Source organism: Oryzias latipes, chromosome 15 (assembly GCF_002234675.1).
Source record: "Oryzias latipes chromosome 15, ASM223467v1".
In the NCBI taxonomy this organism is placed as follows: Eukaryota; Metazoa; Chordata; class Actinopteri; order Beloniformes; family Adrianichthyidae; genus Oryzias; species Oryzias latipes.
Genome location: NC_019873.2, coordinates 652,590 through 855,355, shown reverse-complemented (window position 1 = coordinate 855,355; position 202,766 = coordinate 652,590). Strand labels below are relative to the sequence as shown.

The 202,766-nt window shown below is 42.7% G+C and overlaps 4 protein-coding genes across 13 annotated transcripts; 1 reads left to right on the top strand and 3 right to left on the bottom strand.

Annotated features, from left to right (window-relative positions):
* Positions 1-4,693: 4,693 nt before the first annotated feature.
* LOC101169592 (dual specificity protein phosphatase 19) lies at positions 4,694-19,572 on the bottom strand. 2 transcript variants are annotated; one of them, XM_023963064.1, is made up of 5 exons: positions 19,391-19,572; positions 19,049-19,296; positions 18,047-18,093; positions 12,172-12,324; positions 4,694-6,100 (listed from the first exon to the last, which is right to left on the bottom strand). In XM_023963064.1, exons 2-5 carry the CDS (start codon positions 19,269-19,271, stop codon positions 5,897-5,899), a joined length of 627 nt encoding a protein of 208 aa, XP_023818832.1. In that variant the 5' UTR covers positions 19,272-19,296; positions 19,391-19,572; the 3' UTR covers positions 4,694-5,896. The 2 variants fall into 2 exon arrangements, with proteins under 2 accessions (XP_023818832.1, XP_023818831.1); XM_023963063.1 differs by having other exon boundaries at positions 19,405-19,571.
* A 4,882-nt stretch (positions 19,573-24,454) lies between these two features.
* On the top strand, positions 24,455-77,914 carry nckap1 (NCK associated protein 1). 4 transcript variants are annotated; one of them, XM_023963062.1, is made up of 33 exons: positions 24,455-24,575; positions 24,659-24,811; positions 41,433-41,450; positions 50,640-50,750; positions 56,141-56,227; positions 56,305-56,361; positions 56,449-56,591; positions 58,455-58,545; positions 58,857-58,994; positions 59,071-59,119; positions 59,203-59,359; positions 59,585-59,641; positions 59,945-60,041; positions 63,611-63,717; positions 63,795-63,927; positions 64,467-64,548; positions 64,622-64,680; positions 64,784-64,929; positions 64,998-65,130; positions 66,826-66,945; positions 67,168-67,307; positions 69,202-69,333; positions 69,415-69,633; positions 69,872-70,002; positions 70,546-70,643; positions 70,874-70,967; positions 71,051-71,133; positions 71,220-71,300; positions 71,383-71,476; positions 71,559-71,675; positions 76,304-76,413; positions 76,869-76,958; positions 77,042-77,914. In XM_023963062.1, exons 2-33 carry the CDS (start codon positions 24,704-24,706, stop codon positions 77,156-77,158), a joined length of 3,399 nt encoding a protein of 1,132 aa, XP_023818830.1. In that variant the 5' UTR covers positions 24,455-24,575; positions 24,659-24,703; the 3' UTR covers positions 77,159-77,914. The 4 variants fall into 4 exon arrangements, with proteins under 4 accessions (XP_023818830.1, XP_023818829.1, XP_011471578.1 ...); XM_023963061.1 differs by having other exon boundaries at positions 56,135-56,227; XM_011473276.3 differs by lacking the exon at positions 41,433-41,450.
* Positions 77,915-81,410: 3,496 nt separating this feature from the next.
* plekha3 (pleckstrin homology domain containing A3) lies at positions 81,411-125,402 on the bottom strand. Of its 5 annotated transcripts, XR_002874689.1 has the most exons (15): positions 125,066-125,401; positions 122,116-122,232; positions 121,896-122,045; positions 121,657-121,778; positions 121,425-121,529; positions 93,985-94,028; positions 93,515-93,609; positions 92,994-93,395; positions 90,469-90,677; positions 88,813-90,142; positions 87,689-87,746; positions 86,110-86,147; positions 85,961-86,027; positions 85,830-85,884; positions 81,411-81,663 (listed from the first exon to the last, which is right to left on the bottom strand). XR_002874689.1 is itself a non-coding variant. In XM_004086624.4 (8 exons), exons 1-8 carry the CDS (start codon positions 125,118-125,120, stop codon positions 93,286-93,288), a joined length of 798 nt encoding a protein of 265 aa, XP_004086672.1. In that variant the 5' UTR covers positions 125,121-125,401; the 3' UTR covers positions 92,068-93,285. The 5 variants fall into 5 exon arrangements, 1 of the variants encoding a protein (XP_004086672.1); XR_908451.3 differs by lacking the exon at positions 85,961-86,027 and having other exon boundaries at positions 125,066-125,402; XR_002874688.1 differs by having other exon boundaries at positions 85,830-86,027.
* Positions 125,403-132,168: 6,766 nt separating this feature from the next.
* LOC101171384 (pyridoxal kinase-like) lies at positions 132,169-202,436 on the bottom strand. Of its 2 annotated transcripts, XM_023963059.1 has the most exons (11): positions 202,197-202,431; positions 177,957-178,011; positions 174,730-174,834; positions 174,431-174,514; positions 157,702-157,736; positions 143,205-143,290; positions 142,218-142,263; positions 142,039-142,150; positions 141,827-141,963; positions 136,607-136,673; positions 132,169-136,481 (listed from the first exon to the last, which is right to left on the bottom strand). In XM_023963059.1, the coding sequence occupies exons 1-11, from the start codon at positions 202,275-202,277 to the stop codon at positions 136,366-136,368; spliced, it is 924 nt and encodes a 307-aa protein (XP_023818827.1). In that variant the 5' UTR covers positions 202,278-202,431; the 3' UTR covers positions 132,169-136,365. The 2 variants fall into 2 exon arrangements, with proteins under 2 accessions (XP_023818827.1, XP_023818828.1); XM_023963060.1 differs by lacking the exon at positions 174,431-174,514 and having other exon boundaries at positions 202,197-202,436.
* Between the last annotated feature and the right edge of the window lie 330 nt (positions 202,437-202,766).

The window sequence follows — 202,766 nt, the reverse complement described above, 5'->3', positions numbered from 1 at the left end:
CACTGAGCTGGTGTCACCACTGCGCCCCGTTAAATTTGCGCCCCGGACAATTGCCCGTATTACCTGTGGCTAAAACCGCCACCACTGCGTGCCCTCCACTATTTGAGAAGCAATGGCATAAGCCAAGATTGGTGCTTATAGCAAGTGTTGCTTGAGCTTAGGGCTGCACGATATGAGGAAAACTTGCGATATGCAATAATCTTCTTTCTCTTTCGGCTTTTCCCATCAGAGGTCGCCACAGCGAATCATCGTTTTCCACCTCACTCTATCATGAACATCTTCTACTTTAACATTAGCCAACTTCATGTCCTCTGTCAAGACATCCATATATCTCCTCTTTGGCCGTCCTCTTGCCCTCCTGCCAGGCAGCTCCATCTCCAACATCCTTCTACCAATATATCCACTGTCCCTCCTCTGAACATGTCCAAACCATCTCAGTCTGGCTTCTCTGACTTTGTCGCTAACACAGGCAACGTGAGCCGTCCCTCTGATGTACTCGTTCCTTATCCTGTCTAACCTGGTCACTCCTAAGGAGAACCTCAACATCTTCATCTCCGCTACCTCCATCTCAGCCTCTTGTCTCTGTCTCACTGCTACCGTCTCTAACCCATAGAGCAGAGCTGGTCTCACCACTGTCTTGTACACCTTTCCTTTGAGTCTTGCTGACACTCTTCTGTCACACAACACTCCTGACACTTTCCTCCACCCGCTCCAACCTGCCTGCACTCGCCTCTTCACCTCTTCTCCACACTCTCCATCACACTGAACTGTTGACCCCAAGTACTTAAACTCCTGCACCTTCTTCACCTCAGCCCCCTGTAATCTAACGCTTCTACCTTGATCCCTCTCGTTCAGACACATGTATTCTGTCTTACTACGACTGACCTTCATGCCTCTTCTTTCCAGAGCAAACCTCCACCTCTCTAGCTGTTCCTCCACCTGCTCTCTACTCTCACTGCAAATTACAATGTCATCTGCAAACATCATTGTCCAGGGAGATTCCTGTCTTACCTCGTCTGTCAGCCTGTCCATCAGCATAGCAAACAAAAAGGGACTCAAAGCTGATCCTTGGCGTAGTCCCACCTCCACCTTGAACTCCTCTGTCTGACCTACAGCACATCTCACCACCGTCATACTTCTCTCATACATGTCCTGAACTACTCTGACATACTTCTCTGCCACTCCAGACAACCTCATACAGTACCACAGCTCCTCCCTCGGCACCCTGTCATACGCCTTCTCTAAATCTACGAACACACAATGCAGCTCCTTCTGACCATCTCTGTACTTTTCCATCAACATTCTCAAAGCAAAAATGGCATCAGTGGTGCTCTTACGGGGCATGAAACCATACTGCTGCTCACAGATCTCCACCTTCTTCCTAAGCCTGGCTTCCACTACTCTTTCCCACAGCTTCATTGTGTGGCTCATCAACTTTATTCCTCTATAGTTGCTGCAGTTCTGCGTGTCACCCTTGTTCTTAAAGATCGGGACCAGAACGCTTCTCCTCCATTCCTCAGGCATCTTCTCACTCTCTAAAATCCTATTGAACAACCTCGTTAGAAATTCCACTGCTGTCTCTTCTAAGCACTTCCATACCTCCACAGGTAGGTCATCAGGACCAACGGCCTTTCCGCTCTTCATCCTTTTCAGAGTCTTCCTAACCTCATCCTTTCCAATCTCTGCTACTTCCTGCTCTACAACAACCACATCTTCCTCCCTTCTTTCCCTGTCATTTTCCTCGTTCATCAGCTCCTCAAAATACTCCTTCCATCTTTTCTGTACACTCTCCTGGGTTGTTAGCACCTTTCCATCTCTGTCCTTAATCACCCTTATCTGTTGCACGTCCTTCCCATCTCTGTCTCTCTGTCTGGCTAGCCTGTACAAGTCCTCCTCTCCTTCCTTTGTGTCTAACCTGTCATATAGCTCATCATAAGCTTTCTGTTTGGCCTTTGCCACCTCTCTCTTCACTCTACGCTGCGCTTCCTTGTACTCCTGTCTACCTTCCTCAGTCCTTTCTACATCGCACTTCCTTTTAGCCAACCTCTTCCTCTGGACGCATTCCTGTACTTCCTCATTCCACCACCAAGTGTCTTTACCGTCTTTCCTTTATCCAGATGACACACCTACCACCTTCCTACCTGTTTCCCTGATAATCTCTGCTGTAGTTTCCCAGTCATCTGGAAGCTCATATGCCATATGCGATAATAGTGATCAATATTGAAATGACGAAACAACTAAATACATCATTTCCATTTCCCTGCAACAGTTTAAATGAAATAAAAGTCAACATAACTTCAGTTATACTTCAAATGACCCTCGTCTACAGTATATAAGAGGTGGGCATTTGACATAAAAGGGCTCCATCCGATTGGTCAACTGCATAAATGGATTTATCTCATTCATTAGATAATTCAAGCTGCCATAGGATTGTTTTAGCACATTTATGGAAACATTTGTCACAATTTTCGCTGGCTTTTGCGATATGCTTATTGCACAGCTTGATATCACGATAACGATAAATTTGTGATTAATTGTGCAGGGCAACTTGAGCTGCTTAAATGTAACTTCACACACAGTCCATTGGACCGAGGGTGATTGGCTGCACATGCTCCTTGATGAGCCCCTTAAAATTTCATTCAGGGGTTTAGCAATCTTTGAAAAGTGTCTAATAAACTGTCTGTAGTAGCCCACAAAACCCGCCCAACTGTGGTAGGAGGGTCCCAACTCTGGACTCTGGACGCTCAAGGGCAGCGGTGCTCTGCTGAATTAGAAAAAGGATCCCACAACAAATTTTCTCTAAAATTGCTGAGCTGTGGACGTCACCTTCAGCTTTTCTCATTCCCCAACTTAGGATGGGGAAAGTAAGACAGATTGTGCAGTGTGTCAGGTAAATTCACCTAGACGATAAAGAGAAACACAGTAAGAGGCCACAACAACAAGCTAAGTTTCTTGAGGACAAGGGAGAAAAAAGTTTGATGGAGAAATGCCATCACCCTTTTTCACAAAGAACTTCTTCCCTCCTTGTCCTTTTATTTAAAATACAAATGGGAGGTTAAAACTTACAAGCAGAGAAACAAAGTTAACCCTTGTGCTATCTTAGATGACCCCCCCTTCCATTGACGTGTTCTCCCTACCATGACAAAGGTGGATAAAGGTGGAAAGATTTCATGTAATCCTTGGACACCAGTGAAGATCACAAATCATTGAAGAAAATAGGTTCAGAGCACTGTCTAGTGGGTCTAGATGACCCAACTCCCAATGTTAAAATGCCTAGGATAGAACAAGGGTTAAACGTTTATTAGGGGTATTTTCTAACGAACCTTTCAAACAGCATCATTCCTTATCTACCAAAGACAGTGTGTCATAAAAAAAAAACCGCATCCTAGTTTGGGGTACGAAGCAGGTGATAAAACAGAGAAACTGTTGCTTAAAAGGCACAAAGGTCATCTGTAAATTACAGTTTGAGTTGACATTTTAAATACGCATTTTAACAATGATAAAAAAGCAAAACAATTTCTTCCACCCTTTATTTGAGAACCACTCTAAATTTCAGCAGATAATTGGCCGGAGGTCATGCATTCATCCTGATCCAGTTCAGATCACAAATGGAAGCCACTGTCCTCACATTTCCATGGAAACTGTCTGCTGTCAGTTGGCCCGTCCCATCACCAACACAAACTCCAAACACCCAGCCCCCCCAGGGGCTCAGTATGTTGAGGTTGTTTCACTTTAAACATTAGTGCATGTTGTGGGTGTAAGGAACATTTTCCTGTTCTCTGCACAGCCCAAAATGGGGCCAGACCCCCGGGACCTTGCTGACGGGACAGCTTATGCCACACATCCAGACGGTAAAATGTCAGTAAAATGTCAGGAGGGACCCAACTGGCAAAGTAACTGACACCTCCGTCACAGACAGAATAATGACTTTGCTGCTGTCAGGCGTTCTATAACATTTCATTTGGCACTTTTTTTTGAGGCCCTGTTAGAGGGTAAATGTGGGTTCTTTGACCTTGAGAGGACCAGGAGAAATTGAAACCATTAGCTCATATCATCACAACTAACTTCCATCCCTTCTCCTTACCTGAAGTTCATTCATTCATTCATCTTCTAATCCGTTTTGTCCCTTTTGGGGCTGCTGGAGCCTATCCCGGCGGGGGACCCCCTGGACAGTTCGCCAGTCTGTCGCAGGGTCACAATCACACACCCATGCACACACACACACACTCACCCCTATGGACAATTTAGAGTTGCCAATTAACCTATGAAGCATGTTTTTGGACGGTGGGAGGAAGCTGGAGACCCCAGAGAGAACCCACGCATGCACAGGGAGAACATGCAAACTCCACACAGAAGTGTGTTCAGGTCCCCCAGCCGGGACTTGAACCAGGGGCCTTCTTGCTGTCAACCAGTATGTCTGAAAATTCATGCAAACTCTTGTGTGTCTTGTCGTTTCCCAACTGCACATTTCATTTTTGGACGTCCTGAACCATCTGAATCTACGAAGGCAGGAAGAGACGGCAACAGGGGGTTACCTGTTAAAAGAATACCTATCTGCAGAAAATTATTCTCTTAACCCTTGCTATCCTAGGCACTTTAACATTAGGAATTGGGTCATCTAGACCCACTAGACAGTGCTCTGAACCTGGGGTCTGCATCTTTAACATGCAAGTCCCACACCGATCATCTTTTCTGAATAGTTTTTATTTATCAAATTACAGTCTCAATACACAAGTTATTATACAAAACAATATTATTATTCCTTTTTTGAATCATATGCATCCAAATGAACACCGCCAGCACCCACCCAAGGTATAGTGTCAAGGTGGATCAATTCAAATACTCTCTCACCAATGAAATGAATGAAAGAATCCTAGTTTTTTTTGTTTTTTGTTTACCCATCACCTGACATCTAATTCCCCCAAAGGTATCAAATTATATTAGCTGTAGGTTACTTAGGACTTGTGGCGTGCTGGAGGATTAGGCAGGCAAGATTGTGGATAGCTCAGTTATGGATTTTGTTAGGGATGTTTTGGGCCAGGTACGTAGAAGTGGATTCCAGAGAGTATCCAATTTGTCGGAAGTACCAAACACAGAAAGACTGTCTCGTAGCCAGATTTTGATTAATGGTGGTTGACGCAAAGCACAGTAAGTTTGAAAAGAAAAGGGAAGCAAAATTAGAAAATATTGCAACAGTAATTAACTTTACTTGAATGTCAGACTCACTGATAATGTCTTACTTTTGTGCCCAGCCTCACATTAGATGGTGGAATCCAATGCAAACTTGGTTGAATGGATGCCTTTAACATACTCAGCATTTATTAATAAGGTAATGGTTAATTTATAAAAAAGTCTACATTGTAGACATTTTTATTACTAGTCCCTTGTGTTTGGTCTGACATATTTGCACTGAAAAACATAAGGTGAGGCCGGCAGTAGCTCTGCCTCAACATGAATTATTCATAATAGTGGAAACATTGTGCATTTTTACATTTTTTGTAATAGATTCAAGATAAATGATGAAAAAAAAACAACGGCAAAAAGCATTTCCTCAATCTTTGCTCTAAATGTCCTCCAGTCTGAATAATAGTCATTTTCAATTGCTTCTTGTTTTGAATGTTCTTAAAAAAAAAAAAAAGAGGCTGCATGTGAACTCATGTTTGTTCCTTGGTGGTTGCTGATAAAGTTTAACAGGAGCCCCTTATTTTATGCTTTTCTCTGACTGCAGAAATAGTAGATGCAATATCATTAAAAACATTTCTCAAAGTAGGACTTCTAATCAAAACGTGAAGTACTAAATAATGGGTAATGAATTACGGCTAATTAATTACTGATTAACTTCTTCTTAGATGACTTTTTGGCTGGAAAACGGAGTCGGAACACTGCTCTTTGAAGCTCAGAAAGGACTGTGTAGTTGTTCACACTCATAGTTCTGTAACTGCTGGTAGAAGCCGGAGTTTGGGCGACTCGATGGTCTGGCCTGCTTGACTTGACTGAAGGCATCATCAAATGAAAGTCCTTCTCTTATCATCAGGTAGCCAATGACAACAGAGGGGGAGCGTGACACACCAGCGTTACAGTGGACCAGCACCACGCCGTCCTGCAAGAACCAGACACAAAGGGTTAGCTCACTAGCATTGTGTAGGTGCCATGAAATAACTGGTTTTTATTACTGTGAATGAATATTGGTTTTGTTTGTGACTTGATTACAGTATTGTTGGCAGTCATTGAGTAGGTAATCAGCTGGCGGGTCACATGTTTGTGGGCAGAGACACTGATGATTGATTTGAACTCACATGTGCTTTTTCCCCGTCTAAGACGGGAGGGGGAGGGGGGGGGGGGCTGAGCTGGGTTGCCGTATTTTTCGTTGACCGCTTTTGTGCTTTTTCTCGATTCTTTGCTTTTTTCTATTTTTTTTTATCACAATATCATAAATGGTTTTAATTACCTTCTTTTTGCACTAATAAAAAATTCAAAATACGAATTTTGTTAAGCGTCATGGTTTTAAATGCGTCCTTCAAGACCCGGACCCAGCATCAGCCTCTAAGCGACTCTTTGGTGTTGAAGCATCACTCTCTAACAGCACCACTGTCCCCCAATCAACACTTTTGATTAAACTTTGAAACCTTCTGTTGCTGCTGTGAGTCCAACATGTTTATCCTCCAGTTCTGTCTGGATCCTGTTCAAAAGAGCCACGTCCAGCTTCTTCATCAGCCATACTCTACGCAGAGGTGAATTAACGGGGGGCTTTTCCTATCGTGAACCTGGCGTGCGAACAGTAGAGGAGGAGCATTGAAGAAAAAGAAATTCAGCAAAAGGAGAACTAACGAACAAGACTAATGTGGCTAAATGAAGCTTTTGTTTATCATAAAAAAGTAGGCAGCAACCAATTCAGTCACAAGTGGCGATTCGCTGAATGCCAGCTACTTTTGAGGCCTCTGATGGTGATGTGAATCAGGGACACCTCCCCCCACCCTCCACCCCCACCTCCCCACACAAGATTGTTTTGAAGCAGTAAAACAAATGTGTCATCATACAAAGGACAAATGCTTGGAGAAAAATCAGCGATGAAGTTGGTCTTCCCTAAATGGGTTTTTAGTTTTCTATACATTTAAATTGAGCTCACTGTAACACATAAATATGTCCGCTTTTACACATGATTTAGGAAGAGAAGAACTTTCTATATTTTTAGTAGGGCTTTCATGCGATTATTATTTTGTGTGATTGATTAATTAATCATGAGTTTTAATTTTTTAATATAATTACTCCATTTTTCACCACAATTTTTTTAATCTAAAAATTGCCTCATTTAGAGATATTTTCATTTGCTTTACATAATCAATTGGTATTTTTTCAATCTCAGTTAAGAAATACAAACACAAAAACAAAACATCAACAAGTGCTCAAATGTTCACAAGAAACATAAACATAGAATCAGCCATAAACTATGAACAATTGCTAAACTAAACTAGACAGACCCTGGATATCCCTGCCTTTAGACGGCCAAGGCCGAGTACAGGAGCAGGAGCACAGACAAGGTAAAGGTGAGATACACGTCCAGGTACAGGAGCACAGACGAGCCGACTGGAATCACTCCTGCTCCCCCCGAGGGGAGTGGGAAAGAAGGACAACACATGTGGTGCACAGCACCAGACAGGGACATGAAGAACTAAATGGTAACTAAATGATGCAAAATAGGGAAGAGGAGGAGAGAGATGAAGACAGAAGACCGAGCCTGTGTACTGCACCGCAGATGTAAGAGGTGTTTTCAGCTGAGTTCAAATAAAACGTTCATGCAAGTAAACAGTTGGAACTCTTGGTTTTTTACATTTGAGATCAGGACAATAGAGGATATAAATGAGATTAACGCGATAAAAAAGACCTAATTTGTCTGTAATTAATCAATCGCATTCAATTGGACAATGCTACACCCCTAATTTTCCCTTCCATTTAGTTCTTTAAAAAGTCCAATTCCTTACTGATGCCTTTAAAAGGTGTTTATTTTATGCTGCTGTCATCACATCATTTTCCCATTAGTACAAATCTGTAACACAAGGCTTTAGTCTCAACTGCCCTCACAGGTGGATACGGGCTGTCTGTGGGTGACAAATGGGCAAACCTGGGTGGGACACGCAGATGGCCGGTGAGCACATTCTTTTTTATATACATGATGTGAGCATAAGGTTGCAATAAACACTTAAGACACACGTATGGGTAAGAAAGGGGGTAATAGGTGACATCCAGTCGTGTCCTACGCACACTACGCAGGAAGCCCATTAGTCATGTTCAAGTAATAAGTGGGCACTCCTCGTACATCCATTGTGTTGAGCTGGAGCTTGCACTCTCTTTCCCCCTGTGCTTCCCTGCTCTCTGGCTCTGGGGGCCTCGCGGCGGTCCTGCTGGCCCTGGCCTGGGTGCGGATGTGATCGCCCGGGGAGCGGTTGTTCTCTATCTGCTACCGTGCCGGTGTTGGGGGGTTCTGGCTGCTGCTGCTGCGGCGGGGGTCTGGGTGTGGGGGTGGCTGGGCGCTCCTCCTCCTTCTTTTCACATTCCACCATCCATTTTAGAAGAACATAAACACTCACCTGAGCACAGGTGTTAGCTCACCTTTGCACTAATAGTTTGCATGATTGAATGAATGAAATATTTCACACTAGTTGGTTTAAAGGCATAGGTATGTGTGTGTGAACAATATCTGTTTTGTGTACATGTTGACATGTGCACAGTTTTGCAGCTAGCAGGTGTGTTGATAACATTGGTGTGTGTGTGGACAGGCCCCACCCTTAAAGACGTGTATTACATCTGGACCTCACCGTAATGAGTAACCATCCATTGTTGCTTTATGCTACTTCGTGGTGCCCCCCCCCCCCCCCCCCCCCATACACTTCTATAATTCCCCCCCCCCCCCCCCCCCCTCTGACATCCCTCTCTCTTCTTCCCTTCTTTCCTTTTCCGTCCGGTCCAACACCAAAGATTTTCAAACATGATTGAAATTAATAAAGTTTGGCCTCAATTACAAAAGGGGTTTGTTCAGTCATACCTTTGGTGTGTCAGTAGATTACCGTAATTTCCGGACTACAAGCCGCTACTTTTTTCCTGCGCTTACAGCCCTGCGGCTTTTTCAGTGACGCGGCTAATTTATGGATTTAATTGGCGGCCGCCATGTACGTATTTTCGAACTCAGTGAATAGTTTGAATTCTTTATCTAACACCAAGCACAAGGCATTTATATTCAACACACCTCTAAGCAGCCAAACAGCATGGACTTGACTTCAGGTCTTAGACACTTCAGTCATGGTTCAACAAAACGAAACACGCATGCCCAGCCGCATCCCAGAATCCTTTGGGGCCATTAGACCCAACGTGCACGTGATCGCCGCTACATTATGATGAAGCTTTCAAGTTAAAAGCAATCGTTAAAAGCAGCGTAAAAAAGTCCACCGTCACCAACGGGTTTGGAAAAGCCGGTTTGCTGCGTGACGGAGAGAACAGCGCATGGAGTGAATTTACACTCCATTTACGGTTTCTGTACCCGTTCACCCCTCCATGCACTGCTGCTACTTGCTCATTCTTAAACACGTACAACAGAATGGCGAGCCGGGCATTGGCCCCGCCTTTAGCCCCTAAGACTCATGGGAAATGTGGAATCGCGGATGTAAATTTCCTCATCATAACTGAGGGATGTAATGTTGATTATATGGTTACTGTTTGTAATTTTATGTATGATACCTAGATTGTCAATAAGTAAAAAAAAAATGAAATAAAAACAGCATAACTGAGGAACTTGTGAACAGAATAGAGGTCCATGCTGTTTGACAGATGTCGATACACCCAAATACATGAGCCAGAGGCAAAGCTGGCACCACCCACAATGTGCTAATGAATTGCACTCACTCTGGGATACTGGCCGTGATCTGTCAGGATGACAATATCGCCTAACACATGCGCGGCTTGTACTCTGACGCGGCTTGTGTATGTATAAAACTAATTATCACGTGAAAATGGGTGGGTGCGGCTTGTAATCGGGTGCGCTTTGTAGTCCGGAATTTACGGTAATAACCCCTCTTGTTAAAGTAAAATATGTCCAACACAAGAGGCCCTCAGCTCTCATCTGCCTGCCCAGCTGTTGGACAGGACAAGTTAAAATAAAAATAAATAAAGATGCAGCCTCTAAAACCCTCCTCAAGCCCGGACAACCCAAAAATCCACAGCACCCGAATGGGTCAACGCCCCCTCTCCCAGTATGAGTGCATGTGATTAAGACTTTAGTGTCATTAATGTGTGTATTGTTAATAGATATTATTAAAGAAAATGTAACATTCATTTTTTTCTTTTTTTAAATTCATATGGTCAGGCATATTCTTCATTCCTCATTAATGAGCAGCTGAGATGCCACAAATCTACAGCAAAGTTGAACAAATGATTCACATTAGCTTAGATCAGTGTTTTTCAACCAGTGTGTGTGCCGTGGGAGATGGTCAGGTGTGCCGTGGGAGATTACCCTCATTAACTGATCTAAAAACATTTTCCATTTCCAGGAAATCAGCTCTGTGTTCATCCAAACATTCCCTGATAAAACACTGAGTAGTTAGGAATATGAAAGATCAAAAAATTATTTTTTCTTTGTGTTTATTTGATTCTATTAAAGACATTTTGATAAGAATGATGGTACCACGATTTAGCCGTAGCTTCAGCTGTTTTAGGAAAAGTCCCGCCCCTTTAACTGTCGCCACCAATCATTCTTGGAGGTTTAATCAAACGTCATCAGTCTGACCAATCAGAAGTGGTTAAAGTCTTCACTTCCTTGTTCTGATTCTGCTCATAAGTCTGTCAGTTCTAACAAAAACACCAGCTAAAGCCCGTCTTTAGCGGTGTAGCTTTCCACAGAATCCGGTGTCAGACCGTGGAACAAGTGAACAAAACCATGAAGCTCAGAGAAGAGAGTCTGTCTGCCATCACTACATCTCCCATGATGCATTGGGTTAAAGTGACAGCGTCTCAGCGCACAATGAGCCTCTCCTCTTAACGTCTTGAAACCACAACGAACACACATCAAACTGTTTTTAAATCTTCTAACTTAACTTTTATTACATCTTTTAGAAAAAACAGCTGCAGCTTCCAGCTTTTTCTGCCACAATTATCACAGAAATGCACGTGAGATCATGGAGGGGCTGTAGATCAATACAGACTAGGAGTTTCTCCTTTTATTTTTTATTTTTTGGATGCTGGTGTGCCGCGGGATTATTGACAACGTTTAAGTGTGCCGTGGCTCAAAAAGCGGTTGAAAAACACTGGCTTAGATAAGCTGGGAGCATGGGCAGCAGTTTGGTCTGGGTCTAGCACCCCTCCCCCCAGGAAAGAGCTCTATTGAGGCAGAAATGGAGCAGAACTGAAACTCTGAGCACGTTTTTGATTTTCAGTGCCAGCCATTGTCCATTAAGGGACAATCATTTCGATGGAACTGAGGGTGTTTTCAGTGCTTTCATTTTAAAAGGTAAAGAATCAATGAGTTCCTGTGGGGAGAGAATGCTCCATGTGAGGGGAGCACGCTCCAGTCTAATGAAGGGTGCATAGAAAATCTGCAGACTGAAGCTGCATGAACCCGAAGATAAGCCTTCATCACTGCAAACAGGCTTCAGATCAGAGTTCCCATCTTTTCTGCTGCTTATACTCAATCTCCTGAAACATACACAGGCAAAGCAAAAAGTGCAGCGTTTGCCCAGAAACAATGTGATCAGACAGGTACTAGTGCAAGTAAAATGACTGCAGGGACATAAACACAGAAGATTTCTGGCTTTAAATGATGTTCTTAGAGAAATAGAGAGCTGCTGCAAAGTTTTTCTATTTATTTGATTAATAGTCAATTTCGATTCTCAAATAACACGAGTTGTTTTAAATTCTTATTAAATAATAATTTTATGAAACAAAACTTTTGAAACCTGCTTTTTATCAACAATAAACCTGTCAACAACCTGAATTTCACAACTGAAACGTCCTTTATGTTTAGGCAGGTTTCCTCTGTTTCCATGACTGTTTAGTTTTTCTTCTTTTGATTCTGATCCAGTCAGATGTGCATCTTGCAGATGTGGATGCACCTCTGTGTGCTGGTCGTCTGTATGTGTGTGCTCTGTGTGCGTCTATGTGTGTGTGTGTGTGTTTGCATGTGCGTACCTGTTCTTTGGCCTGATCTATAAAGGTGCTGCTTTCCTTCAGATAGGATGTGATGTCTGTGTCTGGGAGGTCCAGGATCTGAATCGTCTTGTAAACCATCTGATGGGGGAACAGGTTTGAGACTCCATAGGCCACATTCAGCACGTGGGACACCTGACAGAGAGAAACGGCGAGGGAGGAGTGAGGCAGCAGAGAAGTCTCTGAACCAATGACCTCTGTGCATTGTCCTGCTTTCACAGCAACAGACTCTATGTGACAGACTCTGAGAGGAGGTCATTTAGACAAACAGTGGGGTTGAAAACAGACCGATGGCTCAGATTCCCTTTTTGGTTTCCATCTACTGTGTGGTAAAATTCGCTAACTATAGCGCTTTTGGTTTCTCTGTTAGGTGGCTCTGATGAGCCTGCAGATCATCTAACATCCCTTGTGTAAACACACAACTGCTTTTGTCGTCATTGGAATTTGGAGGGAAGAAGTCTGTGGAGTTGCTCATGGTGAGAGGCAGCGGGCTGGTGTGAGCTCACTTCTGACACCTCAGCTCAGCTCAGCCGGTGGGATTTCACCAGTGGTCGCCTTCAGGGGAGGAATAGGTCTCTGACTGTGGTTCTGGCCTAGGGGCCGAACAACAGATCATAATACCCATTATCTTGGTGTCTCTTGGAAGAGGTACTGAAAAGTGCCCCAATGGGGGACTCCATTCTTCGCCCAGTGGGACTCAATGCCCACATGGGCAATGACAGTGGCACCTGGAGGGGCGAGACTGGAAGGAAAGGCCTCCCTGATCTGAACCTGTGTGGTGTTCTGTTGTTGGACTTCTGTGCTTCTCATAGGTTGTCAATTACAAACAGCATGTTCGAACACAAGGGTGTCCGTCAGCTGGCGCCTAATAAGATCTGGCCTGGTGGGGTTTCCATGATCATGAGAACAGTGAGAAATTGGCCTAAAACAAAGTACTTAAGTCTTTCTGGCAAAAGGAATCAAATACTCATTTCCCTCAATAAAATGCAAATAAATGTATATAAATTCTTCAAAGTGGATGGATTAGGCCTGCGTCTTGTTGTGGAGAGTGGACTTCTAAACCAAGACAATCTAACATTCAAATTTTAAGGCAGAAAAAGTTGTACAATCTATAGACGACTCCTGAAGAAGTGTGCAATTCAATAGAAAAAAGGAAAGCGTAACATTTGAGTGGCCAGTCTTTCCTGTTTCTTCACATTGATGTTTTAATATGCAAGTCAAACAAAAGGAAATAGGAGTCAAAGTCAGATGTGTCGAAACATCACAGGCATTAACCACTGACATCTGTACATTTTTTCCTTCATTTAAGGAAAGTAGGGAACAATCAGCTGACATGATGGCTGCCTGCCACAAAGCAAAGGTGTGATGGAATTGTTTTTCAATCATCTAGATCAGGGGTCGGCAACCCAAAATGTTGAAAGAGCCAAATTGGACGAACAAAACAAAAAACAAATATGTCTGGAGCCGCAAAATATTCAAAGCCCTATTTAAGCCTTATAATGAAGGCAACACATGCAATGTGTGTCTATATTAGCTATGTTAGCCTACTATCAAAATGATTAAGTTGCTACAAATAAATTATGAGCATTATTAACGATTAAATGTTTATTTGCCCTGCAGTGCATTCAGCGGAGAACGACGCGTCACGTGACTGCTCTGTTGTGAAAGTTTAACTTCAATACAATAATATTGTAATGACCCAGCCGGGACGTCTCTTTGGCGGGGAATACAACGCCAAACTTCTAGCGTAGTGCTTAATTGAAAAGCTATCTGTATCTCAAACACCGCACGACCCCGAATAGTCTAAAGCAAAAATGAACAGGAAGGGCACCAATATTTCTCTTCAGCATTGAACCAGTTTATCCAAACACATCAACAGCTGAAACAGCATGGAAGTGACTTCAATTCACAACACTCTCACTCAAGGTTTTCCCCCAAAACTCCCCACTTCCCATGAGCCTTAGGGGCTGAAGGCGGGGCTAACCCCCAGGTTGCTACAATATCAATGAATTATGTTTCATTGCTTTGATAAAATTAAAGAAATGTAATAAAGAAATCCGATTTTTGATGTCATTTTTATTTTGAGGATTCGAAGAAAAGAATGGTCCCCTGGCATATCTGAAGCTTAATTTGTAAATTTGTGTTTTGTATTGTACTTTCGTTTTGTACAATAAAGTAAAAAAAGAAGTAATATTGTAGTGGTGGTCATGTGCATTTTAGGTCTGTTAGCAGCAGGGGATTGTGGGATGCGGTCTCCTGATCTAATTAGGGCTCAGCATGAGCGTTTCTGTTTGCCCACGTTTCTTTTCATATGGCAGTTTTGCTGTTGGGCTGCACGGTGGCGCAGTGGTTAGCGCTCTTGCCTCACAGCAAGAAGGCCCCCGGTTCAAGTCCTGGCTGGGGGACATGAAAAACAACATCAATGGGGGCCTTTCTGTGTGGAGTTTGCATGTTCTTCCCGTGCATGCCTGGGTTCTCTCCGGGATCTCCGGCTTCCTCCCACCGTCCAAAAACATGCTACATAGGTTGATTGGCAACTCTAAATTGTCCATAGGTGTGAGAGTGAGAGTGAATGGACGTGTGATTGAGGATGTTCTACCCTGCGACAGACTGGCGACCAGTCCAGGGCATCCCTTGCCTACGCCCAAGTGGCCGGGATAGGCTCCGGCAACCCCGTGACCCCGAAAGGGAATAAACGGTTAAGAAGATGAATGAATGAGTTTTGCTGTTCCACCTTAGTTCATTCTTGTTATGTTATGTTGTTTCTTTATGTTGGACCATGAGTGTGGAAGGGAGAGAGGTTGATGACTTCTGTGCAATGTTTAATGTGGTGCTGTTTTAAGTAAACAGACCTGTAATGCCAGAAAGGAGTCTATGTTCTCAGTTAAGTTAGCTGCCTGCTCCTCCCTGAAACTGTTCGGAGACGTGGCTTTCATGGGCCACGGATACTTCTCCAGCGCAGCCAATTGATTGACAGCTCTACTTTTTGACAGCTTGGCTCCCGTTTTGCCCTCTGCAAGTGACGTACATGCTTGGCGGTACAAAGTTTTTTCTACACATTCTTACAGCATTGGAAAACGTTAAGAATGTTTGTGTCTTGTTTTTCCTCCTACAGAAACCATATTAAAACGAAAAATATATTTCTCTCCCACATTTTCAACATTTTTGAAAATGCTCCAGGGAGCCACTAAAGAGGCATGCGGCTCCTGAGCCGCGGGTTGCCGACCCCTGATCTAGAGGAAAAAGAATTCAAATTTAAAATAAATAAAAAAGACAAAGCTTAATGTAAACCATGTCATCGTTACAAAGCATTATCTATGACAACCCTGTCTATTTCTGAAATTCTGAGAAATCATCCTAAAGAGTAAATTCAAAAACTCTGCAGTAAGAATTTTTTTTAAATGCCATAAGCATCACTCAGCCGCTGGACGTCCTCTTTCAGCCTGTCCAACGCCTCCTGTATGGCCGTCATGCCCAGGACGCTATCGTGGTTCTGTTCAGCTGCTGTCTGATGTCTGACATACACGAGCATCACTGATAATCCAAACTGGAAATTAAAATAGATTTTACTCTACATGTGTCTGCGTGCTGTTTATCCAAAGGTGTGTTAAACATGCTCTTGTAGCATTTTTCTCATATTAAAGGACCTATACAACAGAATTTGCTATAAAAACTTTCTTAATTCGAATGGAGTTGGATCAGGAGCAGCTGAAAACCGCATGCTTGAAAAAGCTCGTCCTCTGGCACAGCATGCCAAAGTCTGTGCACACCCTGGCCCACACACGCTTAGATGTGTGAGACATGATGAGCGTTCAACACTCCTGCTGTGGCGAATTGTGATTCGAGCTCAAAACTGTACGACTGTACAACTTGATCCAATATTGCTGGGATTTCTTTTTGCGCCACCAATGTTAGCTTGAGCCTCTAAGCTTGCGGGTGAGCGGGCAGAGCTCTCAGCGACGGGGAGGAGAAGGAAGACGGCTTGATCGGTGTTGACAGTCCACAAGCCAGAATAGTATTTCTAATGAGCTACTGTCACTGTGCATAAAGTATGTCCTTAAAAACAACAAAGGCTTTTAGATCTTGGCTAAGAAGTTCATAATCATAATTAAAAGATCACTGGGAACAATAGAAATAAATATGATTGGAGCGGGACTTTAACCTCTTCAGACCTGCGTCCACACATGAACTGTTGGTTCTTTGTTGTTGGTTCTGTTGCCACAATAGTTCATTCTGTAACCTGGGGCCTGTGACTGTGTGCTGATGGTTAGCTCAAATATTAGCTCAGGCCTCAAGAGGTTAATAACAGTCTATGAAATTCAACTAAATTCCTTATCATAACATTGTATGGGATCATATGTCAACAGTTTTATTTAACATGAAAGAGAAGAAAAAAAGAAGTTTTACACGTTTACCTATTACCGTTATGGTATATTGCTTAAAGATGCGTATATAAAGTATGCAATAAGATATATTTTGATATGACATATTAGGACCACAGAAATAACCTTTTCTAACTTGTTTGTGTTAGAATGGGCTGTTCGTCCTAAAACACAGGAAAACATGTCTTTATTGTTGTCTGAATGTCACTTACACCGCAGAAGCTCTCTGTTGTTGACGAAAACACGCAGTTATTCGCTGTTTTAAAGGCGAATAACTTTTTCAAGTTATTCTTTTTCAAATATTTTTCATTTTGATAATAAATTACAAAGTTTACAATCTTGGAAGAACAAACGTATAAAAAACATACAAGTTACGGGAGTAAATGTAGATTATATAACTGTTGTGATGTTGGCCACATGAGGACGGCATAAAAGGCACTTTTATAAACCATCAAAGTGTGGATTCATTCACAGTCTTTGAGAAATGTTCATATTTATCAGACTTTGGCAGCTCAGTGAGGTATTAGCTGTTTTAAAACAGAGGCCATGATGTCTGAATTCCTTTTAAAATCCAGAGCCTTAACTGCTCCAATGACTGACTTCTTTTCATTTGTCCTTCTGATGTTCCAGGGATTTTGGATTATTCATCTGCTTCGTCTTGTCTCACTGCTGCAGATACAAGCCGATGCGTTTGTCTGGTTTCTGTTGTTCCAGGTTTGTCCGTCTTTCCTGTCAGACGTTCCCTCCGGGGGGTGGGGGGGTTACCCTCACCAAGACGATTCTTCAAGACATTTCCATTTAGAGGAAGCTTTCTTCGCTGTTGCCCTTTGATTTCTTTTTACACAGAAAATGGATCCATGTGATCTGTTGGTCACTAACAGACTTATTTTTCACTTAAGACAATCTGTATCAATTGGAATGATCTGGAATGAACTGGAGCACAACAAAAATAATAAATACAGCTCTGTAAGAGGTTTTGCTCTTTGTGTGGCACCTTGAGACACCCTGGGTTGTGAAACGCCTCTGTCAGTCTGCCCCAGGGCAGCTGTGGCTACAACAGTAGCTACCATCACCAAGTATGAAGGAGGAGTAAATGAATGAATAATGGACACAATGTAAGCGCTTTGAGTGTCTGGAAAAGCGCAGATAAATCCAATCCATTATTACTATTATTATTAAACTGCTGCCAAATAGAAAATGGTATTGAATGAAACTTTGGTCAGGGATATGAAGGTCCTCCTGTCAGGTCTTTGACAAAGAAGCTTCCTGGAGCAGAGGTCTGACCCCAGAGAGGGAGTGACTCTGCAGGCAGCAGCTTTATGAAATCCAGGAGCTCCCTCTGTTGAGCTGCATGAGACTGCAGGACGCTGGCTGGCTGGCTGGCTGGCTGCCTGGCTGCCTCTGATCTCATGTCACTACGCATAGACTCACTACAAGGCAAGGTGATGGGGGCGTTTTGATCCGGCTACACTGACCTTAAATCTCTGCAGGGTGTCAATGTCGTGCGCTGCATCTTGAGAGCCTAAAAGACAGAAAAGATGTTCAGCTGTAAAATGATCAAAGCACATTCAGCTCAGGATGAACATCCATCCTGCAAGGAAACACATTTGTTTGGTTTTTACTATTCTGAAACAAAGATATTAAAGTGATGATGTTTATAAAGTATTGATAAATCCTGTAATAAAATGGCTACGGTAGAACAGGGGTGGGATTATATAAATTCGCTTCCTTCCACTCCCTTTCAAGCAATATTTATTAATATGTCTAATTATCCTCAGTTTGATTCGTCGTTGTATGAATGTATAACTGATGATTGTATTGTTTTGTGTATTATTCCTATTTGATTGCTTGAAATAAACCATTTCAAATCAAATTTAAAAAAAGTCTGATGAGAAACAAGTTGAGACTTCAAGACAGAAAAACACCAGGGATGGTGAGAAAAGACAGACGTGTTGTAGAGTTTAAGAGTGAGCCGAGGCTTCAGGATGCTGACAGAAATGAGTCTGTTAAAAACAGGCAGTAAAGCTGAAGCAGAGTGACTATGGCAGACATGGCTGAAGAAAGTGCTGAAACCAACATTCAGCAGCACAGAAGGAATATTTCCTCCAGAAAAGGACGGACGGCTTCAGCAGCAAAAGCCGTCTGTCCGTGTATCCATGGAGATGGAGATGGTGTCTCTGCCTCCTGAATCCTCTGCAGCACTTTGACATGATGGCCGATTCATGGTGTTGAGAGGCAAATCTAAGCTGTGGGATGAGGGGAGAGCTTGGAAATAAGCCAGATCTGTTCCACACATCCCATCAGTGCAGAAAGAGAAGATTTAAGGTGACAAAGCAGCTCTTCCAGCACAAAAGGCTTCCCCTTTCCTTTAAGCAGAGATGACATCAAAAGATGTTGTGTGGCTGAGTTCATGTCTAAAGCCGTCTTCCAAGCATGAGGACATACCAAGAGGGAGGGAGGAAGGCAGCATCATTTACCCAGCAGCAAGAAGGGTCGGACAACACCAATCTGAAGGTCCAAGCTTGTATCTTCAATGAATCCACAGCCAGCTCCCTGCTCCTGCTCCAGCTCCTCCACCTGTTCTCCTCCAGCACTGCGCGTCTCCAGCAGCCTCCTGCCGGTCACTGTGGTCACATGGGTGCACTGCCTCCTCAGACGTGTTAGGGAGAAGCTCTGGATCTCCTGAGACAGTGAATGCATCACACAGCTTGCCTCAGACCACAATCTGAGGGAAAAGCGTGTAGAAAGATTTCACTATTGACAATTATTCTGTGATTACAGTGAGTGTAAGTCTCTGGATCACATTATTTGATTCCTACTTTTTTACACCCACCCGGATCAAAGATGGCCTTGGAGGGAGGGCGTCCTCAAAATGCAGTTAGAATGGTGACATTGTTAGGGACAACGCCTTCACGCGCCGCAGAAAGAAGCCTTTCTTGTTTTTGATGTAGACAGCGGAGGCGGAAGCTGCGAGAGCGTGAGGCGTTCAAGTACTCCTGGTAAAACTGAAACTGTTCTTATTTTCTTCGTCGTCATCATGAATTTTATGGCAGTTGGCAAACAACAGAATGGTGCATCACCGCCGCCACCTGGTCTGGAGTGTGGACCACGAGAACTCCAGTCTAGCATGTCCCTACTACAGATTAGGCCTATGTCTCTCACTAAACCCGATAATATTTTTTTCCAATCCTGCACCTAAATTCTGCCCACCAAGTATAAATAAAGTAAAGTAAAACATCACAGGCAGCTTTTTATTATACTTTTTAAATCCCCTTGAGTCTTTGTAAATGGTCTATGAAAATGGCCCTTTGTATGTTCTACATATCACACTGCAATATCACATGTCTTTAGTTTCATTGGCACCAATAAAGTCCCATTTCCCACTTGCATGTTTACCTATCACGAAGAGCTGATCGTTGGGAGATGTATGGCCAAATCTGGGTCAGGATATCGTCTTGTCTTCCCAGCTGTTCCTCCATTCATACAACATAGTCTTTACTGTCTTCTGCATCCCACAAAAGCACATTCCTCTCCTTCATTCCTCCCATTGTTTTTGCCATAGTTGATTCACAGTTATAAGACTTTTAAACTCTGCTTCACTCAGTGTTACACTCACATCAACATTTTCCTTATGTGAAGCTAGTTTTGCACTTTTGTCTGCAGATTCCTTTCCTGTAAGACCCAAATGAGCTGGTGCCCACAAAAATGCTACATGCACCCTGAGTAGTTTAGCTGAAACTAAAAAATATCTGGTCCATGCTGTGTAGAGTATTTTAAAGTTTTTAGTGGCGTAGCGTCATCAATCCAGTTCAGGGCCAGTTTCATTTCTGCAGTGTATATTGACATCCTTTTTTGAACAGTGACGTCAAACTCCAGGACAGCAAAAGCTGTCCCTGTCTCTGCCTTCAACTCTTGGGATGCATCAGTCTACATCTTCACATATTCATAATATTCTGATAAAACTTTCCCCCTATTCTGTAAAATAGAAAAATGGACCAGACTGCGATGAAATAACCATGGTGGAATTACTGCCCTTGGCACAGTCGGACCAAGGTTAATGTGGTCTTCTTCAGTTCTTTTACTTTTTGTTGTATTGCCAACCCTACTATTGCAAAGCTCCTTTGCTGTTTCTCACACATCACTCAAGACAGCTTTAGGTGGATGATTTTAGTCATGCCCTTTCAAAGTCATAGTTCTTCTTCTTGTATAGTTTTATGACGGATAACACACATCGTTCAGGCGCATTTCTGACACCTATGGTATGGAGTGTGGGTCAGAATGAAATTATTATTCAACGGCATTGGCATTATTCAACGGGGCGGCAGCGGCTCAGGCGGTAGAGCGGGTCGTCCGAAGATCAAAAGGCCAGCGGTTCGATCCCCGCTCCCCCCAGCCAACCGCCGCCGTGTCCCTGGGCAAGACACTTCACCCTCCTTGCCTCCAGTGTGGCTCCACTGGCGTGAATGTGTATGAATGTCCCGGTGATGGTCAGAGGGGCCATAGGCGCCAACTGGCAGCCACGCCTCTGTCAGTCTGCCCCAGGGCAGCTGTGGCTACATCAGTAGCTACCATCACCAAGTATGAATGATTAATGGACACACTGTAAGAACTTTGAGTGACTTGAAAAGCACAGATAAATCTAACCCATTATTATTAACCTATTAATTTAATTCTTTACACTTTCAACATAATTTTCCTTCCTCAAGAATGAAATGAGAAACATATGTCTGCTGGTGTTACTTGAAATATCTTTAATTTCTCTGTTTGTTCCTGTTCTTTTAAAATGTTCCTTCAACAACCGTCTCTGAGCAGAGAACATCCCATAATTCATCAACACGCTCTATGGTTTCCTCTGCATTACAAAAATCCCATTTACCACTCATGTGTTTTCCAATTTAAAAAAAGGTTATAATTAAATTGTTAGTGTAGACACAAGCCTGCTCTCTATGGAAATGATTCACATACTCTTTAACCTTCAAGGCTGTTTGGCGGGTTTGCAGGGTTTCACAACAATATACGACAAAAACTGCCCACTTACAAAAACTGTAATAGAAAACAATATAAAAAAACCCATGGATGACAACTGGACTGAGAAACACATGCAACGCAAATGCAAAACAGTTTATACAAACAATTCTTAAAACATAGAACCTCTGAAGCGGAGCAGTGATACAAAAAATATTAAAAAAAATTAACCAGGCTCATGAGAACATCCAAAAAAGACTATTACACAGAAATATTAGAAATAATTAAGAAGAAATTAAATATTAAAGAAATTTGGAAAGTATTAAACAGTGTCTTTAGGAAACACAAACAGCAAACAAATTATCCAGACTCTTTAGTTGGTAAAAATGAGATGTGCAACAATATTCAGGACATGACTTAGGAGTTCCATGAATATTTTGTGAGTTAGCCGATGAAATAAACTGTACTAATAAATCAGAAATGACTACTGTGGAACACTGCATAAAGAGAAAATCAAAGTAGATCCATTTGAAACCCGTGGAAGCAAAAGAAATTCTAGAAATCATCAAAGAATTCCAAAACAAAACATCTACAGACTGTAACAGAATTAATGTTATGGTGATAACAAAAGTCATTGATTCCCTTGTTGACCCGCTAACCTATATTTGCAATCTATCATTTCAAACAGGAACATTTCCACAAAAAATGAAAATAGCCAGAGTAATTCCATGACACAAATCACGAGACAAACACCAACTAACAAACTACAGACCAGTGTCTTTACTCTGACAATTCTCAGAAATACTCGAAAAAAGTATTCCTCACAAGGCTGGAAAATGCTGTTGAGAAACATTAACGAAGACCAATATGGTTTCAGAAAAAACAGATCAACAGTATAGTCTGTACAGTGAAGTAGTAAAAATAGTAAACACAGAATTAGGGAAACTAAAACTAAGGTTGACAAAGATAAACTCTCACTCAATGTTAACAAAACAAAATTCATGATTTATGGAAGTTGCCACATTCCTGCAGACATAGAAATAGAAGTTGCTATATGATAATCAGACTTTAGAAAGAGTGACTGAAATTGAGTTCCTTGGAGTAATTATGGACGACAAAATAAGCTGGAAGCCACAAATAAAGCAAAAAAAACAAATAGAGCTAAACCTGCTAAAAGCATATAGTGTTGAGAAAAATATGTCGTACTCTCACACTGATGTATTCATCGATAAAAAAACTGCCACATTTACAGTACAGTGTAGAAGTTTGGAGAAATACTAATAAAACAAATCTAAAGTGTTTGCATATCTTAAACAAAAGCTATTCAAAGAGTTTATGGTTTGGATTATGGGACACATACAAATGCACTTTTTTTTCAGTTGGGTTTATTGAAATTATGGGAATTAGTGAAACTTAAAACAGCACACATCATAAAGCCAGAAACAACTTGTTAGCAATAAACTTACCGTACAACAAATGTTTAAGGACAGAGATGGGAGTTACAATTTAAGAAATCAGCTAAACCTCAAAAAGCAGCGCATTCATACTACAAAAAAGAAAACATGCTCATCAATTTGGGGTGTGGATTTATGGAACAGATTGGATGAAGGTTTAAAACAAACCAAAAGTTTACATGCATTCAAGAAAACCTACAGGATGGAACAGAACAAGAAATGATCAATAAAAACAAAAATGCCTCTTCTGCATCCACATTACATTCCTATGTAATGTGGATGCAGAACATGTACAAAACTGTAAATAGAAATACGCAGATCATCAGGTGTTGTAAAAAAGAGGTGGGATCATACAAGATTTCTCTTCAGCCCACTCTTTTTGTTTTATCTATGTTAAACTCTTGTGTTTATTTTCATTTGTGTTTGAAATAAACAAAACTGAATTGAATAGATTGAAATGTAATTATCTGTCTGTATGAAGCTCTGCTGGTGAATCATCCAGAGTGAACTCCAGGAGCTGGGGGAGGGTCCAGTGACCCTGACCAGAAACCAATGGGTTTACCAATGGATGGATGTCTGAATGTGACTTTGAAATGGCAACCCAATTCTTTATTTTCTTGTGCTTTAAAAAGAAGGAACATGGTCAAATGACGTTCTTATATACTATTGTTACGTTTTGGGGATTTTTTTATGCAATGGGTCTCTTGCAGGTGTATCCAAACTAAATTCTAAAAAAATAAAAAGGAAAAAAGATAAAAAGTTAGGATGGCAACTAATTACTAAGGTAACCCAAAAAAATCCTTTTGTGTGTCCCCCTTCCCCATAGTTTTTCTATTTGGGGATTGTTGTGGGCCATTTTGTAGATCTGAAATATTCCAAGGGCTGAACGGTGCCTCACACCAATAAGGCCCCTGGTTCAAGTCCCGGCTGGGGGACCTGAACCAATGTCAATGGGGGGGCCTTTCTGTGTGGAGTTTGCGTGTTCTCCCCGTGCATGTGTCCAAAAACATGGGTTATTGGTCACTCTAAAATTGTCCATATGTGAGCGTGCATGAGTGCATGGTGCGGGATTGTGGCCCTGCGGCAGACTGGAGACCGATCCAGGGTATCCCTGACTTCACCCACAGGTGGCCGGGATAGGCTCCAGCAGCCCCGTGACGCTGAAAGGCATAAAACGGAATAGAATATTATTTCAGAAATCAAAAAAAGATAGTCTGCAACCCACTTTCAACATTTTGCCCATAGCTGCACTGTTGAAAATAAGCTTCTTCTTGTTTGGATCACATATCAAAGATGTTGGAATTTTTTTTTTTCATTTTCAATTTTTTTTTATTTGTTTCTCTTTAATCAACTTTTTCTGTGGTAAACGTTCTTCCTTCATTACGACAGGAAAGCAATAATGTAATATTTTATCTGAACGTTAGGTGCCATCAATGGTGCGGAATTGAATTAAGATGTCCGAGCGTACTTGAACGCCTCTCAGTCCTGTTGTGGAAAACCAGGACAGCTCCTCCCAGTCCCTGACCGAGAGAGAAGGGGGAGACCGCGGGTGGAGGACAGGAAGCTGTTTTCCACAAACATCTGAGTATGGAACACATCTAAATCCTGCATAAATCACTGCCTTTACTCTGCTTCCAGATTTTGAACAATAGCTTTTTGCGATTCCAGCTCTTTTTTGGGATCGGACTGGAAATCTAAACGAACAGCGAGAAGATGTCTCGGGCGGGGATCCAGCCCAGCCAGCAGAAACTGGCCGAAAAGCTCACCATCCTCAACGACAGAGGGATTGGAATGTTGACACGGGTGTACAATATTAAAAAGGTTGGCGCACACACGCACACGGTGGTCACCATTCATCCGGGAAAGCTGCACGCGAACCAGGACAGAATTCTTCCTGAATCCTAACTCCCTTCGGGGATCGCCCGTCAGGATGCGGGCTAACGAACACTTTCTCCGGGCAGTGACTGAAGCCCCAATTTAATTTGTATTCCCCCCGGCTTATTTATGTAAAAATGTTCCTGAAAGGACAAATATGTGAAAGAAATGTCCGCATTCTAGGCATATTTCTTCGCAGCATCCCAGGCTACGGCTCTCCTTAGCAGAGCTAGCTAGCACCGATGGCGTTAGCTTGCGGTAAAGTCGTTCACCGGTTCTTACGTGAAAAATGGTGGCGTGAGAACAAACAAACACGGGCGCCTGTCGCAAACAAGTGGGTAACATTAATCCCCACCATTCAAAGAAAACGGAGGATTTAGTCGAGCCCTGCAGTCCTTAGCGGAGCTAACTGCTACAGCCTCTCCGGTAATGGCGGCGGCGCGGATGCCGGAGCTCCGCTCCAGCGGGGCGTCGTCTCTGAACGAAGCCGAACGAGGAGCACTGAAAGTCGAATGGCGTTCGGTCCCTCACACCGGAGGAGAAACGGAACCCGCAGCGATGTGAACAAATGGGCCGATATTTTACGTCGTTTGTTTGATAGAACAAAATAGAAATATAACCTATTGGAAATGTTTTTAGGGGTAAATTCCAGCTGTTGTTGTCACAATCATCAAACACGGCGAGTGAAATACTTCTATCTGAAAATGTTAATGGAGTTTTCCCTCTGATCCATGTGAGGGAGGTGATTTGTTCACTTCCAAAACTATTAAAACTGTCAGATGACACTTTACCCCAAAGCTTTTCGTGTTTTTAAAGTTAGGGCTATCTTGAATATTTGAGCTGAAATGATTATTTCTTTTCAAACTGGTGTTGGTGATATTTCCATCCAGAAACTTCTGATTTTGAAGGTTTTCTGATGAGGGTTTTCTTTTTCTTTTACTGCAGTCTTATCTTAGAGGAAAGCATATGTTTGTAGTGTTTGATACATCTTCCCTTTTAAAGGAACAAACTGCTGTTTTTTGTCTGAGATGGAAAGGACTTGCTCTGATGTGATCTGCGTTCACATCAGACGGGGTTCACTTCAAATTTGTGTCTGCTGCCCGGCCGTAAATGCAAAAGCATGCACCTATTTACTAGTGGTGTAGCAATTTGTTCTGAAAACTATTCGATTCATATCATAATTTGTGGTTGCTGATCCAATCCATAATTGATATTGGATCATTTTGATCGATCCAGTTCTCTGACCTGAAGTGGATCCGGGAGATCTATAACTAAAACTTCCAGCAGTGAGACTCAGACAGAAATTCCTGCTACTGAACAGTGGAGTTTTCCAGATTCTTCCAGATCATCTAAACTAGAATAAATGTCAAATCCATTCACATGTTAGTTTCCTAAAGTTCCCCTCTGTTGTTTTTCCACATCCAAAGAATCCAAAGGGAACATTCTGAGAACATTCTAGACACTGGATGGTCACATGACTTTATTCAAAGTCTGTCCACACGTTGGACTGGAATGATCAGTTTAGCAGGGGGACACGTCTGGCCCTGCAGGGTTTGAGTCCCTGGTGGTGTAGTGATGGTTTGTTACTTTGGTCCCAGCTCTCTGCAGGTCATCCACCAGGTCCCCAATGTGGGGTTCTGGGATTTTTTCTCACCGTTCTTGTGATCATTGTGACCCCATGGGGTGAGATCTTGGGGGGAGCCCCAGATGGAGGGAGATTATCAGTGGTCTTCCATTTCCTAATAATTGCTCCCACAGTTGATTTCTTCACACCAAGCTGCTTCCTGTTGCAGATTCAGTCTTCCAGCCTGGTGCAGGTCAATAATTTGGTTCCTGGTGTCCTTAGACAGCTCTTTGGCCTTAGTGGAGTTTAGAGTGTGACTGTTTGAGGTTGTGAACAGATGTCTTTATATAGATAACGGCTATGTCAGATTTCCTTCACTACTCACTACATAGTGCACTATATAGTGCGTTCACCATTTTGTTGTGCTGTCCGACTGTACAATTCCAAAATCGAGTGCTCTAGAAATTTCCCAGAAGTCTCTGCAAAAACCAGTGTGCATTGATGCTCACTAGATTGGCGAATATAGACAACAATGCATTGCGTTTGAACAATTTTTGTGAAAAAATTCAGTTTAAATATATATTTAAATAAAACATCAACATTTTCATCCCCAGATCTCAATGGATTTATAAATGATCGTCGCGCTCATATCAGTGAGATTTTCCCTTCATGAAATTGATGATGTCATATTAGATGTTAAGAAAAAAAAAGTATTGAGCATTGTGTCCTAATTGCTTTTAAAGTCCACTTGATAGTCCAGCACTGTCCAGCACTTTGCTTTTTTAGAGGGGCTCTGCTTTCACGGCGCTCTTTCTCAGTGGGGTCATGTCTTCACTAGTGACTTGAGTACCCCTAGTGAGACAGCTGTTACCTGGCACAGCATCTATAATGGAAATATTTCTTTTTTTTTATGAAAATAGAATAGAACTTAATGATCCCTCTCCAGTGAAATGTATGTGACACCACAGCTCAGTAAAAAGACAGACAATAAATAACACTAAACAATAAAGAACACAATCAAATAGAGGTCTATGGAGTGTTGTAGGGTTTAATAGCTGACAAGAGGAAAGAGTGGCAAAAATGCCCCTTCCTGCAGCATGGGTGATCCAGTCTCTGGCTATAGGAGGTGCTTAGTGGACCCACGGTCTCATGCAGAGGATGATGAAGATTTACTTGATGGAATTCAGTTTTCGTTGCATCCTCTTCTCACCCACCACAGAAACAGACTCCAGGGGACACCCCAGAACAGACCCGGATCTCAACATCAGTTTATCGATCCTCTTCCTGTGCATTTGTCTGCACTGCAGCGCTTCATCTCTGTTTTCACGCACGCTGCTGTAAACATGGATTTCACTGCTCATTGCCAGAGTGCCTAAAATGATTGGCTAGAATTGAGCAGCAAAATGGAATGGAATACAAGTGATTGTCATGTCATTGACAGTCCCACTCTAATTATCCTTTGATGTACTGTAAAAGTGTTCTCAGTGGTCTTTAAATTATGATGCCAGTTTTAGGCAAAAGATTTTCAAAAGCTGTCTTTTCCAGGATATACAGTACATACCAAAGGTTAGGACACACCTTCTCATTAAGAGTTTTCTTTATTTTCATGACTATGAAAATAGTAGATTCACACTCATATATTATATACATAACAAAAAAGTGTGAAACAACTGAAAATATGTCATATTGTAGGTTCTTCATAGTAGCCACCTTTTGCTTTGATTACTGCTTTGCACACTCTTGACATTCTCTTGATGAGCTTCCAGAGGTAGTCACCTGAAATGGTCTTCCAACAGTCTTGAAGGAGTTCCCAGAATGCTTAGCATTTGTTGGCCCTTTTGCCTTCACTCTGCGGTCAAGCTCACCCCAAACCATCTTGATTGGGTTCAGGTCAGGTGACTGTGGAGGCCAGGTCATCTGGTGCAGCCCCCCATCACTCTCCTTCTTGGTCAAATAGCCCTTCCACAGCCTGGAGGTGTGTTTGGGGTCATTGTCCTGCTGAAAAATAACTGATGGTCCAACTAAACGCAAACCGGATGGAATAGCATGCTGCTGCAGGATGCTGTGGTAGCCATGCTGGTTCAGTATGCCTTTAATCTGGAATAAATCCCCAACAGTGTCACCAGCAAAGCACCCCCTCACCATCACACCTCCTCCTCCATGCTTCACGGTGGGAACCAGGCATGTAGAGTCCATCCCTTTACCTTTTCTGCGTCGCACAAAGACACGGTGGTTGGAACCAAAAATCTCCAATTTGGACTCATCAGACCAAAGCCCAGACTTCCACTGGTCTGATGTCCATTCCTGGTGTTCTTTAGCCCAAACAAGTCTCTTCTGCTTGTTGCCTTTCTTTAGCAGTGGTTTCCTAGCAGATATTCTAGCATGTAGGCCTGATTCACACAGTCTCCTTTGAACAGTTGTTGTAGAGATGCTAGAACTCTGTGTGCCATTGACCTGCTCTCTAATCTGAGCTGCTGTTAACCTGCCATTTCTGAGGCTGCTGACTCGGATGAACTTATCCTCTGCAGCAGAGGTGACTCTTGGTCTTCCTTTCCTGGGGGGTTCCGCATGTGAGCCGGTTTCTTTGGAGCGCTTGATGGTTGTTGGGACCGCACTTGGGGACACTTTCAAAGTTTTCTCAATTTTTCAGACTGACTGACCTTCATTCCTTAAAGTAATGATGGCGACTCGTTTTTCTGTACTTAGCTGCTTTTTTCTTGCCATAATCCAAATTCTAACAGTCTATTCAGTAGGACTATCAGCTGTGGATCCACCTGACTTCTGCACAACATAACTGATGGTCCCAACCCCATTTATAAGGCAAGAAATCCCACTTATTAAACCTGACAGGGCACACCTGTGAAGTGAAAAACATTTCAGGTGACTGCCTCTAGAAGCTCATCAAGAGAATGCCAAGAGTGTGCAAAGCAGTAATCAAAGCAAAAGGTGGCTACTATGAAGAACCTACAATATGACATATTTTCAGTTGTTTCACACTGTTCAGTAGTAGGTAGGTAGTAGTGGTAGTAGGTTTAAAGGCTGTCATCTGGACTTGGTTTTTAAAGTTGAAGACATTTCACCTCTTATCCAAGAGGCTTTGTCAATTCTGAATTAGCTGGTAAAAGAGCTGGTTTATATGCGCTCATGGGGGAGGAGTCAGAACTGAAATTGGATGGTATTGTCAACTTAGCCTACATTGTTTTGGGTTGTAAAGATTCCTTTGTCCTCAGCTGGGGGTTGGGGAGCCAGTGAGTCCCTCCCCAAACTGGTCATCTCTTTCAGCTGTTTGGGTTTCAGAACACTGCCATAGATGGATGGAAGAATAAACCTGATGCTACCATTCTTATTAAGAGAAGGTTTATCCTTCTTGACAAAGATGGCTTCTTTCACTCCTCGCTCAAACCATCCTTTCTCTCTGGCTAGAATTTGGACTTCACTGTCCTGGAACGAGTGGTTTGTGGCCTTCAGGTGGAGATGCACTGCAGACTCAGGTCCACTTAAGTTGGCTCTGCGATGTTGGTAAAGCCGCTTGTGTAGAGGTTGTTTGGTTTTTCCTACAATCATACCGATCAGTCTGTCTGAGGCAAGTTATTGATCAAATGGACCTATAGCCTTATAAAATCCTTTTAGAATTAAATTATTTCTATCAACATTGGAAATACCATTTGGATTGAGACATGGTAGATTTATTGTACGTTAACATAAAAAGTACCATCACAGATCAGTCCATCATTCCAGTCCAATCTGTGGACAGACTTTGAATAAAGTCATGTGACCATCCGGTGTGCTAGAATGTACTAAGAATGTTCCCTTTGGATTCTTTGGATGTGGAAAATCAGCAGTGGGCTGAACGTTAGTAAACTAAGATGTGGATTTGACATTGATTCTTGTTTACTTCCACTTGATGATCTTGCAGAAATCCAAGAATCTGGAAAACTTCACTGTTCAGTAGCAGGAATTTCTCTCTGAGTCACACTCATCGATATACATTACTGGGTTGGTCTTTGCCTATTTGCTGCTATACACAGTGATGTGTGCGTGCAGGCGCCATTGCTATGCATTGAGTCACGTCAACAGAACCCTGCTGTTCCAGTTTAGGACTGGCAGACATCAACCACAGAAATCAAGCTAGCTCCCTCATTTCTTAACAGATTTAACAATACATAGCTCATATTTAAGCTATTAAACTACTGCTCTCATATATTTAAATATTTATTGCCAAAAAAAATCAATCTGTGAATAGTGCAAAAACTGCCTCTTCTAGTGTTACAGGTAGGCCTGCACAATATACCGCAAATTTATCGTTATCGCAAGATCAAGCTGTGCAATATGCATATCGCAAAACACAGCAAAAATTGCAATAAATGGTTACCTTAGATGTGCTAAAACAATCTTATGGCAGCTTAAATTATTTAACGAATCAAATAAATCCCTTTATGCATTTGACCAATCGGATAGACTCTTTAGCCCTTTTATGTTAGATGTTCCATCCTATGTCAACGAGGGTCATTTGGAGTACAATTCTTAAACTGTTGCAATAAAATGGGAATGATGTTTTTGGTTGTTTCCCTATTTGTTTATATACCGCAAATTATATCGTTATCGCAATATTAATCCCTCATATTGCATATCGCAAGTTTTCTTCATATCGTGCAGCCCTAGTTACAGGTAACACATTGCTGTCAAATTACAGCTTTAAATACTCGTGATTGTTGATTTTCCCTATATACCAGAATCTGTGTACTTGAGCTTGTAAATGCTAGTCATCCAAGTCCAGAAAGGAGGGAGACTGTTGAAGTTCAGTAGCATGAATGGCTGATAAACTTGACAAAGTGAAGGACAAAGCCTGTTTCCTATTAAAAACACCTCAAAGTGCTGAACAAAGAAAAACAACTGCTTCTACTACACATACAGATGCAATGAGGTAAGCAACACCTTGTAAAGGTCTACCATAATCAAAATAAACAATAGGACTTTTCTTATCTTTTATTATTTATGCATTACATACATGTCAGACTCATCTCAGGTACAATCAGAAATTACATTGAAGATGTTTTCATAGGTCTTTGAAAATAATGACGTGGCTTGGTGTTCTGTTGATGCTGTTTGTGCTTTTGCAGCAGTGATGTGTGTAGATGTGCAATATGATGCACGTCGTAGGTAACGTTCTGCCTACAGTAGGATAGCAGTTACTGAATCTGATGGTCGCTGGAGGCTGTCAAGATCTTTAATGTTTACTGGAGTGAAGGCCTCTGTGACTCTTTGAGATGGAGTACTTTCCAGAAGATGTCCTCTACATGTCTCACAAGATACGGCACAACTTCATAAGATGCTGTAAAAAATAAGCACGGAAAAGCTATTTGTATAATATTTGGTCCAATGAAGGCTCACTTGACAGAAGTATAGTCCAGTTAAAAGGTTTATGAAAATATTGAATCTTTTGCAGTTTATAGCAATTTTGTGTGATGATGAATCTGTAATACATTTGAGAGTGCAGGATATTGTTATAAAGTGCATTAAATTTGGTATATCATAAACGGCATATCAAAGGATGAATTCGTTCAAAATGAACCAATATCATCTGAATCGTATCGGCAGTCGTTGAAATGAAACAGTTTTAATTTTAATTTCCTTTATATTGATATTCATTATGTCCTCCATCATGAGAAAAATGCTACAAGAACGTCTTAAAAAACACCAAAAACACAATTTTTGGGTGGGTCTTCAAAAGTTCAAAGTTCAACAAAACAGTTTTTGATACCAACAGCTGGTTCAGACTACAGGTAACTGGCACAGTGCTTTTCATGAGGGGCTCTTTTTCCGCACAGTGTAACGCTACTGTGCAAGAGAGAAGAACAGAAACGATTTCACTTTAATAGAAAATAAAACACCTCAGGGACTTTTTGAAAACACCACAAGTTAAATTATTTATAGAAAAAGAGCTGCTAAAAACAATTTCGTTGTGCACTGCATAATGATAATAAAAGATTCTGATTCTGAAGTCAAGAGCAAAGACTGATTTGTTCACTCATTCATCTTCTAAACCCGTTTTTGTCCCATTCGGGGTCACTGGGATGCTGGAGCCTATCCTGGCAACTCGTGGATGAAGGCAGGGGACGCCCTGGGCAGGTTGCCAGTCTGTCGCAGGGCCACAATCACACACCTGTACACACTCACATTCACACTTGTGGACAATTTAGAGGAACCAATGAACCTATGAAGCATGTTTTTGGATTGTGGGAGGAAGCTGGAGTTCCTGGGGAAAACCCACGCGTGCACGGGGTGAACATGCAGAATCCATACAGAAAGGTCCCCCAATGGCGTTCTGGTTCAAGTCCCGGCTGAGGGCCTTCTTGCATTGAGGCAAGAGCGCTAACCACTGTGCCAATAAAATTATTTTATCTTATCTTTTAATAAGGGGGAATTAAAAATCGTGGTGTTCGTTATGAGAAATTAAAGGACAACACTGACGCCTGATCGCAACGGACAGTTGCTTCCGCAAAGTCCATTAAGTTCTGATAATGGACACTTTGAAGGGCATTATCATGCTGATACCGTGGTCATTTACAAAAGAAATGCATATTAAATCAAATATGAGCACTTTAATCTCATTTAAGGTTTAATATGCGGCGCTTTGCGGTGTCATGATAACAGCTACAGAACCCGCACCGACCTCGCTCTGCTGCAGCAGAGGGAAGTGGTGTAGATGCTGATCGTCATGATTAGGGGAACAAAGCATCATTTAAGGGGGAAGCTCTCCTCTCACCACTTGTTTGTGTCCAGTCCCAACAAAGTGTATAGTCTGAATTGTTTCTTCCTCTGGTGTTGCCTCTTTGTGTTTCATCTCCTCCTTATGTTCTCTTCTCTCTTTCTCTTCGACTGCATCCCTGTATTCAAAATGATCAAATTCACCAAACCGGTTAAAGGAAACTATAAAATCACTCATGTCTTTTCAACTGTCTTGTTGTTGTTATTAATGGTGGAATAAGGTATATCAGGTATTAATAAGAAGTTGGGGGTCAATACTTTTTGGATTTCTTAGAAAAGTCTTCCTACAGTTTTTCTGATGTGTTCGAATAAAGCACTGTGGACCTGATGTTTTGGATCTTTTTTCTTAAATGAGATTTAAGAAATACCCCTTGTTGGAGTAAAAGTAAGGTTGGAAGTCTGTTACATAAAAAAATCTTCATGAAGCCACTTTTTAATTGTATTTTGATCTTTTAATATACCACAATGTCACAAATTTAAAGGAAATTACCTCAAAATGATGCTTTTCAGAGCAATTAGTAGGTGAGATTTAAAAGATTAATTAACTTGATTACATGTTATAAATAATCTTAAAAAAATGTAATAATAATAATACATTTTATTTAAAAGCGCCTTTCAAAACACCCAAGGTCACCGTACAAAGTTAGAGGTAAAACACAATAAAATCACAACATGTTAAAAACAATAGATAAATTGGATTCATCAGCTGACATCACATGACAGCACTACTTTGACTTTTATCATGACTTTTCTGATAGCATTCAACATATTTTATTGACTAACATGCTTATATTTTTTCTGTGTCAAATACTTTTTGGCTTTTAAAAATTATACTTGGCTGGTTATTAACTATTGGCCAACTTGGTCGGTAAGTCAAGTATTTCATTTTGGCCCTTGTGGCTGTGATGACGATGTGGATTCAAGCTTGACTTGTACAAGAAGCTGGTGAAAGCGCTGGTACAGCATTAGAGGAGAAGGGCTGCTGATGGAGAGCCGATGTTTCATAGGGCATGTGTGGACTAACTACCCACTCAGAGTCAAAATTAAGTTGTTTGCCCACGTCCTGTCAGAAGACACCGTTGCTCCTCTCTTTTCCTCGAAGTGGCCAGAGATTTTCTTCATGTATCTCCAGACTCCCCAGACATTGCTCTCCTAAAGCCGTTCCTCCATCTTCATCTGCCATCCATCTTCATTTAAGATCTTATTGCCCCTTCTTACCTGTTCTCAGTCCCTGGATCTAAAGACTCATCTTGTCATTTAGCGGTGCCTTCAGTTCTGTGGTAACCCACGGCTTGTGGTTGGAGAAGCACCGTACCCTCTTGATTAGAGCAGTGTTCCTCGCATGAAAGTTGATATAATCTGTGATGCAGTGGGTGATGGCATCAATGTTCTCACCACGGGAGTCTAAATTCCTCCCAACCTGTCCTCTCAAAACAGTCTGTTAGAGCTTCGCTGCATTCCTTAGACCACAGCCTGACCACCTTCATGCTGGGATGTATCGTCTTCATCAAGGGAGTGCATGTGGGGTGATTAATGACCAAGTTGTGGTCTGTGCCTGGGGGGGTAAAGGTGATGAGCTGTAGGCCTCTTTTGGGGTTGGCAAACAGGAAGTCCAGCGTTTTATTGTCCCTGTTCTGGCAGCCAGCATAGTGGGTGAAGTCAGGGAGAGGGTTGGCGTGTGGTTAAAGTCTCTAGATATTACTAGAAGGGGCTGTGGATGTGCTGTTTGTAGCTGGGACATGGTTCGGCTGGATCTAAATAGTTAACACAAAAACAAAAACTTTCACACCAGAGTGTATAAGAGAACTGGACTGAGCGATCGCTCCCCCCTTGTGTTCCAAACAGGAAGTACTTGCTGGCTCCAAGAAGCCAAAATCCCATAGACTTTTATTGAGACATAAACAGCGATATCACAAATTATTAAATCAGATGCCTCTGTAAAAGCATGTGGTGCCCGCTGACCTCCTGAGCCATTCTCAGTGGAAGGGGTGTGGACTTCAAACAAGCTTACTCCTGATTGGATAGTAGTTGCTATATAAGTGTTGACACAGACCGATTTGGACCAATCACTGGCTCCAACATAGGGACATCTGTATTACGGAAAAATGGCGACTGAATTGGCTTCATTTGACTAAAGCCAGAGGTAAGGCATTTTCTATGTCACACCCTGCGCATTCCAGTTCACTTATACAGTCAATGGACCAAACGATAACTGTGGTACAGCACTGTTCTTTGTTGGTGATGTGTCCCGGGTTACGTAATCTGTCATTAATGTATATCACAAGTGCCCCCCATCCTCTTACCACTCCTCTTCACATTCTAGTCCGCCTCAAATTGTTTGAAACCATCCAGAGGCTGGCATCATCGGAAAGCATGAACTCTTTTTGTGTTAGGATTGTAAGAGATTAGAGTATACAATGAAACAAAACTTCCTGAAAGCTCAAATTGTGTTGGTGTTTGGTAGATCTCCGTCACGTGCAAGCTCTTTCAGCAGGATTGCATTGGTTATTTGGAGACCCCCCCCCCCTGTGCCACATTATCCATGTAAACCCTTGTGTGTGCAATCAGGCAGTAGCACATCTTTTCTGTCATTTGTACATCTGTCCTGCAGCATTAGGAATCACCCGCCATTTTCATGTTTTCCAAGGCCTCCACAGACCGATCCACCACAGCTTTCTAAAGATGGACACCAGAACTACAGCTTTTTCTCCTTCTATGTAGTTTCTGTCTTTATGGTGGTGGGGGGTTGAGTATACACTGAAAACACTCATCATACATCATAGAGTATCTGGAAAAAATATGAAATCTTAGCTCACTAAAGTTCAGTTTTCTTTTGCTTACGCTGGAAATGTTTTCACTCATGCCTCCCGTCCACAGTCTTCTTAACTAAATCTATATAGTGATAAGTTTTAAAAACCCACTGCATTGAAAATGGTGTTTTTGGTCTTTTTAACGTTCTTGATGCATTTCTCTGATAATGGAGGACACACGGTATATAAAGAAAAATAAGTTTAAATTGCATTTCTGAGTGTTTCTTAGTTCAAATAGTTGTGAATAGAGAGCAGACGACAAGTGCAGTTTGAAAATATTGTAGTTGTTAAATGCAAACTACAATCAGTAGACCCCAAGCCACTAGACTCCCCAGCTGACAGACAGGGACTCACAGCTTCCAGCTTATGCAGAAGCTCCCTCATGCTCCATAAGAGCTTCAAACTTCAGCACCACGGATTTGAAAGGATTGCTATGACACTCAGGATTGTCTTTACTCAAAACAGTTTAACAATGCACAAACAACACAAAGAGAACGTAAAGAAAAAAACTGCAACTTCATTAATCAAACTTAACCATAACAAACTAGTGAAGAACAACAGAGAAAATTCACTCTAAAGGCCCGTTCACACCGGGACGAATTTCGCCGGCGATTTTCGCCGACGTTTAACGCCTCGTGACTAAACAAAGGGCACCAATGAGAGTGTGCACACCGACGCGAAAAAACGCCACGCGTCAAAGCGTCAAAAAAAAACCCGCCTCGGGTTCGTTTTTTTTTTCGCCGCGTTGCGTCGAAATCTATACGACCAATGAGAACGGCGCTTTTGCACACGTGTCTGGAGCTTCTGAAGTTACAGTAAAACGCCACTTGGCATTAAGCGCCATCTAATGTCGGGGAATGACATTGCATGTTCGCTCGGCTCATCGTCAGCAAAAATCGCCTGGGTGTGAACACAAAAAACGTGGCGAAAAACGCTGGCGAATAACGCTTGGCGAATATACGTCCCGGTGTGTACGGGCCTTAACCGTTTACACTTATTTCTGCATACCTGGTTCTACATACACTGTAGGTCTATACATTTATTTTAAAAATGAAACTGGTTTCTGTTGCTTCTGCAGGATCTGTTTGATGGGAACTTTAAAGATCTTTTTGAGTATAAACACTTTAAGCAAAACACAGAATTTTATAGTTGTTCATTTTATTGTACACGTTTGATTCACCATGATCTGTAGAGGCGGCCGTGGTGCAGCGGTAGGGCGGTCGTCCCATGATCGTAAGGTTGCAGGTTTGATTCCCGCCTTGGACGCCCATGAGTCGAAGTGTCCTTGGGCAAGACACTGAACCCCACCTTGCCCCCTGTGGTAGGCGGGTGCCTGTGTTTGGCAGTGGAGCCAAATGTGTGAATGTGTGTGTGAATGGGTGAATGGGTCTCTGACTGTAAAAGCGCTTTGTCCTTGTAGGTGGAAAAGCGCTATACAAGTATACGCCATTTACCATTTACCATTTAAATGATAATTAAGTCGTGTATAATCATCTTCATCCAACCCTGTCTTCTGCATCCTCTCCTCTAACACCATCTACCTTCATGTCTTCATTCACTGCATCCACAAACATCCTCCTTGGTCTTCCTCTAGACGGCAGCTCTAGACTCAGCATCCTTCTACCAATAGATTCACTGTCTCTCTCATGGACATGTCTAAACCATCTCAGTCTGGCCTTTCTGACTTTATCTTCAAAACCTCCAGCATGTGCTGTTCCTCTGATGTACTTATTCCTATCCATCCTGGTCCCTCCAAAGGAGAACCTCAGCATCTTCATCTCTGCTACCTCCAGCTCTGCTTTCTGTCTGTGCTACTATCTCTAGGCCAACAACATGGCTGCTCTCACCACAGCTTTCTACACCTTTCCTTTCATTTGAAATGAAACTCTTCTATCACACCTGACACTTTTCTCCACCCATTCCAATCTGCCTGCACTCACCTCTTCAACTTCTTTTCCACACTCTCCACTACCCTGGAGTGTTGTCCCAAGATACTTCAAATTCTCCACCTTATTTATATCTTCTTCATGTAACCTCACTCTTGTTGTGTAAATATGTCCAGTTTCTCATATCAGTTCTTATGCTACCTTTAGGCTGTTCAGGAACATTAAAAGTTTTCAAGCAATCCCTTTCAAATGACCAGCAGTGAATCCGAGAACATGATGCGGACAAAAGTCCGTAGCTCCCTGCACAGCCGTGTGCAGTCTTGACACATTTTTTCTAATTTAGTTTCTGTACATTACCACAGTGAATTTGAAATAAAACAACTAAGATGCCATTGAATTGCAGACTTTCAGCTTTTATTCCATGGGTTGAACAAAAAGATTGCATGAAAATGTGAAAAACTAAAGCATTTTTTAAATACAATCCCTTCATTTCATGGGCTCATAGGTAATTGGAAAATTGACTTCCATGCTATTGCATGGGCAGGTGTGGGCAATTCCCTTGTTATGTCATCATGAGTGAAGCAGATAAAAGGCCTGGAGTTGATTAGAGGACTCGTGCTGCATTTGGAAGATTTTGCTGTGAACAGACAACATGCGGTCAAAGGAGCTCTCCATGCAGGTGAAAGGAGCCATCATTAGGCTGAGAAAACAGAAAAAAAACGTGCCAGAAATTGCTACAGTATTAGGAGTGGCAAAATCAACAGTGTGGTCCATCCTGAGAAAGAAAGAAAGAAAGAAAGCACTGGTGAACTCAGCAACGCACAAAGACCTGGACGTCCACGGAAGACAACAGTGGTGGATGATGGCAGAATCATTTCCATGGTGAAGAGGAACCCGTTCATAACAGCCAACCAAGTGAACAACACTCTCCAGGAGGTAGGCGGATCAATATCCAAGTCTACCATCAAAAGAAGACTGCATGAAAGTAGATCCAGAGGGTACACTGCAAGATGCAAGCCACTCATAAGCCTCAAGAAAAGGAAGGCTAGATTGGACTTTGCTAAAAAGCATCTTAAAAAGTTCTGGAAAAACATTCTTTGGACAGATAAAACCAAAATCAACCTCTACCAGAATGATGGCAAGAGAAAAGTATGGAGAAGACGTGGAGAAGCTCCTGATCCAAAGAACACTACATCATCAGTAAAACACGGTGGAGGCAGTGTGATGGTCTGGGCGTGCATGGCTGCTAGTGGCACTGGGACACTAGTGTTTATTGATGACGTGACACAGGACAGAAGCAGCCCAATGAATTCTGAGGTGTTCAGAGACAGACTGTCTGCACAGATCCAGGTCAATGCAGCCCTGTCTGCGCAGATCCAGGTGAATGCAGCCCTGTCTGCGCAGATCCAGGTGAATGCAGCCCTGTCTGCGCAGATCCAGGTGAATGCAGCCCTGTCTGCGCAGATCCAGGTGAATGCAGCCAAACTGATTGGACGGCGTTTCATAATCCAGATGGACAACGACCCAAAACATACAGCCAAAGCAACTCAGGAGTTTATTAAAGCAAAGAAGTGGAATATTCTTGAATGGCCAAGTCAGTCACCTGATCTTAACCCAATTGAGCAGCATTTCACTTGTTGAAGACTAAACTTCAGACAGAAAGGCCCACAAACAAATAGCAACTGAAAGCCGCTGCAGTAAAGGCCTGGCAGAGCATTCAGAAGGAGAAAACCAGCATCTGGTGATGTCCATGAGTTCAAGACTTCAGGCTGTCATTGCCAACAAAGGCTTTTAACCAAATATTAGGAATGACCATTTGGTTTTCAGTTATTTCATTTGTCCAATTACTTATGAGCCCATGAAATGAAGGGATGTTTTTAAAAATGCTTTAGTTTTTCACATTTTCATGCAATCTTTTTGTTCAACCCATGGAATAAAAGCTGAAAGTCTGCACTTCAATGGCATCTGAGTTGTTTAATTTAAAATTCACTGTGGTAATGTATAGAAACTAAATTAGAAAGAATGTGTCTCTGTCCAAAGATTTATGGTCCTGACTGTATTTGCAGTCTTCTGCTGACGTCTGCAGTCTACTACAGTCTTCTGCTATCATCTGAAATGATTTGATGTCGACAGCAATCCTCTGAAGCTTACTGCAATCTTTTGCCCCCTTTAGCTGTGTTTTGCCAAATCTGCAGTCTTTTTCTGCCATTTGCAGTTGTTTGTCGTCTGCAGTCTTTTGCAGCTGCCTGAAGTTTTCTTTAGTCTTTTGCTGCAATTTTCAGTTGTTTGTTGTCGTCTTCTGTCCAATCTTCTGCTAGGTATGAGCTTTTCTTTCGGCACTTGAACATTCATCATATATTTTAATTTAGAGTATTTATTTTATCCAAAGAGAAACTTGCTCCTTATATCTGTTAATTTAAATCATGTAAGCATTTTATACTACAGGAATCTGTCGATTCAGGGTTGCATGTTAATTGGGTTTCAGAAAGAAACATTTAAGTTTTATCTCCCTAGACAGATCGTATACACATTTACATCAGAAGGTTTTCTAAATGTCATTTAGACCTGAACTCACCATGAGGCTACAGCCTGATGGATTTGACGGTCACACTTTAACCCTTTAACATCAGGGCTGTAGCTGCAGCGTTGACGCTCTGTGAAATACTTTAACTCTTCAACAGTTTGTCCAATTGATGCAATTTCAACACATTATGAATTATTTTTTAAACATTTTAGGTTACTTCAGCTACTTCAACTAATAGAAACATATTTTATTTACTTAAACTTATATCACTACTTATAATTTTGTTTGGATTATTTCATATTTTATTCCTGCTTTAAATATAAGTCTATTTATTTTGATTATTTTATATTTTTTGTTTATCTTATGACTTTGTTCATAAACTGATGGGACTTTGTTGCTTAGTAAAAATCCTTGATGCATTTTTAGCCCCCCCCCCCTGTGTTTCCATACAAATATTTTTTCTTTTGCCTGAGGAAAAACACATGGATGAGGGAAAAAACAATCCCATCATGCTTTGTGGCTCACCAAAGAGACACTAAGTGTGCATCTAATTTGAACATGATGAATCCAAAAATATGACAAATGTTCCCCTGTGACGGGTGTTGTGCTGATGTACAATATTTTGCTCTGTAGCCATAATTTCCTCAAATCTGGTGATCTAAAAATGCAGATGGTAAAAAGCGTTTGTGTTCATGTTCCGTTTTGTCGCTTAGGCTCCAGCGGGATGTAATTATCTGTAAATGTATATTTCTGTTTGCCTGCTAAACTATGAATCGTCTTTTAAACATGACAGTGTCTGACGTGTTAAATGAAACCTGCAGCTTCAGCAGACACAGCACAACCTGTACACTTTTAAGTGGGTGTGCACATGGAGCGTGCACGTACGTGTGTGCGCGGTGTGGAGGCCAGAGTGTGTACTGATGTGTGGATGCTGATCCAGGAGTTTGTCTGGGTGGCTTTGGTTTTGATTTCTTTTCTTCTTCTCTCCGTCCCAATGCTCCCCCCCCCCGTGCAGCAAGGACAAGTTTGGAAGGTTTGCAAACTTTCTCACCTTCCACTGATGACCCCACCCCACCCCACCCCCCTCCCTGGTCTGTGGTGCCTCCCTCTTCATGTTTGAGTCATGTGTGAGTGCGGCTGAGCTCCATTCACTGTCAGTTTGATCAAAGCCAAGCAGGTTCAGTGTGTCCTTCATGTTTGTGTCCCAGCATCTACTCAAACATCTGATCGTGCCACTGATGGTTACATCTGCGTGGCTGGTTCAAGCCCCGCCTCTCCCACAGGTGTGAAATGATTCCAGTCAAATTCGGGGATCTTCCCAATGAAAATCAGACCACAGACATTCCCAAACACCAGCAGAGAGACATTTCAGGCATTTTTCTGATTCTCCCTCCTTCACACGCCGGTGCCAAGGATCAGAGTTCTGCTGGTCCCACTTCTGCTCTAGAGGGTTTCAGGCAGCACAAGTCAAGGCTGCAGGCTCCCTGTGAACCAAAGACAAACATCCCGTTTTTCTCATTATTCCTCATGTTTTGTGTTTTCAAACAAATTTATTGTAAAATAATTATCTCCATTCAGCAGTTTTCCTAAATTCTTCTGACATTTTTACACACTTACAGCTAAGTCCAAAGTTTATGGACTTCCTAAATCATTAGAGAGATCAGAAAAGAGTTTATCAATCCAATTTTAGTGTTCAAAAGGTGATCCACTTTTATTGTAAAGGAGACTAAAGTATTCGTACTGTACTGAGAACTGTCTGAGATCAATCTGTTATATTTGTGTTTACACTGGACTGCTTGATTATATTTTGATATCAATAATATTATTCATAATGATTATAATATTGCACTGCCTCTATAAACTCAAAAATGTCATATTTATGTATGTTAGAAAACAATAAGACACATTTTAAACTCTTTCTCTCAGTAAAAAAACTTTTGCTCATCTATGTTTTCTAAATAAACGATCAGCTAGAAGTTTAAGTAAATTTCAGCGTTTTTCTCCGTCTTTAAGTGACTGGGTGGAGGTGTCCGATTGTGGGCTTGCATTATTTTAGCAAGTGTATTTATATTTGTCATAAATCTAAACTAACTTATTTTTCACACAGCGAGCAGCCTGGTGTAGCAGTTCCCCCTCTCAGGTGTCATTTTGTTCAAACTGTGCAGACTCCTCTAATACTTCAGAGTACTTGTTCATATTTCCTGCAGAAGTGGAAACATTTCAGTCTAAAGCAGACACATGTACTGCAAAGTATGTTACACTTTGAACGTAGCAATGACTACTTACAAATGAAGTAATGCTTGTGCCACTAAAATGACAACAAAGGTCACAGTCTTAAAATTCAATTTTCTAAACTGCAAACAAAATGTTCAGATTTAAAAATATAATTTTCTATTAAATGTTTGTCAGCAAAACTGTTTTCAGAATCATTTTCTTTGCTTCTAAAATACATGTTTGCAGTTGTGACTCTGCATAAACATGTGCTACCAATCCACCAATCTCAGACAAGGGGGTTCACACCGATTGGTCTGGATTCCATCCAATCACGTGTCTTTGTCTGGCATTCAATCACTTTTTGATTGGGTTTAACCAGGATTCTACAACCTCTAACCAAAGGAGGAAGGAACAACAAAGCCCAAAAAGTACAACACTACTTTGGATTGAAGTTATTGTTACTATTATGATTTACACAAAGGGCTGTCGTTTTTTCATGAATGAAACGTGAAATATAAGGAGAATAGAAAAATTCAGATAAAAATGTGTTTTCCAAGTATGCTGATTTTTCCTTAAAGGCACTCTTGAAATCTTTTCAAATTAAGCAAATTTACTCCATTGAAACTTTAACAACTAGAGTCAAAATGGGATTTTCTCTTCTATACGCAAAGAACTGGTCCAACTATTTTTTTTAATCTATTGTAAAATAATTCTCAGTGGTCTTTAATTATGATCCTTCAGTTTTTAGGCGAAATCAAAAATCTGTGTTGTTTAAGACATACGTTTTGCAGAGCAGCAGGAGTTCATCAGAAATTTGCCTCTGAGTTGTGGGCGGGACTTTTGGCACAGACATAAGCCTCCACTTATTTCCCATGATTCTCTTATTTATGTTCTCTCCTGCTAGCTTACAGCTCCTCACCCCATGCTAACATTAGCGGAGCAACAAAAATGGCGGGCAGTATTGGGTCTATCCAGCCGGACAGCTTTGAGCCAGATACCAGTTCAGAAAGCAAAGACGTTCATGGATCCATTTACAGTTACAGTCTTTTCACTGTCATATTATTGTTTCAGGAGCTCCTCAGACATGAATCTCGTCCATCCATTTTCAGAACCCGCTGAAGCCCGTCACGCGTCACGGGGCTGCTGTTCAGCACAGCGAGGTGTAATTATTGATTTGAAGGGACGGGACAAAACAAAAAGTTACAGTTTGGAATGCAACCAATGCCATGTCCAGAGGCCGTCTAGCTAACGGCTCATTTGCAGACCAGGTCCCTGAGACAAAACAGACATAAAAAAAAAATACAACAAAAGCAGTCACAAATACAATATAGTACATATAATACAGAATATTTAGATCCAACAACAATAAAGATTGAGAGAAAGCAAGAATCAAGACAACACGTCTAAAAACAGCTGTGTAAAAATATATTAACCAGGATCATGAAGGTCACAAATGGAAACATGAATTTTATAACTAAAAAAGACATTTTGGACAGAATTGTTTTTAAAACTGAACATTTTGTTTGGAATTTAAGGAGTTTTAAATTTTACAACTGCAACTTTTCTGCTCATTTTGCTGGCAAACATATTACTTGATAATATCAACATTGTTTTTTTATCTGCGATGTATTGATTTTATTTTGTTTTAACTTTTATCTGACCAGAATGTGCAACAGAGTTTTAAAAAGAAAACTTTTTTTTTCTTAATTCTGAGTTTAAAGTCATAAATTTAGAAAAAAGTAATGAATTAATGAGAAAAAACACCCAAGTTGTCTGTTTATCGGAGCCTAGCTTGAAGATGACAGATGTGGAGCATTTTGTGAAGTTTTATTTCTGGAAAGGTTTCAAAAACAAAGAAATTCTGACCCTTTTGGCGACTCAAAACCAAATTATTGTTAGTGTATCCGGCACTCTGGGGTTCTGTGTCGGTAATGCAGAGTTTAATACATAAAATAAGGAGCTCAGAGACACGTTGGGGTGAAGAGGACCGCTACTTTATTTTCCATTTCATTCACATTCACAGAAGTCCATCCATCACAGTATGTCATCAACCTGTCATGCGCACAAGAAACACCAAAGCAGAAGGAAAACATTGTTACATAAGACCCCCCCCCCCTTTAGATGATGATAGTTTTAAAACATTCATTAAACAACAAAGATTAATAAAAAATAGGCTCTTATATTAGCAAAAGAACGTTGAAAATCCAAAAAGTGTGCTTTCTCAGACAGAAACGTCACACAGACTTAAAGATCTTGTCTTTCGTGGAGGAAGAAAGGACTGAAGAGGACATCCGCAGTGATACCGATGTCCCTTCAAACCACCCCTCCATCAATAAATAAATCACGTTTAGTGGGTCTGCTCTGCTGCTGCGTGGCGTTCACTTGCTGCTCTGTATGCTCACTTTCCTCTCTGATCTCGTAAATTTAAGAGTTTTTTTTCCTCATAATTTCATAATTGTACTTTTTTTTTGTGGCCCTAAAACTCTGTCGTAAGAATGCAACACATTGAGATTGTGATCTATTTTGCAAAGGGATCCGTCAAAGAGTTTAGCAGCACACATTTAAAACGAAAACTTCAACAATATAAGAGTTTAACAATGTAAGGGAAAAACTGTTAGGTCAATAAGAAGTAAATCTGAAGACAATAAACATTATATAAAACCAGCATTTAAGGGTACAATAGTTAAGAACCATAAGAGTCACATCTTTGGTTAATCAAGAGTTAGTGGAAATATGAGCACAGGAAGAGGAAGTACAGCTGAAGTTCTGAGAGCAGGATTCTGTTCACAGAAACACTTCCTTCAGAGATTCTGAAACCCAGCTCAAAGCAGAAAACAGGACTTCTCTAGAAAACCACCATTAACGAGCTTGTGGCATCGTTGCCCTTGAGATCCCTGGATACTGACTTGGATCAATTGCATTTTTACATTAAACAATCCCATCATATTCAAGATTTAAAGGATCAGAATTATCCATTTCTACTGGCCGAATTGTCAGTAATATTAGTTACTAAGCCTGTTTACGAGTCCACAAAAGCAAGCAGATTAATGTTAATGCACTATGGAATATATTTATCAATTTTGTAACTCTGACTTTGTCATGTCCAACAAATGGACCTCATGGGTAGTGTTTAATGTGACTACATTCCAAATGTTGTGTTTTTTTCCGTTGTTCACCTTAGTTTTCCACATGTGTAGAAATAGTAATAAGACATTGTTCTTTTGTAAAAGAAACACCAACCTTTTAAATTGAATTGTCACCATCTGTTGTTTGGCTGAGAAATATCCTCCTTCTTTTTCTACTCTTCACGGTCCGATGTTCACATTCAAACCGATCAAAACTGACTAACGATCTGTGGGGGGCTGGAGTTTTTTTCCCCTTTCTCTGCTAATTTAGACACCGCCCCAATGCCTCTACTGGTGGATTTGTGCAACTATAAATGACAATGAAAGAGCCTGGGCTTGTGCTGCTGATAAATTTGGCTGCAGCTGCTGCTGCCACCATGTCGGGAAAAGCCTGATTTGGCCCCAGGGCAAAAAATTCAGTGTAATTTCTGAGATTGGGATTCCTCCCACCCCCTTAAATCCTTAACATGGCAAGATAAAACGTAGGGTCAGGGCTATGAACCTACACTATCTGTGGGAAAAGAAACAATGTCTGCTTACTGAGTGTATCTAACTAGATAATAGTTTGGTGTTATCTAGTGTCCCGTGGTGTGGCAGCCAGACATGGTTCATATAAAGGCTAGCATCTGTGCCATTGTGAGGTCAGAGTTGAAGGTGTCTGTCGGTGAATGTCTGCTCTTCTGATCGAGACCACCTTTAGGAAACCCCCCAAGTTCAGTTTATCCCTGTGGCCTGAAAATGCAGGGTTGTGCAAGGAAGGGCATCCGGCGTAAAAACTCTGCCAAACCACCTGTGGGAATTCGCCGTGGGGCCCCTGATGGGATATGCCGAAAGGTGAACAACAACATTCACCAATTTATAACAGAGATCAACAAGACATAAATGAATACATCAAAACAACCAAAAACTCAAATATCTTCAGTCTCTGCAGGACTTTCAAGTCCTCAAGTTTTGAGAAATGAAGGATAGAAAATGCATTATTGGATTTTCATTTATATTTTGTTATCATTTGTTTATTATGTATTATATTCCTCTAGTGGTTTTTAGGGAGAGCATTCAGATGTGTCCATCATCTGCCACTAATGATTATGAGCTTTGATCTGTCACATGGGTTAGTATTAGCAATGCGTATCATTGATACTTTTATTAATAGGTAAATGACATTTAAAACTAAAACAGAAAAACAAACCTCTTCTATCAATTACAGACTGGTGTTATAAATATATTTAATAATTCTAATGCCCTTTAAAACCACGCATTTCTAAAACTCTGGATTTTGAGGAGTGGAAACCTATTTTCTTATTAATTTTTCATGTAAGTTAAAGCATTTATTGATTGTAAATTCACTGTAGTTCATCACTGCCAATGCAGGGACATAGAACTGAGTCAATTGAGCCTGCCCAAGTTTGTCCTATTGACCCTTTTAGCCCCTGTACTTCTGTCCTTTGCAGTGTTCTTTATGTGTTCCTCTATCAGCCTGACAACAACCTCAATTCTAACCAGCTTGTTTAATAAAGGGCCCGTCTACATCCCAGGTTGTCTCAAAGTGCTACACATCAGCATCAGAGCTTTAATTGAAAAAAATCCAGTTCAGTCATATATCATTCTAAATAAGTGACCAACAGATTACATGGAAGGGTCTTCAGGGCAATTCCTGTTTTTCCTGTCATTCTTTCAGTTTTTACCCAAGTCCAGAAAAGACCTCCACCTGAAATATGTGCATTTTTGTTAAATTCCTAGTGTTGTTCAGAAACTGCAGTGTGACATTTACTTGCTCTTTTGAGTCTGTAAAAATGATTTCAAGGCTATCAGTGTCAAACCCACAAATTCAGATGGGAATGCAAAACATTCCAACCATGTCTGTTCTCCATCTCCTGCTTTACAGTTGGCCTTAAAGCTCAAAGAAGATTGTCCTTCATTCTTTTAAAGTCTTGCAGCCACTTCACTAGATCTTTGCAGATCAAATAATTAGAAAGTAACCTGAAACCGACAAGACATTTAAAGTAGAGTTTTTGCACATTTTTTAAACTCTTTAATGGCTTTGTTCTTCATCAGCATCCCTATGTGATGTGACCACATCGTACGACCCCACGGTTTCCCACAAGTAATGAGGTGGTGCATGTTCTTTTTGGTGATCACATGTTCAGATTATAGGCATGATCAGAAGAGTGTGTCAAACTGAACCTTTAGCACAGCTGTCATCGTTGGGTAACTTATCTGAAAGGTGTGTTGGATTTCTACGTAGGTACTGCTTTGGTCTATACTTTATGCTAGAGCAGCCCAATACCGATCCCAGAGTCTGTCAGAACCTGGAAACCCTTATCCAGATCATCAGCAGGAAGTAGGTAGAGAGGTGGTATAGGTGGGTGGTAGACCTCCAGGACTAGAGCTGGGCAGTGCTGCTTCAGGCAGATTTAAACTGTCTTATAAGACATTGATGGAGGCTGGCTTCTGGTGTGAAAGTTGGAGGTTTTGTACAGAAATGATTTGAAGACCCACTCCAACAAAAATTGTGTTTTTGGTTTTCATAACATGTTTATGTAACATTTTTAGCATGACTTAGGACAGGTATAAAGAAAATTAGGCTTAGTACTGCATTTCTTAATAGTATACCACTGGACAATGCGGGTGTGACTTCACTCATAGAAAATGTCTTACCTCCAGCAAAATGAATCCAATACAGTTGCCTATTTTCCACGATTTCCACTATCGCCAATCATAAGTATGCGTGGTCGAAGCCCACACCCCTTCCACTGACAGCAGCTTAGGAGAATCTGTCAATCAAATGTCAGGCATTTATTGAGGCATCTGATTGGTGGGTTTAAAACTTGAACAACTTGCAAGACAGGAGAAATATCATGAAAAAATGAATAGAAGTCAGACCGAGAGTGGCTATTCAGCCAAGTAGTATGACTGAGTAATAGACGGCCGTGGAGCAGTGGTAGGGCCGACCTTTTATTGGAGGATTGCAGGTTTGATTCCTGCCTTGCCCGTCCATGTGTTGAAGTGTCCTTGGGCAAGACACTGAACCCCACCTTGCCTCTGGTGGAAGGTTGGCGCCAATGTTCGGCAGCGGAGCCGCCACTAGTGTGTGAATGTGTGTGTGACTGGGTGAATGGGGCTGTGACTGTAAAGCGCTTTGGGCCTTTGAAGAAGGTAGAAAAGCGCTTTACAATTATACGGCATTTACCATTTAGCATATTATTTCTCGATGGAAGTCTATGGGATTTAGGCTTCGTAGAGCCAGTAGGTACTTCCTATTTGGATTCCACTTGCAGACAAATAGATCCATCTACATCTTTGTTTTCCTCTTCTGAGCTGGAATCTGGATCCAAAGTCATACAGCTGGATAACTCTGATATTGTGCGCCATTTTTGTTGGACCACTAATGATAAATAGGGCTGGGTTGATAAAATGTGCAAACCCTGTAAATTAAAAATTGAATTGAATCGAATCTGGAAAAGGTTGGTGATACCCTAATGTTAGGTTGGGGTTATGAGGGGCTGTAAGCTAGTAGGAGAGAGTGTACACAGGTGTATGATGGGAAATGAGCGGAGGCTTACACCGGGGCAACAGTTCCACCCACAACTCAGAGGGGAATTTCTGATGAACTCCTGCTGCTCTCCAGAAGCTATGTCCTAGAAAACGTCAGTATCGTAGTTAAAGATCACTGGGAATTCTTTGAAAACAGATCAGAAGAGGATCAGAGTGGGACTTTAAACTGAATTTGTCAGGTCCCATTATGTAAGAGTGCTGCACACCTCTAGCTTCAGCACTGAATCAGCACTCCTGATGCTTTCCCTTGTCCGGCCTCATGTTAATCCCTGACAATCCCAGTGAAAGCACTGATCTTTCACCCCTGTACAGTAGGTGGCAGTGTGCCCTTTTGTATGTCCTCCAGTTTTAGATAATGGGCACATTTAGCTTGTTTTGGAATTCCTTCCCTACTCACTACATAGTGCACTATATAGTGCCTTTGCCATTTTGTAGTGCTGTCTGAATCTACTGTTCCAAAATCGAATGCCCTACAAATTTCCCAGAATTCTCTGCAAAAAACCAAGTGTGCATTGATGCACACTAGAATAAATACAGACCACAATGCATTCAGTTTTCACAGTTGGTTTTGTAGGCAGGACGTTGAATTGGGTTTCAGTCTCATCTTTTAAACACACACTCACACACACACACACACACACACACACACACCCGTGGGAAGGAGAGGGTTGTGGATGCAGACTAGAGCAAAAATCTCATAGAAGCTTATCTTAGCCATCATTTTTGTCATCTTTCATCCAAAGTTATTTTCCTTTCTTTTTATTGAATTTTTCTCTTTTTCTACATCGCCCCCCTCCCCCCATCACTGCCTCTCTTGCTGTAGTGCTGTTTGAAATGATCTCATCTCGTGCAGCTCCCAGTGGTTCTTTGTCTTTTTTATTTAAAGCCAGAAGCAAAATAATCTTTTTATAAAACATTTGGTGATGGCCTGGATCAGGTGGAAGTTTCCAAGAACTTTCATAATGAATCTTTGTGATGTTCCAGCCTAGAACCACTGGTGAGCTATGTTACAGCTGAACCTGGTTTATCCAGACATGAAACTTTCCAAACCTCAGCACAGAGGCCTCTCTGGATAATCTCCAGAAATCTTTGTTGCCCTGCATCTGCATTGAATGTAGATGGTGTGAGTATTGCCTGCCCCCCCCCCCCCCCCCCCCCCCCCCCCCCCGGATAAACCAGGTCCCACTGTAAATCCTGAATGTTTCCTGGTGCTAAAACCAAAGATTTTGCTGAGTGTCAGAGACTGAAACCCAGAGTGAGAGCTGCCTCCATGTCTCTGATTCTTTGGGATCATCTGTCCTCATGTTCTCTTTTCCTCTCCCTTCCAGGCTTGTGGAGATCCCAAGGCTAAGCCTTCATATCTGGTGGACAAGAACCTGGAGTCAGCTGTTAAGTTTATAGTGAGAAAGTTTCCTGCAGTGGAGACGCGAAACAACAATGTGAGTGTTTCTCTGTTGTGTGTTTCAGCTCTGCTTTCTTCTGCACTACAGTTTTTATGTTTATAGTCGTACCTGTTACTGTGCATGTTTACATCATTTTTCTAAATATTCCAGTTTCCTATACCAGGTTTCATGGGAACAATGAAATCTTAACTAATAAAAAGTAGTTCATTTGATTTTTTTAGGGGTTAGCACATTAATTAACAGCAATTATTGTAGCGGTCTGAACCAGAGCTGGTTGGTGTTCCGGTGTTATCATGTGTTCTATGTTGGGAGTTACAGTGAACACACCATCCACAAATGCTTATCGGCCCCCAAAGAGGCGTGGCTAGGTTTATATTGTGGCAGGTGAGACCTCTAGTGTCCTGTAGCTGAGCTGAGCATGTTCAGCTGTAGGACTTTGGCCACAGCAGCCATTCCATAAAGAACACTTCATCTCCACGTCTCAGTGGAGGAGGACTCTTTATATTTTCATTTTAATCTCTGGAATGACTGCTAAAGTCTGTAGAAGTCTACAGACTTCTGTAGCAGCTTCATTGCTGATGTTTAACAGGATGGTTTGAAGGAGTTTTTCCTCATTGCTGTTTTTAAAGAGGATGTCGAATCAAACATGTAGATTCTAGTTTGGTAGAAAAGACTTCACTTTTGTTTAAGTTTAGTCAAATATGGACCAACTTTAAAAATCCTCTAGCTGTCATTTGATTTATTAAAATGAATAGATTCTGCTGTTCTCTGATAGAAGAAGAAGAACAAACATCTGTTAGTTCTAGTTGTTGAATAGGCAAAAATGATTATTAGATGTTAAGATCTGACTCTGGTTTGGATACTGAAGCAGACAATATTACCCTCTGTCTTTTGTTAATCTCAGTCAGCAATGTGATTAGTTGTGATTAAAAATGTAAACTGTTGTGCAATATTCATATTTTCGTTTAACTGGTTTTAAACTGTCAAATAAAATTACCATTTTTATCCCAAAACCTGGAGGTATAAATGATATTTTCTGTTGAACGGGGACTGTTATTGGCAAAAGTAGAGAGCACTGCATAGTTGAGATCTGGCGCTTTGGTGTTTCTGCCGTTTGTGGAAACAGTTTGAGCTCTTGAACGTTTGCTAAATCACTAGATAATAAAAACCTTTAATGTATGAAGTTTAAAGAAATACAGTTTTTGTGTGTTCAAGCTTCCACCTAAAAAGCACCCATTGTCTGTTAACATGCTCCTCTGTGAAGATGCTGTGCCAGAATCAGGTCATTTGCAACAATCTTTAAAGAGACACGGGTGTGCTTCATATCTCTGTCCTTGACCTTGACCTTGACCTGTGTATAGCAGCTTAGCTCATAGGTAGTTTGTGCTCACACAGTACTAATGCCCGTCTGTGAGCATCTGTCAACTTCAGTTTCTGCAAAAGTGCCTGTGAAAGCTGATCACTGAAGATGTCCCTGAAGATGCTGAAGTGTGATTAGGCACTCAAAGACATCCAGATGCTGACAATGTTCAGAAGGGACCATGATTTGTCTCACTGGCTAAGAAATGCAAAGAAAACTAGTAAATGTAAAAGGTCAGTAGTGGAGTAGGGACATCCACTCTATCACCTCAGACAGCCAAAAGATAAACGGGATCGGATTTTTGAAGTGTAGAGTTTGTAAGTGACGTGTCAGACAAACGCAGCTGGATTTTTCCCCAAAAGCGGGTACTCCCAGCATTTGTCTGTTCATTTCAGGGGTTGGACATCTGTCCATGTCTAAATGACACACATGAGATGGAGGGAACATGGGACCTCACAGAAGCGTTGTCTAGGCAACAGTCTTCCTTCTTCCCGGAGCAGTAGCAACTTTTGCAGACAAGTTGGCTACTCGTTATGAAAGCTAACGCCGCTGTGTTCACTCGTGTGGTTGTTGAGCAGGTCACAGCATTGTTTGTATATGACGACTGGACCCCTGGCATTCCAAACAGGAAGTACTTGCTGGCTCCAAGAAGCCAAAATCCCTTCGACTTGTATAGAGAAATAAACAGCTGTTACTCAGTCATTTTAGCTTCTTAATTATTTTGTTATCAGACACACAGTACATTTGAAAAAAATACCTTACATGTTTCGACAGAGACGTTCCGTTTTCATCAGTGTCGTCACACACAAGACAGACAGCAAAGGAACGGTCATATTGCCATACATCAGAGGAATAACTTAAAGGCCCATGAAAAAATACCACATTAGCATGCCGCTCAGACAACACAAAAACATGCACAACTCCTGGTACACCCAGAATACAATATCAAGCAAAAGAATAAATGCAAATTCATCTACGAATCTACTAAATACCATGTCATACCTGCAATAAAACATGCACGACGAAATTTCATCACAAGAAAAACAGAACACCAGAAGGAATGTGAGCAGGACGACAACAGGCATCTCAAGAAAACACAAAATCAGCACCAACAGACGACGGGAAGCAAGAAAATGCTACCATGGACTGGAAAAGGCAGCGGTCATCCCCACTGAAGAAAACAGACATCGTAGATAGATAGATCATGGAGCAACGTGGAACGACATCCTCCAACAGCGGGTGGACAGTGGAGGGCATATTCACCTGTCACAGTTTTGACGGGTGACTCCGCCTCAGTGACGATCAGCTGTTTTTATGCACGTCACATTTGACCACCTGGTTGGAACTCTGAAAAAGACAGAACGTCTCTGTCGAATCATCAGGTGTGTTTTCCAATATAATGCGTGTTGAGAAGCTATTTCATACTTTAGACACAAGAAAAACGTTATCACACTACTCAGTCATTCATTTTGTGGAGCCTTTAAGAGGTAGAAGTGAGAACTTCCATCAGGCTGATTGCTTAAAGTGGTAACCATAAAAAAGTTGGGTCAGAGCATCTCAAACCAATCACTGCTTAGTGACCACATCTGACTCCAATATGGCAGCGTCCAAATCCCCAAAACATGGTGATTGAAATGATTTCATTTTGTCGGGGAAGGAAGTAAGCCCTTCTCAATGGGTGACATTGAAAACTCACTCAGTCCAGCTGTCATATATAGTCAGTGGGCGTGCTCGTCAAAGTAACAGGAAGTGTGAAAGTTGGTTCCAAGGCAGGACTGTCCGATGACGGCGTCTGCAGTCGATTTGTAAAAACCTGACTACTCATTGTTGATTTATGTGTGCATGTAAACTGGCTCTGTGTGTGTGTGTGTATCTGTGCGTGCGTGTGTGCGCGTGTGTGTCTGTGCGTCTGTGCGTGTGCGTGCGTGCGCATGTGTGTCTGTGCGTGTGTGTGTGTGTTTGTGCGTGCGTGCTTGTATGTCTAACTGCTTTATTTAGTATAACTGTGCAACAATTGTCTCTTACATTGTTTTTTTTCTGCTTGTGTCTGTGTTTGTTTGTTCTGCATGCTAAACTACGTGCTAATTCCGGACTTGTGGCTTTTGGTAAGTTTTTGTACATTTTTGTTAAGCTTTGGATTTTTGTTTTGTGTGTTTTTATCGTATGCTTGGCTTTGCTCCGCCCCTTTGATTTCCTTTCATGAATGAGCTGAGTGACTGTGTGGCTGTTGAACTGCCTGATGTGACAGCTGCTTTTCTTACCTGCTGAGCTGATCACACAGTTGTTTGACTGATCCTGCCAGGCTGCAGTGACCAGCACTCACCTGGTCCCTCCTTTAGATCAAAGGTTTTCCCACAAGTAGGCCTTTGTTTTCATTTGCAACGTTCAGAAAAGGAAAAGGAGGGAGCTGCAGCAGCTGCAGTCACACGTGTCCATCCAGTCCGTGGCTGCAGCTCTGGAGCAGGCTTTGTTTCAACACAACATACTCTCTTCTCACATAATTGTCTGATTGCTGAAAGCAGTCAGTTTGTTCTACAACTTCTTTGTTCTTGTTTTGTTGCACAAATCCTTTTAAATGTAAAAGGTTATCAAGATGCTTGTAGTTTGTATAGCGTTGGTCTGAGGGTTTATTTCATATGAATATTATAGAAAGATATATATATATTACTCCCATAGATAATAAATGTGGTCACACTAAGAATTTATTTTTCTCAAAAAACTTCTGAAGGAAATGTTAACAGATTTGACTAAAGGCTTTTAGGCTTAATCTCCTATTCCATAAATTGTAGAAATATTTTTTCCCCTCACATTTCTTGGATACTAAAGAATCTTGTTATAAATGGGACAACTCCTTTCCTTCTGACTAGATTTTCTGCCATTTAGGATGTTTTATAAAACACTCTTTTAGCTCCTTGTTTGACACACTCTAACGATCTTTGCAAATGTCAATATTTGCCCTATTTTGATCACCGCAAATTCAATGGTACCACTCATTTCTTATTGTTTTCCTTAAAAATAATAATACTACAAATTAAAGGTATGTGGTTGCCAGCGTAAACAATAGTCCTTAGTAAGCGATAAAAGGGCCTTAACATGTTTGATATCAACTGGCCCATAGAACATGGGACATAGGCCATAGCTGCCTTCAGCTGAACATTTGAAGTGGCCTTGTATAGTATTTTAGCACCACCTTTTGGTTACTTATGGAGGACATTCTAATTCCAGCTGCTGTGATTGTATCTCCTGAAGTGTAACCGTTAGAGCAGCGATGTCAGAACCCAGGCCTTGGGGGCCGGTGTCCAAAACGTTTTCCAACCATCCATGGCTAAACTCACCTGATCCAGGTAATCAGGAGCAGATAAGGAAGGACTTCTGGAAAACCAGCCGGAGGCCGGCCCTGAAGGCCTGGAGTTTGACATCCCTGCCTTCAAGACAGAATCTATTTATCTATTTCTCATAGCAGCTTCCTAAGTCATTTAAAAAACGTTTACCATGATGTCATCTGCCAATTAGTAAAACACTTCTTTTTCTCTTTATACTGCACTCTGACAGCAGTTCATTAGGAATGAATGAAAGTTGTGCTTTTAGCATTCAGATGCCATTTCTTTTTAAAGGAATTGCTATTTAAATGTTAAAGGATCTTTGCTTTTGAAAAAATCCACTAACTCATCACATGTTTTCATCGTTTGGATACACACCAAAGCATTTGAAGCATAACATGAAAAAAACTTCAAGCAAAGTAAATATCTTCAAGCTTCCTTAGAAGATGTTTTTTAAGTTGCTGAATTATTCAGCAGCTGCAAAAAGTGACTTTGGTTCATTTAGTGCAGAATTGTAGGAAAAGCAAAGCTGTTCTGGTCTTGCATGAGTTGAGTCTTTAATGGGAATTGGATGGCAGCAGAAGTCTGCATGATGCATTTGTTTCTGCTTCCAAGAGTCAGACGGATGAGGAGAGGCGTCCTGCAGATGCTTTAGCTCTGCTGTCAGGTGGTGGGTCATGGTGGCTGTTGGAAACAGGCTCTGACTTGTTGCTCAGACGTGTTCTTGTGTGGTTTCACAGCAACAGCTGGCCCAGCTGCAGAAGGAGAAGTCTGAGATTTTAAAGAACTTGGCTCTGTATTACTTCACTTTTGTGGACGTCATGGAGTTTAAGGTGGGAGAAAGAACATTCTGGAGGAGTTCAGATTTAAAGGCTGTCACTGATGAGTTGCTTTCCATCTTCATCCACAGGACCACGTGTGTGAGCTGCTGAACACCATTGACGCCTGCCAGGTCTACTTTGATATCGTAAGCGCTGATTTTTAGGTTTGTTCCTTTCAGAATGAAGAAGCTCCACTGAACCAGAATTAAACCTGTGATTGTGTTCTCGAGCAGACGGTGAACTTTGACCTGACCAGGAACTACCTGGACCTGGTGGTGACCTACACCACTCTGATGATCATCTTGTCTCGCATCGAGGAGAGAAAAGCCATCATTGGACTCTACAACTACGCGCATGAGATGACGCATGGAGCCAGGTGACAGAGCCAGGTTCTAGTCCCTCAGTCAGGGTCTGATCAGATCAGTCTGTTCGTACTACGGCTGTCTCTAACAGTTATTTCAGTAGTCGATTGATTTTCAATTAGTCGATTAATCTACAATTATTCTTTACGTAAAGTGATGGGCCACTTTTTTATTTTATTTTTTTTACAAAAGGTGACAGTGCTGGTACTCAGTCCGAGGTGGTTCGTGTCATGTACGGTACTGCTAATGACCGCCGGATCGTACGTTGACAGAAATAGAAAATTTACATGTATAGTTCAGGAATTTCTATTTAACCCTAAAAAAGTTTAAAGTCCGTTCGCGAGCTCTACGTACAAATCACATACAAATCAGGCGTTCATTGATTGCTCGCTGACAGTTCAACTGGTTAATCATTTTCACGCTGAATCGCAGCACTGTGACCAATCACGGACTCGGAATCTTTACCGCATAACAAGAGTAAACCCAAAGTCTGCTAGCTTGATGCTAATGTAAAATGGAATTTCCCATAGGACACCTAATGCTCACGCTTGGTCGACCTTAACATACATGGCTGACTAAATGAACAGCTGGATAAACTCACAGGCATGAATTTTTCAAACTCTTTTAAGGAAAACATTTTTAAAGTTATCATTTGTGGTCTGAAGCACAGTTTTTTCTTAAATCTTCTGGAATACAGTGGACATTCCAGAAGTGGACAAACTGAAAACACCCTCCAGGAGAGAAAGTTGTGCTGTAGATAAGCAACAGGCTGGAGAAAATCTTAGTTGTCAACAGTGATACAGTAGAAGTTAAGTACTAAATCCCTCTCTCCTACTTTCAAAGAAGCTGAAATAATACTCTAAATATCTGAAAAATGAATATAAATGGCCCTGATTTTTTTAAAATATTCAGCGCTCAGGTCTTATGTTCTCCTCAGTAGCCTCCAAGTTTGAAAATGTTTGAGGCCCCTGCAATTCATTCAATACAATTCATTTGAACAATGGTTCACACTGGATGGTCACATGACTTCATTCAAAGTCTGTCCACACATTGGACTGGAATGATGGACTGATCCGTGTTCATGACATCACATGTGTGTTGTCCGCTGTGATGAACTTGGTCGTTTTTACGTTGTAGTAAAATAAATGCTACCATGTCTCAATCCAAATGGTATTTCCCAAAGCTGATGACAGATTTATCTCATTTTGAAACAAATGTATAATGGTATGGGTCGATTCGATTTACAACTTGCCTTAGACAGATGGATCTGGTTGGAATGTAGGAATAGAAATGGATTCATCGATTACGTGGATTAATCATTACACCCCTATGTGGTCTGTCTTTAGATCGCAGTGTTACTTGCACTGTGTTTTACATTTTTAACATGGGGGATGGGGAAAGGGTTGTTTATCTATCACAGCTGATCTGTTCTGTTCCTGAGTCCACTGTACCGCACCACATCTGCCAGTCTGCCTCTGCAATGTTCACTTTACTGTGTCCCAGAAGTCTGATGGTGTTCCCTGTACCCTGGAACAGAACAGGGAAAAAGTCAGAGACAAAAACATACTAACATGAGCACAAAGTCAGCTGTCTACACTGGAGTTGCAGCTTAGTCTCTACTGGACTCCTAGAAACAGAAACAGAGCCATGTTTTAGATAAGAGAGGGGACAGCCCCCCCCTTTTGTGTGCCCTGCTGCTTTCAGCATGGTCCGGTAAAGATGTGAGCTGGTGGTTTGCCTTGGAGTTGAATAGATGTCTTTAACAAAGTTCTGAGGGTTCAGTACGGATTCCTGCTGCTGTGTCTGCTGGAAGACAGAAAACAAGGAAACCTGGAGTCACTCTGGATAAACCTGAGCATTATGTGTGTGTGCTGCAGTGACAGGGAGTATCCAAGGCTGGGACAGATGATCGTGGATTATGAGAATCCTCTGAAGAAGATGATGGAAGAGTTTGTCCCTCATGGAAAGGTGAGGCGTGTCCTGTGTTCTCTTAGTGTTTTGGACCGCAGGTATGAGCATTCTAACAAATGGATCCATTTCTGGTTTCTATCACAACCGGAGCAGGATTCCAAAAGTACATTTATCCTTTTTAGTTTCTTGCTTATCTTGTGTAGTTTGGAAATGACAAAGTTCAGCATTTGATTAGAATCAAACAGTCCATAAAGATAAGATAAGTTAATGTTATTGAGCCACTGCTAAGAGAAACACCTGCATTCTTTCAAGAATTTGGTGGTGACCCTAGCTAATTCTGACACAAGCTGCATGTTTGCTGTGACCAGTCTCTGTCGGAAGCCCTGATCAGCCTACAGATGGTTTATCCACGGAGAAACCTGTCTGCTGACCAGTGGAGGAATGCCCAGCTGCTGTCCCTCATCTCTGCCCCCTCCACCATGTTGAACCCGGCTCAGTCAGACACCGTAAGTGCCCTTTCATCCTGCGTGACCTTCAGCATCAAACGTATGACGCCCGTCCTCCTCCTCTGTGTGCCCTCAGATGCCCTGCGAGTACCTGTCCCTGGACGCCATGGAGAAGTGGATCGTGTGTGCGTAGCCACATTCTGAATTTCCTCCGAGCCCTGGGCGGTTCTGGTTTTTGACTGGGCGGGTGTTGTGGGTTTTGTTGCAGTTGGTTTCATTCTGTGCCATCCAGCGCTGAACAGCGACGCGGCGGCGCTGTCCCTGTGGAAGCTGGCCCTGCAGAGCTCCACCTGCCTCTGCCTGTTCAGAGACGAGGTCTTCCACATCCACAAGGCTGCAGAGGACCTGTTTGTGAACATCCGAGGGTGGGGGGCCCCCACAGTTTCCCTCAAATAGAAAAATGCATTTTAAATGTGGAGACATTTCACTTGGGACCAAGGAAAATATCTGGAAGTAAAAAAAATATTTAGCTAAAAATCAAATGTTACTTTGTCAAAACAAGTGAAAAATCCTCAAATTTAAGATGCATTTCTGAAAAGCAGTCATTGTCGTAATGAGGGGAGTCATTTTCCAAGTTCTTTTTTTTTCAGGTACAACAAACGCATCAATGACATCAGGGAGTGCAAAGAGCAGGCCCTGTCTCACGCGTATGTTCACTTCCTTCCCAAAGTTTGCCTGTAACCCAGCTCCATCTTTGGGAGCCTTTTCCCGCCTCCCTGCTTTCTGATAAATAAGAATCCCTGTACTCATTTCAGCTTCTTCTTTCTTAAACTGTCATTTGAGCTTTTATTTCCACTTACCGTGCTCCTTTTATCTCTCCCTTTTTGCCCCCCTTCCTCTAGCCTCAGCTTTCATCCCCCTTTTCATCTGCCCGTCATGCTTTTGCCGCCATGGTCTCGGTTTTGAGGATCGTCCTAAAGTGTCACATTGTGTTTGCCGTTTTCCTTTAGAGGCTCCATGCACAGAGAGAGACGCAAGTTCCTCCGGTCTGCTCTGAAGGAGCTGGCCACTGTCTTAGCTGACCAGCCAGGACTTCTGGGTCCAAAGGTGATGCAGAAAAGCTCCGTAGATGACAGTTTGGAAGCAGAGAGTTTGACTGCAGAGCTTTCATATTCTGGCATTTAAACACGTTTCTCCAAAATATGAAGCTAAAAAACAAAAGTTTTTTGAGGTGAAAACACATTACTTTAACAATTATAAAAATAAAATATAATAACTAGAAAAACTAAATGTGTCTGCGATGGTGCAGGTGTGACTGCTTTGAGCTGAAGATTTTGCTCTATTCAAAAGCAGCTAAAATCAGCAGAGAAGTTGAACCAATACTTTAAAAGAACCTGAAAGGACTAAAAAAAGTGCTGCAACCTCCAGTTTACTCAATAAATGTGTCTTAAAAGAATTCAATGATCCATAACTCTAGGTTATTTTGAGGAATGATACCAAAATGTTTGATAAAGAAAAGTGATGTGAGATGAGGAGCTTCGTTTCAGCTTCATTCTTAATCCATTGTAAATCGATCATTAAAAGTAAAGTGTGCCCAACATCGTGACTTGTCTACATAATCCTGACTTGACTCTTCCTAACCTTATGGCTATGCTGAAAATATATGGCCAGCTGTTGGGTTATAATCTAAATATTACCAAAACTCAGGTTCTGACTATAAACTACTCTCTAAGTTCTGTCATTAGACAACGTTACAAATATAAATGGGATCCAAAAAAAGATAACATCCCAAACTCTTATTTTAATGCTTGGGACAAACGGTTGTGTAGATACATATGGACAGGAGCAAAACCAGGAAGAAAATATCAAACATTTCAAATCAATAAAGAACATGGAGGTCTCGTCCTTCTAATTTTGAAGCAGTCCTACTATGCAGCTCACCTAGCTCAGTCACGCAGGAGACCGAGGTTCAGTACCCAGTTTGGTTTTTAGGCAAGACCTTCATGCTGCTGCTTATCTGGGTCTCCGTGTGCCTTCAAAACATAGGGTTGTGTCAGGAAGGGCATTCGGTGTTAAACTCTGCCAAACCACCTGCAGATGCAAGATGAACAACAGCATCACTATGCAGCTCAGCTAAAATACAGAATCTGCTGGTGCGCTCCAGAGATTGCAGCCTATCGGAAACAGATCAAGGTGAATTTAGGACATAAAATACTCAAATGACTTTAGATCTGAGTGGAAAACACACTGTTAATCTGGAATAGAGTACCAAAAATGTAAACTGGAAAAGGATGTCAGAGTTTATTTTGGCCTTTTTCTCAACAAAATTCCAACCTGGTAGAACAGATGCAGCCTTCTTACACTGGAGTGAGAAAGGTTTGTGCTTATTCCTAAATGGAAAGACATTCAAATCATTCACTAGATTACAAACTGAGTTCAACCTTGAAAAATGTGACTTTTTTTAGGCATCTCCATCTGCGCCCTTACATAAGGCAAACAAAGCATTACATTTAAAGGTATAGATTTTCTCAAAGTATTTACAGATTCTTATAAAAAGTTACCTAACAAGATTGTCTCTAGACTTTATAAGGGGCTACAGAAACCTAAAGATAATAATTCCTTGGCTGTCAAATTAAAATGGGATAAACAGCTAACTATTGGGATGACTAGCTTGCATGGTGTGAGACACAACTAACATAAACCAGATCTGGAATTTGGAGGGAAAAATGGGCTCAGGTTCTACACACCACCACAAATGGGAAACACATTTCAAGGTAAATAGCAATGTTGTTGGAGGCAGTGTGCACAGGATAATGCCAATCAGTCTCACATCTTTGGTCCTGGACAGAATTAGTATAATTAAATGATTATCAAAACAATAGAAGCTCTTCTGGGTTATGTCATCCCTACTGACCCCAAAGGTTTCTATTGGGTCTACTACCTGAAAAGGAGATTTAAAGAGGATTGTTACCTTTGTAAAATATGCATAATTACCTTTAAAAAAAACAAAAAAAACTCTCTCTGTGTTGGCTGAAATGCGACCCCCCCCCTTTAAGTCAGACCAGTTCTTTCAAGTTGTGGATGAAGTTTATTAAATGGAAAAAATGACTTTTGCTCTACAAATGAAATGATTTTTTGTTTTTTCTTAACTTGTAACTCCTTTACTTTTGTTCTGTCTTATGTAAAAGAAAAAGTTATTTAAAAAAAAAAGCAAATATACCACAAAAGCTAGTAATAATTCTGAATCTGTTGTACTGTAGAAAGATCTATGGGTATATTCCATAGGAGTGTCAAAAAATCACCTTAATTGCAATTAATTAATTAGACAAATTTTTTATTTTTTTTAATCCCATCAATGTCACTTTTAATCTCTAACAATTGTTGCTTTCTCAAATATAAAACCCAAGACTCCAACTGTTTATTTGCATGAACATTTTATCTGAGCCCTGCAGAAAACGCATGTTACATCACTCAGTGCACGTCTTGGTGTCCCTGTATGCAGCGCGTGCCACAGGTCTGTCGCTTCTGTGACATCATCAATGTGCAGCGTTGTAGTTTTTACACAACCAACCCAAAACAACGTAAGGAATAAAGCCCAAAGAGCTGTCCGTCATCCTTAAGTCATGGGGTAGCGGGAGGGCTGTGGATCGAGACATGTCAACATATGATCTACGCTGTTGAAAGGAACTCAAAGAAGTGTTCCGACTACTTGAGTGAATTGATCTGTTGCTCTTTAGTTTTTTTTTTGTTTTTTTTTGTTTGTTTTTTTTTTTTTTTGGGGGGGGGGGTCTTAATTGTTGGTGATTGAAAAATATCCCCCTTTTTGGTGTAAAAGTAAAGGTTGGAAGTCTGTTATTTAAAAAAAAAAACTTCATGAAACCACTTATTTAGTTGTATTTTGATCTTTTACTGTTTGATAAAAATATCTCAGGTAACGATCTCTAGAAAAGCCTCAGAGATCCCGTTTCCGTCTCCGAGTCTGGGTTCATGACATCATCAGAGACTCTCCGCTACAATGAGCTTCACCGTCCTCTGCAGGAGCTGCAGCTGGATGACGGACACTTCAGTGCTACTTCTGTCTCTCTGTGACCCAGTTTGACAGTTTGCTGCTCTGCATTGGTCCAAGGAGAGAGAAAAAATTGACGGCTTTTTATTATTGTCTCCATCATACTTTATCACAAAGTTCCAAAGGAGAACACAATTTGCTCAACAAGTTTGTGTCTTTCACTTCTGTTTAGATGCATGGCAATATCGGGCTAAACCATAAAGTTCTGGGGGAGAACGATCAGATTCTTCTCCCTGTTGGTTCTGGACTCCACCTGCTGATACCAACACATTGTGGGCTAAAGCAGACTTCCTTATTTGTTGAGGCGACCCACGTTTTTGCCATGGTTAAGACACCGACAAAAAATGTTCAGCACGTTAGAATTTTCCCTGCATTGTCGCACTGCCTGAAATGCGCTGCCGCCAGACTGCCACGGGCAAAAACTGCATAGCGGGACTTCTGACGGAAACTGCTGTGAGAATCATGTTCAGTTTGATCGCTGCTTCAAACTGAGAAAACCTGCAAAGGTTTAGAGTTACTGCAGTGTGCAGTACAGACAGGTCAGCAAAACCGGCCACTTCACTGACCCCTCATGTAAAAGTAACCCCCCTCTGTTTATGACCCCCCCCAGGCTCTGTTTGTCTTCATGGCTCTGTCCTTTGCTCGCGACGAGATCATCTGGTTGCTGCGCCACGCCGACAACATCCAGAAGAAAAGCACAGATGACTTCATAGACAAGTGAGCAGAACTAGGCTGAAGCCACACACAAATGCCATGCTGGTTTCAGGTCTGACAGATGGGGGGGGTGTTTGCAGACACATTGCAGAACTGATCTTCTACATGGAAGAGCTCCGTGCCCACGTGAGGAAGTACGGGCCGGTGATGCAGCGGTACTATGTGCAGTACTTGTCCGGTTTTGATGCCGTGGTGCTAAATGAGATGGTGCAGGTGAGAACGCCAGCAGGTGTGTGGACTGTCCTGCAGACTAGCAGTGTTCATGCAGCATGTCTGCACCTGCAGCTAACCTCTTCATGCAGAAAAACCTTTATTCATCAAATAGCATCCTGGCTGTTGTATTGACAAAGTATTTAAAGCCGTCAATAACATCCTGGAGATGATGTCTGTCCTGCTGTAACATCCACACGGTTGTTGCTGAGAATCGAACAGAAAGCCTTCATTGTCAGTATACATAGTAACATTGCAATTTAAAAGCAGTTTCCCTAAAAGTGGACATATAAGACAAATACAAAATAGAGTGACAGCTTTGGGAAAGAAACGTCCCTGAGTCTGTTTGTCCTACCCGCTATGGATAAAGTCTCAGGCTTAAACCCGGATGTGTATTGGCCCTCAGACTGTGTCCTGCCTTGCTGAGACAGCAGGGGTTGTAGATGGAGCTGATTGCAGGCAGAGGGCAGCCTTTTGCTGCCGCTTCCTGTCCGCCTCCGTACATCTCCTGGAGTTTGGGTCTAACTGTGGTTGTCCAACAGAACCTGTCTGTGTGTCCGGAGGATGAGTCCATCATAATGTCTTCATTTGTCAACACCATGACCTCCCTGAGTGTCAAACAAGGTGAAGCAGCATAAGGGGGAGGGGTGGGTCTGTCATTGAAACATGACTGAAGTGTAATGTGCGTGTGTTGCAGTGGAAGATGGAGAGGTGTTTGACTTCAGAGGAATGAGGCTGGACTGGTTCAGACTGCAGGTTCCTGAGACTTCTTTTTTCATGTTAGAGCCATATGAAAGCTTGTTTTTCTTTTCCTGTGTGACCACTTTGGTTTTCTGTTTCCTCCTGTGCATTGCTGAAGGCATACACCAGTGTCTCTAAAGCCAGTCTTGGGATTTCAGACCACAAAGAGCTGGGGAAAATGATGAACACCATCATCTTCCACACCAAGATGGTGGATTCTCTGGTGGAGATGCTGGTGGAGACGTCGGATCTGTCTATTTTCTGGTGAGTCATCCTCTGAGTGGCTGGTTTGAGTACGCCCTCCTTAACCGCTTCCTCCTCCATCTCTGCAGCTTCTACAGCCGCGCCTTTGAAAAAATGTTCCAGCAGTGCTTGGAGCTCCCCTCCCAGAGCCGACACTCCATCTGCTTCCCTCTGCTCTGCACACACTTCATGTCCTGCACACATGAGCTCTGTCCTGAGGAGGTGAGCATGTTATCTAGAAAACAAAAACTCTCAGAGGAAGAATGATGAAGATGTTTGTTGTAGAAGAAATACAAACACCTAAATCTGCCAGAACAGCTGGCTAAATTTAGTTTGGCTTTTTCTGATCTATATTGATATTTTTGTGAACAGATGAAACTAAAACCAGTAGAAATATTGTTGTGTTTTAGAAACTGCTGTGATTGAGTCTTTGCTCTCTGTAGAGAACTAAATTGAATTCAAAAGGACAGTTGATGAAAGGTGAAAACAGTCTTCATGCTACGCTTCCCCTAAAACCTAAAGGTCGTGTCACACTGCCACTACGTACAATCTGCGCATTGTCCACATATGACATGTTCCGGGATACATGCATGATACATGTAATTCATAAGTGTTTGATATTGGTTGCAGAATGTTGGGTCAGGTGCAGTTCACGTGTAGGAAGGCAGAGCGGGCTGTGACCAAGTACCCTGAGCGCACATGCGACTCTGGATGCCTGCCGAGCGCTTTTTGTGAATTCTCTAGCTGCCTCAGCTGGCGCCTAGCAGCCTCTATGTGCACGGACTGGGGTGGGGGCATGAGATGGGGAGATCCACGAGAAGTGCCTGACGCTTGTCTAGAGTTGCATCTGCGCCTGCCGTCCTCGGCCTCCTCCCGCGACCCGGACACCGTCCAGCAAGAGTCCTGACCCAGACGGGAGACCCCCACTCCATATAGACAGTTGGAGGGGTCAAAGATCGGCCGATGTATGTTCCCGTCACAAAATATGCATGAACCATGCGTAATCATTGCATGTAATATGCAACTTCGATTTTCTTGCGTCAATTACATAACTTCAATGTCATATGACAGTTAGACATCGCTGGTACTTGTGTAAAAAATTACCGTAGACTTGTGTGGAACGTTTATGAAAAGCCAAAAATTTGCAAATGCATGTTCTAAAAAATCATGCACAATTGCTTATGATGCCTGTAATAATTGTGCATGAACCACATAAAGTACGAGTGAGCTGCGTTCAGTCTCAACTGATCAAACATTTTGGACAGCTCAAAACCAAATTCATGTAAAGACACGTAAGCCAGAACCCTCGACTGACATTTCCCTCATCAACCAATGCCGAACGCAAGAAACACTTATGACATGTATCAGGCATGTATCATGCGAGACCTACATTTCATACGTTCGTACGTTCTGGCTGCGTGGCACGGCCTTGATTTAGAACTGACGAGGATCAGGAGAATCCGACTGTTTGATCACAACAAAGCATTGCGCAGGTCTACGGCAGGAGCTGACCGTGGTGCTGAAGCCGTCTGATTTCTGCACAGTGCTCTGAATGTCAAAAGAAAGAAAGTCAATGAAACGTGTTCTCTGCATGGTTTATTTTTTATTTTAACGTGGTTTATTCTGATACATCTGTCATTTCACGTAAAGAACCGCTCCCTTTTCTCACTTTTTCCACGTATATTCACATATGCACAAGATGTACGTAGTGGTAATGTGTTCTGTTGTCCATCGTTCTCCTTTCTGTCTCTAAATCATTGCACATTCAAAGGTTTTCAGAGTTTCTGCTGAGCTCTGGAGATGCTCTTCTTATTTTGAAATGTTAACTCTGAGTAGTTGTTTTTGTGAGAACATTTCAATCGTGAGCTTTGATAGTTAACAAAGTCCTGTTCTCTGTTTGTGTGTAATTCTCTGCAGCGTCACCACATAGGAGATCGCAGCCTGTCTTTGTGCAACATGTTCCTGGACGAGATGGCCAAGCAGGCCCGAAACCTGATCACTGACATCTGCACGGAGCAGTGCACGCTCAGCGATCAGGTACACGGCTCATGACCAACCCTTTTCTGATCCCGTGCAGTAACTGTTGAAAACGAGCTCTAATCAGGAACAGTGACAGTGATGTTTGCAGAGCTGCTTCACCTGTTTCTCACTCTGGGCTGTTTCTGTTAGAACATGGAGATGTTCCCAACAAAGTCACAGCTCCACTTTGTCCAAATTCTACCTCAGAGCAACAGAACGTCCTTTGCTTTCCCTTTGCAGCTACTGCCCAAGCACTGCGCCAAAACAATCAGCCAGGCAGTCAACAAGAAGAGCAAGAAGGCCCCCGGGAAGAAGGGGGAGCCGGAGAGGGAAAAGCCGGGAATGGAGAGCATGAGGAAGAACCGGCTGCTTGTCACCAAGTCAGTATTAAACGGGAGGTTTGATTCTTTTCTCCAGACTCTGGTCTGACTGAAAGCCAAATTTCCTTTTGCTTCAATGAAGACATACAGTTCAGAGCAAACGAGTTCTGTGAAAAAACAAACTGAGAACGCTTCAGAAATGGAAGGGTCCATCCTTGGTTTTCATCAACAAAATGCAGTGAAAGAACAAAATCTGAACCAGTACAATATTGACCTTTCTTTGCCTTCAAAAGGGCTTCAGTTCTTTTATTACTCGGCTGGAAGGTTGTTCCAAACATTTTGGAAAACTAACCTCGGATCTTCTGTTGATGTAGGCTTTCTCACATCCTTCCGTCTCTTTGTGCAATCCCAGAATCCCTCCATGATGTCACTTCCTGTTCTTCCTGCTCTCCTTCCTAAGAGGATCTTGACCAAATCTCCATTTGCAGAAATGCAGCCTGAAATGTTTCTCTGCTGCCTGCAGACACTCCTCATTGTTCATCTCTGCAGGCCTTCTACTAACAACTTCTCATGGATCCAGATCAACTGCTGCCATTTTTCTGAGCCCAGATCCTGGGTTTTTCTGCATACTTGATTTGGTTGACTTTTTTCCACATCATACGTTTTCTTTTTGGCTGCAACATTTCCACGAAGACACTCAGCGGCTCATTTGGTTAAGTGCAGGCACACTGGAAACCAGGGTTCGATTTCCAGGGGACACAATGAGCTTTATCCAGTGTGGGTCCTTGGGCAAGACTCTTCACACTGCTGCCTAACTCTGGAGCCACAGGGGGGGCCACGTTTGGGTTCCCCTGTGCCGGTCCCCAGCGCAGTTATAATACAGGGTTGTGTCAGGAGCGACATCCAGCGTAGAAATCTCTGCCAGAAAATCGGATTCACTGTGGCGACCCCTGAAGGGGGTGAATAACAATTCTACAATATTGATAAATGGTCTTTAAAGTGTTTCACTGAGGGGAAATCTAAATGTAGAAAAGCCTAAAAGTGTAGTTATTAGTGCAGATCATATCATAGATCCGTCCTGGATTAAAAGATTGTTTGATAGCAGCAGCTTTGTTTAGGTCAGCAGTAAAATTCATGTTTTTGTTTTAAGGCGTTTCATACTGAAAAAGCTTTTGTTGAAATGATTTACAAAAGTCCTCATCCAATCAGCGATGTCCCATGGACCTTACCGGTACCTGTTGACGTTTCCTCTTTCTTTTTTTTTAACATCTTTTAACATTTTAACTTTACTTTCTTCTTTTTGTTTCTCAGACATGATGTTTTTCTGTTACCGGTACTTGTTGTTGTGATCTTTATGATGTTTTTGTGCTGACTGATTTGATGATGTGGTTAACCGACTTGTTTGAGATACATGGATGTGTGTTTTCTGGCTAAATACAAACTCATTATATAACTCAGCTCACATATGAACATATATGCAGAAAGAACCACGAGCAGCTGTCATTTAACAGACCAGACTGGCATCTATGGGTTAATAAATGCTCATCTATATTACTATTACTATATTACTAACTGAACAGTAAGTAAATAACCAAACAAACAGCCCAAAGAAAAAACATGCATCGACATGAACTCACCTCAATCATCTACAGGCGCACTTCAAAGAGCCAAAATGTCAAAGAAAAAACTGTTTCCTTCTCCTAACTGGCACAGCGGCACACTCATGCACACAGTGAGGCGCACCATTGCCAAACCCAGTTGCACTTGCAACCAAAATGGTCTCACTCGCAGCCTTGAGCCCTGTACTAAGAATGAAGAACCTGGGCTAAAACCATCATTTAGCTTTAAAGACTTCATGGAGAATAAAATCCTAAAGTCTTAAATGATCATGGCAGATCAGTTTTGTGTGTTTTTGCCATAAAATGGGATTTGAATTGTTGCTTCTCTTTTACAGTCTGGATAAACTCCACACCGCTCTATCTGAGCTCTGTTTCTCCATCAACTACGTTCCCAACCTGATGGTGTGGGAGCACACCTTCACCCCGCGGGAATACCTCACCTCCCACCTGGAGATCCGTTTTACCAAGTAAACTGTCTGTTTGAGGACTGCAAGGAGTCTTCAGAGGAAACGGACAATGGATGAGGTTTCTGCTTCCTGTCTGTGCAGGTCCATCGTTGGGATGACCATGTACAATCAGGCCACCCAAGAGATAGCTAAGCCCAGTGAGCTGCTGACCAGCGTGCGAGCGTACATGACAGTGCTGCAGTCCATAGAGAACTATGTGACCATCGACATCACGCGGGTCTTTAACAACGTCCTGCTGCAGCAGACGCAGCACCTGGACAGCCACGGCGAGCCCACCATCACCAGCCTGTACACCAACTGGTGTGTTTCCCCGCCGTCTCTCCTCTGTCACTAGTAAAACTCTGTCTGGACTGCCATGCCCACCCCCCCACCACCCCCCAACTTACATTTTAAACAATATCATGGCGCACCCTCGCTTTTCATTACATTTAACTGTTGCTCACATTTCTGTCCTTAGACCAGAGGGAAAAGGTTATTTGTGTGTTCAAGTGAATGTTCATTTAAGTGTGTGTGTGCGTTCGTGTGTGTGTGTGTCCAGGTACCTGGAGACTTTGCTCCGTCAGGTCAGTAACGGACACATTGCGTACTTCCCAGCCATGAAGGCCTTCGTGAACCTGCCCACAGATAACGAACTAACGTTCAACGCTGAGGAGTACTCTGACATATCTGGTACGAGCGCACGTACATGCACTTCTCTCTGTCTCATGTTTCTGACGGACGGCTAGGGCTGTGTTCACACCCAACGCGATTCGCATGTCAAAAAATGTGTTTATTAGCTTGATGCCCCAGACGCATGTAGGAGGAGCTACCACCAAATGCTTTCAGCCCGATCTCTGTTTCTCATTTACAATGCATGAAAGACACGAATGATGTTTAGAGATCAGGCTTATTTATTTTAAAGATTTCCCAAAAACGATCCAGTTCAGTAGGAGAACATTTCTCCCCGTGTTGGATTTGGACTCCACTCACTGCTTGTGTCACTGAACACACCATGTGCCCCAAGCTAAGTCCCTGATTGGTTGATACGACGCGTCGTCCTTGCCAAAAGCTTTTTTAACTTTGGAAACGCGGTGCCGTGACGCTGAAAATGCACTGCTGCTGGGCCGACGCGCTCACATAGAGTCTACACTGATTTAGCATTGCATGTGGATGGGAAACAGCTGAAGACTGTGGTGAGGGTGAGTGTGATGTCACTTCTCTGCTTTTCCCCAGAGATGCGTGCTCTCTCAGAGCTGCTGGGGCCGTACGGCATGAAGTTCCTGAGTGAGAGTCTGATGTGGCACATCTCATCACAAGTTGCCGAGCTGAAGGTTTGCACCATTGGCTCACATATGCACAAAGGTTTACGTCCTGTTCGGATGTGCTGAAGCTTTGAAGCCTGCACACCCGGGGTAGTTCTCATCTGCAGCTCTGCATCCAGCAGGAAACTGACCCGGATTCTGGAGAAGATGATCACTAATCCGATTCAGATCTCGAATCTTTTTCTTTTTGTCTTTACCTGTCATGTTGGGACTCCTAACTCTGAGGTTCTCCTTTGTAGAAACTGGTGGTGGAGAACATGGACGTTCTGACCCAAATGAGGACAAGCTTTGACAAACCTGACCACATGGCCGCTCTCTTCAAAAAACTCACCTGTGAGATTTGTTTTTGAATGTCTGCAATCATGGAGGAGCTTTGAATGGGACCTTAAAACCACCTCCTCTGTGTGTGTTTGCAGCTGTGGACAGCGTCCTGAAGAGAATGACCATCATTGGCGTCATCTTGTCATTCCGTTCACTGGCTCAGGAGGCTCTGAGAGATGTAGGGTGTCAGTGTTGACTTGTTGTTGGCCATGTGCAGGTGTATGTGCACATCTGAACCTGCTCTCGTCTTTGTGTGCCCTGCAGGTGTTGTCGTGTCACATTCCCTTCTTGGTCAGTTCTGTGGAGGACTTTAAGGACCACATCCCTCGAGAGACAGACATGAAGGTGGAGCACACGCTTGCTCAGGCACGCTCACTAACGGGAGAGGCGCTCGTGTTCATCTAAGATGCTCGTTTCTGCTCCGCAGGTGGCCATGAATGTGTACGAACTGTCCTCAGCAGCTGGACTTCCCTGTGAGATTGACCCAGCTCTGGTGGTTGCACTGTCGTCCCAGAAGAGCGGTGAGCCTCGATGTCATTACAAACGTGCACGCTCTCTGCAGTGCAATCATTACTGCATTACCCTCTAAATGTGTGTGAGCAGAAAACATCAGTCCAGAGGAGGAGTACAAGATCGCCTGTCTGCTCATGGTGTTTGTGGCAGTTTCTCTACCAATGTTCGCCTGCAGCGTGATGTCACAGTACAGCCCTGCTATCGAAGGTACAGTCTGGCCTGCCCAGCCCCCCTCAGCTCAGTTATGAAGGGGATCCAAATCCAACTGATGCAATGAATCTTACTTTATTGTAAAGTATCATTTTTATTTGTTCTGTCCAACACGGCCACAACAGGCACACTGCCTCAGACTAAGGGAGATGACCAAAAAGGGGCGTGGCATATGACAAATGGACACCAGAAAGCTGAGGAACACAGTTTATTAGAGAAAGAAAAAAATGAAAACAACAAAATAAAATCATTACTGTGCTGGTTCTAAGCAAATACAAAACAGAGGGATTGGAGCCTTGGCCAAACATAAAATAATTCAGGTAGACAACTGAGCCAGCCACGTTGACCATTGGAGTTAGCAGCTCGCTGCTAAGGCTGCCTAACAAAGTCTGACTAAGGAATAGAATAAACAAAGCCCGCAAATAAGGACTACCAAGGTCCAACCCGGAACTAAAATAACAAATCCCAGCAGTATAAGACTGCTGAGGACTAAGAGGGACTCAAAAGAGAAACAAACCGACCAGGGGGTATTCCAGGAAGCATGTTTAAACTAGCCTGACTTTAAGCCTGAACTCTGGCTGAAATCCGCCTGAACTTGCTTACTCTGGGTATGTCGGGTCCAAAAGACCGGATATGAGTTAGCGTAATTACGCTCCACTTGGTAACCCTGGGTTAATGCTCGTGCACAGCAGGTACATAAAGACATTCTCAATGGATCACCGATTTCCAGAGTCACCATATACTTCAGTGAGACGGAGTCTGAGATTTAAATGACGACGTATGAAGATTATACGTCCATCAAAAAAGTAACACGGCTGCATCATCATTAAAAGAAAGAGTTTTTGCTTGTAGTTGAAGAACAGACAAAGTAAATGTACGAGTTTCTGATCTTATTTCCATTTTTTCCTGGTGACACATGTACATATGACTTATCCAATTTTGCCAACTTAAATGAATTACTTTTATTGGTAACAAATAATTGAGTTAAATTTAATCAACCTAATTTCTTACGTCTATAAAACTCAATAATTGTTTATACAACTCAAATTTACATATTTATCTAACTAAATGTCATATTACTCCAATTCAATTAATATTTTTTCCATCTTAATTATATTTCTTGAACTCATATGTCTAAGTTTGAGCCGGCAGATTATACTCATTTTTATAAAAATAAAAAGGACGGAAAAAAATGCACGGAGTGCATAAATTCATTAAAGAATTTTCCGTTATTTTCATTATGCGAGAAATGGTAGTAATGCTATATAAACTCATCATCGTCTCCCTCCCTCTCACTCATGGTGCAGAGACTTAAGCATAGTAGGACAAAAAAACTCGGCAAAACACAGCAAAACAGCTAAACAACTAAACACATTTGGTCAAAAACCCACACGTAAACCCAAATCGGTCCAGACAGGCAAAGGGGATGGTATCCCACAATCCCTTGCGGTGCCGATCTAACAGAAGCACCAAAGTTACACCTACTTAACTGAATTAATTTGAATGAATGTAAAATAACTTTGATAGATACGTGTTATTTTTAAACTGACGTAACAAAAAAATGATTTATCTTAACTGAAGCAAATAATTAAGTTAGTTCAAAGTAAAAAAGTTTCTCTTTCCAACATCCATACGTGGATATATTGGATTTTTCATATCACGATATTTTGTTTTTTTCATATTGTGCGATAACGATATTAAAAACGATATCAAATAACTATATTTTTCAAAGTAATCTTTATTGCACACAGTTTTAAAAGACCACAAATAAATTCAAATGTTTGAACTTTCAAGTTTAACAGAAAAATAGACAAAAAATTGATACACAATTATGTCAATATAAAAAAAAGTGCAATAAACTAAAAAAAACTCCCAAGAAACTCCTCAGTTTCTTTAAAATGCTCTTCAAGAAATTAAAGAAAGCTTAAAACAAAAATGTTCTTATTTAAATACTTTTGTGCAACTTCGAATAGCTTTCAAAGACAAGTCAAAAAAGAACAACAGATCAACTTAATGGCCTCCTATTCTGTGAGGCAACAAATAGGCACCATGGTCAGTGTGATTTCTGCTAAATGAACAAAAGCCTACAGATTGCGGGCAAGGAAGACAAGTGTATCAACCATTTCAGGTGAAGTCTGGCATTGAGCATGCTCGAGGGGGGTGGTGCTGCTTTAAGTGAGAAAAAAGGTTGGTGGTATTTCCACATTTATTAGGAACGTATCTTTGGCACAATTTGCAGTAGACGTTACTTTGACTTTTATCCGACTTTAGATAACCGAAAAACGTCCACACAGCGGAACTTTTCGGGCCGGTCCGTTCTACAATGCCTCTTGAACCTTCATCTGCGCCCGCTTGGCTCAAGTTTGTTAACGCCTCTTCAGACGGAACATTCATTTTCTGCAAGTGTTAGGATTTGCAACGCATGCAGATACTAGCTTGCATCCTAGCTTGTAAATAACGTTCACTCTAACTAGACGTGGCGCAGTTTATTCAGTGATTGGTCTAGCCCTGTGATACTTAATTCTGATTGGACAAGAGGGCGGGTCTTCCGGGGGTTTCTCCCGTGTTCATTTAAAACGAAAGTTTATCGCAATAGACTCATTTTACTATCGAAAAAAGGTAATATCGCAATAACGATAATTATAGTTTTATCGCCCAGCCCTATCCATACGTGGTCTTATCACCCTCTCATGGTGGAAAAAGTATTATCTGAGCTTCTTCATCCACTAAATCATCTTCAAATGGACACACCATGCTTCTTCACCTCTCTGAAAACAAACTAACCTTCAACTAAACCTGCTCCAGACCAGGTTATGTTCAGAGCATGAGTTGCTATGGCAACTTGACCTACCCTGAAACATACCTCCATTTCTGGAACCGAAAGCTGAGGTTATCAACTTCCTTAGCCTCAAACTTACCGTGGGAGCTAGCAGAACCTGCTTTCTGGAATACCCCCCCAGCACAGCTCCAACTCAAAACAACTGCTCCTCAGGCTCCTGCTCTGCTCTCTCTGCATGCCGGCCCCCCTGGATGAGCCCTTTTCTGACTTAAATACCTGGCAGGTGTTGATCAAGATCATTGGCCACACCTGCCAGGTGAGCAGAATGACGGGATGCAGCCCAGCAGCTGCAAGACAACACTAACAGCTGAGCAAACAAATCAGAGCTGAAGGCCTCTTGTGTTGGACAGATTTTACTGTTACAACAGAGGATTAGGAAGACGGGCAAAGGTGTAGACAGTGGGGCAAACAGTTATTTAGTCAGACACCAATTGTGCAAGTTCTCCAACTTAAAAAGATTAGAGAGGCCTGTAAATGTTCTCATAGGTAAACCTCAACTATGACAAACTGAGAAAAAAAATCCAGAAAATCTCATTGTCTGATTTGTAAAGAAAATATTTGTAAATTATGGTGGAAAATAAGTATTTGGTCAATAACTAAAGTTAAAACTCAATACTTTGTTATGTACCCTTTGTGTTTAACAACAGCAGTCAAACATTTGCTGTAAGTTTTCACAAACTGTTACTGGCATTTTGGTCCATTCCTCCATGCAGATCTCCTCTAGAGCAGTGATGTTTTGGGGCTGTTGCTGGGCAACACAGAGTTTCAACTCCCTCCAAAGATTTTCTACGGGGTTGAGATATAGAGATGTGAGATCTAGGTGTCTTTGCTCAAAAACAGCCTAGAGCATGATGCTTCCACCCCCATGCTTTACAGTAGGTATGATGTTCTTTGGATTGTTTTTTAAAGGTCTGAAAGGAACACTCGCCAGTTGCGAGCATTTTCTCCTTTTTGACCAGTAAGAGTTAGAGGGTTAGATAGCGGGGATCGAACCACCGACTCTTCGATCATTGGACATCCTATTCAACTGCCTGAGCCACAGCGCAGCGTAACAGAGTGAAGGAGAGGCTATATGTGCATTTCCACTGAAGTAAACACTTAGCACAGCGCTCATATTGCTCATAAGTGATGAATTGATGTAATAACAGTTTCTTTCTTAATAGTTTGACAGCCTTACAATCTAAAGCCTTACCAGAAGTCCTCTCTAAGTGGTTGGAAAACATGAACTGTGTCTTTCTTAATAGTTTATTGAGGTCTTTGCAGCTTCCTAATCTAAAGTAGGGCTTTTTCTAACCTCAAAGATCTTATTATCGTTTCCATACAAATGAGAAGACTTAACGTTCAGGAGGAGCAAATGCCAACGATCACCTTCTCCTTGTTAGTTTTGGACTTAACCCACCGATCACATCAACATGTCACAGGCCTGATTGGTCGATGCAATGCAGTTTCTTTGTCAAAGTTCTTGTTGGCTGCAGCAACTTTGTTAGAATAATGTTCTTTACTTTGTGTTACTTTTTAAAACGATCACTGCCTGTGTGAATCTCTTGTAACACAAATTTTCAAAGTGTTTAATGTTGTGGCTTGCATAATGTTATATATTTATTTTATTAAATAATAATCTGTAAATGGTAAAAGTGTCTTTATAATCATCGTATTACTCCCTTGCAAAGGGCTTAAAGTCAGCTTGGAAAGGTTCCTTTTATGTGTTGGAGGTGTGCAGCTTGCACACATTTCCTGTTCTCTTTGAAACACAATCACCTTTGTGTGCGTTTGCTGCCCCCTGCAGGCCACTGCAACAACATCCACTGCCTGGCCAAAGCCATCAACCAAATCGCAGCAGCGCTCTTCACCATCCACAAGGGCAGCATCGAGGACCGGCTCAAGGAGTTCCTGGCTGTAAGTCCCAGACACCCTTTCCCTTTTAAACCTGGAAGTTCAGGCTTTTGGCAGGAAAACAGGAAAACACTGAGGCTGAAACTGCAACAGCAAGCAGGAAGTTTTTTTAAGCAGATTCTTCCACAAAACATTTAAGAAGCAGGACGGAAACCTGCAGAGCATGAAAACATTTTCAGTTCAACCTTGTTTCAAGAGAATCCTTCAAACTCATTTGCATTCATAAAATCAGATTTCACCTAAAAATGTATGAGGGGGGGTATCAGGTTCTTTTCAGATTGTTTACTTGTCGTTTTTTCACAGATGAACTGTAACACAAACTCACACCTGCAATCCTGTTGTTGGAGCATTGCACACAAACCCACAACAGATGTCCATGTTGTTTTTTTTGCCTGTCTTAAGTAAAGCTGCTGCTGGACAGAAAGGATCAATTCCTGCGTTGTGTTGTTTGTGTGCAGCTGGCTTCATCCAGTTTACTAAAGATTGGCCAGGAGACGGACAAGACTACGACCCGCAACCGGGAGTCTGTGTACCTGCTGCTGGACATGGTGAGAGCAGCTCAGTCACTCATCAGTGTGTTCCAGCTGCAGTGTTGTACCTTAAGAGCTGCTTTTGTGTGTTTCTGTTCCAGATTGTGCAGGAGTCGCCCTTCCTTACTATGGATCTGTTGGAGTCCTGCTTCCCTTATGTCCTGCTGCGAAATGCCTACCATGCTGTGTACAAGCAGAGCATCAGCGCCAACGCATAGACACACACACACACACATACACACACTGACAGATGCACAGCACACTAAACCCAAACTAAACACACTAGTCATAGCACGACGAGTGACTTTAAGAAAACACTAGAACCACATGGAAATGAACAAACGCACTCCAGCTAAATGGAGGGATCAGTGTGATCACTGTAAGTCTTGTTTTGTGTGATGCGTCTGAGACCACGGCTGCAGCGGTGCTCCGTGTTTTAAAGATTCAAAGAACAAAAGTATAAACAGATAGATTCTATTCAGCTGAAACACCAAGATAAACAGTACTTTTCTTTTGGGCGGCTGATGACCTTTGGAGGCGGGGCTATTCTTTTCTGCAGGTGTGCATTCATCCTGACCAACATGCACACACTGGTTCTAACTAGTACTACGTGGTGACTCCGTTTTTTTCTTTTCTAGTAGTTGTAACAAACTTTTGTGGGTAAAAATCTATTAACTGTATTCTATATTAATGTAAGCTGAACTGTATGTTTTCATTCATTTGTTATTTTTATTAAATTGCCAAAAGTGACACTAAAAATTGGAAGGTTGGCTGATGTAAAAAGAAAGTTTCGGTTCCACAGTTGTGTGATAAACTGCAGACAGTTTGGAGGTGTAAACACAAAGTACATTTGCCTTCTTGAAAGGCTTGTTCAGCTGTGGTTTAAGCTTTTGTCCAAACAGGAAGACGGAGCTCGTAATCAGGACTGTGGAGCTGCGATGAGGCAAAATAAACAGATTTATATGTCCAACTAACTCTGTGTCATGTCTTCAAATTTAAAAATGTTTCATTGACATTTAAAAGCAGACCAGGCTTTAACAAAGTGTGTGTGTTAGTGTGTGTAGATTAGCCATTTGGCCCAAAGCAGACATGTTTCAGTCAAGTATCTCAAACTGAAGGTTTTCATCCATCTAGGTGACATCAAAGTTGAGTTATGGCATCTGGACATTAAATCTTCTTTCTTGAATTGCCCCCCCCTCAAGTGGTTGACTGAGTGTCTGAGCGGTTCTGGATTCAAGCCCCATATATCATCCAGGGGGTCCCCCCCCACATTCCTAAGGGCTTCCTGTGGGAAAAGTCTGTTTTGTGTCCACTGTATGTCTGTTGAGTACGTTTGGTCATCGGCGTACACTGACCGTGCTTCTTAGAACGCCCAAAGCGCTTCAGGAACAGACGCATTCACACACTGATGGCAGCTCTACGGCGCCAACCTGTAACCTCCACAAGCAATGGGTGTCTTTCCTAAGGACACTCTGTAACACATGGGTGGGCAGGGCGGGAACCGAACCTGCAATATCCCGGTCAGAGGTCGGCCGCTCTACCTCTGCAGCGGCCGACCCAAGTCTGTTTATGTCTAAGTACTAATCAACATCTTAGGCCTGAAGATGCTTCTTTGATGATGTTTCTGCTCGTTTTACATTTGAAACACGCCTATCTTGTTGTTTGTTCTAGTTGTTTCCATACGTCATCAGATTCTGCAGAGAGTGAGTTCATATTTACAATTTGAGTAACAACAAAAAAACATGGTTGGTTCTATGAAATGCATCTGTTGTCCATCCTCCAAATGTTCTTAGGTCCAGTTCAGTGCAAGAACCGAATGCATAATGCATAGCTTAAGTCGAGGCCTAGCAGATTCAGAACCAGTTAGAACCTGTCCAGTTCCCCGTTACAGTTTTCACAGCGCTTAAGACAACCGTGCTGCTCCTGAGGTAATGCAGCAACTGCTCGCCTGACTTCTGGAAACCAAAGTGGCTGTGCATGCCCCCATACAAGGCCCACGTCTCACGATAGTCCTCAACATAGCGGTGGACAGAGCGAAGCCACAAAGTGCTTCAGGGTTCCACTCCCCCAGCTGGAACATGCTCCTGGTTTTGCAGTGTCAGGGGAAGAATGCCGTCGACTCTGGAAACAAGTATGCAGCCTTTGAGGAAGATGATAGTTTGAGGCGTTATCCGAATAACAAGGAGGTAAAAATCCACAAGGGAGAAGCAAAACGCAGTGAGGTGTGTGAGTTGGACCCCCTCCAGATTCGGGTTGTACAACATACATTAATGCGTCACCGGCACGACGAACAACCATACAATCAGGACCATAAATATTTGGACACATTTGTTCTAATTTAGTTTTTGTTCATTACCACAGTGAATTTTAGAAAAACTAAAGCATTTTTAAACACAATCCCTTCATTTCATGGCCTCATAGGTAATTGGACAAATGAAATAACTGTAAACCAAATGGTCATTCCTAATATTTGGTTGAAAAGCCTTTGTTGTCAATGACAGCCTGAAGTCTTGAACTCATGGACATTACCAGATGCTGGGTTTTCTCCTTCTGAATGCTCTGCCAGGCCTTTACTGCAGCGGCAAACAGTTGCTGTTTGTTTGTGGGCCTTTCTGTCTGAAGTTTAGTCTTCAACAAGTGAAATGCTGCTCAATTGGGTTAAGATCAGGTGACTGACTTGGCCATTCAAGAATATTCCACTTCTTTGCTTTAATAAACTCCTGAGTTGCTTTGGCTGTATGTTTTGGGTCGTTGTCCATCTGGATTATGAAACGCCATCCAATCAGTTTGGCTGCATTCACCTGGATCTGCGCAGACAGGGCTGCATTGACCTGGATCTGTGCAGACAGTCTGTCTCTGAACACCTCAGAATTCATTGGGCTGCTTCTGTCCTGTGTCACGTCATCAATAAACACTAGTGTCCCAGTGCCACTAGCAGCCATGCACGCCCAGACCATCACACTGCCTCCACCGTGTTTTACTGATGATGTAGTGTTCTTTGGATCAGGAGCTTCTCCACGTCTTCTCCATACTTTTCTCTTGCCATCATTCTGGTAGAGGTTGATTTTGGTTTCATCTGTCCAAAGAATGTTTTTCCAGAACTTTTTTAGATGCTTTTTAGCAAAGTCCAATCTAGCCTTCCTTTTCTTGAGGCTTATGAGTGGCTTGCATCTTGCAGTGTACCCTCTGGATCTACTTTCATGCAGTCTTCTTTTGATGGTAGACTTGGATATTGATCCGCCTACCTCCTGGAGAGTGTTGTTCACTTGGTTGGCTGTTGTGAACGGGTTCCTCTTCACCATGGAAATGATTCTGCCATCATCCACCACTGTTGTCTTCCGTGGACGTCCAGGTCTTTGTGCGTTGCTGACTTCACCAGTGCTTTCTTTCTTTCTTTCTTTCTCAGGATGGACCACACTGTTGATGTTGCCACTCCTAATACTGTAGCAGTTTCTGGCACGTTTTTTTTCTGTTTTCTCAGCCTAATGATGGCTCCTTTCACCTGCATGGAGAGCTCCTTTCATCGCATGTTGTCTGTTCACAGCAAAATCTTCCAAATGCAGCACGAGTCCTCTAATCAACTCCAGGCCTTTTATCTGCTTCACTCATGATGACATAACAAGGGAATTGCCCTCACCTGCCCATGCAATAGCATGGAAGCAAAGTCCAGTCACTGGACGTTGGCTGGTAAACCTCAGGGTGAGGGTGAAATTACAGAGTGACATTTGGGACTGCAGCTTTCTCTGTTTTACCAAAACATGGCTGAATCCAGTTGTAGCATATCTTGAACTTCTGATCATCAAACGCCACCCCTTGTGCATTGTGCACCAATAGAAAGAGAGTTGCCTTGTTGTAAGTAGTAATCGCCATCTTAAAAAAGAGAACAAATCTAGGTATATGGAAAAAGAACAAAAATACAAACATATAAATGAGAAACAAAGTCTGTTTAGAGCAGCCAGTCACAATAGCGACTGACCTTACCGGTGCCAGAATGGAAAAATGTTTGATGGTGATTTTGGATGTCATAGTTATCAAACTGTTCCAGATTCTGTTCCAGATTGGTCATCCTCTTTAAAATTGTGTTCAACTACTTAGAAAGATCAATAATTGTCTCAAGTGTGACTTCAAGTTTATAATTTTATGTTTCTTCAAGGTTTTTGGTGACTCACTCCACTATCATGTTTTCTCTTGATAAATTGTCCTTCCACATGCTTTCCTCTCAGCAACATTTTTACTCACAGTTACAGACTGCAGAAATATGGAGAGACAATGGAAGCAATGCCCAGATTGAGAGAGAGTCCATTAAAGTACAAGCAGATTTTTAAAAGCTGAGCATCTTCAATAATGTTTGACGGTGGTTGCAGATTGTATTGATTCACAACCTCACAACATTTTTCTAATAGGAATCCAATTTTTGATTTATGAAAATAAAGAGAGCATGAGTCAGTCAGTCTGAAAGGATGAGGAGCCTTTTCTTTTTACATCTTTATTCACAGCCACAGTTTGAACTCCAAGTGCATTCTAACTTAATGTTTGTGCATGAAGGAATGATGGAGAAGGTTGCCTTTTCAAAAAAATATTGCTTTTAGACTGCAGATCTGTGACACCATAGGAAAAACAGGTTTGAAAATGGGACCAAGCGTGAGAGAAGGTCAGATGAAAGGCGGCTATCGGGAGATGGAATCAGGACTTGGTGCTTCCTTTTTCCGAGTGCACGACAAATCTGAGGAAAGGGAGAAGAAAGGAAGAGGCGGGGGGGGCATTATCCAAAAACAACAGAAGGAAAGAGAAGAAGAGTAGAAGAGAGTTAGCACTGTCAGTCTGGTTTCAAGATCTAACTTATCATGAAGCCATGATTCAGATCTGAATCCTCCTCAGATGTCAGCTCATCTTCTGTGTCTTACCTCAGTCTGGCTGATAAGAAATCTGGCAGTTTGTTTCAACATTGATTTAGAGTCATGTGCTGTTAATACATGAAAATAACTTCAGTTGTTCTTTCAAAACAAAACTTTATAAAATTTGATTTCATATTTAAGGTGACGGGCTGGACAGTGGTGCAGTGGTTAGCAGTCTTGGCTCACGGGAGGAAGGCCCAAGTCCCAACTGGGACCCCTCTGTGTGGAGCCTGCATGCTCTCCCTGTGGGGTTTCCTCCGACAGTCCAAAAACACGTTTGTAGGTGAACTGATGACTCTAAATTGTCCTCAAGTGTGCATGTGTGTTTGTGGCCCTGCGACAGACTAGCAACCTGTCCAGGGTGTCCCCCACCTTTGCCCAACAGTGGCCGGGTCATAGGCTCCAAAAGGAACAAAACGGAATTCAGAAAACGGAGGGATTTAAGGTAACATGATGATGAACATTACCACAGTGAATTTTAAATCAAACAACTCAGATGCCATTGAAGTGCAGACTTTCAGCTTTTTCCATGGGTTGAACAAAAAGATTGCATAAAAATGTGAAAAACTAAAGCATTTTTAAAAACATCCCTTCATTTCATGGCCTCATAGGTAATTGGACAAATGAAATAACTGTAAACCAAATGGTCATTCCTAATATTTGGTTGAAAAGCCTTTGTTGTCAATGACAGCCTGAAGTCTTGAACTCATGGACATCACCAGATGCTGGTTTTCTCCTTCTGAATGCTCTGCCAGGCCTTTACTGCAGCGGCAAACAGTTGCTGTTTGTTTGTGGGCCTTTCTGTCTGAAGTTTAGTCTTCAACAAGTGAAATGCTGCTCAATTGGGTTAAGATCAGGTGACTGACTTGGCCATTCAAGAATATTCCACTTCTTTGCTTTAATAAACTCCTGAGTTGCTTTGGCTGTATGTTTTGGGTCGTTGTCCATCTGGATTATGAAACGCCGTCCAATCAGTTGTCACTGTTGTCTTCCGTGGACGTCCAGGTCTTTTTGCGTTGCTGTGTTCACCAGTGCTTTCTTTCTTTCTCAGGATGTACCACACTGTTGATTTAGCCTCTCCTAATACTGTGGCAATTTCTGGCAATGTTTTTTTTTCTGTTTTCTCAGCGTAACCCCTGTGCTATCCTAGGCACTTTAACATTGGGAGTTGGGGTCATCTAGCATCTAGGTATAACAATGCATTAAACCTTTTTTCTTCAATGATTTGTGATCTTCACTGGTGTCCATGGATTACATGAAATCTTTCCACCTTTATCCACCTTTGTCATGGTAGGGGAACACATCAATGCAAGGGTGGGGTCATCTAAGATAGCACAAGGGTTAATGATGGCTCCTTTCACCTGCATGGAGAGCTCCTTTGACTGCATGTTGTCTGTTCACAGCAAAATCTTCCAAATGCAGCACGAGTCCTCTAATCAACTCCAGGCCTTTTATCTGCTTCACTCATGATGACATAACAAGGGAATTGCCCACACCTGCCCATGCAATAGCATGGAAGTCAATTGCCCAATTACCTATGAGCCCATGAAATGAAGGGATTGTGTTTACAAATGCTTTAGTTTTTCACATTTTTATGCAATCTTTTCGTTCAACCCATGGAATAAAAGCTGAAAGTCTGCACTTCAATGGCATCTGAGTTGTTTTATCTAAAATTCACTGTGGTTAATGTACAGAAACTAAATTAGAAAGAATGTGTCTCTGTCCAAAGATTTATGGTCTTGAATATATTCAATCAGTTGTTAGTACTTTATTCTTCTTTTTTTTTGGTTTATTTCACTTTTTTTTTTTTACAGAGAGCGGACTATTTGATACTCTGCATCAAACTCGACTGCAGCCGCAAAGCAAAGCTTTGCTTGATGCAGAGTTTGATTATATATATAGATAGATAGATGCTGATCGTCACAATGGATTAAATAAGGCATTAGTTCAGAGAGAAAGTTTACCTTACCACTAGTTTTTGTCCAGATGATGAATCTAAAGTTTGTTTTAAAGAAGCTTTCAGAAGTCAGAGCTCTGTCTCCCCCTCTGGTAACCTGCAGGAACTGTCTCCAGAGTTCTAACAACACTACATCTCCCAGCAACCCCAGCGCACACCTCACCTGACTCTCATTCACTCATCAACCACAGCATACTTGAGCTCTGCACTGAGTGAAGCTCAGTGGGAAGAATTGTTTGTGTCACATTACTGAGTGTTACATCTGGACCTGATCTTCTGTCTCTGACTCTGTTTGCCTGCCGCCTGCTCTGAATCTCGCCTGGATACGGACTATTCCTGTTACTCTGATGCTCTCATGCTCGTGATTGACTCCTGCCTGCCTGACCCGGATTTAGCTTTGTGGACTTTAAGCTTAGCCAATAAAGCTGCTGCATTTGGATCCAGCCGTCTGCCTGTTCTTGTGCTTTGGATCATAAAACATGATGTTTCGCATCATTTTCCTCCATTGACAACCCTGTTGCTCAGCATATCAAATAGTCCACTTCTTGTGAAAAACAATTTCAATCTAAAATAAGTGTTGTGGCCGGAAAGGCAGGAAGCTTTTAGCGCAGACACACATTCAGCTGTGATCGATTAAAGAAAAGCTTTTACGGTCTTCACTTCCGAGAATCCCGTCAGCACTTCTCTCTGCTACACTTCCCTTCCTCCCCTGGCATGTTTCATGCAGAAATTCCTGCAACTGGGATTCATGTAAACATCACTGTTTGCTTGGCATGTCCAGACTGTCCTGCAGATCATTTTGCTTCATCGGAAAAATGAATGAATTATTCATCTCTAAAGACCCTAGCAGCAATAAAACAATGAAACAAGCACATCTGCTCGGTTGTTGGAATGTCCCAAATTTTTTTATAAAAAAAATGTGTTTCAAGACTCCTATTCAGATTCAGGGGCAAAAAGTCACAAAGTGATCTTTAGACAAACCCACAAACATGGGTTTGAGGGTTTTCTGTCCAAATATGTTTAACATTCATCCAAACATTTGTAGTTACATTCTTATAACTATTTTGTTTGAAAGTTTTAATCTTGTTAATTATAATTGTTCTTATTTATACAGCAAGACATTCGTTTTTTTTTGTTTTTTTTTCAATGAAATCGGGCCAACATTTCACCAGGAAACATAAACATAAAGACCAAAGAGCCTGCTCCCCTGTCCAATAAACAATTGGGATTTTTGGATGTTTGCAAATTGACTAATAGTGTTGCAGCTTTGGAAAAATATTTCTGTCAATTTTCTGATTGGGCCCACAGATATAAAGAGCCCAGACATATAGACTCAATGTCCTTCAGAATCCAGGCCAACAGATCTGCAGACATACGTAGACCTACAGATCCCAGATCTACAGAGCCACAAACCTGCAGAAGCTCAAACCCACTGACCCACAAACACCAACAGCCCAGACCTACATGCCTATGGCTTACAAACCAACAAACACAAACCAACACCCTTACTAGAACCACTAAAAATGTAGAAGTCCAAAAAAAACAACGTGTAGTAAATAAATAATGTAATTAATAATTATGTGTTGAAATTAGTACAAGCAGCCACTGAGGGAAACCCAGTTTTAGAAAATAGTTTAGAGGTTGTCTGGAAGGACGGTCGCCTGGTTTCATCAGCTCATGAAAAGCTCATGTTTTCTTCCAGAAAGATGCTGGTTTTGCAGAAATCTGACTGGGAAAACTAGAGGAAGGAGAAAAAAGTACAAGTCCAGAAAGCTGAGCATGATGTTGATACTTCACCTTCCAGTTAGGAGCCAGAAACTTCAGTTTTCCTGCACGTAAACTGATTGGAGTTCATTTTCTTTTGGTACTTTTCTAAAATGGGAAACGTCTGTGTTGTTTCCATTAGACCATCAGCACACAATGGATCCCCTTCTTTCTGTTCATTTGGCCAGAACTTTGCCCGGAATCACATCTTTTCATGACCAACCTGACTTGTTTTCAACCTCTTGTAAAAAAAGTCCCATAATCAGTGTTTACCTGTCATGGTGGGCGGGGCATAGGTGCTCTGCTTCTTCTGAAAGGGATTTGAGGCCTGCAAAGGAGGAAAGCAGCACAACTGAAGATCAGAAAGATCCTTCTGACAGTCATGATCCACTTTATGCACTGACCCGATTGGACCCATCAGTGACTGGGCTGCACATGGAATTTGGAAAAGCTAAAAACCCTCAAGGAAGACTATGATGAAATGGGGTTAAAAGATCTGTTTCCAGTCTGGCCTGACACAGATGTGTGTGCGATTTCCTGCAGTAACACAAACCTGTGAGTCTCCGCTCCCGTTGTGTTGATCTGCAGCATCTAAGGAGAGACAAACGGAGCCATGAGCGCTTCCTGCTTCATCTGCACCAGCTGTGTGTGCGTTTCTGCACAGATGCTGGCAGAGGGGGACTGTTGACACACGCCCCTGTTGTGAGTCCGTTTTATGTGCAGCGGCCTGCAGCTTCATGAGGCTTCACCATGTGGCAAACGCAGCAGGGGGGCTAAAGGTCCATCCACCTCTTTCTTTCTGGTGTTGTTGATTTTTCTGTCTGCATTTATGGGTGCTGCTGTTGTATGATTGCAGTCATTTTCCAGGACAGAGTCTGGAAGTGCTCCATTTGTTATATGTGTTTATATAGCTCTTTCGTTTGGCTGCTGCTGTTTCTCCAAACTTTCACTGTGGTTCAGCTTGTCGTATTTTTGGGAGGGTGTTTTTGAACAGATTCCAAGTTGCAGTGAGTCCTGCTGAGCCTGATCTCTCAGATCCTGCTCACACTTGAACCACTTTGTCCGTTATCACAGACCAAAACTAGCTTCTGCCTCTGTTTTATAAAGAATCGTCAAATGTTTTTATGCTGGAAAAGCCTGTTTTTTGTCAAACCTTTCCCTGTGATGACATAAATAAGAATCCTTCTGTTGCAGGTGTATTTGTTGGTTTATTGAAGATCATTTTCAGCAGCAGATCAAGGGACTTGATAAGGACTCAGCTCAGGCTTAACTCTCACAAGCAGACTCTCTTTTCAAAAATGACAACTTTTGATATTTATTTTAACTCTAAGTTGTAGATCTTCGGTCTTACTACAAAAAGGAACTTGTAAACCTCTTAAACCTGCAAATCCTTTTGTCGCCTCAGTGCTGCTGCATGCGTTGCATGTTAAAACATTTCTTACCAAATCTTGAGGCCTCCTGACTTTAGTTTTTTTGTACATCAGCTGTTTTGTCTCCGTAAAGACCAGTGATGCAGTCGGGGTATTTTAACTTGTGTAATAATTTGAAAGCTTCAATAGGTTTCATCAGCACATTTACATTTGGCTTTTCATGAATATTTAGAGAGCTTAGGCTTTGTGGTGGTTGGTAAATTGGTTGAAAAAAGAATTTTTAAGTTATGGCTGACAATTAAGAAACTCAAAGCCAAATTAAACATTTTCAGGAAGAGAAAACCCAATTCCAGCACATGCATTCCTGCAAATTCAAAACCTTTCTGACAGTTTTGCCGTATCTCTCCATCAGTCAAAAAAGGAAGGACTTAATTGTTTCCAGATGGACAGCAGGAGCTCTCTTATTTTTCCAGCTGGATCTAACGCATAGAATTAGGTCCCTGCTTCATCTGAAATCACAACCATTCATGAAGGAGGAGTAACATTTTGGCTGTTTCCTATAGAAGCCAGCAAAACAGCTGCTCTGCACCACTTCGATGCCTGCATTTAGCTCTGAAGGAGATTTAAAAGAGCTCAGAGCGACACACTCTCGCTATGATCCATCAGTCCGGTCTGAGCGCCTGGATCACTTACCAAAAATAATCTAATAAAGGTTCCATTACAGGAGCTGCAGTTCAGCCTCTGTCAGTTTCTACTGCTCACCTGAGCCCGGCTGTCTGTAGATCTGCAGAGTGGCAGGAGTTGGTCTTCTGCGTCGAATCTGAATTAAAAACACAAGCATTTGCATTTCAGCCTTTAAACTTTAGCAGAACGTGACATTTGTATTAGAATATTTCATTTACGCCTCTGCTCTGAGCTCAACACATTGCCGAACCATTAGTTTAACTTTCTGAAGGTTTCAAGAAAGCCGAGCTGGGGAACAGCAAGCTGGGGAGCTGCATGATGAGAAGCAGGACCAGCACTGAGGGTTTAGTTTGTGGTTTTGAGTTTTACCGACAGACACACAAACTGGCCTTAACAATAATCTTTGCTGGATTTTCAGGTCAATACATTTTGTCATCTTGAAAACACCCAGCAGAATCTCAGTCCCAGGAAGATGGAGTCAGTAACATTTGTTTCTGTTCAGCATCCCAGAGGTTATCAACAATTTTTTAAATTTAAGCTACTGAAAGAATAACGCTTAAGAACAATAAAAAAGAAAGGAATCCGGAGTTGAGCGCTGTTCTGATCAGCTGCTCCTCTTTGCCTTCTTCACAATGTTTTCAACAACAGCAGAAAGTCTTTTCTGGTCTTCTCTGATGCACAAACAGCTCTTTGCTTAATGTTCAAGCATAATGTGAAAATAATCAAGTCAAATGAAAAATCAGAAAACATTGACACAATAACAATTAAAGAAATCTCTGTCAAGCCTGCATTAAGCTAACATTCCCAGGAATTGGGAGGACACTTGATGATTCATATTTTAATGATTGTCAGTTCCATCAAGGATTCCAACGCGTTGCTGATCATTTACAGTTTTCTCAGAAACTGGCTATGTCCAAATAAACAGACTTGGAGACGTCAAACAAGACTGCCTTCATGAAGAGGCAACAGAACAGTTTTGAACTCTTCTGTTGCCTCTGCCAGCCTTCTTTCAGTTTCACCCCTCAAACATGGGAGGCGGGACAAGACGCTGCGAAGGAAACGTGTCGAACAAATGTCAGGAGCAGGTTCTGCACAGCAGCAGCATCTGCAGCCAGACCTCTGCAACCACACCCCAGTGCCCCCTCCCTAATCCAAAAAAGGGCACACCCCAGCCATTACACCTGCAGGTTTGAAATCCTCACCTGCTCAGCGGCCTGTGGGTCCAGCTGACCCTGCAGAGGAGGAACAGCAAACTGGATCTTCTTCGGACTGCTGGGCTCCATTATTACTGAAGCAGAGATGGAACTGAGACGGGCAGAGAGGGAGGGAGGAGCAGAGAGGGAGGGAGGAGCAGAGAGAGGGGGAAGGAATGCTCTTCTTCCTGATGGGTCCATTATCACCAATTGACAAAGAAGCAGCCGAGGTTCTGCAGCAATGTCTTATACCACTGTGGTGTTCTGAATGTTCTGATCATAATGGGTATTCTGCAGCTGCCTGGACACTTTTACTCCTCTGTCAATGCACTATTTATATGTAACGCTGCAAAGTTTAAAGTGTGGAATTGATTTTCTGGAGTAGCAAGACATGTGATGAAGACGAGGAAAACAAGAATCATGTCCTTTTTTCTGATTTTAGAAGAAGACTTGCACTCTGCAAAGGTTATCAGAAGAAAAAACAGATATCATCAACCCTGAAAGGTTTCAGAAAGGTAAGAAGGAACTGTAAAGACACAGCCAGTATTTCAACTTCATGTCACATAAACTCACAGCTTCCATGAAGGACTACTGAAAGAAATGAGACATGATGGTTTGATACCAAGTTCGTCCATTTTAGGCATAATGTGAGGTTATCACACCTGTCAAACTACAATATGCATGAAGTCTTTGATGCTGACGTCTGTTAAAGTAATTTTTTCCCCCTCAAAGCCGGTAATTTATTCCATCATCATCAGTACTGGATCCATCTGTGCTCCCAGATGCATCACCTGCTTCTCCTTTACTATGACATCACAGCATGCATGCTGCTTCTCGTTGTGGAAACACTGAGACAGACCCAGTTGCTGGAACCCGGAAAGATAACGTAGACAGGTATGGAAAGAGTCACCCATTTATTGTCCAGGCTGACACAGTAATACGTAGTCGTATTCTTGTGGCTGATGATGGGGAAACGGCACCCAGAGAAGGAGCGCGAGTCCCGGAGGGAGAGGCGGTGGGAACGGAGGTCCTTCCTTTTCTTTCTGTGACGCGTAGCACGCGTTTGGAGATCCGGTGGTATTGGACTAGTGGGTGTGATGGAGCGGCTGCGTGGCGTGGAGTCGTGGCGTGGCTGGAGGTCTGGAATCTCAGGTGTAACCAGATGATGATGAATGAACCATAGAGGGGCTGCTGGAGAGGCCTCATCTTAAATAGCAAGAGGACTGATGAGATGAGTACCGACAGCTGGGTCCAACCTGGGGAGAGAGATCAGAGAAGGGAGGGGGAGAGGACTCCCAGGCGTCCCATGACATGGAGGTGAAGCAGAGCCTGCTGTCTGCTGGAAACATAATAACATAAAATGGAAAGTAGACTTTTTAATTAGTTATAAACAAACAAAGAACAATCCAGTAAAATTCAAGATTTTTAAATATTTTATAATACAGTAATCTGTCAGAGTGAAGCAGACATATATGGTCTGGATCCGAAGCCAAACTGTTGTTCTATCCTAGACACTTTACCATTGGGGGTTGGGTCATCTAGACCCACTAGACAGTGCTCTGAACCTTTTTTCTTCAATGATTTGTGATCTTCACTGGTGTCCATGGATTACATGAAATCTTTCCACCTTTATCCACCTTTGTCATGGGGGGTCCTGGCTCGTACCTGGGGTGGGGCAGGGGGATGCCCAGATCTGCTGGGTGGTGTTGAGGTGCTCGTCTGGAGCTGTGGGCACTCTTCTGGGGTGGGACCCTGCGTTGGGCCCTCCCTGCGCGGCGGGAAGGCTGCTCTCCTGGTTGAGCTGGAGTGGCAAGCCCCAATGCCTCCCTGTTCTCTGGCTCTGGGGGCCTCGCGGCGGTCCTGCTGGCCCTGGCCTGGGTGACGGATGTGATCGCGTGATTGAATGAAATGTTTCACACTAGTTGGTTTGAAGGCATAAGTATGCGTGTGGGAACAGTATTTGTGTTGTGTACATGTTCAAATGTAAAACATTTAAGGAGCCAACAGGTATGTTTGTAATATTTGAGTGTGTGTGTGTGTGTGGACAGGCCCCGCCCTTTGTAACCCTTGTGCTATCCTAGGTACTTTAACGTTGGGAGTTGGGTCATCTAGACCCACTAGACAGTGCTCTGAACCTTTTTTCTTCAATGATTTGTGATCTTCACTGGTGTCCATGGATTACATGAAATCTTTCCACCTTTATCCACCTTTGTCATGGTAGGGAGAACACCTCAATGGAAGGGGGGGGGGGGGTCATCTAAGATAGCACAAGGGTTAGATTTGTATTACATCTGAACCTGACCGTAATGATAAACATCCAGAAACTTGTTGCTTTATGCTGCTTCATGGTCTTATCCCCCTTCCCCTCCTATTATCACCCTCCAACCCCCCCCCCCCCCCCCCCCTCTCTAGCGTCCCTCTCTCTTCTTCCCTTCTTTCCTTTTCCGTCCGGTCCAACACCAAAGATTTTCAGACATGATTGAAATGAATAAAGTTTGGCCTCAATTACAAAAGGGGTTTATTCAGACATACCTTTGGTTTGTCTGAAGATTAATAACCCCTCTTGTTCAAGTAAAATATGTCCAACACAAGAGGCCCTCAGCTCTCATCTGTCTGCCCAGCTGTTGGACAGGACAAGTTAAAAAAAAAACATGATCCACATTGCTTCTTACACTGATTTCCCGACAATTTATATGTAATAAACACTTGAGCGTAGCGTTTAGCCGGCGTTTTCTCAGTAACTACCCTGCAGCATGCCTCAGCCAGATCAAAGTATAAAGTGTTGTACCCGACGTTGATTCAGGCGTTCAAAGTTGGTCAGTGAAATATAAAGTTTGAATAAATGAACCATCCCGACAGGGATTGCAAAGCCTAGAACTTCCATTATTCTTTCTCTTGGTGTTTTGCTCCACCCTTGTAATTCCTGGCCAATGTCTGAAGAGATATTTAGCCATGTGGTTTTGTTTTCAAGCTTTGGTTTTAAACAGAATAGTCTGGTTATAAGGCAGTCTGAATACAGACCAAACGCAAGGTTCAGGACAATCCAGACCTAATAAAACTGACCCGGTCATGACCAATGCACTTCTCCAGTCTAAATCCATCCTACGTTTTTACTTTAAGCTTTGAAATGGTGAATAACTTTACACCACATGCCACAAAACAATAAAGAAACTTTCGGGAACATTCAGGTGAGATGCATCAGCAGCTGTCAAACTAACCGTTAGCACTTCAGTAAGAGCTATGCTTTCACAAAAACACAACTCATTGTCTTAGTTATTGTCTTGTTTTTCTTGCAAAAAGAAAAATGGACAAATAATTCTGAACCAGCAGATCTATTTACTTACAAATTAAAAACAAATCCAATGGTGCATGTCTATAAAAGGCTGTGGATGCTCATGTCATGAGGTTTGGAAGTTCTGCCGCCACCAGCCTGAGCCCCCGTCCCTCAGTCCAATCTAAAGTTTGCAGGAAATGATCAAGACTTCCTTAAAAACACAGCTTCCTCTGAGACGTTACAGACCTCAGGCAACATCACCAAAAGAGCTCTGAAGCACGGCGGTGGACGTGTGATGATTTGAGGTTGACAAACTGGGGGATTTGATCACAGAACAGCATGTCTCATCAGCACCAATGGTGAAAGTTGGTGAGATGAGAAGAGGTGAGGCGTCCTGCTGCTGAGGGGCGGCGCTCTAACACTTTAAACTTCAGTCACTTCCAAACACTTTTCTCTCTCTTCTAACAGAAAATAAATAAACATGTAATGTTTGTCTAAAGTGAAGCAGCTTTTTATGATTCGTTCGGGGGGGCAGGGCTGCTGTTTTTCAGTTTCTGAGAGACTAAATCCAGAATTAAGCCCTTCATACCCATTTGGTTACAGAGGTCCGTGTCTTTTACCGAGATCAACGTTGTGTTAAGGGTTGCATCGAGGTTATATTGCTGGACCAGAATTTTGAACAGTCATGCAGCAAATCAGAATGCAAACACCTCAGCCCCTCCCACAGAGCTCCTCCTGCAGCCCTGCCCCCTCCCAAGCAACTCTGGTTGAGTTCTTATGGGCTGAGATTCCTGACCACAAATCTGCTGGGTTCTGAATTGTCAGATTCTGATCCTGGTTCCGATCCAGGCTGACTATTTGGCTTTTAGCTGCAAACTTTAACATTCATGTTGTTACAGATCAGTGTACTGTTCACCTCCGACAGTCTGCAGCGGCACACCTGTTGATTCTTGCCGATCCCTGTGAACCGGAACTGGTTCTCCCAAAGCTTCATCAGAAAGCAGAATAATCGCATTCTGCGTAGACACAGTCAGGAGAAAAAGTTCATTCTCTGCGCTGAAGGAGTCAGCTCTGAGCGGGCCACGTGCACGGCAGCAGCAGAAGCTCAGCTGCAGCATGAAACTGCAATAGATCGGCAGAAGGGACACGTTGTGGAAGAACACTTTTCAAAAATGTCCTCTGTGGTTCTGCCGCGTTTGGATTGGGGTTCAAATAGACAAGTCTGTGTCTACATCTGTGGGTGGGGTCTTGGGGCTGACGCTGTCCGTTCTTTCTTCTGGGATAGAGGATGAGTCACCGTTCAGACCCGGCAGTGGACCTGAAAGAACAAACACTGATTGATTCGAGAGTCCAGGTTGTGCGCTCTGTGGATTCAGCAGAGGAGGATAAACTTTACACAGAATTTCAGGGTAATATTATGTTTCAGGTTAAACTCACGCTGGGCGTCATAGACGGAGCTGTCCGAGCACGTTCGTGGTCTGCGGGGCATTGACCTTTGAGCTCCGCTCACACACTCCTTCAGCATTCCTGACCTGAAAAGGGGTTTAAGACAAGTTAGTGCACCACCCAAGCGGTTTTAAATTCTCTCTGCTTGCGGCTGATTTGCTGACTCGGATGTCTCTTCATTCTGATCTGGGTAATCAGCAGCAGGAAATGCAGGGAGATCTGAAAAAGGGAGGCTGGCAGATTTTGAGGAAGAGGAATGGGCAGCCTTGATCTACATCCTTCACGCCTGTGAAGATTCTAAAAAAAGTTATGGAAAAAACTGGAATTGATTTATTTTTATAGCTGAAAAAAAGAGCTAGCTGTGAAACGAACAGAAACAGAGGGTATGAGCTGCAGGGGTGACCCTACAGGCTAGTACATTGCAGCGGAGCTACATGAAAACATTTCTGATCTCAGCTCACCTCTCAAAGCTGTAGGTTCCTGGGTGACTGACGGATCTCTTCATCTGTGCAGATGAGAAAAGACATGTTTTCACATTTAATCTTAACATGCAATATAAGGTTTATGGGGAAGGGCATTCAACTATAAGAAAAAAGTTCAAAATAGAGAAAGACATACAGAAATAGTAGATTGAATGTAAAAGTCGCTTTCTAGAAATGAGAAGCTAAAAGGTTAGGAGAAAGAAATAATGCTAAATTGACATCTGAATAACTGGAAAAGTTAATAAATGAAAGTAATAAATGACTGACTATCATTTAGCTAAAAGAAAAAACAATGAAGGAGCTTTAATTAAAATATGCATTTGAATAAAGAGCCCATCATCTCCTGTATTATTAAGGAAAAATAATACACTGGAATCTCAGGTTAGAAACCAGAATAATCGAAAAATGTAAACACATGACAGAGGATCTTGGGTTGAAGGCTCCACATTGGTCTGACCATAAGATTAGATCAGTACAGTGATGCAAAAATGTTTTTATTCCATTTAAACTTGTCCTGTCCAACAGCTGAGAAACAGATCAGAGCTGCAAGCCTCTTGTGTTGGACAGATTTTACTTTATCAACAGGGGTTATAAATCTTCTGACACACAAGGTGTATATTTGTATAAACCCTAGTTGGGTTTTTTTAAGATGAGAGGTATATAAAGTTCCTTTCCAACATATTAGAATATCACGGTAAAGTGTATTCACTTTAATTATTCCAATAAAAAATTAACCATTCATAAAGTAGAGAATCAGGGTCAGCTGTTTTATTATATAAAATAATTTATTTATTTTTACATAAATTGGGGTCCAGCTCATAAAACCCACAAAAAGAGAATTTCAGAAATGAGAAAACTGTGGAGAAATCTCCATTTACTACTCAGTATTTACAAAAAGATAAAGACACAGACTATAATCAAATCAAAGAAAATAAAGGATCTTCAAAATGTCTATCTTCAATACTTCAATAGTCTGGATAGGGTCCAGGTCCTGCTGGAAGACTAAATCTGCACCTCCACCGCCCCCCCCTGAGGGCGCCACCCAGAGCGAGAAAAAAAAAAGAAGCACCCACAAACCTCCCTATTCCAAAAAATACATAAAAGATATTCAAAAATAATAAAACACCCACCCACAAATCCATCCTCCCCCCATCAAATTAAAGGGAAAAAGAAACCTTCTCCCCTCTGCTGTGGATGCATTGCAGACCTCGGTACGCCAAGCCAAGCACTAGGGAGCGCGGCCAACAGGACCGCACAGGACCCCGCATACCCCGTGCAATACACTGGCCAAGGGCAACTGGCCCCTTGGCCCCACAACCCACACCATGGCAATCAAACGCCCAAGACAACCCCCCTGCCGATTGCTATCAATCCCGGCCAGCGCCCCTTGCCCACCCCACAACCAGAAGGTGCCAAGACATGGACACCTGCGTCAATGCAAGCAGCTCCCCAACCCCACCAAATCCAGCCCAGCCCCCTGGACCAGACAATGGCCGACCCACCCATCATCCCACCCCTACTAGGTGATGTGACTAGTCAGCTGGAGCCAGGGAGAGTCTGAAGCAGACATATTTTTGTGGAGGACATTATCTCTAAACTAATATGCTCTGACATGAGGTTTCTGTAGTGATTGATGCTAAGATTATTTTTAGATTTCCAGTTTAGGAGGATAGTTTTCTTCGTGATACATACAGCGGTGAGAACCATATAAGCCTTGTTAGATTCTATGTTGATGTTATTCAGGTCACCTAGTAAGCAGAGTTTGGGGCATGCAGGAATCTTAAGATTAAACCAGATTGATAAATCCTCACCGACCTTACGCCAGAATGATTGGACAGGTGGACAGAACCAGAGGACGTGCATATAGTCGTGTATGTTGTTACCTGTGCACTGTGTGCATATAGCAGACTGACTGAGGCCCATTTTAAATAACCTCTGTCCGGTGTAGTAAATTCTGTGGAGAATTGTATTGGATAAGTTGCAGATTGGGACTTTTGGTCATATTAAAGGCATTCAAACAGATCTGTAGCCAAAATGTATCACTAGAATTCAATGATAGCTCAGACTCCCATTTTGTCATGGGTTAGTAAATTGTATCATCTATGTTAGATATCAACTTGTACATTTTGGAGAGAAGCTTTGGGCTGTTAAGGTCCAAGAATTGTGTTTCTGTAGGAGCTCTACATTTGGGTCAAGCAGTATTTAGTACTCAATATTGATTTGAGTTGCTGGTATTCTAGAAATTTGATTTTACTAATCCCATAAATTGAGGATAGTGTTGGTAGGGGTATGAATGTTCTATTCTGAATTATATGCTGAAACTGATGGATCCCTTTGTTCTTCCATGAAGTAAAGTAAATCATGTTTTTGTTTAGTAAGATGTCAGGGTTGTTTCAAAGGGGGGTGGGCTCATATGGAAATATTGTTCATAATTGTCGAAAGGATCTATATAGGATGAATAAAGGGACCAGCAGTTTTGGAACCTGCTGTTCATTTTATTCAAGCACTTCTTCTGAAAAGTAATGTTCCAATGTAACTTTAAAGAACACAATTTAGGACAGGCGGGGCTGGGCGGGGCGGCACAACAGCCGTTGAGCCTCTCTTCCTGGTGCGTTCACGAAGATCCAGTACATAGAAGATTAGTGGAACTCCAACAGCCACACAGCCATGAGAGAAAAAAACGAACGTAAAACTGCCCAATTTATGCCTACCCGCCCAAAGCCATTTTTACCCGCAAATTTAGAACCAAAACCGCCCAATCTGGCAACACTGGTTGGGGTATTCTCAAAGGTTTATCTTCAGTGATAAAGAAATGGTGAAAAGGGTCATATTTGGTTCCAAATCGACATCTTTTGAACAATGTGGGGAATGACAAAACAAATGTGTGTACCCAACCCTGTTGTTTAAATATTCAATTCCATTCAAGTCAATTCAAACAAATGTATTTATCCTAGCCAATTTTATTTTTTAAGGGGCAAAAAAAAATTTCTTAACACAGGTGCATAAAAAAACCACAACAAAGAAAAAGCTGTAAAGTATTGTTATTCCTCGATACGAGAACAGGTAATACATTACACAATAAAAAAAATGATAGAAAGTGTTTATTTGCTTGTAATTTTTTAAATACATGCATCTAGTGCTGTACCTTTTTCTGGGTCGCACGGACCCGGAGGAATGTTAAGGTTGTGATTACGGTTACGGGCGGCGGCATATTGACCCTCATGGGATTACATGTCTGCCATAAATTGAAAGGGCGTAAAGACAACTAAGCGGGCGTATTTAGAAACTGAGTGAGTGAACCTTAAAACCGCGCAGGCACAATTCTAACCAAGCGACCCCGTATTTTACAACTGAACGGCTGAAATCCTAACTGAGCAGGGATCCTGCTCGGTCAATTCTCTTTTGCGCCCTCACCTGGACTTACGCTCAGTGTTAAGGGGGCGTTTTTGTCACTTGGGGGCGGTATTCAGGGGTGTGTTTTTCACTTAGGGGCAGGAACCTTTCTGGTTGATCTGATTGGCTGAAATGTGCATGTCAAGCAGCGGGGCGGGACTTTCATTTTGGGGCTTTAATAGAAAAAGAACGGTGGCTGTAACGTGGATTAAAAGCATTAAAACAATAACAAATGCAGTGAATTTCACATGAGAAAAACTTACAGCACAAAAAAAACCTGCTGCACTTTCTTACCTTAGTTTTGGGTCGTTCGTTAATGTTTTAATCCACGTTATATCCGCCGTTTTTTTCTACGAATGCCTCTAACGGGGGGGGGGCAACAAGTTTGACACAAAGAGCCAAAATTTCTAACTGTGATAGTCAAAGAGCCACAGCACACACTGACCTGCCAGACAAACACACAATTAAAGCCATGTTATGTGCCATAACCCCCTCCTCTCCTCTCCTTACAACAGCACTGGATTAAACGGCGCCGTTTCAGTTTTGAGGTTTTTTTTCTGTATTTAACGTTAACACACATACCGGTGAAACGTGCACGCTGGTGTGTGTTTAAAAAGGCAGCAAGCGCAAAACTGAGTTGGTTGTGATTTATCATCAATCAGCATTTAACATCCATCAAAGTCCTCATCTTCTGCATCTGGAACAGCTGGACTACATCTCTATCAAACACGCCGGCTTCCCTTTCCTCATCATCAGAGTCCGTCTCTTTGCCGTCCGTCTCTTTGTGCGGCTCCAAAGAACAGTGAAATCAGACACCCCAGGCCAAGTTTTTAATCCTGCAGTCCCAAAGTGTGGCGTAACTCGCCGGCGCTGCGTCCCGGTAAGGGGGGGTGGACAGCTTTTCATGGTCATCTGCTGGAAGTAGCAGCGCTCAGCCTCAAGTCGATCTTCCAACGCAGGCCTTTCCTTTCCCGCGGAAACTCAGCTGCTGCTGCGTCTTCTTGACTTGTCGGAGTTGGTTTTCCAGCGTCCTCACTTCCGAACCATAGATTCATTATTTTAAATTCTCTGGCAGCTGAGGTTCGATAAGTTAGAAAGATCTCCACAGATTCAGACTTCCTGCTTCAATAACTCTTCTGACCAACGTTCAAATGTGTCAGCAAGTATCTCTATCCTTTTGTATTAACACAGAGAGTGAACCACAAATGCATTTCTGAAGAAAAACTATCGTTTTTTATGCCTTTTAATCAGAATTGTTCGCTTTAAGCTGTTAATGCAGACATGCAGCAGCCGGATGCCAAGGGAGCGTCAACAAAGTGCAACCTCTGTGAACTGTGAAACACCACTGTGTAAAAATCAATAATCTCACAAAAAATCATAAAATTATTATAAAGCATATTCGTGTTACAATACATATTTTGTAGGAAAGTCCATCTTTATTTTATCTTGTTGCATATACTTTTTCAAATTTGAATAGATGTGAATCATGACTAAGTTATCAGTAACTTGACATTACCTTATTGTCATACTAAAATAAAGAATATGTCAATAGTTAACTTTGTTTATTTATAGGAATTTTTCATATTTACAAATGGATCAGATTTGGTCAAAAATCCTCAATAGCTCTGAAGATGCTAGAATTTTTTTACATAATCTTTATTGTAGTAGGAAAATAAGGTCTTGATTAGTCAGTACAGGAAGTTTTGTGTCAGTAACTACAGCATCTTCAAAGCTATTGAGGATTTTTGACCAAATCTGATCCATTTTTTAATATGAAAAATTCCTATAAATAAACAAAGTGAATTTATGACATAATCTTTATTGCAGTAGGACAATAAGATCATGATTAGTCAGTACAGGAGGTTTGGTGACAGAAGTTTTAGTATCTTCAGAGCTATTGTGCATTTATGTTATGATTCATGTTCTGTTATGAGTAAAAGTTATGGTGTTTAATGAATGTTTTAAATCTTCTCATAATGGACTGATTATTTTGAGCGTGTTTTTGGAGACCTCTAGCGATCCCGCCGGGCATTGTTGTTCAGCCCACTTGTTTGAAAAAATCTTTATTGAAAAGTGCACGTGCAGAAGCAGAAAGAACCCGCTAGCATGCATGCACTTCTTTGTGTCAGGGGAAGGACTTTGCTGCATTTGTTTAAGCATCGCCGGTACGTGCTTAAAATTTAATTTAGGAACATTTGATTTTCTATAAAAGAAACATGTTTATCAGTTTATTATTTTTGGAGTTTGTAAAATTATGATGCAATGCTATGCATATATATATGCTAATTGTATTGACCATTTGCTTTCAGTTTTACCCTTTTAAGTATCATTAAACCTGCTGACAACGTTCGACGGTCTCCAGAGTCGTGATATGAGAAAGGTGTTCAAAGGCTCCTGCATTGGACATGCATGAAACAGCACAATTCATTTATCTATTAAATTTTAAAAACTATAAGCAATAAAATAAAATAGAGGTTGACTTTCTAACAAAATTAAGTATAATAATAATAATAATAATGTAGCATGACTATGCTGACGAGTCTTCATTACCAGTTCATATAAATATAGACACGTATTCGCTTTTTAAAAGTTTACTACTGATTTTTACAGAATGGTGTTTCACAGAGTACCCACTTTGTAGACGGTCCCTTGGCAGCCGGCTCGCTGCTCTTTCTGCATTCAAACCTTGAAACGAACAATTCTGATTAAAAGAAAAAAAAACAATCCTTTTTCTTTAGAAATGCATTTGTGGTTCAGTTTAAACTGTGCTTCATAATCATGTCTCTTTGCATTTCCAGGGTTTCCAAAGTTGTTCGGCATAATGCACATCTCTGCACCTTTGTACTGGGGGGGGGGGGGGGGGTGTCTTCTTTCACGTCCTCACCTCTCTCCGTACCGTCATCATGCTGTTCTCTCCTAGATCCTCTTTACTGAAGTCACACAACAACACATTAAGGGCCGCTCTGTACATTTTGGAGAAAATGTAAGACTTTCACCTTATGGTTGTGAAAGTACTGTATATAGAAAATATGATAAAAGGCAGAGAGCCGCATGCAGCTCAAGAGCCGCCTGTTAACCCCCCCCTGCACTGAAAAATGAACGTCCCACCCCTCTGCCTCGCCGATAAGACATGCAAATTTCGGCCAATCAGATCAACCAGAAAGGTTCCTGCCCCACAAGTGACAAAAACGCCCCCTTAACACTGAGCGTAAATCCAGATGAGCGCGCAAAGAGGAATTGACCGCGCAAGATCACTTCTCAGTTAGAATTGCTCCAGCGTGGTTATAAGGTTCAATCACTCAGTTCCTAAATATGCCCGCTTAGTTGTCTTTACGCCCTTTCAATTTATGGCAGATATGTAATTCCATAGACCCTAACCAAACGGTTCCCGAACGCGGCTGTGTCAGCAGCTCACCACTCTCCCAGGGGATGGGTCAGCTGCGGAAAATAAATGTCACACACCTACATGCGCGACAGCGAACAGGGCTTTAACATTAAACACATGAAAGGGAAAACAAGATTTAGTCCTAGACAGACTTAAAATAAGTCTGGACAATGCAACAATAGGTGTGTTTAAGATTCTCGCCTGGATCGTTGGCAAGATCAGGCGGTTGCGGGGAAGATGTAAGGATAGTGAAAACAAGCTACGCCCCTTATTAGTTATTTCAGTCAGACAACTCTTGCAGTAAGAAATATTTATTTGACATTTTCCACATTCTTTAAGTTGGCATTCACATATTTTCGTTTGGCATAAGGCTCCGTTCAATTCCATGAGAAATTTCCATAACACTTTCGGGTAACAAAACCCCCCCTTTACGGAGCCCACAGGTGGAAGCCGGGGAGGAGGGTGGGGCGAAGAATGAGCGCTGAAGGTAAGAAAGAGAATGAACGACTGCGCACCTGGGCTTAAATAGGACGCTGAGCAGGTGAGTTAATTGACCGAACCGCCCTAGGGTATTTACCAGTAAAACACTGCAGCGAGTATCTGCCCGAAATACGATAAATCGTCATTTCATAGTTATTTTATAATTGTTTAATTTAAAACTGTTCCACTGTTTGTGGGTTCATTACAAATCTTGTAGTATTGTAAATGGCCAGCAAGTGAAACTAGCGCCGCGTATGAAGAATGACGTCATGCTGGAGCGCGCAGGGCAGCATAAAGAAAAGAAAAGGCGCTGAGAGTTTGTTTTTCTAGAAAAAAGCCACATGTGTGTGCTTGCATACACTGCTGTACTTGAAGAACCCGTGACTGAAACACACAAAATGTTAAGTGGGCTGCTGTTCATTTAAAGTGTACAACAAAATTTGGTGGCCTGTGTGGGGAGTTTTGCTTTGCCTCCTGGTGCTTCTGAAAAGAGCCATCAGAGCAGCATGGAGCTGGAAGAGTCAGAGGACCAGCTAGATGAGGTGGTGCTGCACTTAAGAGTGGAAGAACTGCAGGAGGTATGTGCTCAAGCCAAAATCACAATGACCAAAAAGGCCAAAAGGCACGTGCTAATCCGACTGATAAGTAGAGCAGCTGAGACAGCTATTGAGGACGAGGAAGAGGAAGTTGCACATGAGTTTTGAAACGTCTAACAGTGCAAAAGAAATGACAGAAAATGACAATAATGATGTACAAGCATTGGAGGAAAACACCTGTGAAAATGCAGCTGCACTGGCTAACCTGCAGGAGCAGTATTCTGCACTTCATTTAACTTTTCAAACTTCTTCAAGAAAGATCGTAGAGGAGATGAACAAACGGACACAAAGAGTTTATAAAATGATGGTTCTTCTCTGCCTCAACCTCCATTTGCCTTTGTTACTCACCCACCTGGACTAACCATCAGATGAGAATTCAAAATTAATGGACAAATCAGAGAGAGGGACCAGAAGGTTAAACTGTCATACTCTAATCTGATCCATCAGATAGAAATGGGACAAAAAAAAACAGAGTGAGACTGAGATCATCAAAGCTGTGGTCTGAGCTGTCAGCCCAGGCCTAAGTCTCAGAGACATGTTAGAAAGCAAAACAGATCTAACTCTTCAACAACTGCGGACAATTCTAAAAGGTTATTATAAAGAGGACAGCTCTGTTCATATGTTCCATCGCTTGATAAACATCACACAGAGTAGCAATGAGTCACCACAGAATTTCACCTTTAGAGCTAAAGGAGCGACTGCTTCATCCTCCAAAGAACCTGGTGCAGACAAGCATTAGAGTTTTGATTGAGGAAATTTCTCAGATCTGTGTGGACTGGACTAATCAGCCAAAATGTAAAGTAAAATGTAATGTAAATGTAAACAAAAGTTGTCTAGATGACCCCAAAGTAACTGATGATGTTTTGATTGCAAAAACAAATGAAGCTGCCAGTATTGAGTGGGAAAGACAACAGAAATTCAAAAGAAACAGCAAAAAGTAAGAGAGCTGAAAGCAGAAGCACAACCATTTAAAACCCCTGTCATGGCTGCAATGGGAGGACAAGTCTTCTTTTAACAGTTGACAGTTCAGTCTAAATCTGAAAACAGTAGATATTGAAGACTGAATAAACAAAAATGTATTATTGATTAATTTACTTATTGATTTTTTATTTATGTATTCAATTTTATTTGATTGAACGTTTTATAAGTACATTTTGCATAGAAAACAGTTAATATAGTTAATAGTACAGTACATGTTTTTTTTTACAAATTTACTACCAAAGAAAGGATGTACCAAAGGAAGTTACATCTTGTTTACACCAGGGTCCTTGTTTATCTTATTTAGGTAAAAAAAAAAGAAAAAAGGTCAAAAAGATTGGAATTTGTTTTGTCTTTTCAACTTGTCCTGTCCAACAGCTGAGCAAACAGATGTGAGCTGAAGGCCTCTTGTGTTGGACATATTTTACTTTAACAACAGGGGTTATGAATCTTCAGAAATACCTCTGGTTTGTCTGAATAAAACCCTTTATTAATCTAGGCCAAACTTTATACACCGCCACAGAGGCCCCCAATGCCACAGAGGCCCCCAATGCCAGAAAGCAGGAAAGCAAAGGGGGACAGAGAGTGCAAACTCCAGCCCAACCAGAAGAGCCCCGCCCCAGACCAGCACCCCACCACCACTCATGAGTTCTGAGCATCCCCCTACCCCAGTCACGAGCCAGGGCCCCCCAAGCAAGACCCCACACTCCAGGCAGCCACCCACCCAGCCCACGGTTAGTTCAGGAGAGAGCAAGGCCGGCCACTCCTGCCCAGAATGTCGTTGCCCAAGAGAAGTGGGGGCCCACAAGGGGGTGTTGTAAGCATGCCCCGACCAGGCAAACCCACAGTTGGAATTTTGGAGAAGGCCTGTCTCGAGGGAAAGGACCAGAACCCCCACCACAGGGACACGGACACCCCCAGGCTGGCTCAGATGTGATGTGATCCCTGGCTCTAGGTCTTGCCAGAGAACTCATGGATCCCTCTCCCTACTTAGAGAGAGGGCTGCCGGGCCCAGGAAGCCAGCACCAAAGGGACACGACTGGTACCCCCTGCCGGGGATGGGGTAGGGGACAGATGGTCCGAGGTTCCACCTTCCTTGTGTAATGTATTTGTGCGTGTTTATAATAAAGATTGGAATAGATTATTTATTGTATTTTTTTTAAATTTCTGATTCAAATAGGCATTGGCTCCCAGACACTCACAAGTTCCGGGTGTATGTGGGCACGCTGAAGTTATGGCCCAGCTAGACCCTGCTTTTAGTGGCCCCAAGTTAAATTGAGTTTGAGACCCCTGTGTTAAATACTTCAAGCTGCCATAAGATTGTTTAAACACATTTAAGGTTACCATTTATTATTGAAATTTTCACCAACTTTTGCGATATAGATATCGCATGACTTGATATCGCCATAACGATAAATTTGCGATTCATTATGCAGGCATAATTCCTAACGATTTTTTGGCAGTAGTGGCAGAAATGTTTGTGACTGTGGTTTGGTTTCAACAAAACCCCTCACTTTCCACTTCTTGATCAAAGCTTGAACACTGGCAGTGTTGCCAGATTGGGCGGTTTTCCGCCCAACTGGGCAGTTTTGATTCTAAATTTGCAGGTAAAAATGGCTTTGGTATGCATAATTTGGGCGGTTTTAGGGTCGGTACGGCGTTTTTTTTCTTTCTTATGAAAATATAGTAGCGGACTAAATTAGGCAGTGTGACTGTTGGAGTTCTGTTATTCTTCTATGTACTGGAGCTCCGTGAATGCACCATGGGCCTGGGCTCCGTCATATAACCTGTTGTTGGGGGTTTGCCCCCCTGCCCAGAATTGTGTTCTTTAAAACATAACCACGCAGCTGTGGCCACGTGTGGGAGGAGCAACCATATAATGTTTTAAACCTGATAGCTACATGATAGCTGTTTTACAATGCATGGTAGACACGGAGAATGTGGAGAGATCAGGTTTATTATTTTAAAGAGTTCTGCATGGTAATCATGTTTCCATGTTTGAGTTCATCATCCCAGAGAGAGTCTCATCTTCAGCTCCCGTAGAGAAAACTCTGAATGAGTTTAAAGCTTGCTGTCCCTCGTTAACCCGAGAAGGAAAAATAAAAACAGGGGACCTGATTCATAATTAGTGTCTCAATGAAAATAATTTTTTTTATAAGGTTCAGGAGGCCTGAGCAGGCTGGGTTCCCATCCTGCAGCGGGTCTCTGTCTGGCCGCCGGCTCGCCAACATGGCACTCATGAAGGGTCCAGCAAGATCTATGTGCAGTCTTTTCCATGGTTCTCCCGGGAACTCCCATGGATGTAGGGGAACTTGAGGGGGGGTTCGTTTGTCCATCTGGCATATCTCACATTCTCTGCAGATACGCTTCACATCCGAGTCAAGGCCGGGCCACCATACATATCTACGGGCTAAGGCTTTTGTCTTGACTTTGCCTTGATGTCCTAAATGGATTTCTTCTAGGATTTTCTCCCTCAGCTTGGAACGTATGACAACTCTTGTTCCCCAAGGAACACAACCTTGTTCTGTGGAAAGTTCATTTTTCCTCATGCTGAATGGCTTTAGGTGTTCTTACTGTTGTCCAGACAACCTTCCATTACGTACCTGTAGACTTGTGACAATTCCCTGTCTGTATGTGTTGCTTGTGCCACCTGTTGTGCACTAAGTGGCGCCTCTTGGAGATACTCTTACAGCAGTGAGTGAATTAGCGCTGAGGTTCCTGCTGTTCTGCATTGCTATGCTCTTTTGACTTGCAATGAACAGCCAACAGCTCCTCTAAACGTGGTAAGGGATACCACTTAGTCTCTACTGCTTGGTTAACGGACACTTTATAATCTCCGCATAACCGGAGTGATCTTTCTTTTTTGTACAGGCACTATGGGTGCTGCCCAGTGCTATGCTTCACTGGAGAGATTATTTTAGCATCTTCCAGTCTTTTAAATTCCCCTTTTTACTCACTCTTTCATAGCAAATGGAAGAGGCCTGCTTTTACAAAATTAGGGTGTCACATCAGGTTTCACCCCTATTGCTGCTTTTATGACTTTAAGCATGCCTAGCTCATTTGTAAAAACCTCTGAGTATTTCTCCAGCACCTCTGTGAGTGACTTACATGTGGGTGAAGTTAACGATTTAATCTGCTGCCAGTTGAGACTGAATTCCTTTAGCCAATCTCTACCACACAAAGTTGATCCACCCCCTTTTACCACTAACAAGGATAACTCTTTGGTCTCCTGTCCATAGCTCTCTGGTACTGTAATTTGGCCTAAAACAGGGATGTGACCTCCATTGTAAGCCTTGAGTCTAAACTGTTGCTGTCTGCAGTGGAAAATGTGAAAATCTTTCTTTGTACTTAACTTGTGGTAAGACACTCCTGGCAGCTCCAGTATCTATTTCCATCTCTAGCTCTGTGTTAGCAACAGTAAATGTATCCCTATACAAGTCGATGTAATTGTTTGTTACAGTCAAAATGCTAAACAGTCCTAGTTCAGCATCATCTTGTTGTGTTGAAGTGTTTTTCCCTTAACATTTTGTTTTTCTCTTGACCCAGTTTGAGCTTTTAAGCGACATGCCTTCTTAATGTGCCCCATTTTTCTGCAGTTATGACATTGGGCATCCTTAAAATAGCACTCATTTGGTGTGTGGTTCTTCCCGTTGCAACTTCAGCAGTTTCTTGTCTTGTGTCGCGGCTCCACCTTGTGGACATTGGCTGTTCCTACACTCTCATTTCAAACCACCCACAGCTGCCGGGCTGCTCTGTCCGCTGTTTCCATATTTAAGGCAATCTCAAAAGCTTTGGCTAAAGTAAGGTTGTTTTCGAATGTAATCTTTGCTGGCAAGTCTCGCTGGCAAGTCTCATTTTATATTCCGCTCACATAGTGAGGAGTCCAGGTTGGCACCAAACTCACAATGGGCTGCACTCCGTTTCAACTCCGCCGCATACTCTGCCACCGGCTGGTCGTGCTTCTGATTACATCTGTTAAAACGTAATCTCTATGCCACCAATATCGGCTTAGGCTCAAAATGTTCCTTTAATATTGTAACAATCTCATCAAATGTCTTTTCCTTAGGTTTACTAGGCTGCACCAGACTCCTTAGAAGTCCGTGGGTGGATGCGCCCATAACTGTTAGCAGCGTTGCTACATGTGCCAACCAGGAGAGCAGCCCCCCCGCTGCGCCGGAAGAGCCCAACGCAGGGCCCCACCCGAGAAGGGCACCCACAGCCCCAGACGCGCACCCCATCACCACCCAGGAGTTCTGGGCAGATGGTCCTAGGTCCCACTTTCCTTGCAAAATGTGTGTGCGTGTATGTGTGTTTGTGAGGGTGTGTGTGTGCATGTGTGTGTGTTTATGTTGGAATGTAAATTTTGAGGGGGGAGGGGTGTGTGTACTAAGGGGGGTGCAGTTAAAATTGGCTGGTAGGGCACTGAGGGGACATCTCCTGATTACTCACAGTGATGTCCCCTCACCCTCCCCACCAAAGTGCCCTAAAAGTCTAAGGTGCGGTTAAGATTGGCGGGTAGGGTGCTAGGAGGACATCTGCTGCTTGCTGGCAGTGATGTCCAAGCACCCCCCCTACCAAGGGCTCTACATGTCTAAGGTGCAAATAAAAACGAAAGAGGGGGGGGGCCCACTCCATACGGCAACCATGGGAGGGGGACCACTGCCAAGTAGCCCCCCCCCAAGGCGCATTGCAGGCTACACCCCCCACCCCTTCACCCTAATATGAGGTTATTTGAGGAAGGGGGTAGGTTGGGGACAGCTGGTAGACTGTCCCCCGGTGGTCAAACAGCTGTCCCCCAGCACCCCCAGCATAGGGGCCAAGTCCCCCCAGCCCAGGGACCCCATCCCCGGAGGCGCCGACACCCCAGGCCCAGCACCACCCACCCCACACAGAGAGAGAGGAACCAGAAAGCGCCGCCCCCCCGGAGCAAGTCCAGGCCCCCACCCCCAAGCGCCGGGGTGGTGTGGTCCTGTGGTCATGCTTTAAAAAGAACCTAATGGAAGTATTTTTTTCTCTCTCTCCTGCTATGTGTGTTGACTGACAGCTGTCAGTATGAACTTTTAAAAATGTTACACAATTTACCGGCGCCTGGGTTGGGCGGGCTGGGGCGCTGCGTGGTCCTCTGGGCTTGGGTGTGGGGGTGCGTGGTGGGGGGGTGGGGTGGTGGTCTGGCTTGGCTTGGGTGGGTGGTCCCTTTGCCTGTGCTGGGGGGGGTTGGCGGGGGGCGCTGCTCGGGGGGGGGCCCAGCGGCGCTGGATGGGCTTCCCACCTACACCTGGGGCTGGGATCGGCCCTTCCCTGGCTCTGGGGCGGGACGGGACAGCCCTCTTGGGGCCCCCGGTCGCTCTGGGTGTCATCCGCTTTGGCTGCGGGGTCTGGGGGGTGGTGGGGTGGGGGGTCTTGTCGGCCCTGCCTTGTGGGGGGGCATTCTGGGGGAGGGGGGGGGGCACTATTGGTACGGGGCAGGGGGGGTTGACGGGTCGGGGTCTCCGCTGAGGCCATCGGCGGTTTCCCCGGCCGGTCGGCTGCCTCGGTCCCGTCGAGGCCTGACCAGAGCTCTTCCAGGGCCGGCGTTTGGGGGTGGGGGCCTGGGCTTGCTCCTGGGGGGGGCCGACGCTTTCTGGCTCCTCTCTCTCTGTGTGGGGGGGGTTGGTGCTGGGCCTGGGGTGTCGGCGCCTCCGGGGGTGGGGCCCCTGGGCTGGGTGGGCCTGGCCCCCTTGCTGGGGGGGGGGGGGCAGCTGTCTGACCACCGGGGGACAGTCTACCAGCTGTCCCCAACTTACCCCCTTCCTCATATAACCTCATAATAGGGTGAGGGGGTGGGGGGCTTAGCCTGCGATGAGCCTTGGGGGGGGGGGCTTACTAGGCAGTGGCCCCCCTCCCATGGTTGCCGTATGGAGTGGGCCCCCCCTCTTTCGGTTTTATTTGCACCTTAGACATGTAGGGCCCTTGGTAGGGGGGGTGCTTGGACATCACTGCCAGCAAGCAGCGGATGTCCTCCTGGCACCCTACCCGCCAATTTTAACCACACCTTAGACATTTAGGGTCCCTTGGTGGGGAGGGTGAGGGGACGTCACTGTGAGTAATCAGGAGATGTCCCCTCAGTGCCCTACCCGCCAATTTTAACTGCACCCCCCTTAGCACACACACCCCTCCCCCCTCAATATATACATTCCAACATAAACACACACACATGCACACACACACCCTCTCAAACACACATACACGCACACACATTTTGCAAGGAAGGTGGGACCTAGGGCCATCTGTCCCCTGCCTCTTCCCTGGTGGGGGGTACGGGCCCCTTTGCAACGGCGGCCGTGTCCCCGGGGTGCCGGCTTCCTGGGCCCGGCGGTGCTCTCTCCGCGCGGCGGGGGGGTTCACATTACATCTGAGCCGGGAGTGTTCGTGTCCCTGGGGGGTGGGTTCTGGTCCTTGCTCCTGGGCGCTGGGCCCCGCCATATTTCCAACTGTGGCCGAGCCTGGTCGGGCCATATTTACAACACCCCTTGTGGGCCCTCTTTTTTTCCCCGGGGTTCCCCCCCTCTTGGGCGGGGGCGGCGGGCCCCTGCCCCGCTCCTCCCTGGACCAGCCGCGGGCCGGGCGGATGGCTGCCTGGAGCGCGGAGCGGGTCTCCCTTGGGGGGTCCTGGCTCGTACCTGGGGTTGGGGCGGGGGGATGCCCGGAACTCCTGGGTGGTGGTGGGGTGCTCGTCTGGGGCTGTGGGCGTCCGTCTCCGGTGGGGCCCTGCGTTGGGTTCTCCCGGCGCGGCGGGGGGGCTGCTCTCCTGGTTGGGCTGGGGCGGCGCTCTCTCTCCCTCCGTGCTTCCCTGCTCTCTGGCTCTGGGGGCCTTGCGGCGGTCCTGCTGGCCCTGGCCTGGGTGGCGGGCTTGGTCGCCCGGGCGGCGGTTGTTCCCTGCCGGTTCCCGTGTGGCGTTGGGGGGATTCCGGCTGCCGCTGCTGCTGCGGTGGGGGTCTTGGGGTGGGGATGGCTGGGCACTCTCCCTCCTTCTTTCCACGTTCCACCATCCATTTTAGAAGAACATAAACACTCACCTGAGCACAGGTGTTAGCTCACCTTTGCACTTACAGTTTGCATGACTGAATGACTGAAATATTTCACACTAGTTGGTTTTAAGGCATAAGTATGCGTGTGAACACTATCTGTTTTGTATATATGTCGACAGGTGGACATTTTTTGCAGCTAGCAGGTGTGTTTATAACATTTGAGTGTGTGTGTGGACAGGCTCCGCCCTTATTGTACTACATTTGAACGTTACCATAATGATTAACAACCAGTAAACTTGTTGCTTTATGCTGCTTCATGGTCTTATCCCCCTTCCCCTCCTATTATCACCCCCTACCCCCCCTCTCTCTATCGTCCCTCTCTCTTCTTCCCCTCTTTCCTTTTCCGTCCGGTCCAACACCAAAGATTTTCAGACATGATTGAAATTAATAAAGTTTGGCCTCAATTACAAAAGGGGTTTATCCAGACATACCTTTGGTTTGTCTGAAGATTAATAACCCCTCTTGTTAAAGTAAAATCTGTCCAACACAAGAGGCCCTCAGCTCTCATCTGTCTGCCCAGCTGTTGGACAGGACAAGTTAAAAAAAAAAAAAAAAAAAAAAAATGTTACACAATAACGACTTCATGAGGCAACAGCTTTTATTTTGAAATAAAAATGAAAGTTTTAAAAATTGTCAAAAAAGTATTGTTGAGAACTGACAAAAACACCCCCCTCCAAAAAAAAAATCCCCATTTTTTATCACAAAGAAAAATTCAAAGTTAAAATAAAATTTGGAAATAGCTCCAGATTTAATCTTTAGTAACTACTAGTAAATGTAAAAGTGTCAGAAAAGCTGGTAGTTTGATTAAACCCCTCTGAAACTGATTACTTGCTTGTTCTTTTTGCCTGTTAGTATCTAGATTTGGGGTAAATTCTTTAGAGACAACACAAGCAAACCACTCAGAAGTTCCACAATCAAGTGGCTGGAATAACATACAGGGACATGTGTGCAGAATATGGACTGGAGGAGTGGCTACAACAGATCCCTGGAAAGACCTCAGATCTCTCAGTCCAGAAAAGCGCAGTGCTAGGAACAGCTAAGATACTGCAGGACCCTCCGCGGGTGGTTTCTCCTCCAAGCTCGGGTCCTCTACCAGAGGCCTGGGAGCTTGAGGGTCCTGCAGTATCTTAGCTGTTCCTAGCACTGCGCTTTTCTGGACTGAGAGGTCTGAGGTCTTTCCAGGTATCTGTTGTAGCCACTCCTCCAGCTTGGGGGTTACTGCCCGAGTGCTCCAATTACCACAGGCACCACTGTCACCTTCACTTTCCAGGCTTTCTCCAGTTCTTCTCTGAGTCCCTGGTATTTCTCCAGTTTCCCATGTTCCTTCTTCCTGATGTTCCCATCGCTTGGCACTGCCACATCCACCACAACGGCTCTCCTCTGTTCTTTATCCACCACTACAATGTCTGGTTGGTTCGCCATTACCATCCTATCAGTCTGGATCTGGAAGTCCCACAGGATCTTTGCCCTCTCATGCTCTACAACCTTCGGAGGTGTTTCCCATTTTGACCTTGGGGTTTCCAGTTCATATTCTGCACACATGTTCCTGTATATTATTCCAGCCACTTGATTGTGGCGCTCCATGTATGCTTTCCCTGCCAGCATCTTACACCCTGCAGTTATGTGCTGGATTGTTTCAGGCGCTTCTTTGCACAGCCTACACCTTGGGTCTTGTCTGGTGTGGTAGATCTACACCTTGGGTCTTGTCTGGTGTGGTAGATCTACACCTTGGGTCTTGTCTGGTGTGGTAGATCTGAGCCTCTATTGCTCTGTTGCTCAGGGCTTGTTCCTGGGCTGCCAGGATGAGCGCTTCGGTGCTGTCCTGTAGGCCAGCCCTTTCTAGCCATTGGTAAGACTTCTTGATATCAGCCACTTCAGTTATGGTCCAGTGGTACATCCCATGCAGGGGTTTGTCCTCCCATGAGGATCTGTCCTCCAGCACTGTATCCTGTGCTCTCCATTGCCTGAGACATTCACTGAGCACACTGTCAGTTGGGGCCTTGAGCTGGATGTATTCATGGATCTTGGATGTTTCATCAAGGTGCAGGACTATATATATATATATATATATATATATATAAAATCCCCCACCACGTTTGGGCACGGAGTTTGAGAGCTCAAGTGATCCCAGGAGCTAAGCTGTCTGGGGCTTAAGCCCTTGGTAGGCTACCATGGCAGACAGGTCCTGGGTGATGAGTCAGACAAAGAGCCGTCCAGAAGCCTCCGATAAAGTACATAACCCAGGACCCAATTATGTCCCCCGGATCGGCGTCACCGGGGCCCCACTCTGAAGCCAGGCCTGGGGTTGGCGCTCGTAGGTGAGTGCCTGGTGACCGAGGCTCTCCCCAAGGACCCCGGTCAGGCTCAGCCGAAAGAACAACATGGGACCACTCTGCCATGGGCTGCGGGCGGTCATGATGCAGCGGTAGGGCGGTTGACCCATAATTGGAAGATTGCAGGTTCGATTCCCGCCTTGCACGCCCATGGGTCGACGTGTCTTTGGGCAAGCCATTGAACCTCACCTTACCTCTGGCTGGAGGTTGGCGCCAGTGTTCGGCAGCGGAGCTGCCACCAATGTGTGAATTTGTGTGTGACTGGGTGAATGGGACTGTGACTGTAAAGCGCTTTGGGCCTTGTAGGTAGAAAAGCGCTATATAAGTATACGCCATTTACCACCACCCGTAGAAGGCCTTTAAAAAATGATTCAATGAAGTTCATTGTGTCTATAAGTTCTATTAAGCACTTAAATTATTTTTTTATCAGACACTGGGTTTGTTTTGTGTAAAACCTACGCACATGTTTCGGCGGAATGCCTTCCACCTTCATCAGGGTCGTCATCAGATGGTGGCGTGTGACGTCTTTAAAAACAGCTGATTTGTGACTGAGGCGGAGTCACCTGTCAAACTTTGACAAGTGACTCCGCCCCTTGATGTCCGTCTTTCTCTGGAGGATGTTGCTCCAGGTGTGAGAGAGCAGGAAAGCCCCCTCATCCCGGTTCATGGAAGTGTGGGCTCGTTTTCTGATCTCCACCGCCTCCATGATCCATCTGCGGTGTCTGTTGTCTTCGGTGCGGAGGACTTTGGCCTTTTCCCAGTCCATGATATGGTTTTCTTGTTTGCAGTGATCCGTTATGGCTGAATTTATGTTTTCTTGAACTGCCTGTTGTCGTCTGGCTCTTGTTAGTATTTTGTTTGTTTCCTTTTCGCATTCTTTTTGATGTTCTGTTTTTCTTGTGATGAAGGAGCGTCCTGTTTCTCCGATGTATGTTTTATTGCAGGTGTGACATGGGATTTCATAAATGACATTGCATTTTTTATTTTGTTCAATCTTATCTTTTGGGTGAACCAGTAGTTGCCTGAGTTTTTTATACGGTTTCACTGGGGTGCTGATGTGATGCTTTTTCATGGCTCTTTGGATGCGTTCTGTGATTCCCCTGATGTATGGCAATGTAACCATTCCTTTGTTTTCTGTTTTTTTCCTCAGTTTCTCCTTCTCTACTTCCTTGCATTTCTTCTGCTCCACCTGTGTTTGTCCCTTTTTTATGGCCCATTGAGGATATTGACACCTGGTTAGTGCATTTTTTATGTGTTTCTTCTCCTCCGTTTCGTCCTCCCCGTCCGTTACCAGCTGTGCACGCTCAAACAAGGTTCTTACGACAGATATTTTGTGAGTGGTAGGATGTTCTGAGGTCCATAATAAATATTGGTCTGTGTGAGTTGGTTTCCTGTGTACTTTTATTTTTATGTCTTTGTTTTCCATGTGTCTGATGTTGATGTCCAGGAAGTTGATGGAGTTGTCTTTTTCCTCTTCATGTTTGAATTTGATTTGTCCCGTATCGTCCATCGTGTTCAAATGGTCTGTGATCTCCTGCGTGTGTCCTGCTTTGATCTTTTCCAGAATGTCGTCGACGTAGCGTTTCCACAAGGTTGGACGGCAGTGCTCTGGTGCGGATGTTATTGCTCTCTTTTCCAGGTCCTCCATGAAAAAGCTGCACATTGTGGCTGATAGCGGGTCGCCCATGGGAAAGCCTTCTTTTTGTCTGTAAATTGTGTTACGGTATTGGAAATACGTGGATGTAGTAATTAACTGGAGGAGTTGTGTAATGTCATTAACTGTAAGGTTTGTGCGTTTCCTTAGTGATTTGTCTGCTGTTAACTGTTCCTGCACTATTTGTAGTGTGGCTTCTACTGGAGTCCTAGTGAATAATGATATTACGTCATGTGAAATGAATATCTCGTTTGCTTCCATCTTTGTGTTTTTGAGTTCTTCTGCCAGCTGTTTTGCATTTTCACAATGGTAGTCTGTGTTTCCTAGGAGGGGTTTCAAAATATCGGCGATGAATTTGGATAGGTTGTATGTTACTGATCCCATGCTGTCTATTATGGGCCTTAGTGGTGCTCCAGGTTTGTGTATTTTTGGAGTGCCATAGATCCGGGGGATGATGCTGGCTGTTGGTATGAGATGGTTATAGGTTTGTTTGTCTATTTTCTTTTCCTCCTGTAACTGTTTGAGTATAGTCTTGAGTTTTCTCTTCTTTGCTTCTGTGGGGTCTCTTTTCAGGACCTCATAGGTATTCCGGTCTTGAAGCATCTCATTCATTTGTTTTTCATATTGTTCTGTGTCCATGATGACCGTGGTTCTGCCTTTGTCTGCTGGTAGTATTGTGATTTCTCTATTGTTTTTCAGATTGTGGATGGCTGCCATTTCTTCTTTGGTTATGTTACTAGGTGGTAGTTTTGCGGTTTTGAGAATGCCTGCTATTTCATTGCGTAGTGCTGCTTTTTCTCCTGGGTCCTGTATTTTTTCACATGCTAATTCGGTGGCTACGATGAACTCCTCATGCGGGATCTGTTTTGGGGTTATGGCGTAGTTTAATCTGTGTGATAATATACTGCGTTCAGCTTCGGATAGTGTGTGTTTTGATAGGTTGGAAATCCATTTATCATTTATGGTATTTTTTAGTTCTTGCTTTTTTCCTGCTTTGGCTATTAGTTTTTCAAGTTTTTCTATGTGGCGTGTTTTTGTTTTTTCGTACTCACTGCTGTGCACGTTGCGTAGATGTCCTCTCAGGTTTTCCTCTGTTTCTTTGTCAAGCGACTGTCGCTGTGTGAAGTCCTGCAGTTCCCGTTCCAGCTGTGTTTCCAAAATGTTGATCTTGTTCGTTGTGCACCGGATTCTTTCTTTGACCAAAGCCCTCCGCACTCTTTTGATCATCCGCTCTGCGTTGTCGGTTCTGATCGGGTTCTTTATGTTGAGACTGGCTGGAATAATCCCTTCATCCCGGCAGCGGAGGTTAAACCGCAAATGGTTCCTCTGGCGCGCCCGTTTACGTTCCAGTTTTTCCAGACGCCGGAGTTCTCTCATGCATAATTTAAATCCAAATAACATTTAAAAAATGTTATTTGGATGGCAGTCAAAGGCGGGTGCCTTGGTGGCCCAGACCCCGGTCATGGAACTTGTCTTACAGAACATGGAACTTCACCTCTCTGGGAGGGAAGGAGCCTGAGTTTGTGTGAGAAGTTGAGAGATACCGTCTAGATATAGTCAGGCTCACCTCCACACATAGCCTGGGCTCTGAAACTCAGTCCTTAGAGAGGGGTTGGACTCTCTACCACTCTGGAGTCGCTCATGGTGAGAGGCGGCGGGCTGGGGTTGGCTTACTCGTGAGCCCCCATCTCAGCCGCCAAGTGTTGGAGTTCACCCAGGTGGACCAGAGGGTCATGTCCCTCCGCCTTTGGGTGGGGGACAGGTCTCTAACTGTGGTTTCGGCTTACGGCTCGAACAGCAGTTTAGTGTACCCGGCCTTCTTGGCGTCTCTCAAAGACGTACTGGAAAGTGCCCCAACGGGGGACTCCATTGTCCTCCTGGGAGACTTCAATGCCCATGTGGGCAATGACAGTGGCACCTGGAGGGGTGTGATTGGTAGGAATGGCTTCTCTGATCTGAAACCGAGCTGTGTTTTGTTATTAGACTTCTGTGTTCGTCATAGTTTGTACATAACAAACACCATGTTCGAGCGCAAGGGTGTCCATCAATACACATGGCATCAGGACACCCTAGGCAGGAGATCAATGATCGACTTTGATGTTGTTTCAGGCGCCTTCGGCCTTGTGTCTTGGACACTCGGGTAAAGAGAGGGGCAGAGCTGTCCACCAATCACTACCTGGTGGTGAGTTGGATTCACTAGCGGGGAAGAAGGCCAGAAAGACTTGGGAGACCTAAACGCACTGTGAGGGTTTGCTGGGAATGTCTTTCTGATCCCTCCGTTAGTGAAGTCTTTAACTCCGACATCCAGGAGAACTTCAGACAGGTACCGAGGTAGGTTGGGGACATTGAGTCAGAGTGGACCATGGACACACATGTTTCAGAGCTGGCCGGTTCTGGGAGGGGTTCAGCGAGGCCATGGAGAAGAACTATCGGTTGGCCTCGAAGAGATTCTGGCAAACTGTCCGGCGCCTCAGAAGGGGAAAGCAATTCTCTACAGGCACTGTTCTCAGTGCAGGTGGGGAGCTGTTGACTTCGACTGGGGACAATATCGTGCGGTGGAAGGAATACTTTGAGGTTCTCCTCAATATCACTGACACGCCTTCTTTTGAGTAAGCAGAGAATGAGGACTTTGGGGTGAGGCTGTCTATTACCCGGGCTGAGGCAAGGCTCCGGGAGTGGAAGTGAAATGTTTTGCACTGTGTTTTCTTTTCTTTTGCTCCGGGAGTGGACAAAGTCTGCCCAGGGTACCTCAAGTCTCTGGATACGGTAGGAGTGTCTTGGCTGACACGTCTCTGCAGCATCGTGTGGAAATTGGGAACTGTACTACTGGATTTCCAGACGGGGTGGTGGTTCCACTTTTTAAGAAGGGGGGCCGGAGGGCGCATTCCAACTATCGGGGAATCACACTCCTCAGCCTCCCTGGGAAAGTCTATGCCAGGGTACTGGAAAGGAGAGTCTGTCCGATAGTAGAACCTCAAATCCAGGAACAACAGTGTGGTTTCCGTCCTGGTCGTGGAAAAGTGGACAGTGGTTATTCATGGGAGTTCGCTCATCCAGCCCATATGTGTTTTGTGGATTTGGAGAAGGCGTTCAACCGCGTCTCTCATGGTATCCTTTGGGGGGTGCTCTGGGAGAATGGGGTCTGGGGAGCCTTACTGAAGGCTGACCAGTCTCTGTATAATCGGAGCAAGAGCTTGTTTCGCAGTAAGTCAGACTTGTTTCCGGTGCATGTTTGAATCTGGCAGGGCTGCCCTTTGCCACCGGTTCTGTTCATAGCTTTTATGGACAGAATTTCTAGGCCAGGCTAGGGGCCGGAGAGGGTCTGGTTTGGGGACCACAAGTTTCCTCTCTGCTCTTTGCAGTTGATGTCCTGTTGGCTTCATCAAGCTGGGACCTCCAGTGTGCATTGGGGCGGTTTGCTGCCGAGTGTGAAGCAGCTGGGATGAGGGTCAGCACCGCTAAGTCTGAGGACATGGTTCTTGACTGGAGAAAGGTAGTTTGCCATCTCTCGGTGGGTGGAGTGTCCGTACTCCAGGTGGAGGAGTTTAAATACCTTGGGGTCTTGTTCACAAGTGGGGAAAGATCAGAATGTGAGATTGATAGGTGGAACGGGGCAGCGTCCGTAGCTATGCGGTCGCTATATCGGTCGCTGTATCGGTCTGTTGTGGTGTAGAGAGAGCTGAGCCAAAAAGCAAAGCTCTCAATTTACCAGTCAATTTTTGTTCCAATACTCAACTATGGTCATGAGCTCTGGTTCATGACCAAAAGAACGAGGTCCCCAATACATGCGGCTGAAATGAGCTTCCTCCGTAGGGTGGCTGGGCGCTCCTTTAGAGATAGGGTAAGAAGCTCGGTCACCCGCGGAGAGCTCAGAGTAGAACCGCTTCTACTCCACATCAAAAGGAGCCAGTTGAGAGATGGAGAGATGGAGAGATGGAGAGATGGATAGATGGATAGATACGTTATTAATCTCCCAAGGGAGAAATTCAGGTGTCCGGCCGCAAAACACACAAAATAAATAACAATAAAATAATAGTTCATAAAATAGAAATTCATATCAAGCAGATTTGTTAAACAGCTGTACCGAACCGAAATGTACCGAACCCTATAAAATTCTGAACCGAACCAAATTGAGATTTTAGCGTATCGTTACACCCCTAGTGTATATATATTTAAATATATATAAAAAGGCGCCCCTCTCACCCTCCGCGGGTGGTTTCTCCTCCAAGCTCGGGTCCTCTACCAGAGGCCTGGGAGCTTGAGGGTCCTGCGCAGTATCTTAGCTGTTCCTAGCACTGCGCTTTTTTGGACTGAGAGGTCTGAGGTCTTTCCAGGTATCTGTTGTAGCCACTCCTCCAGCTTGGGGGTTACTGCCCCGAGTGCTTCAATTACCACAGGCACCACTGTCACCTTCACTTTCCAGGCTTTCTCCAGTTCTTCTCTGAGTTCCTGGTATTTGTCCAGTTTCTCATGTTCCTTCTTCCTGATGTTCCCATCGCTTGGCACTGCCACATCCACCACGGCTTTCCTCTGTTCTTTATCCACCACTACAATGTCTGGTTGGTACGCCATTACCATCCTATCAGTCTGGATCTGGAAGTCCCACAGGATCTTTGCCCTCTCATTCTCTACCACCTTCAGAGGTGTTTCCCATTTTGACCTTGGGGTTTCCAGTTCATATTCTGCACACATGTTCCTGTATATTATTCCAGCCACTTGATTGTGGCACTCCATGTATGCTTTCCCTGCCAGCATCTTACACCCTGCAGTTATGTGCTGGATTGTTTCAGGCGCCTCTTTGCACAGCCTACACTTTGGTTCTTGTCTGGTGTGGTAGATCTGAGCCTCTATTGCTCTGGTGCTCAGGGCTTGTTCCTGGGCTGCCAGGATGAGCGTTTCGGTGCTGTCCTGTAGGCCAGCCCTTTCAAGCCGTTGATAGGACTTCTTGATATCAGCCACTTCAGTTATGGTCCGGTGGTACATCACATGCAGGGGTTTGTCCTCCCATGAGAATCTGTCCTCCAGCACTGTATCCTCTGCTCTCCATTGCCTGAGACATTCACTGAGCACACTGTCAGTTGGGGCCTTGAGCTTGATGTACTCATGCATCTTGGATGTTTCATCCTGGATAGTGGGTTCTACGCTCAATAGTCCTCTGCCTCCTTCCTTGCGGCTAGCATACAGTCTCAGGGTGCTGGATTTGGGATGGAACCCTCGATGCATGTTGAGGAGCTTTCGTGTTTTAACTTCCATGGTTTGTATCTCTTTCTTTGGCCATTTTATTATTCCTGCAGGGTATCTGATAACTGGCAGTGCGTAGCTGTTTATTGCCTGGGTCTTATTTTTGCCATTGAGCTGGCTTCTCAGGACTTGCCCCACTCGTTGGAGGTATTTAGCTGTTGCAGCTTTCCTTGTTGCCTGCTCCAGGTTACCATTTGTGGAATTCCAAGGTACTTGTAACTGTCCTCGATGTCTGCTATTGTTCCTTCTGGGAGTGAGACCCCTACTGTGTGGACTACCTTGCCTCTCTTTGTCACCATCCAGCTGCATTTCTCAAGCCCAAATGACATCTCAATGTCAGTACTGTAGATCATGGTGGTGTGGATCAGATTCTGACAAGCGTGTAAATACTTGCTCTCTTCTTCTGAGTGAAAAGCGACTTTAAGAAGCGTAAAGTTGCGCAGCGCCCCCTTGTGTACAGGAGTATTTCTGTTTACATTAAGCGCCATCTAATGTCAGGGAATGAAATTGCATGTTCGCTCGGTTCATCGTCAGCAAAAATCGCCTGGGTGTGAACACAAAAAACGTGGCGAAAAACGCTGGGGAATAACGCCTGGCGAATATTCGTCCCGGTGTGTACGGGCCTTAAGTGTCAAAGAGTCTTTGTTTGGCAGTTTCCAGTGCTTCAGGTATGGGCATCTGGCTGTATCTCTTAGGTACTTGCTTTCTCATTGTACCTCTTTGAGCCTCTGTCAGCTTACTCACATCCTTCCGAGTTGCCTTGATTTTGGCCTCTAACCGTTGCTTCCATGGTGGGTACTGTTTTCTTCCATGGTTGCTCTTGTAGCCAAGCATCTCAAGGATCACTGCTGCTGAAGTGTAAACCAGTTCATTGGTTTCTGTGATGGTTGTGGTAGAATTTGCCCTCAATGCTTCATTTACAGTTTCCAGTAGACTTTCAGGCGGTACATCACTTAACCGTTGTAGCTGGTGTCGGGGTTGCCTAGTGTTCATTGTAGACATGATCTTGTCTTTCAGGTCAGTTGCTGCCTCGCTCAGCATAATTGTGGCTGCTGGGGCTGTGTACCCAATCTCAGGGTGGGAGTGTGGTATAACCTCCTCTCTGACCTGCTGTTCTGGCTCTCCCGTGGCATTGTATTGTATCGCTTCAATCTCAAGTTGTGATAGGAGTTGCCGTTTGTGTATGTTAGAGCACTGGGCTACCAGTTGTTTGGCAGTTAGCCTTGATTGTGGGTTTCGAAGCATCCATTTATTCCACATTCTCTGCATGTAACCCCTCTGGGTGGGATTACTTGAGTAGTAGCATTCTAACAGAACCTTTTTCTCACATCTAGTCCATTTCCGTCTTGTTCCAGTAGCCCACTTTCTTTAATTGTTCGTTCTGCCCTGGGAATCGAACCCGGGTTTCCTGCATGACAGTCCTGCACCTTACCAACCATATATATATATATATATATATATATATATATATATATATATATATATATATATATATATATATATATATATATATATATATATATATATATATATATATGTGTATACATACACAGTCAGTCATTGATTCATCTTTTTCTGTTTTGTCCCTTTTTGTCCCTTTCGAGGTCACGGGGCTGCTGGAGCCTATCCCGGCCACTGGTGGGCGAAGCCAAGGAACACCCTGGAGGGGTCGCCAGTCTGTCGCAGGGCCACAATCACACACCCATTCACTCTAACATTCACACCTATGGACAATTTAGAGTTGTCAATTGACCTATGAAGCATGTTTTTGGACGGTGGGCGGAAGCCGGAGACCCCAGAAAAACGTTTGGCCACCCCTGGTATAGGTCTTTTCCATTCAATTATGCCTCAGACAGGTTGATCTGGTTCGATCCTAGGAATACAAATACTAGAAATCGATTCATCGATTAATAGATTAATTTTTACACCCCTTGAATTTATAGAGGACCTTTGTCACAAATCACTTCGACAAGTGCACACAGACAGGCATAATATGGGATTTGCACAATAAAAAAAAAATTAACCACCCAACTCGTGTTTGTACAAAGTGAATTAGCACCCAGGTACACCCCCCCACAAGGCCCACCACAGCCCAGGGCAACTGACAGAAGTCTACCAGCTACCCCGGGGGGGCGGGGGGCGGCAGGCAACCCCCACCCAATAAATGCAAAATAATGACTAAAAGTTAGTCTTTCCCTATGGGTAGCGACACACTCGGTCTAGTTCTAATATACAGTCAAAGGGTTCAGGCCCATCCGAAGAATTAAACCTAGTGGCTTAAGACAGAGTTACCTTCTCCGCAGGCCTCAAGTCAGGCATCAGGCTCTGGTTGGCCAGGCTCATGCACTCCTCCAGAGTCTGAATGAAGGTTGTACACGTGGCACTGAGCAAAGAGGCCTGCACACACACACACACACACTCACACAGTTTTAGACATGTTTCACAAATGATTCTCCCTCTAAGTCAGTTTCACAGAAGAAAAGTGTAAATTCCCGCTTTGCAAAGATAGAGGCAATGTGCTGACCTCACTTGTGGGCGTGGCCTCATCTCCTGTGTTGTTCTGTGATTGGATGGTCTGGACCTGTTGCACCAGAAGGTCACAGTACAGACGCAGTTCAGACATCTTGGTTTTCAGACATTCTGGACCTGGAACAGATAGAGGGATCCTCAGCTGAACCAAAAGGAACTGGTTTCTGCAGGTTTGGATATCCGTATTTCAAAATGCTCAAATAATGTAAAGCTCTCATCTCCTTGATTTCTCACCTCCGTGTTTCTTGCTGTCCAGGTTTCCAGCTTTGGATGAACCTAACGCTACCAGCCACCTCTGGCGCTCAGCGGCGTTCACAGCACGCACGTAGAAGTGCTGCTCTCCAGGGATGATCAGATCCAGCCGGGTGGAATCTGTGGGATGAACTAAAACAAGCAGACAGAGGTGATGCAGGGCCTTCCCAGCAAAGAGCAACTGGATGCTCAGCACTCTGACCTTTAATGTCGCACACAGACATCTTGATCGATCCTTTGCTGCCTTTGTTGACGTCGTCCTCACTGTCGTAGTACGAGATGACCCCGTTTTCAAGGACAAACCAGCGAGGCTGCCAGCCTTCACAGAAACAAATAAGCAGAAAACACCACAAGAGTAATGGAGACCATCTACATCTTCCAAATCTGAGCTCACCACTTCACTTTGTGTGAGCAATGTGGGCACCCAAACCTGCAACCTTCAAATCAGAGGATGACCACTTTACCTCTGCACCTCCATTGATTTTACAAAAGAACTGGACTAAGCGATCCCCTCCCCCTGGCGTTCCAAACAGGAAGTACCTGCTGACTCCAAGAACCCAAAATCTCATAGCCTTCTATAGAGAAACAAAACCTGCTATCCAGTCATTCTTTTGGTCAGAAGAACCATTCTTGCTCTGATGTAAAAAAATGTAAACATGTTCTGGATAGTCCTCTTTTTTCCGTGTTATTTTTTCTTTATTGCAACTTATTCAAGTTCGAAACTGACCAATCACATGCCTCAGGAAAGACATGTGGTGCTCGCTGGCCCCCATCTCAAATGTTTAATTGACAGATTCTCCCGAGCTGCTTTCGGTGGAAGAGGTGTGGACTTCTAACATGCTCACTACTGATTGGCAACAGTAGTTTCCATAGAAACGTTGACTCAGACCAACTTGGGCCAATCACTGTTGTCTGGTTCCAACATGGCAACATCCATATCACGGAAAAATGGTGACTGAATTGATTTCATTTGGTTGGAGCCGGAATTAAGGCTTCTTCTAAAGGTGATGTCACACTCTGTCTAGTTCTCTATACAGTCAAAACAGTCACAGACGCCCTAATTATATTCAAACAACGTAAAGATTGCTACACGTTACACACAATGTTTGCATGAGTGATTGTGTGCATATTTATTTAAGTGTAAATGTTTGTGAGTTAGTTCTATAAAGCATGATTGAATGAATGATGTAACTTTTCCTGTTGTTTGTGTGTAAAAGCTTACAAGTCTGCATGTGTGTGTGTGTATGTTTTGTCTGTCTGTACATGTTTATGTGTGTTTGTGTTGTGTGTGTGTGTAAGACTGTGTCAGATTTTTTTTATGTGTGTATGTTTTGTTTGTGGGTTGGTTCGGTAGTTAAAAGTCAGGATGGGTTGATTTGCAGATGAACTTTTTATGAAATGCAGTTTCATTTCAACATAAAAGCCATTACTGACTGGTTCATTGTCAACCAGGGGGGTATTCCAGAAAGCAGGTTCTGCTAGCTCCCACGGTAAGTTTGAGGCTAAGGAAGTTGATAACCTCAGTTTTCGGTTCCAGAAATGGAGGTATGTTTCAGGGTATGTCAAGTTGCCATGGCAACTCATACTCTGAACATAACCTGGTCTGGAGCAGGTTTAGTTGAAGGTTAGTTTGTTTTCAGAGAGGTGAAGCAGCATGGCGTGTCCATTTGAAGATGATTTAGTGGATGAAGAAGCTCAGATAATACTTTTTCCACCGTGAGAGGGTGATAAGACCACATATGGATGTTGGAAAGAGAAACTTTTTTATTTTGATCTAACTTCATTATTTGCTTCAGTTAAGATAAATCATTTTTTTGTTAAGTCAGTTTAAAAATAACACGTAGTTTTCAGACAGTTATTTTACATTCATTCAAATTAATTCAGTTAAGTAGGTGTAACTTTGGTGATGCTGTTAGATCGGCACCGCAAGGGATTGTGGGATATCATTTCCTTTGCCTGTCTGGACGGATTTGGGTTTACGTGTGGGTTTTTGACCAAATGTGTTTAGTTGTTTAGCTGTTTTGCTGTGTTTTACCGAGTTTTTTTGTCCTACTATGCTTAAGTCTCTGCACCATGAGTGAGAGGGAGGGAGACGATGATGAGTTTATGTAGCACCCCTACCGCTAATTTCTATAATGACAATGTCGGAAAATTCTTTAATGAATTTAGGCGCGACGGGCATTTTTTCCCCGTCCTTTTTATTTTTATAAAAATGAGTATAATCTACCGGCTCAAACTTAGACATATGAGAGATCAAGAAATATAATTAATTAAAATGGAAAAAATATTAATTGAATTGGAGTAATATGACATTTAGTTAGATAAATATGTAAATTTGAGTTGTATTAACAATTATTGAGTTTTATAGAAGTAAGAAATTAGGTTGATTAAATTTAACTAAATTATTTGTTACCAATAGAAGTAATTCATTTAAGTTGGCAAAATTGGATAAGTTATATGCGTCACAAGGAAAATGGAAACAGGATCAGAAACTCGTACATTTACTTTGTCTGTTCTTCAACTACAAGCAAAAACTCTTTCTTTTGCTGATGATGCAGCCGTGTTACTTTTTTGATGGACGTATAATCTTCATACGTCGTCATTTAAATCTCAGACTCCGTCTCAACGAAGTATAGCGTTTTCTTTTTTTCTCCACGCGTTTCCATGGTGACTCTAGAAATCGGCGATCCATTGAGAATGTCTTTATGTACCTGCTGTGCACGAGCATTAACCCAGGGTTACCAAGTGGAGCGTAATTACGCTAACTCATATCCGGTCTTTTGGAACCGACATACCCAGAGTAAGCAAGTTCAGGCGGATTTCAGCCAGAGTTCAGGCTTAAAGTCAGGGGAGTTTACATGCTTCCTGGAATACCCCCCTGCTTGTTTGTGTCTGCAGCTTCTGATAATCACCAGCATAACGAGCCTTTCACATCAGTCTGTCTGAGGCTGAAGGTGCTGCACCTGCCCCCTCTACCTGCACGTCACAGCATCTCTGAGTGCGTCATCATCTGCAGTGCCACCTTATCCATCCTTACCTGGAAATGTTCTAAAGCAGCTGCGCGCCTTTTCTTATTGTTTCTTGTATTTCACTCATCTTCGTGATTCTTAACTGAGCTGCTGCTGAGTCCCACAGAGGGTCAACGGTCTTACCTGTCATGTAGTTGGTCCACTTGTACAGAATACCCTCCATGGCGTCTCCTAGCATCGGGCGGCTGATGGCGTTAGCCTGTTCGCTTCCTGCTAACCCGGCTGCTTACCGGATTCACGTCAGAAGACAGACAGCGCGTAAAAAACACGCTCTGTTTGCCTGCACGTGAGGGAATGGACGGTGTCACGCGGCTTCGGTGCGAGATTTGATCGTGAGGAGGTTGTCAGCTGATCAGGAAAACATCAACAAAACAGCAGCTTATCCACGGAAGCCTGCAAAGGACAATTCTACCCAGTTCGATTCAGCTCGTTGATGAGACGTGTCGTTTTCACAGGAGCAGCAGAAACGTCCGCCAAACTGTGGAAAACTCGCTCTAACGTGGAAAAAACAGATTCAGGAGGCGAGATGACACAAAGAAAACCACGGAGCTGAATGGGACACCAAAGATCAGATTTAACCAACTTTTCTAAAAATGTTATCACATGATTTGAGTAAGAATGTAGAAACAAAAAAGTATGTTGTTAAAACCTCATTGATATCAATTTTAAATGTAAAATAAAATGTTCTTTTGTAAATGTAAACCAAATGAGACTGTTTGGTTTTAAATCTAAATGTTAATAAATATTAAAGGTTAATACAGTTTGGCTAAATGCTTTATTTCAAATGTAAATCTTAAAAAAATCTAATTCGAAAAGCTTATAATACATTAAAATTCAAAATGTGAATGTAAAGTATAAATCAATAACTGTATATGAGAACCATTGACTGTACAGCACCACTCGCGGGCCACATAGGTTCTAAAATGAGATAAAGGGGCCGGATAGGAGCAGATGAGTGGAGTGAGAAAGAAATAAGATGGAATCTGGATGAAAACCTTTAGGATAAAAGTTATATTTTTTAGAGTTTTTAGCCAATTGCACCAACGGCTTGATGTTCCTCGTGTAAAACTTAGAGAAAGGCTGCGTTCGTGTGGTGTTTAAATGATCATAAGAATGAAAAACAACCACATGGATGCTAGAGCGGAGTCCCCAAACTTTTTCTTGTGAGGCCACAATAACTCTAATTTTTTCAACTTCTTTTATCTTTCTTTTATTGGAAAGCCCTATAATAAAGTTGTATTAATTTCTGATCCTTTAATAAAATAAATGACACTATTTATGAAATTTGAAAAAATGACCAAATAACTGTGATTTTTCAAAGACAAAAAGTCAGAAAAAATATACTGATATATTAAAAAGAGAAAGTAATAAATAGTGGATCTTCTTCCGTCATAATTCTAATAAAGACTTAGAGCTGCAGCTCCTCACGTCTCACAGTTTGTGCTAAAACTGAGTCCAGCACGTCTGTTTCTCATCCAGTAAGAAGCACATTTCTATGTCTTCTGCTGCAGCTACGCATATATCTGAGTTACCTTTTCACCAGTACAGAGGTCCCTCAATTATTGGGATTTAAAAATAACCGTGATCTGTGAAATCCACGGAGAATGATTACAGACGTTTTGGCAGTAAAACTCCTCACTGTCACTTTCTACACTTTTCTCAGACAGACATGAACATTTTCACACTTTCTCTTGTTTAAATTCTCAAACCTACAAAGCAATTAGATCTGAAGATCTAATCATCTCAGATTTCTGAAGATCTAAAGCAGTGTTTTTCGACCAGTGTGCGTGCCGCGGGAAATTGCCCTCATTAACTGATCTAAAAACATTTCCCATCTCCAGGATATCAGCTCTTTGTTCATCCAAACAGGCCCTGCTAAAACACTGAGAAGTTAGGAATATGAAAGATCTTAAAATACTTTTTTCTTTGTGTTTATTTGATTCTATTAAAGACATTTTGATAAGAATGACAGTACAGCGATTTGGCTGCAGCTAAAGCTGTTTGCGGCAAAGTCCCGCCCCTTTAACTGCAGCTTCCTGGTTTTTCTGCCACAATTATCACAAAAATGCATGTGAGATTGCGGGGGGCGGGGGGGGCTGTCGATCAATACAGACTTGAGGTTGTTTTTTTTGGATGCCGGTGTGCCGCGGGGTCTTTGTCAAGGTTAAAGTGTGCCGTGGCTCAAAAAAGGTTGAAAAACACTGATCTAAAGAAATGCTGCTATCATAGTCCTGAGAAGCTGTGTACAATCATAAGTTCACAACCATCACAAAGCTACACTGCTCCTAGCATGTCTTTGTCTGTTAGCAGCCGGACACACGGAGATAGCACTGATGTCATCGCCCCGCCTCCCCTCTGGAAATGCTAAGTGGAATTGAATTATGAGACACTTTTTGCAGGGTAGATGTGAAAATGTAAATGCAATCCCCTCTTTGCATTTTCATTTTAATATGACACAGAATAAACGGTTTTTAGGTAGAAAAGGAAAAGCATTTTGAAGTATTGATTTTTCATTTTAATTTGAGTCATTTGATGCAGTTACATTTTGAAAATGAAAAAGCATTTCTGTTAATCCATTTTAATTGTCAAATTAGACATTTCTAAATGAATTTTGCTACACATTTACCAGAGAACTTTTTGAAAAGGAAATGTCAAATACCATTTTCTTTATCATTTTAATTAAGTGACAGAAAAAGCAGTGTTGAAGAAGAAAATGAAAAAGCATTTTGGTGGATTGCTTTTTCATTTTAATTTTGATTCAAAAAATGCAGCTTGATTTTGAAAATGAAAAAGCATTTCTGGTTTTGACTTTTATTTTTAATTATGCTGCAGAATCGCTTCCATATTCGCTCTAAAAGAACGAGCTAAACCGGGAAAGATGAACTGCGACTTAGAAAGGGAAGACTGTCTTCTGTTCTGTTTGACAGGGATTTTTAGAGGGTTTCAGGTTGGAGCACAGACTGCAGAAGGAGGGAATAAAATGTCACGTTCTATTTGGGTCTTGATCGTGTTGCCAGATAAAAATAAAAAACATGGGTCTCTGTTATTGTTCAGTGGGCCGGACCAAACATGGAGGCGGGCCGGATCCGGCCGTAGTTTGCCCACCCCTGTTTTATACAGTCATGGCCAAAGGTTTTAAGAATGACACAAATATTAGTTTTCACAAAGTTTTCTGCTAAACTGCTTTTAGATCTTTATTTCAGTTGTTTCTGTGATGTACTGAAATATAACTACAAGCACTTCATATCTTTTAAAGCCATTTAACGTCAGTTACATGACATTTATGCAAAGAGTCAGTATTTGCAGTGTTGGCCCTTCTTTTTCAGGACCTCTGCAATTCGACTGGGCATGATCTCAAGCAACTTCTGGGGCCAAATAGCAACCCATTCTTTCATAATCACTTCTTGGAGTTTGTCAGAACTACTGGGTTTCTGTTTGTTGGTCCACCCGCCTGTTGAGGATTGACCACAAGTTCTTAATGGGATTAAGACCTGGGGAGTTTCCTGGGCATGGACCTAAAATTTTAACGTTTTGGTCTCCCAGCCACTTAGTTTTCACTTTTGCTTTATGGCACGGTGCTCTATCGTGCTGGAAAATGCATTTATGGTCATAAAACTGTTGTTGGATTGTTGGAAGAAGTCCTGTTATAGGTGAAGAGACGAGATCCATTGTTCACAACTGCTCTTAATGTTAACAGCAGTTTAACACTTGTGTAGCAGGAACAGAAATTTCTTCTGAAACACATTTAACGTCTGACCCCTAGTGGTCAGTCCTCCACAGGTCCGGAAAGTACAGGAGGTCATTCTCTCAACGTCTCCCCTCTTAGAAAAATAAAACATTTTTTACCATCTCAGCAATAACAAAGTTTTTTTTTTTGTTTTTAAATATGTAAATTCCTTTTTTCCCATGCACAGTAACAATATAAAGCAAACATTTGTTTTTTCATGCAAAACTCAAGTTTTCTGTCCCTGGAATGGCCTGGAGATGGCGTCTGTTCCGACGAGCTACTACGTTTCCATCGTCCATCTCTACGATGTAAGATTTCGGCCCCTCTGACTTGCTGATGACCTTAGCAGGAGTTGTCTATCCTTTCTCCCCATCGAGCTTCACTCTAACATCTTGACCTGAGTCAAGTTCTGAAAGTGGTTGGGCTGAATGTCTGCGTTTGTAGAAGAATTGGTAGGAATCTTTGGCTGTTTTGTCCCTCTGGTGGACATGATCTGGATTGATTGGACTTGGCAGTAAAGTCTTTTCCAACACAGGGACTGTGGTTTGGATTTGTCTACCAGTAATGAGCTGTGTTGGACTGGCACTAGTCGCTGCAATCGGAGTAAAGGGGTAAGTCATTGGTGCTTAGCAAGGATCTGGCCGTTTTAAAATGTACATTGCAGTTTGAACAGCCCTCTCCGCAGCCCCATTGGACTGTGGGTAATGGGGCTCAAGGTTATGTGAGTGAAACCATACCTCTGTTTGAAGTCTTGGACAGGGCGTTGAACCTTTTGGTTTTTCATTTTATGATGGGGTCATATGGACCCAAAGATATGGCGTAGAACCTTTTTGTTTTTCAGTTTATGGTGGGGGTCATTTGGATCTCAAAGACGGGGTGTGTTTTTTTTTTCTTTGTTTATTGTGGGGTCATATAGACCCCAAAGAAAAGGCATTAAAACTTTTGGTTTTTTCCATTTTATGGTGGGGTCATATGCACCCCAAATACAGGGCCTGGAACTTTTTTTTTTTCTGTCTATGGTTGGGTCATATGGACCCCAAAGATAGGGCGTGGACCTTTCTTTTTTTAAGTTTATGTGTTAAGTATCCAAAGTTTTTGGTTCCTGACAGCTAATAGTTGTATTATTTTACATAGCAGATCACCTACATACAGACACAACTGATGGTCCCAACCTCATTTATAAGGCAAGGAATCCCACTTATTAAACATGACGGGGCACACCTGTGAAGTGAAAAACATTTCAGGTGACTACCTCTAGAAGCTCATCCAGAGAATGCCAAGAGTGTGCAAAGCATATTTTCAGTTGTGTGTGTGTGTGTCACCTCCTCTACATGGATGACATCAAGCTATATGCTAAGAGTTAGTGTGACATTGACTCCCTGATCCACACCACCAGGATCTACGGTACTGACATTGGGATGTCATTCGGGCTCGAGAAATGCAGCCGGATGGTGACAAAGAGAGGCAAGGTAGTCCACACAGGATGGGGGTCACTCCCAGAAGGAACAATAGCAGACATCGAGGACAGTTACAAGTATCTTGGAATTCCACAGGCAAATGGCAACCTAGAGCAGGCAACAAGGAAAGCTGCAACAGCTAAATACCTCCAACGAGTAAGGCAAGTCCTGAGAAGCCAGCTCAATGGCAAAAATAAGACCCGGGCAATAAACAGCTACGCACTGCCAGTTATCAGATACCCTTGCGGGAATAATAAGATGGCCAAAGGAAGAGATACAGACCACGAATGTTAAAACACCAAAGCTCCTCACCATGCATGGAGGGTTCCATGCCAAATCCAGCACCCTGAGACTGTATGCTAGCCGCAAGGAAGGAGGCCGAGGACTAGTGAGCGTAGAAGCCACTATCCAGGATGAAACATCCAAAATCCATGAGTACATAGCTCAAGGCCCCAACTGACAGTGTGCTCAGTGAATGTCTCAGACAATGGAGAGCAGAGGATACAGTGCTGGAGGACAGATCCTCATGGGAGGACAAACCCCTGCATGGGATGTACCACCGGACCATAACTGAAGTGGCTGATATCAAGAAGTCCTACCAATGGCTAGAAAGGGCTGGCCTACAGGACAGTACCGAAGCGCTCATCCTGGCAGCTCAGGAACAAGCCCTGAGCACCAGCGCAATAGAGGCTCAGATCTACCACACCAGACAAGACCCAAGGTGTAGATCTACCACACCAGACAAGACCCAAGGTGTAGGCTGTGCAATCCAGCACATAACTGCAGGGTGTAAGAGACTGGCAGGGAAAGCATACATGGAGCGCCACAATCAAGTGGCTGGAATAATATACAGGAACAGAATATGAACTGGAAACCCCAAGGTCAAAATGGGAAACACCTCCGAAGGTGGTAGTGAAGGAAAGTGAAGGTGACAGTGGTGCCTGTGGTAATTGGAGCACTCGGGGCAGTAACCCCCAAGCTGGAGGAGTGGCTACAACAGATACCTGGAAAGACGTCAGACCCCTCAGTCCAGAAAAGCGCAGTGCTAGGAACAGCTAAGATACTGCAGGATCCTCAAGCTCCCAGGCCTCTGGTAGATGAACCGAGGTTGGAGGAGAAACCACCCGCGGAGGGTGAGAGGGGCGTTTTTTTTAAGACATATATGTATATACATATATATACATATACGAATATATATATGTATATGCACATATATATACCTATATATAAATATATACAAATACATATATATAAATATATACATGTCCTCCATAAGGAAAAAGTTACACTTTTTAAAAAAAAATACTTTTTATTTTGGTGGGTCTTTAAGTGTCAGTTTATGTATACTTTTTGAATGTCTTCAATCCATTTTAATGTTATTGTTTTACGTATTAACTCTATCACCACGTTGTAAGCGTCCAACTTCACTGATTAAGATATTTCTAAATGACAGTTGTAAAAATTATAAACTGACACGTCAGCAAAACATGTAGCAAATATATTGTGAATGTTGCGTAATGTTGTCATGATGGAAAGATAAAAACATACCTAATGAAGGTTCTGGTCACAGGTCTTCAGGATGTGATGAAGGCTTTGCTGACAGGTGTTCTGCTGGGTGGTGCCATGGTAGTTATCCCAGCCAGAATTTGTATTGCAGTTGCAGGAGCGAGCATAGGTTCTGACAACACTGGTTTGTGTCAGAGAGCATAAAAAGGAGGTGGATGTTCATGGCGTGTTTTCTTCTAGGTTTATCTTTCATTTTTGTCATTGTTGTTTGCTGTTTTTTTTTCACATCTTCGTTAGACAACAACAGTCTGCGCAAGACAAGAATGGTCCCTCGACTAATTTAAGATAAAAAAACGCAATATCTGAAACTCTTGTGTTATTATTGTCTAAAATATTTGAACAAGCCTTTGTGTTTAGAAGCTACAACGTTGTTTACGGAACAAAATACAGAAAGGTTACGGAAGGAGGCGATGATTTCAAAATTAATTATTTAAAAAATAAATAAAATAAAACTCAAATAGAAGTAGTAAGCAACACAATTTTCATATCTCTTGTCTTTTTATTGCATTTGAACATACATTTCATATATATATATATAGATATATAGACACTTATATTTTATAAATGTGTATTTGTACACTACAATCCTTTCTTAAACGTGTTAAAAAATACATCAAATGCTCCAAAAACAAAGCACTACAGTTACCAAACAATGATTGTTACATTTCCTCGTTTGTTTTGGCCACTAAGACAGAAAACAAAAACAGGGAGGCGGGGTTTCAACCATGACCCGGAAGGGGAGGACTTAGCAGTTCCATGAAGTTGAGGATGGAGGCAGGAGTGTTTTGAGGAAGGGGTGTGTGAAAGGACACATGGGATGGCAGGGTCTCATTAAATAGCAACCAAGATCATCATTGGTGAATGAGGAGATGAAATCACTCAAGAGCAAAATCTTTAATCACAATCATTCTGCTGAAATGTTAACAAAAACATCCTCTTCATCCGGTTTGGTTTGCTTTCGCACACAGTTGCTGTCTGGAGAGAACCAAAGACTGAGGCAAACAGAACCACCTTGTAAATCTTTCAGTTCCAAGAGCTGCTCATTTGGGGGTAATATAGTCCAAAACTAGCTTGGAGCAGGACAGGAAAAAGTTGGAAGAGGGAAAGGAGCATGTCCTCTGACTATCCTCCCTATAAACGCAAAGAAGCATCACATCACCCTTATGCTGCAGATGTTTCCAAACTTGGAAATGGTTCCCATTTCTTCTAAATCACACCACGATTGTTCTCCTCCTCTCTTTGGAATGTCTCAGCGTTCACACTGAAGTGAACTGTACCAGAGTGCAGAACCCTCATTCTCAAGATGACAATAGTTCTGTTGAGTCCAAACCAGAGTCTAAGTTAGCTTTCACACCTGCAGAACCAAGAGGACCGTCAGAGGAATCCAGGTCTGCGGTGGATTTAAGTCCACTGGAAATTCCATTTGCATGAAATGAAACTAGATCCAAACTTAGAGACTCTAGGACTGCAATTAGAGATTATTTTGGTTGTCAAATTATGAATTTAACATTTTTCTGATTAGTCACAATCATTTTGAAAGTATTTCTGCTTTGATCTAAGCACAAACTAAGCAAAAGACTACTTAACGTGAGTTTATTTTCTTAACAAATGACTCCTAACAAACATAGTTGAATATCAAACATGTTTCAACATATTGATCAAATGTACTTTATTGAAAACTGTAAATTTGCAGTTATGATTATGATAATATAGTTGTTGTGGTTGGAAACATAAAGTGCTTTATGTCAATAAAACACAAATTTGAGTTATTTGTCACTAAGTGTTCTGTTGCTGTAAATGTTTCATGGTCTAAAATCAGAGCTGCTTAATTCTTGTCCTCAGCATCTACCACCTTGCATGTGTTCCAGCTCTCCTGCTGCTTATTCCCTGAATCAAGTATGATCAGTCAAGATTGACGGAGCAAAGTCAAAACCAACAAGCCAGTATATCTAACCTTAACCATAACCTAACCTCACCACACATCTTGTGACTGGAAATCACAATCTACGTAATTATGGCTGTTAAAAGTCCTATCAATGCCTCCTGCTGTGCTCACAGGGTCAAAGATGGTGAGAGAAAGGACCTCAATAAGAATAAGACAGAAGCACCAACACACAAACCCTGAAACACATCAGAGATGTAGGGATCTCCTTCATGAGAGTACTAGACACACTTCAGATAAACGAGCTCAAACTGCTGTGGAACCCTCTCTGGAGTCATTTGTAAAGAGTTTAACCCAAACCAAAAGTTGACCACTTATCTGACAAAAGCAGCTTTGTTTCCAGCAGAGTTAACAATGATTTTGCAAGTTTACCAAAACAGACCAGAAGTCTGCTGAGCTACAGCTGTCCCTCCTTTACCCAAGAGTTTGTGCTTAAATTCGGGAAAAAAAAGGTTTTTGTGCATTTTTACTGCTAGCATTAAGTGGACGATTTGTCAGTGACCACTGGCAACAATTGCATGTTATTTAAAAGAAATTGGGATTTATATCAAAACATTAAGGACTCTGATTTAAAAAAGGAATAAATACCAGCAGTAAAGATCATTTAAATAAATAGAGAAGTACTAGAAGTACACCGTTGAATACTGAAATCCCACATTAATAAGATCTAGGGTAAACATGGAAAACACTGAATTTATCCATAAGATATTTTTTCACACTGGTTTGGATCCAGTGTAATTTGGAAATCTTGGCACTTCACCATAGCAAACCCTGTGAGGATGCCCTCCATCAGCTAAGGAGGGACACCCCATCTCTGCATCTAAAACTCATTCCTCCACAGATTTTTAACTGTGGAAGGTCATTTTTAACTGTACTTGTTTCACATAAGCTGTCATTTTTATTTATTTTATGTTTAAAATGTTTACATTTTTATTGTAAATGTAATTTATTGTTTCATCCTAGCCAGGAGATTCTTAATGTCAGTGGGATATTTCCTGGGCAAATAAAGGTAAACAAAAGTAAAGAAATTCTTCCTAAACAGTTCATGATATTAAAATTAAGTTTCAGTGAAGAACTCTCTAGTGGGCAGAACGGCACAGCTGGATCATATCTGTCACTTTACGAAAGCTGGGATCTATGTGACATACCCAAAAGTTAGATATTCTATCTGATGCACTAATCACAGACCAGGACTTTGTTTGAAAGAAAGAACAGATTCTGGGATTCTTTGCTCTGTGAGTTTTTCACTTTAGCAAAATGCTGTTGCATCAAAAATGACACGAACTGGACTCTGGACAGTGACAGACTTTAGGGCTTTGGTTGGTGCCCCTAGACTCTTTAAGCTGGTTTCAAGCATTTTAGTGGGAACAGCAGAGTGTGACATGCAACACACATCTATAAAAACGTTCACTAAACTTAGAGCTACAGCAGTCAGACTTAGTGGTTCAGGAGCCTCAGAAGCTCAGGTTCCCCGTCTTCCTGTTTTTGTCAATATCCATTGTTCCAGTACTTTCTAACTTTTAAGTAAGATTTCAAAAATGTTGGCTTTTGAGAGTAAAGAAGTGACAGCAGGTTTCTCCTTAGTGAGAATGAACGCATTTCTAAGATTGAATCAACATAGTCGTCTCTCTCTACTGCTTCCTCACAAACAGCCAGTTTTCTTGTCCATCTCTGAAATGTCAACCCCCCCGCCTGAAGTTTGTTTTAAGCGCAGTGATGCGTTCAGGGCCATCGCAGCCATCAAAGCAGGACTTTATCGGAAAGACTTTTTGTGGAAATGCCCATATCAGCTGATGCAGACACGTCTTTGTAATTATCTACCAATACAGATATTGTGCTGATATTATTGTGCATCCCTACTAACAAGTGAAGGGGATGTCAGCCACTGATGCACACAGCCACCAGCCCACCCCAGCACACACTGAAGTGTGTGTGTGGCCTACAGGACAGCAGCAGCATTATGGTCTAACAGACACATCAAAGAGAAGATATGATACAGAGGGTCCAATACACCTATAGTACAACATCTATACATCAACTATACAGTGTGCATTTTTTTCAGGATGGAGTCAGGGGGTTAGACGTGGTCACCATTAAAACAACGTTGTAAAACTAGGGGATCAAAATGGTGGGAGAGCCAAAGATAAACAGAGTTTAATCACTGCTGAAGATGGAAGGATAAGCTAATATTATGAATACAAAATATCAGAAAACCCTTAATTCTCCTGAGGCACTTCCTATTGTAATTGTGATTTTTTTTTAATAAATAAAAATAGTGAGTACATTATCTTTCGTTATATTCACTTGCCAAATTACATCTAAGCTGTGTGTTTTTAATATATCAGCTTATCCGAGACCAGATCGAGGAGTAAGAGACAGAAATCTGGAAGAATCCTGAATCTGGATAATCTTTCCATAGTTTGAGGGAGGGGGTTATCAAATGCTACAATAGATCAAAACTCCTTTTGATCTGGTAGTCTCAGTTCAAGCAGACCAAACTACCAGTCTGTCTGTGGCTCAGTATTAGGGTCAAATTAACAATTAACCCCAATGTGGAGTCATGGGGCAGAGCTTTAGTAAAAGACACTGAGGACTTAAAGGATTAGGAGTATTAGGATGGAAGGGGGGTTACTACTCTGACTGAGGAGTTGTTCACATCATATGATGGCAGTTGTGATTTACAGTTAAGCAGATGTGACAGATATAAGGGGGTTGGGGAAATTGGGAAATGTTAGGATATAATTGTGGCCTCCGTGACTATGGCGGGGTCTTCTATGTCGGCTTTACTCTGAACCATCCTCAGCTCCAGCTGAGGCGGACTGGGCCTTCGACCAGGACCTGCCAACTCTGAGGCACACAAGATGGAGTGTGTGTGGGGGGTAGGGTGACAGAACAGATGTAAAGTTAACCCAGCCACACCAACAGTTAGCTTGAACCAAGTTAAAGTTTCAGAACTTAAGCCGCCTTCTTACCGTGAGCAAATGATATGGTCCTTTGAATGACATGGTGCATCACAGAGAAAGTCTTTTCACAGGCCGTCTGGAATGAAGACAAGCAGAAAGTAAAGTGAGCTCAGTCCATCACTCAGGACCGTGGGCTTCGTGTGTGAACAGTACAGGGATGGGGACTTGGTTTTAGATTCTAATCTGAGTCCCTCTTACGTTTTACAGAATTTGAGACTTAACTCAAGATAACCTCAGAAATACGAGACTTGGATTTTGGGATTGGTGATGTTGTGGTCTTTTCTACTTGCCTCCACTTGCGTGTCAAGTTCAACAAAAAAAAAGAGTTTTTACCATTTCTTTGATCGGGATGCAAAAACACCAGAAGGGAGAAAGTAGAGAAATGGGACTTGAAACTTGGCTTGAATTTGCAAAAATGGGCTGATAAGCATCTCTGTGGGGCAGATGCCACAAGAGCCTATAGCTTGTTTGTTTTTTTTTGTTGTTGTTTTTTTTTAACTTGTCCTGTCCAACAGCTGGGCAAACAGATGAGAGCTGAAGGCCTCTTGTGTTGGACATATTTTACTTTAACAAGAGGGGTTATTAATCTTCAGACAAACCAAAGGTATGTCTGAACAAACCCCTTTTGTAATTGAGGCCAAACTTTATTAATTTCAACCATGTTTGAAAATCTTTGGTGTTGGACCGGACGGAAAAGGAAAGAGGGGAAGAAGAGAGAGGGACGTTAGAGAGAGGGATGTTGGGGGGGGGGGGTAGGAGGGTGATAGTAGGGGGGGGGGGGGGGGAGACCATTGAGCAGCATAAAGCAACAAGTTTACTGATTGTTTATCATTATGGTAAGGTTCAAATGTAGTACAAAAAGGGCGGGGCCTGTCCACACACACACCCCAATGTTATCAACACACCTGCTATCTGTAAAAATGTCCACATGTCAACATGTACACAAAACAGATAGTGTTCACACTCGCATACTTATGCCTTAAAACCAACTAGTGTGATATATTTCATTCATTCAATCATGCAAACTATTGGGGCAAAGGTGAGCTAACACCTGTGCTCAGGTGAGTGTTTATGTTATTCTAAAATGGATGGTGGAATGTGAAAAGAAGGAGGAAGAGTGCCCAGCCATCCCCACACCAAGACCCCCGCCGCAGCAGCAGCGGCAGCCGGAACCCCCCCAACGCCACACGGTAGCAGATAGAGAACAACCGCTCCCCGGGCGATCACATCCGCACCCAGGCCAGGGAAAGAGAGCGCCGCCCCAGCCCAACCAGGAAAGCAGCCCCCCCGCCGCGCCGGAAGAGCCCAACGCAGGGCCCCACCCGAGAAGGGCACCCACATCCCCAGACGAGCACCCCATCACCACCCAGGAGTTCTGGGCATCCCCCCGCCTCAACCCCAGGTACGAGCCCGGACCCCCTAAGGGAGACCCGTTGCGCACCCCAGGCAGCCACCCACCCGGCCCACGGATGGTCCAGGGAGGAGTAAGGCAGGGGCCGCCCCCCCCCCAAAGGGGTGTTGTAAACATGGCCCGACCAGGCTCGGCCACAGTTGGAAATTTGGCACGGCCCAGCGCTCAGGGGCAAGGACCAGAACCCACCCCCAGGGACACGGACACCCCCGGCTCAGGTGTAATGTGAACCCCCCCGCGCGGAGAGAGCACCGCCGGGCCCAGGAAACTGGCACCCAGGGGACACGGCCGCCGTTACCAAGGGCCCCGTACCCCCCACCAGGGAAGGGGTAGGGGACAGATGGTTCTAGGTCCCACCTTTCTTGTAAAATGTGTGTGCGTGTATGTGTGTTTGTGAGGGTGTGTGTGTGCATGTGTGTGTGTTTATGTTGGAATGTACATTTTGAGGGGGGAGGGGTGTGTGTACTAAGGGGGGTGCAGTTAAAATTGGCGGGTAGGGCACTGAGGGGACATCTCTTGATTACTCACAGTGATGTCCAAGAGCCTATAGCTTGAAGTGTCGAAATTTCTGCTGCTCCCCAACCTCCCAGAGGAAAAAATACATCTAAAATGATTTTTTTGAAGATTATACTATACATATACACTACTGTAGATAAATAAACCACTTCCATACACATTTTGTTCAAATCTCAAATCTTTGTTGCATATTGGTTGGTTAGACAAAGTATGAAGGCACATTTTCATGCTCATTTGCAACAAAAATAGGGAGAGAGAGAAATACATATATATATATACTGACTGTGCAGTGCTGACTCTGGTTTCAAAGCAGCTGGTTTAGCAAAGCAACCCTTTATGAAAACCCAAATATAAAGTAACACTATCTCAACAGAGAGGGCGTTTGTTCATTTGTTACTAATAAAGTTATTTAATAGGAGCTAGTATTTGATGTTTTGCTTTGACTGACTGCAGAAATGGCGGACGTAGCCTCAATAAGAAATGATTTAAAGAGGGACTTTTATTCAAAACAAGTAGTCATAATGGTAACACTTTATATTAAGATTCATTAACAAGCTCTGTTAACACATTAACAAGCATTATAAATGAATTTATAGGGTGTTAGTAAGACATTTATTAGTACAATAAGTCTAATAAGGTTTATTAAATTACTTAGTTAACACATTTACAAGCATTATTATTAGGATGTTTTCAAGATGCTAATGATGCATTTACTGATATTATAGGTGCCTAACAAATGTGTCAGTGTTAATAAGCTTAATAAGATTTATTAACAACCTTTGTTAACAAATTAAGAAGTATTATTATTGTTTGGGGTTCTAATAAGATATTTATTAGCATTATAGATGCCTGACACAAGCCGAAGTGTTCATAAGTTTAATAAGTTTTATTAAATAACTTAACAAATTAATAGGCTTTATTAATGTGTCAGATGCTAGTAAGATACTTATTAGCATTATAGATGTCTTGCAAATACCTGAAAGTGTTAATAAGATTTATTAACATCTAAAGTCAGACCATTGTCTTCTAAATCCATATTACTAAACTGCTTATAAGCTTTACAAATGTATTAATTAACTCTGTTAATAGTTTATTAATTGTTTTGCAGCACCTCATCTAAAGTGTGGACGTTTTTTAGCACCAACAACCACAAAGCATAAAGATTGTAAAAAGAACTTTATGACATTAAAACAGACTAAACATACACAAATCGTTCTGTAAAAGATATATAAAAATTTAATTCAGACAAATAATTTTTAAAAAAAAAACATATATACTGGTGTTGGATGACTCTAGCATCATAGCTATAAGGATAAAGTATTAGCATCTATCCTGAGTGAAACATTCATTGCAAATCCCATCATCAGGAGACAATTCTCTGCATTCAATGCCAACTGCATTAAACCACTGTTGCCTTGCTTCAAAGTCCACAAGAAAGTTGCACAGGCCAGTAATTTTTGAAGAACGACGACAATAAACCTACAGGAGCCATGCTAAAGCTAACACGCTAACCTGCCCATCTATGAATCAAAGATGGGCAGGTTAACCAATGTCACCATTGGCTAATGAATCTGTCAATCAAACTCATCAGCAAAGCAGGCATGCTCGATTTCAGCCAATTGAATGGCCTCTTAGACTTTGCTTTCACACAGGTGACGAAAAAAGCCCCGCCCATCTTTAATTCTGTACCGGTCGGTCGTTAGCGTGTTAGCTTTAGCATGGCTCCTGTAGGTTTATTGTCGTCGTTCTTCAAAAATTACTGGCCTGTGCAACTTTCTTGTGGACTTTGAAGCAAGGCAACAGTGGTTTAATGCAGTTGGCATTGAATGCAGAGAATTGTCTCCTGATGATGGGATTTGCAATGAATGTTTCACTCAGTATAGATGCTAATACTTTATCCTTATAGCTATGATGCTAGAGTCATCCAACACCAGTATATATGTTTTTTAAAAAAAATTATTTGTCTGAATTAAATTATTATATATCTTTTACAGAACGATTTGTGTATGTTTAGTCTGTTTTAATGTCATAAAGTTCTTTTTACAATCTTTATGCTTTGTGGTTGTTTGTGCTAAAAAACGTCCACACTTTAGATGAGGTGCTGCAAAACAATTAATAAACTATTAACAAAGTTAATTAATACATTTGTAAAGCTTATAAGCAGTTTAGTAATATGGATTTAGAAGACAATGGTCTGACCTTAGATGTTAATAAATCTTATTAACACTTTCAGGTATTTGCAAGACATCTATAATGCTAATAAGTATCTTACTAGCATCTGACACATTAATAAAGCCTATCAATTTGTTAAGTTAGTTAATAAAACTTATTAAACTTATGAACACTTCGGCTTGTGTCAGGCATCTATAATGCTAATAAATATCTTACTAGAACCCCAAACAATAATAATACTTCTTAATTTGTTAACAAAGGTTGTTAATAAATCTTATTAAGCTTATTAACACTGACACATTTGTTAAGCACCTATAATATCAGTAAATGCATCATTAGCATCTTGAAAACATCCTAATAATAATCCTTGTAAATGTGTTAACTAAGTAATTTAATAAACCTTATTAGACTTATTGTACTAATAAATGTCTTACTAACACCCTATAAATTCATTTATAATGCTTGTTAATGTGTTAACAGAGCTTGTTAAGGAATCTTAATATAAAGTGTTACCGTCATAATTAATGGATGACCAATGCAGAACAACATGTCTTTATTGAGACTTCTTTAACTGGAACTAGGATGACTTTCTACGTTAAGGTCACAGAGATTTTTGTCCAGAAGGAGAGATGAATGTGAATGTGCGTGCGTGTGAGGCATATATCGTCTGTAGAAATCATCTTGCTGTGTTTTTTGGGCATCAAAATTCATGGAAATAAAACTTTTCACTTTTATGATTTTTTCTGAAATTTGAAATTTTTGTATATTAAAACAAATGTTCACAGAGTTCGGGGATTCAATAAAACAATACCAAAAAATAAATTTAAGTTAAATTTTTAAATTTTTTTTAAAAATTTGATTTGGACATGAGGAGGGGGACAAGTGAAATATTGCATTCTAAGGGGGACTCCAGACTGATTTGTTATTTTCAAAACTATATTCAAGCACTCTTCTCTTAGTTTCTGTAGATTTAGTCTCAAGACATGTAAGTTTAGTCATAAATTACATTTTTTAGTAGTTTGTTTGTGGGTAATTTGAAATATAATGGATGGTACATAAATGTTCTCCAATTCTAAAATGACCCATAGGCCTCTCATCTGTTAGTAAATATGGTTTCTATGAGCATGCACCTTCAGATCGTTGGGGTGGTGGTGTGTCCACGCCAGCAGCATAGCAGCAAACAGATCTCCGGTTCCCACAAAGACAGCGTCTACTTTGGGAACTTCTATCCGAACTCTTTGCGTGGTCCGGCTGCCATCGGGACGAACTGAGCAGCACACAGAAACAACACTATAAATCCTGTGTCCATCACCTACGAGCCTGAACAGTTAGGCCCACCCACCGTGACGCTGGCTGCCCAGAGACACCAGGAAACGATCTCCCAGTCGAGGGGGGAGATCAGAGGAGGTGATGACCACAGTGTCTGGGCCCATGGCGTGGAGGAGATCCATCACCTGCAGACCGTTAGTGACTTATGAATAGGAGATACATAGAAGTCAAGTGACAAAGAGCATCCCTTACCTCCACAGCATCTTTCTGTGTGCTAATGTTCTTTCCCGTCAATAACCTAAAACACAAACAAAACATTAAGGTCAACAGATCTGAAGCGCCTTTCTTCAAATCATTTTAGAACAAATCAGGAAAATGTTTTCCAGTTTTTCCATCCTCAAAGTTTAGCTGGCTACAGTTCCAGTTGATCGACGACAAAAGGATAGTAAATGAAAATGACTGTAAAAACTAGAAAAGACTCACAGTCCTTTCATCTGAACTGATAACAGTGTTTCCAACAGAAAAGATGTTTCTCAACACGTTTTTTTTACATTTCAAGTGAAAATAGCAAAAAACACCCACCATTTAGATGATCATTTTACAGACGTGTTCCAGAGTGACTTCTCTCTCCACCATGCTAGCGACAGTCATATGGCGTCATATGACTGATCACCAGATTTTTAATTTTATATTATTTTTTTTCTTCAAGTTATCATCTATATTTCCAACTAAATTATTATTTAGCACTTATTTCTGTAAACTGAAAATCATTCTTTTTTTTATCTACAAAAAGTTTAACTTTGAAAATGAGAACATTCAACAACATTTTACTTCAGTAAAAGGGTCAGCATACGTCCAGTTTAGTTTATATACTTAAAATCCAGCATTATTATGCAATTAAAGAGCAATAATTACATTGCCTGAAGTGTATTTCACTATGCTTTACTATGTTTGTAAAGATCGTGAATCTGCGATCTCCAAGATATTTCAAATAATCAAACTCAAATTTTCTGGAACAGATCACAACTATTTGGATTCTTGTTACAGCCCTAATGACTTGTATTCTGACTTTGGAAAGTCCTTACATTGTTTTATTATCTATAATTCAAGAAAATTATTTAAAATCAAGTATTTACCTCATCAATTTAATCAATAAAACCCTTTTAAAACTATTTTTTGACATTTTATACATTGAAGGGGGATTTTGCAAAGGAGATGATTCAACGATTATGGACTCACTCAGCTTCAAACTGGTTAGGGGTGATGATGTCTGCGACAGGAACCACTTTATTCTTGTAGACTGGATAAAGGTTCTGAGGCACGTACTGAGAAGAGTCAAAATAAGCAAATATTTACAAGAAGAAGTTCAATAGTTAAAAAGAAAACTGTGCTGACACGAAAGTCACACAATGGCGATCAAAGGTTTGGGTCCCCCAGGTAAACTGTTCCATTATTGTGCATAAAGAAGCCAAGGGAAGATAGAAATTTTTTTTTAGGAGATTACAGATGAGACTTCCTTGTAATATTTCAAAAAATTAGGCTATATTTCAGGAAACCAAAAAAAGGTCAGTGCAAAAGTTTGGGCACCCTGCAGAACCTTGTACTGCCCCTCTTGGTTGGTATGCCAGCTTGTAAAGACTTTTTGTAGCCAGACAAGAGTCTCTCAGTTCTTGTTTGAGGTATCTTCATCCATTCTTCTATCCCAAAGTCTTCCAGTTCTTTCAGAGTTCTGGGAGGTCTTTTACCCACGGCCTTTTTCAGGTCTATCCATAGATTTTCTATCACGTTGAGGTCAGCTGATTGGGAAGGCCGCAGCTAAACCTTCCTTTCTGCCCCTTAATGTGTGCCAGCGTGGCTTTGGAGGTGTTTAGGATCATTGTTGATTTGTAAAAGTCATCCTCTCTTCAACTTCAGCTTTCTCACAGATGCCATCAAGTCAGTGTCCAAAATTTGCTAAAATTTGGTTTGATCCATTCTTCCTTCTCCTCATGAAATGTTATGTGTCGCTGGCTGCAATACCACTCCAGAGCATGATTGACAGTTGGACAGAGACTCTTTTCATTAAAGTCTGTGCCCTTCCTTCTCCAAACGTACCTTCGCTCATTCCCGCCAAAAAGTTTCATTGTAACCTTGTTGCTCTCCAGGTTTTTTCTTATATTCATTTGCCAACTTCAAATGAGGAATTTTGTGGCGAGAATGTAGAAGAGGTTTTCTTTTGATGACTCTTCCATAAAGACCATATTTGTACAAGGATCTCTTCACAGTAGAACAGTTTAGCTCAACCCCAGAGTCTGCCAGGTCTTTCTGGAGAGATGGTGCAGTGAGACTTAGGTTGGGACTTGCTTTTCTCTCAATCCTGTGAGCTTCTGTGTCTCAGATTTTTCCTGGTCTTCCAGATCTTGTTTTAACTTCCACTCTTCCTGTTGACTGCCATTTCTCAATTACACTCCGAACAAAAGATACTGGCATCTGAAAATGCTTTGCTAACTCCCTACAGCCTTCTCTTTTTTCTGTGAGCATCAACTATTTTAAGTTTCAGTGCTCTAGACAACTGCTTGGAAAAACCCATGATGCTGATTGTTGGGGCAAAGTCAGATGACTCAGAATATTTCATATTTTTGCGATTTAAATCATCTGGTTTTTGCAAATGATTGTGAACAATTCATGACACTGCCTCGTCTCGGCTTTTTCAATGGCAGCGGTTCATGGTAGAAATGCTGCAGGGTGCCCAAATATTTGCACACTGCATTTTTTTTGGCTATTTTGAAAAAATAAATTTATAAAGCCTAATTTTTTTTATTTATTACAAGAATGTCTCATTTTTAATCGGATGCCTTTTGTAGAGTGTTCCATTTCCTTGGCTTCTTTATGCACAATAATAGAATGTTTTACCTGGTGCGCCCAAACTTTTGATTTGCACTCTTCATCATAAAAACAAAATTAAAAAGAAACTCCACAGCATTAAAAAAAATAAAAAAGATATAAACAAGAGCAGAGGAGCATGACGTCTATGTCAGAAGTAATGAACACAAGCCCAAAGATCCCACCACCACCGAAAGCACACCGTCCTCTAGGACCAACAGAATAGATCCCAAGTGCCCAGAGTTTCAGGGCGATGAGTTCAATATTTAAAATAGTCTGACCCAAATATTATAAACAAATAGAGATTTTTTTTTGTTTATACCTGAAATGTGAGTGTGGGTCTGATGCTGTTCATATTTCATTTTACCACCAGCTAAAAAGATTCCAATAAACTAACAAAATCTGTGAAAGATGAACAACCCATTAACTGCTTGGAGGACTTAAAGATTTATTTCCAAGGTAGCTTTAAAACAATCGAGAGGCTCTGGAGTTTAGCCATCAGTAAGTGATAAGCTCACAGGGGTAAACCAGGCCCTAGGAGAGACGGTCAGACGATCGTCCTAGCAACACCTCTCGTCTCTCTAAGGAGAACCAAACCATTAAAGAAACCCTTCTGGATCTTCAAGCTTGAAGCATGAGGGCACAACCTGGTCATCTCTGGGATTCAAGAGGAGGCAGGAGAAGACCAGGAGAAGGCCAGGGTGAAATTCTTAATGGAAGCCCAGATGAAGCTTCCGAAGCAGGAGGTGCAGAAGATTGCCTTCCAGAGATTTTTCAATGAAAAGTCTGCATAAACGCCCATAAACCCGTGTTTCGGGCTTCTGCGTTAAAGATCGTCACGTGCACGCATCGCTACAAAAAATTTCGTTCTCGAGCTCTACAGCGTGTTCTAAATGATTATGCATGTGATAGTTTTCTATGATTTTTTTAAAACTCAATGCAAATTACAGTTAGCATATTTTGAAGTAACTAACCATTAGAGTATATATTAATTGTTTATGAACAAACCTCCAAAAGATTTCAGTATTTTTTAATACAAACCTTTAAATGTTCCACATTACTTACACACAAAGTTCCACAACATTTGATAGATTCAAAAGAACTGAAAATGGTCATTTGTTGAATTTTCTGCATTAGGTCATATTTACTAAAATCAAAAGCTATTCCAATGAAAACTATGACTCTGACAATGACAAGAACAAACCCAAACACTGAAACCCGGAAAGATCAGGCACAGGGATTTGGCAGAGTAAGAGTTTTATTGTTCTTGGACGTAGGCGAGGAAATCCATGGAGAAAAAACACTGGAGGAGTGTGAGACGAGGAGAGAACCAGACGGTAAGTATTCCTCTTGCTTGCTGTGGGATCTTTGTGGCGAGGCGAATGAGGATAAGGCGGGCAGGCGGCAGAGCGTGGCGTAGAGAAGTGGCTTGGCTGGAGGTCTTGGCGTCGGGATGGTATGACGGATCAGGAACGTGAGATGAACCCAGGTCAGCACTTGGTGGATGAGGTTGGTCCATAATAGGCAACGAACTGGCGATGAATACTGGCCATCCTAAATACTGCAGGGTTGATGAGGGAAGTGCCAGCAGCTGGGTCCAATCAGTGGGAGAAGAGACAGAGAAGGGAGGGGGGAGAGGACTCCCGGAGGTACCATGACTCTCCATAGGTCAAGTTCAATTTAAACACAAGACCCATTATTTTGTAGCAGCTCCACAATTCTTGCATTCATTGAACTTGTGTGTTTATAGATTTTCTGCCTAAATTTCTTTGCATGTCAGAATAGCCCCCCAGAGCTGCTGTTTGGATGGGAACTGCCTCCCACCCTCACAGAGATTTTGCTTGAAGATTCTCCAAAGGTTTTTGATAATGTTGGTCAGGGGAGGATGGGGGCATCGACATCAGTTTATCTCTTTTTCTGCCCATATTAGCCAATGTTGCAGAGGTATTTCTTTCAGGGTGAGATGGCTTTTTTTTTTAGATGTATTTTATATTGTTTTTATACTATTTATTGTGATTTTATTTTTACTATTTGATTTGACTATTTTGCACCTCAATCCCGTTGTACAATGTTGCAATGACAATAAAGACTATCTATCTATCAATCTATGGCGCATTGTCATGCATGAAGAGGTCCTTCAGGGACCCTAAAGGGGTTGACCAGCTCTCTCTTCATGATTACAGCCCCATAACATGACTCCACCACTTCCTTGATGACATTGCAGCCTTGTTGGGACACAGCAGCCACACTCCAACTACCCACTACTTGTTCAGGGGAGGGGCAAATAGAAGGTTTACTTAGAACTGCAGGCCTCTGGAGGATCCTACATCTTGATATTGGTGGGACTTCGGAGACACCAGCAGCTTCAAATATGTGCTTGTTTCTTTTTAATGGTATTTTAGCAGCAGCTCTCTCAATACAATGTATTTGTCTGGCAGAAACTTTTCTTATTCTGCTTTTATCTGCATGTGTGCTCTGAATCAGCCACAAATCTCTTCACGGGCCTAAACCATGCAAAACGAATTTGAGCTTTTATGTGCATTATAATGTTCATTCCTAAAGAAAAGAGACATTTTATTTTATATTCACAATATGCACATAGGGGTGTGACGATAACCGCATCACCGTGGTGATCATCTCATCACCTTTTTTTTTTTTTGAAAGTTCTGCATATGGTGCAGGATTTGATCTATAATAAACACAATCCTCTTTGCTAATAATTTACTTTTTCTGCGAGTCCTGTGTTCAAACTTCAAGGGCTTCTGGAGGAATTTCCATTGTATTCATTTCCATTACAAGCTGCCTGTGTTCTTGAGTGTGCGACACGGCCGTCCGTCGGAGGATTTTGTGTTGGGGGGGTCACAAGAGTATCGTCACTGCGACTGTTGCTGTTTCATCACTGCGGTGATCAAAAATCCCACACCGTCACAGCTGTACTCCTGAGTGGTTTAATAAAGAATCAATTACCGTTCTTCTAGGGGAAACCTTTGTAATAATGTTCCCCGTCACTCTGTAACAACAAACATGAACGTGCGTGCACCCCCAACACTTGTGTGCGCTCTCACTCACTCTTGCCTGGAATGGGCTCTTTCCTCTTACACACGCAGCGCGCTGACACACTTACACATACTTATTCTACAACACCTATTTAGTTAGTTCATTAGTAAGATAGTTTTTGCTGTTATTTATTAATGAAGAATACTGCGTTGTAATTATTAAATGTATTCATTTGCGACTCAGGCAGCCCGGGGGGGGGGGGGGGGGGGTAACCACGACACCGCAACTACTGCTGCTTCATCACCGTGGTGATCAAAAATCCCACACCGTCATAGCTCTAAATGCACATCCATCTTTGTAAAAGTTTGGATGTTGTTTGTTTTCATGGACGAGACCACGACACGCTGCTGAAGGCCAACTAAGTCTAGGTTGAAGTCAGGAAATGGGGGGATCCTACACGGAGCGGAAGCCGTGCCTTAGAGGACAAGTCGTCTTACTTCCGGGTTGGAAAAGAACTCAGGAAAATAACTAATATATAATTAAAAAATTTGTTCTTTAGTGTGCCAATGGTGATATATTATTATATACATGGATATTGTTTACTATAAAAGGCTTAAGAATAGCATGGTATAGGGCCTTTAATACGACGATGATCGCGCTTACGTTTTTGTGAAGTATCCAAGGTTTTCCATACCTTGTCCAAAGTATTTAACTATTTCAGGCTTTTCAGCAGCAGAGATCCTTTTTCTTTACCATATTGCTTAGAAATGTTGGTCTGCTTAATAATGTGGAACATCCTTCTTTAGTAATTTTTCCTTTTACTGAACTCACCTGACAAACTAATGATCACAGGTGTCTGAGATTGATGTCAGTGATCCAAAGAGCCACGAGACAAAATATCATCCATGAGTTTAATTGAAAAACAAAGAATTTGATCTTTTTGAAACTTAAATACAATTTGCATAATAATTTGGAATGCACTTTACATACGTATCCGTTCATTGAACAGATGTTGAAAGTTTAACCAGTTGAACCTTCGACTAGTGGAATGCCATACACCTGAACTTTTACCAGTTAGGGAGCCAGATTTGGTAGTGACGTATGGATGGCATCTTTTTCAAAACAAAGAAGTGCCAACTGGTTGAAAATTGACCATGGCGGAGAGGTTAATAACTGTGGTTTCTGCCCAGCCAGAATTCTATGGCTGGCAGTCCAGCCAGACACCCAGTCCAGGGCTAGCAGGACCGCTCCCACCCCCAACGCCAAGAGTGCAGTTCCCAGACAAGCCGCCCACAACCTCCCAGGAATTCCGAGCCGTCCCCCCTCCCAACCCCAGGCACGACCCAGGGCCCCCCAAGAGAGACCCGTCACATACTCCAGAAAACCACCCTCCCAACCCGCGGGATGTCGAGAGAGACCAAGGCAGGGGCCGCCCACCTCCGCCCATGAGGAAGTGGGGGGTCCCTAAGGAGCGTAGTCAAAATTGCCCTGACCAGGCTCACCCATAGTTGGAATCTTGGAGGGGGCCAACGCTCAAGGGCAAATGACCAAAACCAACTCCACAGGGACATGGACACCCTCAGCTCAGATGTAATATGCTCCGTGGTTCATGGTCCATCCGAGAACTCAGGGATCCTTCCTGTTTGTGTGGAGAAGGGCCTAGGCAGCCAGCCCCCAAGGGACACGGTCCCCGTTGCAGAGGTCCTGGTGTCCCACACAAGAGACGGGGTAGGGGACAGATGATCAGACGTCCCATCTTCCTTGTGTAAGGTCTGTGATGTTTGCTTGTGCATGTGTGTTGGCATGTATATAGTGGAGGCGTAAGGAGTGTGTGTAATAAAGGTGCAGTTAAAATTGGCGGGTAGGGCACTGAGAGGACATCACTTGATTGCTCACAGTGATGTCTAAACCCCCTCCCCACCAAGAGGCCCTAAATTCTCTAAGGTGCAGTTAAAATTGGCAGATGAGAAGCTGAGAAGATATCTTTTGCTTGCTGGCAGTGATGTCCAAGCACCCCCACTACCAAGGGTTCTACATGCCTAAGGTGCAATTAAAATCATGAAAATCCCAAAGTGCATCGCATGCTGACCACTCCTCCTCATTGCCTTATTAAGACCACCCCATTACTGCAAAGCATGCAGAATGATCTAACTCGCTGGGGCCAACCTGTCCCTCAAGGGCAAAGTAGCCACATAAACCTGCAAGACGAGAAGAGAGAAACCTGCAAAAAGCTGTGGAGGCTTAGAACTACCTAACTTACACAACTATTTTCTTGCCAGTAGAATACAGAAAAAGGAAATCTGCTGTTTGATCATATTGGCTTGGAAAAAATGAGTTGGGGGGGGGGGGTATACAGGGGCTAGGGAAACTTTGGGCTCAAGGTTTGGGGGACAGTATTGATCAATTGGGGGTCAGTCAGGAAGCTGTACTCTAACTATCCCCCCTTTCCTCACATGACAAGTCATTAGGGTAGGGCTGTGACGATAACCGCATCACCGCATCAACGCGGTGATGAGGTCATCACCGCGGTGATGACCTCATCACCGCACTTTTTTTTACGCACTTTTTTTTACGCAATTTTTTTACTTTTTGCATATGGTGCGTGTTTGGAACTATAATAAACACATTAAACACATTCATCTTTGCTTATAATTTAGGTTTTTGGGTTAGAGACGGTAGCAGTGAGACAGAGACAAGAGGCTGAGATGGAGGTAGCGGAGATGAAGATGTTGAGGTTCTCCTTAGGAGTGACCAGGTTAGACAGGATAAGGAACGAGTACATCAGAGGGACGGCTCATGTTGCCTGTGTTAGCGACAAAGTCAGAGAAGCCAGACTGAGATGGTTTGGACATGTTCAGAGGAGGGATAGTGGATATATTGGTAGAAGGATGTTGGAGATGGAGCTGCCTGGCAGGAGGGCAAGAGGACGGCCAAAGAGGAGATACATGGATGTCTTAACAGAGGACATGAAGTTGGCTAATGTTAGGGTAGAAGATGTCCATGATAGAGTGAGGTGGAAAAGGATGATTCGCTGTGGCGACCCCTGATGGGAAAAGCCGAAAGAGAAAGGATCTTTGCTTATAATTTACTTTTTCTGCTAGTCCTGTGTTCAGACTTTCCTTCATTCTTTCAGATTGTTGTCTCCTTTTCTCCCATCGCGCGTGCTCTCACTGTCTGCCTCTGCGCTGCACGTGGCACGCGGCTCCCTTTACACTTACACAAACAGGCGCGCGCTTTCAGAAGCACACATCCTTATTCTACAACAGAAGTTTCCGTCTCGCAAGGAAATACGATAAATTCAATGCTTTCTAATTGTTAATTTCCATTGTATTCATTTCCGTTATAAGCTGCGTGCGTTCTTAAGTGCGGGACACGGCCGCCCACCGGAGGATTTTGTGTTGGAAGGGGTGGTGGGGGGGGTGGTGGATATTACTGTCCTCCTTCACTTCGTAACACCAAACATGAACGCGCGCTGTTAGATTTCCATGAATATCACTACATGTTTTGTTTGGGAACTATTTTTTGCAGCGTAACGTTACGTTTCTATATAAACAAAGGCGGAGCTTCCTGCCCCGCGTTCTTCATGGGTGTCAGGCTTCATGGCTACCGGAAAGGGGACAGTGTCTGCAGTCTGTTTATTACTGGAATATATATAATATTCTGAGAAGATGTCTGTACCAGAGAGCACAGGTAAAACTTGCGTGCAGCTCCAGAGCGGTCCGCTGCAGAAGAATCAACACGCACCCCCAACACACGTGTGCGCACCTTCCTCCTATACCTACACAAGACGCTCCGCGCTCACACACACAGTCAATCTACAACGCCTATAGTTAGTTCACCAGTTAGATATGTAGTTGTTAGTTGTAACTGTTGTTTGTTAATAAAGACTAGTACGTTGTAATTGTATTTATTTCCGATGCGGCCGTCGGGGGATTTTGTGGTTTTTTTCGTTGTTTTGTTTTTTTTGGGTTTTTTTTTGGGGGGTGGGGGTTGGGGTGCGGTTAACCGTGAAAAATTCGACACCGTCACAGCTCTACATTAGGGTGTTGGGGAGGGGGTCAATATGGGGGTTGATCCCCTCCCCTGGTCACCATTTAGGGCCTTCCCCTCTGCACCCTAAACATGTAGGGTCCCAAGCCGCCTTTTTTTTAATCTTTTACACACACGTCTTACCCTACTAGATACACGCACACACACACACACACACACACCCACATACACACACACGTACATTACACAAGGAACGTGGGCCCAGTGATCTTCTCCCATCCTTTGTTGGGAGAACCAGGCTCAGTGGCGCTAGCTGTGTTCCTGTGGTGATGGCTTCTTAGGCCTAGTGGTCCTCTCTCCACTGGAGGGGGATCCCTGCGTTCTCTGGCTAGGCCAGGAACCGGGGATCAAATCACATCTGACCCTGGGGGGTCTGAGTCCCTGTAGTGTTGGTTCTAATCTTTGCCTCAGAGCCAGGCCCTCCTCCAAATTCCCAACAGTGGGTGAACTTGGTTGGCCCATGTTTAACATGCTCTCCTCTTGAGTGGAGGGGGGGGGGGGGGGTTGCCTTGCTCTCTACTGGACTGGTGCCTGGGGTTGGTTCCCAGAACCCCTGGGTGGTGGGCTGCTTGTCTGGGGCTGGGGGCCCCTCAGGAGAGTGTGACCCTCTCTGTGCCCTCTCGCTCTCTGAGGCTGGAGGCCCCTGTCTGGTTGGCTGACATTGGGTTGCCTGGCGGGTGGATTACCTCGATTTGCTATACTGCAATGGTGTCTGGGGGACCCTTGCAGCCACTGGTGCCTCGCTTTCGGGGGGGCTCTAAGTGTGGGGGTTACATTCCATCATTCACCCCAGTAGAACACAAACACAATCACCTTAGCACTAATAGGGTCATTGATAGGATGATATGCTTGACATGTCCAGGAACTTGTTGCAGGGAAGGGCACAGGATTTTAGAGGGGCAGGGGCTCATAGTTTGTAAAGGAAAAAAAACTTTATTTTTTGTCCTAAAACAATACGGAAATCAAGTAGAAGTGGAAAATAAACAACTAATAGATAAATACTCAGCTCCTGTAGGTAAAAGTGATAGAATTGTCTTTTTCTTTTATATAAACAAATTATTGTCAACATGTGTTTGTTCACATTATCATAGACTTGGAAGATATTAAAGCAATTAACACTGGACGCTATTTATTTTGGCACAATGTGCTGCAGGCATAATCAACATGAATGACGTTTAATCCAGACGCTAATATTTTAAACACAGACATCCTACAACTTTTATCCTTAGAATGCTGAAATTATTAATAATATTTAAGTAAGTCATACTGTTGCTGTGAGGATTCTGTCCTTTAGTTCAGTTTTTCAGTGGTGTTTCTGGTCATGTTCTGTCCTCAGTCAGTCACTCTCGCTCCAGGTTCATGTTAATCATCCACGGTTGTTTTCATTTCTATTCATTATCTTCAGTGAGTGGACGTCTCTGGATTTTAATACTACGTTGACATTTTTAAAATTTGTCCACAATATTTGGTAAATAAAGTTTTATACAGTGGGTATTGTCACCAATATCAAACCCGTCAGGTCAGCTATGGTTGTTTGATTGTTCCTTTTCTAAGATCTAACTTTTCTAAAATGTAAACCATATTTAATCTCATTGAATCAGTGGACGGGACTAGCTAGAGCAGAACTCTCAGATTCAAGTACTTCACTGTTACGTGTCTCTTCAGTTCTCTGTGGGGCAGCAGCTTCTCTCACTGTCCCCGGTTGTCCCTAACTCTCTCTGGTGGCTCTGAGTCCAAGCGGAGCTGCAAAGATAGAAGCGGCAGCTCAGAACCCCCGGGTTACAAGAAAATGAGTTAGAAAGAATACAGGGGAATTTTGTAGCAATATTTTATTCTTGTTTCTCTGACAGAAATGTATGAATGTTAATACAAAAAAAAGGGCACTTTTTATTATGAGGCCTCACGAGCAGGGGCGCAACTACCTAATTTCATAGGGGTATGCGGCCACCTTAAAAAACATGCCCCCCCTACCACCACCATCACACACACACACACACACACACACATAAACACACAGACATAAATGCACATGATAAACATGCTAAACATCCACACAACACACTGTTATTGTTTAAATCAGGGGTGTCAAACTCATTTTGCTTCGGGGGCCACATTCAACCCGTCTGATCTCAAGTGGGCCGGACCAGTAACAAAAAAGCAAAATAAAGCAGCTTTGTTTTTGTTCATTTACTCAATTGGAAAAAATGCCTCAACCAATGTGGTCTAATCATTTCTTATTCATTCACAAATGCCAATGGATCTTAAAGAAATTTAATTTCACTTAAAAAAGGTCTACTCAATTTTACACAGACTGAATATTTTACATCGGACACTGAAGAAATCTTAATAATAAACTCAAGAGGGGCTACGGAAAAAAATGAAACACCCTACCTAGAATGTAGATGTGCAAATCAATGAAAAATTAAACTAAGTTAAACTTGCAAACATTTGTGAACATAAGAATTCAGAGTTAACCTCCTTTCTCTCCTGAAACTTCACCCCGCCATTAATATCAGGACTTAGATGCTGTGCAGCAACACATTTACTGTTATTCAAGTGTGCAAAAACACAATGAAATGTCCAAGAATCTTTTCCTGGTTTGCTGCCTGAATTTTGTGATAACACCTGCCTTCTTCCTAACCTTTAAAGGGCGCCATCCGTGACCAAACTGACGTCACGTGACCAGTTCACTCCAACATTGTCCAGCACAGTAACTAGAGAGCTGACTATGTCATCAGTTGTTGTTGTGTCCATCAACTCCAATGTGACAGTCTCTTTAACACCTCTAATAAATATGCACAGCTGTACATGTCTGTGATGTTGGTGCTTTCATCAATAATGACTGAAAATGCAATACATGACTGGATTCCTTCATTTGGCGCCCAAGTCTCCTCAGAGATGTTGGATCTGTAATTGTAATCCTTGATAGACTCATGTTGGCAAAGGTCAACTGCTTTTTGGGAACAAGACTTCTGTGGCCTTCAGCATTTTTCAATAAGTTCACAATCAGAAAATGGTTTGGATGTTTGCTCCAACTTGTCTGCAATAAAGTAGCTAGGTGTCACTGCTCCATCACTGACGTCACGGTTGCAGTAAATGCAGATGGTTATTTTATCAGTCCAGCTAATAGTTGGTAAATCTTCTCTTTTCTTAACTGCAAACGGTGAAACTTTTCTTTATGGTGAGTCTCATAGTGGTGCTGAATTTTATATTCTTTGAGCACTGCAACCTGTTGATGACATACCTATTACACAGGTTTTGCATTCAGCTCCATGAACAAATAAAACTCTTTCAATTTTTCCTGGAAAGCTCAGCACTCCACTCCAACCTTGTTTTATCTTTCTGTCAACATTTTGTTCATTATTGTGTCACTACTGATCATTCTTATAGCAATTTAACAGTGGTGAGGCTCACTAGGAACCAAACTACATCTTACCCAGACACAGAGCTGATAGGTTTCCCTTTTTTCACCTGCAGATATTTGCTGTTTCATCTGTTTGGCTTTTCCTTTGCTCCCCCTAGTGGCGGAATTGCGCATTTCGGTTGCTTCTTTAAAAAAAATCATAACTCGCCACAGGAATGGAATAGAAACGTGCTTTCTTTTTAAACATCCTTTTGATTTTTACTCTTCATGTGTGGGATGGACTAAACCACCTGGCGGGCCTGATACAGCCCGCGGGCCGTATGATTGACACTCCTGGTTTAAAGGTATAAATCTCATTACTTCTTCTGGATATGACCCAGCAGAACATTGTTGTGAGCTATTTTCTACCATGTTTTGCCTCAATGATTTCCCAAATATTTGTGGTGACGGCCATTCAGAAGGATCCTCTGAGTAATGCCTTTGCCTCAGCCCCCTCCTCTGTACATCTCTATCTTCTCCCTCTTCATCATCAGCTGATCGTCTCTCTATCATCATCATCTTCATCTGAACCTCTCTCCTCATTCTTCTCTGTTGGGACTGATTGTCATGTATGACTGCACTTGTTTTCCCAAAAATAGGTGAACAGGTGTTCAGCAGAAGTTTAAAGCAGAGTGAGCATCTAGGTTTTTGTGACTTCAATAGTTTAATGATTCCTCCCTGAAGTCATCTCTGCTCTCTCTGACATCAGATGCATCACCAACCTCACATCTGTCTCCTTCACCTCTTTCTGTGTTCTTCTCCACTAAATCATACGGTCAAGCAACAATTATTTTTATGTTTTGAATAAATTAAACATCTAGCTAATGCATGTTTTTTTAAATGAAGAAAACTATTTAAAAATGACTGACTGGGTCTGAACTGGCTTTGCCCTGAACGTCCACCATCAGACCAGCCTGTTTCTTTCCTCCATCTGTCCTGATTCTTTCTCTCTTTCGTCTTTCTCTCCATCCTCACAGCCGTTTGATACAAACTTTGTGTTAGGAAGATTTTAAAAGAATAAAATATATGTGAAAATAAGACATTTTTTATTTTAAATTATATTTGTGTTGGATATCACTTAGTGGTGTAATAGAATAGAATAGATTTATTTATTGTTGTCAAACATTTCCAAATGTTCTAATAAAATCCAAAACGTCGTTCAGCCAAAGTGATAATAAAAGCAAAAGGCTGTCAACTAAATAGTCACTCAAAAAAAAGATTATCCAAACTTTTAACAATATAAAAACAAAACAAAAACACCATCTAACCCGCCATCACACATACTTCTCCCTTCTTCTGCCTATAGGAGCAGCTTTTATCATCATTTAGTGCTGTTTCAGTCAAAGGATGAACTTTTTAAGTGTTTTGGTACACAGTTAAATAAATTATTTAAAACAAAATCAGCACAAACAAGCTCCTTTATTTTCTCTTCATGATCAGTGATGCTGTAAATCCTGCTCAATACAGCTGCAGGACACTTGGGACCATTTTACCATTGTAGCTTTAGCCTGAATGTTTCCAAGCCGGTTTTTACCACTGCTGACTGTCTCTTAATCATTTAGAGGAGCTTTTCTTCATTCACACCACATCTTTGTCCCTTTTGTCTTTCTATTTTAAGCGCGCTGTCATCAGATGATCACACAATTCAAATAAAAACAATCAACAGCGCGCCCTCGCGCGCGTCTCAGTGAGAGCACGAAGGAGGGAGGAGCGGCTGCAGCGGGGGCGCCCCATCAGTGACGATGTGCTTCTGTTACTGATCATATCATGTACATAAATGTCCACAAACAGCTGTGAAATTAAAAAATACGGACTATAATTAATTTCCACAACTTCGGTTTGGCGCCCCCTTTGGCCGGCAGCCCTATGCGGCGCATATGCTGCATACCCACTAGCACCCCTAGGGCCCTATGAGTGCATGTGCCTGTTTCTACCCCTCCTACTTCTTATTCATCGTCCAAATTCTTTAACCCCCTTTTCTCCCCTTTCCTTTGTACCCGCATCCCCCACCTTCTCCTTCTCTCCTCTTTTTCCGTCTGCTCAAACATAAATGTAAACAAACATCATTAATATAAATAAAGTTCAACCTCAAATACAAAAGAGGTTTATACAAATATAAACCTCATGTGTCAAAAGATTCATAATTCCCTGTTGTAACAGTAAAACATGTCTAACACAAGAGGCCTTTAGCTCTTATCTGTTTGCTCAGCTGTTGGACAGGAAAAGTTTAAAAAAAAGACATAAAATGCTGTGAAAAAAAAACCATCCATTTGATCTTTGCTTTCATGTTCAGTTAAAACAGAAGCATTTACTTAATTGCAGTTTTGTATTTCAGTAATATTAGTAATATTTCATACAAACAGACCTCCACCACCACATATACACCAAGACACAAACACATCTGTGTGAAAGCAGAAATCTCACCATAGATCCATGATCACCAAGGACAGGGTCACACACTGCCAAGACACAAACAGACAATCAACTATTAATGCGTTTAAAAAAAGCATCATTAAGTCATCTTCATCATCTTATTCTTCATTGTAGGGATAACACCTGTGGGCAAGAAGGATCCCCTGCAGGTTTAAAAAAGCCTCTTACTAAAGACTCTGTTTTTGGGTCATAAAGATGGTCAATATTTTCTAGCGTTGGGTTCATCCTTTCTTTAAACAATCAGCTCTAGAGGCTTCAGAGCAGAGGCCAGGACAGAGACAGCCGTCTTTATCAGTTTGTTCTCGTCTTAAATCCTTGATGCTGCTAGCCCAGGACAGAAAAGGTGGGGTTCAGTCCCCAGTGTTACACCCAAGCTACTGATCATCTGTTCACTATAAAACTGTGTTCTCATTGTGAGGTCATCCTTTAATCGGGTAATTGCGGAGGCGTCCAGCTGAGCTTTCCGATTATAAACCAGATGAGTTACTAATCATAATCACTGACCTTAAACCTTGTTAGCTAATAATCATAAATCCCGTTATGTACTAACCATAAAAAATACTGGTTACTGACTGTGCACCAACTGTAAACCAGGTTACATACAGATCAAAAACCAGGATAGTTACCTACTAAACAGAAGGTAGTTAGTGATTGTACCAGGTACTTGCTGACCATAAACAAGGTCATTTACTGCCATTGAATCAGATTTGAACTGACTATACAACCAGGTTCATTGGTAACCATAAACCAGGTTTTGGTTACTTTCTGACAGTTAGTTATGAAGCATATTAGAGACAATAAACCAAGTTAATTACTCACCATAATTCCTGTTATCACAGAAACCAGTGAACCACGTTAGTTACTGACTACACTCACCGGCCACTTTATTATGCACACCTGTTAGACTGCTCATTAATGCAAATTTCTATTCAACCAATCACATGGCAGCAACTCAGTACATTTAGGCAATTTAGGCCTTTTTTAAGAAGAGGCTTAAGACCCACCTTTTAATTCTGCTTTTAGTTGGTCGTATCTGCTTATTTATTCTATTAGTTGTAATACATATTATTTTATTTATTTTTTATTTATTTTTATTTTATGTACTTGTTCTTATTCTCAGTTTTGTGTTTTTATATCCATATTATTATTATTAAGATTGTGAGCATGTTTGCTCGGGTTGTGCCGATGGACGGTGATGGGTGACTGACCTCACGATGGAGAGACACCATCGTGAGGTCTCGTCGCCTGGGGGTCTCTCCTCCCCTCTCCTGGTCTGGCTGGGTAGGATCTGGTTCCCCTTATGAACACATAGTTCACTTCGGCAGCATGCATGTATCTCCATCCCCACGTGCACACTGCCACACTGCTCCCTGTATGCTTCATCCCTCCTCCTAACCCACAGTGTATTGATGGACAGATATTTTCCACTCATCTTAGTGTCAGATTTTCACCTTTGGATGTAATATTTTTCTTTCCAGCAGATCTGGTATAATTGTTTCAGCTTAAATTAATAACTTATTCAAATCAGTGCTTGTTTCCCCCACTTTCTCCACTTCTCTTCCTTTTGTTCTCTTCCACCCCCCACCCCCCCTCACATTATTCCCCTCTCCCTCCCCACACACACTAAATGTAGCAAATAAATAAAAAATAATAAAATAACAAAAAGGGGTTTATAAAAATTTACACTCTTGTTTTCTAAAGTTCTATAACCTCTTTCTGTGATAGTAAAACCTGTCCAACACAAAAGGCCTTCAGCTCTAATCTGTTTGCTCAGCTGTTGGACAGAACAAGTTAAAAAAAATGTTTAGCATATTATTACAAGTTTAGCCCCAGTGTTTCTTGTGGGGATCTTTTCTGCCAGGACTTGCTGGCTTGGTTGGTGGTTGTTGGCTCCGTTGGCACCCTAGCTGGGGTGGCTGGACTTTGACATTGCAGCCTGTGGACCCTGTTGCTGTCCTGGTCTGGGTGGGCTCTGTGGCAATATTCCCATGGCCTAGCTGGCCCCTGGTATGAAGACATTCCCATATACTGTTTCCTCAAAGCAGAGCCAAGCCTTAAATTTCCTTTAGAGGTTACTTTTATAAGTATTCATTGTGTGGGGTCATGTGTCATGTGTCATGTTAACAGAGAGTAGTGGGAAGGGTGGGTTGGGTTTTTATTGTAACATTGTGTGTGTTTTGGTTTTAAATGTTAAAGTGCTTCGAGTTGCACAAGGTAAGAGAAGGGCTTTTTTATAAATAAAGTTTGATTTGATTTGAATTGATTTGATTGATGTCTAGACGATCTGCTGCAGTTCAAACTGGGCCTCAGACTGGAGAAAAAAGGTGACTGAAGTGACTTTGAATGTGGCATGGTTGTTGGTGCCACACGGGCTGGTCTGAGGATTTCAGAAACTGCTGATATACTTGGATTTTCCCCCACAACCATCTCTGGGGTTTATAGAAAATGGTCCGAAAAAGAGAAAACATCCAGTGAGCCACAGTTCAGTGGGCAGAAACGCCTTGTTGATGCCAGAGGTCAGATGGGAATGGCCAGACCAGTTGAGACCAGCTGATAGAAAGACAACATCTCTGAACGCACAACACATCCAACATTGAGGCAGATATGATACATCAGCAGAAGACCACACTGGGTGCTAAGAACAGGAAACTAAGGCTACAATTCAGACTCACCAAAACTGGTTACTAGAAAATTGGAAAAAAAGTTGTCTGGTCTGATGAGTCTCAATTTCTTCTGCAACATTCAGATGGTCACAATTGGCATCAATAACATGTAAGCATGGATCCATCCTGCTTTGAAAAAAAGGTCCAGACTGGTAGTTGTGATGTAATGCTGTTGTTTGACTAAGGAATAAATCGATTTTATTGTTTACTTAGAATGTGTTGTTTTAGAAGATTTATTTTTCAGAAAATCGGGATTTTATTTTCCCAGCACTTTGCTGTTTTGGGCTTCCATTGTTTGGAGGAAGGTCAGCCTGCCATCTCTTGCAATGAGCAGATATGAAAACGGAAGCTAGAGGAAATTGTTCTGCGAGGATCACAAGTGACCTTCAGACACTTGGGTAAAGACAGGGGCAGAAGTGTCCACTGATCACTACCTGGTGGCGAGTTGGATTCACTAGCGGGGAAGAAGGCCGGAAAGACTTGGGAGACCCAAACATACCATGAGGGTCTGCTGTATTTTGTGGATTTGGAGGAGGCATTTGACTGTATCCCCCATGGTGTCCTGTGGAAGGTGCTCTTGGAGTATGGGGTCCAGGGAGCCTTACTGAGGGCTGTTCAGCCTTTGTATGACCAGAGCAGAAGCTTCAGTCAGACCTGTTTCCGATGCAAGTTGGACTCAGGTAGGGCTGCCCTCATCACCCTCCGGCCCCTCCGGTCTCGTTTGGGGACCACAGGATTTCCTCTCTGCTCTTTGCAGATAATGTTGTCCTGTTGGCTTCATCAAGCCAGGGCCTTCAGCATGCATTGAATAAAACAAGTCATAGAACGAGGGAAAATGCCAAAAGCAGAGAGCAAAAACTGTTTTTTTGTGTGTTTTGATTATGTATTGTTACTTCCTCTCGCTTTGCATTTAACATATTACGTTTTGAAACATCACAGTTTTTTTACCGGTCATCCATAAATTTAGGGCAATGCTGTTATGACTTCAAAGTTGGAGCATCAAACCACAAGCTGCACAATCTGTTTGAAGGCTGTTGTTACCAAAAGAGAAAGCACAACAATTTTTTTCCTCACCTGAAACAATGACACTGTCAAATGTGTGTAGTAGTGATACTTCCAGCAACACCACGCGTCAGCTCTCATGTCGAGCTCATAAAGTGAAACCCCATGTCGGTGCGCATATCCATCCAGGGAAAATCACGTATCGATACAGCCACTGTGTCGGTGTGTCACAGATGAGCCAGACAAAGAAACGCATGAACCAACAGTGTTGCCAGATGTTCCAGATTATTATCATTTGCCTACGTCAGGGATGGGCAAACTACGGCTCGCGGGCTAGATCCGGCCCGCTTCCATGTTTGGTCCGGCCCACTGAACAATATCAGTGACCCATGTTTTGTTTTGTTTTTTTAATCTGGCCACAGGATCAAGACCCGCATAGAACGTGATATTTTCTTCCCTCCTTCTGCAGTCTGTGCTCCAACCTGAAACACTTTCAAAATCTCTGTCAAACAGAACAGAAACAGTCTTCATTTTCTACGTCACAGTTCATCTTTCGCGGTTTAGCTCATTCTTTTAGAGTGAATATGCTGCTTTTTTTAAACATCGCACCCTGTTCTGTGTCCTGATTGGCTGGAGACCCTGTCAATCAATCACCTCTGTGCCGTGTCTCCTGAACAGAAACGCAGAGCTCTTCAGATCAGAAATCTGTGATCAGATCTTTGTTTTCATTCTAAGATCCTGGACCTCATTTCTATGAAGGGTTGAGAATATAAACAAGAGAAAAGGTTTTCACCTTTTCATGTTCATGTCTGTCGGAGAAAAGTGTATTTCGGCAGTGAGGAGTTTTACTGCCATTAACGTCTGTAATCTGTGGATTTCACCAGTCACGGTTATTTTTAAATCCCAATAAATGAGTACGGTGGCCCAGAAGGGTCACAACACAACACATTAACTTTATACACAACACACTAACTTTACACACAACACATTAACTTTATACACAACACACTAACTTTACACACAACACACTAACTTTACACACAAAACATTAACTTTACACACAACACATTAACTTAACACACAACACATTAACTCACAACACAACACAATAGCTCACAACACAAAACATTAACTCAAAACACAACACAATAACTCACAATGTGTTGTGTTGTGAGTTAATGTGTTGTGTTGTGAGTTATTGTGTTGTGTTGTGAGTTAATGTGTTGTGTTGTGAGTTAATGTGTTGTGTGTAAAGTTAATGTGTTGTGTGTAAAGTTAATGTGTTGTGTGTAAAGTTAGTGTGTTGTGTGTAAAGTTAGTGTGTTGTGTGTAAAGTTAGTGTGTTGTGTGTAAAGTTAATGTGTTGTGTGTAAAGTTAGTGTGTTGTGTATAAAGTTTTTTTTTTTTTTTTTAAACTTGTCCTGTCCAACAGCTAGGCAAACAGACAGAGAGCTGAGGGCCTCTTGTGTTGGACATATTTTACTTTAACAAGAGGGGTTATTAATCTTCAGACAAACCAAAGGTATCTCTGAATAAACCCCTTTTGTAATTGAGGCCAAACTTTATTAATTTCAATCATGTTTGAAAATCTTTGGTGTTGGACCGGACGGAAAAGGAAAGAGGGGAAGAAGAGAGAGGGACGTTAGAGAGAGGGGGGGGTAGGAGGGTGATAATAGGAGGGGAAGGGGGGTAAGACCATGAAGCAGCATAGAGCAGACAGGTTTACTGGTTGTTTATCATTACGGTCAGGTTCAGATGTAGTACAAAAAGGGCGGGGCCTGTTCACACACACTCAAATATTATCAACACACCTGCTAGCTGCAAAAATGTCCACATGTCAAAATGTACACAAAACAGATAGTGTTCACGAACGCATACCTATGCCTTTAAACCAACTAGTGTGAAATCTTTCATTCATTCAATCATGCAAACTATTAGTGCAAAGGTGAGCTAACACCTGTGCTCAAGTGGGTGTTTATGTTCTTCTAAAATGGATGGTGGAATGTGAAAAGAAGGAGGAGGAGCGCCCAGCCACCCCCACACCCAGACCCCCGCCGCAGCAGCAGCGGCAGCCGGAATTCCCCCAACGCCATACGGGAACAGGCAGGGAACAACCGCCCCCCGGGCGACCAAGACCGCCACCCAGGCCAGGGCCAGCAGGACCGCCGCGAGGCCCCCAGAGCCAGAGAGCAGGGAGGCGCGGAGGGAAAGAGAGCGCCGCCCCAGCCCAGCCAGGAAAGCAGCCCCCCCGCCGCGCCGGAAGAGCCCAACGCAGGGCCCCACCGGAGAGGGACGCCCACAGCCCCAGACGAGCACCCCACCACCACCCAGGAGTTCCGGGCATCCCCCTGCCCCGACCCCAGGTACGAGCCAGGACCCCCCAAGGGAGACCCGCTCCGCACTCCAGGCAGCCACCCATCCGGCCCACGGTTGGTCCATGTAGGTGCAAGGCAGGGGCCCGCCGCCCCCGCCCAGGAGGGGGGAACCCCGGGGAAAAAAGGGTGGCCCACAAGGGGTGTTATAAATATGGCCCGACCAGGCTCGGCCATGTTGGAATTTTGGCGGGGCCCAGCGCCCAGGGGTAAGGACCAGGACCCACCCCCCAGGGACACGAACACCCCCGGCTCAGGTGTAATATGAACCCCCCACCGCGCGGAGAGAGCACCGCCGGGCCCAGGGAGCCGGCACCCAAGGGACACGGCCGCAATCGCCAAGGGGCCCGCACCCCCCACCAGGGAAGGGGTAGGGGACAGATGGACCCAGGTCCCACTTTCCTTGTAAAATGTGTGTGCGTGTATGGGTGTTTGAGAGGGTGTTTGTGTGCATGTGTGTGTGTTTATGTTTGAGTGTATATATTGAAGGGGGAGGGGTGTGTGTACTAAGGGGGGTGCAGTTAAAATTGGCGAGTAGGGCACTAAGGGGACATATCCTGATTACTCACAGTGATGTCCCCTCACCCTCCACACCAAGGGGCCCTAAATGTCTAAGGTGCGGTTAAAATTGGCGGGTAGGGTGCCAGGAGGACATCTGCTGCTTGCTTGCAGTGATGTCCAAGCACCCCCCCTACCAAGGACCCTACATGTCTAAGGTGCAAATAAAACCGAAAGAGGGGGGGCCCACTCCATACGGCAACCATAGGAGGAGGGCCACTGCCAAGTAGCCCCCCCCCAAGGCGCATCGCAGGCTAGACCCCCCACTTCCTCACCCTAATATGAGGTTATATGAGGAAGGGGGTAAGTTGGGGACAGCTGGTAAACTGTCCCCTGGTGGTCAAACAGCCGTCCCCCACCCCCCACCCCCCCAGCAAAGGGGCCAGGGCCACCCAGCCCAGGGGCCCCACCCCCGGAGGTGCAGACACCCCAAGCCCGGCACCACCCACCCCACACAGAGAGAGAGGAGCCAGAAAGCGTCGCCCCCCCCCCCCGGAGCAAGCCCAGGCCCCCACCCCCAGACGCCGGCCCTAGAGGAGCTCTGGTCAGGCCTCGACGGGACCGAGGAGGCCAACCGGCCGAGGCAACCACCAATTGCCTCAGCGGAGACCCCGACCCGTTAGCCCCCCCGACCCGTACCAATAATGGGCCCCCCCCTCCCCCCCAGAACGCCCCCCCACAGGACAGGGCCGACAAGCCCCCCACCCCACCCCACCCCACCCCAGACCCCGCAGCCGAAGCGGGTGACACCCAGAGCGACCGGGGGCCCCGAGAGGGTTGTCCCGTCCCGTCCCAGAGCCAGGGAAGGGCCGATCCCAGCCCCAGGTGCAGATGGGCAGCCCATCCGGCACCGCTGCCCCCCCCCCCCCCCCCCCCCCCCGAGCAGGGCCCCCCGCCAACCCCCCCCAGCACTGGCAAAGGGACCACCCTCCCAAGCCAAGCCAGACCACCACCCCACACCCCCACCACGCACCCCCACACCCAAGCCCAGAGGACCACGCAGCGCCCCAGCCCGCCCCACCCAGGCACCGGACCCGACCCCCCGACCAACGGAGCCCCCCACCGCCCCCGCCAGGCACCGGAAGCCCCGACCCCCACCCCAAACACAGCAGAGGGGCAAGGAGCAGCGACGACCAAGCCCCCCACCCCCTAAGTCATGGAGTCAACCACAGGAGACCAGAGAGACTGAATTCTTTCAAAGTTACTTGAGCTTTGGGCTGACATTTTTTCCAAGCTGATATGATCAAACAGCAGATTTCTGTGTTGACTTATGTTTATATTTTTCTTGTTTTTCCAATTTATTAAAATAGTTTTTTTGGCAATACAAAGAGTTATGAAAATGATAGATGCTAATCCTTCTTCTATATCGATGGCACTCATGTCACCAAGCACACAAAGTGACGGTGAAGCCGTGATTGAAACCTTAAGCCAGACTGATAAATCGGCACATACCTGCTGCCAGAGAGCCTGGACAGGAGTGCAGAACCACTGTGCGTGCATGTAGCTGTCGGGTAGATTATTATCACAGTGCTCGCAAATGTCTGAGTTACTGAGACCCATCTTGAACATCCTCTGTCCAGTGTAGTAAATTCTGTGAAGAGTTTTGAGATGGATTAGCTGGAGATTTGGACTTTTTGTCAGTTTAAAGGTGTTTAGACAGAGTTCTGACCAGAAGCTTTCATCTGTGCTGATGCTCAAATCTGCATCCCATTTTGTTTTTGGAAGGGCAATATTGTTATCTAAATTACATAAAAGTTTGTATATTTTGGAGAGAGTTCTATTCATTGAAAAATTAATCAGAGTGGTAACTACATCTGGTAGCTTTAAATCGTCGTCTTTAAATTTATACTTTTTAGTAATACTTGATTTAAGTTGCTGATATTCCAAGAAGTTATTTATTCCATGTTTGTCTTGAAGTTCCTGGGGAGTTATGAATCTTCTATCAGTAATTACGTGCTCTAGTTGTTTTATGCCCCCTGCTTGCCAAGCTGGGAAGTGAATCATTTTTTTGTTTAATAAGGATGTCCGGGTTGTTGCAGATGGGTGTCATTTTGCACGGTTGAATTGATGATTTTGATATTTTGAGAAATTCCCACCAGGCTGTTAAAGTGGCATTTATATTAATGCTTTTGAAACAATCCTGTTTTTTAACTGTTTGGCTAATAAATGGAAGATCTGATAGGTTGATCTTTCCACATAACGCCTGTTCCAAGTCTAACCATGAGTTAGTTTCTGGATTATTTTTTAACCATTTTAAGATGTATTGTAATCTATTTGCAAGAAAGTATTTGTGGAAGTTAGGTAATTCTAATCCTCCACAGCTTTTTGCAGATTTTAAAGTTTTTAGACTAATTCTTGCAGGTTTGTTGTTCCATAGAAAGCTTGATATGGATGAGTCTAATGTTTTGAACCATTTTAATGGCGGTTGTGTGGGAATCATTGAGAATCATGAGATAATTAACCTTGGGTAAGATTTTCATTTTAACCGTGGCTACCTTGCCCATAAGGGACAATAATAAGGTGCCCATAATAAGGTGTTGTGTATAAAGTTAATGTGTTGTGTTGTGACCCTTCTGGGCCACCGTAAATGAGGGACCTCTGTACTGGTGAAAAGGTAACTCAGATATATGCGTAGCTGCAGCAGAAGACATAGAAAATTGCTTCTTACTGGATGAGAAACAGACGTGCAGGACTCAGCGGCTCAGTTTTAGCACAAACTGTGAGACGTGAGGAGCTGCAGCTCTAAGTCTTTATTAGAATTATGACGGGAGAAGATCCACTATTTATTGCTTTTTCTTTTTAATATATGAGTATATTTCTTCTGACATTTTGTCTTGGAAAATCACAGTTATTTAGTCATTTTTTTAAATTTCATTAATAGTGTCATTTATTTTAATAAAGGATCATGAATTAATACAACTTTATTATAGGGCTTTACAATAAAAGAAAGATAAAAGAAGTTTAAAGAAAAAGAGTTATTGTGGCCTCACAAGAAAAAGTTTGGGGACTCCGCTCTAGCATCCATGTGGTGTTTGATGATTTGTTGTTTTTCATTCTTATGATCATTTAAAAAACCACATGAACGCAGCGTTTCTCTAAGTTTTACACGAGGTACAATTGGTGCAACTGGCTCTAAATTGAGAACAAAAGTTTTAACCTAAAAACACTAAAATGCTCTGTTTTAAAATGAAAACAAATGAAAACAAATGAAAACAATCCAAATGAAAACATTTGGATTGTTTTCAGGTTTCCTGTGACGTCATTTCCGGGTGAGCGTAACCCAGTGCTAATCGTTGTTGACTGTTGCTCTCTTATTTAGAATTAGCTTGACTATTATTGCTTAATTTAAGTGTTATTTGGTTTTATATTCATATTTAGCACCTTTTAGTAGCGAACACACTACTGTGTTAACTGCTTGCTGTCCGCTTTATTCTATGTTTGCTAAGTAAACTGCTACACTTTTGCTAAAACACTGCTAGCCTTAGCTCAGCACTTAGCATAGCTTCCACTTCTGCTTTCACCCCTCTTTCCTGCCCCATGTGCCACATGTTTAGTGAGGATCCTGCCTCCTTTAGTAAAGATAGCGGCAGGTAAATGGCGTATACTTATATAGCGCTTTCTACCCTCTTTCGAAGGCCCAAAGCGCTTTACAGTCACAGTCCCATTCACCTAGGCACACACATTCACACACTGATGGCTGCCAACACTGGCGCCAACCTCCCGGCAGAGGAAAGGTGGGGTTCAGTGTCTTGCCCAAGGACACTTCGACACATGGGCGTCGAAATCGAACCTGCAATCATACGATCATGGGACGACTGCCCTACCGCTACACCACGGCCGCCCTACAGCCGTAGGTGTGTTAAGTGTAGTCTTGTGTTAGACTTGGAGGCCAGGCAAGAACAAATAGCAATCAGAGGCGCAGCTCCGCACAGTGGGAGCTAAGCCGGCTAGCCAGGTCGTTCCTCGTAGTGTGGGCCGTGCTGCCAGGGCTAACCCAGTTAGCACCCCAGCGCCTTCCCAGCAGCCGGGAAAAGCACAGGGAGGGTTTGTACCGGTTGGGTGGAAACATAGTGCTAAACGCAAAGACTTATAGACTCCATGTTAATAATAGGTTCTCCCCCCTCAGCGACACACCCGCTGAACCCTCAACTCTGGTTAAACGTGGAGCTCCCAGCGGCTACAGTCTGGTGTGAGTTGGTGACATCGAGGGGAACATTAGGATGTTAGCTCAGAGTAAGTCCAGGTTCCGTTGAGTCATGATTCATGCAGGCGGTAATGATGCCCAACGGAGACAATCAGAGGTTCTTAAGTTAAACGTAGCTTCGGTGTATAAACTTTTTAAAGAAACCTTCCCCCTAATTAATGAATCCATACTAACGATAATAAATACCTCTCTAGAAACAGGTTATTTGCCACAGTCTTTTAAATATGCAGTTGTTAAACCTCTTCTGAAAAAGCCCAGTTTGGATCCTAGCATCTTGACCAACTATAGACCAATATCAAACCTCCCCTTTATTTCAGAAATCCTATAAAGAGTTGTAGTTAGGCAGCTTTACTGCCACCTACAGGACAACAGCCACTTTGAAGACTTTCAGTCGGGGTTTAGACCTCACCACAGCACGGAAACTGCACTAGTTAGAGTCTCTAATGACTTGTTATTGGCCTCAGAAAAGGGACTACTTTCTATTCTGGTCCTGTTAGACCTCAGTGCAGCCTTTGACACTATCGACCACAGTATTTTACTCCATAGATTAAAGCAGGACATAGGGATCAGAGGATCTGCTCTCCAGTGGTTTAAATCCTATCTGTCCGATAGGTATCAGTTCGTTAATGTAAATGGACATTCCTCTCAGTGCACTCAAGTTAACTATGGAGTCCCACCGGGCTCAGTTTTAGGACCCATCCTGTTTACGCTTTAAATGCTACCACTAGGAAACATAATCAGGAAACACAGCATTAATTTTCATTGTTATGCCGATGATACCCAGTTGTATTTATCCATGAAACCTGACCAGAATGACAATATAGAGAAACTGAACGCCTGCATCAGAGACATCAAGACCTGGATGACAATTAATTACCTCCTCTTGAACCCAGAAAAAACTGAGGTCATTATACTAGGTCAGGGGTCGGGAACCTTTTTGGCCAAGAGAGCCATAAACGCCACATATTATGAAATGTAATTTCGAAAGAGCCATACAATAATGTGGTGTCCTTTTCCCACACTGAGACTTAACCTCTTTTAAGGTTCTTTATTCTGGTTAATGCTGGCTGTAACAAATGCCGTAAATTAATTCAGCAACTCCTGGATCTCTCCCGCCGAGACGAGAGCGCTTCTCCCAATTTTATATTCCCCTGCTCCCGCTCCAGCCCTCCCATTTCCCTTATTCGGCCCATAGCTGAACCCCATTGGTCCAAACTACCTAACAACAGGCTGAGCGACAGAACTGGGGGCCAATCAGATCACTGCATGATGCGTTCATTGAACTCCAGAACTTATAACACGGCCCAACAGCCACCCAGTTAAACTCAAGCCGCGACAATATGTTTAAAACTAAATATACAAGTGAATGTGTGCATTTGATGTAATTTCAACACTTCTAAAGTACAATAAGTCTGTGGATTCTTTTTAATAATATCGTTATGCTGTTGCTAATAAATGATGAGTATTTCTCGTGGTAGTTTTGCTGATGGTCTAGTCTGGTTGATACGTGGTGTGTTTCTGCTTCATGCAGGCGTTGAGACTTTAAACGTGATCTTAGGTCTGAATGTTCTGTAGATGTGACAAAGACTGATCACATGCAGACGGGGAGCCAAACACACACTCACACGCTGCAGTGAGTGACGGGCAGCGGGTTTTACGTTTTTACAATCCCTGCGCGATTCACCTACTGGCCGTGCCCACAACCCCACCCTCACCCTCTGCTTTCTCCCTCACACATCCCGTCCCCGCATCTGCGCACTCTTTCTCAGAGACGGGAGCGCGCAGTTTTAGGCACGGCAATTCACAGGTTTCCGGGTGGTACATAAGTATAGCCCCCAATTCCACAGTTAGAAACCTTGGGGTTTTATTTGACCAGGATTTATCATTTAAGGCTCACATATCTCAGGCATGTAGAACTCAGTGACGTGCAGTCAGGAGAGGCAAGTGAGGCTGTGCCTCACCTGTCATTATGGGAAGAAAAGAGAAAGAATACATTCAATTTTTATATTTAATCAGTAATTTGTGCTTTGCAGTCATTTTCCATTTAAATTTACCATTTTTGGGTGTTTTTTCTTTTCAAAATCGCTGAATTTCCGCATTTGCCGTTCAGATACTAAGTGACGTGCGATGAGGCACCAGCCCGCTGAGCCTCACCTTGGATTGCGCAATACCTATGCAGTCAGACGGTGCTGCCTACTCTCTGTATGTCGGTTCAATCACTTGTACTATATGAGCTGAGTTTACATAATTTAGCAGATGTATATGATGTACAGTGTTTGTTTTTATAAATAACTGTTTGTGAGGGACGTGTTTCTTGTGCTGAGCGCTAAACGCCGGCAAAAAAGCCGCTGGGTGAGGCCAGACATTCTCGTGCCTCATGTTAGGGGGCGCCGGTGAGCCCTGAGATTATGACGCTAAAAACAATAGAAGAAGTGATAGCAAGCGGCAAGTCATTTTCTTCAGAAGGAGCGGCGTATGGACTTTATTTACAAGTTAAGGTAAGATGATAATAACGTTTGTGCTTTTTTCTATGCTGCAGTTTGTATATGAAAAAAAACATGTTGAAATGATATTTTAAACAAAACACGTTAACTGTTGTCAATTAAATGGTGAATAAGTTACTCAGTATGGTTCATATGCTGGTAAATCTGACTGATGACGTCAGTGCCTCACCAGCAATTAACCTCACCGCACGTCACTGGTAGAACTGCCTTTTTTTCACCTGCAGAAAATTGCTAAGATCAGAAATATACTTTCTAAGAGTGATGCTGAAAAACTCATCCATGCATTTGTTACGTCGAGGCTGGATTACTGTAACTCCTTGTTAGCAGCGTGTCCTAAGAGTTCCTTAAGAAGTCTCCAGCTTGTTCAGAACGCAGCTGCTAGATTGTTAGCTGGAACTAGCAGAAGAGATCACATCACTCCTGTGTTAGTTTCACTTCACTGGATCCCAGTTGATTCCAGAATCAAGTTCAAAATCCTCCTGCTTACCTATAAGGCCTTACATGGACTGGCCCCGTCCTATATTAAGGACCTCATAGTCCCTTACCATCCAGTCAGAACACTTCACTCGCAAAATGCAGGACTGCATGTGGTTCCTACAGTTAATAAAAGTACAGTTGGAGGTAGAGCGTTTAGCCACCAAGCCCCTGTTTTATGGAATAAACTCCCAGCTCATGGAAGAGAGGCCGACTCAGTTTCTGCATTCAAAGTTAGACTGAAAACATTCCTCTTTGGACAGGCTTATTATCAGACTAGCTAGTGTTCAGAGAATATTTACCTTACTGTTAATTTGTTTAAATAAAACTTAACAATAAAGTTGTTAGTAAGCTGCTAGAAGTTTGAAGCTGGGGTAACTATGGTGCACTGGGGTTCTGTCCTCTTTTCTCATCTATTTCTACTCTCCCTCTCTCCTCTATTCTTGGTCATCATTTATCATTTAGTTCTCCATGCCTCTGTTTGGTGCATTGCGATTCTCCAGATTCCAGTTGCTCCTGTACCTGACTGTGTACCTCGTCTCTGGTCCTATACCTACACCTGGCTGTGGATCCTGTCTCCGGCTTGTCTCACGCCCCAAGCCCCCCCCCCCCCCCCCAACTTCAACTGGATGAAGATCATTTGCTGTACTTTAAATATGTAGTTGTAGAGTTAGATAAGGTAATTCTTCTCTAAGAGTTCTGGGAATCGCCTGTCCGTCCGGGACATTCTGACACAATCTGTCTGTCCGTCCGTTTTCTTCGTTTTTCCAGTTTAGTTTAGTCTGTTTAGTAAAATTTTTAGTATTATCCTATTGAATTCTATGCATTTATGATCCTTTTTGATTGTATGTTTACCTTACAATTACTGGTACGAAGGCCACTAAGACGACTGTTGTTGTGAATTTGGGCTATATAAATAAACTTGAATTGAATTTAATCCAGATCCTTAGTATTTCTTTCTTACTCCACGCATCTGCTCCTGGTCCGGCACTTTTATCCAATTTTAGAACCCTATGTGGCTCGCGAGTCAAAATATTTGTCCACCCCTGGCTTACATGCTATTGCCACCATAATATGATTGTCTCAGTTAGTCTTTTTACAACATGTGCTCTGTCTTGTGTCATGTCCATGATAATAAAGGCCACCACACAGGCTTTCATCCATTACCAGCTTGTCCAACAAGCTGAAGAGGATCCCTCCCCGTGTAAATACTCCTACTTCAAAGGCATTGTATGAATCTTTCACGGAAAATGTCAAAAGCAAGAGGTGAAATGATAATGTTTTGATGCCTTGTTCTTATGATTATATAATCGTGTTTCATGTTTGTAACTTCCATTTATCCGTGTTTACTTATGACATGTTTGAGGAGCCAGTTTAGCTCGTGCTGGTTTACGGCGCCTTCCGTCCGTGAAACCAGGGTTCGAATCCGGGCTGCTCCCTGTTCCCTTCTCTGCTTCTGTGCCAGTCCCAAGCCCGGTTTGTTTGAGAAGGTTGCGTCAGGAAGGGCATCCGGCGTAAAACATTGCCAAGTTAACCATGCAAATCATCCGCACCTACACGGCTGATTCGCTGTGGCGACCCCTGATGGGAAAAGCCGAAATTGAAAGAAGAAGACTTATGACGTGTTTGAAATAATAAAAAGGGAGGGATGTTAGGGTTGCATAGTTACCATTTGCTTACACGCTATTATCACCATAATATGATCGTCTTAATTCTATCTTTCAGTAAGAAAACGATGCTGGGAAAAGTGCTGACTATACAAGATATGATGTTCCTGTACTGATTGATGACCCACTTTCATGTTATCAACCCCGGCCACCAATAAAACCAGACTGGATAAACTGGGAAGGCAGAACTGGTACAGCTTTGCGCTTTGACAGACCGATTCGTCTTCTGCAACTGAGCATGGTTCCAGTGCCACAGCCTACCTGAGTTTGGTAGCTGACTATGTCCATCCCTTTATGACCACAGTGTATCATTTTCTGATGGCTACTTCCAGCAGGATAAGGCGCCATCTCGAAAAGCTGGAATCATCTCAGACTGGTTTCTTGAACATGACAATGAGTTCAATGGACTCAAACGGTCCACAGTCACCAAATCTCAACCCAATAGAGAACCTTTGGGATGTGGTGGAACAGGATGTTGGCATCATGGATGCAAATCTGCAGCAACTGTGTGATGCTGTCAAGTCAATATGGACCAAAGTCACTGAGGAATGTTGAATCTCAGCCACCAAGGATTAAGGCAGTTCTGATGGCAAAAGGGGGTCCAACCCGGTACTAGCAAGGTGGACCTAATAAAGTTGTCGGCAAGTGTAAATACCACGTCAAATCACATCAGTTATTGTTTAATGACTAGGTTAGTTACTGATCAGAAACCAGTTAGTGTTTGATTATAAACATGGTTACTAACTCTAAACTAGGTTAGGTTGTTGCAGAGTTAATCAGCTTTTACTGATTTATAGGTGGTTTGTCTGAGATTTTTTACAAGCTGCATAGGATGTGGCTACACTGTTGGGCAGCAACACTAAGGGTTTTGCATAAGAAGCCAGACTAGATGAAACTCATTGCAACCCCTGGGAAGTGAACCCTGGTTTCTTGCATGCCAGTCCTACACCCAACCAACTGAGTCATCTAGATGCTAACTCTTATAAACTAGGTTAGTAACTGTCCAAACACTAGGTTATTTACTGACTATACACCAGGTTAGTTACTGACCATAACCTAGGTCAGTTAGTGACCATACACCAAGTTGGTTACTGACCTTACATCAGGTTAGTTACTTACCATACACCAGGTAAGTACTGACAATACACCAGATTGGTACTGACCATACACCACATTAGTACTGACCATACACCAAGGTAGTTACTGACCATACACCAGATTAGTACTGACAATAAACCAGGTTAGATAGAGAAAATACTCCAGGTTGGTTACTGACCATAAACCAGGTTAGGGTTAGCTCTCTTCAGTTCCTGAACAATGTCCACAACCATTTCCAGAAAAGACGTGTCTCTGGTGTATCCTAAACACACACATCAAACATGTTAAATGAGTAAATCTGTAGTGTTGCTACCTTCAGATCTTCAACTATTTTAGCTTCTCCTCCAAACTCCTTCATTCTTTCACTAAAGAGTAGAATAGATAAAAATACAACAAAACAACCATACCTTTTTGGATTATCTCCTATTTACATAACTCATGATTAGTTTTGGTTAAGGTTAGTTGGCCTTTATATACCTGTCAAAACGTAGTCATAATGATGAACATTGTTGAGTTTGATTCCCTCGTAGAGCACATGGAGCTCGTCTGCTGTCAATACCTGGCCTTTCCAGTGAGAGTAACCTGAAAAGAGCATTGAGCACAGTGTAGTTAGGTCTTTCAACATACAGTCCACATATTTTCACTGATATCAAAGAGTTGTGTAGTTTTATTTATATACAGGTTCAACCAACAGACAGCTCTGGTAAGATTTCCAACAAACTCACATCAGCAGTCAGTATGGTCTGTGTGGGTGTAGGGGTGTGTGTGAGGGGTTTACAGGTGCTATGCTTTTGCAGAGACCTCTGTTTGGTAGTACACAAGGACCTGCATTCAAGGAGGCGGGGGTTACTGCATAATTTTCTGCAGGCTGCCATGATGCAGCTCTAGGTGAGTCACAGCCAGGTCAGGACTTGGTTGATTTGGTTGCTAAGCAACAAGCCCTAAAGAAAGCCAAAGGGGCTGTGAAACAGGGATGAACATTTAGAGTAGCACTGAGCTTTCACAAGGAGATAAAGGCCTCTCCTGTCATTGGTGACTGAATCCTCCTCCTTCCTGTGTTCGGACTCATGCCACTGTCAGCTTCTTGGGTAGCAACATCTCATTCAAAAGTAATCAAGGTGCATCCCCACAATAAAATAAATCAATAAATAAAATAACAGGCCTTTTGAGAAGATTTGATCAAATTTAATCAGAGAAATGCTTTTTCCATTTCCTGTCACCAATCTTAGTGCTGACCTAATACTTATGTTGACAGGGTTAAAGGCAGCTTCTGAGTATCAGGGGCATCAACATTCAATGTTAAGCCAATGTTAAACCATTGGGTTGATCGGTTGGTTTAACATCTGAGCAGCATATGGTCTGGCAACAGTGCATTTTGAGAGTTTTGGCGCAAGTTCAAAAATTTGAATCAGAGACTCAGTTTTGGACCAATTAAAGTTTATTCAGCGTTTACTTGGGAAGACCAGAGAGAAGTGCATTGCAGTAGTCCAGGTCAGCAGTGTCTAGACTATGAACTAAAATGGAGGCGGAGTGGACGGTGAGGGAGGGGCGGAGACGATTAATATTACATAAATGAAAGTAGACAGACCGAGTAATGCTATTGATGTGAGATTGAAAGGATAATGTGCTGTCAAGGATGACACCCTGACTCTTTACTTGAGGGGAGGGAAAAACTGGAGAGGAATCAATGGAAAGTGTAAAATTTGAAACTTTGGAAAGGGTGGATTTGGATCCTACAAGGAGTAATTCGGTTTTATCACTGTTAAGTTTGAGGAAGTTTGAGGTGAAACAGGTTTTTATTTCAGACAGACAGGAGGAAATGAAGGCAGGTGGAAGAGAAGAGTTCGGTTTAATTGTCAGAGCTCAGTGTCATTTGCAAAACAATGAAAATCAATGCAATGAATTTATGGAATATATTGCCAAGGGGTAGTAGGTAGGTAATGAAGAGGAGGGGACCGAGAACAGAACATTGAGGAACACCAGAGAAAATGAACGACGGTTGAGATTTAAAAGAATACAGTTGGATAAACTTGACTAAAGAGAATTACAGTTGTCATCTGAATAGAAATCAGAAGGAAAACAGTCACGGGGTTTAAAGATGTTATTCATTAAAGAAAAAACAGTTTTGCATCTCCACAAATTTAAAGACATCACAAGACTGGAAAGTTTTATTTATAGACCCTAACCGAAAATCAACAAACCACCAGAAAATACTCAGTTCCTCCATGATTCCTCTGCTGTGGTTTTCTTCAGTCTGAAAGTCAGATTCCTGCATCTTTACCCCTAACGCCTTGCTGATCAGGTGAGGTGTCAGCTAAAAAATACCAAGACCTGGAAGGTGAAAGGCCCAGATGGAATCTGCTCCAGACTGCTCATGGACTGTGCACACCAGCTGTGTCAGGTGGTTCTGCACATCTACAAGCTGAACCTGGAACTGGAGAGCGTTCCTGTACTGTGGAAGACTTCCTGTGTTGTTCCAGTGCCACACCCCAGGAAACCCAACCATTACAGGCCTGTGGTCCTGACGCCTTACCTGATTATAGCGGTGTGTGTTGCTGGGGGGTAAGGGTGGGAGGGTGGCGTAGATGCACTGACATTAACAGGAAGAGGGTCGAAAAACTGGAGCAGAGTTGAGCTGTGGAAGAGTTGGATGTGGGCTCTGGCAAGACCAATCATTATTACGCTAGGTGCAAATGTGGTGTTTTAGGGCGTCAGTGTTTTTTGCGTCTCTTCTGCGTTTCAGGTGAAGATCACTCGTCTTAACCCTTGGATGCTGGCCAGGCTGTGACCATCTTCTTTCCTCTCTTGTGTTTGCAGTACTTGTGCCCAGCCAACTTGGATGCAAGTTTGTGTCACTGGGTGCCTGCAGGAGGGTAAGCATCTCTCTCCTTGTTCTGTTTATGTTTGCTGTTTTAACAAGGTTGTTTTAATGTCTTTATTTGAAAAGATTTCTATTTGTAAAGTACTTGTCTGTGCTCGTGTGTCAGATGTTCCTGCACTTAATTTGTTTGGTACTCCCTCCTAACTGTGGGTAGAGGAAGTGGAGTTTATTGTATTCTTGTGGCTCCTGCTTGGAACATTTGGGAAAATCATGCCACATGCAGTTTTTGTCTGTTTGGTATTGTTTTGTTGTCATGGATCATCAACACAAAAAAAAAACCCTTCTCTTTAGCTTGGAAATGTTTGAAAAACCGTGTGACCCCCCGCATATATTATATGCGAGTTTTTAGTTAGAAAAACAATGTTATGTATTATCCATGTGCTGGCAGCAACACACCAACGTAGATGACCAGTGACTTTTGATGACATCGTTAAGCAGTGGTAACGTCCGATTTGAGGACCCTTTTTTTTTCATATCTCTCCGCTCAGAGGGATAAATGTAAGGAAGCCATTCGGATTCGGCCCTAAATTCTTTTCTGTGTTTGGGTTAATATGTCACACAAATAATGGTTAAGCTATATTACTCAATAGCAGCAGAGTTGCATAATGTAGTACATTGCTTCTTTTTGGCTCACAAACTAGTTTTTTTCTTTTTGAGATTTATTGCTTATATTTTTTTCTTTAGTTTTTTTTCTCTGACAGCTTTTTTAAAAAGCTTTTAGTTTTTGCTTTATATAAAAACAAGTTTCCATCTGTCTGTACATCCACCTGTGCATTCATCCATCTACACATCCATCCAGCTCTTTTCTAAACATTGACAGTACCTGTGTGGTTGGAGAACTGCACAGAGTTGATGGAATCGACCTCAAAGCCTAAAACCTGCAACAGAAGGCAGAGGAGACTATTTCAGCTCAGTATCAGTCTTTAAAAATGTTTTATTTATCCACAAAGAACATTTTTTTAACAGTTTTGTTTAAAACACTACATATTTGTACATGGGGATCATTGATTATAATTGATGCTGTTTTTACTCTTCCAGTTAACTAAGATTGTTTTTTTAGCTATGCAAAGGACAGGAAAGATGATGGATTTTGATCTTTCCTCTACACTGATGGCGCTCATATCACCAAGTATTCAGAGAGTTGGAGAAGCTGTGATAGCGATGTCTTACCAGGTTAACAGATCTACACGTAACTTCTGCCAAAACCATGAGACAGATGTGCAGAGCCACAGTGCATGCAAATAACTGTCTGGGGAACTGCTATTACAAAACCCACAAGTGTCTGATTCTCTGAGATCCATCTTGAACATCCTTTATCCAGAATAGTGAGTCCTATGAGTTTTAAACAGAATCAGCTGAAGGTTAGGACTTTTGTTTAGTCTACAAGTGTTTGAGCAAATCTGTGACTAAAAAGAGTCGTCTGTATTAATAACCAGGTCTGAATCCCACTTCTTGGTATTGTGTGACAGGTTGCAGACCAGCGCCTGAACACCAGCCGCAATTGTTTGTTTTTTTCTCCCAGCCCGGTAGCAGTTTAAAGTTTTCACTGGACAAATGCACACACCCAGGCAAACAAATCATTCACATTTTACCACAACGTAAGGCCCAATTTTGTTTAATTCTAAGGGTGCACACTCAGTTTTAAATGGAATCTTACTCACCATCTAAGTTGCCCTCCACAAACAGCCAAACCAGAGCATTGTACACATACGCATACATCTCCATCCACAGGAAACAGGAAGTGACTTCATATGTCAGAATTGTTTTTTATTTTTTTCCTTTGTTTCCCTTTATGTGTAATTGATTCAGATTTATGCCTGTATTTCACTTATTACTATTTTTTTATATCTGTAAATGTTGGGTTATGTTTAAGAATCCTCCCAGTTGCAAGGCAGAAATGTCTTTTAAAGTACAGTATGTTGAATTGGCCTTTGGGAGGGGCTAAGCCTTTAAGGGGTAAACTTTTTCCAGTTGGGAGAGAGTATCCTGACTTGGTCATTTTATTTTCGAGTGTCTTATTTCTTTCCTGCTAAGAGGAACCCTGTCACACAATGTAACTTGGTTTCCAATATTACTTATAAATATATATATATTTTACACAGAATTTTGTATGATGTTAGGTTCTGAACGTTTTCACTGTATCATGTAGTGTCAGATTTTTCTGGCTCAGGTTAAAGGAGAGGAGTTATTAATTTGAAGAAAATCCCACCAGGCTGTTGATGTGGTTTTGTGGTTGCACCACATGATGGTGGGAGTTGAGTGTCCTTATTGCCTGATGGAAGACTAAAAGACAGTTTCTTCCATCAGGCAATAAGGACACTCAACTCCCTCCCTGCCCTCCCCCCTCTGGCCCCTCCACTCCGTCCTACAAGCCCACACTGAAAACTTTCACAACAGTTCAGATCACCACTTTCACCAAAGACTGCCATCACTAACTCATCCACTTACTGTTCTCAGCACTGTTGTCACTTTAAACTGCCACTTTAACCATCTCATTGCTCTCTGCACTGTTTAGACTACTGTTATTCTTCTTATTATTGCTGTCTTTTTATCTATTTTTTAAGTCGTTTATTTATTTATTTTTTATATGCTGCTTGCACTGTGGGGTGAGAGGAAAGCAATTTCATCTGTGCTGTATGTCTTTATGGATGCAGTACATTTGACAATAAAGCCGACTTTGACTTTGATGATTCCTCTTCAGGGGTTGACATAGCCCAGAAATTTGCACTGGCCCACAGGGCCAGTAGCTTTTGAAAGTTACTGGCCCTGACTGAGAGTTACTGGCCCAACATCGCGCACAGCGGGACCCGCCGCTCCGCAGGGGGGTCCGGGGGCATGCCTATGGAGTTATTTCAGTCTCAATAATCAGAAATGCACACAGCCGGTTTTACAAATACACACGCTCCGATTCACAAATGTAATTTTATGCAAACGTGAAAAATAAATTCGGAAATACACACCCTGTGTTTCACAAACACACACATTGTGTTTCACAAATGCACACTAAATGTTTTACAAAGGCACAATAAGTGTTTCTCACAAATGTGCACACTGTTTTTCACAAAAACATTTTAGAAATTCACAATAAATGTATCAGAAATGCACAGTAAGTGCTTCACAAACGTGATTTTTAGGTACACATGTGATGTGAACTCACAGATCATTCGAACTGCAGAATGTGCATTCAAAATCCCGTTCTCGTTTGTGAATCTCCCCGTGTGTGTGAGAGATTTTTTTACGGTGAATATTGAGACTCATCTGACGGAGCGGGTCGACTAATGTCACCATTGGCTAGTGAATCTGTCTATCAAACTCATCGGCAAAGCAGGCGGGTTCGATTTAGCCAATCGAATGGCCCCTTACACTCTTCACTCTCAACTGACGAGGGAGGGAGCTGTTCAGCACAGCAGTTGGGAGGACGCGGGCGGCAAACATGGCGGAGAGGTCTTCCGAACGGGATCAGTCTCAGCCCGTAAGTAATGCACTTATTTGATTATTATTCCCTCGTTGTACGTCCTGTAATGTTATTGTATACTAAGTTGAAGCGTTCTCCTTAGCCAAGTGACATGTGTGAATGCTTTATGAACACTTTAGTTCAGCCGAGTCGTTTGCAGAGTACCCCCACCGCAAATTAGCTTACCTTAGCCTGTGCGGTCATATTTTTTACGAAAGCGGGGGAGGACTTATGATGGTTTTGTCAAGTTTTATACTTGGCATACCAGCTCTTCACACAACACGAGTAACTACAACCAACCAGGGGCCTCAAAACTAGCCGGCTTTCGACTCAAATTGTGTCTGCCTGCCCTGTGAGTGTCAGGGAAGTTTAAGCTAGCGCGTCGGTTCAAGCTAGATATACAGCCAATCTGTAGGTTCTTAACATGATTCATAAGGAACTAAGGGGAAAACATGCCGGATTTACAGCAGCACAGAAAGTTTAATAAAAAGTATTGATTTGGAGACGGGGATTTGTTTGAACACTGATGCTATGCTAACTAGCTAGTAAGTTAGCTGTTCCGTGTGCTGCCAGTATGTAAACGCGATCCGGGTTAAAGTTAGACACAGTCTTTTCACAACCCAGACTTTAAGACGGGGTGGATATGTGCAACAAGTTAATTCATATGACATTCATGAAAATGGCATTTTTTAAATATAACAGACGTGAATCCACTGTTGAATGAAAGAAGCCTCATTAAGTTTCTAACGTTAGAACCCGTATTCATTGTGATGACCAGCCCTGTGAGATTGTGTCAGAGTGACAGCCACTAAATTCCCCGTATCTTTACTTCCAATGACGAAATGACAAGAATCCCAAACATTATGTTTTTAGGCTGTTTTTTAGTCGATAAGTAGTCACAGAAAGGGCGGATGGGAGAAATATGCTGTCAACAGTGATTTGAGTAGAAGTTACTGTAAGTATTCCACACAGGCTTCCTGTGATCAGTGTCTTGTCTCTGATTTTTTTAAAGCTGTTCTTTACTACAAGCTCAAGTTATCATAGCAAGAGTGTTTTAAAAAATTCCCCTTTTTAATATTTGAAAATTTTGTAATTTAATCTTAGACAGCTAAATGATCTAATCCATGTTTGTCGTGTTTTTATTTATTCTCTAGGAATTGCTGAAGCGTGTCATCCTAAATACCTTTCTATTCTATTCTATTTCATATTTTATCATCCTATTGTATTACTGTTTTACCTATCAATTGGGAATTTAGCATTTTTGCCCCTGTAAATATCTGTCAGTTGAAAGTATTTGTACTTGTATTCCATAGATCTTGCACCTGAAGATGGCAGACAACAACTGTGCAGACTTGGCCTTCTTCAGTGAACGTGTATGGCTTTCCTCTGAGGTATTCATGTTATTCATAAAGAAATCTTTTATTCACATATCAGGCAGTATAAGCACTTGGTTATTTGTACAAAAATAAAATAACTTTTTTTAGACTCCTCTGAAAACAAAGGCAACTCTAAAACTCTTTCCCCTCATGAATAACATTTTACCCCCCCCTCAGTCTCTCACCTCAATTTTTTCCCCAGTGATACATGTAACCCACTCCTGCAATTTATCTAACCTAAAAATTCTACTTATTGGCATCATACATAAGAACATTACATTTTAAATTGATGTGTACCGTATTGGCGATGCATTTGTAATTATCTGTTTGAGACATGATTTTCATGTTATTGTCAGGGTGATAGGAAAAAATGTGGGCATAGCTGAGTTGATGCTCACAGTACGTGGAACTGACACAAACAGCTTTGTTGCAGCAAAAGTGTACACACAATCAACGGTGAGTTGAACCTAGTTTTAGACGCTTTAATATAGGCCTGCACAATATACCGCAAATTTATCGTTATCGCAATATCAAGCTGTGCAATATGCATATCGCAAAAGACAGCAAATTTGCAATAAATGGTTACCTTAGATGTGCCCAAACAATCTTATGGCAGCTTGAAGTGTTTAATGGATTGAAAGAATCCCTTTCTGCATTTGACCAATCAGATGGACCCCTTCACGTTGTTAACTAATCGGATGGCGCTCTATTATGTTGTATGTTCGCCTCCTATGTCAACAAGGGTCATTTGTAGTATAATTTTTAAGCTGTTGTAATGGAATGGGAATAATATTTTGCTAATTGTTTATATACCGCAAATTATATCATTATCGCAATATTAATTACTGATACCGCATATCGCGACTTTTCTTCATTTCGTGCAGCCCTACTTTAATATATGCATAAGAGTGAATGATGTATTAAAAATAAATCTGACAATATAATATTTCTTTTTGCTTTTTTCCAAATACAGGATTGAGCCCATCTGGTGTGATGTCTTCATGACTGTTACTGGTTTATATTACAACATCCTGCACTCTCCTGAGGACCAAGACTTGCTCAATATCAGTAACATCACGTATTCTGCTGCCACTATATTTTCCTACCACGCATTCAGGCCAGTTTGGATGTCTTTAGTGACGCGTGGGACAGCCATCCAATCAGGACGGAGCAAAGCATGACACCAAATCAGCTGTGGCAGTTGGGCTTGACCCAGAACCCTGTTTCTGATCCCCGGGTAAGTGCTTTATTTCAGTGTTTTTTTAACCTTTGTTCACTTGTTCCATGGTCTGACACCGGACTCTGTGGAAAGTTACACCGCTAAAGACGAGCTTTAGCTGGTATTTTTGTTATAACTGAGCGACTTTACCAGCAGAATTAAGAACAAGGAAGTGAAGACTTTAACCACTTCTGATTGGTCAGACTGATGACATGTGATTTAAGGTTGTGCCGATGGACGATATCATCGTCCATCGTGATGGGTGACTGACATCCCGATGGAGAGACCACCATCGTGATGCCACGCCCCCGCCACGTTGCGCGTCGACATCATAAGCCGCGGTTACATGTACAAAATATCTTGATGGGATCAATGGTCGGATTAGAATCCAACCGTGTACATGGGCCCAGAAAAATGTTTTCAGAATATAAAAACGTTCACTAAGGTCACACTTTCCGTCGGAATAAATCATTCGCACACGCGCAGTATTCGCACATGCGCAGTTTGAAAACCGGAAGGGGATACAACTTCCGCGAGCGGCTTTTTTTCCAAACTTTATTGAAGGTAACAATTCAATACAAAACGATAACAGCGGCGAGCAGCTATATACATTGACATGTCAGCTCGGTAAAATACGAGATGATCTTCTAAACGTGCTTTTAATAATGTTACGGTTATTATGAAACACCTGTTCGCTCATCATTTGAATTTTAATCCGTGTGGTCAGTGCTTTTTCTGAACGTAGCCAGGATTAGCAGTATGCTAACACGGGCTAACAACATTAGCTTTGGGTGGCGCTGCATCCTGTGAATAACATCAGCCTTTATTTAGTCGGGACACGACTGGAAACACAAATCCACGTGATTGATTGAATGTTTTCTAAGAACATTTCTGCTTTGAAGCTCAAACCGCTGTGTGTCTGCTGACGATCCGAACTGTGCTCAGACACACGTTTAGACCCGGTTCTGAGTTTGATAGCTTGTACCCCTAGAGCTGCGGGACGGATCGCAGTCTTAAATCTCCCACACATACCGCTCATGTACCCCCCCCCCCCCCCTTCCTATCAAACACAAAGCTGTAAATCCGCGATCCGCCGGTCCAGTTCGCTAGTTAAGTGCAGGAGCGGACTACTTCTTTTCTATTTTGCTTGTTACTTTTTCTGTTAAAGTCACTTCCCTCAGTTTATACTGGATCATCGCGGATTAACCATTAGTTGGGAAATAAAATGAAAAAAGCAAAATAACGAATAGCAGTTATATAAGAACGAAAAATGTAAAAATACCCCCCCCCCCCCCCCCGACGATGTCATCGTCCATCCCGATGGTTGACAGCAAACATCGTCAACGGCCAAATTAGGGGACATCGCCCAACCCTAATGTGATTAAGCCTTCAAGAATGATTGGCGGAGACAGTTAAAGGGGCGGGACTTTTCCTTACACGGTTATAGCTGCAGCTAAATCGCGGTACCGTCAACCTTATCAAAATGTATTTTATAGAATTAAATAAACACAAAGAAAAAGTCATTTTAAGATCTTTCATATTCCTAACTACTCAGTGTTTTATTAGTGCCTGTTTGGATGAACAAAGAGCTGATTTCCTGGAGATGGGAAATGTTTTTAGATCAGTGAAGTAGGGCAATTCCCCACGGCACACTAGTGTGCCGCGGCACACACACTGGTTGAAAAACCCTGCTTTATTTAATCTCACTGTACTGGACAACTGATTTGTGTGCAGTTCGACTAAAGTGGAAAGTATCAAGAACAGTATGATGAAATCACAATGACTACAAGGAATTTTCATCAAAAATGAATGAAAAGTATTATTGTTGTGTGGTGCAAACTATTTCCCTAAATTGTTTGCTTTTTTAAATCAAGTAGGAAGAATAGCACATCTGCAAATTCAAAATGCATCACAATGCATGGCATTATGAGCCATCAGCTGTACTAATCTCACTACTTTGTTAAAAGTCACTTATTTGCAAATTAAAAACAGTTATGGAGATATGAGGTCTGCCTGCTAGAAACAATATAAGTCATTATTAGTGGGTCTCTGTTCCTACATAATCTAAAACATTTAAAAAAACAGCTGTTCATAAACAGTATCTTTTTTTTTTTTTTTTTTTGTCAGGGTATGCTGGTTCCAGAGATTGAATGGGAGGAGAGTGGATCCATGACTGAACCTCATCCTGGGATCAATGTCCCGGTATGGGACAGTCCCTTTTTGGGTCCACAAATGTTGGAACTGCAAGACGACATCAACCCATTGTTTAATTCAGACCGTTTGGGAGTGGACCTATATCTTTACTGTCCCTGTTTAGAACTTAATTTAGGCGACATAATTACATACAGAAGAAGAGAGACTGAGGGGAGCAAGACAGAGTTCAAATCAATACTGCTGTATTGTTCAAGGGACTTCATTGTATGTAAGGAAGTTATGAAAATTAGTTCCAGTTTAAATAAAATTCAAATCAGTAGAGATCCCACATTTGCTTAAATTTTGATGTTTTAATCTGTCCATGTTTTCACTGAATTTTACTCTGCAATAAAGGGTGAATGTTTGCACTTTGTTGTTCTATGACCATCTTTTGTTGTGTAGTATTTAACCAGTTATAAAACCCAGAGAGATGAGGATCTTTTTTGCAAGGGTGACCTGGCCAAGAGGTGTATATGTATATGGTTACCATATAAAATCCATGACATTTGAGTTATTAAAAAAATAAAATTAAGGTCAAGCAAAGTGACCTCGGGCTGAGCAGGGGGGGTGTATTGGGTATCTGTGATTGACAGTGAGATGAACTTGAGGTGATGTAGTCCCACTGCGTGGTACGGAGCAAAGTGATGCCAGTTTCTCCACAGAACCTACTGTGGAAGTTGCAGGTTTTTCTCCTCCACCTTCATATGATCAAAACCGTGTCTGAGTGTTGAAATGACGCTAGCATGAAAGCTAAGAGAATAACGTACAAACAATCCCGAGTGAAACGTTCATTGTAAATCCCATGACCAGTACAGAGTTCGATGGATTCTGTCAACTGCATTCAACCAATGTTGCCTTGCTCCCAGGTCCACTGAAAAGTTGCACAAGCCAGTAATTTTTGACAACCGAAGGCAAATAAACCGACAAGCCATGCTAAAGCTAACACGCTAATGACCGACTGGTCCAGAATCAAACATGGGCGGGGCTTTTGCCACCTGCAGAAAGCGTAGAGAAAGTGTAAGGGGCCATTCGATTGGCTAAAAGCGAACCCGCCTGCTTTGCCGATGAGTTTGATTGACAGATTCACTAGCCAATGGTGACATTAGTCGACCCGCTCCGTCAGATGAGTCTCAATATTCACCGTAGAAAAATCTCTCACACACACGGGGAGATTCACAAACGAGAACGGGATTTTGAATGCACATTCTGCAATTCGAATGATCTGTGAGTTCACATCACATGTGTACCTAAAAATCACGTTTGTGAAGCACTTACTGTGCATTTCTGATACATTTATTGTGAATTTCTAAAATGTTTTTGTGAAAAACAGTGTGCACATTTGTGAGAAACACTTATTGTGCATTTGTAAAACATTTAGTGTGCATTTGTGAAACACAATGTGTGTGTTTGTGAAACACAGGGTGTGTATTTCCGAATTTATTTTTCACGTTTGCATAAAATGACATTTGTGAATCGGAGCGTGTGTATTTGTAAAACCGGTTGTGTGCATTTCTGATTATTGAGACTGAAATAACTCCATACATGCCCCCCAGGAAAATTTTAATATGGTGCATTCTGGTGACATCTAGCACTTATTTATACACTTTTTCAATTACTGAAAATAGACCATATCAAACTTAAATCTGCTCTAGTCTGTTTCAGATTTATTGAAGAGAGCGCTGCAGTGTAGTAGTTAACACTAGTTAAGAAGTTTTCATGCTGCGTCTAATCACTGCTATTTCACATTTGTTCATAATCAATAGTTAAGAAGTTTTATTTACTTTTTTGCTCTGACTGCCTTGAGGTTTTGCTTTTTGTTACTGTTGCAAAGTTACATTTACTTTTTAGTTACTTTAGTTACTTAATTAAATTAAATAATTGAAAAATTCAATAAAATTAAATTACTGAGATCATTCAGCTAACTAGAAATACTTACTGCTTACAGTGTTGTAAAGAAAATCAAAATGAAGTACTTTGAAGTTATACTGCATTTGAGTCTGAGATTCAGTTATTTGGAGTCTTTGCTTTTGATTCTTTGACATTCAGCTTAAAGCTTAGTGCATACAGTTTCATCTTCAATGCATTCATTAATTATCTTGCTGTCCATACTACTAATTCCACCCATTACTCCATCTAACATATTCCTATCTATTCCTGCCATGTCTTCCACATCTCTGACATGCTTCAGTCTCTCTTCAGTGACGGTGTTGGATTTATGATCATCGCGGTGAAAAACCACCAGGGGGCGCGCTGATGTGTGTGTCAGTTTAAATATATCTGCGTAAAATGTAATATAACCCACTGGCTTGTTCCTTTGTTGTTGCTGTTTAACATTATTTTGTATTGAATTGTTACATTCAATAAAGTTTGAAAAAAATTGAGTGAGCGCGTGCCGCGTGGTGCTCGGCAGTGACAGCCGCGCCCGCAGGCGGGAGAGAAGGAGAAGAATGATAAAAGGTTTCCCATAGAAACGCTTGAAGTCTGAACACAGGACTAGCAGAAAAAGTAAATTATGAAGACGGGGTAAATCTACACGTTTTCGCAAAATTATTGAAAAAGGTGAAAAATATATTAACCGTTAGATATTTTAGTGGCCCGAGCGGACAAGTGAAAAATAACGTCTTGTGGTCCGTACTGCTCGAAAAACAGGACCGGGCCAGCGGACAAATGGCTATGTCGAGCCCTGCTCTTTATCTTGTAACTGCTCTCTTTAGGGGTTGCAACAATAAATCATCTGCCTCCATCAAACCCTACTCAGCAGATCTCTGGCAGTCATCTCCATTGAGACAGAGAGACTTTTAAAACTGAAGAAAGAAAAGAAAAATGTCTACAAACAGGTTATCCATGTGTTTCTTCAGAAGGAACAGCATACCGACTTCCGGTTGAGCTCGGCTCGTCACTATGGGGGGCAGAGCATTCAGCCGCTCTGCCCCCCAGCTCTGGAACTCACTGCCCCCAGGTCTGCGGAACATGAATTCACTCACACAGTTTGCTAAAAATCTGAAAACCCACCTCTTCAGAAAAGCATACCCACCCTAGTTAATTGTATGATTCCATTGTTTTGTATGTTTTTAACTAATGTGTCTTTCTTTTAACTGTATTTTATTGTTTCTATCTGTAAGGCGACCTTGGGTGTCTAGAAAGGCGCCATATAAATAAAATTCATTATTATTATTATATGGACTTAATTTAAAAGTAACAATAAGTCAATAGAAACAACTTTGATTTTTTTCTATGGAACAGTTATGTCCCACCAGGCATGAACTTCACAGCACATCAATGGCTGAACATAATCTTAGACTTAAAGCTAAAGCTAAATTGGAGCCAGAATCTAAACCTGAGCTTGTGGCTAAACCTGGGCCTAAACCTTCATCTGAGTCTGAACCAAAAGTTTGGACACATTTCCTTTACACCCACCTCTCCACCATCACCATGTGTCCTGGTGGCACACACTGAAGCTCAGGACGAGTTTGTGTGTTACGGTCCAGCAGACCAACTTGTCTTGAAGCCGAACTTAGTGCTAGGTGTCATGTAATTAAATGCATGGGTTTCTGTTAGGTTTTTCTGGCAGACTGTGACTTCTGGAAGCCCTCCCCTCCTCTGAGATCTCCTAAAGGCCCGTACACACCAGGACGAATATTCGCCAGGCGTTATTCGCCAGCGTTTTTCGCCACGTTTTTTGTGTTCACACCCAGGCGATTTTGGCTGACGATGAGCCGAGCGAACATGCAATTTCATTCACTGACATTAGATGGCGCTTAATGTAAAACAGAAATACTCCTGTACACAAGGTGGCGCTGCGCAACTTTACGCTTCTTAAAGTCGCTTTTCACTCAGAAGAAGAGAGCAAGTATTTACGCGCTTGTCAGAATCATACAAAGAAAACATGAATATTTCAAGCACCAGTAGCTCCAACTGGTGCTTGGTTCGGGGATATTTTAGAATGTCCGTCATTATTTCTTCGCGGCAGTGTAGACGCTACTTGGCGTCTATCTTCTTCGCTGGTATGTGTGCTCAGCAAGGAAGTTTTGTGTTTGAGCGCCCCCAAGTTGTGTTTTACTGTAACTTCAGAGGCTCCAGACACGTGTGCAAAAGCGCCGTTCTCATTAGTCGAATAGATTTCGACGTGACGCGTCAAAAAACAAAACCGAGGCGTTTTTTTTTTTTGACGCTTTGACGCGTGGCGTTTTTTCGCGTCAGTGTGCACACTCTCGTTGGTGCCCTTTGTTTAGTCACGAGGTGTTAAACGTCGGCGATAATCGCCGGCGAAATTCGTCCCGGTGTGTACGGGCCTTTAGAGTCACAGCTGTCAGTAATTTCTCATTAGGCTCCTGTCTAAGGTGTGACTTTTTGTTATTCAGTGTTCTTGTACGCTTGCTTATTTGTATCTGTTTGTTCTGGACTTGTGGTGTATTCCTAATTATATTCCTAATTAATACCATTCTAATTAGAGAATATGTGTTATGTGTCCTTCCTGCTACTGGGTTTAGTGGATGCAGTGGTAGGTCGACCTCTGATCAAAAGATTGCAGGTTCTATTCCCACCTAACCCGTCCATGTGTTGACATGTCCTTGGGCAAGACACTGAACCCCACCTTGCCTCTGGTGGAAGGTTGGCGCCAGTGTTCGGCAGCAGAGCTGCCGCCATCAGTGTGTGAATGTGTGTGTGAATGGGATTGTGACTGTACCTTCGAAGAAGTTAGAAACGCACTATATAAGCATATGCCATTTACCATTTTACTGCATTGACCATTCCGTCACTTGAGCCTGAAGCTGTATCTTGGTAAACATAAGCTATAGTCAAAGGCTAAATCAGAGCCGAAAGCTAAATCTGAGTCTAGACACTATATCTGTGTTGAGTAAAGCCATTTATTGTAAAAAAAAAAAAAGTGGAAGGAAGCGAATTTGCAAAATGCCACCCCTGTTCTACCGTAACCATTTTATTACATGTTTTATCATTATCCTGTTCCTAGTTTTTATCAGACAGAATTAGGAATCCTAAAATATCAATAAAGCACATGACAAAGACGAATTGTTTAAATTATGTAAAAAGTAACTTTTAGAAATGAACATGCCAAATGCAGATCATTGATCCAAAATATATACAGATTATGTTACATATAAAAATCATGTATATGGATTAACAAAAAATAATACAATATGAGTAAAACAGACATAATCTTCTTCTTTCTCTTTCAGCTTTTCCCATCAGGGGTCGCCACAGCGAACAAGTCGCATGGTTTACTTGGCAATGTTTTACGCCGGATGCCCTTCCTGACGCAACCTTCTCAAAGCAACCGGGCTTGGGACCGGCAGAGAAGCAGAGAAGGGAACAATACTGTTTCAAAAATTTTCATAGCAAAATTTGATCAAGTATCAAAAGTTAAAATATGTGCAAAATTATGTTACATTGGGAAAAAATCATGAATCAATTTTTGGAGCAAGTGAAGTAATAACATTAGAAATCAATCAATTTAACCATTTTCAATAATTGATAAATCATTTCTTTTGTTATTTTTATTATTATTTTTTTATAAGATAATGCTGTGAAGTAAAATTAAAAAAGGGTCCATATTGTTGGTATTCCATCTTCTGCTGATTAACAGCCGTTCTTCTGGGTTTAAACAGAGTTTCTAGTTCTCTTCAATGTTATGTCTGCAGACATTAGATAAAGGTCCATATCCTTCTTCAGCTGATATCAGCGAAGATGAAAGTTGAGGTCAAGTTGTCTGCAGGTCAGAACTCTGCTGAGAATCAGGGTCACTTCAGACTTTTGGAGAAAGTGATGAATCCAGGCGTCATATTTCTTGAAATTATTTGGCTCTTTGATTTATTACTGCATGTTGGTTCAGACGTCCGTGATCAAGCACTTCTCAAAGTCCTTCATGGTGTTAATAACCAGTACCTTGGACCGGTCCGGTGGACCAAGTGGTTTGACGTAAATCCTGCAGCCTTTAACCCAAGTGTTCTCAATCTGCTTACGCTTCCTGAGAAGCCTGGCTGGGTAAAGTAGCCAATTCTTCTTGGCAGAAAACCTCAAGTTCCTTTAAATTCTTGGGCTGTCTTGCTGGAACTGCTTATTTGAGATCTCCTCAGAGAGTCTCAATAACATTTGGGTCAGCAGACTGAGATGGCCACTCCAGAACTTTCATCTTATTCTGTTGGAACCAATGACAGGTGGACTTGACCTTGTGTTTTAGATGGTTGTCATGTTGAAATGTCCATGTGTGTCCAATGCGCAGCCTCCAAGCTGAAGAATACAAGTTTTCCTCCAGTATCCTCTGATAATGGGCTGCATTCATCTTGACATCAGGTTTCCTGTGCCTTTGAAACTCATACATCCCCAAACCATCAGCAATCCACCTCCTTGTTTCACAGTAGGAATAGTTTTCTTTCATCATAGGCCCTGTTCATTCCTCTCCAAATGTAGCGTTTATGGTTTTGGCCAAAAAGTTCAAAGAGGTTTGGAAGTTTGTCTCTGTGCCATTTGAGTAATGTAAAAGAGCTATTTTGTGGCATTTCCCCAAAAAAGGCTGCAAACATAAATATATAAAACTGTAATTTTTGTGAAGAATCAACCAGTGGGACACAATCATGAGGTGGAACGAAATTTATTTATTATGAAATGCATGTTTGCTTTTATAACTTTCATAAACCTGGTTAATATCGTATTATTTCACAAAACTGTTTTCAGACAGGTTCCCTTGAATCCTTCTCTCACTCTCAGCTCAGCATTACAAATGTGCCACAAAACTAGCCAATCAGAGAGATGCGAGTTTGAGGTCATTGGTGTACATTCCATCCATTGCCCCTGTTATTTATCTAACACGGGAGAAAAAGCTGAGGCTCAGGAGCCAAACATGTCTCTTCTACCTTCCATTGTGACTCTCTGGCTGAAGAAAAACTACATTTAAGGCTGCAAGCAGCGCCAAATGGCACTTGCCTTTCACTGACATCCACCGGACCCAGCTCCGCCATATGTTTTCTGGGCTTGTTCTGCCAAACCCCTCCCCATGCCCTGCTTTACCAATCTTGGGTCCTGCACTGCTACATCCTTTCTGGGCCCTGCAAGGTCATCACATGCATTTTCTGTGACTGTTGTGTCGCAAAAAGCCTGAAGTTGCAGCAGTTTATCTTAGAAGTTGCCAAAAAAAAGGTTGTGTTGATTTTCAATTAAAAGCTATAGGAGGAAAAAAAAACTTTTAAAGCCCTTTGCTTTTTCACCGGTTTATTAAATTGCAACATAGCTTTGTATGTAAGCTTAAAACAAACAAATATGGCGTTGTACCATCCATCCATCCATCTTCTTCTGCTCATCCGGGACCGGGTCTTGGGGGCAGGGGGTAAAGAAACCCATGCTTCCCTATCCCCAGAAACGTCCTCCATTAGCTTGAGGTGTTCTCAGGCCTCTCCAGCCTCTTCAACCAGTGGGACTACTCCCCAGAGAGGAATCCAGGAGGTATCTGGCCCAGATGCCCAAACCATCTCAATTGGTTCCTCTGGATGTGGAGGAGCAGCGGCGGCTCTTCTCCGAGTTCTCTCCGGGTGACCAAGCTTCTCACCCTAGGGAGGAAGCTCCCTTTCAGCCGCTTGAATTCAGGACCTCGTTCTTTTGGTCATGATCCAGAGTTCATGATCGTAGGTGAGGATTTCAACAAAGATCGGATGGCAAATTGAGAGCTTTGCTTTCTGGCTTAGCTCTCTCTTTACCACAACGGACAACCGATGCTCCAATCCACCTGTCAATCTCACGCTCCAATCTTCCTTCACTCGTCAACAAGACCCCAAGATGCATAAAGTCATCCACCCGGTGCAGGAGCATTCAGCAATGGTCAAGAACCACGGCCTCAGACTTAGCGGAACTGAACCTCATCCCAACTAGGGATGGGTACCGTGCCCCGGTATTGAACCAGCCCCGGGGCCACATTCTTCAAGACCGCAGTATCGTTAAGATCTGACCTGAACGGTTCTGCTATCGGTACTGGAGAAGTTACTTTTTCTACAACGCAGCGCACACACAGTCAGTGGCGATCCCGTAGGGGACACGTGAGCGCCCTGGACTAAGAACACACGTTTCTGCGTAAAATTAATGAAGTTTGCATCAAGGAGCCCTTGCCATGCTGTCACCTTGCTGCTACGATGACCGTATGTTGCGCTGTTTGTGTAGAACACGCTGGGGCGGCGTGTTCTACACAAAACAAACGGGTAGAGAGGCGGGGCTTAGATTCACCACTTTTGATTCCAGACCCGTGACAAACTATCAGCTGCTTCCTAATACTTAATAATAATTAATGACTAATGATAGTTGTCATCCGTAAAATTAATGTAATTTATTGGGTTTACTGGATTTAAACAAAAATAAATAAACAGAAAGGAGTCTGCATCAAAGTGAATTTGTTTCCATCATCTCACTCAATCCTAACTCTGGTGTTTGACAGACAGAAAAGTCTATTCAAGGTTGTGGAAAATGGACAAAAGATCAAAGGAAACATCACACTCATAAAGAATAATTAGATTAAATAATTAAAATGAATATCCTGTCTGGAACATTTTCATGTATAAAGTAAAATGTTTTGTTAAAAAAAACAGTGTTGTTGCATAATGAGGAAATAAAACACTTTATGTTCTTAATTTGTTAGTTATTTATTTTTTTTCGTCCTCAAAAAGTATCGATAAGAGTACTGTTAAAATACCGGATCGATAAGCAGTATCGATAAGAGTAGTAGTACCGTTAAAACCTTAACGATACCCATCCCTAATCCCAACTGCTTCACACTAGGGTGGGCGATGTCCCTTAAATTGGCAGTTGACGATGTTTGCAGTAAACCATCATGATGGACGATGATATCGTCGGGAAGGGGTATTTTTAATTTTTCGTTATTATATAATTATTGTTATTTATTTTACTTTATTTTATTTCCCAACTAATGACTCATCCGCGATGATCCAGTATAAACTGAGGGAAGTGACTTTAACAAAAAAAATGAACAAAAAAAAAAAAAGCAGTCCTCTCCTGCACTTGATTAGTCAAGTGGACCGGTGGAGCGAGCGACCGAGTCTCTGAACAAAGCAGATGGACTGTGTGTTTGAGGGGAAGGGAGGGTGCTTTGATACGTGTGCGCGATGTGTGGGAGACTTCAGACTGTGATCCGTCCCACAGCTCTACGTGAACGAGCTACCGAACTCAGGAGAACCGGGTCTTCCGGTAAAAGTCTGTGTCCGGGCAGAGCTCGGACCACCAGCTCACACAGCGGCTTTGGGGCGGTGTGTGAGCTTTTCAAAGCAGAAATGTGGCTGAGTCCTTAGAAACCGTTCAAACAATCACATGGATTCGTGTTTCCAGTCGTGTCCCGACAAAATAAAGGCTGATGTTATTCCCACATATTTACGTTCCCCAAATATGCAGATTGCAGCATTTCCTGCATGGATTTATGTTCATCAAAGGCTAAATGTTGTTAGCGCATGTTAGCCTCTTAGTCCTGGCTTCTTCCGGCTCCGTTCTTCAACAGAAAAAGCACTGACCACACGGATACAAATTAAAATGATGAGCGAACAGGCGCTTCATAATAACCGTAAAGCACGTTTAGAACTAATTTCCTCTTCCGGTATTTCAAACACTACTGCCCATGTGCGAATGATTTATTCCGACCGAAAGTGTGACCCCACGTGAACGTTTAGTATTATAATCGGAAAAATGTTTTCTGGGCCCATGGACACGGTTGGATTCTAATCCGACCATTGATCAGATCAAGATATTTTGCACATGTAACCGCGGCTTCTGGTGTCGACTCAGAGTGTGGCGTGGCATCACAATGGTGTCTCTCCATCGTGATGTCAGTCCGCCATCACGATGGACGATGGTATCGGCACAACCCTACTTCACGCTCTGCCACAAATTGCCCCAATGCATGCTGGAGGTCCTGGCTCAATGAAGCCAACAGGACAACATAACCTGCAAAGCGGGCGGCCGTGGTGCAGCTGTAGGGCGGTCGACCCATGATCGTCATATTTCAGGTTCAATTTCCGCATTGCATGCCCATGTGTTGAAGTGTCCTTGGGCGAGACACTGAACCCCACCTTGCCTCTGGTGGGAGGTTGGTCCCAGTGTTCGGCAGCGGAGCCGCCACCAGTGTGTGAATGTGTGTGTGAATGGGTGAATGGGTCTGTGACTGTAAAGCACTTTGGGCCTTGAAGAAGGTAGAAAGCGCCATATAAGTAAACGCCATTTACCAAAGAGCAGAGAGGAAATCCTGCAACTAAAAATATTGTCAGGAACATTTGATAAAGGACAGCCCTGCTGGAAACCAACATGCACTGGGAGCAGGTCAGACTTACTGCTTGAAATGCAAACCAAACTCCTACTCCTGTCATACAGAGACCGGACAGCCCTCAGTAAGGCTCCCCGGCCCAATACTCCAAGTGTACGGGAAACCACAAGGGACGCGGCCAAATGGCAAGTGCACAAAACACATACCCTCCAGCACCCTACAGAGGGTATAGTGCTGGTCCATTGTTCCACAACCAGAGCTGAAACTGGACTGTGTTTTATAGCATTGTTAAAATTCTATAATAAACAGTGATTTTTTTGTACAACCTTGACCAACATCTTTAGGGTTTGAAATTAAGACTTTCCAGTCAAGAATAAATATCCTGAAAAAAAGAATGGTTATTCTGACCAATAGAATGACTTGTTTATTTTTCTATGGAAGAAGATGAGATTTTGGCTTCTTGGAGCCAGCAGGTACCTTCTGTTTGGAATGCCAGGGGTGAGGTGACACTCTCTATGGTTCTGTCATTCAACCTGTTGTTGGGGGTTTGGACTGACAGGGTTCAGTTATTGGCTGTACAAGGGAAAGGGGAGGGTGCATTAGAGGGAATTGAGACTTTTAGGAAGCGTTTCTTTTTCTTTTGCTCTGAGTTGTTGTGCAAGCTGTACAATGTTGGCCTATAGTAACCACAAAATAAAGAGACTTACAGTAAAATGAATTACAATTTTTAGGGACATGCATACATAGGGCCCTAGGAGTGCTTGAGCACCTGCTATTTTTGCCTGGTATTAAAAAGTACGCTAGTCTCTTGTTTTTTTTTTAATTTATTTTTTATTTCAGTTTTTACTTTTATTAAAATGAAAAAATTCCTGTTAAGAGATGTTGATACAAAAATCCTCTGGCATTCTATCGTACCCATTTTCTTGTAGTCCTGGGTTTCTGGGCTACCGCTTCTGTTTTTGCAGCTCCGCTCAGACTCAGAAAGAAACTGCTGCCCCACTGAAGAGACGTGACAGTGAAGGAACCTGTGAGTTCTGGTCCAACTAGTGACCATCCACTGATTCAACGAGCTTAAATATGACTAATATTTCAGGAAAATGCTCCATGTTTAAAGCTCCATGTTAGTCAAGGAGTCTGTTTCTACTTTTACCAGACGTCTGAGCATTGAGCAACAATTCAGCTCAGAGCAGATGGTGTGGGGACAGGACACCAGGTACAAAATGAAACAGCAGGTTAACGTTCAAAATAAATGAACCATCTTTACCACGAGTTTGTAGATTCCTCACTACAGGTCTGACACTAAATGTCTTTTTACAGGTAGGTTATAGCTGCCTATTGCATCTCCCCTTTGCATTGATGTTTGCAATGGTTTTTAATGCATGATTGAACAGTGTTAATTAAAAAGAGTTAGTTGTTGAAAGGAGTCTTCAAGTTGAGTCACAGCATATGGACTTGAAATCTTTGATACCTTTGGCAGCTCATCCAAGTGGCAGTCTGTATCATTCAGTTTCACTATCTTTGTATTAAAATCTTTCCAATCACAACTAAAGTCTGTGTTTGGAATATAAGATGCAAAAGACAATTTAGCTGTAAATCCCAATCTAGAAGCAGGGTGGCATTGGATCCAGCTGTCAAGAACTGGAGGTTTAGGAGCTGAAATGCAGGAAACTGGGCTTGGTGGCAGAAACGTAAAGATTTTATGAACCTAAACAGGACCAAAACTGTGGAGAAACAAAAAGGGGGTAAAGCAGATGACCTGACAACGTAGGATTAAAATCCAGAGACACTGAAGATAATGAATAGAAATGAAAACAACCGTGGATGATTAACATGAACCTGGAGCGAGAGTGACTGACTGAGGACTGAACATGACCAGAAACACCACTGAAAAACTGAACTAAAGTACAGAATCCTCACAGAAACAGTATGACTTACTTAAATATTATTAATAATTTCAGCATTCTAAGGATAAAAGTTGTAGGATGTCAGGGCTCCAGACTGCGACCATTTGGTCGCATTTTGCGACCAAAATTTGAGAGTTTGCGACTGAATTTTACATCCAGTCGCACATGTGCTACCAGTAAATTTGCCACCCTCCGTATTTTTTATACATTAAACGTGGAAGGGGCACGTCAATGATCAATGAAATAATCAATGAGACGCGAGCGCACACGCACGCAAACACACACACGCTCGCACACATACTCATGAAACGTGAGCACAAACTCGCGTGATGCATGTCTGTGAGGCGGCCACTGCGTGTTAGAAGAATAAGGAATGGCCACTGTAAGTGGCTAAAATGCGTGTAGGGGGAGGGGCCTAGAGATAATCGAGCGCGCGTGAACATCTGTGGGAAGGAAACGGAGACAAATATCACAACCTGATATGTGCGTCTAAGCTAAGAGCAAGCGAACCATTGATTCGTTCTTCCGACCTGCGGCTGGTGTACCAGTGCCAGAGTGTACAGCAGGGGTCTCAAACTCGCGGCCCGCGGGCTATTTACGGTCTCCAAGATGATATTTTGCGGCCCCCGCCTTAATATGAAAGTTTAATGTCGCTGCAAGCCCTCCAGTTTGAATGAAAGACACTTTTTCATTGTCGTGTGCGGAGCTGACAAACCAACCAATCACAGTGGGGTATATGACTCTTGGGGGGCGTGACAATGACAGGGCTTAAAGGCCGTAAACCTGACAGCCCCCTCCCCAGACCACATGAAGCAGTTCCTTCCTTTCCTTTTTAGAACGTATCTATTCGCTCGTAATTTTCTAAATGCATGCAGTCCGTGCTGAACTTTTCTCTGGGCCGCACAGACCCGGAGGTTACGGGGGTTACGGTTAAGCGCGCGGCGTCGCATCCCCCCAACCAAACGGTTTATGCACGGCTGTTACAGCAGCACACCGCTCCCGCGGGAGTCGGGTCAGCTGAGGAGAATAAATGTCCCACACCTACATACGTGACAGCTAACGGGGCTTGAACTTTAAACACGTGTGAGCAACAACAACATTAGTTTTAGACATAATGAAAATACGTGGGGAAAATGCAACGATAGACGTGTTTGAGATGAACCGGCGGCTTGCCTGGATCATTGGGGAAACCGGGGGGGGAGGCGAACCTGCAGCAAGACTGAAGGAGAACAGGAAATTGGAGTTGTCCTTAACATTCTATTTAGTTTTAATATTCTTCTCCCCCTTAGTATGATCTGTGTTATTATATATTTTATGATTATTTTAATGTTTTGTGATGTATGTAGCCTTTTTTAATGAATTGGTATTTTAAATTATTTCAATTAATCACTCAACTACAAAAAACACCAGGACACATGTCCCATAATGCATTGTTTTGTAGTCTGTAGGGCAGCTTTCAGTCAGTTCACTACTAAATTTCCAGTTAAGTTCGCACAGGTTGGGGTCTTGCTCCCACCCCTTTCTCGCGATATTTTTGTGATGATTGACAGTTGATGTTGGAGCAAAAACAAAAATATATGTCACACACCAGGTGATCTGCGCAGCGTTGAGTTCACCTGGGTGATCTCAAACACGCTTATTGTGCATCTTGGCTGCACCTATTTGGTGTCACAAAGATAAATTTCCATCAGTTTTCTTTACTTATTTGTACTGTCATGACAGCGATGCTTTTGTCAGTTTACCTGCATCTTCAAAAGTGCAGAATAAAATGTGACACTGAATTTGAAACATCACATTTTAATTTCTGCATCTATTATTAAAGTATTTATTAGTAATACAGTGGAAATTAGTAGATTTGGTTAGAATGTTGATTTACGGTATGCGCCCCTAAATTTTCTGGTTGTGCCCCTAAAATCTTCAGTTAGGGGCCACTGTGCTCCTAGTGAAAAAAGTTAGTCTGGAGCCCAGGATGTCTGTGTTTAAAATATTAGCGTCTGGATTAAACGTCATTCATGTTGATTATGCCTGCAGCACATTGTGCAGTGTTTGCTTTGAGGTCGTCGAAGTCTATGATAAACTGAATGATTTTATGGAAGCCGAAAACCACCTATCTTTTTAACGTTTTATTGTGATATAGACATCTACTAAGAATTTTGTTTTCTCGTGATGACGAACAATATTGTATATCGTCTGTCTTTCTTTCTTGCACTGAGATGCGGGGACATTTCTGTTTTAAGTCCCTTTATTTCAGTGCCTCTCAATTATATTTTGCCAGGCCCCCCTAGGAAAAAGAAAATGTTTCGCTACCCCCCCCCCCTACACACACACACACACACATACACACTCGCGCTGTGACAGTATTCTAAGGTTAGTATCTATAAAAAAAACTGTGTAGGTATACCTAAAATTGTATTTTTTAACATTAACAAAAAAAAAAACAATGTAAATCCATTTTCAACAAATATTAACTTTATTTAGCCACAGAAACCCTGTTAGTCTTAAACAGAAAAGAAGCTTAAAGTGCCTGAAATAAAAAATCTGTCAGTCATTATTTAAACTAGAAACATTTTGATCAACTGAACCATTTGATGCTGAGAAAAAGAATTCAATCAATGATATTAAATGTAAATTGATCTGAAACATTAACACAGCAGCACCAATAGATTTAATGTTTTTAGTCTGAGGAAATAGATAAAAACATTGTTCTGATTTTATTTCTAAATGATGGATAATTTATGATCTGTGACGCTGTTTTCCTGCATTACCTGCTGTCTGCATGTCAAATACTGACACCAACTAAACCACAGGCAGACAAAGAAAACATTGATGGAAAATAAAAACACGTCATCATAATGTCTACAATAGTTCATAAAGAATGACATTATTAGCATGAGCTAAAGGCACGTGATGATCCTTGTGTTGGGCAATAGAGGCAGCTCTCTGTGTGCTGTGTTCCACTTGCAGCCTGAGCCCACTACCCCTCCCCTCTCCTTCTCACACACGCGTGTGACAGGAGACAGGAGCAGCTGCAGGGACGGCAGTTCACAGTTTCAGGCTGTTACAAACTCTGATAGAACAGATCAGGAAACTAATAGTGACACAGATTTTTTTTCAAGTACTGAGCTGCTGTCACCACCGCCCCCCATTAAATTTGCGCCCCGGACAATTGCCCATATTACCTGTGCCTAAAACCACCACTACTGCGTGCCCCCCTGGCAACGCGCCCCACTATTTGAGAAGCACTGCTTTATTTTGTGGTTACTGTAGGCTGTAACCAACAACTCTCAACAACAGAAACACTCCTTGAAAGTTAGTTTTTGTTTGTTTAATTTATAAGTAGAGCTACAATCCTCAGACGCCTTAATAGGTTGAATGACAGAACCCAGGGCCATTAGTGGTTCCTAAACAGCCATCCAGCCCAACTCAGTCTGCTACAATACTTTAAAAAAATTCTACAATTTCAACTTCTGCAGTGAATCAAAGCAGTTTGTCAGAAAAAATGTCGAACACACGAAGAACTGATCGATTTCTAATTGACCAGTTTAATCGTGGTCAGACTCAGGCTGAGGAGATGGTTGGTACGACTACAGCTGCGCAGGCGGCTGCAGTTCAGGGATCCTCAGTTTCATCAGAGATCAGATGAAGAGATCAGGCCATCTACACGGTTACAGAATGATGCACTGGAGGGCCTGGATGGAATGACTGTCACTCAGGATTGGGCTTTTATAATTACAAAAAACGGGTTTTCTCGTGAAAACTTTGGGAAATAAAGTGGGGTAGGTCGTTTTCAGCTTCTGTATTATAGCTCATTGCTTATGTCTTCCAAGTTTATGAGAAAGTCAATGAACTCATGTTGACAATCATTTGTTTACATAAAACTATCACTTTCACCTAGAAAGGTCACATAGCTGAGTAGTTATCTATTAGTACTTTCTTTTAAAGTGGACTTGATCTCCATAGTCCAAAGGATATCTCCAAAGGACAAACAGTCAAGGTGTTTTTTCTGACTCTCTGCCCCTCTTCGATCATCCTGTCCACGTGTTTCATCTGAACGCCGCACGCTCAGGTGTGAGGATGACTTTTCTAAACAGTTACTAGATTTAGGAATTAGAACGAAAAAACAAAGCTAAAACATAATTAAATAATATCTAAACAATAAAACCGATGAAACGATGGGCCTGAGCGTTTGTTCCACCTGACAGAAGCTCTCTTCATCATCAGCAACGTTCGTGCCTGCCTGCAGAGAGGAGCCCCCCCCCCCCCCCCTCAATGGCAGCAGTCGTGACACATTTCGATGATGATGAGTTTCCCGCTTGAATCTGCTGCGTGAACGCGCTCGTTCACGCGCACCTGAGGCTCTTCAGCTCAGCTGTCTGCCTCGGGCTGCGGAAGGACATTCGTCTGTATGTCGGTGCTCTTTGACATTTAGCCGCGTTCCCGTTATCTTCTGCTTACCGCCTTTATATCAATGTACATCCAGAAACATGCCGGCGCCCCTGCCCGCACCCTTCCCAGCGGTACTAACGGAACATTCTGTCTTTTCACAGCTAAGGTGAAAAACCTACATCTCTTTTTCTGCTCAAAGTCGAATTGTTCCAGTCACAGCCGTCTGCCGATGTCCGACAGCAGGTGCGCGCGCGGTGGATTTACCTGTAGGGGGAAAGAGGCGCTCTTGTTGCCCACGTATCCCCGGACTACGTGACTCTGTATGGACAGCACGCGGCACTCCATGGCGGCTCCCGGTCAGCCGACGAGAGGTGCGAGCAATCCGGCACTCAAGGGAGCCCCGCGCGTACACAGCCTACCGAGCGCGCGCACGTCCAACATCGGCCTGCGTCCGCTCGCATGCGAGCTTGTCAGCTGAGCGTCGCGCTGAAACGTGACAGAGATATAGCAAGCCGTGCAGACCAAAAATCTCCAACAGAAACAATGTCTTCAGTTAACGTTGTGTGCAGAAACTGCTACACTGGAAAACCGTTTCTCTTTAACAACAAAGTACTGTCACAAAAAAATGAAAAGTCTACAAAGATCGTCACTATGTAAATCTTTTTGATTTTGAGTGGATGTATTTCTCATAAAATAAATACACCACAGTTTGAGTTAAAATATCCTCTTATTAGTATTAGAAATATTGCTTGAAACCCAGAACCATACCATCTGTGTTACACCAAATTGATCACTCACATGAATCAGTAGGATAAATCTATATCGAGAGAGAGA

Bases quoted from the DNA above. Each gene is read 5' to 3' on its own strand.
- LOC101171384 (XM_023963059.1), bottom strand. From the start codon at position 202,277: ATGGAGTGCCGCGTGCTGTCCATACAGAGTCACGTAGTCCGGGGATAC. The intron at 174,835-177,956 runs GTACTGTCAATG...TGCTCTTTTCAG, and splicing joins GCAGTTCTCCAACCACACAG to GTTACTCTCACTGGAAAGGC. The intron at 157,737-174,430 runs GTCAGTAACCAA...GTGTCTTGGCAG, and splicing joins TAACCCTAACCTGGTTTATG to TGTGTGACCCTGTCCTTGGT.
- LOC101169592 (XM_023963064.1), bottom strand. From the start codon at position 19,271: ATGCATTCACTGTCTCAGGAGATCCAGAGCTTCTCCCTAACACGTCTG. The intron at 12,325-18,046 runs GTCAGTGTAGCC...TCTCTCTGTCAG, and splicing joins ACACCCTGCAGAGATTTAAG to GTGTCCCACGTGCTGAATGT. The intron at 6,101-12,171 runs GTACGCACATGC...TGGTTCTTGCAG, and splicing joins TAGATCAGGCCAAAGAACAG to GACGGCGTGGTGCTGGTCCA.
- nckap1 (XM_023963061.1), top strand. From the start codon at position 24,704: ATGTCTCGGGCGGGGATCCAGCCCAGCCAGCAGAAACTGGCCGAAAAG. The intron at 70,644-70,873 runs GTTTGCACCATT...TCTCCTTTGTAG, and splicing joins CACAAGTTGCCGAGCTGAAG to AAACTGGTGGTGGAGAACAT. The intron at 71,134-71,219 runs GTAGGGTGTCAG...TGTGCCCTGCAG, and splicing joins CTCAGGAGGCTCTGAGAGAT to GTGTTGTCGTGTCACATTCC.
- plekha3 (XM_004086624.4), bottom strand. From the start codon at position 125,120: ATGCTAGGAGACGCCATGGAGGGTATTCTGTACAAGTGGACCAACTAC. The intron at 122,233-125,065 runs GTAAGACCGTTG...GTTTCTGTGAAG, and splicing joins GTGGACCAACTACATGACAG to GCTGGCAGCCTCGCTGGTTT. The intron at 122,046-122,115 runs GTCAGAGTGCTG...TGCTTGTTTTAG, and splicing joins GTCTGTGTGCGACATTAAAG to TTCATCCCACAGATTCCACC.